The 250,537-nt window shown below is 41.4% G+C and overlaps 1 protein-coding gene across 2 annotated transcripts; it reads right to left on the reverse strand.

Annotated features, from left to right (window-relative positions):
- Positions 1-616: 616 nt before the first annotated feature.
- TMEM131 (transmembrane protein 131) lies at positions 617-185,382 on the reverse strand. 2 transcript variants are annotated; one of them, XM_084638836.1, is made up of 41 exons: positions 185,093-185,381; positions 157,890-157,951; positions 128,778-128,818; positions 95,439-95,507; positions 75,879-76,002; positions 71,379-71,495; positions 68,708-68,830; positions 64,045-64,125; positions 62,567-62,717; positions 62,416-62,472; positions 60,906-60,967; positions 55,459-55,567; positions 53,067-53,175; positions 52,401-52,554; positions 52,131-52,301; positions 51,642-51,752; positions 51,415-51,549; positions 50,132-50,236; positions 48,356-48,442; positions 45,074-45,226; positions 44,854-44,929; positions 44,642-44,759; positions 41,338-41,476; positions 41,091-41,200; positions 40,545-40,611; positions 36,566-36,717; positions 35,773-35,915; positions 34,316-34,502; positions 32,835-33,020; positions 29,551-29,709; positions 28,234-28,829; positions 22,604-22,779; positions 21,298-21,425; positions 18,752-18,876; positions 18,421-18,579; positions 16,049-16,214; positions 7,783-7,904; positions 7,586-7,682; positions 5,299-5,396; positions 3,135-3,298; positions 618-1,608 (listed from the first exon to the last, which is right to left on the reverse strand). In XM_084638836.1, the coding sequence occupies exons 1-41, from the start codon at positions 185,235-185,237 to the stop codon at positions 1,312-1,314; spliced, it is 5,631 nt and encodes a 1,876-aa protein (XP_084494962.1). In that variant the 5' UTR covers positions 185,238-185,381; the 3' UTR covers positions 618-1,311. The 2 variants fall into 2 exon arrangements, with proteins under 2 accessions (XP_084494963.1, XP_084494962.1); XM_084638837.1 differs by lacking the exon at positions 18,421-18,579 and having other exon boundaries at positions 617-1,608; positions 185,093-185,382.
- Between the last annotated feature and the right edge of the window lie 65,155 nt (positions 185,383-250,537).

Genomic DNA, 250,537 nt, shown 5'->3' on the forward strand with positions numbered 1-250,537 from the left:
AGTCTCCCTTCTCTACGTTGTACAAGCAGTTGTTGGAGAGATTACTCTGCAGAGAGCACACCATGAGGGAGTGAAAACAAAATCAAGTGCATCTTTTGCTGCCTTCTGCAGCTCTTATCCCCAGGAAGCACTAAGAACCTACTTGATTTACTGCTGGCAAAGGGCACTATCAAAGCATAGGGGTGAACTTGATTTGCAAGCCCAACACACACAGCTTTGGAGGAGACAATGTGCCTAGTATTATTGTCTAGCGACTGACAGGAAGAGCAGCATTACCAGACTAGAGGTGTAGCCACTGCCACCAAGCCTGTTTCTAGCAAACTTTACCGCAGCTGGCCTTCAAAAGAAAGTTTACACTCAGTAGGTGCTACACAGTGTTCTTCTAGAGAGCAAACCTCCATAAAGGTGACCTGCACCACTACAGTTCCTCTGAAAACCGCAGCTTGCAATGGAAGGTGTTTCATGTGCAGTGGGGTTCCAGCTCATAAAGCCCACTTGCACAGAATGAAAATTGCCTTGAAGCCATTATGGCTAAACAGATCTGTACATATGCACATCTGCAGAGCCTGGAGCACAGAAATACAATAGACAATTTTTGAAAAAAAAAAGCATTTTTTATTTTAAAGTACAACCCAAAGTTGTATCTGTAAGAAATGCACGGGGTATCTTGTTTTTTCCACAAGTCTTGGCTATGTGCATTTCAGTTCAACTTAAAAATGCATTCAGGTTTACAAATGTACAAACAGCACAAAGTGTACGCTGTCTTAACAGAATGAATCCTCTTACATTCAGCCATTTTTGCTCTTCATGTTTTTACATTCTTAGAACCTGTGTTAACAAAGACAGCCTTATTTTAAAAAAATACTCTGCATTTTTAGCACAAGGTGCTTTTTTTTAAAAAATTAGATTTTGGAGCATAATACTGGAAAAAAAATTAAAAACCAAAACCTGGTACTTTGATAAAATTGCTGCATGCTGGGACCATTTTCTAATTCAAATAGTCTCCCAAATAAAGAATGGCAGATGATAAAATATGAAACCCATGAAAATTGTTCCGATTTACAAATCTTAGCTGAAGTTTGGTTTGTCACCACACTGACTTTTTCAAGCTTAACTGAGACCTCACGCTATCATAATTGCACGATAGACTTTAAAAGGAGAAAGTGATGAAAGCATGACTGGTTCATAACTTTGTTGCAAAAAGGGAAGAAAAAAGCAATGGTAATAAATAGCCTGAAAATGATGTTTCAAAAATGGCATATTCAGAATTGTATCATGATCTGGATAAAAGTCCCTTTGTATAGCCTAATTTCAGTTTTCATGAGGATAGTGAGTGTTAGACCAAGGATCTGAGCTTCTTCTTCCAATTGTAGGGCTCCAAATTCGCCATGGATTATAGGTCTGTCCCATGTCTTCAGTCGGGTTAGTAACACTGGCAGCAGTAGATGGAGGAGGAGCGGGGGAGTTTTCACTACCCATGAGGTCAATACCAGATAATGTATTTGCCGGAGTGGTGAAGGGAAGGGTGCTGTTGAGGTTACTTGACCAAATAGAACTGCTGAATGGAGTGGTGGTAGACCACAGGCCACTGGGATTGCCAAGGATCGACTGCAGTACAAAAAAATTAATGCTGTATTAACAGGTTTATAACTGTAACTACCAGTCTTAGTCATTACCCATTGTCTGACAGCTTTCAAACTAATGTTTCCTTTCACTCAGACATGTTTAGTTATGAAATTGTCAGATGCACTGGACTTCAACATCACCTGAGCATTGTAATGCTTAGATAAAAGCCTGATACGTTTCCGTATGTTAAACAATTACATACCAATGAATTCTGCATTTGAGGGCAAAAATCAAAACTCATTTTGGAAAATTAAGTAGTAACAACCTGGATTTTGAATCTCAAGATTTTCACCTTGAATATTTAATCTTCATTTCTGCAATTCCCCCCTACCCCCCAAGGACTGGAGGAGTCAAAACTTGTTGGAAACTAATGCAAAACTAACTATGCACCAGCAAAAGGAAGCTACTGAGAAGTGATTTAGGTAGTAGTTGCAGAGGATGCTGAAGTGGTATCAAAGTGACACTCTTATAATCTCTCCCATGTCACTAAAATGGTGAGTTAAACAAAACAGTTAAGGTTTAGCAACAAAGGGTGTGCATTACACCACCTAAACTCTTATATGAGGTCAACGCTGCATTGAAATGGGGAGGAAACTGTACACAATCTAATTTTCCTGTACACTGTAAGTGCTAACTGTAGTAAGAGAAAAGTGTGTGATGAGACAGTTCAACAAAAACCCTTCCCCATTGCTGTCCTGAATGTCAGAGTCTTCATACTAAATGAGTAAAATATGGAGTGTGAGGATGAGAGGGCGGAGCTACCACTATCTGTCTGAATGTAGGATCCATTCTTCTCTCTAGCTAGCTATATGCAAGACCTGGGTTGTTAAAGTCAAAGGTCAGCGAAGAATCTACCCTTCAGTTTCCAATTTCTTTCTCTGTATTTATGGCCTTTGTTTTTAAGCTGCAGCGTTAGGAAAATCTGTGACTCTTGAAGAGTGGGTATGAAAACATCATGCGTCTTGGACTGTAGTGATTTATAGGTTGGGATAATAGTGGGGCTACCAAACGGAATCAAAATCTGCCAAATGCCACCTTGGCTGCTCTTAATTGTTCCTGAAAGTGGAAGGAGTAGCTTTACAGGGGATAGAGCTAATGCTCCTGGCTTTCGGCGCAGGATAGATAGCAGCACTATGGGTGTGTATGTGCAATGCTGGAAGTGCTTGGGTACCAAACAAGTGATTTTATAAAAACTCCAGGTGCTTGCACCATTGCTGTAAGACTGGCCCTAAGACAAGTATTTTGTATAAAGCAACGTACGCTGATCTATCGGCAGGTGAGCCGATGTTTTTCATTGTTTTTTACAGCACCCATATGATTTTAATCATTTTTTTTATTCAACAGCTATTTTATTTTGACTATGTAAAATGGTGATTATGTTCTTCCTTGTCAACCCTTCAGTTGAAGACTGAGTGGTGCTGAAAGTTCATCCAATTAAAAAAGATTAGATACTACTAACGTCACGTGGCAAAAAGATTAATAAAAGATTATATAACCTGTGTACTTACTGCAGTTGTGTGAGTTGGGGAACCTGAATTTGTTGGCCAGGAGGGTACAGGACCTGTAGCTGAAGAGTCCCAGATGGATGAAGGGATGTTACTAACTTCACTCCAGTTTCGCTGCATATCCTGGCCATAAGCAGATCGAGGGAGACCAAGTTTGCTGAAAACCTCTAAAAAGGAAAGAAAAACATGAACCCTTCACATTTCCCCTGATATTTTAAACACAATATTATATTTTCCACAGTGTAGTGGATACCAATATAGAGGGGGAGACACAAAGATAGAAAAATAGAGAAAGCTCATGTAACAGGAAAGTACAGATCCTATCTGATGTGCCAGATAGGGGAATAGCTGAAAAACTTATCCGGTGTAATCCTGGAAGCTTGTGGTCCACAGCTGACATCTTACTGGAACCAAGATCATACTTAGAGAAAAAGTTACATACACACTACATATGGTTTAACCCCTCTTCAATGCTTGCTGCAGAACTGGATATTAACTCAGTGCCAGGAATTGGGATCCCTTGACCCCCTCCCCCACTTACAAACACAATGATGTTGGCAAGTTTATGTCGGGAATTCTTAATGAATAATAAAGAATAAATCCCAGAGATGGAACAGGGTAAGATGATGAAACAAGGTCTCAGGGATCACATTTGCAGCATTACCTTCTCCGTTACAGCTGTAATAGACCAGGTTTTTCACTGCTATAAAAGAATGTCAGAACTGCCATACTGGATAAGACCCACAGTCCATCTTGTCCAGTATCATTTCTGAAAGTGGCCAACACTAAGTGATTGGGAGGAAGGTGCAAAAACCCCACAGTAGGCAGGTATGATCTCATCTGGTCTTACCCTGATCCCCAATAGCTTAAGACGGATTTAAAACCTGAAGCATGAGCCCTGTATCTGTTCCAAAACACTGTTTCCATTACCTGCTATAACTCTGCATAGTCTTGTTATCCAAATAAACTTCCAATCCCATTTTGCCTCAATGACATTTTGTGGCATCAATCATTTAGTAGGATTCAGAGTTCCACAATCTAATTATGAATTGAATGTAAACTTTTTATCAACTTTGAAATTTCTACCGTTTGGTTTCATTGAAAGTCCTCCTGTTCTTTTGTTCGGAGACAAGGAGAACAGAAGCTCCTTATCTATCTTCCCTAGAGCAGGTGTTATTTTATACAGTTTTTACATCCCGCAGCTTTGGCAATCTGAATACTGACACATGTAGTTTAGAAAAAACTTCCCATTGCTAGTTACCTTGCTGTTGATCTTCCACTAGTCTGTTAACCAGTATTTTTGGAAGCAGCATTTCCTCTCAGTCACTCAAAAGAAGCATCATACTACCAAATGAGAAGTCAATCCAACATAGCAAGACCCAGTGGCATAAATCTGAGACCTCATAAAGCTTCACAGCAGAAAACTGTTTGAAATGGTCAGCTTCAAATAAGAGTATAATTTCAGCCTACTCTCTGTTCCTAACCAAGTGAAGCAGCAAACATCTGTTGCCTTTCTTTGTCCACTTTAGGACAGTCAAAACCAGAATGTTACTGTTGCTACAGTTTCAGCACATAAGTAATATCAAAATAAATTGCTAACTATTTCTTCTGGGTTTAGATATTAGACCAGTGGCTCTCAACCTTTCCAGACTACTTGTACCCCTTTCAGGAATCTGATTTATCTTGTGTACCCCAAGTTTCACCTCACTTAAAAACTACTTGGTTACAAAATCAGACAAAAAGATACAAGTGTCATAGCACACTATTACTGAAAAATGTCTTACTTTCTCATTTATACCATATAATTATAAAAAAATCAATTGGAATATAAATATTGTACTTACATTTCTGTGTATAGTATATACTGAGTGGCATAAACAAGTCACTGTATGAAATTTTAGTTTGTACTGACTTCGCTTGTGCTTTTTATGTAGCTTATTGTAAAACTGGTCAAATATCCAGATGAGCGGAGGTACCCCCTAGAAGACCTCTGTGCACCCTTGGATTATGCATACCCCTGGTTGAGAACTGTTGTACAGACTCCTCCTTCCCCTTAAACAAAAAAACTGAAGAACTATTTTTATTTTTTCCAATATAGAGAAAGGAATGAAGAATTTTTCACAGTCCACTGTTTATTATTTACTAATTTTAGTGTTAAAAAGCTCACCTCCAGTTAAGTTGAAAGAATTTCCAAAGGCTGAGAATGAATTGAGGGGTGTGAAGTCAGGGCTGCTAGGGTTGCTGATGGGACTCCACAAACCAGAACTAAACATACAGGGGGAGGAACAATACACAAAGGTTAACACTGAAATGGTATTACTAATGATAACAACTTAGTGCTACACATATAAACATTGTGTGGAACAGACAGATATATTGTTAGGAAGTTCAAGTCGAAATAGGATACCAAGTGTAAAGAGAACTGAAGTGACCAACTATTTTAACATAGTTTTTAAAAAAATTTAACTCATCATTATTGCACTTAGTTAATTTACATTTCTCTTATTTGTCCCTAAGTATTTCAATTAGCCTTTTTGCTTACTTTTCTATTGGCACCTGTCTTATGAGAGATAAACCTCTCTGGAAATAAAGCAGATTAGTTAATTGTTATAACAAGTGCACATTTGACAATAGCTCTTTCACTCAATTTCTCAGAAGTTTTTGGTGTCACAATCTAGGAGAAATTCTCTGCCAGACAGGTCAAGTCTAGGTTCTAAATTATTTGAGAGATCCCTTAAAAGAAAGCCATTCAATTACTAAGTTTGTAGTTTGACAAGCAGAGAGGTTAACTGGGATCAATAACATCCACCCTCAGAGCTCATTCTCTCCTCTTGCCCATTGCCCTCAGCATTGGGAAATGCAGTCACCATTCCTGCCCTCAAGGTTAAATTCGGAGAGGAAGAGCATTGCACTTGGTTCCTCTGCTCTGTGGTCAGAAATTCCACCTATAGGCTACATCAGGTGAACCTAGTGCATGCTTCTCAAAATGCTGAGAAACCATGTGGGTTCCCTATTGTTTGGATGGGGACAAAGATAGAATTGTCTTGCAAAGGGAAAAAGAGTTAAAGAAAGGATAAGAATCAGATGGCATGAAGGACACTTTCCCCTACTTCCAAGTCACCCATATACAGTAACTCCTCACTTAACGTTGTAGTTATGTTCCTGAAAAATGCAACTTTATGCGAAACCATGTTAAGTGAATCCAATTTCCCCATAAGAATTAATGTAAAATTGGGGGGGGGGGGTTAGATTCCAGGGAATTTTTTTTGGCCAGACAAAAGACATTATATACATCTACAGTACAAGTTTTAGACAGTTTGATACTGTACACAGCAATGAATGATTGTAAAGCTTGGTTGAGGTGGTGGAGTAAGAGGGTGGGATATTTCCCAGGGAATGCCTTGCTGTAAATGATGAACTAGCACTCGGCTGAGCCCTCAAGGATTAATACGCTGTTGTTAATGTAGCCTCACACTCTACGAGGCAGCAGGGAGGAAACACGAGAGGTGCAGGGCAGTAGCTGCAAACACTTCTCTGCAAAAACTGAACATGCTGATGAACCCACGCTATCCAGCTGGAGAGCACCACTCCCTCCTCCTGACAGCACATGCACAGCTGCACAGGTGCTGACTTTCCAAAGCACTGAGGGGTGTGTGCCTGAGTGAGAGAGAGAGAGAGAGATGTGCATTGACCCTTTAAGTTTGCTGACCCCACTTCAAGTACATTGCCCTTTTAAGCAGATCAGGCAGGAAGCAACAGCTTCCTGCAAGCTCCCCCTGTCCCCGAACCCTGTGACTGTCCCCTCCTCCACTTTGTGGAGAGGGGGTACAGAGGGGGGCAGGAACAGGGAGACATCCTGACATCAGCACCCCTCTCCCCCACACCCTCAGCAAGCAGGAAGCTCCCGGGACCAGCGCCAAGGCAGAGGACAGGGCAGAAGCAGCACGGCAGTGGGGGGGAGGGACACCTGAACTGCTGCTGGGCAGCTGCCGAGCCACAGACCTTACCGGGAATTTAGGGGAGCTGATGAGGGGGGTGCCCCCGGTTCTAATCCCCACAAGGAGGGGCTGCTCTTCCAGAGAATCCTGCAAGCAGTGGACAAAGCAGGCGGCTGCCAAACAATGTTACAAGGGAGCATTGCGCAACTTTAAACGAGCACGTTCCCTAATTGATCAGCATGGTAACAACGAAACAATGTTAACCAGGACAACGTTAAGTGAGGACTTACCGTAGTTCTGAACCTTGGACTTGCTAATGATACTCATGTTTAGAAGGTCATCTTCTGATATCCTGAAATCTCTCAAATTTTCAATAAAAGCATCCCTTCTAGGAACCAGAATGAGCTCCTCCTACCCATGCAGAGAATGCCTCCGTTGACTTCATGTGTATTCCCTAACATTTGTATAGGGATGTTGAGGGAATGGGGGGATGGTTTCTAGAAGTGTATTAGTTACCTGTCAGAGCCATCGCTGTCAACAGGTGTGTGAGAAATGCTGATATTGCCAGAAACATCTGCTTTATTTGGTGAAACCTTTGCTAACCCACTACCACCTGCAACAATGAATTCAAACTGAGTAAAGCAATGAAATGGTACAAGAACATCATCCAACACTGTGCAGCAATAGGTATTACTCCAAAACAGTTCCATTACCTGGGCTCTTGTCGTAACCTGCAGCTACAGCAGCAAAGGTGGGATTTCCGTTCCTGCCAGGGAGAGAGGCTGTCTTTGCCAACTTGTGTTTGATACCATGAAGGGGCTTGCTTTTTGTTTCACTGGCGGGAGGGGGGAAAAAAAAGGGTAAAATGTTGGGATTCAGCACATTACTAAAAAAGGAAGTTCTCAGGACTAGTATTTAACTGGCTTTGCAATGATATAAAGTTATTGCATAAACACTTTCTGACCGTTTTGGCCAGAATATACCACCACACTAGTTCCCAAAGCCCAGTTTTTTATTATCCTGTTGACATTTAGATCTGTGACTAGAACAATCAGATGTCAATAATTTGACTACATAATGAAGCAAAGGAATTACTATTGAGTGATTACAAACATAGAGGCTCCAAGCAGCAGCATTGCTGAGATCTAGAGGAAACACATTAGTTTTCTTAATCTGGAAGAAAAGTTTGGTTAGGCAGGACCTAGAAAATAAAGGCAAGAAGGGCTGGATTCCTACAGGATATGGAGGATGAACTAGAGTTAGGATTTGGGGTGGGGGACAAAGGTAGATGAATGGAAACATTACTTGTAATTCTTTTTCTCTGAATATACAGGTTTCAAAAGATAATCAGATTTGGGTCCATGCTTCTAGCTTTGAGGGAATAAACTTTCTGTAGCTTAGAATTCTAAACCTAATGGTTCCAGCAGGAGGTGTCATGTTCTGCCCCTGCAATGCAACCATTTCTAAATCCTAGTACCTCTTGCCATTAGCTGCTTTGTAAGCAAAAGGTGGAGACGTACAGATTTTGAAAAATCAAATGGACTACAGAATTTTGGGCTCTGAGGGGAGGTGCTCAGTGGAGCAATGATCTAATATATCCTTCTGTCTTCAGCAAACATTACAAGGGAAGTAATTTTATTTTCAAAAGGTGCCAGCTGAAATAGGTCCCCACTCTTGGAGACTTAATTTCCAGAGTATTTCTCTAAAATATTTCCAAAATATTTGTCTCAAATTTTTTAGAAGTAAACATACCTGTATGAACAGAAAAATTACAAGTACAAGCAGAAGCAAATAAACTGCAAGGTAGGAATGAGCTTTATTCAGATGAACCTATCTTAGAAGTTACTTAATGGAGGGATAAAAACATTGAGAGAGAAAGTTATCCTAGAAAATAAAGCTACTGTGGAGCGGGAGACCTAGTTCAGAGAATTTCTGTAGCACTGATGGGCCAAGTTTACAAGCTTGCTGTGAGATAGGCCATGCAGTAACACCTCACAGAAGCACGCAAGCTGTCCTCCAAATCTCACACTTAAATGATTATGAGATGCTGGTGGCATGTGCATGCACTCCTTTCTGACTAATCATGCCACGTCTATAAAGTTACAAGTCTGCTAAGGAACAAAAATACGAGATGCAGCCACCCATTTGACCCTGGCTTCTGGAAACAGCATAACCTAGGGTATTAGGTTAAAATGAAACAGAAAACTTAAAGCCCTTTCTAAGGGCTTTTAAGTTTCACTACATATGAAAACTTCAGGACCTGTTTATGTTTAGTTTTAGTAGAATAGCCTTGTTGGGAAGGACATAAAGGCAGAGGAAGAACGTTGGCTGGATAACTGATTTAATTAAGGTGGAATTTAAGCACTGCCTTTGAAAGGAATTTAGGTGCCTTAACATCCCAAGTATCCAGTGACTCAAGGGGATGTTTTAGTAGCTTCCTAAATACCACATTAATATCTTACAACACCTGGGACTTTTCAGTGGAAGGTTTTAAATGCAATGAAGTCCTTCACGAGACTGATGACTTTGGGCTGCAGAGGAACTGGTCTATTTTCTATATGGCTATGAAGTTGAAATGGCTGTGAAATGTATTTTACGGATGAGATCTGTAGGACATACTAAGACAGGAGAAGAAAGTCAAATAGGCTCTCTCTCCTTTCATTGGTTTGCTTTTCTGGAAGACTCCTGAGCAGACAGAACTTCAGACACATGCTTAGGCACATCTCTATCGCCTTAGGAGCCATGCTATCCTGAGCTGGGCTGTAGTAAGGTTCAGAGTTTACATGTGACAAGCCAGTTGCTCTCTCTCATGAGCTGGTCGGGTCCTTTACTACTACAGTTAATGAGGGAAATGTACATCAACACCCCAACTTCCACTAGGCACAGAAGACATTTATTCTCCGTGTGCTTCACTCAATGCCGTGTGCAGAAAACCAGTAACTTTGCAGACAGGCAAAGTGAACAAATCTATTGTAGGTACACACCACTCCAGGAGAGATTATTTTCCTTGTACAGCTCCTGGAGTTCTTCTTGAGATTTTTGGTGTCAGTGCCCATTTGGCCCCTGCATATGCTCCACAGATCATTGTTCCCAAAAACTTCCCTCAGTTCCTTCTTCATTGCAAAACCCCAAGATGGTGACTCCAAAGCAGAGCGGAAAGAGAGCACGTAGTGAAGCACCCATAAGGACACCCATCTCAAAGAACTCCAGTAACCTCTCAGAGCTGTGTTGCTACATGTGCTCCACTTGCGGTAACTCTTTAATAATACCCCCTGAAGGACCTGGGGGGTTTGGAACTCAGTCTAAGGCCAAGGCAGTGTCTGCCCAGGAAGCATCGACCAAGGTATGTCATCTTGAGGAAGTGTGGATCCAAGCCCATGCAGCAACCTTGCATATTTCTGTAAAAGGACATGTTTAGCAGGACCACAGACATGCAATACAATCTGGTAGAATGAGCGATGACCTTAAGCAGGCAGAGTACATTAGCAACTGCATAACAAAAGAGCATGCAACCAGAAACTTAGAGAGCATGTAGGTAATCACTGGAACCCCTTTAGCTCTGCTGGCAATAAACACAAAATCTCAGGGAACATCTAAGGTATAAAGGCCAGCTTCCTGTCTTGACTGATGAGGCTTACAATAGACTATTGGGAGATGAATTGATTGATATGAAAATCTAAAGTAACCTTGGGTAAAAAGTGTGAATATGGTCAAAGAGAAACTTTACCTTTGACAAAGATGGAAATGGTTGACCCTCCATATGAGACTCACAGTTTCTCCAGCCTTTTGGGCAGAGGTAATAACCACTAGAAATGCAGTTTTCACAGAGAGGTTCAGAAGAGAACAGGTTGCTAATGGTTCAAAGTGTGGCTTCATCAAAGCATTGAGAACTAACTTTAAGTCCCAGGTGGGAGTAGAGTGTCTAACACTTGGGAAGAGGTCTAATAGCTCCTTGATAAATCTCAACGTTGCAGAGTAAGCAAATACCGAGAAGGTTTGTACGGGAGAATGGAAGGCTGTGATGGCAGCTATGTGAATTTTAATGAAACTCAAAAAAGGCCTTCTTTCTTCAGAATTAATCAACAGGAGACAAATTATGGTGAGTACACCAGTGGTAAAACCTTTTCTAATTCTGAAAGTAAGGTAAGTTTTTCTGGTAGTAGACCTTGAGCTGCAGCAGGTTCAGGTCAGTGCTACAAAGGACATTCTCCAAGTCCTGTGTGAGAAGACTGGGTGTCAGTGGAAGACCGATGGTTGGTTGGGAGGTCAGGCAAAGAAAGTGAGGAAACCAAACCTGTCTTGGCCAGATTGGTGCATTCAAGATGATCGTGGCTTTGTCCTGCTTGATTTTGTATAACAACCTGAGAATCAGCAGCAGCAAAGGAAATTCGTATAAGAGATTCTTCGCCCAGGAGAGGAGAAAGGTGTCCCAAGCTTCTCCTGAAATAGAACTACACCCATTTCCAATTGGCTTAGGTGGGAAAGAGATTTTTGGAAATCCTTAGGGAAGAAATATCTGCTTGAGTATGGATTTGTTTAGTTCCCACTTGTGATGTTGAGTGAAGTGCCTGCTGAGGTTGTCAGCTGTGGTGTTTCAGAGACCAGGTAGGTTGACTGCCAAGATCAGGATATTGTGGGCTATGCACCAGTTCCATAATCTCATGACCTCTGTGAAGAGAGTAGGGGCTCTCGCCCCCCCCCCCACCCTTGTGAATTCATATATTACATGCTTGCCCTCTTGTCTGTCATTATGTGGATGGATTGTCTTTGGATCATGGGTAGAAAGTGTACACAGGCATATCTGACAACTCTGAGTTCCAGAACACTGATATGCAATGTGGACTCTTGGGTAGTCCATCTGCCCTGGATAGTGTGGTCCTGGAGATGAGCTTCCCGTCCAGGGAGGGACACATAGGAAACTTTTGTGCGAGTGGTGGTTGAATGGGACCTCCAAATACGCTTTGTCCAAATTCTTCCACCATTTGATGGAAACCAGAATATGACAGGGGATAGAGAGCAGCTTGTTTAGACTGTCCCCGTTAGGTTGTATACACTGACCTGAACCAGGCTTGCAAGCAATGGAGGTGCAGATGAGCATGCAGCATGACAAAGGTACACACTGCCCTATGCCCAAGATGTTGCAAGCATAATCTGGCAGTGACTTGAGGACTGATCAAAAGGTGCACCATCAGAAGTGACACAGTGAAGAACCTTCCATTTGGAGATGAGTTCTGGCTGTGGTGGGGTCAAAAATGACCCCTATAAACTCTATCCTTTGTACTGGTAGGAGGGAGGACTTCATGAAGTTCAGCTGGAGACCAAGGCTGTTGAATAGTAGTAACCCTGAAAAAACTGCCAATATGACATCTGTGTAGAAGCGTCCCTTGATAAGCCAGTCGTCGAGGCAAGGGAAGACCATTACTCCCCACTGATGAAGTTGTGCAGCCACCATTTCCATGACTTTTGTAAACAGCCTGGAGCAGTAGCTACTCTGAAAGAAAGGACATGATGCTGGTAGTGGTTCTGCCTCACCATGAAGTGAAGACATTTCTTGTGAGATGGGTGTATCGCAATACGAAAATACATCTCCTAACAGTCAAGGTCACAAAGCAGTCCCCTGGTCCAGAGACGGAATGATGGCTGAGTGTCACCATCTTTAATTTCTATACCTTGACAAAGGTATTCTGCATCTGTAGATCTAAAATCAGTTGCCATTTGCCTTTCTTTTTTGGTAACCAAGTCGTCCTTGGAACAAAGCCCTCTTCTCTTGTGTTGAGTGGGAACTGGTTCCATTGCTCCTAAACAGAGAAGGAACTGAACCTCTTGTTTCAGAAGAGGTTTGTGAGAGGGGTCCCTGAAAAGGGACAGAGAAGAGGGTGGAAAGGGGGCACGGAGCAGAAATGAATGGTATGTCCTGATGTTATAACCTCCAAAACCATCGGTTGGAGGTAATCTGCTCTCATGAAGTATGAAAATGGAAAACAGAATCCCCATAATGTAGAAAGTTTGATGGGGCGCAGCAACAGGTCTGGATCGCAGGAGTATTTATGGCTCTCAACAGAAAAGTAAAAAGGAACATTTGGCCTTTGTTGACTGCTGACTCAAGGTTGCCGTAGCAGATGAAGATCTTCCCTTTTGAAAGCTGGGCTTTTTTCTAGGTGGTTCTGATGGGTCTATGGAAAACTGAACTGAAAAGGATGTGATCTGCACCATCTGATATAGAGTAAACCTTTTATCTGCAGGGGGACATATGCCCAGCGAATGAAGACGAGCTCTGGATTCCTTCAAAGTATGCAGCAAATCATCTGTGGTGTCCCTGAACAACTTTAGACCATTGAAAAGGAGGTCCCTTACCATGTTGTGGACGTCACATGGAAATCCTGAGAAACTGCTCTTGTGGTAGATGTTCAATAAGAGCTAATCATTGTATAATTAACGTGACTGTAATTTTCCAGAATTGCCTGTGCCCCAAAAGGTCACAGGGAGTAATCTTTGAATGTTGTTGCCCATGACTGAAGAACTCAGCGGGGGTGGAACAAGGGTGGGGGCAGGGGAAATAAAAACTCCCATCCCTCAGCTGGGACATAATACCTTTTGTTTGGTCTTTTAGTTGTTGGGGGTGGGGGAGCAGTAGCAGGAGTCTGCCAGACGGACTGGGTAGGTTCTATAAAATACTCGGCTTACAGGGAGGGCTCCCCGTGCTGATGACAATGTATGCAATATGTCAACCAATTTGTGCTGTATCTTCTGCACTACTTCTAATAGGAACTATCAGATCTTGAAACTGTCTGAAATAGTAAACATGAGATGACAGCTTCATTCAGAGAGGAAGAAGAAATATTAGACTGTGGAGTAGCTTCCTTGTCAGGTCTCCATTCCTGGTCCTCGAATGTGTCATCCTGTCTTGGAGATTGTTGAGGAGGACCAGAAGCCCTCCACACAGCTAAAGCTGTCATCCATGCTCTCATCCTAATTACTGCAACATCTCTCTCTCTGGCCTTGAAAATATGCAGTCTTGCCTTACTGATATCCACTCAGAAGGCTGATTAAAGATGATATTAAGGGTCTGTTGCTTTGATTATGTCACCCTTCTCTTTGAATCTCTCCAGTGGCTCCCCCTGTTCATTCACACCAAAACTAAGCTTCTTGTCTTCATTTTCAAAGGTTTTCAAAGCCTATTCCCATGCTACTACCTATGACCTCTCATTCAGTATTGAAATGTTGACTCCTGCCTCTAGTCAGCAACTACCTCCACTGGCCACTTACATCTTCAGACTTTGTGCTTTCTTCCATACTGCACCTCACTCTTGGAGGAGCTCCCTGTAAATATCTGAAAAGCTACCTCATTATCCTCCTTCAAACTCTCCTTTGACATGATTGCCTACAAAAAATGTAATAGTTGGTTGATGTGTAGAGCCCACTGCCTATCAGGCTGACCAATGTGGTACCATTGTGTTCTTGTACTTGCCAGTCTGTCTCTCTGTATCCATTTGATATCTCATCTTATACTTAGATGCCACAAGACTGTATACTTAGGCTCTTCAAGGCAGGGACAGTTTTTGTTTTGTGTCTGTACAGCACCTAGCACAATGGAGTCCTGGTCCAGGACTAGTGCTCGTAGACATATGATAATAATTATTATTTTTAATTAACTACTTAGAATTACAACTTCCAGACAAACTAAATTTCAGAACACTGTTTAGCAGAGGACAGCATTATCCCATTTCAATAATTTTAATCCCCACAAAAACAAGCACATCTACCCAAACACACTGCAGGAAAATTTAAGCATCATACTGATTAAAAGCCACTGCCAATCCTCACTGAAATTAATGCAAGTCTTTCAGTTGATTTCAATGGGCACTGGATAAGGCCCTGAGTGCTCTTAAATGAGCAGACGACTGAGCCAGTGCTAACGGGATAAAATTTAACAAGCCTGTTGTCTAGTTTTGCTACTCTAAGCTGGTAAGAAAGACTGTTGATATGCAGCCATATTTTAGCCATCAAATGTTGAGAAAAATCAAGTTACATGAAATCTGAGCAGAAAGGTCATACTTAAAAGATTAACTATGTTCTATAACTCAGTATTTCACTGTTCCCTAGATATATATTGCAAATATTGAGGTGAATTTATATAAGGGAAAAGTAAAAAATTTAAGAGAAGTCCCTGTATTTTAATGTTACTTAGTCTGAGTCTACAACAATAGGGATAGAGGATCTAACTTTAGCTGCTGAATTTTTAAATTTTATTTGTAAATATTTATTATTTTGATTCAGTAAAGATTATTAACTGTGCCCAGGAAGTAAAATATGTATATTTTTATACTTTAGGGCAGTAAGTTTTTCAATTATAAGGAGGAATATTGAGATTACACCACTCAGTAGCAACAGAAAATGTTTTTATCAAAAGAAAATGCAGGAGGGAATCAATTTTTCATGGCTACATTGCTATCAGCATCAGTGGGGCTATTGAAATATAGCTTTATGGAAAAATGCAACACCATTCTAGCTTGTGTTTACCATTTCCCCTATATGCTTATAAGAACCTACAGCAGAACAGCACAAATTAGCAGAATTAGCTAATTCCATATAATCTATGCTTTTAAAAACAGATTATGTGCAATTGTTGACATTTGATAATCAGATGGTTAGGACATATAGGCGATTTATAACTATATTTCTAGTTTTTTCCACTAAATGTAAAGTTAAGATTAGCTAGAATTTTTATATCAGATTCCCAGTTATCTGTGTTACATGGAGGATCCCAAGCTTTCAAAAGCACTGCACAGATTTGAGATAATGTCTCTACCATTAAGAGTATTAAAAGGGAGAGAAAACACATTAAGAAATATACTGGCGGGGGATGACTTAGATAACCTAACAGCTCTTTTTCCACCTCTAATTTGTATGTTTCTATGAGCTTCACATAATTGCAAAGACTGAAAACTTGCTTAACATGAGGTAGAGATTTCAACTTACTTGCTGTAACTGCTGTTCACAATACTACTATAAGTGCTCCGTGGCACAAAAGCTAGAGATGCAGGAGGAGGAGATGGAGAGGCAGGAGTTGGTGAGGTCTGTCGTTGTTTCAAGAAAGCATCTGCGTTGAGGGTTTGCAGAGACAGTTTATAAAGGTTGTCGGTAGCTGGGAAACCAAGGAAAAAAGGTCTCATAGTATTTCATTTCACCACATGGGCCACTCTTAAGGAGGTCTGTCATCCTTTCTGAAGTACTGTATCTCCTGCTCGTATTCTCATAGAAATGTTTACATCAAAATATATTCATGTAACAATATTTATGTATTAAATATTCATATCAAATTTTCAGAGAGAGAAAATGGAGAATTAAGTGAAATGAATATCAACCAATATAATGTCACAAAAAGCTGGGCTGAGGAAAGCTGTCTGGGAGTTGTACTGGTGACAGAACTTCAGCAAAAAGTAATTTTATTATAGCCTGTAATTCTCTGCTAACAAACTATCAAATCATGGTAGTGGCCTTCCACCCCGGAGTCTGTGTAGATTTCAGTCAGGTGAAAAAGCTGTTTATCATTTTTGCTAAAACACAAGGTGAACAAACTTCTGTGAAAATGAAGTTTTCCAACAATTTTGCAAGTCAACCTTTCCCACAGTTCTAGTTCTCAGTGCTTTGTTTAAAAGCTTTGTTTTTAAAAAATCACGTATAGGTTAATAATAATGCAGAAAAAACACAGCTAGATCCAGAATCAGATTTTGTCTACGACAGGAGGAGATTTCTGAACTGTCAGCGAAAAAACTGCTGCATACTGCAGCACATGAAGCCCATACCGATATAGTTGCTAATTAAAATTGCTGCAGGACTGCACATCAGACCTATATAGGAACGTGTTTGGCTGTATACCTTTGGGATAGTGAATTGGAGCAAAGGCAGCAGGTAGTTTATTTACAAAGCGAGTTAAAGCAGCATTTGAAAAGCATGGAATGGGTAGAGAAAGGTGTATCTTTAAACATGCCTCCATTTCCCCAATTAAAAATCTCCTATTTTCCTCCATTGTCTGTAGCCTTAGCATCACACTCGACCATAAACTGTTATCCTACCACATCATCTACATCTGACAATCACCACCTCTACACATCCCTGCCTTAGCTCCACCTCTGCTGAAATTTTCATCCATGCCACTTAGCTCCTATCACACTGACCTTTTCCTATGGTCTTCATTAGTGCCTGCTCCCTCAATGCAGAATGCTGCTGCTTCTCTCTTACACACCTAGGAAGTGGAACCATGTCTACCCTACCTCTGGTCTCCACCTACACAGAACTAGAGCTCCCCATTATCTTCCAACGTTTTGTGACTGAAACTCTCAGGCCAGGGAAGATGACTATATAGGGGCAGGAAGGCAAAAACGAAAACCAGCAAATGCTACTATAATCACTATAAGAGGCATATGTTTATACCCAAAGCAATCTGTGCCAGCAGTGACAAAGATCTTCCTGAGAAAGTGGAGTCAAGCAGGAACTCTGCATTTCACAATTTTCTCCCTTCCACTCGTGGCATAAAGCCAGGTTTGATTGTTTCTCTGGTTTCTAGCCCTGCCCTGAAGTATCAGTCATCAGTTGGAACCAAACACAGCCCTCAAAGCCTGACTGAATAACAAATGATTGAGGTGTAGCATTTGGCTTCAAGTTGTCCCTGGTCCCACCAGAATACTCTCATCATGTATTATTCACATCTATAAGCAGTTTTGGGGTACAGTTTGGATGAAAGACTCAGGCAAAGCTGGTTTATACTGTAGGGAAGGGGAAGAAAATGGTAAAGCCTTTTTAGTAAGCGTTTTGGGAGAGGGACTGCTTTATTATGTCTGTACAGAACTGAGCATGAAGTGGTCTTGGTCCTTACTGGGGGCTCTGCCTGCTACTGAAATGCAAGTACTAATAGTGAATAGTTTCGTCTAATAAATACTCTCTGGTTACTTCAGATATTCTCATTATTGCTTCCCTAGGATATACAAATTGTCTAGTTTTAACCTCAACTGCAATGGACCTGACAAAATAGAGCCCACATTTCAAAAGACTGGTGCATTCTGTTTTCAGATGATCAGCTATATTAATATTCTTCCCATCATTGCTAATTCTCAGTTTTTGCACAATTCTGCCCACTGCTAAAGAACTGTGGAAAAATCAAGGTTCTACCCCTCATTTTCAGACCTCCACATTACCACTAGACATTGTCAAAATGGGGGCCACTACAGAAAAAATAGGAACAGGATTGTGTATGGCGGGCAGATGGGAAGATTTAAAGAAGAATCACAACGAACAGCCCTTGCTGTTTTGCAGAACACTGTAGTCTCCTGTTGTACAGTAACTGTACTTACAGCTGCCTGCTTTGTGAAGTGGCACCGAGTCCCACTCTGGTGGTGGAGAATCTTTTTCCCCTTCTGAACTGCTGGTATTGCCTAATTCCTGTCCAGAGCCACTGGGGAGAAATTTTGCTAGTACTGATGGCCTGCTGTCCATTAACTTATTGTTTGGACCTGTACAAAAAAACAGAGCAAGCCATAGCCATTAAGAGATGCACTTATTTCTCCTTGTGCAGAGATCTAGAAGCTAGAACTCTAAAAACTGAAAAATTAAGAAACCATTTGTGTAATTTAACAAAAATCCAAAGCCCAAGATATTTGTTTAAGAGCAACTGGTATATTGTACCTCTTGTTTTCGGGAGGTTTCTTGATTTGGACCCATTTGTCAGCATGTGCTGAAGAGACATCTTGGATGAAAAGGTTTTGCGCTGTTTGTTTTCCAGTGGGGGAGTATATGGTAATTCCAAGGAACTAAAGTGAAAACATGAACACAGATTTATTCTTTGTTGCTGGGTGAAGTGTTGCAGAAGAGTTTCACTTATATACAAGCCGTGTAGTTTTATACAAGTCTGGTCTTCTCTGACTTGCCTCATTACTCCCCTGCTTTTAGTCCATCCTGATTGCAGCTGGCAAGATCATCTATTCCTGTTGCTTTAAGTCTCCTCTTCTCTTTACATTTCTGCATTGGCCTTCCTTGTTTATGTCAAGCTTCTCCTCCCATTCAAAGTTCTCCATAACTGTAACTCTGCCTTTGTCTACATCTCTGTCCTCATCTCCTCCTACACCCCATTGCACTCTCATGCACCCAAATCCCTGGGTGCCTCATCACCCCATCTGTCTCCTGCTCCAAACTCAATCTTTATACCTTTTATGCTGCTGCCCATATACCTATAATGGCCTCTAAATTAACCCATAACTTCAAGAACCCACTGATTTTTTTCACACTGGAGCTTTCTGATGGTATAAAACTGTCACAGCTAGGTAGGTGATGAGCTGTGATTGCCCCTCTTCCCCTCTGTTCCTTTTTCTATTCTTACTAGCTCAAACATTCCTGCTACTCCCATCATCCCATCTTGACTCCCAGTTAAACATTAAAAAACAACAAAACTATTGCAACCAATAGCAAGTTCATTTGCCTGTATATTTTATTCTTGATCCCCAACCATTCAGACTGTAAGCTCTTTAGGGCAGGGGGGAGTCTCACCCAACACAATCCTCAGTATGGTCTTTGGATGCGGTCATAAAGTTTATTAATAAATACCTGTCTATAATTTGGAAAGCAAACAAAATGTGATCATGGTAAAGGAAAGAGGGGAGACTACAATTAGCAGCATTTTCAGAAGCAGTCTGAAGGAAATCAGTGTATACACTCACTCTAGATTTCTGCTAGTCTAGTATTTATTTGCCACAACCCCTGAGGGAACACATAAATTAATATTCTGCGTTCCATCTATTATGCAATTCAGAGGCGTGGCATTTGTGATTTTATAAAACTCCCCAGTCAGCAGTGTCGGAAAGAAATGGGTGTAGTAAGACTAAACCTCTCTGTCAGCACAGATGATGCAGAGGCACAGTAAAAATCATTCTAGCACCAGACAAGAGGAAGAAGTAGCCGTAGCCTTCCCAGATCACTGATCTGAGAATCTGATCCATAAATTGTGAGTAGGGCCCTACCAAATTAACAGTGTTCAAAAAATGTGTTCCAGACTGTGAAATATGATCTCCCCAGTGAAATCTGGCACCCAGCTGTGGGTTCCTACACTGTGCAGGGCTCCAGCACTAGTCCCAGTCCAGGATTCAGACTTCCTCTTCCCCTGCAGGGGCTGCTTCGACCCACCTCTGGGATCTCCCCGGCTGTAGGAAGCTCCACAACTCCGGTTATCAATCACCCCTCCCCTTTCCCCCTTCCCTGTGCAAGCAAGCTGCAGCTGGAGCTCTCTCTCTCACACACACCCCCCCCACCCCCCTCCAGCTGTCTCACACCCCACCCTGCGCGGGGAGGCTGCGGCTCCAGCTGTGACACCCCTATTCACCCCATGCGGAGAGGCTGCAGCTCCAGCTGTCAGCCTCTCCACTGGGGCAGGAGACTGCTGGGAAAAACAGGACCTATGGTAACCCTCCCCATCCCTTTCCCTCCCCCTCCCCTGTAACCCTCACTTCTGCGCTGCTTTGGTGATGGTACTGGCTTTAGAGATTGGCACCCGGCCAGCAGCCTTTGCTCTCTGGCTGCCCAGCTCCAAAGGCAGTGCCCCCCCCTGAAGCAGGGTAGAAGTGTGGATGACAATCCCTTGGCCCCCCTACAATAGCCTTGCAACCTCCCGAGCGCCTTTTGCGTCAGGACCCCTGTTACAACACCATAAAATTTCAGAGGTAAATATCTGAAAGCGTGAAACTGATCAATTTAAAAAACCTCTGGCTGTGAAATTGGCCAAAATGGACCATGAATTTGGTAGGGCGATAATTATAACACTCAATAGGAAAAATTCTGTAACTATAATTCCACTGAGAGTACCTCATATCAACCACAGGCGTGAACCATGTACTTTATTACGTAATTGCAATACTTGATGGAATGTTGGTCATATCTGTTTTTCTACATGAAGTTCATTACCAAAAGTGTCACATTATTGCAGTTGATTCACTGCTCAAGATTTAGCATGTATCTCAATGATGCACAGCATTCCTGTCAGATGATTCCTTACATTCATAAAACAGATATTCTCCAACAACAGGAAGGAAGACCATTAAGGTTAGCCGCTGCTACAGGTAGGTTTTTCTGAGCAGGCTGGCAGCCCAAAGACTTGAAGACCATAGAAAGCTCCACCTTCATATATTTCCCCTTCAAGCATAAAGCCTTCCTAACTAGGAGGAGATCCTTATAATTATGCTCACCTTGATCTCAAATCTGCTGGAATTTCTTTCTTGATATTTGATAGTTTTTTCCCTCTCTGTTTTATTTGGAATATTTCACCTTCATGCTTTTCTGGCATGGCTTGTTTTCCCTTTTGCTTTTCTGGTTCCTACAAAAGCCAACACACAGTAACACAGAAAACATTAAGAACAGTAACTGAAGGATCCTGCTTCAATAAAAACCAGAGAGAGAAAACGGCATCAGCAATAGTGAGCAATTTGCATAATGGATGATAACATTTCAACACTCAATAGTGACAATCCCCCTCCATCCCTAAAGTGAATTTAATGCCTATTAAAAAGTGGTTCACCTTCCTAGAGGATTTCAGTCTCTACTTATCCACAGAAATAGTACAGGATGGGCAGCAGCAATGCAAACTTCCTCAGATTACCCTACTAATGTGCTTCAAACCTGATTTTGGGGGGCCATTCTAGGAACATGAGGGTAGCTCCAACTCCATGTTCATTCAGACCTTTGGTGAGACTGTTAAAAAGGATGCTGGTTATGGACTTTGGACAGAGATGGACAACTCAGTTCATATAGTCACTGATCAGTCATCAGAGGATGGTAACTTTCTGTCATTGATGATGTGCGCTGCATTTGACAGACAACCAAAAACTGAAATGGTTCCATATCTCAACTAGATAGGATGCTTTTAAGCAAAGAAATAGCAAGTTCAAGCAACTTCACCATTTGAGTTATTTCCCCTCTCTCACTTTACAGAGCCTCTGTGCTTTATGACTAAGGTGATAAAATTACACTGTCAAATTAATGACTAATCATCTTGCAAAGCAAAACTGATCAAACCTAAATATTTTAACATGTATTTAACCAGTTTTGCTTTCAAAACAGCAAGTTTCTAGCTACAATAAATTAATCACATTAAAAACATGCCCAAATTTTGGCTTTCTATTCTCTCCAATTAGTTTTATTTTGATTTCACAATGCATGTTTTGAGACAAAACCATTATCATGACCATTTGACAAATATACCAGTGGTTGAGATGCTGCAGTTGATTACCTAGCATCATTTGGCCCCTGTGAGCGAAACAAAAAGCAATGCAAGCACGTTCTAATTCTCTTTTCTATAAAGGAAGAATCCCCTTATTTCTCAGAGAGATTTGGAAATAGGCTGCTTATTAGTATTCTTGGTATCAGCGAACACAGTATAAGTAGCAGCTCCCACTAAAAATGAATGTGTGTCAAAAGCAAAGTCATGCTTTCTACTTAGGTGAGCCACTAGGTATCTGAGAAGAGTACCCTTCCCTCCCTTTAACAGTTCTGTACCTCCTTTAGGAGTGGTTCTGTGTCTGGATTGGAGGTTTCGGTGGTGGTTGAAGAACTGTCATCATCTGCCAAAGAATCTTTCAGCTCATCCTCCTGTGGCTTTCCCTTTCCTCTTCTCTCCTTTTCCTCCCTCTTCTTCTGTGGTTTAGACTTGCGCTGAAATGGTTTCCCTTTCCCTAGGAGATAAGGGCACTCCAGATTATTAGCAGCTGTGCTCCAAGACTGGGAGTGTTTTGCACCACTTTGTGCACTGAAAAACAATCCATCACTAAGCCTCCCAAGCCAGTTGCAGCTCTTAGTTCCAGGAGATTTGGACTACCGTAGCGTTTTCATCTTCTCTCTCATACGGTGGTTAAAAGTGCAACTTCAGACTTTTGCTGATATGTCTTTATACCACTTCACTTCATCTATACAAGTCATGTCAAACCTAAAGAAATCTGACCAATACTAAGACTCTCACATTTATTCCCCCAGATACTATCAACATTACCCACCTTCTATAGAGACTGGCCACTTAGGCATACATAGTTCTCCTTTGTGACTCGTTGCTACCATGTGACTGGAATTCTGTTTGAATTCCTTAACTTTTAATATTAGAATTTCACCATGTAAGATTGATTTTGACATCAATCACTTTAGAAATCACTATGAAAGTTTTAGTACCTTACCAGACAAATGAGAAATGGAACTGCTCTGCAGACTTCAGTTGTTCATTTTTTGTGTTTGAGAACTACAGTAATTTGATGGAGGGTATTTACAAATATTACAAAGTTTCTATGAGAGGATCTAACAAGTATGCCAGGGGACACAGATTAAACAATCAGTCTTCAACATATTTCGTTCTCTCTGAGTTACATTATTTTAATACTTAAAACTAAATTTTATGTCCTACATTTTAAGCCCCAAAGTTTTGGATGTTACTACAGGATAAAACAGGAAAAATGTATTAAAAAAATCCGTAGACTTATCTATAAAGTTAGTTGCAACAGTTAAGATCATCCACCAGTCTCTACAACAAATCTATATATAAACAGGAGCTAATTATATTTAAATATATTTATTTCTTTTTTGGTTTCTCTCAATTTCAGGTTGAAGGTGCCTGAGCTCAGGAAAATTTACTGGGGGGATAGGTTCAAAAGGAGCATCATCTATAGATCTATCAAAATCCTGCCAGAACTCTTGGTAGACAAAATACTATGGTATGTCTTGGACTCTTGGGAAAGGGAAATGAGTTAACATCATAAAGAGCATAAATATTGAGCAACTTGAGCAACAGGTGTGGGTTTGTTTGTTTGGTTTTAAACACCCTCATCTTGATCCATAGGCTTCTCTCAACATTACCTCTAATTATTCCCTTACTAATTTCTGCCAGCCATCCACTACAATACCATTTAATAAGATCTTCCTCAGATGCTGGCTTTAAGACTAAATGCATTCACTTATAAGCCATATTGTCTACACACTGCTGTTTTGTTTTTAATACTTTATTTGAGAGAAGACCAAATTCAGCTCTACTGTAAATGGGTGTAATTTCCATTGAGATTTGTGTCTGCTTATGTTGGAACTGAATCTGGTTCATAATGGTTGTTGCCATACTTAATTGTGTAAAACTTTTTGGAACAAAAGTTATATGAAAGATACTACACAAAATAAGGTTCTGACCCTGCAGACACTTAGTTGTGAAGATAGCCCCGTTGTGGAAAGCTGTACTCACACAGTCTGTACCTATAAACTAAACTTCTATTTTTCTGGGTTTAAAAGTTAAAAATCAACACTGCATATATTCATTTTAAATCCACATATCGTCTGAGAAGTTATTGCTCCTAACATATTCTTCAGCATTAAACTGTAAAATAGTTAGACACCTTCAGGAAATACATTAAAACATTTTTGCAAACCTAATGATTGACTTCTCCTCCTTCTAGATCTGCCTATTTATTATCACAATTGAGACGGTTGTAAAAAAACCACAAAGTTACACATCAAGCAAGGTTCATTCTAGCAGCCAACAATGGTTGGAAGAAAACAGTCTACTTAAAAAAAATTGCATTTCTCTCAGGAAATTTCCCCGGCCTCTTGTTAAGATTAACTAAAAAATGAGAATTTTTTCTTCATGTCTGTACACAAAATTTTGTCGAAGGCACAAACTAACAAAGGACACATTTTAAATGTATTTTGATGCCTAAAGATCCATATAGGTGCTTCTGAAAATTCAGCTAGGTAGCTAACTGCGTATTTAGACACCTAAATACTATTAAAAGCCTGGCTCACATTATCAGTGTCTCCTGTTCAGGAAAACATTCATGTAAAAAATAGAAAAGTTCGTAGGGGAACTAAAGATCAGGTGTATATGAAAAACCACCTTGAATTTTTGTTTTTTAAAAGCAGATTTCAAGATGACCGTGCTTCTTTAACAGATGTAACAAGTCAATAGAGATTTCACTAATGTACAAGAGACCTTGTTAAATGGGTAACTTAAGAGCTAGGTCAAATTTGGCTCAAAATTTAGGTTTGTAAAGACACACACACTTATCAAACCTTAAAGTAATTGATTTAAGACTTAAGAAACCTTAGATGACTTGAAATATTTTCATGAAATGAAAAACTGTTGAATGTAAACAATACTTTAACAAAAATAACCCTTGTACCGTTTGCTTCATTGTGTTAGGGCACAAGAATCTGAAACTGAGAAAGTCTATTCACCAGATAAATGTTTAAAAATTCCATTCATTTTTATAGTAACTTATTAGAAGGGTAGGTAAGTATGCAATAACCACATCGGTCCCAGGATATTAGAGAGGTAATCTTTTATTAAACCAACTTCTTATGGCTTATCCACTAACACCCCCTTTTTGTGCTACGACTGCAGAGGTGTTAACAGGCCACTATCTTGAATGGTCCCTTACAATATATAAGTAACAATTACTTATGCTAAACAATCTGTTCAACCTTGCATTTTTGCTGTGAAGTTGAGAGTTCCTTTGCCAGACCTGAAGAAGACCTCTGTGTGGCTTGAAAGCTTGTCTCTCACCAACAGAAGCTGGTACAATAAAAGATATTACCTCACCTACTTTCTCTCTCTAGGATAAGTAAGGAAATTTGTTTAATACGCACTTTCACTCTGATAATGCTCTCTAACATACTGTAAGGCACCTATAAAGGTCTGGTTTCTTTATAATGAGACTAATTTCTCTAGTTTGATTTTTTGTCATGTTAGTAACACCACATTCTGGATACAACAGTATTTGATCAATCCTACATAAAACATTTGAAAATCAAATATTCAAAAAGTTGCTGTCAAAATGCAGATTTCACACTAAAAAACCCAGTGAACTGTTAAAAAAAATAAATCAGGATTTCCCAAAGCAACACGTTTTCATGGGTGCTAACAAATGAGAATCTAGTCCTATCAAACTTAAGTGTCTGTTCTAACATTCCTAAGTTTTCACCTTCAGAGAAGTTCTATAATTTTAGGTGATGAAATTTCTCTTGGGTATACCTCTCAAAATTATACTTATGACAAATAAATTCCTGTATTTTTGCTTGTGCAATTTCATGTAACAATCAGACAAGATCCTGATAGTTCACAAACAAACTTCAGACTTCTAGAGTGTACTATCTCTGAAGAGCTAGTTTATAGACTGAGAAACAGCTGCTGTAAGACTTTACAGAAGTGATACTTCTTAGCTAGATACCATAGCACAAATTCTATTTCATAAGAGACTGATTATGCAAACATTTGGGTACATGCATAGTTACATGTACAACTGCTTGAAGAATCGGGCCCCAATTTTTTTAAATCCAAGTCCTAATGGATGAAGCAAGTATCTCAATAAAGAAATCTTTTTTAAAAAGTGTATGAGAGGGAGATCGGAAATGGACAAGTTTGATCATGTATTTGTGTAGACTTTTCTAAGGATGAAGGGCTTTTTATATATTTGTTGGTTTGGGAAGATGAAAATAATAAAACTGCTTGTCTGAAAGCAAAGGAAAAAAAAAGGCATCCAATATAGCCTCACTCCCAAGCAGAAACGACCAAGGCTACTAAAGGGATGCTTTTTATAGAAGTATGGACTTATCTGAAGGTATTTAGAATTAGGAAAAAGTTACAAGAGAAAAAATGGACATTCATTAGGATGAATAATGATTCATTAGGACTTACGTGAAATGTTCTAACTTCATTTAGACTTCTGCTGAAATTGTTAGACAACAAACTAGCAAGTGATTACACAGTGCATACTGCTTGAAAAATGGGTAAATAAAAACTTTATAACTGGCACTCGCAATATTTAGGAACAGCTATTTTCATCCTAAATATGTTAAGATAATCTTCCAACATACAAATTACTGAGAATTGTTCCAACCAGGAAACAGATATGAAAATGGTAGTTAAGTCATACGAGCCATTCATTTGCTAAAAGACACAACACTTTTGTTTCCAAGTCTTAAGAAATAAAAAGTATAGTCTCCATAGTTCCACTAGACCATGATACTGCTGAAATCCTAGATGGACCTCATTCATAAGCACAGCCAACACTTTGCATCCATCAGGAATATTTAATACCATCTGTCCATAACAGTGTTGTGTTACTAAGTTGTATTTTTTAATCATTACAATACAAGTTAAAATTGCTTTATCTGTTGTGATTACACAGTCATTTTAAGGTTTCTAACCGTATCCTCTGATCTCTTCCCCCATCTACGTCCATCTTTAATGAATTTTATATAGCGTGTATGAAAGGCATCAGCAATATTCCATGTAAACCATACTGCCTAAATGAGCTACCCCACCCCCCAAAAAACAACCAAAACCAAACCAAACCACCAAAAAGAATAGATTTAAATTTGTAAGTAGGTTGACCCATCAGAGATGTGTATGTTAGACTCAACTGGCTAATTAGAAAACAGTTTTGGACAATCAGTGTAATCAAAAGCTACACTAATGAAATATTTACAGTATGAGAATAAATTTCTACTAATAATCTCAAAATTTGTTTTGAAAATTGTCTAAACTCAACACACATGATGTATGTATTTCAAGAGCATTTGAGAAATCAAAAGGTGCACATATAAACAACTCTACAGGCACCCTAGCTTCATACAGAGATTAACACACTTCATTAAAAAAAAATCAAGCAGGTACCATTTATTAACTTGTCGACCTCCTAACATCAAGGATTTTCGGTCACAACTGCAAGTGCTTGGCATGAAGAATTCCATTCTGACAATACTATATTGATTCACTATGCTCCACTTTTCAGTTTTCATAATAAACTAGGGCAACCATCCCCCTTTCCCAAAACTAACTGGAGGCTAAAAGGACTGAAGCCAGAAGAACAGTAATTTAAAAAGATTTCTAAATATATACACTTCGGTTTTCAGTAAAAACCTATTTCATATAAAACTTGCAAAAGAAAGCATATCCAATGTTGAATGGACAATTCCAGTGTTATCAAGAGACTGGAAGGAAGTATATGAACTCTACTCAGGATCATGCATGACGCTCTGGTACAGCAGAGAAGTTAGCAGCTTACAACACTATGAAACTGTAACCTTTACTGGTTCAAATCTCATTCCTTGGCTGTCGTAATGTGTCACCCATATCATTAAGTAAAGCAGAGTTGTATTACCTTTGTTTTTTGTTACTGGAGATGGGGGCTGCTCTGTAAACACATCTGGGGAAGGGGATTCTGGATGGTCAAACTCTTTGTCCATAGTTTCTATCAGACCAGTGATATCTGAATCCTCTGAGCTGTGCCTTGTGTTGCTGGTACATTCTGGGTGTGAAGGGTTAAGAAGTGGTGATTGTGGAAAAGAACTTTCAGACTGCTGCTCTTGTTGCTGAGGCACTGTTGGTGTTGGCTGTTGTGAATGCTGCTCTAAGAGAACTTGAGCATGTTGCTGGTTTGTTTGCTGGTTCTGCTTTGCCCCCCTGGATCTTCTGCCTGCTGTGTGATTCTGAGCTGTAGCACCTGAATCGAGGATAAGGGAACCTCCTCTGTTAGATGACTGCATAGAAGCGGTCTGTAGGGAAGTCCTGCTAGCAACATTTGAGTTGTTTTTAGATTTGACATTTTCAATATCAGCTGAATTTCTATTGCTGTGCAGATGTGCTGTTGGATTGCATTGCTTATGACTTCCTGTAGTGGATCGTGATGAGGAACCACCTGCTCCATAGATTCCTCTGGAGGAACTGTGATTAGAGTCCGATCCAAGTGCATTCAAGCTGGAAGAAGAGCAAGTGTGTTCAAATATACAGTAAGTGTATATTCCTCTACATAAGAAGAGTTATTACATCGATTAGTAATCCTGAACTACACAGTTCTTGGCTTATTTATCACAGAAATGTAACATGAAAACTCCCTTAAAGCTCAACTGACAAGTCAGTAATACTTAATATCCCTTATTCACTTGCTTATTTACATTTGTGAACAAATCACAGCAACAACACATAGTACATGTGAGAAGGAATACTGGTGTGGGGAGTTTCTTTTTCAAATAAAGCCCTAGGAGGCCGGGGTAGTCTACGTTTTGTAAAAGTATAGTCAAGGTCCAGACTCCAGAGAACATTTTTCACATTGCAACAACAAGTAGTAGTAAATAAAAAGATTTCACAGTCCATTCAAAAGTATCTGGCGGTCCAGATTTGGCCAGCAGTCTGCCTATTGAATACCTCTGCCCTAGGCAGAGAGCCTTAAGCAGAGGCGCTTTTGCCCCAGTCTGTTGCATTATACACTTTCTGTTTTTCTAACAGGTAGTATGTAATTTACTATGTTTATTTTCACAAAAAAGTAGGTATTCCTCTACCCTCCGCACACTATTTGGATGCCCTCTTAAGTTATTGCTGCATTACCAGTCCCTTTTGTTAGGAGGGTGACCTTGATTAGTCTCCTGTACTAGGAGAAATGTTCCTTTCCAAGTGGCCTTATTCATATGTGTGTACTTACTTTCCATCAGATGAAATTCCAACTATTCTCCTGAGATCAAATGGCCTTCCCATATCAAAGGGAGGGTTTGATGCCTCAAAGGACAGGCGCCTCCTGAATGGCTCCCAAATTCCTTGAGCATCTAAATAGGCTGTTCCAATTACCAAGAGAAAGAGTACACTATAGGGAACAGAAGTAAAAAAAACATTAATTTTCTTGTCATTGTTTTAGGGCTGATGAGGTGGAACGCTAACAAGGCAAAGAAAATGCATCTTTTGCCAACAAATCAAAAGCTAAAAGGTGAACAGTACCCAAAAAGCAATTTTATATGTGGCTGAAAAGAGAAAAATCCCAGCATGACACACACACCTATTTAACTCCTCGATGTACACATATTACTATGGGAGTCACAATTAAAGTGGAAAAACAAGATATACACATGATCCCCAAACCAAAAAGCTATGGAAAAAATAAGTTTCTGAAGCAGAAGTTAACTTGTTTCAATCAGCATGGTCTCTTCTTCTCCTTCCAAATTGTTGACAGCTTCTTGATATTTCCACTGTGTGAAATGAAGTACCAATTCACAGAAAAGTTTTACACAAAGATGCAATAAAAGAGTTAAGAAAAACTGATTAATAAAAAACAGGGAAACATCTCCAGATAAGTTCATCAATACTCTATTTAAGAAGGCAGAATTTTGGCCTTAGCTACTGTTTCCTGTCAAAACCACACTGTTATTGGGGAAAAGAGGGAGAGAGACGAGGGGAGGAGCATAGGTTAGAATCTGATTTGATGCACAGAAAACTGAAGAAATTTTAATTCTTGGGTAAAAATGCCATTGAGTAATTAAAGTATACTAGATGGACTAAAATAGTGTCAGCAGATTTAATGTGCAGACTAAAAGTACTATTGAATACACGCAGCAAGTGATTGTACTGAGAGAAAAAAGTGCATTTGTGCATTTATATAACACACAGTTGTTTGAGTAAAAAAAAAATATGAGTTTTCTTCTGTTCCTGTGTTTCCATCATTCAATTCTTATTTTTACAGTTTTACTCTTGATATTTTAGTTATACTCAGTCAGTAGTGTTTCAATACAGTGAAACTGCAAAACAAATTTATTTTCATTTCTGTTTGTAACTACAATATAAGGAATATATTAAGAAATGGAAGAGGTACTGGCCTGAAAGTCAGGAGACCCAGGTTCTACACCCAGCTTTGCCACTAATCTGAGCTGTGATCTTGAGCAACTTACTTCACCTCTGCGTGCACCTCTCTCTCTCTCTCTCTCTCTCTCTCCCTACATCCTTTGTTTTGTCTATTTAGATTGTAAGCTCTCCCTGGAAGGGACTATCTCACTACATGTTTGTACACTGCCGAGCAAATGAGCCCCAACGAGGCTGTTAAGTGCTAAAACAACACAAAATAGTAGTAGCTTAGGGCAGGTGGCGATGAAGAATACCACTTCAACTGGAAATGCAAGGAGACTTTAGAGAGGCAGACCAATAACTTAAAATGGAATTTGATCTGGACATTAGGGCTAACACAGCCACTTGAGCAAAAAGTGTCATGGGACCTTTAATAACTTTCTGTGAAAGTTATTAAAGTACAAGTACAAGTAGTTAGGACCTGAAGGATTACGTCTCATCTGAAAGGCTGCATGCTGTCTTGATTGGCTGCTGCACTGCTTGATGCTAACTATAACAAGGGAATTTGTCAAGAAAGAAGTGAATGAGTTATGCTATCATCAAATAACCCCAAGTTCATTTACATGTAGTACACAAGGCTACAGCTTGTCCCCTTGATCTTTCCATGATGTTAGAAGGCAGTCACATTAGAATGTTTCCTTCACTGAGTATTGGTACTTATATTGTGGTTATAAGCAGGAGACAAGCTGAGACACTGAGTGTTTTGTAACTTAGACTAACAAAACATTACAAAGCACATACAAAATCCCCTGAAAACTGTACAATTTGAACAGCAAATGTTAGAACAATGACCCCTATATTATTTACCCAGTGAACAGACTGTTAAGATTGCATGTAGTTAGCAACTATTTAGGGGAAGAAAAACTATAAAGACTTCTGCTCAAAAGGCAAAGTGTTGGGAAAGTACATAAACTAACTGTTCCATAATGCCTCTCCATTTCTTCATTGCCCACAAAACACTGCAAATGAGGGTACCCAAACACCTTTGCACAGATCTAAACTGAGCTTAGGAGCCAGTATCACTATGAAAGATGTATGAATATTTAACCATGGACTGCAGAGGAAATACTACTAGGACAACTATTCAGGTTCACAGTATCTGGCTGAAGCGCTACTATATATCACAGGAACTTATAGCATCACAGTATCTCTTACGCTGGGACACTATTTCAATAATGATTAAAAGGAAAAAGCCACTTATTGGAACACCAATACCATTTCTTGTAGCATCCTGGGTATGTGAAGAGGGAAGTCTCCCATACAAATACTGAACAGGTATGACGCTGTTTTATAATCTCTTCAGACTTCACAAACTAATCTGAGGTGGTGCAGTTCAGCCTACAGAGTGTAATACATTTTCAGTTCAAAAGCTAACAATCTCTTATTATGGTAAACACAACGACATTTTCTGAAAGATTTTGTGCTTTGTTGTCCGGTGTATTCATATGCTACTATGTAACCTCACTAACTAACTCTATTTTAAATGTTTTACATATGACTCAACAATGCCCTCCAGGTTCTCAGAAATTCTATTATTAGTATCACAAGTTGTCTGTCGCGTATAAAGGTGGCAGCAGAATTAAATTATTCAAAAGGCATTTGCTGCTGAACTCATCTAAGTCATTGTTTCATATCTCCCTAAGGGGCAGTGCTGTGGAAGAGTGACTTCTCACCTTCAAAAGGAGCCATGTTTAACAACGTTGCCTCAATTCATAACTTGGTTCAAGTCTGGTTTAGTTACAGCTATAAACAATCACACATCTTCATGGTTAATAGGAGTACAATATTTGATCTTAGCAAAGATGTTCTGGGCAAACATATATACTGTATTTTGCATTTGTTTTTCACAGAAAGTTAGAATTCCCAACACCATGGTGTTAGCACAAAATCCATAGTAGTTTGCACCTGTTTGTTCTTAACTTCATCTTACCATAATACATTATTTTACATCAATTACCAATTGCACTGTATACAAAATGTATCCTAAATTATACTAAAATCTAAGCATCTACCCTCTGTATTTTGTACTCAAACTCAGACAACTCCACGTACATTATGCAACTCATACCTCATTGCTCAGGTACAAGCAACTCATACCTCATTATTCCTGAGATGATTATGTACAGTGCCAGCTCCCAGTTCGGTCTGGGCAGGGCTTCTGCACATGTTGCTAACATATGATATGGAAGAGATGCATTCAATACAAATATAAATTCAGAGCCTCCTGCTGTAATGAATTTCAGTTCACGAATGACTCTGGAAGCAGTGAAATCTGGTGTAAACCTGAAAAAGTAAATGCAGATTGTTACAACTGTCCATATTTTAAGACTAAGTCTAGTATGACAGTTTTAAGTTCTAAATAATTTGCATTATTCATCCTTTTCATATTTTAAAAAGATAATAGCGACTGCAATGACTGTAATTTGGAGAGGTTTGCTGAAACTGACTGAATCAGTGGGATGATCATTAGTCTCCCATACACCTTCACCAAATAGTACCTATGGATATTATTCAAGTAACTTAAGAGACAATGAAATAAGTCTTTAAGTACATACACAGAAAGAACATATTCAATAAGAGGGAAGATTAAAGCCTAGAATTAAGCCAATACCAGAGGGCAGTTTTATCTAGTAGATTAAGCCAACTAGATACAATGGCTGGAATTAAATTTGGACCCATTTTTTTTCCTTTAAGAAAAAAATCAAACTAAAATTATGCAAAAAATGCAAAATTTAAGAGTGACAGTCATTAAGCAATGAAACAGATTACCAAGAAAAGTGGAAAGTTCGTCACTTCATCTTCAAGTCAAGATTGAATATCTTTCTAGAAAGCTAAGCTGTAGTCTCATCACTAATTGTTGAGCTTGATGCAGGTATTAATGGGTGAAATTCTATGGCCTGTGTTATGCAGCAGGCCAGACTACTTAGAGTGCTCCTTTACTGTTTTAAATTCTATGAATTTTTAGTAAAGGCTAATCAATCGGTACACAAAAGAAGCATTAAATACAATCAGGGCCCAAAGATCATTTTTGGAGCAAAGGGTCCTTTCTGTAGCCAATTCTTGATTAAAACACCCACTACAATTTCAGTCAGTGCAGCATACACAAAACCCGCAGGGTTAAAATGCTGTATGTTATGATAGGAGCACTCATAATACAGAGATGGATCCTTTTCAGTACACACCACAATCAATCAAAAGGATATGTTAATCTACGTCTATATTCTACGAGATCCTGAATGAAGTTGTCTTAATATTCATCTGTTTATACAATTCCAAGTTTACAGCAAATTGTTTCATCACCATCCAGTAAATACAACACTGTACTCAGCTGTGAAATCTCTTTAATGAGTTCTTGCAAACAGTTTGTTCCACTTTTAGAAAGGAAAGGAAGCTTCACAATCTTTGTTTGTACAGAAGAAAATTAAGCAACTCAAAGTTTAAATGGGGGAAAAAAAAGGATTTAACCAACACCGATTTCTTACTGAGTAAAGCTTTGTACATACATTTTCTAATGTAAGACTATTCTCAAATGATCTACATGAGGAAATGGCCTCACTCTTCAACAACAATGTACTTACAATATGACAATGTCTTTAGAGGCATTAGCACTTAGTGCAAACTCTTGACAGTTAACAACTTTAAATCCATATCCTTCACATGTATATCCACTGATTTCCATGGACTTCACATTAATCTGAAGCTGCCCTGTGTTTTCCACTTTGAATGTTCTTTTCAGTGTGAAATTTGGTTCTTTTAATTTCATTTCTAAAAAGATATAGAACAAAGCAATTAGGACTGTGTTAAGCCAGTATAGTGCAGTAAATTCATTATCTACAAAAAATGCTTGCGAAGTTCTGTTAGTACCATTCTCACTTTAAGCCCAACAGTGACACTAGGAAATACATGTGTCAGGGAAGTGGTGGATGGTTTAAGTGCTGACCTTTGGACAAGATGTTAAAACAGAGGTCTCTGCAAGCAGTGTCAGATGGCTGTCAAGTAGAATGGTTTTTGTCCAATTCCAGAGCATTCGATTCTCTCACAAAAAACCTGGAGAAAGCTATTGAGACTAATATTGCTTATAAAAAACCAGCCCCCATCCCAATTGTGTAGTAGTGTAAGTTACTGTTCCATCACTGTGTCTACTTTGCTTCTGTACACAGTTTCTCTACTAGCAGCATTTAACTGAACGTTGTAAACATTAATTTCAGATAGAGTACAGATAATACTACACTTACTAACACTAAATTCTTTTCTATCCTGAAAATAAAGCTCACGGATGACGTCAAAGACATTGAAGTCAGCATTGTTAAAAGGAATATGGAAAACCAATGTGAGGCATATGTTCAGAGGTAGGATCTGAGTTTTCAACTTCAACTCAGTTTTCCACACATCACTCAATGGAGAAGGATCTGTCTGACCATCCATGAAGAAATACCATAGATCTCTGGCAAAGGCTGAAGGCCAAATCTTCTTGACTAGTTCTTTAGCCCCAATTCCTGTACCCTCTCCCTTCCCTGCCCCCCACACAAACTGTTAGCATTGAGGGCTGCTAAAGGATTCGGGAAGACAGAGGGCTGGTTGCTTCTTTGGTTTACCTATTCTCCGACTGAGAGATCCAGGGCCATTCTAGTGGGTTTTCTGTTACTTTTATCTGTCTTCACTCTTCTGCTCTTAAAAATTGAGGTTATATAGCCACTAGTATCCATCACTTTAAATTAAAGTAACGTTAGACAGACCTTCATCTGTATGTTTACATTTTTTTAATTAATTTGTTTACAATGACAAAATGCCCAAGACACTATGAAAATAAAAATTTTTGCCCAGAAATATTGCTTGTATATTGAAATACGATATTTTTCATGGTACATCAACTATGAGTTCACACATTTTACATATTTTTAGAGATTCATTTAATCTAGGCATTATAAAACAAGAAAAAGTGATATTTTCTAGTTACTGCAGATATTCGTAGTTGTGTACATCAGATGTCACGAGATTTTCTGTTCAGTGTAATAGGTCTTCATAAAATACTCACTTTCTGAACAGTCTTTTAATAACGTTTCAGTGATCTTAAAACGTAATGAACTTCCTGGACCCGGAGGCTTGCCTGCAACCCTCAGACTTTCAGTTGTTCCTTGGCCTTGTACCATAATGGCATCTATTACAGTCAAATTATTTCTGTATAAGGAGAATAGGGGAAAGAAGAAACATTTAGCAAAATAAATATGTACTCCACTGCTCCGACAAACATGTTCACAAACTATATTACATTACATCCCAATCCTAGAACTGTCTTATGTATATGAGTAATCTCACTCACAATTCCCATGCATAAGGATTTGCAGGTTAGGGGCTGCAGTAACCAACACAAAGCATACTAAAGTTTAATGAAGAAACTTGTAATTTAGTTATAAAATTTTATCATTAACACTTAGAACTGCAAAGCTCCTACATGCTTCTTTCAAACAGTAAACACACTTATTTAAACTCTTGACTTCTCACAGCAAGAATATTTAAGGAAAATAGTGTTTGACCCGTCCCTACTTTCAATACAAGAAGTATAGATGAACTTGAAAAGAATTTAAACTTCTTAATATAGAAAGCATATTGGTAACACATGAATATTAGAAGATATGAACTGAATGCCTTTGACCACTGTAAATCATAGTGTAATGTATACAAACTAAATCCATCATTCCAAATCCTGGAGATTCCACAATTAATCTTGAAACAATGGGACAACTTATTGGTCACAAGTGGTCAAATGTGTAACCTACACATAAATAAGAACCTTATTAACTCAAACCCAATTCAGAGACCTACCATACCTGATGATAATTAATGATGAAACAGTCTTATTAAGAACTGGAGTAAATTTTACTTTGACAGATTTTCTCTCTCCAGGCTTTAAAACTATGTTTAGAACCAAATGTCGAGATAGACCCTCTGCAAATCCTGTAGTGCTCTGCAATGGCTGAACCTTAAGACAATGAAAAATAAAAACCACTTTAAAAAATAAGGAATTTTGCATAGATTCCAGTGAGAACATACAAACTATATTTTCTAAAAAATTCTCATATCAAAAGGTGCTTCCTGATGAAGTTGTTTAAATACTTAATTAGCCTAGTTAAAGTCTTCTAATTCTCTAACAGAAAAAAAAAAGTTTTTTGTTTTTTTTTTTAAAAAAAACACACACAAACATTTATTCATGAGAGTGTCCACCATGAACAGGAAGTTCCCTTCAAGTAATTGCTAAAATACAAATAGTCTTAAGTCAATGAGAGTTTGATCAGGCAAAAACAAACAGGTTGCAGCTGCTATTCTGCCACCAGTTGATATGCAACACTAGTTACTTTTAATTTTTAAGCTACCATAGCCTTTAACAGAAAAACAAAAGATCTACAGCACAAAAAATCCTGCATTTATTACCAACTTGGTAAGCAGCAGGATATGGACCCTGGACTTCAGGAAAGCAGACTTCGACTCCCTCAGGGAACGGATGGCCAGGATCCCCTGGGGGACTAACATGAAGGGGAAAGGAGTCCAGGAGAGCTGGCTGTATTTCAAGGAATCCCTGTTGAGGTTACAGGGACAAACCATCCCGATGAGCGAAAGAATAGTAAATATGGCAGGCGACCAGCTTGGCTTAATGGTGAAATCCTAGCGGATCTTAAACATAAAAAAGAAGCTTACAAGAAGTGGAAGGTTGGACATATGACCAGGGAAGAGTATAAAAATATTGCTCGGGCATGTAGGAATGATATCAGGAGGGCCAAATCGCACCTGGAGCTGCAGCTAGCAAGAGATGTCAAGAGTAACAAGAAGGGTTTCTTCAGGTATGTTGGCAACAAGAAGAAAGCCAAGGAAAGTGTGGGCCCCTTACTGAATGAGGGAGGCAACCTAGTGACAGAGGATGTGGAAAAAGCTAATGTACTCAATGCTTTTTTTGCCTCTGTCTTCACGAACAAGGTCAGCTCCCAGACTGCTGTGCTGGGCATCACAAAATGGGGAACAGATGGCCAGCCCTCTGTGGAGATAGAGGTGGTTAGGGACTATTTAGAAAAGCTGGACGTGCACAAGTCCATGGGGCCGGACGAGTTGCATCCGAGAGTGCTGAAGGAATTGGCGGCTGCGATTGCAGAGCCATTGGCCATTATCTTTGAAAACTCGTGGCGAACGGGGGAAGTCCCGGATGACTGGAAAAAGGCTAATGTAGTGCCAATCTTTAAAAAAGGGAAGGAGGAGGATCCTGGGAACTACAGGCCAGTCAGCCTCACCTCAGTCCCTGGAAAAATCATGGAGCAGGTCCTCAAAGAATCAATCCTGAAGCACTTGCATGAGAGGAAAGTGATCAGGAACAGTCAGCATGGATTCACCAAGGGAAGGTCATGCCTGACTAATCTAATCGCCTTCTATGATGAGATTACTGGTTCTGTGGATGAAGGGAAAGCAGTGGATGTATTGTTTCTTGACTTTAGCAAAGCTTTTGACACGGTCTCCCACAGTATTCTTGTCAGCAAGTTAAGGAAGTATGGGCTGGATGAATGCACTATAAGGTGGGTAGAAAGCTGGCTAGATTGTCGGGCTCAACGAGTAGTGATCAATGGCTCCATGTCTAGTTGGCAGCCGGTGTCAAGTGGAGTGCCCCAGGGGTTGGTTCTGGGGCCGGTTTTGTTCAATATCTTCATAAATGATCTGGAAGATGGTGTAGATTGAACTCTCAGCAAATTTGCGGATGATACTAAAGTGGGAGGAGTGGTAGATACGCTGGAGGGGAGGGATAGGATACAGAAGGACCTAGACAAATTGGAGGATTGGGCCAAAAGAAATCTGATGAGGTTCAATAAGGATAAGTGCAGGGTCCTGCACTTAGGATGGAAGAATCCAATGCACCGCTACAGACTAGGGGCCGAATGGCTAGGCAGCAGTTCTGCGGAAAAGGACCTAGGGGTGACAGTGGACGAGAAGCTGGATATGAGTCAGCAGCGTGCCCTTGTTGCCAAGAAGGCCAATGGCATTTTGGGATGTATAAGTAGGGGCATAGCAAGCAGATCGAGGGACGTGATCGTTCCCCTCTATTCGACATTGGTGAGGCCTCATCTGGAGTACTGTGTCCAGTTTTGGGCCCCACACTTCAAGAAGGATGTGGATAAATTGGAGAGAGTCCAGCGAAGGGCAACAAAAATGATTAGGGGACTGGAACACATGACTTATGAGGAGAGGTTGAGGGAGCTGGGATTGTTTAGCCTGCAGAAGAGAAGAAAGAGGGGGGATTTGATAGCTGCTTTCAACTACCTGAAAGGGGGTTCCAAAGAGGATGGCTCTAGACTGTTCTCAGTGGTAGCAGATGACAGAACAAGGAGTAATGGTCTCAAGTTGCAGTGGGGGAGGTTTAGATTGGATATTAGGAAAAACTTTTTCACTAAGAGGGTGGTGAAACACTGGAATGCATTACCTAGGGAGGTGGTAGAATCTCCTTCCTTAGAGGTTTTTAAGGTCAGGCTTGACAAAGCCCTGGCTGGGATGATTTAACTGGGAATTGGTCCTGCTTCGAGCAGGGGGTTGGACTAGATGACCTTCTGGGGTCCCTTCCAACCCTGATATTCTATGATTCTATCATTAACTTCAAAGCGGTGCAACTTGATTATTCACCACGAGCAATCTGAGTTACAAAATAGTCACCTAGTTTCCTAAAACCCACAGAGGACAGGGTATTCAGAGGGTTGTTTCATGTGCATCTCTAACGCTAATATTACTACTTTGCAATTACATAGTGCTTCACATCTTCGAAGTGCTCTACAATAATTAAATCTTCACAACACACTTTGAGGTAGTCAGGCTAAGTATTACCAATGTAAAAGGAGAACACAAATCTAAAATTTCTAAAAATTTCTCCAGTGACCTTTTCCTGATCTTGATCTTACTGAAGAAAGCACTGATTTATGAGACGATAGTAAAATAAGTCAGTGGTTCTCAACCAGGAGTCCAGTCCCCGGGGGACCACAAGCAGGTTTCAGGGGGCCCGCCAAGCAGGGCTGGCATTAGACTTGCTGAGGCCCAGGGCAGAAAGCTGAAGCCCCATCGCATGCGGGCTGAAGCCCAGGGCCCTGAGTCCTGCCATCCAGGGCTAAAGCTGAAGCCTAAGCACCTTAGCTTTGCAAGACCCTTTGTGGTGTGGAGTCCTGGGCGATTGCCCTGCTTGTGCCTCTCTAAGGCTGTCTCTGGCTTTTATATGCAGAAAAACAGTTGTTGTGGCACAGGTGGGCCATAGAGATTTTATAGCATGTTGTGGGGACCTCAGAAAGAAAAAGGTTGAGAACCCCTGAAATAAGTAACTAGGTATAGCTGAGCTAAAAACTGACTAACTGGAGGGAAAAGAATAAGTGTTTTTATACGTTTGAGGAGAACATCTGCTTAGGGGGATCACAAGTAAAATTTAGACTGTCAAAAAATTCTGAATGAAAAGTGAAGTGACAGATGCCCCACCACCTGGATATTTAAAACTAGCATCCAAGAATATACTGTAGGGAATACTTGTATATCAGTAAGGGGGTAAATAAGCCAACAGATATTTTTCATCTTTAAGTTCTATAATTATATAAAAGAATAAACATACAGGAAAAAAGTTAAATTTGAATTACACACTAGACTTGCAGGAAAACTGCTCTGCAATGTCCGTTAACATATCCAACGGACATCAGATGGCATTAATAACTTTGAAGACTCTATGACTGTATTTTTATTATACAGTATTTGTGTGGCTATGTAAAAACATTAGAAAAGAAGAAAGTGTTTTGAAATACTTACAGAGTTTCTGGAAACCTGGAATTCTAGTGTCCTCAAATTGAAATTTGTTGGCTTACTCAAGTTAAACCTAAAATATAAACATATACTTCTTACCAAACTACATTACAGTGAGAAAGGATGTTCAGGTATTTATGAAATTCACATAATTGACAATATGGCCTTTTTAACACTTTCAAATAATTTATGGATTTCAACACTAACCAAAAGTATAGAATTTATATTAAGATGACTGTAATGAAGACTACACAGATAAAATGGCCACTCATTTTTCTTATTTTGCTTGGTCTCTCCCTTCTCCACTCTGCTTTCCAAAGAGGAAAATCTGAAGCATTTGTTTAGCTCACCAGCTTTGCCCCAAACTGATGGCTGGCAATGGAAGTGTACTAAAGTTTCTTTACCTTTTCATTTCCCATTTATACTAAAGCTCTGAATTCTCTCTACTACACTGCTGCTGTTGATAAATACTGCATTGATTCCCCCCACCTCCCTGCAAGAAGCACATTTGGTATCAAAGGAAGGAATTTAAATATTCCAAACAATACTTACCGCTCTATTAATTTGTCTACAAAAGATGATGGGTTGGAATACAGAGCTAAAGGAAGGAATTGAACATAGACAGGAACATCTGCTGGGTTTTCTAGAAGAATTTCTTCCTCCTAATACAAAAGTAACAATTTGACAAGCGTTTACATGCATATTAATTGTGAATATAGTGAAACTTTTCCAAATATTAAGACCTATTTCAAACTATGCTGTGTCAGTGTAAAATGATCCTATTAACACACACACTTACTGATGAGCTGTTGGTATTTGTAAGTGGGAAACTTAAATGGCGTGGTGAACTGAGTATGGATGGCCAGGCCAGTTCGGCTGTGATTTTCAATATTACATCCTTCTGGAGATCTGTGTCCACTTCAAACATGGCACTCAACCTAGGGGGGAAAAAGTTATAAAATCTACCTTGTGATAATGGAATGTTGATAGCCTAACAAGCAACATTTTGTTAACTTTCCATGCACTCTAGAAAATGTATAATTATTGTAGAATGCACCATTCTTCAATATATTTTTACTTTTGTAAAACATTTGATCTTTACCTGTACTACCGCTATTTTAGTTATAAAAAAGGAAAGCACAAAAGGACAACACAACCACACTGTCTGTGTTGTCACACCTCTGCAGAATATTCTATGCTTTCTTGTTTTGTTCCTCCTATGCCTCCTTCAATTACCAGAGTATTCTTTTGTTACAAAGGTGTTTTATGGTAGTGAGACCATGACTAAGGCTCTGACTACAGTGGTGCAAAAAGGGAGTTAGAGTAAACAGCTACTGCTAAATCCTTTTCTAATACTGTTTGGCTGTCCAGTGTGAACAGGGTCAAATAGTATTAAAACTCATGAGTGGATATGTAAAGTTACTTCTATATACATTAGCTGTTTTTAAACACTGGTCCAAGATAGTATAGCTCCAGCTATACTGGCTTCACAAACTGTGTTAAGGTCTGTCTATGTCATAAATACAGGACACACAGTGAACAATTTTACAGCAATGCCAACTCCCACCATTTTATCACAAGTCTCAGGATATTTGGTGTTCTGACTCTGGGATCTGGTGCTGAATTGGATTTTAATGAAAGTTAGGATTTTCTCAAAGAGTTCCTAACTCCCATGGCTGCAGAGAAAAATCTTGACTATCTGACCCAAGTGAACCCTAAATGTCCAAACCAGAAAGCAAGTGAAAAGAATCTCATATTTATTTATGTTAAACCTCATGATTTATTGAGGCCTGGGTCATGGTATTTGAAAGTTTAGGGATGGTAGTACTGAGGATACATGTTTGTCCCCTGATGCAGTTGCAATGTGATTCCAACTTGAGACCCTCAATTTGGTATCAAATTGTAACTGCATCAGGGGACATTAGACGGGCATTAGCCGGCTAGTCTAACTGGACTAAGATGGTAAATTTTTCTGTATCCCTACTTCAGTTTTCCTCTTGCCTCAGTGATGGTCCCTCCTCTGGCCCAGCTGCTCAGTGCACTCACTCTTCTGAGCGCCACTGTCATGCTGAAAGGTGCAGAGCACAAGTTTAGGGAGGAAATGGAACAGAAGGATAAGTGTGATGAGTAGTCACACCAGGCCAAAGAGATTCTCACCCAGTAAGGGACAGAGTAGCCCAACATCCAAATAAAACTTACTAGCTGGTGTGGAGATTCAGTAGACAGGTGGGAGTACTAGAGATATGGACAAAAAGCCAGGGTTCAACAGGTCTCAAGCACTTCAGCCAAGGCCTTCTGTTGGTGTGACTATACCACTCTGGGCTTTAGTACCAGAGTCAGGTCTGTCCAGTATTCAGACCGAGCGTGCCCTATTCTTTGTTTAAAGTTTCTCTGTATTATTTGTTTCTTTAAGTGAATTTAGAGGGCTTCACACATTCACTGTATCATGTAACTATTTGGAAATGTGTTTTCCTGTATTTCTTTCCCTCCTCCTCAAATATTCTAGCCTTTACTGTAAACTGCAAAAAGCTGATAATTTCGGGGAATTCTGACAGGGTCATATTTCCCTTCCTTTAAGAGTTACTGTTGTGCTTTCTGAGGGATGTGCCAGGCACTTTGGTTATGCTGTTGATATATTTCTATTGCAATATTTCATTACTTATGTAAAGTCTTTTTGTGTTTTCACAAAGTTTAACACATTAATAAAATCCAAGTTAAAATGGATATCATCATAATAAATAGGATCTCTAAAGCACTTTGCCAACGTTAACTAATCCACACAATACCCTTCTGAGACATTGAACATATTATCCACCATTGAAAAGCAGCCATTTCATGCATGAAATATAGCAGATGCTTTTAACAGAGCACAGTAGCACCACACAACAGTTCAACTTCTTAGGCATTAGTTTGAATAGGTTTTTAGTCTCATTGTTATGCTTCATATAACACCTTTCAAAAATGTATCCCAAAATACTTTACACAAAACTAAGGGATTCCTTTATTCATCACTGAAAAGTAGCACTCTCAGTATAGCGGCAAAAGGAGACAATCTAGATAAACAGGAACACAGCAGCTTTACACAGCAGCTATTTTGCACAAGCAATACCACACATTTTACGAATACTTTGCAAACTGGGGTTTCTTTTAGCCTTCTAGTTTACTTCTTAGAAAGGTGCTCAACTACAAATGCACACTAGCTGATTTACCTAACCTAGAAGTTCTCAAACTGTGGTCCGTGTACCACCAGTGGTCTGCAAGCTTCATTCAGGTGGTATGTGGATAGTTCCCTCTAAGGTGCACGCCTGGGAGGCCGCACATGAGAGAATGAAGGGCAACCCACCTAATTAGTGGAGCCGGGCAGGCATGACTCCACTAATTAGGTGCCTGGACCCTGGAGAAGACACACATGTAAGATGAGGTTGTGGCTTTGGGGGGGACAATAGGCGGTAGGGGGCAGTGGGGTGAGAAGAGGGGGTGGGGTGAATTTGGGATGCACAGGGCTGTGGCAGCAAGAGAAAGAAGTGACCTTCCTCAGCTCCAGGGCTGCAACTGCTGGGGAGAGCCCTTCCCAGCCTCAGCTTGGGGGCTGCCACGGCAGGGGAGAGAGGGAGAGACCCCCCATCCTTCCCAGCTCCAGTTCAGGGGCTGCCATGGCAGGGGAGAGAACGCACATCCATCGCGTTAGAAAGGTAAGACAACTGACATTAAAATATGAGTTCTGTGCTTTTATTTGTAGAACAAAAAAACATGAATGATTAAGTTATTTTTATATAGCGCTTTTATCCAGAGTGCTTTACAATAGATCGCTAACGGTATCAACAACATTTGGAAAGTTCATTAAGTGGTCCGCCGAGACCCTCAGAATTTTCAAGTGGTCCACAGGAAAAAAAAAAAAAAAAGTTTGATAAGCACTGACCTAAGCCAAACATAGCACCTTGAGAAAAATATCATTTTCCCCCCTTCAAACTCTTTTAGAATAGCAAACCTGGCAACTATTCCTTGCCCTTCTCTGGCAACACAAGAATTCAATACTGTAAACATGCAACACAAAATAAAAAGAATCAAGTGATTCACAGGGGACAGGGAAAATATACACTCACCTATGACCTGAGTTCTCTCGGATTCCTGCCCACACTCTGAACAAGTTCTCATGCAAATCCCAATCAGAATCCCATGCATCTTCTTGCATCGTTAAGCTGTGCTGAACTTTAGGTTCAGCTAAAAAACAAAAACCACTCTTTTATACAACACTTCAATATCAGTGGGGGGAAAATAAGTTGAGATTTTAATTGCAAAAATGAAAATTACTTACATTTAGATAGGAAAGGCAACCCCACATAACAGTGATTCCCACACTGTAAACCAGGATCAAAATAAATATTTGCTATCTGCAAAAAGTACAAGAATAACTAGATGAAGCAAGCATCTCTGACTAAAATAGAGAAAATAAATTCCCAATAACTGCAAAATTATCAATGTGTTACGTTTAAAGAAAAACTGCCTATTAGTACTAATAAACAAAACTCTCCAACCTTTGATTTTTTTCCTGGCTCTAAATCTTCTTTATTGCTCCTTAATCTCTTGTAATAAAACCGCACATCTTCGGACAGAGAACGTACATATTGTATTTTTACCTTCTGAGAGAAGGAATTCATAATATTTAAACTCTGATGAACTATTTTCCCCTAAAGGAAAGGAAAAAAAAATTATACAGTATACATTTCCTCCACTCACAACACACAGTGGGCAAGCCATCAGACATCTACCTACCCAGGTAACATTTACCTACCTTAGCATTTTGGCAGAGGCCCACAGAATTTTTCGTTCTGCCCTCCCACACTCTTCCAAAACAGAGCCAATTCCTCTCCCAGTATACCACACCACTACGCACAGAACCACCCTAAGTATTTTGAGGAGGGTTAGTAAGATGATTTTTTGAGATATTCCCCAAATTTATCTGACTCCTTTTACATTAAAAGTGCCAAAAGAGGGAGACCAAGGGCTGGATTTTAGGTTCCCTCAGTCCCGAGGCAGAAGAGGAACCAGCTGCTTGTGATGGAACTGGTGCATAGCTGCAAACATTTAGAAGTATTTTGAAAGGGACAATAAAGTGGGATTCTGGAGTCCAGTAGGTTCTCAGCTACCGCTGGGTTGCAAGTATGTATATGGTGAAATTTAGAACAGTGGTTCTCAAAGCCGGTCCGCTGCTTGTTCAGGGAAAGCCCCTGGCGGGTCGGACCAGTTTGTTTACCTGCCCTGTCCGCAGGTTCGGCCGATTGCAGCTCCCACTGGCCGCGGTTCGCCGCTCCAGGCCAATGGGGGCTGCGGGAAGGGCGGCCAGCACGTCCCTTGGCCCGCGCCACTTCCCGCATCACCCACTGGCCTGGAATGGGGGACCGCGGCCAGTGGGAGCTGCGATTGGCCAAACCTGTGGACGCAGCAGGTAAAGAAACCGGTCTGGCCTGCCAGGGGCTTTCCCTGAACAAGCAGTGGACCGGCTTTGAGAACCACTGATTCAGAACACACACAATGCTTTATAAATACTACTACTAAAACATCACAATCAGAGATGGTCAAAAAACAGGATGAAGCCTGCATGAAAATTCATGAAAAACAGATGGATGTTTCACAGACAATTTTTGAAATTCCAAGTTTGTGTACCAGCTCTAGTCATGACCCTCTCTCTATAAAGCAGGTAAGTAACACATTTCATCATTTTAAATCAGAAGAGTTAGGTGACTCAACTAAGTGTCATCTGCAGAGCCCTGATTAGAATGCCTGAGCCCCATGTTCTCTATCCTGTGTCTATTTCACTATACCATGCTGGCACTCACTGAGATACTCCTTCTTCTGGCAAAAAGCCATCAAGGATGCTCAGTAGAGGACTGGCTTAGCTGGAAATTGTGATTGCCCTAACTACCATCTCTGGCAGTATACATGCTACAGCCCCCACAGCCACAAACTACTCGGAGATCCTACCAAAAATTAGGGGACCTGCGGTCATGTTTTTCCACTCATTGAAAAGGTCAATGCTGGTGAACGTGAAGGGGAATATGAATAACCTGTGATCTTTAGTAAAGATCAGTGACCTACTTTCAACCTTCACAAAAGAATACAGACAGATGCAAACAAATGATGTTTTCAAGGTTTTATTGCAAGGAAGAGGACTAGAAACTTACATCCTTCCCTCAGATGAAATCTGAGATTTATCTTTTATATATCTCAGTGCTAGAGCTGGGGTGAGACACAGCTGTGGGCTTGCAAGCCCCAATGATGGCTGTAGGCTCAGGAAATTCTTGAAGCGTCACAAACAAGAAAAATAATTTTTCAACGTGATGACTGGTGCATGAAGGGATAGTTTACTACATGGCTTGGTCCTGATGAATGGACACATTCCATAGGAGGAAGAAATGACTGTGCCCAGAGCCCCATGTATGGCGTCTTGAAGATACACTCAATTTTTATTAATGGGCAATTTGGGACTCCATTAAACTCTTTGGCAAAAACTAATAGTTTTTTTTTGTTTGTTTGTTTGTTTTAAATCAAAACACTGTCTCAAACCTGTACAGTGATTACTAACAAGAAGAGACTATACAGCTGAATAATCCCCTTTGTGAGCTGACAGCCTTTCAAAAATCTTAAAAATACAATTCCCATCCTTTACTCAACTCACACCCTTGCAATAAAGCACCCCTATACTGGTCCTTTGCTACCATCTCTCTTCTCCCTCTCCCCCTGCACTTTTAGTTTTTGTATTCCTTTCTCGGATGATTTTCCCTTCTCCTTGGTTCACTACTCATCAGAAGGCTACATGCTGTTCAGACTGGGTGATCATCCATTCATGGCTCACAGCTGGGCCAGGCTACATGTGATCCCATGATTGTGCCAAATGCCCTGGGAGCAGAGAAGAACTGTTTAATGGACTGCTCCCTGACACACAGCCCTGTACAAAATCAGCTGCTTCTGGGGCTCAGTTCATGAAGACTGCAGCAGCAACAGCGATGAAAGATAGGCAGATCCCCATAAGCAGTCATTGTGTGTCTACAGAGGGATTAAAGTAGATCCAGGATCATACAGCTTCCTTGCTGTACTGTGCACATGTGCCCTTAAGGGCGACCCATCTCCAGGTTCGGAAACAATGCTAAATGCACAACTAATCTTGTATTTTTGTAAAACTGGCCAACTTAAGAGTTTCTTTGGTTTCACAGTCTTTCTTCTGAAGGTCTCAGAAATCTGAAGATATACCTAATATAAATAGGTTTCAGAGTAGCAGCCATGTTAGTCTGTATTCGCAAAAAGAAAAGGAGTACTTGTGGCACCTTAGAGACTAACATATTTATTTGAGCATAGGCTTTCGTGAGCTACAGCTCACTTCATCGGATGTAGCTCACAAAAGCTTATGCTCAAATAAATGTGTTAGTCTCTAAGGTGCCACAAGTACTCCTTTTCTTTTTGCTGATATAAATAGATGCCTTTCTCTTATTCCTGGCACTAACGTAGAAGGAATGATGGGGAAAACAACTGACCACAGCTACATCATAGCGAAGCTGAATAGAGAGCCACGTCTGGGCCAGGAGTCAATATCCCAGGTTCTGTACAAGTGATACAATAAAAGAGGCACTGAGGTGTGTGTCATGCCTAGCATCTGGGGTGATGAGAGCTTCTATATTGCTGGCTAATGAGAGTTTAAGAATAATCACCACTGTTCCCTCCAGCATAGCAATTCACAAGTCAAAGCAAATCATAAAGGAAGTTGCTCCTGAAAAGGATCCGAAGAAAAAAAGAAAGAAAATATTGTGAACAAAAGATCTTACTGGAAAGGAAGGCGGAAGGTGAATGTGTTTAGGGGAGCAAGTCAGTGAACCCACAGCTATTACAGCCTTCACAGGAATTGTCAAAATCTGAAAGAACAAGAGAAGTTTAGTAATACATCTTCCCCAAGTGGAATCTTTATATGTCTGTCTACTCATCCTTTTATTTCTGTTTTTAGTTACACCAACACATTTTCTTAAAAATCTAAAGTTCTATTATTCCTGTTTCATATTTACATATAATCAAGCCACACAGACTTGGCATAATGATATGACAACCAAGTGTGTAAAGTTTAATGTAAGGATGATTATTTTAAAGTCTCCAGCCCAATATTTTGATTACTCAGCCAATTTTCTAAAAGAAAATTCCTCAAATCAAATGTTTACCAGGAAAAAAATTAAGAGGCCCATTTTTCCTTAATCGCATTCTATGAATTTATATGCAACTCAGTACAAGGCAAAATAAAACATACAAGCAAGTTACAACCTTCCCAATGGGCATTTTTGTTTTTCCTTGGAAAATACGACATCTTCTTAAAAATACTGCACTTGTGTTTACACAGGAGATATTAAACTGCTCTAGAAGCACTATAAATCATGGTAGTGTTAAGCTGTAGACACAAACATTTGTTTTAGGGATTGGAATATATATAAGTAATATTAAAGATGAACAGATATCAGTCCAACGAAGTCCTCACAATCAGAACAGGACTGAAATATGTGCACACACAGGAAAAAACAAACAGCTTCAGATTTTACAGCTGCCCAGAGGGTCAAATATGTATGCATCTGTGCATATGCAAACAAATGCCAATACTATTTCTGACAAATACAGAATACTGGAAGACTTTTAAAATATCCCCTTTTTTCTGTAGCTGCATCCAGAATAAGCTACAACACTTCCCGACTCCATAAATCCACAAAAACAAACAAAATGTTCACAATATAGTTTATAATATGCTATATCAACACATACTTAAAGACATTGGAAGCTACAGTCAAAAGTTGTTAAAAATGAAAGTGATCCCATCATATGCTTCAAGGTTACTCCTCTTATTGTAGAGATTAGAATATATCTTGTTTTGTGGATATTAGCACTGAAGACCAAAGAGGTCAAGTTAAGTAACTTTTCATTACTTCTCTCCAACAGTACGACTCCATATTGTGGGCGGATAACACATTCTAAAAGTCTCAAAAGGATGTGCTACAATAAGCTTTGAGAAAAAACTGAGCTATTATGCTTTCACACAAATGACAGACATGATACACTAAGAGTGTCATCACGATGTACCACGTCAAAAGATCCATGCCATGGTGCTTTGAGTATGCATCGACCCTCAATGCACTTGGACTCACCTTGAAGCGTCACATAATAGATTGAAACAGAGATTCCAAAAGCAAAGTGGAAAGCTGAGTGAAACTTGCCTTTTTTCAAATCCCTTCAGAGCAAATACAGTACCACTGTATTTCACTGCAACATATGCTTAATATAGTATTCTATCCACTGGGATCCAGACATGTCATTAATGGAATTGTTATGACTTCATAGTTGATTACTGATGTGGTTTGCATCATCAGTTATGGCAAGCAACTATTGCACCAATGTAGCAACTGCTTTTCAGAGTTAATATCTCAGTCAGTTAAAAAAATCTTCAAGTATAGCACAAAGTACCAGTCCACAATAGGATAAAATGTCTTTTACCCAATAGCCGAAATATAACAATTAACTCATCTCATCTATGGCAGCACCACTGTCATTTAGGTAGGCAATAAGTATACCTCATAATCTGTTGTTATTTGTAGGGCTCCATCATGAATTCCTTCAAGTTCTTTTGCTATTAGTTTTACTCTAAACACAGCATAATAACCAGATGCTAATATTACCTGTAAGTGGTAGAAATATATAATGAATCATTTATGTTTTATGCCACATTCTTCCAATATAAACAGAAATGTTAGTAGGAAACGTACCTAATAAACTGCAAGTTCTATATACCAATACAGAATCTGTTTAAATTACATACGTTAGCTGCAAAACAATTTTTCTTTCAACTTAATATTCTGATTAAATTAGACTGTAAATTCCTTAGCCCAGGGAGATGTTTTTTTAAACTTGTTTGCAAACCACCATGAACATTTACAGTGTTACCTTGATTAATATTTCCCTTTATAAGACCTAATTGTCCAAAACAGAACACAACATATCATGACAGAGAGCATAGTGAGTTATTTAACTATGGAAAGAACAGCAGAACCAAGCTTGGGATTTGTGGATGCTCTGCATTAATGTTAACAATGGTATTATGATTTAATACTATGAGCAGCATCAGTGATAGTGGGTTAATTGTCAATCCCTGCAAGCTGCCTATACAAATAAAATAAAAACATTATAAAAAATAAACTTTCTGTCCATTGTTCATCCACACCAGAAGACGGACAGAAAGCCATGGATTTGGTTTAATTAGGCCATGACTTTATTCCTCTCTCCACCTACTGCAAGGGAGCCCATAAAGAGGCAATGCCCCTTTTCTTCCAGCTAGCCGGACAAAGACCCACTATGATTGCAGTGGGCACATTCTGTAAACAAAGAAACTCACAGGTTGACCCCATCTTTGTATCTCCACATGTACCACTTATACTTCATAAGAGCAGCTGAGGAAAGTAGAGTGTAACCTGCTGCTATTTGCTTGAATCACTTTTACCTCCTGAGCAGCTGTTATGAATGGCTAGTTCACAAAGTTCATTCAACTCTAGAAAGTGACCAGGGACATGACTAATATGCAATGACCCAGGAAGCGTGTATACCAAGATTCAGCTTTCTGAACATTTTATTTTAGAAACTCACCAATCCATCAAGTGTACCCTTAGGCTACAACTATCCCACATATGAACACATTTATTTTACCTTCTATTCGAAACATACTACCTTGTTCATTATCCTGCAAATATCTTCATGACAGAAAGTTATACTTACGTCAAACATTGCTACATTATTTATCATCACTTATCAGTGTGCTACATGCAGCTTTTAACTAAGGACTCAAGAAGAAGGGTTTACTTACTGAAGATTGATCAGATACACTGGCATTTTCTAATTCTGGAAGGTTTGCAATTATTGTGGTTCTATTGCCTTTTTCGGTAACCAGGAGTTCTATAGTCAAGCCATCCCCTATAACATGCCAGCTTTTTATAGCCAGCTTAAAAAAAGACAAAGATGACAATCTCAACAATGACATAGATGCAAAAACGTACTACAACAAACAGGAATTTAAAATATGTTGATTCTTACCTCAATGGGATTACTGTTGATGATTACAAATAAAATGCTAGTAGTTTCTGTTGCACTCAGTATCCCAAAATCTATGAAACGCTCCTCGAGTTTGGGGGGTAATACAAAGTACTAGAGAGATTAAGAAAGGCATTATAGCTGCACTTAAAAATACACAGTACATTCAAAATCAGAATTCACTAGCAAATTCATTAATAAGTGAAAGCATTAAAAATCTGAGACTTTAGTTCATGTATAGAATAAGGCAAACAAACCACATAACAGAGAAAGTATGGAAAAACACAGGGGAAAACACCTCACCACATTAACCCAATCCCTGACAAATTATTTAGTACGTTGAGAACCTCACAGGGAAGGGGCAGCAAAATTTGGTTTACTTTTTTGTTTTAAATCACAAAGGAATTGAACAGCTCCATGGAGAAAGACCAAGGAAATCAAATTATTATTCTTTGATCTAGCGTGATTTTTCAAGGAAAAATACATACTTACATCTAAAAAACCTGTGTATGCCCGCACAGGCAGTTGAAATTTAGAAGCGTTGGTGATAAGTAAAATATTGTTATCTATATGAACAGATGACGTGGAAGGCATAAAATAAAGTGTGAAAATATATATGGATTCATTAGGTGGAATCAAGACTGGTTTGCTGAAGTTCTGGACCTAAATTAGTGAAGAAATAAGACCAATGTTAAAATATAAAATAGTACAGTTCATTAAATATTTAATATTAGGTAAAACCTTCATTGGAATTGGGCTTACTTTAAACATTGTTTTTATTTCTTCTGGTAACACAACATCATGAATGAGGACTGCAAAACTGAATGTATTTGTAAGATAGATTGGCCTTTCCACAGAGTCAGCAGGACTGTCCCGGATGTGAAACAACGTGGCAGCATGATCAAATCCTAAATATCTATTTAAAAAGAAAAATGTATCCAAAATTTAAGATTTTCCTCAAAAATAATCTCCTGTGCTCTTTACCTCCAAAGACTAAAAGCAGTCAATTCACACAAAAGGGATGGCTCTCCCACTGTATACTCTATACCCCTACTTCAAGGTACAGTGGCAGGGCAATCCAAGCACAAAACAGTGATTGTTCCAATGTTTTAGAAAAGAAGAGCACGTGATACAAGTTTGCATTCTGAAAATATGAAGTACATAGTCGCAAGCCACTTAGGTAAATGACTCATGAAAGCCACTGAAAGTCCAAATCTTGAAATTAGCTTATGTGTTACTGAGTAACACTAGCTCATCTACTATCCCAAGAAAGCAAAAAATTAGAACCAGCAGCTGTGCTACTGGCAGAACGCCATAGTTAGGAGTACATGAGCAATAACCTTATTCCACAAAACACAATAAGAGACAGAAAAGCAGCTGATTCTCAGTGTTTAACTTTTAATCAGCACTCCGTTTATACAAACTTACCCATCTAATATTTCTGCTTGATATGGAATTTCAAGTTTTGAATAACTCTTCTCTTTTGCTTTAACAGTTATTTTTCCAGAAGACTGAGAAGATCTTTTTGCTTTTGAGGCTGCACATGTATGACAAAGAATAAAATAAGTTATGTGATCACTTTATTTACATAAAGTAGTAAATCAATAGCTATTCTTCATTCTTAAAATTTCATTGTTAAGCAATTAAAGCTGCCATTAAAAGTTAACTGCTGCAAACCAGTAGTAGATCATTTTTCTCACCTAACTGATTTATACATAAAACATCAAAGCTGTAATTTTTTTCTCTATATGCATAAGAAGATGGGTACCTTAGTCACCAATAGACCAGGGCAAAGTTATTTAAAAACCATGTGACCTCTATCTTCACATTCCTTATTCTAAAGGACTTCTTAAAGATTACCTGTTGCTACCAGATGAGATACTTTCTATTAAAAGACATTTACTAGTATTAATAGGCTGCATATGGTGGAGCTGGAGAGATTCTTAAGACTGAATATTTTTAGGCAAACAATCATACTGGACGTTTGGCAGTGATTTAAAAAAAAATACTCAGTCCAAACTCTCAGACCAGTAGTTATTGGGAGCAGAGTACAACAGAATTATGTCCCAATTTGAGCCTTGTTGAAGTAGATAAGGAATCATCCAACAAGTTACTCTAGAAAGCTATTTGTGAGGTAAGGTTGTGATGGGGGAGGAAACTGAATCTTTTCCCTAAGGAAAGTTTCAGGGAGTGGCATGAAATAAACCTCAAATAAAAGTCACAGGGATCCAATATTATTAAAAAAGGAAAGAAAAAAAAAACCTGGACGTTTTAACCTGGAAGACTATAGAAATAAGCAAAACCACAGTGCTTGCAAGGACTCAAGTAGTACAAGCTGAAACAAGACAGAAGCCTTCAGGGGTTATTTCAAAGGTCTCAGAGCAAGCAGAACATCATGCTTGTAGAAACACCACAAGAAAGCAGTTAATGAAGTCATGAATATTGGCTGGTGGAAGCCACAAACACCTACCATTTTCATATATTAGGGCAGTAAAATCTGAAAAATGTTCAAAATAGGTCCTCTTCGTTAACCCAACCCATCAGCCAACCACTTAAATGCTGCAAATGGTCTATTAGACAGAATGTTCTACCCAGCTGAGTCTGCAACTTCACCCTAAGCAACTTTAAGTGCCCTGCCACACTCATTTTATATCTATTTGTCTTCATTATATGTTTTTTCTTCAAATTTCTACATCTGGACAAATCCTTGTCTCAAGCTGGGGGCATTCAGCAAGTCTAGAATATGTGTCCTAACTTCTTATTTAACTCTCTTCTTGCAAAATTTTAGTATTAGAATCTTAAAAGTTGCAATGATTATAATTTACTTGGGGAGTCTCCCAACATTGTGTCTTGGTTCATCTCAAAATGAATGATATCTGAACACATAAACCTCCATTTTGAGTCATTTCAGCCTGTGAGACATACTACACCCTGTAATATTTTTACTGTAATACCTTGTGGATGCCTCGAACACTTATTCTGACAACTCAATAAAAACTCTGGTAGAAAACAGGTATGTTTTATGCACTTTTTCCTATAAAATTGCAGGGCCATATTGACCACATGAGGTTTGGCTGGAAAAGGAAACGAACCACCAAGTCTCTCTAATGGACTGGTGGGATATAAGTGATAGCCACTTATACGTGAGCACTTATACGTGAGCAGTACGTGGTCTCCTTGATGCAAAAGGATACCAGTGGAAGTTCTATTTTGCACACCAAAGAAGTCTATTTCAAAACAAAATAAACTTAAAATTCACAGCAGAGTGCTGGGGAGGATTCCATGGTACATAGAATTATTTTCATATCTTCTGGGAAAATTTTCTGATCTGATGTTGTAGATCCAAGAAATGATACATCCTGTCCAAATTCCTATTACTAAAGTATAAGGAAAGTATCTGCTTTCTTGATATTCATAGATACCTAATTTTTACCATCAATAATTCTGTTTTACCTTTAATAAACAGTCAACTAAAAACTGATATATTCTACAGACAATTCTGCTTATGCATCCAAGTAATTTTGCTATTCCATTATTTTTAATGTTTAGAAGATGGAGTACTTTAGAATTCATCTATTCCTGCTACTAACCAACTAAAACGATTAGTTTACAGTTTTACATGGCATAATTATTTCCAAATAAATCAGTTTTGATGGTCTCATCAACAAAAGTCTGACATGAGAAGAAATTACTCATTTTCCCGAGAAATATCACACAGCACAGACATTTTCCTGAAGAAGTATTTTTCAAATTTTCATGAGATTGCAGTAGCTCTTTGTAGAAATTTTAAAATATTTCTAAAGAAAGAAAAAATACTTACCATCAAAACTAATGCTTGCAACTTTGGTATATTTACTTTCAGAAGCTTTTAATGTAACTGGCTTAAAGTGTACTGTTATAGCTTCATTTTGTGGTGTGGATCTAACACTCTGCAAACAGAAGCCAAAATATTAAACAGTTAATTTGCTGAAAATTTACAACCACCACCAAAACAGTGCACAGCTTTTTGTATTTTTCCAGATGATCAGGTGACCAGCATTTGCAGCTTTTTTACAGTTTTATATTCACTACAATGAAAACAGCGTAAGATTAAGAGGCTTGGGAACTTGTCAAAGGACTCTGAATTAGTCAATTTAACACCCAGTGAAGTGGGCAATACAGAACTTTCCACTAACAATATTAGGTGAATCCAAGCGTGGTTATGGGGAGAAAAGTGACTATGTAAAAAATAATATACACACACAGGGAGTGAGTTTTATCTTACGTTTATAACAACTAAGATTTTACTACTTTTTACTGGTGCTAATGCTGCAGAGCTAATATAGCTACAGAACAAAACTAGATTATTTTATGGTTCATACATCAACAGAACAGTTAAGTATTTAAAGTTCCTCAATAAAGGTTGTGCCATTTGATGATTCACAAGGCAATGACCCCAGCTTGACCCAGAGTGTAGGCTGAATTTGCAGAGCTGGCAATTACAAAAAAAAATGACAGGTTTCAGAGTAACAGCCGTGTTAGTCTGTATTCGCAAAAAGAAAAGGAGGACTTGTGGCACCTTAGAGACTAACCAATTTATTAGAGCATAAGCTTTCGTGAGCTACAGCTCACTTCCTCAGATGCATATCGTGGAAACTGCAGCAGGCTTTATATATACACAGAGAATATGAAACAATACCTATTCCCACCCCACTGTCCTGCTGGTAATAGCTTATCTAAAGTGATTTCCAGCACAAATCCAGGTTTTCTCACCCTCCACCCCCCCACACAAATTCACTCTCCTGCTGGTGATAGCCCATCCAAAGTGACAACTCTTTACACAATGTGCATGTGTCTCACAGACATGAAGGTCGCTATCTTAAAACAAAAAAACTACAAATCCAGACTCCAGCGAGAAACTGCTGAATTGGAATTCATTTGCAAATTGGACACTATTAATTTAGGCTTAAATAGAGACTGGGAGTGGCTAAGTCATTATGCAAGGTAGCCTGTTTCCTCTTGTTTTTTCCTACCCCCCCCCAGATGTTCTGGTTTAACTTGGATTTTAACTTGAAGAGTGGTCAGTTTGGATGAGCTATTACCAGCAGGAGAGTGAGTTTGTGTGTGTATGGGGGTGGGGGGGATGTGAGAACCTGGATTTATGCAGGAAATAGCCCAGCTTGATTGTCATGCACATTGTGTAAAGAGTTGTCACTTTGGATGGGCTATCACCAGCAGGAGAGTGAATTTGTGTGGGGGGGTGGAGGGTGAGAAAACCTGGATTTGTGCTGGAAATCACTTTAGATAAGCTATTACCAGCAGGACAGTGGGGTGGGAATAGGTATTGTTTCATATTCTCTGTGTATATATAAAGCCTGCTGCAGTTTCCATGATATGCATCTGAGGAAGTGAGCTGTAGCTCACGAAAGCTTATGCTCTAATAAATTGGTTAGTCTCTAAGGTGCCACAAGTCCTCCTTTTCTTTTTACAAAAAAAAATGTTACTTGAATACTGAGAAAATTTGGAATTCTACAATTTTACAGGGTCACTTTTCGGATTCCAACAGCATTTTAATGTTCTAAAGTGAGTGGAAATGGTATTAAAGATGAACACGGTTCAGAAGTCATTCTGTCAGTGTGATTAGCCACAGCTCATTTGTAGAGGTCCCAGTGGACATACAACAGAGTAGTTCAGGATCTTGAATATATCAGTACCATTTTATTTAATAAAAGTTGCTGGGATTTTCTTCATTTAAAGAAGCCAATTTCTAAAATCTTGCATATCTATATTACTGCCTTGTGCTAGATGGGATATCAGACCTGTCCAAACAATATCCGATGCCCTTGAGTGGCTGGCTTGCAGATGCAACAAGCCCAACTAACACTACTACAGTAGAACCTCAGAGTTACAAACACACCAGTCAATCACACACCTCATTTGGAGCTGGAAGTATGCAATCGGGCAGCAGCAGAGACAAAAAGCCAAAAGCAAAAACCAAAAACAAACAGTACAGAACTGTGTTTAAATGTAAACTACTAAAAAAAATTAAGGGAAAGCAGCATTTCTCTTCTACATAGTAAAGTTTCAAAGCTGTATTAAGTCAATGTTCAGATGTAAGCTTTTGAAAGAACCATAATGTTTTGTTCAGAGTTATGACTAACCTCCATTCCCCAGGGGCTCATATCTCTGAGGTTCTACCGTACAGCTAACAAATAGTCTCTTTCAGTTAAGTGGAAGAGATTTGTGTCCTTGGATTAAGAGGTACTGGGTTTTATTGTCAAATTTGCTGGTGTAGTATAGATGACTTGGATGGATCTATTCATGAATCACATATATTACCAGCTCCCTGGAGAGGACTATGTGTGTTGCAAAATAAAAAACCTTTAAAGTTGCTGTAAACAAGCAGAGAACTCACATTTTATGGCCATTTGTACCTCCCCTAAAGCAAAGGATAACAGTCTTTAATTGCTCTTGCACATTCAACTGAATGAGGCACACTAACTTTTATCTGTTCCTTAATAGCAAAAGCTAAACATTATAAAAAGTTATATCCAGCAATTAAAGTTTGGAAATATTTTAAAGGACAGTTCATTCTATATACAAGATTCTTTATGTACTTCTGTCAGGAAAGTAGGAAATTTTAGAAATACATGTACTCAACATCAGAGGTGCACCAAAGTTCTGTAGGTCCTCTCCTCAAAATGCTTACCTCGTGGCTAAAATTCATTGAAAGGAATTAATCTTTGCATTACTAAGTTCTGTTGCTGTCCAAAATTCCTTAATTGTTTTCATTTGTAGTTCTCAAATTCTCCACATGGATTAAAACATTTAAAAGCAAATTAAGTCAAATTAGAGAGAATAAGGAACAACCAACCACCTCAAAGTCCTTCTTAAGTCTAAAACAAAATCTCATTTTCCCCAAAAGTAAAACTCTCATCCAAATACCACCTTAGAAAACAAGTTTCTTATAGTGTTCCTAGAAAGTCACCAAATCTGCACTCAAACAGGAGGGCACAGGAATGACATACCAAAGCTGAAGACCTCTCACCAAGAATGAATGCTGGGCCATCAGCCCAGCCTGCCTACGTAAACCAGCAACTGCCATATCACCACACAAGGAAAAAGGGAAAGTTTCAAGTAGCCATACTACACCAATATTTGGATCTGCCATGGACTGCTGCACTCAGACCTCCATGCTGATGTTCCAATTTACCGATCCAGCTTACCTAAATGACACTCACTTTTTCTGTGTGCCCAATCCATAGGTAACAACATATTTGAAAACTTATACCTCCCATACCTTCTTGGAGTGGGAACAATGAAGCCAGAGTATAGTTATGGTGAAAGAACTGGAAGATTCCTTCTTCTCTTCTTCCCCCTACTTTCCGTTGATCTTGGACTCAAAACAGATAGCTAAACCCTGAACTGAATCCTCAACCCAGAGGCGGACATAAACTTGCCAACTTTCACAGAAACTGAAACCTTACGACATAATGCCCAGAATGGCTAACTTTTAAGAAAGCATTTCTTTAACTTAGCTTCCCCTCAATTTTGTCTCTCACCCCCACCCCAAATAATAAACATACACAAACAAAAACCAAAAACACCTATAGATGAATCAAGCTACTTCTCATACAGACTGGAAAGGAGAAAAATAGTTATTTCTCTATGAAGCACTGGGCAAGTGATAAGGGTTATATACCTTGGTAGTATATTGTGCTCTCATATTCCTATGATGGATCTCAGCTTCCGTATGCTGCTCTCCCCACATGCACGAAACTCCCCCTACTAAACAGCACAACTTTCCAAGTATTTATGCAGGGAAAGCCGCATGTCTGTACTAGTATCTGCTGTGCCAATAGGAGCAAAGTTCTGTTCTAGCAACCAAATGGGTTTAATAAAGAATTTTATCAAGCTACAGAACTGTTAAGTGTTCATTCTATAACATAAACAGACAAAAAATAACCAATGACAAGTTTTTAGTAAGATTTTGACATTCAAATAATCAAATAGTTTCCTAATGCTCAAGGACAAGATATAAAGCTACACTTATGTAGATACCACAACCTCAACAAATAGATGGACCTTTTTTGGAGATGCATGAAGAAGGTAGTGACTCAGCACCATATTCAGATTCAAGCAACCAGTACCACTAGCAAAATAATGTATATTGCATTCATGAAGTGTGCTAGTTATTTTACAGACCACAAAAGTAACAGTTCCTGCCCCCACAAAAACAAACAGGGACAATGAAAAAGAAGGCAGAGAGGGGGTGAAGGTGATGATAAAAGTTATGAGAACAAAATGTGATTGCAAAGAATATTACATGCAGATCTTGATGGATTTATGCTTTTAGCTTTGGTATTAGACTTTGTATTAGTTATTTATAGGGGCCCTCTGGGGGGTTCAAACGGGGATGGAAAGTGGTGGGAAGAGGTGTGATTGTAGGGTTAAAAGATTGGGGAGAGATGGACGAAACAGCAGAGGGAGAGAGGGAAGGGAAGTGGGAAGCACAGAAGGCAGGGAGAGAAACTAGGCAACAGAAGGGTAGTGGTGGTAGGACAGGGGCAGGATGAAGACAGGACCAACAATCAATGGCAAAACAGCAAATGCAAATAAATTCCAAAACTCCGGATAGCACAACACTGTAAGGGGAGGAAGATGGAAAGCCCTGGGGACTTGCCCCTCATGCTGAGGCTGCTGTTGGCAAACTAAGAAGTGTAAAAGCTTCAAGGGGCTGGGACTTTTCTGTAGGCTTCTGTTGATGCCTACTTTTCCCACATGGAGTGTGAGTGAAGGGGGGCCCACAGGGCCCAGGGCTCAAGAGGCTTCCACTTGGGCTGGTGAGAGGACAGGAGTATGGGAGAGTTAACCCCTTCATCATCCGTCCTGCTAGACCTACTGCAGCTTGCTAACTGGTGAGAGGAGAAGCTTCAAGAAGTCAAAGCATTATATATGCAACCTCAGGATGTACTGCTTTAATACGACTAAGAAGCTAGGCAGGTAGTTTGAACTGAGAATGAAGGTAAAAACATGAGAAATTAAGTGAAACATGTTGCAATTTCTAGAGTCAATGTCAGAAAGATGTCAAGCTGTATCTTGGTAATGAACCAACGGACTGTATAGAAGTTTGGGATACTAGTTCAGGGAAAAGAAAGTAGGTTTCCTAGACTTCAACCTTGAACACCACTTAGTGGACTATATCATGTCAAAGTCAATGAATGAAAGTTTGGACACGGTCCTCTTCCTTTCATAACTTGTGAAATTAAAAGGAAATAAAAAACTTACTGTAATTGGTACATCCTTTGTTCCTGAATTTAATAAATGTAGATTTAAAATTTTTGGCATATCTGTTAAAAATGAAGAAATTAATTATCAGGTCATACTACTGTTTAATCCATCATACAAAAAGCAGTCTGTTCCAACCAGATTTCTGCACAAATCGACCACTATTCAATATGAAACTTATTTTAAAAACAGTTCAATTAGTCAGAAACTGGTTATTCATAAGAGTATGTTACGTTTTTAAAACTATGTTTCTATGTATTAAGTACATTTTGTGTACTTCAATCATTCTGATTTCTAAATCAAAAAGAATTCAGCAGGTTAATAATGTTACAATGAGCAACTGTGGCTCTCCTATACCAATATTCACCAGATAAAATGATTACATCGACACCATTCCATACAAGATGAAAGAATCACTCAGTAACATAAGATTTCAGAAGCAATGCCACTTACTCTAAAAAAACAAAAAAAAACCCAAAAAACAACTCACTTTTCATATCCACCAAAGATTAATTTTTTTCTTTTACCAATGTTGCAAGTATTTACCATCTCATAATACTGACACCTATATATTGCTTTCTCTGATGCACAGACTGAAGACTAACGGATTCTCTGTTCACATTTAATCTCTAACTATATAAACACTTGTGCCAAGATTTCATAATCATGTAATTGACCAATATTTCAACAAGTCAGAACAGCAAATTTAATGAAGTTAGAAAAGTAGTTTTTGAACCTGTAGTCCATGGACCCTTGGGGGTCCACAGACTATGTAAGATTTCCAAAGGGGTCTGCATGTTCTTTTGAAATATTTTTGGGGTGCAGAAATGGAAAAAAAGATAGAATGTATTCTAAGTTAGAGGTTTTCAAACATTTGTGTACAATGTTGCAAAACTCTTAAGACACCTAAAAAAAACAAAACCCTCACTCAAAAGTTAAAGAAATAAACTGTATGGAGCTAGTTCTCACAGTTAGGTGTGTGTAACTGTGCCAGCCTAATTTTCAATGATACCATCAGTATTATAATTGTGCATACAAATTATGTGCATATGGCCACATATTTAACAGGTTATTTGCATGCACTGCATATACTGATAACATTTTTGCACATGAGCTTGGCATCTGCAATCACATCCATCCATCTTTGAAAATCAGACCCAGGTTATTTTTTTGGTTTTAGTTTTATACTATATCTCATGTTAAGTATTTATTTTTATGACATTTTGGATTATTTATTATTAGGAGGAAAAAAAATCTGTTTTAAATGGCATTTAAAAAGTCGTTTTCCTTTAATTACATTTTTAAAAAAACCCGCCTGTGAAGACAAGCACAAATTAAGCTCAGCAGACTCCGAACGATCTTTAGAGTTCACCATTTTCCTCCACAAATAATTTTCATCAGTGCAGAACTGGGAATTTTCTATGTATATTGTCTACAATCCTTTTTTTTGGGGGGGGGGGGGGGATTTTATTTTTAAAACCTAGAATGAGAAATCCTAAGTATAATTTACCTTGTGTTCGTAGTGTACCAAAATCTAGCATTTCTGTTGATGAATAGATTCCTGGAGCTTTACAAAAAAGAAAAGGAAAACCATTAATATTTTCTTATTCTAGTATAGCAATATAAACTAAATATTTTAAATATTGCATTTTCCCACAAACCTGTTGTAACCTCTACTTCAACAGGAAGAATGATAAATTTTGTGTTGTCTGAGGCATTTGTTTTTATTCTAATGAAGGCTGTATGATTATCTGCTTCTCTTGAAGAAAAGCTGGCTCTCATCACTCCCTTTGTTTCATAGGGGGGAATTTCCTTTTGAAATAATCACAGACATAAATAAGAATACTGTAGCTCCAATAAGGCTGCAACATCGAACACATTACATTGTTAAAAAAATGCAGAATATTTGGTGTCATTTTTATGCGTAGACAATGCTCTAAAAAGAATTAGCAGTATATTGGGGTGGATTATAATGGCATATTTATAAAAAAGGAAAGAAGGGCTAGTTAGCAATCTACCGACAACACAGTACAAAGATACATTAAGATTTCTGTGTCAGCATGTTTGGCCCGAGGAAAAGCGTGCCACATGCTGGTCTCTAGCAATGCTACTGCGGGACTGAAAGTGGTGCCTTTTAGGAAGAGGTCACTCTCAACCCTCTTCTGCTAGGTTGCCTTGCAACAGAGTTTCTCTCGGGACTCTGGGAAGGGGCCAGAAGAATTTTTCAACCCTTATCAGAAAAAGATACAGGCATAACTGTGGAATTCTGTTGTATTCACACTGGATGGAGTTTATATTTAAGAGGAGAATTTTAATAGCACAAATAATCAATTGAATACAGAGTCTAATACAAAAGCAACATACAATAGACTTGTATTTCCATCATAACCAAATATAGGTGTTTGCTTTTATTCAACACAACATGCGGGTTTTTCTCTCAGACAATGAAGAAATGTTTCTCCTTTAATAATAAAGGTTGTCAGCCATAGTAAAGAGAATTCTAAGGTGATTTATACATTGTTTAATAACCATAAACTCTGTGCACTGCAATCATACATTTCTAACATGTTGCATTTTGTATCTTAAAGATACAGCTTTAAGCTGCTGAAATGTATTTTGGTTTCTTTATAGAACTTCCTACTGAAGGATAAAAGTCTGAGTAAAGCCTTCGTCATTCCCTCCTTCAAAAGGGCACCACTCATCTCAAACTGGAAGTAGAGTACACCTCTAGAAAAGGTATTTTTGAAATTAATCAAGCCCAGAACTAGAATGGTGACAGTACACCCCTTCACCCATGGATGCATAAACTAAGGATGTACATTTGGAAATTCTTGTTTGGGAATCTTTTTCCCTGAAACAGTCATATGCATAATTTGACATCCTATACATGACAATGTTCAAGTGGCATCATGACCCCAACATGAATCACTGTATATTTTTCTATTTTTCCCATTTCAGAAAAATATAGAACATGAATAGACACCTGTAATAAATAAGAACCTGATCCAGCTCCCACTGACTTCAATTTAATAATAGTCATTTGTATGCTTATCTACTTTTTAAATGGTTGCTGAACAAGAACAAAAATCACCAGACCAAAATGAATACAGAACCGGTTAGAAAACGTATGACCACTCACCCACAGTTTTTTTGTACCCCCTTGTTGACCTGTTGGAAGCTCTAGGTGGAGATCACCTCCACTTGAATACATTTCTACCACCTATGACAAAAACCAAACATTAAAAGAGCTTTCATTAGTTATGTGAAATTATAATCTATAGTGTAATGGACCAGCAAAGGCACAAGAGCACAGTCTGTTGGATCTACTCGGGGTGAAAGTAAGGCGATACGGACCGGTACGGTGTACCGGTAAAAAGTGGCTGCCAGTACCGGCCCCTACTGCCTTCCTTTAAAGTGCTGCCACTTTTGCTCCCCCCGCCGGCGGCCCTGCTGGGTCCCTAGCAGCAGGGCCACCGACGGTGGAGTGCAAAAAGGGCAGCCATGTTAAAAGCACAGCCACGGCAAAGGACCCTGCTTAAAGCGCTGCTACGGCAGCACTTTATCTTTGCTGCTGCCTTTGCCCCTCCCCAGGCTGCCAAAAGGGAGTGGGGGGGGGGGGCGGGGAGCAAAAGGAGCAGCTGGCCAGGGGCCAGCGATTTAAAAGGGACTGGGGCTCCGGCTGCTGCTGCGGTAGCAACAGCCAGAGACCCAGGCCCTTTAAATTGCCGCTGAAGCCCCAGGCCAGGCAGTGTGTAAGGGCTGGCTGGGACGCTGACCCCCTCAGCCCTGCCCCTTCTTCCCAAGGCCCCACCCCTTCTGGGGGCCCCCGTACTGGTAAGTTTTCAATTTTACTTTCACCCCTGGATCTATTCCAATTTTAATTAATTAGATTTTGCTGATTTCAGATAATCACAGTATTAAGCTTCAGGAAACAGGCACCTTCTACATCTATGTATGTCAGAATTTGTAGAGCATAAGGTGTCACATTTACAGAAATCCCATCAGTGGAAGATTTGTTTTCTTTTCCAAAACGACACAGCTACTGCTTCCAACATTAACTATGTCTGAATGTTAAAATACTTTTGCCCTCAGAAGATATTTCTGTAAATTTAAAAAAAAGCCATCCATACAATGAGGTAGTTTAGAACAAGGTAAATTTTTTTTTTTAAACTTCAGTAGAGGAAAATAAATTTCATTTTAGTTATTGTGTACAACAGACTTTCAATGCTTTTGGCAGTCTTTGCCAAATAAAACAGTAATTTTTAAGGAAAGTTTTTCCCTTTCTTTTTTATTGTTTTTAGAATTGACATTCTGTTTTTCATCCATAAATTTCAACACTTTACAAAAGTGGTTAAGAATGATTATACTCCATTTTACAGTTGAGAACACATGCATAGAGAAGTTAAGTGACTTGTCTGTGTTCAAACAATGAATCACTTTCCTTTATTCTCTGCTTTGAAAATATACTGCATTTTATTTGCATCAATGTTTTTCCTTACTTACCAGTGAAGGCAAAGATTAAGCACATATACTAACTTCTAAAGTGGCTTGTCAAGTTTAATTTTTTACACGAGTATGATGAAAAGTGCTTTTAAATTGGCTAATTTCATGCTTTTTCTACTTTTTAATTTCCTCTTTAGAGAGTATCAGAATAGCAGCCGTGTTAGTCTGTATCCGCAAAAAGAACAGGAGTACTTGTGGCACCTTAGAGACGAACAAATTTATTTGAGCATAAGCTTTCATGGGTGACAGCCCACTTCATTGGATGCATGCAGTGGAAAATACAATAGGGCAATTTTACATACACAGAGAACACGAAACAACGGGTGTTACCATGCACACTATAATGAGAGTGATCAGTTAAGGTGAGCTATTACCAGCAGGAGAGCTGGGGGGAGAGGGGGAACCGTTTGTAGTGATAATCAAGGTGGGCCATTTCCAGCAGTTGACAAGAACGTGTGAGGAACAGTAAGAGGGAAAAATAAACATGTGGAAATAGTTTTACTTTGTGTAATGACACATTGTCATAAATATAAAGGGAAGGGTAACCATCTTTCTGTATACGGTGCTATAAAATCCCTCCTGGCCAGAGGAAAAACCCTTTCACCTGTAAAGGGTTAAGAAGCTATGGTAACCTAACTGGCACCTGACCCAAAATGACCAATGAGAGGACAAGATACTTTCAAATCTGGGGGAGAGGGGGGGAAGAGGGGGAACAAAGGGTTGGTCTGTCTGTGTGATGCTTTTGCCAGCAACAGATCAGGAATGTAGACTTACAACTCCTATTAAGTTAGTAAGTAATCTAGCTAGAAATGCATTAGATTTCCTTTTGTTTAATGGCTGGTAAAATAAGCTGTACTCGATGGAATGCATCTTCCTGATTTGTGTCTTTTTGTAACTTAAGGTTTTGCTTGGAGGGATTCTCTTATGTTTTGAATCTGATTACCCTGTAATCCTGATTTTACAGAGCTGATTCTTTTACCTTTTCTTTAATTAAAATTCTTCTTTTAAGAACCTGATTGATTTTTCATTGGTTCTTAAGATCCAAGGGTTTGGGTCTGTGTTCACCTGTACCAATTGGTGAGGATTCTTATCAAGCCTTCCCCAAGAAAGGGGGTGTAGGGCTTGGGGGGATATTTTGGGGGAAGATGTCTCCAAGTGGACTCTTTCCCTGTTCTTTGTTTAAAACACTTGGTGGTGGCAGCATACGGTTCAAGGACAAGGCAAAGTTTGTACCTTAGGGAAGTTTTTAACCTAAGCTGGTAAGAATAAGCGTAGGGGGTCTTTCATGCAGGTCCCCACATCTGCACCCTAGAATTCAGAGTGGGGAAGGAACCGTGACACACATCCACTCCCAGTCTTTATTCAAGCCTAATTTAATGGTGTCCAATTTCCAAATTAATTCCAATTCAGCAGTCCCTCATTGGAGTCTGTTTTTGAAGTTTTTTTGTTGTAATATTGTGACTTTTAGATCTGTAATCGAGTGACCAGAGAGACTGAAGTGTTCTCCGACTGGTTTTTGAATGTTATAATTCTTGACGTCTGATACGTGTCCATTTATTTTTTTACGTAGAGACTGTCCAGTTTGATCAATGTACATGGCAGAAGGGCATTGCTGGCACATGATGGCATATATCACACTGGTAGATGTGCAGGAGAACAAGCCTCTGATAGTGTGGCTGATGTGATTAGGCCCTATGATGATGTCCCCTGAATAGATATGTGGACACAGTTGGCAACGGGCTTTGTTGCAAGGATAGGTTCCTGGGTTAGTGGTTCTGTTGTATGGTGTGTGGTTGCTGGTGAGTATTTGCTTCAGGTTGGGGGGCTGTCTGTAAGCAAGGACTGGTCTGTCTCCGAAGATCTGTAAGAGTGATGGGTCGTCCTTCAGGATAGGTTGTAGATCCTTGATGATGCGCTGGAGAGGTTATAGTTGGGGGCTGAAGGTGACGGCTAGTGGCGTTCTGTTATTTTCTTTGTTGGGCCTGTCCTGTAGTAGGTGACCTCTGGATACTCTTCTGGCTCTGTCAATCTGTTTCTTCACTTCAGCAGGTGGGTACTGTAGTTGTAAGAATGCTTGATAGAGATCTTGTAGGTGTTTGTCTCTGTCTGAGGGGTTGGAGCAAATGCGGTTGTGTCGTAGAGCTTGGCTGTAGACAATGGATTGTGTGGTGTGGTCTGGATGAAAGCTGGAGGCATGTAGGTAGGAATAGCGGTCAGTAGGTTTCCGGTATAGGGTTGTATTTATGTGACCATCACTTATTAGCACTGTAGTGTCCAGGAAGTGGATCTCTTGTGTGGACTGGACCAGGCTGAGGTTGATTGTGGGATGGAAATTGTTGAAATCATGATGGAATTCCTCAAGGGCTTCTTTTCCATGGGTCCAGATGATGAAGATGTCATCAATGTAGCCCGAGTAGGGGCGTTAGGGGTCGAGAGCTGGGGAAGTGTTGTTCTAAGTCAGCCATAAAAATATTGGCATACTGTGGGGCCATGCGGGTACCCATAGCAGTGCCGCTGATTTGAACGTATACATTGTCCCCAAATGTGAAATAGTTATGGGTGAGGACAAAGTCACAAAGTTCAGCCACCAGGTTTGCCGTGACATTATTGGGGATACTGTTCCTGATGGCTTCCCCCGCCCGCTGTCCTGCTGGTAATAGCTCACCTTAATTGATCACTCTTGTTATAGTGTGCATGGTAACACCCATTGTTTCATGTTCTCTGTGTATATAAAATCATGCTACTGTATTTTCCACTGCATGCATCCAATGAAGTGGGCTGTCGCCCACGAAAGCTTATGCTCAAAAAAATTTGTCTCTAAGGTGCGACAAGTACTCCTGTTCTTTTTTCTTTAGGGAGTAGTTTCACATAAGAAACCCAAATCATGCAAACTTCTATTCAATTTTCTGCCTGTGAGCAATCCCAATTATTCTAGTGGGACTTGCGTGTAAAGTTATGCAAGTGCTTATAATTTGCAAGATTCGACCCTAAATTTACATACCTGTTTATTTGTAATTCCGTACAATGTTTTGAACACAGCTTCTCAAAATATTAAATTAGACAATCAAGTCATCAAATCAGTTATGAGTGTTTTTCTCCTTTAGTGCATTTTAAACAGGGCACATTAGTGCTCAAAATACCAGAAAAGAAGTTTTGAAAAGTGGGGGGAGGGAGGGGAAGCATTCTGAAACAAAACACTTTGTAATTTTTATACAATTTCAACAAAGCAAATATTGAACAAATTTCAGTGAACACTGTAAAAAATAAACACATACATGAAGCTGGCACCTGATGCTCACCTGCAAAGGTTCACTGTGGGGATTGTGTATATTTATTATAGGAGAAAAACTGCTATTTACAGGAACTCTTGCCCCAATAAAAGGGCGCAACCGATAAGGGTTCGGGACTCCAACACCAAACACCTGTTTCAAACCAGAGGAAAAAAAGAGTCTTAGTTTCTGCAATTAGTATTGTATCTAAAAAATGTGTCAATTTTAGGGAACGGACTCGGCAATTTTTCAAATAAATGCCATCAATTTAAAGTGTGCTCTAATTCTGAAAATTAATTTTAAAAAGGCATCATGGAAATCCATGTTTATTTCAGATCAAGTTGGCTCAGTGTACAACCAAGAGTATGATTTCTATACCCGTCACCTCTGCTAACTACTGACACACAAACACGGAACATAGAGTGTGACGAAAGCCAGGTCAGATTGTTGATCTCTCTGGTCCGATATCTTTTCTGAGTGGCCGGTACCAGATGTTTCGCAAAGGTGAAAGACATCTCATAAGGGACAGTTACAGAATAGCTGTAATTTCTTCCTAAACAACTAAACTTCCTCTCTGTTCTATATAGGTTCTAATATCACACATGGTCTTTGTACCTGAGCAGCAGGCTTAGACGCAGAAACATGAGTATTTCTCTATATTTTTCTACCCTATCCATTTTAGCAGAAAATGTTCTTATTATCCACACAGCTAATTCTTTTTGTAAATTATCCTTCACTTGAATTATATTTAGTGGCAATGAGTTCCACAAGTTAATTGTGTGGTGAATAAAAAAATGTCCTTTAATCAGTTTTAAAATTTCTAAATTTCAATTTCACTGAATCCTCCCTTGTTCTTGTACAGGGATCTCAAACTCCTGGCCCCCATCTGCGGCCTGAGAACCTCTCCAATGTGGCCCGTGGGCCTCCAGCAATTTTGGGGCCAGGTCTCTGCCTTGGCCCCACCTGCTGCCCCCTGGTGCTCCCCCAACCCCTGAGCAATTTAAAATGGCCTGGGTCCCCGCCCATCACTGGCAACACAGCAGAGCTGAGTGGCTTCCTGTGCACTCGCTCCACATGGCTGTCAGCCCCTCCCTGTGGCCCTGGGGCGGGGCTGTGCTTCCGCACGCTGCCCCCGCCCCGAGCGCCCCTGCAGCCAATGGGAAGCTGCGGGGGGCAGAAGCATGGGGAGGGCCCCTGGCCTGCCCCGCCTTGGAGCCCCAGTTAACTGCCACACCCCGCAACCCCCTCCCAGAGCCTGCACCCCCAACCCCTCCCACCCACAAACTCCCTCCCAGATCTGCACACACCTCTCAGCCCCAAACTCCCTCCCAGAGCCTGTAACCCCACCCCCTCCTCCTGCCCCAACCAGAGCCTGCACCCAGCACCCAAACTCCATCCCAGAGCCTGCACCGCAGACCCCCTCCCCCACCCAAACTCCCTCTCAAAGCCCAACCTCTTACCCCTTCTGCACCTAAACTCCCTCCCAGACCCTGCACCCCAATCCCCTACCCCAGACCTCCTCCCCCACCCAAACTCCCTCCCAGAGCCTTAGGCAGGTGGGGGGCAGAGTTGGGGGGGGGGGCGGGTTCTGGGCGGCATGAATGACACTGGCCTGCTGGGATGATTTGAGGACTGGCACTGGCCCTAAGGTAAATTGAGTTTGAGACCCCTGCTCTAGTACTATAAGAAAATACACTGAGCATTTTAACCTACGTCCACCTTGCCAGCTTTGTTCTTCTCTCTCTCATTTTTTACTGTGTGACTTCAGACTAGAACCAAACTTTAAAATCTGCATATGAATTATTACATTAAATTGGCCCATTGGGCATCTAGTAAACAACAACAAAATTACTGGTGTATAACTTCTGCAGTTACTTTTTTTAAAAAAAAGAAACCATATTGTTAGGGAATTCAGTACAGATTTTCAAAAACTGGCTTAGTAACCTGGTTCCAGAATCTACTTGCCCACCACCATTTCTCTTTCCCACTCATTTCTCATATGCCTAACAGTACTGGTAGATTTACTAATGGCAAATACTTAATTTACTAGTGATTTGAATCAACTTACAAGTGACCTAGAAGTTGACATCCCTATCACATTGCCAGACTTTTGAATAATCCATCCTCCTAACTTAACAGTAAGACATCCACATTATATATGGAGGAACCTTCGTCACTCCCTAGTACATACAGAATATACAAACTATAGCTCCCCTTATATGTGAAGTTATTTAATATCTGATTCAGATACCCTTATTCTCACTGAACAGCATCCACAATATGAGTTAGGGGGTCAGATTCTTGCCCTTAATTTGTTAGCTTTCAGCACAACACCAAAGGAAAGCATTCTATTAAAAAGTTGCCCCAATCAGGAACAGATACAAACTTGTGATAACAATGGGTAAGCTACTGCATACCTTTGTCTTCAGGAAACTTTTCAGACAGGATGCTCAGTATTAGGTTTTGATAGGGGTATTTACATATAGCAATTTGTGAGCATAATGGTGTTTATAGGTATTAATGTTCACACTCAGGCAACAAATTCTGTGGCACTTTTCTCCATATCTTGGCACCTCTTTAGATGGCTAAACAACACTTTTTATACCTACCACTAAACATAGTCACAAAAGATATTCACAGACCTATATGGTTATCTATTTTAAGAATGTTAAAAAGATTATTCTCGCATTTCTTCTCTTACCTGGTAAGTAAATACCCCATGATTAGAAGTGTTAATAAATAAAGTGTTCTCTACATTCCCAACTACTCTTGCAAGGAAAACTACATCAAAAGATGTGTTCCCTCCTGGAAGAATTTTCTGAAAAATAAAAGCAATGAGAAAATAAGAACATTGAAGGAGGACTATCCACCTTTCAAACAAACACTGTTGCATATTATAGTCAAGAATCCCCTCCAGTGTACTTCATGGCGAACTTGACCTAAATTCTATGGAAAGGATTTTGCAGCAGACTAGAAATTCTGTGGCAGCTTCACATAAAGCAAAGGAGGTTCTAAATGGAGTTAAATGTGAATATGAATAATATAATCAATACATTACATGTTTAGTTTGATATTATAATTAAAATTTACACTACACCCTACATTTTTATGTTCAATATCCTGCAGAAACTTTGTACCGATAACTTATAGCTGCATAATGAATGTTGTTGTGAAGAAACTAGCAATTATGACAGAACTTTTGGACGCACAGAAGGTTGTCAAAGGTTGTGCTTTTAGGGGCAGGGACCATAACAACATTTGTGTTTGTATAGCAACTTAAGGTGCTACCCAAAATAAATAAAAACAAACAGATGACTATTTCGTGTTTATTACTTGTTAAAGTTATTAGCAGTTAAAAAGTTCTGACATTTAACGACATTAAGTTTCAGTATTAACACTCATGGATATGAACAAGGCCATTTACTCCTGTGTTAGAATTACTGTTTCAGACAGTCTTACAACTCAGGCAGATATCACTTCATTGTTTTACACTCCATTAATGTTTTTAAAGTTTTCTTTGTAACTATACAGGCTAGAAACTCAATTTTATTTTTAAATGCAGCTGAGATCCTGCAGTATAGTTCTGGCACAAAGGGAGGACTCAGAAGGAAAGAGCAACCACAAAATGGCACATTAAGTGGGACTATGACTAAATTTGTTAATGCATTTCTAATATCAGTCTTATTTTCTCTTCATTGTAATTTGTTTTTTCAAATCAGTTTAAGATAGCCACAATGAAAGCTATATAGTTCAAAGAATGTTTAGCTGAAACTGCACATTTAAACATTAGCAAAAAATATTAACAAGGAACAAAGCAAGATTTAAGCTATTGTATACAGTACTTCGTTAAAAAAATTAATGTATTCATATGGGTTTCTAACAGCTTAATCTAAAATGTCACTGAAATTTCTTAAAGATTTTAGTTTGAAAACAAAGTCAATTTCATACGGAGAAAATACTATATATCACCTATTCATTCTACCTTTATATAGGCAAAGGAAGTTGAATGTCAGTGTTCACACAGTTGTACGATACTGCAAACTTCAACCTTAAATCAGGACCTTAAAACCTGATATGAGTATTCAACACTTAGAACCAAAAAACATTCCGTAACATTAAAGATTACAGTACAGGGTTTGGGCACTGATTATCAAAAGGTACTTTCTGATTACCCAGCTTTGCCACTTTGGTGGTGAAACATCAGTGCATCAACTCCCACCGCCCATCTCTTAACTGACGTATTAGAGTTTAAAAAAGTGTCTATGTTCATTATCTTTAAATGGAGAAAAAATAAAATCTATTCCCTTTTTCCTTCTGTCCTCTTCATATCATCCATCACTTTTAAAAAAACAGAAATAAAACGTTTTGAAAAAACTCACATTAAGCATTACATGTGCCCAGTTTTTTTCATCTTTTTTAGCTTTGTCTGTCCAAAGTATGTTAATTCTATTGTACTGTGATATTTTAATACGTTTTTAAATGGAAGGAATTTCTACAAAATTTAAGGCGGGGGGAGAAATGGTAAACCAATCTTGACAGTGTCCTTTAAATAATAAAAATGAACTGCCATTTCACTGAGAAATGAAGACAAATGAGAAATTTATTTGGCCAGATAAAGACTGGAATTACCTATTTGTAAATTAAAGATAATGCACTGTTTTCCTACCACATCCTCAAATAATCTCACTCATATCCAAAGCTACTTGATATTGTAAATAATTTCTAAAAATTAATTTTTTCTATACCTTGATTTAACTTGATTTATTGACTATTCAAATATCATAATTCTCAACACTGAGAAAGGACATCTCATTGTTAAGGACCCAAAAACGGTTATAGTTTTCTGAACACACTAGACAAAAACAAACAAGAAAGCGCACACAGATGCTAGCCCTCTTCAAATTTCTTGGTTGAGAGCCCAATGCCTGTCATCTGCTTCACAGGCCTTGGAAAAAACTGCTCTGATGGGTTAGTAATAAGTACAACTCCCTGTAAATTTGTCATACTCAAGGCAACACATGTACAATCAGCAGAGCTTTGACATCCACTCTATCAAGAGTATTGTAGATCAGGTTTAAAAGAGGTAGAATGGTTTAACTAAAATGAATCAGATCTTTGGATTTAACTTTACAAAGTATGAAGTGAACACATTAAGGTATTTCTGATTTCAGTGCGACAGTTCAGACCTCGCTGTTCAATTTGGCTTGTATCTGTTATAGCAATATGCTGGCTCTATATGTTTTTTCTATTAATTTTAATTTTCTAAACTGCCTTCAGCTAGGAAACAAATTCCCAATATGAAGTGTTCATTAAACAGGCTAATAGCAGTTGCTTCAAGAAAAATGCTACCTCAAATAACACAAAGATCCTTAAGGTAAACCGGAAACTTTCGGGCTACTTGTTTTTTGGAGGGTTTTTTTTTAAATGCACAGCATTTCTGTATCCATCTTAAAGGACTCACCTCTTGGATAGGTGACATCTTTTGAAATGGGTGAAAGTATGGATCTGTACCCTTTCAAAATTAAGTAAAGTGAAAGATGCTTCTGAGTACTGTACTGAACATCTAAGCAAATAGGTTAGAACTTTAAAATACAACTGTACTTGTGGACTGATATCTGATTAAAGGATACAGTAATGTATGACTTATAAAAACACCACATGGACTCAGAGCTTCACTCTGGATTACAAGAGAAGGAATGGAACTAGACACAGTTTGTGATTCAGAGGGTCTGATTATACTCTGACAGTGATTTGCATTATTGATAATTTAACAGTGAATCTCCCCCAGCTGCTCCTCAAGTGATATTTAAAGCAGTTTGGCTGCTAGTGTAAATAGGGACAAATTGTTTTCAGCATCTCCACAGAAGTGTCCTAGAGGCCTAGTATGATATAGGATCTGTCAGAGTTTAAAACCATTTGACCCATCTACATTACCAGCCAAACTGTACTGACATCAGTTGACACAGACCTAGAAGGGACCAGTTGACAACCATTGTCAGCAATAGGCTACTGTCCTAATTTAGACAGACTGTGGGGGGTGGGGGGAGCCTCAGACAGCAACTAGCTGACACAGAACTTCCTAAAAGGTAAGACTTAGTTGGTATTCTTTGTAACAAATCTTAGAGCACAGCTGGTACATTTTTCATAACAATCTTAATCTAGTTGTGTCTGCTTATTTACTGTTTCTAATTTTCTCCCTTATGATAAATGCATTTAAAAACTTAAAAAAAACCCCACACAACCCTGGAATTGGCTGTAGAAACTATTACCACAAAAAACCTGTCGACAGCTGCCAAAAGAGTAAACTGACCGACATTAAAAGACAAGGAAGCAGGAATGACCTAGTGGGCTTAAGGATCAGGTTAAAGGCAGAAGAGTTTCAGTGGCTCCCCCCCAAAAATACTTCAGTCTTAGTTTAATGAGTCCTAAGGATTTCAATGCAGGTTCCTTTCATGGCAAAATTAGGGACGACTTCACCGAAAAGAAATGTTTAGAATGTAAAGGAAAATAGTTTACAAACAATCAGTGGTGCAAGTAGGGCGGTATAGTCGGTACACCGTACCATTAAGATATTTATAGCCGGGCCGGTACGCTGTACCGTAAAGTCACAGGAGAAGCAGAACATCGGGCCGCGTCCTCTGGTGCAGCTGTACCACCCCCAGCCCTTCCATGCAGCTGCGTCTCCTGGCTGGGATCTGTACAGCAGCCCCGCTGTAGGATAGGGCTGGAGGTGGTACAGCCGCTCCAGGGCTGAACAGCAGGGCTCTCTTGGGAATCGCAGCAGTGAAAGAAGCAGAATGCCAGCAGCTCCCCCAGAGTGGCTGTACTGTCCCTCATCCCGGGCCCATCCCGGGCCCTGTCCTCCGGCAGGGCTGTACAGACCCCAGACAGGACTCAGGAGACGCAGCTGCGTGGAAGGGCTGGGCGGCGGTACAGCCACCCTAGAGGAGTTGCCAGCGTGGGGCTGTCCAGTGGGCCCATGTTCTGCTCCTTTCACCGCCGCGGTTCCGGAGAGCCCTGCAGTTGTTTTAGCAGTCTTGGTAAAAGTCAAAAGGTAAAGATCAAAAGAACTGAAGAATCCATAAAGTTTTAGATATCCATAAGAAATTTTGTTTCAAGCAAGAGCTACTCATTACAAAGAGAAACAAGTTTTCACAGTCATAAGAAAAACAGGATAACTTTAAAAAGCAGAGTAACTCACCCTATTTTGAAAGAATGATGCATGAAAATGTGATGTTGTAGCAGATATTGATACTAATATAATAGTTTCTTCTGAACTAGGGTTATGTAGATAAACTTTTTCCATTTTTGGCATCCCAACTGGCCTGTCAAAAGACAAGAGAAAGGATAAAAGTCTATTCAGAATGTTTTTACTGTGTTTTATTAGACAAAATTATTATTAGGTTTCATATCACAGAAGACTGGACAAGAAATACAAATTTAAATAAAGCAGTGAAAAGAGTTCACATACATAAGTCCTCATTAAAAGCAGTATGAAGCAATACTTAAGTCTCACCTGGAAATAAGAGAAGCAGCATCTCCTTACAAGCTTGCTCTTGTTCTGTAGTTTATTTATTTTATTTGCTTATATACTTTTCTGTGGTGCTCGTATCTGGACACACCCTAAACCAGGGATCGGCAACCTTTTGCACGCAGCCCGCCAGGGTAAGCCCCCTGGTGGGCCAGGCCAGTTTGTTTACCTGCCGTGTCCGCAGGTTTAGCCGATTGCAGTTCCCACTGGCTGTGGTTCGCCACTCTAGGCCAATGGGGCCTGCAGGAAGCAGCGGCCAGCACATCCCTCGGCCCGCGTCACTTCCCGCAGCCCCCATTGGCTTGGGACAGCGAACCGCGACCAGTGGGAGCTGCGATCGGACGAATCTGCGGACGTTGCAGGTAAACAAACAGACCCAGCCTGCTAGGGGGCTTACCCCGGCGGGCTGCGTGCGAAAGGTTGCCAGTCCCTGCCCTATTAAGAATTTAACCTAAGCACCTTTGTGAAGTAAAGGGATATCACTGTTTTACAGATGGAAAACTGAGACAAAGCCATCTTTCCTTTTTCTTTTATAAGTTTGTAATATCAAAGTAGCTTAAAGAAAAAAGGGAACACACAACACCAATCTGCAACCCTCAAATGCTGAAATTATTATTTTCATTAGATCATCATGAGCAGCCCTATCTGGGTCCTGTATTTCCTACCCGTTTACTATATTTTAGAAGCATACAAATATATACATCACTTTTGATTCAGTATTATAATATAATCTAATATTCTTATTTGAATTTTACATCTCTAGGACAACATAGCAAAGGTTCTTAAAATAGCCTGATTTAGTTACCTGAAGTGTATCAGTGCAGAAGCTTTAGAGAGCTGAGAGATTACAAAATCCATTCCCGTGACAAAAATGATAAACTGCAAGCTTTTCAGTAACAAGTGAAATCAAATTGATAATTTGTTCTACGTAGTTTTTTACTCACTTCTTTTCTTAAAGCACATATATACTAGCAAAACAAGACATGCTTTGATTTCATGATTGCTTTTCAAACTTCAATGTCTCTGAAGAAATTAGTTTTATACCTCATAATACATACCTTTCACATAAATCATTCGAGTGTACATTGTGTGTACTTGCTCCCTAAAACTATAGTCTGTGTCTATTCAAATAGTGTACACTTTCATTACAGTAGATACCATACAGCAATTCTAGTAAATAGTTTTATACTAATCAAAAGGGTTGAAGATCCTGGCAACCTACGTTTTGGCTAGTTACCAGTTTACTTAACGAATGCTAGTGTAATTATGCAATTGTTTCTATAACTTTTCATTTTAGGTTCCAAATGTGAAGCAGGATAATTTTGCTGACTGTCAAACAAGTGATTTACAAATACCTGAGTGGTGATAATCAATTTTCATCACAATTAAATATCATTTAGGTAACTGGAAGATGCTTCCTGTTTATGAAGTAATAAGTGTATCCTGTGCTAAGCACCCTGAAGCTAAAGGCCAAGGTGTTATCAAACAAGGATAGTTACTAACAAGTTATTTTTATTCCACTGAAATACTATCTTCTCACTCTGCATTCTGTTTGGCTTTCTAGAAATGCAGCTATATGTAGCACCTGATAACTGAAGTTATGAATGTGGAACAGAATCTGATGGCATCTGAAACATATAGCTGCTAGAATGGTTTTAGTGAATATGGAATTTACCCTCTTCTTTAGAGGTAAAGAGGTGGGTAAGTCCTTTGTACTGAGCCATGTTCTATATGTGGCTAAAGCAAGGGTCCTGGTTATTGGCTCAAAAGTAATTCTCAGAGATTTCCATCTGTTCACTGTGGGGCAAGGATAGGTTGTTGAGAAAAGACCTCTACTGAGAACACCTCTGACTTCTTTTCAATCTATATCTAGTTTGGGATTCTTCGAAGAAATGCAGACTTGCCTTCTGAAATTTGTAAGATTTCATTTGAATGTTAAAAGTTTAGTAATCTCAGCAGGAATTCCCATTCAGCCTTAACATCTCACCCTTCCATCTCCACTTCTTTGTGGGAAAATTGGAGGATGAGGAAGAATAGAAAGATTTTTTTGTGATTTTTGGATTCTTCATTTAGTTAGTTTCAGGAAAAGAGAAATCTAGATCCTCTAACAGGTCTGCTCTGGTTCTAGACAGAGCCTTTATGAATTCTGAGGCTGTCTACAAATTTTGGCAGCTGCTGAAAGCTAGTCTAAAGGAAAGCTTCCTATGAAAGAGAGACCTAAGCAAAGGAGACTACTCTGACTTCAGTGACATGTGCAATACCCAGTTTGCCCTAAATGGAAAGGTTATCCTTTCATAATTTTGCTCACTTCTCATCTATTATTAACAGTTCAGCTTTGGACTCCTGCCACAGCTTCATGGAAAGCAAGACAGTGGACAAGACCAAAGCACAAAAAAACCGTGATCCCTGTTCTGCACTCAGACATACATAATGGTTGGTCTGAGCAATATGGATGAGTTACTTTTCTGACCAAGGTAAGTGAGAGAGGTAAGTCGAGATCAGTTGTGTCACTCTAGCAGGGGAAATACAGCAGAAATTAAGAAAGAGATATCACTGCACTGTCAGAGGCTGAGATTCTTAATCTTTAAGTTTTAATTAATGTAACAAGTATTTTTATAAGGTATATTTTTGGACCAATCATTGCAGTGCATCAGCCTCTTTTCAATCGGTTTTCAAAGCTCCACAGATGGAAATACTAAGAGCAGGTCATTATCCAGCCATGTCACCCAGAATGAACTGGACCAAAGTTATGGAGCAGGTCCTTAAGGAACCTATTTTGAAGCACTTGGAGGAGAGGAAGGTGTTCAGGAACAGTCGACATGGATTCACCAAGGACAATTCATGCCTGACCAACCTGATTGCCTTTTATGATGAGATAAATGGCTCTGAGGATATGGGAAAAGCAGTGAATGTGATATATTTTGACTACAGCAAAGCTTTTGATATGGTCTCCCATAGTATTCTTGCCAGCAAGTTAAAAAAGTATGGATTGGATTAATGGACTATAAAGTGGATAGAAAGCTGGCTAGACTTTCGGGCTCAACAGGTAGTGATCAATGGCTTGATGTCTAATTGGAAGCCAGTATCAAGCAGAGTGCCTTAGGGGTCGGTCCCGGGGCCGGTTTTGTTCAACATCTTCACTGATGATCTGGATTGCACCCTCAGCAAGTTTGCGGATGACACTAAGCTGTGGGGGAGAGGTAGATATGCTGGAGGGTAGGGATAGGGTCCAGAGTGACCTAGACAAATTGGAGGATTGGGCCAAAAGAAATCTGATGGGGTTCAACAAGGACAAGTACAGAGTCCTGCATTTAGGACGGAAGAATTCCATGCACTGCTACAGGCTGGGGACCGACTGGCTAAGCAGCAGTTCTGCAGAAAAGGACCTGGGGATTACAGTGGACGAGAAACTGGATATGAGACAACAGTGTGCCCTTGTTGCCAGGAAGGCTGACAGCACATTGGGCTGCATTAGTAAGAGCAATGCCAGCAGATCAAAGGAAGTGATTATTTCCATCTATTCGGCACTGGTGAGACCACATCTGGAGTACTGCATCCAGTTTTGGCCCCCCACAACAGATAGGATGTGGACAAATTGGAGAGAGTCCAGCGGAGGGCAACGAAAATGATTAGGGGGTTGGGGCACATGATTTACAAGGAGAGGCTGAGGGAACTGGGCGTATTTGGTCTGCAGAAGAGAAGAGCAAGGGGGGATTTGATAGCAGCCTTCAATTACCAGAAGGGGGGTTCCAAAGAGGATGGAGCTAGCCTGTTCTCAGTGGTGGCTGATGACAGAACAAGGAACTTGACAGTCTCAAGTTGCAGTGTGGGGGGAGAAGTAGGTTGGATATTAGGAAAAACCATTTCACTAGGAGGGTGGTGAGGCACTGGAATGCGTTACCTAGGGAGGTAGTGAAATCTCCATCCGTAGAAGTTTTTAAGGCCTGGCTTGACAAAGCCCTGGCTGGGATGATTTAGTTGGGATTGGTCCTGCTTTGAGCAGGGGGTTGGACTAGATGACCTCCTGAGGTCTCTTCCAACCCTAATCTTCTATGATTCTATGATACAAGGCTTTAAATTATTGCATTATTTGACCTGCCAGCATCCCTCATTCTAAGGTAAAATAACTGACAAATACAAAACAGATTGCATCAGCTTAACATATTTAGTTTTGATCTACCAGTAGAACTGTTTTCTAGATTAAGTTTAAACATTAACAAGCAATTCATAGATTCATAAATATTAAGGTCAGAAGGGACCATTATGATTATCTAGTCTGACCTCCTGCACAACGCAGGCCACAGAATCTCACCCATCCACTCCTGCAATAAGACTCTCACCTATGTCTGAGCTATTGAAGTCCTCAAACCATGGTTTAAAGACTTCAAGGAGCAGAGAATCCTCCAGCAAGTGACCCGTGAAGTGAAGACAAAGCTGTTCTATACTCTCTTCAGAGTAAAAACTGCCTGCCAAATATTAAAAGCATAGAGTTCACAAGCACGATAGAACTATTTGCAGTGATAAACAGAAAACAAAACAAAAACTAAAAAGTTAGTCTTGTAGAATATTAACCTAGGAAGAAAACATTAGGCATGGGTTGAGATGTTGCAGATGCTTTTCAACACAAGTGAGGCAAGGCAAATCCGCAGATACATTTTGCCACAGACTGAAGATTTCAGTACCATTTGAAGACTTTCATGGTCTGTTAATCATGATTTAACAACCTCAGTGAACATACTGGTAGACTGCTTTTACAAGATGAATTGTAAATTTAGTGCTTGTGAGAAAGACCAGATTGAAAGAAAATGAAAAGAAAGTCCTCTAGTTACATACTGTTAGAGCTACGGCAGCAGTCAATAAATCCCCTCCCTCTTCTAGAGGTATCACCTTCTACAAGTGAGAGGTTAATTTAGTACCTTTCTTCTGTTTAACCGGTGGCAATCCAACATGGTCTACATGGAGCCCCAGTGACGTAGCAACACAGTGCTTAAGAGCTAGTTAGTGGGATGGGGGGGAACCCTACACTGGTGAAACAAACATACTGGATACAAATAGGTTTTTAAAACCAAACTCACTAAGTGTATCTCAACTGGTAAAATACATGAAATTTCACACGTAAAAAGATCAGGGTTTTCATTTGATACAATAGGTCAGAGCCATCTACTTGCTTGCCTGAGTCCAAACTGGGACAGTCTGGTGGGCCATATTATGAAGCCAGTTATGGTGGTGAGACACTAGACTGATACTAGGCTAGGACTATAACAGGGTTTAAAAGAGAACTGGATAAATTCATGGAGATTAAGTCTATTAATGGCTATTAGCCAGGATGGGTAAGGAGTGGTGTCCCCAGCCCCTGTTTGTCAGAGGGTGGAGATGGATGGCAGGAGAGAGATCACTTGATCATTACCTGTTAGGTTCACTCCTTCGGGGGCACCTGGCATTGGCCACTGTCAGTAGACAGGATACTGAGCTGGATGGACCTTTGGTCTGACCCAGTATTGCCATTCTTGGGTCTTAAGATACGGGAGGGACTAGCTAGCTACCATATGGAAAAATGACACCAGAGAGACTGACACTAGATTCCTGGCCAGGAAGAATTGGTTCTCTTTATTACGAAAGTCTTAACTCCTGAAAGGCATCACTAGGCATGATAAACTGAGCCTGTTCTGGAAGCTGGGAAAAGGAATCTCCGTGTATGCCATAGAGAGAGTGCTGAGACTAGAATAAGGAGCTGGGATATGTTTGGTACATGCCACAGGTACAGTGATGAGAGGAGGGAAAGGAGAACACCCATTGAGATGAATGGGGCAGTTCAGCTTCTCAGAGATAGTATTTCAAGGTGTAATCATCTCCATGGGGTATTTCTCACAGGCATGTTCTCATCTGAATCAGATGAATGGGCCAGTTTACACCTCTGCAAGCCTCCTATGCTGCAGAGGTGTGTACAGAGTCCCTTCTCACTACAGTAGGCCCCCAATATGGGATGGAGGCTCTGGGGCTACCCTCCTCTTCCCTTTTTACCTCCAGCTCATACATGTGCTACTTACAGCACAGGACTACCACTTTTTCTCCTCCCCAAGACTTTTCCAGCCCTACCAGGAGCATGAAGAGACCACCACCAAACAGGACCTAGTTATCTCTAACAAAATCTACTATTTTCCACATCATGTCCAACACAATTCTATATCATCATTCCTCTTCATACACTCTGACGTCTGTACTGTCTGCAGGGAGTAGCTATACTGTATACAGGTAGCAGTTGTAGCAATTTTTCAGAGCTCACAATGCCATTTGAGGAGAGGTGGAGCTGCACCTAGATGAAATCAGGAATGCTTATTTCCTGGACTGTTTATATGCAGGAATTCTAAGTAGATGATCTCACCTTTTTCCTCTAAAATCTAAGAGTGTTTTTCTTTTTTAAAAGGTCAATAGTGTTTCAGGGCTTCTAAAATGGATGTCACGGTCACCTCCAAAGGCTGACATTCTACTAGGTACGTCAAGACAGGGAATGTAAGAGTGCTTCATGCCATTCTAATATTTGTGGAGTTCTTGAGGCCACTGAGAATATACATTTGCACTGGCATTTAGACACTGCTATGCACTCTCTCCATTCTCTAGCTACACCGTTCCTCTGGAAAGTTCTAGCAGTCTACTGGCAGAACACAAACCTCAGTCAGGATAATCAAATGCGATATTCCTAAGCAAGACAATGCCTACAAGTTTCCCCCATGCTACTATTGTGCCCTTTTTCCCCACTGTCCTCCACATGCTTGGGAACGATACAGTCCTCTGATCTGACAGAGGCAGGTGGAGAACACTCAGAAACCAGAGTTAAGATTTTGTGGGAGACATTACCTTAACTCTGCTTTCAGAGGTTTCAGTTTAGCTCCCTCGATGTTTTGAAAGGGTATGAAGCAGCACTAAGCAAGTTTTTTGGCAGTGAATGTAAGTATTTCATAGGCCCTGATTCTGAAGGGCATGATGTACAAGGGTGCTCAAACCAGGTTGGTTATTAATAGCTTGATTAGTTTCTCAGAGTTACTCTAGCAGGATTTATGGAAGCCTCTGATTTATACATTTAAAGCCCACAAATATGTTTGTTAGAATTGTGGCACAAATTAGGAGGAGAAGGAAATGCAAAATTGATGAACAACACTATCCTATCTTGGTCCGCTCAAACTGAATACTTCATAATTTGTAACACCATAAGCTACTCCTTTTTAGGACAAGCCAAACTAAGGACAGAATGTCAGATTTAAAATCTATTTTAAAGTTAGCTATCAAGTTTTATTAAGTTGTGTTGACATCTTAAGACTATCAAGTATATATGTATTACGGCTTTACTGAAAAATTAAACCTACCAAGAGAAGAAACTACTTGTGAGTAAGTGGGTGCCCAAATTTAAATTCGTTTTTGAACTTTCTGTTCTGGATTTAATATTCATGAAATACATCATACAGAGAGCCCTGAAGACTGAAGTTCTCTGTTTGCCCATAAAGCAGGCATGGGCATGCAATATTAGTCATTCTGACCTAACGTGCCTCAACCTTACTCTAGGTAACCCACCTGCAGGAGTCCTATCTTGCAGGCCTTCCTCAAGTAAAACACTCAAAGGCAACAGTAATTTTGCCTGACTAAAGCATGGAGGATCATGTCAATGGTTTTCAACTTTTTCTAGAAGAGGACCCCCCCAAGAACTGCCCTTCTGTTTAGCAATGTGGGAAATCTGATGCATTAAGGGGGTGGATGTGCAAGGAGTGCAGCACAGCTCAGATTAGTGGTGGTGTTTGTTGTATTTTTTAAATCACTATAGTAAATGTTGCATCAAGGACACCTGCACTGAATTAAAACCATAACAGAGCATTTCTAAATCAATAAGGACAACATTTGGAGATTGTGCTCTACTTCAACAAATTACGGAACAAACAACTTTATCACATGGCTTCTCTGTAAGTATTATAAAAAAACCCACAGTATTCTACATGAACGAAGCATTATATTTATAAGCAGTTTTTTTTGGAAATGCTCCAAGCAGAGGGCATGATGAAATGCAATAAAGATAAATGATTTCTTTCTTTGGTATACCTTGCAATCATCTACAGATTGGGTACTGCGAATGTCCTGTTTTAAGTGTTCTATAACTTCAAGGAAATATTCCAACGATTCATAGTAAGGATGATTTCAACCATTTCTCTAAACCACTGGAAAAGTATTTTTATTTTTGGGTTTTTTTTGCATTTTAAACTAGTAAATGGTTTTCTACCAGGCAGGAATTTTGAAGCTCCATAATCTTTTATGCTAGACTGCATGGGTTCTCAAACTTCATTGCACTGCAGCCCTCTTCTGACAACAAATATTACTACACAACCCCAGGAGGGGGACCAAAGGGCTAAGGCCCCCCCCCGCCCACCTGTTGCCCCAAGTGGAGGGGCCAAAACCCAAGCGCAACTGCCCATGGTGGTGGGGTGGGGGGAAGGGGCAGTGGGAGCAAAGCCAAAGCCCAGCAGCTTCATATCCAGGCAGGGGGCCTGTAACCTGAGCCCTGCTGCCCAGGGCTGAAGCCCTTGTGCTTTGGACCTGGGTGGTGGGGCTTGTGCTTCAGGTTTGGCCCCGGGTCCCAGCAAATCTAACACTAGCCCAGGTGACCCCATTCAAATGGAGTCCTGACCCACAGTTTGAGAACTGCTGTGCTAGAGAAAGAGATATGAAAACTCATGTATAGACAGACAAATATTCAGCAGGATTCTGTTACAAAGTATTTGGTTGTAAGTAAAAAAAAGTTTAAAAAAACAAAACAAACCCCAGACACTTAAAACAAAATGGTTTATCAGCACATCAGCATGCAAGAGATACTCAGCTGACAGCCATTAGCTTTATTATTCATCAGGCATTTTACAGACCAAAAAATAAAATCCTGCTCAATGCTGAGCTGGTGTAGAGAGAATGTGTGAATTTAAGCAGCCCTCAAGTTGTTCTTAGTTTGGACAGTAACCAGGTAATCAAGAAGCCACAAAGGTTCCTTCCAGATCACCTGTGAGATGCCACGGATGATACGGCCCGATTACAGTTTGTATTTTTGTTGCAATGTCTTTCCTTCACGAAAGAAATCGTGTTTGGTATATTATGTTGTGTGCCATCTTCTCACTGCATCAATTTCTTCCGGTTTCAGAGTAACAGCCGTGTTAGTCTGTATTTGTAAAAAGAAAAGGAGTACTTGTGGCACCTTAGAGACTAACCAATTTATCTGAGCATCAACTTTCGTGAGCTACAGCTCACTTCATCGGATGCGTAAAAGTGGAAAATGCAGTGAGGATGTTTTTATACATACAGGGGGCCTGAATTCCACTGAATGCATCCGATGAAGTGAGCTGTAGCTCACAAAAGCTTATGCTCAAATAAATTGGTTAGTCTCTAAGGTGCCACAAGTACTCCTTTTCAATTTCTTCCTTAACTTTTCTCTGGATCCTCTGCAATCTTGTTTGTTTGTTATCCAAATTCCTCAACAAATTCTCCTTGGAGATTTGAGACCTTCCTGACCAGCTGTCCGCCTGCTTCTCCAAATGATGTTCCATCATGGTGTCCACTGCTCTCTAAATTGAATCCACTGGTGATCTTACCTACTGTTAAGGTTTTAGCCACCAGCTAAACACTGACAACTCTTCTTGCCCTCCTGACTTCTCCCACTGTTCCGATTCTACAACCATCTGAAATCTTTTCTTGGGTGTCCAGCCATCAATTCAGGCACAACACTGTGAAAACAAAAACTCCTTGACTGACTCTCAACATCTCATATTTATCCTCCCTTCTGATAATTTCCTTAAACTACTTGCTCACACTCACAAGTTTAGCATTGTTTTAAATTAAAGATAGTCTTGTAGTTAATGCAGTGTAGTGGGACTCGTGTGATATTATTTCTATTCTTGGCTCTGCTAGTCTCCTGTGTGGCCTTGGAGAAGTCATTTAACCTCTCTGGATCCCAGCTTTCCCCATCTGAAACACTTGGGATACAAATTTCTTATCTGAGAGACTCAATTCATTATGTAGTTGAGCGCAAACAAAGAGGGTAATTGAAAACCCTAAAACACAGTTGAAATCATTTTCTTCTCCCCATACCAAGTTTACAGTAAATTCTGCTCATTCTTTCTTTTGTTTATCTTGAAAACTATTCATTCCTCTCTAGCTCTTCAGCTAAAACCTTTGTCTATGACCTAGGTATCTCTAGCCCTAACTACTACAGCCTCTGAATTCCTTGATTCTCATATTGCTTGCTCCCAACTCTATCCAAAATGCTACAGTTAAATTCTCTTTGTTGCCCACTTCTTCAACAATGGCACACACCCACCAACCACACCAAGCCACTTAAAAACGTCTGCATTATCTCAGTTTATATTAAACTGTAGAATTGGTTCTCATATTAGCAATGTAGTTTTTATGCAGAATAGTATTTTAAATGCAGTTGCCCTGGCCACCCTTACAAGTTAAATACCTCAGGCAGCTGTAATTTTATTTTTTCCAAAACATGTGATTAGCTCACATGAGTTGGTTCTTAACTATTGAATTCTAAATCAAAAGCTATTTTCATTATTAGAGGTAAGGCTAGTAGCACTCTTCATTATTAAGATTGTCTGACACTTCTCATTACAAGATCCGTTTTCAATCCCTTATAATTTTGCCAAACAGTATGAACTGAAATTTTTTATACCAGGTGTCTGTGTCGAGCTAATTTTTTAATTTCAGCCAAAACAGCTGAGCCCTTCTCCAAAAATTAGGCTAGAGATATATTTTGACTGATTTAAATAATTCTGGGTTCCTTTTCTTTGAAAAGATCTTGTGCCTCTATGCTGTGAAGCAGTGATTTAAAGTTTGTCAGGAAAGTGGGTCTTTCTGTCACGAATGTGTCTTTTGCAGTCCCCAGGAAACTGTATCCACATGTGGCCATGTAATAGACCTTTGGAAAAATGAAGTTCACATGTGCTCAGTACAGACTTGCTATAATTTAGACAGCTAAAAATATGAAGATTCCATCCACACTGAGCACATTCAAGCCTGTAACTGAAGGGAGTAGAGCAGGACTTTCCTTCCAATTGCAGCTCTGAGATGAAGCAGGCCACATCAGGTCCAGGCACTGGAACTGAGAGCAGGGAATCTGTTTCTCCTGTGTTCTCAGTGCCCTCCTTGCTGATGCCCAAGCAGCATGGAGAACGAAACTATCCAATCTGAATGTGGAAGGGGCAATAGCTGGACCAGAGAAGGGGGGAAGGGGAAGAGTGAAAATTGGGAGCCAGTGGGGACAGATAAGATTGGGATGGGGAGCTAGTGAGGGACTGAGTTTGGATGAGGAGCCAGAAGAGAGGATTAGAACAAGCAGCCAGTAAGGAGCTGGGGAGACTGAAATTGGATGAGAAGCCTGTAGGCTGGGAACATGGGTAGCAGTGGAAGAGATCAAACATAGAGCGGGCGTAGAGGGGACAGAGAGGAAGGTGTGCTGAGAATGGAATTGGGAGCAGGACTGGCCTCATTGTGCAAGCACACTGGGATGGGAAGCCTGAAGAATGAGATCAGAACAGGAGCCTGGCGTGGGAAAGACTATTGGACAGGAGTAAAATGTTTGTGGGGAGAGAAACAGGCAGAAGAGTCTGCCCACTAGAGCAGGGGTTCTCAACCTTTTCCTTTCTGAGGCCCCAGAATATGCGGCCCAAAAACTCTATGGCCCAACTGTGCCACAACTGTCTTTCTGCATATAAAAGCCAGGGCTGGCATTAAAGGGTAGCAAGCAGGGCAATTGCCTGGGGCCCATGCCACAGGGGGCCCCACAAAGCTAAGCTGCTCAAGCTTCAGCTTGAGGCCTGGGTGGTGAGGCTCCGGATGGTGGGGCTTTGATTTTCTGCCCTGGACCCCAGTGAGTCTGATGCCAGTCCTGCTTGGTGGACCCCCTAAAACCTCCTTATGGGCCCTGGACTCTTGGTTGAGAACTGCTGCACTAGAGCACACTCCCTTCCAGAGCCTGGAATGGAACCCGGGATTCCTTAGTCTCACCATTCCTCTGCTGTCAGCAAGTATGTGAAACCTACTGGCAAGGTGTATATCTCATCCCCCTCAAATGATGGTCCATATAGAGGATGACAACCTACTACTGCTAGCAATTACTATGTTAGCTCAAACAGTAGAAGTCTGTGAGGTGGATCAAAGGTTCCAACTCTGCTGATGACCCATGTGGAGGTCGTTATGTGACAATGTAATTTGTTTTTTTCAGTTTAAAAAAAACCCTAGGAAATAGCACACAAAAAACTACATTAAAAGATTAAGGTTGCAAAGTCAAGCACTTAAAAGTTAAGTGAGAACCACCCATTATGTGCAGTGAAAAAGGCAGGACCGCTAAGAAAAAAAAATGTGATCATGTAATTAAGACTATCATAATGAATACACAGGAGGGGGCCAAATTAAGTTTATGCAGACAGTCTTAATTTTGGCATTCCCCAGTTTGAGTGCTTGACTTTGCTACCTTAATGTTTTTTAAACATAGTTTGTGTGTGTTTAATAGAAGGATAAGGTGTTCATTGTTTTCTGACTGTTGTTTACCATACCGTTACAAGTTTCAATGCCCTAGGAATTCATGATTTATCCAATGCTACCTCAAATACTTGGGAGAAGCTCTCTGTAAACATCTGCAAAGCCATCTCATTATTCTCTTTCAAATCTCTCAAAAAACTCTCCTTTGCTGTGATGCTACAAAAAAACCTTGACAGGGGTTAGGCCACTAGTGTGCAGAGCCACTGACTATCATGCTGACCAATATTGTCTCATTGTTTCCTTGTACTCTGTCTATCCATTTTAGGTCTCTTGCCTTAGATTATAAGCTTACTGGGGCAGGGGATGTCTTTCTGTGCTGTGTTTGTACGATGAGGTTTTGATCCATGACTAGGCCCCTATGGCAAAAACAACAGATACCACTGATTACAAGAGATGTCACGTTTGGGCAGAAATTGTGTGCCTCAACTTATTACCTGAATAAGACAGCTACTGAATAGTGCATTGAGAACTGCATAGAACATAAAAGACTGCTACAACTCTTTACAGAAGGTAATGACAGATCTATTTCTTGTCTCTGTCTGGCAGAAGGGAAGAATGATACACTGAGTGGGTTGGTACAGAATTAAACAATAATAATTCTGACAAGATTAACTTCAATTTATTATTTAAACCCATATTGTATTAAGTGAGAATAAAGTATTTATGCAAAAAAGGATATTCTGAGGTCAAATAAATACTTTCACAAAGCTTATTAACAGCACAAGTCTTCTTGATAAAATTGATTATACTCTATCTACAAATAACATTTCAAAGACATGCATACAAAGAATGGATTCTAGTGCAATATTTTAAAAATGTATTTTGTACATATGTTCAAGTCTGTGCATTTAATCTTCTATGCATGACCCCAGGGAAGTCAGGTGAGACTCTGGTCCAGTAATTTGAACTGTAGTTGTCTGTTTGAGACAATACAAGCGATTCAAAAACCCAGCCCATTTCAATCTTTCATAGCTGTGTTAGTCTTTTAATACCACGAGGATTTTTAAAAACACAGTAAAAATGTAATGTCACTAATGAAAACAGATGTAACTGAATACACACAAGTTTGCTAGGAAGGAACCATTTTATTTCATTTATTACAGCTATCCTTTTCACTAGGAATAGTATCTAACTCAATTAAATTGAAATCAGATTACTTAATGAACTTACTACTCAACAATAAGGATGCTGAATCTGGCTCTTTAGTTGTAGATCAGAAATTAGACTGAAAAACATCCATCAACTCTCAATTACTGGATTCAAGATATAACTTAAGTAGTCAGACATTTGTTGTCCAATGACAAAGAGGGCTGATTAATTCCAATAAGTAATTCTCATGCAAAACATTTAACCTGGAGCTAAGGTTGTAAATACCTATGTATTGTTTTAGGAGGGACAGAAGGACATTGACCATTGAGAATATGTATCTTTAGAAAATTACAGCAAACATCAGAAAGCCTCAAAATCCAAAATTAAGACGACATTCAAAGAAATCAAAAGTATTACAATGTCTGGAAATGTACAGTTATGGACACTCAGACATGGACACTACCCCTATCCAGTGCCAGCCTTCCTCTGTGTGCATGCAATGTGCCTTATATGTATGATGGATGAGAAATTTGTACAAGGACTTCAAAGTAGCTATATATCCACGGACTGCAGATTAACAAGTGCTCTGACAAAAGCTCTCTTAATATATACATTTAAGTAAAAATAAAAAGCCTATACTGTATTGGATAATTACAGTAACATACATCGCATCATGTACTCCTGGCTTTACCATGTAGTTATTAAATGATAAAAATATAAGTAAACACATGTACTGAATCCTGGATGTTTGAGTTGACACAGCATACCACTCACTCAAATAAAAGATATTATTCAACATTGTATGGCCAAATTTTCAAGCAAGATCTCAGCTGAGAATGGTACAACTTCGGGCCTGCTATTCATGTTTTTTCCATGCAATTCAGTGCCGTCATAAAAATGGAAATCCAGTTTGAAAAATCAGGCCAGTAATGAGATACACCATATTTATACATTTCTCTTAAAAAGCCAAGATCTAAAATTCAAACTTATATGGGGTATTCAAAGACTGTATGGGCTATTTTCAAAGGATAAACAAATAACTGAATATATAAACATACAGCATATACATCTGCTGTGATATAAATAGAACTGTGTTTTTTTTTAAAAAAAAACAAACAAACACAAGGTAGTTTTAAGTTGACCCAAAGCCATCTGCAAATTTACCAAATAATATTGGCCAAAACTTTTTCGACACTTTGATACCATTTACAAAATGACATGAAGAGGAGATGGTGGTGCCTCCTTATAACTTTTAGCCCAGTGGTTTTATCGCTCACCTGGGACATAGAATAATTGGTGTTCACTAATGAATGACACAATTAATAGGCATTTGGCTAGGGGAAAAGTGAGACTGATTCTCTAGCCTGGTGGCTAAGGCACTCACCCAGGAGGTGGGAGACCCAAATTCAAGTCCCTACTCCAATGACTATTTATAAAAACCAGAACACATTCAACATGAGAGAGAGAGAGATCTGCCCCAGAATATCCTATAGCCCTGTTGCTAGGGCATGCTCCTGAGAAATGGGAGACCCAAATTCAAACCCTTCTTCACATCAGGAGAGCGTGACCTACATCCCAGGTGAATGCACTGGGCTAACTGCCAGCCTCATTTTGTGAGTATAGTCCTTTAAAAATGCCTAAAACAAAATGTTTTGGATCAAATTAAACATGTTTCATTCAGCCCAAAACAGGGGCTTTTGTTTGGCTGGTTTTTTCCTGCAATTTTTATATTCAGGTTGACTCCAGATTTTTTTTTCACGACTTTTTGGACCCGCCAGCAAATCCAGACATCAGTTATTCGTCCAGCTCTAATATATCCATCATTCCATCACTCTGAAGGCAAATTTTCCATTAAGACTACATACTTACAAAAAACAAAAAACAACAAACATTTACATGATGAAGTCATGAGAACACAATAATCTTGTATCCAGATCCAATACAGGAAATGTAGGTCTAGAATAGCTTTTAGGAGACAAACTGATATTTCATTTTCTGGATTGCCACCAGACACTAACAGAGCAAATTTTAACCATTCCATACCAACATTAGCTTTCTAATTATTAAGAAAAAATATTGCAATCCTTTGGCAAAATCTGACTACACCCAACCATGATTTAGATGTCAAGTATTTTATGTCATGGGAGGCATGTGTCAGCTTATGAACAAAGTAAATGTTCCTCGTTTCTTTAACACATTACTTCCCTGAGTTATAGTCAGGGCTGGATTTACACCTTATGGACCCCTAGGCACAGCATTTTCAACGCCCCTGCTGCCTCCAGCTGATCTTCATTTTGCAGACAGTTTTAGAAAGATAAGGCGTCCCTAGAACACCAACACCCTTAGGCACGTGGTTACTGTGCCTACTTGAAAATCCAGCCCTGGTTATAGTCTACTTTGTTCTGATGTTCCAAGATGAATTTTATGCTGAACTCTCACACGTCTTATTCTTCTGAATGCTAGTAATTACACAGACATTGTGCTTTATGAAAACATTTATTGATAAAGAAATTCTCTGAATTTCTATCTTTCCCTTTTGAACTATTAACTGATTTTGGACAAGATTTCAAACCTGTGTGCCTCAAGGTTAAATTCCCAATCCCTATTTAGGCACTTAAATAGAAGTGGTTTAATTTTTAGTAACTCAAGCTTCCACTAAAGCCAAATGGCAGGTCACTTCTCTTTGTGTACATAAACATGCCTTAGCTTTAGGCAGCCAGTTTTGAAGTGACTGGCCTATATTTTTGAAGCCAAGCAAGCTTTTTGTTTTAACTGATATAAAAAAGTGCTCAAACATTTTCTCCACTAATGATACAGTCCTACTAAAATTTTAACAAATCTATCATAATAGCAGACCATTGTCTTCTGCCTAAATTTATAATCGCAGCAAAGCATTTAAAAACTTTCTACAGCAGGTAAATATATTTAACATATTTGTATTTTTAAAAAGTGAAGAGAACATTTAACGAACCAGTGACACATATGCTCCCATTACAACTTTTAACTGAGAAATTTCCGCATTCAGTTAAAAAGCCCACATCATTTGGCACTAATTCTATACAATTGCACATGTCCTTTGCATATCATAAACTTGCACAGTTTTGGCAGTGTTTCAGATCTATATTAACTGGACTTGTTTCAAAGTGACAGAGTTCTAGAAGGATAGATTTATGTAAAAACCACCTGAACCATAATGAAGAGCAAACTTACTAGAACGAACATTTAAGACATAAGTTTTAAGGCTAAAACACTGATATTTTATATTTATATTCATATTTTTATGACAAATATAGATATTCAGTACTTCCAAAACAAAAAAAATTTGGAAGTTCACATAACTCATTTAATTTCCTTCAGATGTGCATACAGAAAATCATTTTAAAAGCAAGATTTTTCTACAAAGGTGTAGAAGCAATTAACATTATGATAAAAAGCTGCATAAAAATAAACTTCAACTGTTAAAAGAATGCTGTGTATTCACTACAAATCAAAACTTCTTCAGGAATTCCCCCGTACATTTACTTTATTCTTATTCAGTAACTAAGACCATATAATCAAACCTGTGTCATAGAAAAAAAGTTATCTAGATGAGCAGTCTTTAAACTTACTGAATTTAGAAGTTCTTGCACTGCATTATTTATATGAATGATATTCAATCAAATTTTGTGGTTATAGCAGAGATGTGACTAACACGGCACTTTTGTACTGGACAGTTTTGCTTAAACATCATAATAAGTAAATAACTACAGTTAGTTTTCTGACCATGACCACATACTGATATTTAAAAATTATGAAAGTTCCCAAACCAAAGTACTGAAATATAGACAAACCTAAGATGGTTGATTAGCTTCTCTTACAAGTTCTTTTTGTAACAATGTGTTAATATAAATGTGGCATATTAGCTGTAGTCTGTTGTTCACTGCACTGACAAAGGCCATGGAATAAAATATAAAATATCAGGGTTCGAAGAGACCTCAGGAGGTCTTCTAGTCCAATCCCCTGCTCAAAGCAGGACCAATCCCCAACTAAATCATCCCAGCCAGGGCTTTGTCAAGCCTGACCTTAAAAACCTCTAAGGAAGGAGATTCCACCACCTCCCTAGGTAACCCATTCCAGTGCTTTACTGCCCTCCAAGTGAAAAAGTTTTTCCCCAATATCCAACCTAAACCTCCCCCACTGCAACTTGAGACCATTACTCCTTGTTCTGCAATCTGCTAGCACTGAGAACAGTCTAGATCCATCCTCTTTCAGGTAGTTGAAAGCAGATATCAAATCCCCCCTCATTCTTCTCTTCTGCAAACTAAATAATCCCAGTTCCCTCAGCCTCTCCTCATAAGTCATGTACTCCAGCCCCCTAATTATTTTTGTTGCCCTCCACTGGACTCTTTCCAATTTTTCCACATCCTTCTTGTAGTTTGGAGCCCAAAACTGGACACAGTACTCCAGATGAGGCCTCACCATTGTCGAATAGAAGGGAATCATCACATACCTCATCTGCTGACAATGCTCCTACTTACACTGTCCAAAATGCTGTTAGCCTTGTTGGCAACAAGGGTACACTGTTGACTCATATCCAGCTTCTCGTCCACTGTAACCCCTAGATCCTTTTCTGCAGAACTGCTGCCTAGCCACTCGGTTCCTAGTCTGTAGTGGTGCATGGGATTCTTCGTCCTAAGTGCAGGACTCTGCACTTGTCCTTGTTGAACCTCATCAGATTTCTTTTGGCCCAATCCTCTAATTTGTCTAGGGCCCTCTGTATTCTATCCCTACCCTCCAGCATATCTACCACTCCTCCCAGTTTAGTGTCATCTGCAAACTTGCTGAGGGTGCAATCCACACCATCCTCCAGATTAAATGAAGTTATTGAACAAAACCAGCCCCAGGACCGACCCTTGGGGCTCTCTGCTTGATACCAGCTGCCAACTAGACATGGAGCCATTGATCACTACCTGTTGAACCCAATGATCTAGCCAGCTTTCTATCCACCTTATAGTCCATTCATTCAGCCCATACTTCTTTAACTTGCATTAATACTTGTAAAATAAAGCACTTTCATATAGCTTTAATGTTTAGCGACTTATTTACTATAAAAGGGAGAAGGATAATTCCATGTGCATAGGGTATTCCTGGCAACCACTTTGACAAAATATATACATGACTCCCTTTCCCTCCATAGGTTAACAAATAACTCAGGATCAGCATAATATTCCAGCTTGGACAGGCAAAAACTTCCACTATTTTCCCCGATACTCCTCTACATACCCCACATTGTGCCATTACTCTTTCCTACAAATAGGAAGTAATCCAGCTAGCTTCACTGTAGCATGCAATGAAAGCAGACTCTGCTTAAAACAAACTATTCCTCCACATCTTAGACCAACTGTACAAAACAAGTCAACAGCCTAGTTTTAGCTACGAGTCAAAGATGGTCAATATCCCATGGTGACGAGTATAGCTAGGCCAGCTGCAATAATGCATATACTTAAGTTCTGCCCATCAAGTATGTGTGTTGTTTAGGTTAGTTTTTGTATTGGTCTAACTAGGACAGAAATTAAAAGCTTCCCAACTTACTGTTCATGGAAATCCAGCATCGGTGGTTCAAACCGGATAGGTCTGCAATTCCCCCGATACAGAGATACACTGTGGGGGAAAAAAAATAAGGCTCTAACAGAAGTAGCAACAACAAATACATTTTCTCTCCACACATCTCAATTCCTCTTTTCCTATCAAGTAATTTCTGGAGGCTAGTACTGTTATAATTACTTTAGATGAAGGAAGAATTTAACAAATTTGTCCAACCAGTGACGTTCATATTACATTTACTCAAGTTGTTACTGTGCAGTGCTTCAGTGCATACATTTATGAATAAACTCACTGGATGATTTTAAGCGAACAGATCTGAAAATTATTTTGAATGCAGTCTATCAAATGAAGAGACAAACAGGATTATGTTATGCTAAGACTATACATTTTAAATGGTTTAAGCTAACATTTTAATTTTCCCCCCCACAATTATATCCATTCCAATATAAACAAAATACCAAGATGAAACATTAGGGAAATACATCAATGTCCACGCACATATGTCCATTAGGACATATGACAATATTTCATGCACATATGATTGGTCTCTTACAGACCCAAATCCACATGTTACAAAGAGGAACAAGAAGGAAGAGTAATTAATTTCAAATTGAAATTGAACTTGGCTTGCTGACCCCAAAATATTTTATTTCACTTTGAATGAAACAGATGTGATTGAATTGGAACTGCTCTGTAATTTATGAATACTGTATGCTAACCTGGTCATTGCTTTAGCGTACAACTATATTGGTTTAGTTTAAAAGGGAGTTGTAAGAAAAACAAGCAGGAAGGGGGAAAATGGCTCAAAATAAGCCACTTCTCAGCAAAACAGGAAAAGGCCTGGGAACCAGAAAATCAAGGGAACTGTGGCAGGTTTTAAAGAAAGAATCCTCTCAAGGGAAGAGGGGAGTTGTTCCGAGGAACTACACAGAGGCAGACAGTTTCTGGGGGTGTCTGAAGAAGTTAGCACTGACTAGATAACTAATGGAATGTTAAAGCATATTATACTCTTCAGCCACTAGGTGGCATCGTGTATAACAGAGTAGAACCTCAACCTTACAAATACCTTGAGAATGGAGGTAATCGTAACTCTGAAATGTTCGTAACTAAACAAAACGTTACATTGGGGTAATGTAACACAGGGCCTGGTCTATGAGTGGGAAAATTGTGGATTTGTATCCCAAGATAGGTAAAGGCCCCTGACACCTGAGGGAGTGCCATTAGAGAGACCAGAAAAGGGACAGTAGTGCAACTAGCCCTGTAATTGTGACAATGGGATTTGAAAAGAAATTGTGCACTTAATGAGAACTTAAGTCTCATTGTACTTCGATGAAAAGCTAAATATTGATCAAATTTAAGGGCATATGTCCACATTCCAACCACAGTGTAGTTGGGGAACCGATTACAAAATTAAAATACCAGACAGAATTTTAACTGTATTTTAGAACCAGATTAAAGCCTTGGCCATGACCAATCAGTAATATGTTTGCAAAACCAATGAAGTCTTAGCAATATGAACCCTCAGCAAAGATCTAACAGCTGAGTGCTGAAGTGAGAAGTGGGGAGTGGCCATGTCAGAAAATTAGCAAGGCTCTACTGTGTAACTAAGCCACTTGCAGGTGGTCATGACTGACAGAGTGGTTGCGCATATTCATAGCTGATTTAAAATTCAGCCATTAAGAAGTTACAGAGATGCCATAATGCAGTTTTTTAAGTTTTATTCTAACCCACACAATATAGTTTCAAAACGTAGTGCCCACCTTTCTCAGATAACTATCTCAATGCAAATTGCTCAACATTGCAATATAAAACCTTCTTTGGACCCATATACTTCTCTCAGTTTACTGCTTCCGCTCCAACTGTGCTATTTTAAAACAGTATAACAAATTTGCTCCAAAGGAGACAAGCTTGGCCTTTCTGCTATGAAGATAGTTATTAGTACTGGCTGCAACTACTCTCCTACATGGATTTTAAAATAGTTTTGAATTGTAATCTAAAGCAATCTTTTTGGTATAATATGGTTTGGAACTAGTGGCGCTCTAAGGGATAACTCAATAACTTGTCAGGAGGCCATGTCTGGGGGCAGGGCTGGAAAAGAACGTTTCTCCACGCCCCCTGAGTCTGGGGACCTCTGGGTTACAGTTTGCTCACTTTTTGACTATTTTCTTCACAACCATAATGGCTAGAGACTTTTAAATGAAAAGAAAAATTCTGGAGAACAAGATAGTAGCAACAGGGTCACATTCTGTGATACTCTACCTAATTTGAGCCCTAGCCCTCTATGCGGTTAGAGGAGCTTTAGACATTTTAAAATAATTTCTTTTGCCAATGATCTTTTCTGAATCCTAATTTCCCCCAAGTGTGTATTCTAAGGCATCTGGATTCAGAGCCTATTTTTCTTCAGTTCCAGAAGGGTATAAACAAACAGGAATTAATGGAGAAAATTCATAGAAGAGTAACAAAGGTGACTAGGACCCTAAAGGGACAGACTGATGAAGAAAGAAATTAATACAGTTTGGTTAAACAAAGAAAAGTGAAAACGGCATATAATGGTCTACATTTGTAGGGTTAAACTCCAATGGTTTACCTCAATATCTTAAACTGTAACTAAGAATAATTAAATGAAAAGAGTACCAGGAAAAACATCTCAACAGTAAAGTCCATGACTGTGGTATAGTCTTTCAATAGAAGGAGTTGAAGTACTATTTCTTGTACAGTGTTTATAACTAGACTGAACAGGAGTCTAAGAAAATATACAACAGGGATCAAATTCTACATTGGCATGAAGAATGCACTACATGTCCCAGTAGATTTTCTCCCTCTCTAATTTTTTAGATGTAATAGCCTCTGAGACTGTCTGGAGCTACCTATCTACTCACCCAAATCATTTCTTATGCAATGATAAGAGCCTTAAAGAAGCCAGCTGTTTAAGTGTTTTATTAGAACTATATAGACCTCAGATTTACGCTAGAGTTTGCTCACCAAAATGAGGCATTTATGACTAGGGAATCCATTTCAACTCTAAGGTAATATGAAAATTGAATTCAAAAGAAAGAGTGGCTTAGAGCAGGGGTCTCAAACTTGCAGCTCGCAAACTTCCCCCATGTGGCCCATGGGGCTCCAGCAGTTTTGGGGGCCGGGTCTCTCCCTTGGCCCTATCTGCTGCCCCCAGGAGCCCCCCACAGGTGATTTAAAATGGCCTGGAGCCCCGGCAGCGCAACAGAGCTGAGCAGCATCTGCCTGCTCGCTCCACCTGTCTGCTGGCCCCTCCCTGCGGCCCCTGAGCCAAGTGCCCTTGCGGCCAAGCAAGGCTGTGCTTCCATGTGCTGCCCCTGCCCCAAGTGCCCCTGCGGCCAATGGGAAGCTGTGGGGGCAGTGCCTGGGGTGGCAGCACACAGAGGCCCCCCAGCCCGCCCTGCCTTGGAGCCCCAGGTAAGTGCCGCACCCCCCGAACCCGCTCCCAGAGCCTGCACCCCCACCCGTGCCCCAGTCCAGAGCCTGCACCCAGCACCCAAACTCCATCCCAGAGCCTGCACTCCAGACCTCCTCCCCCACCCAAACTCCCTCCCAGAGCCCAGCCTCTGACCCCTTCTGCACCCAAGCACCCTCCCAAACCCTGCACCCCAATCCCCTACCCCAGACCTCCTCCCCCACCCAAACTCCCTCACAGAGCCTTAGGCAGGTTGGGGGCAGAGTTTTGGGGGGCAGGTTCTGGGCGGCATGAGTGACATTCTTGGCCCGCTGGGAGGATTTGAACACTGGCACTGGCCCTAAGGTAAACTGAGTTTGAGACCCCTGCTTTAGAGATTCATTTAAAAGGAAATGTGACTGACCTCTGCAGATATTCACAATTCTCACAGGGTTACACAGATATTAGCAAGGCCATCTTGCAAGGCAAGTATTTTAATACCCATAGTTTAAGTTGTTGAATAGTAGAGTTTTCTGAGAACCTTCTAAAAATGTTAGGATCAAAGAGTGCTTTTTTCGCCCCTCACAATTCTTGACTTTCCTACAGCTGTTAAGAATATCAGAACTAAGAAGCAGACATTTATCCTGGGACATGCCACATTATTGTAGAATGTGACTTTTTCAGATTGCTATATTCTTGAACCCTGGCCCCCTGCCTGCATGGAAAAAACATTTCAAGGCTTCTGACAGTGGGAACAAGGATCACACTGTGGTTATACAGTCCCCCAAAAGTGACTAAAAATGGCACTGAGGTTCCATGTTTACTTCTCAGAGTGCCTTCTACAGCAAGTCAATTCAGCAAGCAATTGGAGGTCTAAAACATAGAAGTCAAGCTATTATTTTGGCTTGGGAGTGAACATTAATATTGATGCTGCAGCTGACACACAGTTAACTCTGTTGATGGTACAAACCAAAAAGTAATTCAGCTAATTCTTCTTCCGCTTCTCAGCTCTGAAGTGTTTGCAGGAATAAAAGGTAGTAGGAGTTATTAGTCACTGAAGCAAACCTATGACTCTCATACATGCAGAAAAACAATTTGTTCAGAAGGTGCAGTTTCTATGTAGCCAATAGACCAGTGGTGCCCAAATTTTTCCTGCCACACCCACTTTGGACAGATTCCACTACTGGTACAGGCCTCTGCCAGTATTGCACAGTTGGCTCAACAGAGGAGCTTGGGTGACGGTGGAAGGTAATTATCACCACTGAAATTTGACCAGGACCTTTTCATGGGGTATTCCAGTGCATCTGTTATGGTGTTTGGACCCTATACAACTGGGAGCTGGAGGAGGACCATCTACCTGACTCAGATGAGATTGCTACCTACTGAGTCACTAATGTCTTTCTGCAGCACCTACATATATTCCTTGAAGGTCTCCAATTAAGTTCTGTCCCAGCCTTGTGAGATCTAATAAGCATACAGCCCAAGGCAGGATGGCTACAGGCCAATTTAAACACAATAGGCAAGTACCCAAACTTTTCTAAACCAGGTAAGTCTCTCCATCTTCCTTATTTTTAACTCGACACTTGTTATTTTTTTAAATATGAAAATGTAGAACTGGGCATCTTGAAAGATTATTCATGCTAATCAGACTCTCCACTGAACAGGCAACATTAGCAGCTGCTATGCACGCATACTGCCATGTAAGGATCTGCTGGAACAGAAATTTGAGATATTTTACGTTGATTTGATTACATGCTAACACTTCTGAATTGCACCAAATGCAATATTTTGGCAACAATTTATTAATAATCATGCTTCAGTGGCATCTAGAACACTATCACATAAAAAAACCACAAAGACCCCCAACAAGAAAGTCTATTTTTGACTCAGTAATAAAATGAAATTATTTATAAACCAATGTCAACCATACTGGGCTGTTTTTGAAAACCTAATATACTAGAACATGAGACAAATGCAAAAATTTCTTGCTTACATTTACAATAAATTTTACTGTAATCATGCTTAAGGGATTTAACAAAAAAAAGTTTTTTACCACACTACTGAAATGATCAATTAAATTTGGTTCTGCTTAGGAGACAGATATACAACTGAGTCCTATCATCAGGGATATTCAGCTATATACAAGAAACTTCTCCAAGCAGACTAATTTGGGCATATTAGATGCAAGGTGCAGTTTCAGTCACTGTGATAATTTAGTACTTGTGGCACCTTAGAGACTAACCAATTTATTTGAGCATAAGCTTTCGTGAGCTACAGCTCACTTCATCGGATGCATACTGTGGAAAGTGTAGAAGATCTTTTTATACACACAAAAGATGAAAAAATACCTCCCCCCACCCCACTCTCCTGCTGGTAATAGCTTATCTAAAGTGATCACTCTCCTTTCAATGTGTATGATAATCAAGGTGGGCCATTTCCAGCACAAATCCAGGGTTTAACAAGAACGTTGGGGGGCGGTGGGGGTGGGATAAGCTATTACCAGCAGGAGAGTGGGGTGGGGGGAGGTATTTTTTCATGCTTTGTGTGTATAAAAAGATCTTCTACACTTTCCACAGTATGCATCCGATGAAGTGAGCTGTAGCTCACGAAAGCTTATGCTCAAATAAATTGGTTGGTCTCTAAGGTGCCACAATTACTCCTTTTCTTTTTGCGAATACAGACTAACACGGCTGTTACTCTGAAACCTATGATAATTTAGAGAATCTGCCTATATAAACTACATGAATTCAGACTGATGTTTTGAAACTGCTGTATCATTTCATGCCTCAGTGTATGTCGTATCAACTATGTTAAGAGAGACACAGGAAGCTTGGTTAGGAAAGAGAATCAGAGAGGCATGCTTTCACAGCAGAGAGGTCTTGTTTAACTGAGTGACCAGCTAAGGAAGAAGAAAGGAAGCCAGGTGCAAAGGACAGAGAGGGAGAGACTATGTGCAGACAGTGGGATCCTGGATTCCACTGGGGACACTGACTTAAACCCAAAAAAATCTCAAGAGTGCTGAGGAAACTGAGGTGGGGAAGTGCAAGTAGGTGTTCTGTTTTTCCTGTATCTGTGTATTTCTTCAGTGCAGATGAGGATTTTAAGCATAAAACTTCTTAGTAGAATTTCATATTTTACACAGACTTTCTACTAACTACTGGAAAACTAAAGGAACAAGTAGAGAACATCCACGTTAACAATTTAAAAACTCACTTTCTTCTCATTTTAAAGAATGAGTAAAATGTAAAATACATCTGATTTAAATATTTTCAGTGTTGATTAAAATTGATTTAAAAAAGTCATTTTTATTCCACTCTGATCTGATAGGACAAACAGCACCCAAATTTTTGGTACTTATATTTGACTGATCTACTTTTGATGCATGCAGGGAAGTGACAGATGGGAGAAATACTTGAATTTATGCAGTTTCTTACAGAATATAAGTGCCTAAATGCGACAATACATTCACAAATGCTGCAACACATCAATAAATTTTTTTTATTCTACAGATTTCAAAGCACAGGTAGAAGTAGTTACAAAAATGTGTGTCCTTTTAGAGGTGACTACACACGAGAACAACTTTAGTTATACACTGATGGTTTGCTTAGTCTCACAGAGCAGGCAAATAGTCCACAAGTAGTTTACTATAGGCATTAGATAATCAGCTGGTCTAACTGGCTAGATACCAGTTTTTCAATTCTTGGATTTCTGCCTGTAAAGTTAGGGATTCTATTTGCAAGGGCATATTGAGGACATTTAACTTTACTTTTAATTAAAATCAAGCTGGTGAGCACTAATTAGCAATGTTTTAACATACTAGAATTCATTTTCCAATTATATTTGTATATGGAGTGCCAGTAATATTCTCATGCATTATACAAAAACAATTACATAATCCCTGCCCCAAGTAGTTTACAGTCTAGTTCAGACAATATACTAGGTAACGCTACAAGCTTCAGTTTGCACAAAAGTCTTGCAGGGTTACCATTATAAGGTCTTGCAGAAGGAATGTCGAGATTTGAAGGAGAAGATGATTATCTGGAACATGAGAGAGGAACTGTTCCAACCATAAGGAACAACACACAAGAAGGTGCAAAGAAAAACTGTGGGAGAATATTGGGAACTTTAAGGAGAAAGGGTTGAGTGGAACAGGAATAAACAGAGAGAGGTATATATAGTAGGAGGAGCCATCCAGGGCCTGGAAGGATTAGAACAGAAGACTTACTCTGTTGCAGATGACAATAAGAAAGCAGAAGAGGTATTGAAAGAGGAAGCACCAAGAAAGGTAGTCTAATATTTTATGTGGGAAGACAGGCTAAAATTAAAGTTTCATACAGCAGGTTTTAATTAAAAAACAAAATTTTGACAAAGATACCACCATCAAAACCACCACAAAGCAAATTAGTTGCCTCAATACCATCCTCACTAGTGCAGTATGCTGCCCCCTGCACAAGCTATGGTAGTACAGGCTCACTAAATTCATATTGCTACCATTTGTATTATCATAATACCCAGAATCCCAATCAAGATCAGGGTGGCATAAAAACTCATTAGTGAGTCCATGCCTTGTTTCATTACTCAAGGTAAATATCAAATGTGTATGCCTAACATCAAGTTTTAATTTAGTTTCACTTAGCCAACAAATGAAACTATTTTGCTTTTAGTTCTTCTCCCTTACGATACTATCAGGACTGATGCTATGAATTAAGCTAGTATTTGAGTTTAGTTTAATCTTAAGTGATAATATAAGAACACTAGAATGATAATACTGGGCCAGACCAATTGTCCATCTATCCCACTATCCTGTTTTCTGACAGTCCAGATGCTTCAGAGAGAATGAACAGAACAGGGCAATAATCGAATAATCCATCCCCTGTTGTCCAGCACCTAGCAGTCAGAGGTTTCGGGACACCCAGAGCACGGGGTTGTGTTCCTGACAATCTTGGCAAATACCTTTGAAGAACCTGTTGTCCATGCTTTTATCTTGTGGCCAGGGGATGTTTGGAAGGCCAAAACAAGAAAGAGGATCAAAAAGGAATTAGATAAATTCATGGAAGATGCCTATCAATGGCTATTAGTTAAGATGGTCAAGGATGCAACCCCATGCTCTGGGTTTCCCTACCCTCTGATTGCCAGAAGTTGGGTGTGGATGACAGGGGATGGATCACTTGATGGTTACTTGTTCTATTCATTCCCTCTGAAGAGCCTGGCATTGGCCACTGTCTGAAGACATGATACTGGGCTGACCCAGTATAGCCATTCTTATGTTATTTCTTTTTTTAATTCAGTTATATTTTTGGCCTTCACAACATCCTCTGGCAAAAAGTTCCACAGGTTTACTGTGCGTTGTGTGAAGTAGTACTTCCTTTTGTTTGTTTTAAACCTGCTGCCTATTAATTTCATTTGGTCACCCCTAGTTCTTGTGTTATGAGAAGGAGTAAACAACACTTCCTTATTCACTTTCTGCACACCATCATGTTATAGACTGCTATCATTTGTTCCCCCCTCCCCATCTCTTTTCTAAAATGAAAAGTCCTAATCTTTTTAATCTCTTCTCACAGGGAAGCTGTTCCACACCCCTAATAATTTTTGTTGTCCTTCTCTGTACCTTTTCCAATTCTAATAATTTTTTTAGATGGGGTAACAAGAATAGCATGCAGTATTCAAGGTTTGGGCATACCATTGATTTATATACTGGCATTATGATATTTATTGTCTTATTATCTATCCCTTTCCTAACGGTTCCTAACATTGTTAGCATTTTGACTGCTGTGGCATATTGGGCAGATGTTTGCAGATAACTATACATGGGGACTCCACGATCTCTTTCTTGAATGGTAACAGCTAATTTATAATCCATCCTTTTGTAAGTAAAGATGGGATTAGGTTTTCCAATGTGCATTACTTTGCATTTATCAACATTAAATTTCATCTGCCATTTTATTTCCCCACCATCCAGTTTTGTGAGATTCCTTTGTAACTCTTTGCAGTCTGCCTTGGACTCAACTATCTTCAGTAAATTTGTATTGTCTGCAAACTTTGCCACCTCACTGCTTACCCCTTTTTCCAGATCATTTATGAATATGTTGAACAGCCTTGGTCCCAGTGCAGATCCCTATAGGGCATCATTATTACATCCCTCCATTCTGAAAAATGACATTTATTCCTACCCTTTTTTTTCTGCCTTTTAACCAATTACTGATCCATGAGAGGACCTTCCCTCTTATCCCATGACTGCTTACTTTGCTTAAGAGCCTTTGATGAGAGACCTTGTCAAAGGGTTTCTAAAAGTCCAAGGACACTATATCCACTGGATCACCCTTTTCTACGTATTTGTGGACCCTTAAAGAATTCTAATAGATTGGTGAGATATGATTTCCCTTTATAAAAGGCATGTTGACACTTCCCCACCAAATCATATTCATCTATGTGTCTGATAATTCTGTTTTTTACTACAGTTTCAACCAATTTGCCTGGTACTGAAGTTAGGCTTATCAGCCTGTGTCATAAATATAAAGGGAAGGGTAAACATCTTTAAATCCCTGCTGGCCAGAGGAAAAACCCTTTCACCTATAAAGGGTTAAGAAGCTAAAATAACCTCACTGGCACCTGACCAAAATGACCAATGAGGAGACAAGATACTTTCAAAGCTGGAGTGGGGACAAAGGGTCCTCTCTGTCTGTGTGATGCTTTTGCCGGGACCAGAGCAGGAATGCAGGTCAGAACTCCTGTAAAGAGTGAGTAAGCAATCTAGTTAGATATGTGTTAGATTCTGTTTTGTGTAAATAGCTGATAAAATAAGTTGTGCTGAATGGGATGTATATTCCTGTTTTTGTGTCTTTTTATCATTTAAGGTTTTGCCTAGAGGGACTCTCTATGGTTTGAATCTGATTACCCTGTAAGGTATTTACCATCCTGATTTTACAGAGGTGATTCTTTTACTTTTTCTTTAATTAAAATTCTTCTTCTAAGAACCTGATTGCTTTTTTCATTGTTCTTAAGATCCGAGGGTTTGGGTCTGTGTTCACCTATGCAAATTGGTAAGGACTTTTATCCAGCCTTCCCCAGGAAAGGGGGTGTAGTGCTTGGGGGGGGGGGGAGACGTTTCCAAGTGGGCACTTCCCCTGTTCTTTGTGTAACAGTTTGGTGGTGGCAGCTTTTAACCTAAGCTGGTAAGAATAAGCTTAGGGGGTCTTTCATGCAGGTCCCGACATCTGTACACTAGAGTTCAGAGTGGAGAAGGAACCTTGACAGCCTTTAATTGCCAAGATTGCCTCTGGAGTCTTCTCTTAAAAATTATCAAATCCTCCAGTCATCTGGTACAGCAGCTGATTCAAGTGATATGTTATATTCCACAGTTAGTAGTTCTGTAATTTCATATTTGAGTTCCTTCAGAACTCCTGGTGAATACATACCATCTGGTCCCAGTGACTTACTCTTTAATTCATCAATCTGTTCCTAAGTCTCCTCTATTGACACCTCAATCTGGGACAGTTCCATTCTTTTTAGGTCACAAATCTGAGGATCAGGAGTGGGGATCTCCCTCACATCCTCTGCTGTGCAGACTGATATAAAGAATTAATTTAGCTTCTCTGCAATGGCATTATCTTCCTTGAGTGCTCTTTAGCACCTTCCTGCTATTGATGTATAATATTTTTGTTTGTTGTTAAGATGTCTTACTAGTTGCTCTTTAAATTCTTTTTTCGCCTAACTCTACTTTTACATTTGACTTGCCACAGTTTACACCCCTTCCTATTTTCCTAACTACGATTTTATTTCCAATTTTTAACCAAGGCTTTTTGCCTCTAATGGCCTCTATCACTCTGTTGTTTAGCCTATCCCCCAAAAAACTCTTCTGCCCACACCCACAAACATGCATTTTTTAATGTTGGTTTACCCAAATATGAAATGTTTTCACACTACTCATGAGATCTGTATCACAAGTTTTTGGTCAGTGTCAAATCAGAAAGCAGCAGAAAACTGACGGTAAGTGATGAACAAAGCAAGATAAATGTTTTGAAATAAAATGGGGGACATAATTTCTCATTTATTTGCTGAGATTTTCAAAATTGGATGCCTAAAGATTCCTAAGTCCATATTCAGGCACCTAAATAGATAGTCCAATGGGAGATGCCACGTAGCTTGTTTGAAAAAAAATCAGTTTACGCAGGGACCTAAGTTTAGGCATACAACACTGAAAATCATCCAATCCTTGAAAGTCTAACTAGACTATTATAAATTACATTTTCAATCTCAAATTAGTTGCACACTCTATATTACAACAACTATACAACTGTACTGATCACATTCTATTATATATTTACTTTGAAAGACCATGTATTTCAGAATACTTAATAACCACCTCTTCCTTTTAACAAGTTCTGGCATATCTACTCTCATTCCATTCACGTCTCAAATCATGTCTCAGAGTGTACCATATGCAGGTATTTTAGGTTTATACATGGGATTTTGTAAGTGTTCAGAGAGAACGTATCAAGTCATTACTAAGAAATTTAACACATTTGCCACTCCAAATCTGCCCAAGTAACACTTCAAATGCAGAGTGAGAGTCTCACCAAGCTTTCCACTTTTAAACCTTGGCATTCTATTCCCCAAAGCCTCTTCTCAACTTGGCTGTCCCAGCTTCTTATAATTTCAGGAGATAACCTACAATCGCAATCAGAGGTGTAGTGTTTATAAAAAGTAAAAATGATTCCTTATGATTCTTTAAATTCTAGAAAATTGAGCATTAGGTTGCCCTTTTTTTTTTTTTTTTAAACTTTCATATCTTTTATAGCATAGTGCCAGAATTTTTGCCACTGTACTGTGAGCAACATCTTCCCAACATCTCATTACTCATATCTTATTCAATAAGAATTGCTCTGGAAAATAGATGCTTCACATTTATCTTAACTGCAACATATTATGTTTGCAGCTTTCTGCCCACATTATGTGTGATGTTCTACACTTTCAACTGAGTGCCACTGAGGTTTCATACAAAGCAAGTTATTTTCTCACTTTAAGTTCACTTTCAATAAAAGTTTGTCTTCCTGTTAACAGCCAGCTCTGTTCCTCATAATAAACACAAGTGGGTAACAACTTTGACATGCATGAGAACTCACCCAATGTGGGTGACTGTAACAGCCTAAATCTTTAAAACCAAAGGGCTCCACACTTCAATAAGATATGATAATTAAGAGGGTTGCACACTTCATTGCTTCTGTAGGCTGAGCGCATTACACACACGTGGGGCTCTTTACGTTCCTCCACTCCCCCTTCAAATTCCCTGTGTTCCACCCTCCTATCCCATCCAATTTTAGGAATGCCTGCAACCTCACATACACTCGTCCCACACTGCAGGAGCTGTGTCCCCCATTCCCCACTCTGCCCATCCAAGGGGTTCTGTGTACCACCCATTACCCTCTCCTCCATGCCAGGGGATAAGCCCCTCCATTTCCCCCTTCCCTTCCCTCATAACTGAGTCCTTCATTTTCCTGAATGGCAAGCGATAGGTGCTGTAATGCTGGAAGATAGCTAGGAGCTGTGCCAGGAGGGCCTCCAAACAGTCAGTGCTCCCTAAGGGCTCTGCCAGAACTAGGTCCCTTGGCCAGGGCGGCTCTGACCAGCTGTGCAAGCAGTCAAAAGGGGCTGGGAGCTGAGGAGGAGGAGATAGGGGAGTGCCATGGCTGCATCCTCCATAGTAGCAGCCACACCGCACTGCCCAGCTCTGGCTTCCCACCTCAGACCTGGCCAGGGGGTGGGGCTTTGGGGACAGAGGGAATGTGTTGAGCTGCCCCCAGAACTGTCCCTCTCTGGTTAAGGCACTGCAGTTTGGGGGGGGAGGGGCAATTCTCCCCGTGCTCCTCTCCAACTCCGCCCATGGGTTTGGGGCTTCTGCTCCACAGGGCACCAGTGCTCAGGGACCCCCTGAAACTGGCTCATGGTCTCCCTGTGGGCCATGGACTCCAAGTTGAGAACTACTGCTTTAACTTACAGAGGTGGAAAGCTACTTTGTCTTTTTTCTTTTAAATTTAATCAAGTGTAGAAGGGTTTGATTTATCTGCTCAGGCTTCTCCATCCGATTTATGCAGAATATATTCCTTCCTTAAACTGAATTCATTCAACTGCCCTTAGGGTCTTATTTCAGAATAGGCCATCACCAAGGCCCTTTGTATAAGTGATTACACGGATATATAAAACAAGTTATCATGCAATTGTCCTTTCTTAATATACCACATACTTATGCCCCAAATCCATTCTTTAAAAACCTATAGTTATGGTCATGGAGAGGATCTTCAAAATGTGAATCAAAATTGATGCACTGATGCCTGTCTAGGTTGTCTGGATTAGGATAAAAGGCTTTGTTTACACAGGTAAATTTTTTCAATATAACTTAAGGTGAACAGCTTAATTAATATAAACCCCCATACAGACCCTCTTATTCTGGTATAAGAGTGACTTTGTTTGGTTTGACTTCTGTTGCTTGGGAAGGTGTCTAGACAATCAAAAAAGCCACTTACAGCAGTATAAAAGCATCTACAGTCATGTAAGTGGCAAAACTTTTCCATTTAAACAGACTACATTTATATAAACCTAGGCTAGGCTTTTAACTGGACCATCTTAGCTAAACTATTTTATAAGGTATAAAACTAAACTAGGTAACAATTTATCACCACACCTTAAATTTTAGTCCAAACTAAACTTAATTTAAACCCATGTTAAGAGAGTGTCCACACACAAGTGGCAACTTTTTAAACTGGTGCAACACTACATCTTTAGTTAAATCCATGGACCTCGTGTGTTTCAACAATACCTGTTCACTAACACTGAAAGTCACTATTATAGAGGTATTATGCTATCATCAGATCCAAGGAAAGAATTCGCTTCTGTATTAGTGTCTTGAATCAATGATGCAATTTGTGGCAAAGGCTGAAATACTCCGTGCAACTTTAGACTTGATCATTCCACTGTTGACTAGATCTTTACCTTGAGACAGTTTTTTTTGAAAGATGGCTGAATTTAATAAGCTGTGCACAGTACTTTTTATAGATTTCTGTCAGGCCTTTTATTCAGTGTATCAAGCAAGTTTATGGGATCTGATGAGGCATCGAGGCAATCCTCAGAAGACGGTGTCATTGATAACAGAGCTCTAAAAGAGAGCAGAAAGCTGCATTTGAGTCCATGGCAGAAACATGCCAGGGTTTCCTATCTGCAAGGGAGTTTGGCAAGACTGCATCTTGCCACCATCCATTGATTGATGGATGCACTTGAGAAGGCAGCTGTCGGTGGTGTTCAACCCAACACCATTCCACTTCAAGATCTTGAATACACTGTGGACAATGTCCCACCGACTCTGATTAATTCCTGCAGCTGATGGCTGATCTGGACAGGCAAGAAGGAACACACATTGGTCTGGTTATTAATTAGGATAAAACTACGTTCTTGGTGATTACCATCAAAGAGTGTCTAGCTCAATATTAATTTGTGTGATTGGGACACTGGGCAGCTGTCATACATTTTGAATTATAATATTGTCTGCAATCCCTTCCAGTTTGGTGGCGTCCACATAGTTTATAAGCATGTTCTCCACTCTCTTATCCAAGTCATTAATGAAAATATTGACTAGTACTGGACCCAGGACTGACCCCTGCAGAACCCCACTAGATAAGCCCTCCCAGTTTGACAGCGAACCATTGGTAACTGCTAACTGAATACAGTCTTTCAACCAGTTGTGCACCCACATTACAGCAGTTTTATCTAGATATTTCCTTAATTTGCTTATGAGAATGTCATGTGGGACTGTGTCAAAAGCCTTACTGCTTCTCCCCTATCCACTGGTCCAGTAACCCTGTCAAAGAAGGAAGCTAGGTTGGTTTGGCATGATTTGTTCTTGACAAATTTATTCTGGCTATTCTTTATAACCTTATTATCCTCTAGGTGCTTTACAAACAGATTTTTTAATAATTTGTTCCAGTATATTTCCAGGTATCAAAGTTAGGCTGATGAGGTCTATAATTCCTCTTTGCTCCCCTGTGTATGAGCTACAGTCTGATGTCAAAGCTACGAATATCTGTATATGAGCTATAGACTCAAAGAACATTCTCACATGGAGCTTTGGGGACAGAACAAGCTTCACAGCCAAAGCAAGAGAAAGTTTAGTTAACTAAGCAAATCACCAAAATGTACAAACAAGAAGTCTCACAGCACAAAAATTCTTACCACACAGCCGAAAAAGCTACAAAGTAAAAATGGTCTAATTCAACAGACAACAAACTTTAAAACTGCACAACAGACATTTCACATTAAGGATTTTTATGTGGAGTTACAAGGTCAGAATTTGAGGATCAGAAAAAGAAAGTTGCAGTTCTGGTGACTAAGTTTTTAAACTGTACATATCAGTCTTGCAAATTTACTGTACTCATCCACTTACTTGGGAAGATATGTTTTGTGGGCAATGGAGATCACTTTTTTTTGTCTTTACCCCAACATGACTGTAAAGCAAGTGCTCTCCCATGGGAAAAGATGAGGGTTGGAAAGACCTCCATGACAACTCTGTCACCCTAAAATAATTCTGAGTAAACAGAGTACCCAAGTACAGGTTGAAGCACAACTTACTGTTAAAGTTACAGAGTCCTCTTTGCGTGCCGAGTCAGCATTCCTGTTTAAGGTAGCTGAAGGATAGAACAGCCAGCATATTACCACACAGGTGCATGGTTACATACACCCCAAGGCAAAAGGCCAGCAGATTCTGACATGATTGTGAAGCAATGCAAACTCTGAAGTCAAAACACTGCTAACGTCTCTCTGCAATGTACCCATAGGCTATTATTGATCAATTTACAGATAAATATTCCTTCAGATAAACAAAAGGCACCAGGCACTGCTAAAGAAAAAGACCCAATCTACAGATATAATTAACTGCAACACAGTATCGCACTTTTAAAAATGACTTGTATCTTCAAAAAAAGAATTACCTTTCTCCCAACATGCTCAATATGCACTGTTGTGGTTTGCTAGATAAAGAGAGCTTGTTTAAAATCTAATGTCCATGTACGTGACACTGTTTAGATCTAAAATCTGTATGACACACCAGGACCACAATCCTCAAGATCCAATGGGGAAGGTTGTCATGTGGACAGAAGCCAAAAATGGCTTAAAACCCAAATCCATTTGGCCCTTATGGGGCTGTTGTGAAAGTGAGGAATTGCAAGAACTCAATGCTCTCCTGCCACACACACTACTCTAGGAAACTGGGAGACACTGATGTACAACCCAAGAAGCCCTCTCCTCTGTTAATAACACTTTTGGACACCTTTGTGCTGCTAAAGCAGATTAAAGGCACTGAAGATCAGGTCCTAAGGAGTCTGAATATTAAATGAAGATTCTAGACTTAATTGTATTCAGATCATGTCTAATATGAACAAAACTAAATTTCTCAAAAAATAGTGTACCAGAATTGCTCCTTTAAATCAATATATCTATATAAACACAAGAAAGCCTTATACGCCAACATTAAGGGCTGACTTAAACCGCACAAAATACATACATTTACATTTAAAGAGTCTACTCTGGATTTAAAAATCGGTTATGCCATTCTTCCTGGAATAGCGAAATAGGTCCATTACATTCAATTGCTTGGAATGAGCAGCACAGAGTGAGTCAAAGGATATGCTGAAGCTTTAAGAGCATCCTTTAATTTTGTTGCTTTAAAAAGTTTATTTAAAAAAACAGACACTGCTAAATTTAATTTTACACATTTAGTTGCACTTTCATAAAGATGGTTCTTACATGCACGTAACATTCAGTTATTTTTGAAGGTTCTAACTTGAATCACAAGAGTTTTCATTGACAATTGTAACACTAAACTGATAGAATTTTGTACATTAAGGATTCCATACTTAACATAATGGTTCACAAGATAACTGTTATTAAAACCATGGCAGTGTAAGTGACAGTCCACAAACTCCTGCTGCAATTGTTGCCATAGTAAAAACATATGGTACTAAAAAAAGCCAATGGCTTAGTTGTGTAAATTTCTCAACACTACATATGTAAAATATTACTACCACACATGCTCATTTAACAGTTTGAGGTAATATTACATAATAAGTGCCAAGATTTTTTTTAAATCAATTTTATTTTTAAAATTCAAGTTTACCCAATTAAAAGCATTTTGTATAAATTGATGTGCAAGGCAAGAATGTGTTTCAACCTCAAATTCAAAGAGACTTTAAGAATTTAATTATGATAGGGTGCACTGTTCCTACCTAATCCCTGGCAAGTGAGCAGCTAACGAAGCCCCCACGGGTGATTCAAGCAGCCATAAAAACAAAAACAAAAAAAAGGCTGCCTGGGAGAAGGCTGCTCTCTGAACCCAATGCTGAGAGTCTGAGTTAAGAAATTCAGAGTGGAGGAATCTCTTGTCAACTTTTTCTGTAAACAAAATATGAAGTTCTCTGACTGGCTGACAGTGGTTTTTGTGCTGTACTGCATTACTAGTTTACAGATGAGCTAAAGGAATGAGTTACTACTCCAGCCAAGATCAAGTGCTTAGAATAATAGCAATAGCATAGCACTAAGTGAACAAACCTTTATTTTTAATGCAGTGGTAGCTTTTTATGAGTTTAGCTTGAAAGACTCTTCCCAATTGTTTACAAGGGTGATGGAGAGAATGGAGTGGAGGAATGAGTTTGAACTGTGACTATCTGCAAAACTTCGAAGAAATTTTTCAGACGTTCTTGTCAACTGCTGGAAATGGCCCACCTTGATTATCACTACAAAAAGTCTCCCCCCGCCCCGGATCTCCTGCTGGTAATAGCTCACCTTAAGTGATCACTCTTGTTACAGTGTGTATGGTAACATCCATTGTTTCATGTTCTCTATGTATATAAATCTCCACACTGTATTTTCCACTGAATGCATTCGATGAAGTGAGCTGTAGCTCACGAAAGCTTATGCTCAAATAAATTTGTTAGTCTCTAAGGTGCCACAAGTACTCCTTTTCTTTTTGCGAATACAGACTAACATGGCTACTACTCTGAAACTTTTCAGTTTCAGTAAATCTAGTCAAATTTAGAGCCTGGATCTTGATACTGAATACCTCAAATCCCACTATTTTCAATGGGACTGAAAGCACCCTAACGTCACAAGATTCTGGATCTTAGCAATTATCTTGGCCAAGGATTTTTTTCTGTGAACGTTATATACAAAACTGATGAAATACACATGAAACTTGTGTTTAGATCTGTTGCATCAGTTGTTTTCTGCATCATCAAATTATTAGATTGGAATGAAGAGATTTATATTGTACAGTGAGACAAGGTCAAAATAGATCTGTCTAATACAGTGGTTCTCTACCTTTTTGGGCTAAGGACTCATTTGTAAATGTTGATGGCCAGTTACGACCCAATAAATAACTTTAGTACAAAAAACATCTAGCTTACGAAATATTTCTTGCCCACAATATAGAACACACATGTTTATGTCATAAGAATTTAAGTGCACTGTATGTACCACAGCAGCAAGCTCCCACAGCTCCTGTCCCATGGGGCTGGCTGGGCATGGCTCCTTGTTCCAGATGATGCGATGTTGCAGTGCTGCTCAGTTTTGGCTGGCTGGTCAGGCCAAATCTGTGAGAACGGCACTGGTGTCTGATGCATGGGATTGCAGCATCACTCAAATTTGTGGGGACTAGCTCCCCCTTTCCCTAGCTGCCCCTCCATCATGATGCTGCCTCTGCCTGCAGGGCCATGCGATCCCCATCCCCCAAGTTTCAGTCATGGACAGGTCATGGGCTGTGAATTTTTGTTTACTGCCTGTGACCTGTCTGTGACTTTTACTAAAAATACCCGTCATTAAAACATAGCCTTAGTCATGACCCATTGGTTGAGAAACCTTGGTCTAATATAGACCCTTAATAAAGAACTGCAAATTAAAAAGGGGTTAAAGCGAAGTTATTTGATGGCTTTAACTTTACAGTACCAATGCAAATAATTGGCTTTTAAACTGCAATGCAGTATGCAAGTCTGTGCCCTAATACTGCATGAAGGAGCATGAAATGTTATTCAAATATACTTCCTGTTTTTATGGCATAAGAATTTCTAAAATAAAATAATGTTTATTATTGCAGTTCTCAATATAGCATCCAAGATGTGTAAGAGGAAGCATCAAGCAAGAATTCTGGCTGTGTCAGAAGAACAACATTTCTGCATGCTGCTGGTTTTTCTTGTAATGCTGTCTCTTTGCCCTAAGCATATTTAAATGTACAAAGGAAGTCCTATTTAGTAATCAGATTTTCTATCTATTCATATCTAAAACATTTTGAAAGATTTTCAATTAAAAAGTTAAACAATACACTTAACTGTTTGTGTACCTGTATCTTAACTGAAATGTTCAAATCTGGATACTTGAATTTAGGCACCTAACTCCATAGTTAGGTACCTAAGGTGGTCAGAGCACTAACGTCTTCCACTGAAATCAAATAGGAGCTTTAGTGACCAGCCCTTCAAAGTCAGGCCACTCAGGTGCCTAAATATAAATTAAGACGCAGTTTAAGTACTCAGATTAGAAGGAATAGGAAAAAATTTGTGATCTATTAAAACATGTCTCTGGTGGGAAGTCAGAAGCCAACAAGTCACTGTGTACACTTGTTCTACAAGTCACAGCTGGAGAACCCACCTACTACAGCATGTACCTCTGTTACACAGACAGCATCAGCATGACCCACTCTAAACTGCAGCTGCTCTGTTTGATTTCTACCATCTCAGTAGTGATGTTAACAGCATGACAGTTGTATTATCAAAAACTGCTTTGAAGCAAAACCAAAAATTCTGCTAGGAATGTGAATACTGGAATTTGAATTTTCATTATTAAGGACAATTTACAACTTGCAATTTTCACGAGATCTGGACCTATTGGGAAGTTTGTGGAGCACTGTGTGAAAAAATCAGGATGGCTTCCTCAGTACTGCACACTAGTTAATGAATAGGGCTCCGTGTTTGTCACAGAGGTCGCAGAAGACATGGACTCCATGACTTTCCACAACCTCCGTGACTTCTGCGGCAGCCAGTGTGGCTGACCCCAGAACTGCCCAGGCAGCCAGCCACACCGGCTGCTCCCGAGGGCAGCCAGCCGCACCTGGGGCGGGCAGCCAGCCGCACTGGTCACTGCTGGGGCTGTAGGTGTGGCCCCAACAGCCGTAGGTGCAGCTGGCCCCAGGACTGTCTGAGCAGCGGTCCCAGGGGTGGCCAGAGCAGCTGCTGCTTGGTGGCCCTCAGCAGCAGTCCTGGAGTGGCTGGAGCAGCTGCTTCTCAGCGGCCCTCAGCAGCTGGTGCCACCGCCCCCTCCCCCCAGCAGCGGCTCCCCGGGGCACCTCCCACCAGCAGCAGGCTACCCCCCAGCAGCAGCAGCTCCCCCCTTACCCCGACAGATTTAGTCAGGGGTATTTATAGTATAAGTCATGGACAGGTCACGGGCCATGAATTTTTGTTTATTGCCCATGACCTGTCCGTGATTTTTATTAAAAATACCTGTGACTAAATCATAGCCTCATTAATGAATATTCAAGAGGCACAAAACTGAGAAGAGGGGGTGTAAGGTCAAGACTGAAGTGCATTGGCAGTGCTGCTTAAGGCACTTGTGCACCACCAGTCCATAACTGTGCATTGTGTCCTGTACTTCTAATGCCTCTTAGCCCATTCCAGGTTGTTTAAAAGGCATTAAAAACTGTATGCACACAAACTCATGCACCATTCTTTTCTTGCCACTAGACCCAAGGATTTTTAGTATAACTTTTGTCCCAATAGCTACCACATAGGCAGCCAGCACTATCAAGATTCACATGCTAAAAACTGGAGAATAGGCTACTGCTGATTCGTTATGTGGTAAACATTTTCAGAACTTTCCCATTAGTAATCAGTTCATTTGGTGACTTTAAGGCCCTTTTAATAAATAAAATAAAATTCAAGTCAGAACAAATTCACAAAAGAATAAAAAAGTTGAAATTGACTGTGGATGCCTGTAATATCTATACATAATAGGCAGGCTATGAAGAAAATTTATCTTAATTCAGATTATTATTCTGTTTTTAGTATAAAACAGACCAATAAAAGGTTAGTTAATAGTAATGTGTTTTATGCTTTTGCAGTTTAATTTTGGCCAGTTCTTACTGCTTTATGAAGATCTGTAACGTGATTCATACAGGTGTGGTTCCCAACAGCCAAACTCAAAACAATACAAAATGAGTTGTCTGCATGAGGAAAGAAACAAAGCAGCTTTTTATCTTGCTGATTCTGTACATAAAAATCTTTTCATTAAAGAACTGAAAGGAAGGTCAGTAACTTTTTCAAAACATTTTCATAACAAGAGAAACAAAGTTTAACCCATGCAATTAAAGCTGAATACATACTGACTAACATCCCATTGCTAGGATCAGAAAAGACAACTAATTATTTTTAAACAGACAATTTGAGGAGCATTAAATAGAGAAAGATTGTGTGCTTATATGTAGTTTACACAGAGAATCAAGATGGGGATTGAGATAAGGCAGTGGACAGCTGAACAGTGGAATAAAATATGCACAGAGGGAAATGACCCATCTTCTTCTTAACAAATTGGCATAAATAAGTTAGCAACAGTCAGTATGGCAGTGCAGTGACCTTGCCACACATTAAATTGTGGGGGCTGTTGTCTGGTTTGACGGTTTAAGGGCTAGATAGCCAGAGTGACTTGCTGTGGCAGCTTCAGACCAAATCAGCTTTGTTATACTGATCCATCTCCTCCAGCTCGGTTACCAGAAGAGAGGGGAGAATATTTAGGTCCACGATGGTGCAGGAAAAGCCCTCTATTACTTGGACCAGGCAGAGCAGCAGCACAGAAAACTGCTCTCTCATGGTGCCATGTGGTGGCACACCAGTGAGAACAGGGAAGGGGGCACGAACAGCCGGCCACTTCTAGCCCACAGCAGTAGCAGTAGGCATTTGGTAACAGAGGGGAGAGGGAGGAGGAGGAGGAGGAGGGAGTTTCTCACTCAGCTGGGAGCCACACCAGACCAGTGAGAACAGGGAGGAGCACGGAGCAGCAGCGGAAGCAGGCATATAGTAGCAGATGAGGAAGAGGAGGGAGTTTCAAACACATCAGTGTGGGGCTTTAGCTGACTAGTGAGGTTTAGGGGGAAATGGGGACAGGGTGGCCATAGCAGGCGTGTTAGAGAAGACAGGGGAGGGATTTCCAAACACAGCTTAGGGGGTATGGAGTGGTGTTCGAGAGGCTGTGGGAATCCCAGGCGGCGGGCTCCTAGCTGCATGAGGATCCAGGACCGGGGTTGGCAGATCCCAGAGTGGTCTGTACCTACCAAATAGATAGCAAACACTCCCAGTAGTGAACTAGCTGCATTTGGGTGTGGGGGTGCTAACAGAGAATTGATTAAAATCATCCAGTTGCTTCCGAAATTGTTCAGCACCTTGAAGCTTACTAAGTGTAGTGGGTTGTCCCAGAGCCAGGACATGCGTGATGCTGGCAGACTAGGAGCCAGCTCACGCCAAGGCCCAGGGCCTCACTAAACACTGACAAATGCATTGCTGGAAACCAGTCTGGCTCACCTAGTATAGTTAGATATCAGTGTTATAAGAATGTGCTTAGATTTTATGGAATGCTTATAGAATGCTGCATGTATTAATCCTACTTATATCTGTATCCCATGATATAAAGTTATATTGTGTGTTTGCATTTTAAATCTCTGTCTGTGTAACTCACACCAAACAGGAAAAGAAGCATTAGTTAGGGTAAAGTGCTCATCCTGTACAGAGGATGACCCACTGAAGGCAAAGGAGGCATTGCGTAGTGTCACAGGACAGAAACCTTACTGATTGCATTCCTCACTCCCTCCAAGAAGAGGAGATCTGTGCATGAACTAATGCCATCAGCTTGGTTTCTGGGCTGAAGGGGCTAACAATCCCTGGACAAAGAGAAACTGGGATCTGTATGCTGTCTGGACACTGAGAAGCAAGGATTCCTAAACATAAGAGATGCCCATGCTTACATATAGGACATATAGAGTGGCTTATAGAAGTTTCTATTATCTTTTTAAATCTAAAACTAACTCATTTGTGCATGTGTGTCTCCAGTTTTAACCTTGTAAATAATTATTTCTTAATAAATCTTTAGTTAGTTTATTACAGGATTGGCTACGCATTGTCTTTGGTTTTAAATCTGAGTACAGTTGAGCTGGGTTAAGTGGCAAGGCCTCTGTGACTGGGAGTAAACAGAATATTATTGTGATTTTTGGTGTAAAGTGACCATCACATTGTCCCCCCCTTGGGCATGTTTTAGTGCTTTAGGAGTTCACACTTGTTACTGGGTTGGTGAAATCTAATTAGAGGACATATAACCAGCTTGGGTTTCTGCCCTGATTTTTGACAATCTGCACTGAGGTTGGCACTCTCAGCTGTGAACCACTCCAGACAGCATGGCATTATGAATGGATTGCAGGACTGGAGAGCAACAAAGTTGGCAGGGATGAGTGCGACCAGCACCAGATGGAGATGGCAGGGTGTGAAAGTGAACCTCTTCTGTCCGCATGCTGCATGGGTGTCTATGGGGGGAATTTGATGGGGTTCAGGGAACTTGCCCACTCTTTCTCGAGGGAGGAATTAAAGGAGAGCAGCGTGGTCACTTACCCCTCATTCCCTCACAAGAGGTCAGGAGAAATCAAACCATACTACTTTTTGGGGCATGGCTTGATTTAACTAGGACTAGGTTGAGCGTGGCGACACAATCTGGGATCCAGTGGGACATTCCATATCATATGCTGTGGTTAGATTGGATGACGTCACGAGGCTTCGCTTCCACACTGACAGTGGCCTGTTCATTCAACAGCATGACCGCCAGAGGCCTGAATCTTGTAATGACATTTGCTGGGCTTTTAATGAAAGCAGGTGTTTCATAGCATCTGGAAATTTTAGCATGTTTGTAAAATATGCTTTGAGGCCTGCACAGCCTGCAATTGCCACAGCAGTTGGGGAAGGCTGCAGTGAGGAAACAGAATGGGGGATAAGTCAGGTGCTGCCTGCAGATCCCTGGGGGCAGGAGCAGGGTACAGGGGCTAACGTACAGGAAGGGGTGGGGAGCAAGCTGAACATGGGGAGCTGGACAGGAGCATCATCTCTGGCTAAAATGGAGGTTTATAAGGACTCTCCTTTGGGATTACCCTAAACAAGACAGATAGGGCATATCTGTGGGATGGGTTTACTGCAGGGTTTAATATCTCCTTTACCGGTGAAAGAAGTCAGGCCTGTTAGTTTGACATCTATAGTATGCAAGGTCTTGGAAAAAATTTTGAAGGAGAAGGTAGTTAAGGACATTGAAGTCAATGGTAAATGGGACAAAATACAACATGGTTTTACAAAAGGTTGATCGTGCCAAACCAACCTGATCTCCTTCTTTGAGGAAGTAACAGATTTTTTAGACAAAGGAAACGCAGTGGATCTAATTTACCTAGATTTCAGTAAGGCGTTTGATACCGTGCCACATGGGGAATTATTAGTTAAATTGGAAAAGATGGGGATCAATATGAAAATTGAAAGGTGGATAAGGAACTGGTTAAAGGGGAGACTACAATGGGTCCTACTGAAGGTGAACTGTCAGGCTGGAGGGAGGTTACCAGTGGAGTTCCTCAAGGATTGGTTTCGGGACCAATCTTATTTAATATTTTTATACTGACCTTGGCACAAAAAGTGGGAGTGTGCTAATAAAGTTTGCGGATGATACAAAGCTGGGAGGTATTGCCAATTTAGAGAAGGACAGGGATATCATATAGGAGGATCCGGATGACCTTGTAAACTGGAGTAACAGTAATAGGATGAAATTTAATAGTGAGAAGTGTAAGGTCATGCATTTAGGAATTAACAACAAGAATTTTAGTTATAAGCTGGGGACGCATCAATTAGAAGTAACAGAGGAGGAGGACGACCTTGGAGTATTGGTTGATCATAGGATGACTATGAGCTGCCAATGTGATATGGCTGTGAAAAAAGCTAATGCGGTCTTGGGATGCATCGGGAGAGATATTTCCAGTAGGGATAAGGAGGTTTTAGAACCGTTATATAAGGCACTGGTGAGACCTCACCTGGAATACTGTGTGCAGTTCTGGTCTCCCATGTTTAAGAAGGATGAATTCAAACTGGAACAGGTACAGAGAAGGACTACTAGGATGATCCGAGGAATGGAAAACTTGCCTTATGAAAGGAGACTCAAGGAGCTTGGCTTGTTTAGCCTAACTAAAAGAAGGTTGAGGGGAGATATGATTGCTCTCTATAAATATATCAGAGGGATAAAGACTGGAGAGGGAGAGAAATTATTTAAGCTCAGTACCAGTGTGGACACAAGAACAAATGGATATAAACTGGCCACTAGGAAGTTTAGACTTGAAATTAGACGAAGGTTTCTAACCATCAGAGGAGTGAAGTTTTGGAATAGCCTTCCAAGGGAAGCAGTGGGGGCAAAAGATCTATCTAGCTTTAAGATTAAACTCAATAAGTTTATGGAGGAGATGGTATGATGGGATAACATAATTTTGGTAATTAAATATTCATGGTAAATAGGCCCAATGGCCTGTGATGGGATATTAGATGGGGTGGGATCTGAGTTACCCAGGAAAGAATTTTCTGTAGTATCTGGCTGGGGAATCTTACCCATATGCTCAGGGTTTAGCTGATCGCCATATTTGGAGTCGGGAAGGAATTTTCCTCCAGGGCAGATTGGAAGAGGCCCTGGAGGTTTTTCGCTTTCCTCTGTAGCACGGGGCACGGGTCACTTGCTGGAGGATTCTCTGCTCCTTGAAGTCTTTAAACCACAATTTGAGGACTTCAATAGCCCAGACATAGGTGAGAGGTTTTTCGCAGGAGTGCGTGGGTGAAATTCTGTGGCCTGCGTTGTACAGGAGGTCAGACTAGACAATCATAATGGTCCCTTTTGACCTTAGTATCTATGAATCATGTGATGCCAAAAATTTGAAGCCCTTAGTGGGAATGGGTCATATTTGTAAAGAAAAAGATTGCACAACAATTAAAAAATAGGGCAGCAGGGCCATTCAACCCTCTACATATAGACCATGCGAAATTCTCCCTTAGGCTTGGTCCCTAAGACAGGTGATATTGCTTAATTCACCAACTATCATACCCACAGAGTAGCTCAGTTAACAATGGAACAGACCAGGCCTGGTATTGCATGCACTATTCCTCCATTGAAAAGACTGTGTGCATGGTTAGGTATTGTGGCCTAGGGCCACTGATGGCCAAGTATGATATCGTCTGCTTTTCAACTTCTGATGGTGCATCCTTCTGACTTTAACCTTTTGGATTTTTTTCAAAGGACAATTTGACAAAGCTACGTCCAGGGATTTGGCAAATCCTGTTCAGCATTTGAGAAAATTAGCACAATGTTACATTGGGCAGTGATATGGGAAACTGGTTTATGGCAGGTAGTGCATTACTTAGATGACATTTTATTTGCAGGCACTAAGGAACTTTGGCACATGATGCCTGTCAGTGTAGCACAGAGATGAGTGGTTCTGCAAACATTATGGAGCTATGAGAGAAGTTTTAATGATTTTGTGCAATTTCAGGAGCAGGAGGGCCTGTCACTGATATGGCCCATTACACAGGAATGGGTGCTACAGCACATGGTGTTAGCAACTGGCTTCATCAACCATCTCCACTTGCCTATTGGCCCTTACATTTGTCAGTAAGCTGAATGGTTAGCACGATTCTTGTTATGGGATTTTAGTTTGGAGGTTTCTAGCAGGGTAGTCTTGAAGCACCAACTCTAAAAAGGATACATGTTGTCCCACCACTATTAATAACACTTAGGGATCTGGTGTGGATCCTAGAGCCCATATATCTTTGTGGGCAAGAGATGGCCTTGTTCAAGGAGGCATTTCTGGTAGTGTTTTTTGGAGTTTTTAAGATCTGCGAACTAGTACCTGGGTCCTGTAGAGATTCTTCTGGAAGGGTTTTGGAACTGAGGGCTATATGTTGGGAGGGATGATCAGTGACATTAATGTTGAAGAGGATGAAGATGGATCAAGGCGGGCAGGGTGAATCTATTCTACATAGCAATAAGGCCAGGGATGGACAGGTCCTTCTTGGTTCATGTGATGGGAGTCTTCTCACAATATACTGATTTGTTCAAGTTTTAAGATAGGGACTGATGAGGTTGAGGCTTCCAGCATGTGAATTTGGTTCCCACTCATTCAGGATCAGGACAGCAACAGCAGTGACCCAGATGGGCCTGGGAGTTACAGCAATTCAGGCAATTGGGCGTTGACATTCTGAAGAATACAGAACGTACATGAGATCCCAGGTGGAGAATCAACGTAAATTTTCCTTTGTATTTGCATTCCAGATGCTGGTAGATGGGCCAGGCAGATGGCAGTGTGGATCTGCAGGCACAGTATTGGTTACTGGCCACATAGGCAGGCTTCCAAGTTGTCTGGAGATTCACAGCTGGGCCTCAGTGATGAAGCAGTCCTGAGCTAGCAAGGGAGGATAGGCGTGTTATAGGACCAGCTCCTGCCCTGTGGAGGACGTGAGGGCATACATTGTTCCCAGATTTGGGAATGTGTAAAGGGGTGGACTTAATGCTCAGAGCTAAGAGGGACTCGTGGCAGACCCTGGAACTTCTCCCAAGAATAAAAACTATTTCGCTGGACATGTTGCAATGCAGGGTGTGGTGGAGAGCTGTGAAGCCCCCTTGGGTCAACAAGGCTAGGAGGAATGTGAACAGGGAAATGGCCAAATTCATACATGGCATTGGGGGGAGGGGGTGTAAATGATTTCTCATCTGGACATAGCATATGGGGCACCAGAATTATTCAGGGGGGGATGGGATCCACCTGTCAGATTTCGGAGTTCACATGCTTATGGCCAATACTAAAAAGGGCATTAGTAGATGTCTGGGAACCAAGCTAATTGCTGGCGCCTTGTTGGGGCAGATGTCCAGTGCAGGTATTCGATAGGGAAGGGATTGGGTGATCAGATAAAATGGACTGGTAAAGGATTTAAATTAGGTATTCTTTAAGGAGCAGAAACAGTGGGGTTTGAGGCTTCTATGACTGGTATGGCTGGGAGCCAATCCCCCCTTTATAGTCCCCTTAAATCCCCATTCGAGGGGGAGGATGGCGAGGAAGGGGTGGGCTGTGGACCAGGGTGAGTAAAGGGGGAAAGCTGATGACAGACCTACCCACAGGTATTTGTAAATGATTATGTAATTACCTGCACAGTACATTTTTATTTGCTGGGTACTCCCTGACATTTAGGAATAAATATTACACCATGCAAGAGAAAAGTCCTATTACAGATACCTCATTTGTTCCCCAGGCCAAATTGAATAAAAGTTTTCCTTGTAGCTTCAAAGATGCAACTTTTAAAATATAAAGATGGACAACACATGCATATAAGGTTCTTTGAAAGAATAGAACTTGTGAGTCAGACCAATGCAATCCTACATCCCACAATCCATGTGTGTGGCAGTTGCTATGATAATTTTGTACAGCAAAATATATGTGAAGATGTATGTAATCTATTTATCAACACTATTTAAAACAAGATTATAACACATGCTTCCCCTTTTGGAAGCTTTATGGAGTGGAGTGTACTTAATACTGCGTGCATGGCCCTTTTCTGGATTTCTGTTGTCCACTGTTCTAAAGTCAAATATACATATATAAAAAATCATTAAAAAAAGGCATAATGCATTAAAAAAACCTATAAGTAATTCCTGCACCAAAAAGTCCTCCACTTTTTTTTTTTTTAATTACTACTTCTCCGGTCTTTTAAAGGATATCATTCTGCTTTTAGCTGGAAAAAACTCACCAAAAGTCAAAGATGGGTTGGACTCTACTTTCTCAGCCTTTAATGGAAGGGGCAGTGGTGCTGAATCTTTAATGACACCTTTTTCCTCTTGAATGTTTCTCAAGAGTTAAATAACTATTAAAATGTAACAGCTTGAATTAGCCACTTTTTGCTATTAATCACATTTCACTTGCTTTGATTCTCTGATTTCATAGTTATACAAAGTTCTCCAGTAATCCATAGAGTCTTTACAAGGCAGGACTGATAAGAAAACCTTTCAGTTTTTCAGGCTTTTGACCGTCAAACAACAGCAAAAAGGGGACTACACCTCTTTTTCCTGCTAGGTCACCTTTAACAGAACACAATCTACAGGCAGACTCAGTCAAGCCCCATCTCTACTGTGGAGAATTGTTCCCTGATGTACATTTGTCCGTTGTTCAGTCTAGCTGCAAGAGTCCTAAGCTACTGGGCTTCCACCACTTTATTCCCCAAGCTAAGAAATCTAATTGTTAAGACATGCTCCAAGATATTTAGTCTAAATTTTCCATGTTAATGAGACTACTACATGGTGTTACTCTTTTCTTCCTTTGTGAGTTACACACACAGGAATCTCCTAATGGCAGAGGTGTCCACTTACACAACAGAAAACTGACTTAACTGAATTCGCAAAAAGAAAAGGAGTACTTGTGGCACCTTAGAGACTAACCAATTTATTTGAGCATAAGCTTTCGTGAGCTACAGCTCACTTCATCGGATGCATACTGTGGAAAGTGTAGAAGATCTTTTTATACACACAAAGCATGAAAAAATACCTCCCCCCACCCCACTCTCCTGCTGGTAATAGCTTATCTAAAGTGATCACTCTCCTTACAATGTGTATGATAATCAAGGTGGGCCACTTCCAGCACAAATCCAGGGTTTAACAAGAATGTCTGAGGGGGGGTTAAGGGTAGGAAAAAACAAGGGGAAATAGGTTACCTTGCATAATGACTTAGCCACTCCCAGTCTCTATTCAAGCCTAAGTTAATTGTATCCAATTTGCAAATGAATTCCAATTCAGCAGTCTCTCGCTGGAGTCTGGATTTGAAGTTTTTTTGTTGTAATATCACAACTTTCATGTCTGTAATTGCGTGACCAGAGAGACTGAAGTGTTCTCCGACTGGTTTATGAATGTTATAATTCTTGACATCTGATTTGTGTCCATTTATTCTTTTACGTAGAGACTGTCCAGTTTGACCAATGTACATGGCAGAGGGGCATTGCTGGCACATGATGGCATATATCACATTGGTAGATGTGCAGGTGAACGAGCCTCTGATAGTGTGGCTGATATTATTAGGCCCTGTGATGGTGTCCCCTGAATAGATGGGCTTTGTTGCAAGGATAGGTTCCTGGGTTAGTGGTTCTGTTGCGTGGCATGTGGTTGCTGGTGAGTATTTGCTTCAGCTTGGGGGGCTGTGTGTAGGCAAGGACTGGCCTGTCTCCCAAGATTTGTGAGAGTGTTGAGTCATCCTTCAGGATAGGTTGTAGATCCTTAATAATCCGTTGGAGGGGTTTTAGTTGGGGGCTGAAGGTGACGGCTAGTGGCGTTCTGTTATTTTCTTTGTTAGGCCTGTCCTGTAGTAGGTGACTTCTGGGAACTCTTCTGGCTCTGTCAATCTGTTTCTTCACTTCCGCATGTGGGTATTGTAGTTGTAAGAATGCTTGAGAGAGATCTTGTAGGTGTTTGTCTCTGTCTGAGGGGCTGGAGCAAATGTGGTTGTATCGCAGAGCTTAGCTGTAGACAATGGATCTTGTGGTGTGGTCAGGGTGAAAGCTGGAGGCATGTAGGTAGGAATAGCGGTCAGTAGGTTTCCGGTATAGGGTGGTGTTTATGTGACCATCGTTTATTAGCACTGTAGTGTCCAGGAAGTGGATCTCTTGTGTGGACTGGACCAGGCTGAGGTTGATGGTGGGATGGAAATTGTTGAAATCATGGTGGAATTCCTCAAGGGCTTCTTTTCCATGGGTCCAGAGGATGAAGATGTCATCAATATAGCGCAAGTAGAGTAGGGGCGTTAGGGGACGAGAGTTGAAGAAGCGTTATTCTAAGTCAGCCATAAAAATGTTGGCATACTGTGGGGCCATGCGGGTACCCATAGCAGTGCCGCTGATTTGAAGGTATACGTTGTCCCCAAATGTAAAATAGTTATGGGTAAGGACAAAGTCACAAAGTTCAGCACCAGGTTAGCCGTGACATTATCGGGGATGGTGTTCTTGTCAGCTTGTAGTCCATCTTTGTGTGGAATGTCTGTAGAGGGCTTCTACATCCATAGTGGCCAGGATGGTGTTATCAGGAAGATCACCAATGGATTGTAGTTTCCTCAGGAAGTCAGTGGTGTCTCGAAGGTAGCTGGGAGTGCTGGTAGCGTAGGGCCTGAGGAGGGAGTCTACATAGCCAGACAATCCTGCTGTCAGGGTGCCAATGCCTCAGATGACAGGGTGCCCAGGATTTCCAGGTTTATGGATCTTGGGTAGTAGATAGAGTATCCCAGGTCGGGGTTCCAGGGGTGTGTCTGTGTGGATTTGATCTTGTGCTTTTTCAGGGAGTTTCTTGAGCAAATGCTGTAGTTTCTTTTGGTAACTCTCAGTGGGATCGGAGGGTAATGGCTTGTAGAAAGTGGTGTTGGAGAGCTGCCGAGCAGCCTCTTGTTCATATTCCGACCTATTAATGACGACAACAGCACCTCCTTTGTCAACCTTTTTGATTATGATGTCAGAGTTGTTTCTGAGGCTGTGGATGGCATTGTGTTCTGCACGGCTGAAGTTATGGGGCAAGTGATGCTGCTTTTCCACAATTTCAGCCCGTGCACGTTGGCAGAAGCACTCTGTGTAGAAGTCCAGTCTGCTGTCTCGACCTTCAGGAGGAGTCCACCTAGAATCCTTCTTTTTGTAGTGTTGGTAGGGAGGTCTCTGTGGATTAGTATGTTGTTCAGAGGTATGTTGGAAATATTCCTTGAGTCGGAGACGTCGAAAATAGGATTCTAGGTCACCACAGAACTGGTTTATAACATTCATAAACCAGTCGGAGAACACTTCAGTCTCTCTGGTCACGCAATTACAGACATGAAAGTTGCGATATTACAAGAAAAAAACTTCAAATCCAGACTCCAGCGAGAGACTTCTGAATTGGAATTCATTTGCAAATTGGATACAATTAACTTAGGCTTGAATAGAGACTGGGAATGGCTAAGTCATTATGCAAGGTAACCTATTTCCCCTTGTTTTTTCCTACCCCCCCCGCCCCCCCTCAGACGTTCTTGTTAAACCCTGATTTGTGCTGGAAATGGCCCACCTTGATTATCATACACATTGTAAGGAGAGTGGTCACTTTAGATAAGCTATTACCAACAGGAGAGTGGGTTTGTGTGTGTGTGTCGGGGGGGTGGGGGGGCAACGGGACCTGGATTTGTGCTGGAAATGGCCCAACTTGATCATCATACACATTGTAAGGAGAGTGATCACTTTAGATAAGCTATTACCAGCAGGAGAGTGGGGTGGGGGGAGGTATTTTTTCATGCTTTGTGTGTATAAAAAGATCTTCTACACCTTCCATAGCATGCATCCGATGAAGTGAGCTGTAGCTCATGAAAGCTTATGCTCAAATAAATTGGTTAGTCTCTAAGGTGCCACAAGTACTCCTTTTCTTTTTGCGAATACAGACTAACACGGCTGTTACTCTGAAACTTAACTGAATTGTTTTTTATGGGTACAAAGGTGTTCTTTCCTTCTCACTTCTTCAGAATACATGAAGTTAGATGCTCAGTAACAGGATGTTTACTACACATTAGAATGTTTAGTATTTAAAACATTAGCCAACTAAAATTTCTATAATTGAGATAGCAGACATGAAGTTTGAACAGATTACTAAATGAAAGATTACAATATTTGGATTTAAGACAGCTTACTTGTAACAGTGACTTGCACAAAAACAAAATCTATTTTTTTTTTTTTTTTTTACATCAAGAATCACAAATTCCCCAGTGGGGAATCTGTTAAAAGTGAACGTCTTACTCTGGAACACAACCTTACCTTTTCTGTTGATATGAGCTGAGGCCAATACTTGTGTCGGTCTATAACAAGAAGAACGAACAGTTAAGGTTGCAATGCTTGATATCAAATATGTTTTCCATATAAAAAAATACAATGCTAACAAGTAATTAGAACAGTCTTTTAAAAGACAGTGGCAAGTTCCGAGTCTGGGGTGGGAAGTCGAAGCCAGTATCTGCCAACTGTCTACCTCCAAGGATATCAACAAGTCAAGCAACTAACACAAACACCAAAGCACCCTGCAATTCTGGTCAGAAATCAAGGAGTCAGTAATGATTCCTGAAATCTTAGGAACATGGAAAACTAGGAGGTATGTAGCAGTTCAGGAAGATTGAAAAGGGAGGAGAAAAAAAATCAGAAAGGGCAACATTTTATGGGCAAGAGAAGAGGGAAGTATGGCCACTCTAACCTACCAAGAGATAACTTGGGGGTAAGAAATGCTCACAAAGGACATTGTATAAATCAAATAAAAGTCAAACATAAGTTGTACAAATAGAAAGTTCAGTTAGCAAATAGGATTGAGCTTTAAGTTTCCAATACAATATCAGAAAACAAGTTTAAAAAGCCCATTTAACCACTAAAAGTAATATACTACAGATAACTCCAAAACAAAATTTGTTATGAAGTCCTTTTAAAGATACAGTCTCTGAAAAGAAAAAATATTCAGTATTAAGGAACTGAATTTTTGCTTTACAAATCTCAGTATTTGATGAATGCCACCATTAAACCAGGATGTCAAGAGTACACAATGAAGAGTACTCTTTTCCCTTTTGGATATCCATAGTTTTCAAAAATTTCAAGGGTTTTTTTTTTTTTTTGTTTTTTAAATCTTTTGGTTATATAGGATTGCAATTGGTGCAAAAATCGCAGACTAGATAGTATGTACATCAAGGATTTATTTGCAAATTCACTTGCTAGACCCTGGTACCAGCTAACAAGCTTTAAACAAACACAGACACACCTGGAAGTATTACAGAGGCAAACTTCCTCCTAAAGTTAAAGCAAATTGTGCTTTCCAGCAACAAGGAATCATACCGTATTTTATTTTACTACACAGCATACTTTGGGTTGATTGACAAATTGAACTACTACTTACTTTTCTGGCAAAAAACAACTACCTTTGTACTATATAGCTGTGGTCTTTAGCTTGTAAGATTTATTCTCTCTCTCAAAACCAGATCTAACTAAACTCTCTGAGCTATGATGTCTGAAAGGCTCTAAGAATTGGTACACAGCTTACTCAGGCTTGGCTAGAAAATTTAATTGTTGCTGAAAGCCCAGATCCAATCTATCTTCCCCCTCCCCAGTTAAAAATGTCTAATCAAAGTGCTAACAGACAACACATTCAGATAAAAGCCTTGGCATCAGGTAAGCCCAGCAGAACATTCCTTCGTAGTCCCCTACCCCACTCTTCCAAGGCATTATTTGCATGAGTGACATCAGCTAGACCCATCCCCTTCCACAATGACCAGCAGGTGTTCTGCTGCTCCCTCAGGTCCTTTTCTTCCTCTACTCCTGAGGAAGCACATGCATAGCCACCCTTTTCTATGACTGGCAGTACAGAGCTGTTGTGCTAGATATTCAACGCATCCACAAGTCCTCTATTGCACCCTATCCAGAAGGAAGCAAAATTGACAACAGTTCAGAAAGCACTTTTGTTTGTCCTAGAGATCTGGGCAACAGGATAGTGTTAGGATATAGATATTCAGGCCTGTCTGTAAAGGCCTATACCCTAAGAATTTAGGTGTATTCTTATCACTTGGCTAGTTATAAAGGTATAAAAGAAAGAATCAAAATCACTGTCTGCCGTTGTAAGAGCCTTCTCTTACTGTGACAGTCTGAGGCCCTGTGCTTAGGCTAAGGCCTTTGGCTAAGCAGCAGAGGCAGCCATAAGCTGGGAAGCAAACGGTCACATCCTCACATTCCAACCTAGTCACACTGAAATAAGGTGCTACTGGGCTGTTAGGAATACAATCCTGTCCTGATAATGCCTATTGCCTCCAGAGAAAGGGAAGTGCCTAGAAGATGTAAAAGGAAACTTAGTTTGATAGCATCCTGTCTGGCAAGAATTCACTTATCAATAGCTGGGATGTGAAATCCTCATTCCTGTGTTTGTTCTATCACTGTAGTCCCCATTTCCCCATTGTTTGTCTATATAATCTCTGTCTGGTTCTGTGATAGTTCCTGTCTGCTGTATAATTAATTTTGCTGGGTGTAAACTAATTAAGGTGGTGGGATATAATTGGTTACATAATCATGTTACAATATGTTAGGATTGGTTAGTTAAATTTCAGGAAAATGATTAGTTAAGGTATAGCTAAGCAGAACTCAAGTTTTACGATATAGTCTGCAGTCAGTCAGGAAGTGTGTGTGTGGGGGGGGGGAATGGGAAAGGGAATGGGGTGGGGAAATTGGAATCATGTTTTGCTAAAGGGGGAAATGGGAATAGGGACACAGGTAAGGCTCTGTGGTGTCAGAGCTGGGAAGGGGGACACTAAGGAAGGAAACTGGAATCATGCTTGCTGGAAGTTCACCCCAATAAACATTGAATAGTTTGCACCTTTGGACTTTGGGTATTGTTACTCTCTGTTCATGTGAGAAGGACCAGGGAAGTAAGTGGGTGAAGGAATAAGCCCCTTAACAGATAGTATCAGTCCAAGTATTGTACAACCTTCAATCCATTAAACAGCACCATCAACATCATAATATCTTCTATTCAAAGGCTTTAACTAAGCATCATTTATGTCTGAGGAGTGTTAAAATTATTACTATCAATGGATGAACAGAAGTACAGAGATGCCGACTAGCCAATAGTCATAGTGACCAACAGTCTGGGATCGAAGCCAGAGGAGGAAGTTACTCACCTTGTGCAGTAACCATGGTTCTTTGAGATTTATCTCTATGGGTGCTCCACTGTGGGTGTATCTGCACTCCTAATCAGCGAATTTAGGTAGTGGCGTCTGTTCTGCCCGCACATGAGCCCTCCCTCATGGTTATCTAGCACTGCATGGGCAAACCACCCTCAGTTCCCTCTCTACCGCAGAGCCCCTCATCAAGAACTCCAAAGTAGAAGGAAGGAGGGTGGGCTGTGTAGCACGAACAGGGACACATCTTGAAGAACCATTATTACTGCACAAGGTGAGCAACATCCTCTTTGAGTAGGGTCCCTATGGGTGATCCTCTGTAGGTGACTTCACAGCAGTATCCCCCATGGAAGCCTGGGGCTTCAGAGTGCAGTCTATTATTGACAATAGTATTGTGTAGCCAAAGATGGCATCAGAGGCTGAGTCTCAAGTGATCATGTAGTGTTCCTCGAAAGTATGGGCAGAGGCGCAGGTCGCTGCCCTGCAGATTTCTGTGATGATGACATCTTTAACAAATGTGACCGAGGTAAAAATGGATCTCATGGAGTGCATGCAGATTCCTGATTGGGCACCAGGTTACACACATGGGAACAGTGGTTAATGCAACTGGAGACCCATTTGGAGAGTCTTTCACTGATATTGCAGAACCTTTGGGTGTTTTCATGAATGAAAGGAAGAGTTTAGGAGACTTCCTAAAGTCCTTAGTCCTGTCCAAATAAAACATTCAGGATCTCCTAACATCAAGTGAATGAAGCATTGCCTCCCTGTTGTCACAATGTGGTTTTAGGGAAAAAGTGGGAAGGTGACTGAGCTGGTGCATATGGATGGACAAGATTATCTTGGGGAGGAATTTTGGGTGTTGCTGCAGGGTGATTTTGTCTTTAAAAAAGACTGAACAGTGGCTGCACCATCACTGCTGCTATTTCCCCTATTCATCGCGCTGAGTCATGCCCTCTAGAAATGCTGCCTTTGTGGACAGGCAGTGGTGCTGGAATGATTTTTATAGTGGGGATGGTGAAGGTGGAAACCCTGTATTTGGGTTACTACTACTTCAAGATGGGGGCAGCAGCACCCCCAATTCCAGCACCTATGTGGACAGGTGTAGGAGAGAGCAAGTGGCTATAGGTTCAAAGGGTAGTCTAGCTGGGGTTTTCAGAACCAGACTGAGATCCCACATTGGAGTGGGTGGTCTAACGTGCAGGAAGTCCCATGCCCTTGAAGAATCTGTGTGTTGGATGGGCAAATACTCAGCATCTGTCCACCCAATGGTGTAAGGCTGAATTATATTTGCTAGATGTACTTTAAGTAAGCTAAGATATAGACCAGTCCTTTTAAGGTCTAGAATATAGTCTAGGAGCAAAAGGATGGAGAAAGATATCAGAGCCACTTGTTTGGAACTGCCTCAAATTTGGAATAATTTCCACGTCTGCAGGTAAGTGAGATGAGCTGTCAATTTCCTAATGTGCAGTAACACCTCACCTGCTCAGAGCATTTGCTTTTTAAGTTTTGGAACTATGAAGGAGCCAAGCCTGGAGCAGGAGGATCTGTAGGTTGAGGTGAAGGATCTGTGATGTTGCACCTCATAATGCTTTATAGAAATACGCTTATGAGTGTAACTATGACATAACTGGAATATGTTTTATGCTAGATATGCAATGTAACATATCTTTGCAAAGGTTATGTTCTACTGAATGTATTCATCCTATTCGTATGCATGTATCATTTTTATATCTGAAGTTATGAGCATTAGCTCTATACTTGTATTTAAAGTGTTTGCTGTAGAAAGCAACTAAGGCAGAATTGGTCAACATAGTGTGAAGGGGTTATTAAAGTAAATGGAAGTACTTGGCTAACAATGGACCTCGATAGACGCCAATCCACATCTGAGCTTTCCTGGGAACGTTCGGGCTAACATGTGGGCAATGGCTCGACCTGTAGAGAACTGAGTCATGCATGGACATGTGACTTGCCAATGTGACTCCAAAACTCCATCTTGTAGCTGTGATTCTACAAAGAGAGAGGCTATACAAGCCCCTAGAAATTCCTCCATTTGGTCTTCAGCTGGCACAAAAGATAGCCTCTCCAACCCAAAGAGATGCCTGAAAGAAACTGGAACAAAGCACAGTAACTACATGGGTGTGAGTGTTTGCTGGACCCAGACTAGGACGAAGTCTAGTCTGTAAAAGAGGATTGGAACATCTCTGAGGGTGAGATTTACCTGCATTTAGTTTCTTCCTGTATTAGCCTTAGACTTGTGTGTTTTATTTTATTTTGCTTGGTAATTCACTTTGTTCTGTCTGTTACCACTTAGAACCACTTAAATCCTACTTTTTATATTTAATAAAATCACTTTTTACTTATTAATTAACCCAGAGCAAGTATTAATTCCTGGGGGAGCAAACAGCTGTGCATCTCTATCAGTGTTAGAGAGGGTGAACAATTTAGGAGTTTACCCTGTATAAGCTTTATACAGAGTAAAACGGATTTATTTGGGGTTTGGATCCCATTGGGAACTGGGTATCTGGGTGTTCGAGACAGGAGCACTTCTTAAGCTGTTTTCAGTTAATCCTGCAGTTTTTGTTGGATGTAGTTCAGACCTGGGTCTGTGTTTGTAGCAGGCTAGCATGTCTGGCACAACCAAGTCCCAAGCTGCCAGGGAAAACGGGCTCAGAGGTAGTCTCGGCACATCAGGTGGCAGTTACCAAGGGGGTTTCTGTGACCCAATCCACCACAGGATCCATCTGTCATTTTGGGAGAGCAGGTGAGCAATAGATTGAAGACGAATTGGAGGATACACTGCCACCTGTCCAAAGTATGTGTACCACACTTGCCTCAGCCAAGAGGAGGCAATCAGTATGACTTTTGCTCTGTCTGTCTGTCTCCTCAATAGCACCTTTGACATAAGAGGGAATGGAGGAAAGGTATATAGCAGCTCCCTGCCCCATGGGAAGATGAGAACATCTCCTAAAAACTGTTTCCCCAGTCTGGCTCTGGAGCAGTAGCAGACATCTCTTGTTGCGGTAAGTAGCAAACTGGTCTATTGTCAGGGTTTCCCATAGATTGGCTATGCCATGACGCACTGCTGGGTTCATCTCCCATTTGTGGTCATATGAGAAATTCTGACAGACAGACTGCTGTCACATTTTGTACCCTGGCAGGTAAGCAGCTGAAATGAGTACATTGTGGTGGACGCACAAATTCCAAAGTTACAGTGCTTCCATGGAAAGGGAAGGTGATCTGGCACTCTCTTGGCGATTGTCTGTCAGATATATGGTCTGTCTTAACTTTTGTGTGAGAAAGTGTGCACTAGCATTTCTGACCGCTCTTAATGCCAAAAGATTGATATGGAGTACCAATTCTGTGGGAGACCACTTGCCCTGGACTTTGCAGTTGTTTAGGTGGGCTCCCCAGCCTATTAGAGAGGCATCTATTGTTAGAATCAGTGTTGGTTGTGTGAATGGGATGCCTACATGGATGTTGGATGGTTCTTTCCACCAATGCAGGAAGCGTTTGACCCTGAAGGGCATTGACAGCAGCTTGTTTATCCCATCCTTGTTTGGAGATTAGACAGATCTGAGCCATATCTGTAAACATCTCATGTCAAAAGGGCATGTAGCATCACAAATGTGCATGCCACCATATGCCCAAGAAGCTAGAGGCAATTCTTAGCTGGTGTTGATGGGCTGGCCCAGACTGTCTATGAGACTCATCAGGGTGTTGAATCTGTGAGGCAAAAGGAATGCTCTCACTTACACTCCGCCAAGCTCAACGCCAATAAACTCCAGACATTGTACGGGGGGGATCAAGGTTGGTTTCTGTTTGAGGTGTTGTACAAATATGCACATGGTCGTCTGGGTGGCTTACAGGGCGTCTTTGAAGGAATGTACCTTGAGAAGGCAGTCGTCCAGGTATGGGTAAATGGCAATACCTAATGTTCGTAGATGTGTCACTACGACGGAGAGGACCTGGGAGCAGACAAGGCTGAATGGGAGCATTCTGTACTGATAATGGTCTTGCCCAAAGGTAAATCGGAAGAATCTCCTGTGGGATGGTCGGATTGAAATGTGGAAGTAGACATCTTGTAGGTTGAGGGCTGAGAACCAATCTCCTTGCTCCAGAGATGGCATAATGGCTGCTAGTGTAACCATCTTGAACTTCTGAGCCTTCACCTATCTAGTATGGGTCTCCAACCTCCCTTTCTCTTGAGGATCAGGAAACACCTGGAATAAAACCCCTTGCCTTTGAGGTGAGTGAGGACTAGTACCATGGCCCCTAGGCATAACTGGTGGTCTATTTCCCAACTTAATAGTCTCTCGTGAGAAGAGTCCCTGAAGAAGGATGGGCAGGGAGGGATGTGAAATGGATCAGGTAACCCTTGAAGATAATCTCCAAGACCCACCTGTCAGAGACTATGTTCTCCCAACTCCCGATGGAGAGAGTCAGGCGACTTCTGAAGGGATGTGGAAAGTCTGTACGTAGCAGCTATTGTTGTTGCAAGGAGTGGTTGGGGTCTTTCACCACAGCTAGAGGAATTCACAGAGCATCATCCACCCTCTTAGTGAGATCTTGGAAAAGCTTAAAATCATCAGCTAATAGTGGAAGATGGCGCATTACCACCTTATCTGGTGAGGAGGAAGAGATGTTCATCGGTTGAGTAGTTTCCACCTCTAGTCTGGCCTCCTGCTCCTTGAAAGTTTCTTCCTGGGGCTCTGATTACAGAGGCCATAGGGGGAACGTCTGGTGGTCTCCCTGTGGAAGACACCAGAAGTTTGAGAAGTCACAGTAAGGCCACTGGAGGGAGTACCCACAGGTGACCATATCAGGAAGACTGGAGAGCGGAGGATGGGTATAGCAGAAGAGGTCCCAGATACTGTATAATGGTGGGTTATGGTATGAGACCAGAAAGAAATTGTCATCCTGATCACGGTCTGGCTCCCTGCTGGAGTAGAGTGGGGCTGATAGGGTCGCTGGAGCTGAATGCCCCGGTGCCACTGGTGATTCCGAGGACTGAGACATGCTCAGATTCCAGAGCTCTGGTACTGAGTAGCGGGAACTACTGTTCCTCTGCAATCACAAGGTCCCTGGAGAAACGGAACTTGTGTGATTCCACTATTGCAATCAGTACCATCAGGGATTGCCGGTGCTGACTCATCTGTACTGATGATCTTTTATGGAGGGTGCATTATGACAAGGGCTGCTTTGTGCCAAGGATTTTTCTGTTGGTACCAATTTTGTAGAGAGGGTATGGTCTCTATTCTTATCTTCAGCAGGCAGTGCCACCACTTCAGAGCCTTTGCTCCTCAGGTCTTTAGGCATTAAAGCAGAGTTTGTACCCAATGGTCCTTGTGTTTTCTGGGTACCGTGTTTTGGAGCCATTGGTGTACAGGTGACTGAATGTGCCAGGAGTCTCCTCTGGCTGCTCAAGAGCTCGGTTTGAGGGCTTGCCGCCCTTTCTCTAGATGCTTTGCCAGGGGGAAAATCAGCTGACTTTCTCTGCAATTCTCCCTCTCTGGAGGTTGAGGGCTCCAGGGACAATCTTTGTCCTGGAGAATAGTCATGACCGGGGGGGTCAGATGCTGGTGTGACAAGGCGGACCAGGCTCAGAGGCCCCCGCTGGAGGCCTCAGGGTCCTGCCACATCTGTCCCATGAAAAACAGCGGAGTTAAGTCCTCTGGGCAGCCTAGAGAGATTGTGAAAGGCTAGGCAATCAGAGAGGCTGCAGGGAGACCCAATCAAGGCCCAGGAGAGCCATATAAAAAGGAGCTACAGAGTCAGACAGTTCCGTGCTGAAGCTGAAGGAGTACAGATGGTGCTCTTGGCTGGCCAAAGGTAACTGCAGCATCACAGGCCTGGTCTACATTACGGGGTTAGGTCGAATTTAGCCACATTAGGTCGACTTAAAAATGACTGCATCCACACAACCAACCCCATTCCATCGACCTAAAGGGCTCTTAAAATCAACTTCTGTACTCCTCCCCGATGAGGAGAGTAGCGCTAAAATCGACCTTGCTGGGTCAAATTTGGAGTAGTGCGGATGCAAATCGATGGTATTGGCTTCCAGGAGCTATCCTAGAGTGCTCCATTGTGACCGTTCTGGACTGCACTTTGAACTCTGATGCACTAGCCAGATACACAGGAAAAGCCCATTCCTAATATCTGATTTGTGTCCATTTATCCTTTTATGTAGGGAGAGTCCAGTTTGGCCGATGTACATAGCAGAGGGACATTACTGGCACATGATGGCGTATATTACATTGGTGGACGTGCAGGTGAATGAACCGGTGATGGTGTGGCTGATCTGGTTAGGTCCTGTGACAGTGTCGGTGGTATAGATATGTGGGCAGAGTTGGCATCGAGGTTTGTTGCATGGAGTGGTTCCTGAGTTAGAGTTACTATTGTGCCGTGTGTCGTTGGCTGGTGAGAATATGCTTTATGTTGGTGGGTTGTCTGTGGGTGAAGACTGGTCTGCCTCCCAAGGCCTGTGAAAGTGAGGGATCGTTGTCCAGGATGGGTTGTAGATCACTGATGATGTGTTGGAGAGGTATATATTTATTTTATAATTATATGGTAAAAATGAGAAAGTATGCAATTTTTCTATAACAGTGTGCTGCGAGACTTCTGTATTTTTATGTCTGATTGTGTAAGCAAGTGGTTTTTAAACTGAGGTGAAACCTGGGGGTACACAAAACAAATCAGACTCCTGAAAGGGGTACAGTAATTTGGAAAGGTTGACAGCCACTACTTTAGAGGTACTACAAAAGGATCAGAAACTCTAAGAAGAACTATAAAGTAAACACTATCAAGTATAAAGAGAGGTAAGTAAGCAAACTGCTGTCTCAGGACAAGGGAAGGTGAGAAGAATTGGAGTGTGGTTCACCCGCACAGCCCAAGATAGCCTCGAGGGAGACCACGAGAGAGGTAGAGTGCCTGTGCAGGCGGAATGGACACTGCTACCTAAATTCTCTGATTAAAGGTGCAGGGACACAGATTCATCTAAAGTAAAGCACCCATAGGGACACTACTAAAAGAAGAATCTTCACTTTCAATCCCTTGTTCTGATCACTAGATGGTACTGCCTCTGAACTGAGTCATATGGTGGCTTAGTAAAAACTTGACAAAACCTCTGAATGATGCCACTGGATGATGACATCTGGCAGGGTTAGGTCCAGTAACAAGACTGCTGAGAAAGACTTACCCAAAACTATCCCATCCTTGCCAACCAGCCCTAGCTGTCACAACTAATAGGAGCAAGTTTTATGATGCCTTTATTCTTCAGCAGATAATATAATCTTAAGTGAGCCAATTTCCAAACTTAAACAAGAAACCTGATGTCAGTCTTGAACCAAGATCTTTTAGACCAATTTGCAGCCAGGAGCAAATGTTGGCTAGAATTAAACTTCTGAACATAGAGGAATAAATGGAGATGTTCCTTCAACTTATTTGAACTACTGAATAATAAGTACTTCTGTAGCTACTGCCATAAGTTATGTCTTCTACTCCACTTGTAATTAAATGTCTTATATATACACACAAATTTCTTATCTTAGGCTTTAAAACTAAATTTAAAAGATTATGATGCTTCATACACTAAAACAGATCGTAAACTTTGTATATCACTGAACAGAACACTGAACAGATTCTCAATATATTAAAATTGTAAACAGGAAGCAAAACCAAAGATCACTAAGATTGACATTTATACAGAAAAGTGTTCTTTTGACTGCCTGGGTTAAATGTAATACATGTAAAATGAGACTCAAATCTCAATGATTGTTTTGAAATCAAGGTGAACTAGGGTAAAATGATACCAAGTCAACGTGAACAGCTCATGAGCATAACTAAATCATTGCACAACTAAAGCAAATGTAAATCTGATGTAGCAGCTTCTATAATTGACATTTCATAAAACTGATTAGTAATCTGTGTAGTCCTGCAAAATCCATAATATATACAGATGCATAACACGAATCTTTTCAATTACATACTCTCTTTTTGGGCAAATTTTTTCTTCCAGCGTCAAATAAATTTGTGGGTGTTCTGTGTTGGAGCTTGGCATGCTCTTTTTCCTGTCTGACTGGGTCCACCTCTCCACCAGCTGTCAGCATGACTGCCAAGTACTAAAACTCTGTATCAGTTATTCCTTCCCAATCCAGACTTTAAAGGGAAGGGACAGTGCTGAGTTGCAAGAAATATTGTTCCCTATCCCACACATTTTTACTATACATACAAAATATATCCCTCTTTCCTGAAAGAGATTCATCAATGAGAGCATATCATTAGCATAAAAAATTTAAAGGAAACATTTGTGAAATCTCACCTACGCAGGAGAAAAGGTAATTATAAAATGCAAAGTTACAATGGCACAGTTAGCACTGTCCAGGATGAAGTTTGCACCTGGTCAAAGTTAAAAATAATGAGATGTATGTAAGCTTCTAGAAGTTACACAGTAAATGAATGCCATTTAGCAAACCTGACCATGTCATTTCTGGACGTAGATCTCTTCTTTCACTTAGAAATAAAAGGCTCCTTTTAACCAGTCTTCTGTGGCAGTAGTTTTATCATAACGACCACCTAATGATAAGCATTTTTTGCACAAACTAATATTAACTGTTTGTCAATTAATGGGATACTGGTTTACTCCAAGATAACTTCAAACTCTGCCTTTTGAGCTAACCATCTAGACAAATACAAAAAAGTTTTACTCCACAATAGTTTTAGTTGTCAACAATTCCAAGATGTGTTCATCTTTACTTTTAGCAGCTATGCCTCCCAAACACAAAAGTAATTTAGTGGGAAATGAATTCTTACGTCTAGGTGAAATGAGGAGAAAATTATTTATCTGATAAAGATAAACCAAGTGGGGTTTGGTTGTAATGGTCGCTTACTTAATGGACACTGGAAGCTGTTAAACAGTAGAGATGACATTTTATGTCTAATAAAACTTGAGATGATACTATCTTTTGAGAGAGAATGTTATTGCTTCAGAATGCTAGAAACTTAATTGCAAATTTAGTTTCTAACATCAATCATAAATCAGCCCCAGGCCTCCGCCCATCATCCATCTTCAAGCTAGAGACTTTCACCAGTTGCCTTATCACATTTAAATGTACTCTTGTGCAAATATTACTCCTGGGGAAATTTTATGCCACTGTGTACACACATAATTAATGTGCCATGCATATTCTCCTTCCTCCCACCCCCGGCAGAAAATAACTTCTGCCGAAAAGTTTTGCACACCAGAGGGCACTGTGGCACTAGAACAGAGCAGCTGATCCCCAGCCATCATAGGGAAGAGAAAGAGGCTGCAGTGCCTTCTTCACACCGGCTGTCGGTCCAGGTCAGGAGACAGGGGATATGTGGAGACAGACAGAAAGGGGAACATGGGGCTGTTGGAGGGGTCACAGACAGGGTTCATAAGAGCTAGTGGTGGACAGACTGGGGTAGGGGCTGAATGGGAATGCAGGTGCAGGGCCACAGGGGGATTGGAGAGAGGATACAGGGCCACATGAGGGAATGGGGCTGGCTGAGCGGGCACACAGACACTTGGGGACAGGCGGTGCAGGGCCACATGGGGGAATGGGGGTGGCTGAGTGCGGGCACAGACAATATGGATGGGGGGAGGGGGTGCAGATATACATGGGGGAAAGGGCCAGATGTGTCTGACTGAATTGGAGAGACCAGAGGTCAGTCAGGGTTGCATGGCGGAAGATCCCTAACAATCCCTCCCCACCTCCATGCCCAAAAAAACCTGTTCCATTCTTTTCCCACCCATACTCAACAACCCTCCAAGCTCACACCCAGACTCCTTCCCAACAATTACTTCCCTCTCCCTCAGCTCTTCCATTACCCAACTCTCCCAAGCCTTTGCACTGCTTCTGAGGGGTGCAGGAAATATAGTTCTGTATTGTAGTTTAAATTAATTATTAATAGAGAACTGAGTAATATGCCTAATAAGGAGTCTATTTGTCAAAAAAAAATGTCCTGAATCTTTATCATCTGTATTGTTTCAAACATACTTGCTGACAGGTATTTTGAAATAAATTACCAAAACTAATTGAAACTGGTGTGATTATAATGTGTTATTTTGACAAATAAAATATGCAGAAATTTAAAATATTGTGCGCATAATTCTTGGCACAGAATTCCCCCAAGAGTAATATACGAATTGCAACAACATGGACTTCAGTTGAACTTAACCTAAATCCACCCTTTCATCCTATATAGGTACAGGTGGTCAGGTGAACTCCAAATCAGGCTAAGTATCAATCCTTGTATTCAGGCCCAGTGCTGGAGATAGCCATCAGCAATATGCAGGACCCAGATTGAAGGGAAGAGGAGTAGGTGAAGCATCAGTTTACATAATCACTGAAAGTGACCTATTAGGGGTGTGGAAGTAAGAGTTAGCAGTGAAGTGTTCAAGGCACTGGGAAGCTGCCAAGCAGGGCCTACATGTATACTTGCTCCCCTATCTGTTTTTTGAGGGGATGGGAAGTCCTTGCCTTTTTTACACAGGCTGGCAGTATTGGTAGAGTGAATAGAACAGAGCTGGTTCTCTGAAATGCATATGGAAGGTGTCTTCCAGCTGTTATCAAGAGGATATATGAGGAAAGACTAGTGAGGTTTCCAGCTTACATATTGGTAAACTGGAGCACACCTAGGGTGACCAGATGTCCCAATTTTATAGGGACAGTCCCGATATTCAGGGCTTTTTCATATATAGGGACATATTACCCCTCACCCCTGTCCTGATTTTTCACGCTTGCTATCTAGTCACACTAAGCACCCCATATGGAGGTGAATAAGTACTCAGATCTCAAGCTGTAAAATGTTAGTCTCTGGCTCATAGTGGGACTGTAGACTGGACAAAGAAAGGTGGGCAAAGTAAGGGGGTGTCTGGCCTAAAGCTAGCGAGTGGCTGGATTATGGGGTAGAGTTAAGGTTGGTGTTGGAACCATAGCTGCAAGTCTCCAGAGTTCCTGGCTTTATATCTAGTTAAAGGGCACTAGAATCTTAAGACTTGTCTGAAAGTTTCCTCTGGTTTTTGCTTTTAAAAAATGAAGTCTCTCCCCTTCATGCTAATATAACTCCAAAACAGCTAAACAGATTATTTACTGAAACCTTTGTTTCTTCAGTGGTGATTGTATGAGTAACAGGCTCTTTTGGCAGCGCTTGATTTCCAGTAAGCTTCAAATGATGTATTCAGGGGGACTGCAAGCTTGTGTCCATAAGAAGAAGAAATAACTGAGGCCTCAGAAAATTATAGGTTTTACAGGTATGATCTGTACAGCTTGCGAGTACCATAAGCATACTATTTCTGGCCTCACGAGCCCATTGCAATGGTAGTCACGGCATTTATAAAGGAACTTTGTAAAACTTCATTGAAATGGCACTTGCAATGCTTACGCTTTCTGGAAGAGCTCAAGAGCTGAGACTTAAAATATTCACGTGCTTTATCACACTGTCTTGAGAACAAATCACCGTAGAAGCCATTTTGACACTTCTTCACTTGAATGTCTCTAGAACACTGGAGAGCAAGTAAGTAGTAGAGACCCCTAACACCAATATCCGAGGCAAAATGCTCCCTCCGTCAGGAAACTTTTGCAAGTTTTTTTTAAACTAATGGAAAATATTTTCACAATATCACAATAGGGTAATTTAATAAAAGGGCATCTGTTTTGAGTCCCTGATGTAGGTTTCATGTTTCAAAATAACCCAACATTCAAGAGGATGCATATTCAACTCTCTGGTTGACTCCAAGCGTTGGACTTTTTCAACAAGATGTCTCTGGAAAAGTGGTAGGATGGTGGCAATAATATTAAATAATCCTGTGGTCCACAGCTGAATTTTTCTAACACTAGTACCTACTTTTAGGCATCTAAATAAAAGTGACCTGATTATCATAACTGCTGAGCACTTGCAGCTCTCAAAAGGAGCCTTTTATTTCAATGCACCAGTTCTCAGAATATTTCATCCTGTCTTACTGGTATAAGTACTAATGAACCTGAACTTTCCATGCACATGTGTGTGAGCTCCCCAAACAGATTTCTGCCCTAGCAGTACACATCTCAAAAATAAAAATGCATGATTTGCACCTTGAAATATCTGAAACTGATAGATAAAATATTACTTACCCTGGTAAACAGAATGATTCAGAAATTCACATTTCTAATCAGAAATAGGAACTTCCTAACATGGCCCTGAATTCTAAAAAAAAAGCAATGTCGGCTTTATTTTTAAACTTTTCTATCTCAGATTGGGGCGCTCACTTTTGCAGTGCTGAATTAAGCATAAAGCATTTGATTCTGTAATTACCTCCCACCCTCAAGATTACAAATCCCATAATATCTAGTTCATGGAGTCTTTCTTCCCTAGAAACATAAGGTCCCTGTGAGTGAGGTTGAGAAGAGTAGCAACTTGAGGAAAGGAAAGAAAAGCTATTTAAAAGTGTCACTGTAGGCACCCTACTATGGTGATTAGTGCACTACAAGAATCTAAAGACAACCTTTGCAAAATTGGGGGATGGGATGGGTGGGAGGAAGGTGAACTGCCGTATTCAAAACAAAAACATTGTCTTAATTACTCACAGATGTCCCTATAATATTCCCTGCCAAATTAAGTCTAATTAAGCATTAAAAAAACCTGTTTCTATTAGTAGAGAATACAAAAAAAAATCAGATAAGAACTCAGAATATAAATCTGCTAATTTTTTCCTTCAATATTCAGCTGATCTAGAGAAGTCAGAAATTTTATTTAAAGGACTACAAACTTCCTTTCATTCACCAGTGAATATCTTCCTAGTATCTAGGATGGAAAACATGTGGAGACAACTACAAATGAAATAAATGCCATAAAGCATGTCAGCCCAATTGGACTTTTAAAATAAAAATTCTTGCAACTAAGGGTTTGTACACACTACCACATGTCAGTATAATTTATGTCACTCAAGGGTGTGAATAAGCCACCCCTATGAGTGACCTAAATTACGATGACCTAGTTGCCAGTGTGGACAGCACCATGTCAGCAGGAGAAGCTCTCCTACTGACATAGCTACTGCCTCTCGCAGAGATGGGTTTATTATTTATTGGCGCAGCTGTGCCACTGTAGCGCTTCTAGCATAGACTACACTGAGAGTCACCCCCGGTATTATTTAAGCAGCAAAACAAATATGCCCAAATGTTAACTCTGCTCCCACTGATGTCAATAGTAAAGCTCCCATTCCAATGGTGAGCACTTTTGGAAATCCCACCCTTAATTTTCTAAACAGAATCAGAAAATCCTTCATTAATCCTTCAGCTTACAAGAAGTGGAAGGTTGGACATATGACCAGGGAAGAGTATAAAAATATTGCTCGGGCATGTAGGAATGAAATCAGGAGGGCCAAATCGCACCTGGAGCTGCAGCTAGCGAGAGATGTTAAGAGTAACAAGAAGGGTTTCTTCAGGTATGTTGGCAACAAGAAGAAAGCCAAGGAAAGCGTGGGCCCCTTAATGAATGAGGGATGCAACCTAGCGACAGAGGATGTGGAAAAAGCTAATGTACTAAATGCTTTTTTTGCCTCTGTCTTCACTAACAAGGTCAGCTCCCAGACTGCTGCGCTGGGCATCACAACATGGGGAATAAATGGCCAGCCCTCTGTGGAGATAGAGGTGGTTAGGGACTATTTAGAAAAGCTGGACGTGCACAAGTCCATGGGGCCGGACGAGTTGCATCCGAGAGGGCTAAAGGAATTGGTGGCTGTGATTGCAGCGCCACTGGCCATTATCTTTGAAAACTCGTGGCGAACGGGGGAAGTCCCGAATGATTGGAAAAAGGCTAATGTAGTGCCAATCTTTAAAAAAGGGAAGAAGGAGGATCCTGGGAACTACAGGCCAGTCAGCCTCACCTCAGTCCCTGGAAAAATCATGGAGCAGGTCCTCAAAGAATCAATCCTGAAGCACTTACATGAGAGGAAAGTGATCAGGAACAGTCAGCATGGATTCACCAAGGGAAGGTCATGCCTGACTAATCTAATCGCCTTCTATGATGAGATTACTGGTTCTGTGGATGAAGGGAAAGCAGTGGATGTATTGTTTCTTGACTTTAGCAAAGCTTTTGACACTGTCTCCCACAGTATTCTTGTCAGCAAGTTAAGGAAGTATGGGCTGGATGAATGCACTATAAGGTGGGTAGAAAGTTGGCTGGATTGTCGGGCTCAACGGGTAGTGATCAATGGCTCCATGTCTAGTTGGCAGCCGGTGTCAAGTGGAGTGCCCCAGGGGTCGGTCCTGGGGCCGGTTTTGTTCAATATCTTCATAAACGATCTGGAGGATGGTGTGGATTGCACTCTCAGCAAATTTGCGGATGATACTAAACTGGGAGGAGTGGTAGATACGCTGGAGGGCAATAGGATACAGAGGGACCTAGACAAATTGGAGGATTGGGCCAAAAGAAATCTGATGAGGTTCAATAAGGATAAGTGCAGGGTCCTGCACTTAGGACGGAAGAACCCAATGCACAGCTACAGACTAGGGACCGAATGGCTAGGCAGCAGTTCTGCGGAAAAGGACCTGGGGTGACAGTGAACGAGAAGCTGGATATGAGTCAGCAGTGTGCCCTTGTTGCCAAGAAGGCCAATGGCATTTTGGGATGTATAAGTAGGGGCATAGCAAGCAGATCGAGGGACGTGATCGTTCCCCTCTATTCCACATTGGTGAGGCCTCATCTGGAGTACTGTGTCCAGTTTTGGGCCCCACACTACAAGAAGGATGTGGATAAATTGGAGAGAGTCCAGCGAAGGGCAACAAAAATGATTAGGGGTCTGGAACACATGACTTATGAGGAGAGGCTGAGGGAACTGGGATTGTTTAGTCTGCAGAAGAGAAGAATGAGGGGGGATTTGATAGCTGCTTTCAACTACCTGAGAGGTGGTTCCAGAGAGGATGGTTCTAGACTATTCTCAGTGGTAGAAGAGGACAGGACAAGGAGTAATGGTCTCAAGTTGCAGTGGGGGAGGTTTAGGTTGGATATTAGGAAAAACTTTTTCACTAGGAGGGTGGTGAAACACTGGAATGCGTTACCTAGGGAGGTGGTAGAATCCCCTTCCTTAGAAGTTTTTAAGGTCAGGCTTGACAAAGCCCTGGCTGGGATGATTTAATTGGAGATTGGTCCTGCTTTTGAGCAGGGGGTTGGACTAGATGACCTCCTGAGGTCCCTTCCAACCCTGATATTCTATGATTCTATGATTCTAATATTTACAAATCTTAAGGAGTCAGTTATACTAACTGCCATTTTCTTTCTACTGGTCCTTTTTAGATAATATGACTTCCTACCAGCACTTGGCTGCATAAAATTCCAAAAAAATGTTAGGCTTCTACATGAAGGTCAGTTTTGACATAAGAACCCAGTCTGAGAAAGTGCTGAACAATGAAAACCTTTACATGCAATCCAAAGTGAAAGCCTAAACAAAATGAATAAAAAGGACAAATAGTCAAAAGGAAACAAAAAGTATATAAAAACCTATACTCAGCTAATGATTGCTGCTGAAACAGCTTGATTTCTCTTAAAAACAACAAGGAGTCCGGTAGCACCTTAAAGACTAACAGATTTATTTAGGCATAAGCTTTCGTGGGTTAAAAAACCCACTTCTTCAGATGAAGCTTATGCCCAAATAAATCTGTTAGTCTTTAAGGTGCCACCAGACTCCTTTTTGTTTTTGTGGATACAGACTAACACGGCTACCCCCGATACTTGATTTCTCTTGACAGTTTGGGAAATATATCTGTCAATGTATTAATTCATTTTTTTTATTAATAGCATTTATGATTGTAGCTTTCAGCCTGGATTAGAACTTCCCTTTTCTAGCAGGCACAGACTACAGGTATGTCTACACCACAGGCACTGCTAAGGCACTGCAGCTGTGTCATGTAGCACTGTAGTGTAGATTCTTCCTACGATGACACAAGGGGATTTTCTGTCAATGCACTTAATCTACCTTTGTGAAGCAGTGTCAGAGCGTGCTTTAAGAGCAGGCTCCAAACAAACAGAGCCACTTCATTACCAGAAACTTTAGACATTAGTTGAAGGAGTAGGGGCAGGGGAAAGAGGCTTTGGCTTCTCCAAGGACACTGACCAAAACCCAGGTACTCAGTGGTGAGGACATGAAGACAGATTTGCATTCAGGTATTTATGATTTTGCATAGATCTGTAACTCTCCTGTATTAAGAGTAAAATGTGCACCTGTTTAAGACACTCCTGTGCAAAGCCTGTGTTCCTTTACTTTACCTGCCATATGTCCCTGACTACAAACCAGAATGCCTATAAAGAGGGGATTCTGGGGGAGCATGCATAAGTGACTCAGGAAGTTTGGGAGGTTTAACACTGGTTAGGGCTTAAGGCAGTTGGACTGTGGAGCCTCACATCTCAAGGAAGGGTTTCATACAGGGAGTCTGCACTTTATTAGGAGTGTACCTCACACAATAAGACACTGCCTGGACTCTTCCCTGATCCAGCTGTTTTGGATGCATGTGGGATCCAAAGGTTGTGTCCAATTAACACAATCTGGTGACTGTCCCCAAGAGGGACTCAGCCAATACTATAAAAACTTGGTCAGAACCAAGCCTCATAAGCGGTTGAAATTACAAATTTGTTGGAATATACTGTTCCCACTGGTTGATAAGCTAGTAGAAAAGGATGGAGAAAGCTCCTAAGCTACCACCGCTTCCCAGGTTTTTTAGATTTCTTTTTAAACCTACTTATAATTTTCTTCAAACATCTAAAGTGGTTTTAATTCCGATACAGTAATTTTCATAAACTATTTTAAAACTAAAATTCAAAACTCAATCCCAGTCATGATATACTAGGGATCTTTCATATCCATTGCTATTTGTTATTAAGGCGTTTCCAGTAGTACAAAAGCTGCTTGCTATGCTGCAGTTGAGCTCTTACAAAGCAACTGCCAAGCTGGTAGGGAGATAACAGTCTCTGCCACCACATTAGCTCTATGTTAACAAACAGAAGAATTAAATAAAGCATAAATGAATATCTTGATCAAGGTAATAAAAATCAAATACCCTCAATCTGTGAGTTAGCTGAACTAGTGGATTGAGAATGAGTCATTTTTGCCCTGTTCTTTCATCACTTAACTCACATGAGGTAGTGAAAACACTAGAGGACTCCAGCTGATGCAATCTGTTCTACTGACATTGGCTTTGCAATACTCATTTACTTTTGGGCACTTAATTTTTTTAAAAATTTCTACCATGCAACAAGACAAAATCCCATTTCTGAAAGGATTCAAAAAAAGGTTTTTGTCAAAACATTTCTCAGGAGCAAAGGTGAAAAACATGCAGACATTTATAGAGTGCACAATCCTAGCACCTCAGAGATTTCCACAATGTCATGGATTTCAGTGTTTTACATTATGAAACTGAGACACTAGTCTTGGTTTATCAAAAAGTGTAGCAGTGTGTGTAAAATACTTCTATTAAAGCTATCAAATCACCCACAATTAAAAGAGTGGCAGACTCCTGGTTAAGACACTATAGCCTTTACAACTCTTCAGCTTGGTTCTTTTAGCAAGCTGTCCACACTGCAAAGTCACTATATTTCCTGTTAGTTTTTGTCCATGAGATGCTGAGGACTGAGGCAGTTATGATTACCTTTGGTGCTAAGCAGAATTTACATGAATCTAGTACCAAAGATCCTGATTATACATAACTGTACATAGTTACTTTTATTGTTGCTTTCCATCCCATTTGGCCCTTCAATGCCTTCAACTGACAGCCAAGACTTACACCCTTTTACAACAGCCAGCTTCTGAAAGGAATTCTGCATACCTACGATTATAGCAGAAAAAATATCCATACTGACTAAAGAGTTTTAGGCTCTCTACGCTATCATTTTTGTAGATATAACTTATGTTGCTCAGATTGCAAAAAAATACACCCCTGAGCAACATAGTTACACTGACAGAAGCACAAGTGTGGACAGCACTATGTTGGTGGGAGAGCGTCTCCTGCTGACATAGCTACTGCCGCTCACTGGGGGGTGTTTTAATTATGTCAACTGTAGAGAGTGGCTACCTGAGCGATCTTACAGCGGCCCTGCTGCATCACTACAGTTGGGCCACTGAAAGCTCTCTAGTGTAAACTTGGCCTTAGAGTGAGCTTGAGGTTCTCTTGCCACTTCTTTAATAGAAGAAGACAGGGTGTATTTATTCTTTAGGATTAAAATGCCCTGCATTAACAGCAGTACCTAACAGCCATTTAAGGTGAGAAGCAGATCACTAACCTAGAAGATAGCTGCCTTACTTGGAGTGGGTGAGTAAACAGACAAATGGGAAAAAACCCACCCACACAACCCTCTTCTGGATTGCCTCAAGTTTATAGTGAATCCCTTTCTTAGGAGACAAGGGCAAACCTTAGCACACACTTCAAATTTGCTCATTTGTCAATAGCCATAAAGAGTTTATTCTGAAAGTTAAAGGTAAGCGTTTATTTGCATTTGTCTTTAAAAATACAGTTCTTAAAAGGCGTGGTAAAGTATCATTCAGCCTAACATAAGGTCACAGCTTGTTGACAGATAGCAATTGTAGTTTATTTCTCCCTTTCCTTGCTCCCAGGTATATATCTCCTTTTAGTAGAAGGAGACATGTTGGCAAACTTTTTAGCCAGCTTTTGAATAGCTACAGAACTGCCAACATCCCTCTTGCACAATTTGAGGACTTTGACTTGCTAAATCTTCATGGACAGGTTTACTTGAGACTTAAGGTAAGTCCCTATTGTGAAAGAAAATTATGGTTAGTGTAGTGTGAAGTTTTCATTGACGATAGTTTGGAATAACTTGCGAGTCACCCCAAACAAGGGCCAACAAAAGCTATAATACACCACATCTTTAAAAATCTATTTTAGAGCAAACAATTTTAGGAAGTCTACAGCTATAAACTTCATTACTGGTTAAGTTGTTCACCTCCTGGCAGTCTCCCTTTGTTACCATGAGTGTATAATATATCCAGGTGACAAAGAGTACTATCAAAATTTTGAAGATCAAAAATTATCCTCCCTCGAGATTAATTTTAGATTTTAAATTCTGCTGTCTTGAATCATCAAGGTTAGAAATGAATGCTGTAAGGCAGGAAGCCTACAATGACAAATGTCTACTGGTGTAAAGATTTTTCTAGCTATTCAGACCCAAATATGGGGTCAAAAACATTCACCCAGAACTGAAAGTTGCCATGCCTATTGCAGTTCATTGGTACTTTAAACAGAAGCTATTTGAGAAAGCTTGCAGGTTTGGAATACTGTATACAGTCCCAAAGGATTTGAATACAGAATGTAGGTGGAAGTGACCAAATCTGCAAAATTAATACAGTTAAAACCCTACCTATCATGGACACAATTACCATGCGTTAATTCAAGCGTATATTCCAATCTAAATTGTTGCACTTAAGTCTTCTAAGTCGTTCCCTTAAGACAAGCAGAACATCATACTAGTGCATACTTTAATACACTCACACCATAATCCACACAAAAAATGACTCTCTCCCCCTACTTCTGAGCAGCACTTTAATAGCAACCTGCTGCAAGGTGTCTCACTCACCAAGGCTTCTTTACTTTTATCAAATCTGATACAGACTATTTACTAGTAAATTAGATTTCTATACTCTGTGGGTGACTAACAATTAAAAACAAACTAAACTAAACAGTTATATTAAGTATTTTAAACAATAAAGGTATTTAGACTACATTTTGGCACACATTTTCCTTGCTTTTGGTGGTCAAAATCTCAGATGCAGTAATTTCTAAAGGGCTCCCAACGAATATGAATTAGCAGTGTTCTACTGTGAGTGTATTTTCCAGGTATATACATGTTTTGATCTTAAAATCAGTAACAAGACTAGTTTTCCTTTCAGTACCAATGATAAAGAGCAAATTGTGCAACAGTCTGCACTTTTGTAATTTGCCTACTGGATAAGTAAATTCCCTCCAGGGTATAAAAGTTTGCTTCTTGCCCTGAAATATGTATCACTTCCTTAAGGAGAGGACACCCAAGAATGTTCCTTAATTTCATAACTGATTTTGTATGCAGAACCTCAGTAATTTTAAATATCTGAATGCTGGTATCTGACTTTCAGACAAGTTTTTTTAAAATTCACAACTTAAGTTATTGCTATGAGTCTCATTCTACAGCACCAGGTAACCCAGAAAAACCTTTGATATTTATGAGAACTTGCATGATGTAAAGAGAGGTGAATGCTCAGTCTTGAATAGTGATGCGTAAAAACATCCTGACAGTGGTGCAGTGTAATATTACAGAAGTAGACACCACAGAACAGGAGTGGCCAACCAAAGCCTGTGAAGGAGCCAGAATTTACCAGTGTACATTGCCAAAGAGCCACAGTAATACGTCAGCAGCGCCCCCCATCAGGTCAGTCGTCTTGTCTCGTCCCATCCCCGCCCCGCTCCCACCCACTGGCAGCCACAGGTTGGCCACCCCTGCTACAGAGTTTACAGCTTCCGTAAAAACAACTGTCCTCTGACAAGATATTCAAGTTGAACTTATGATAAATATATTTTCTCTGTTGGGTTGCATTGGATCAGCTGAAATGAGTAACTGACAAATCACCATATTAAAAACTACAGAACTAGGAGAAAAATAACTTACTATTACAGCAAGAAAACATCAAAATGAAATAGCATGAGATAATATACCGTACAATGATAACTCAAAAGAACTGGCCTTTGAACTGTACAAATATTTTGGCCTTTACTCTACCTTTCTATATTATTCTTGCTAAGTACATTTTTAATATAAGAATAAATCATTAAATTTGTTTCTCCTTTGCTGTTTTACATAGTCAGCTTTCAGAGCATGTGAATAAAATTGGACCAGCAACCACCAACGGAAGCCATAGTAAGTTTACTAACTTACAATTAAGATTGCTAGAATACAAACTTGATACAAAAAGCTATATTGCACATGCAGATAACATTTGCATGACACAAATTCCATGATCATGTACTATTGCTTAAATATATGTCCTCATTTAGATGCAAGCTGCAGTGAGAATGAATCAAGCACTCAATAGAGTTCTTGCCTCATTCACTGTACACACACTTGCCTCATTCACTTAAATGATGCACCTTAAAAATATTTTTCTATAACTTTTCTATGACAATATACTATATTTCAGAAATAGTACATGATCAGATAAGACGACTATCATTATGCACATACAAGGGTACAGAGTTAAGGCTGCATGAAAAACTTTGACTGGCATTTTCCCAAGTGCTGTATCAGGTAACTTTAATATTCTCAGAAGTTTGAAGAAACTTCCTAATATTTTACAAAAGAAATCAGAGATTGCATATACTTTGGCTAGACATTACCAAACGTCCTGCCCTCAAAAGGTGCATAAACATGAAAAATGGTTCCTGGACAATCTTACCTATTGCTAGTGCTACAGTGAAAATACATGAAAAGACCATTACATGACTATAGTGGCATATGAAAATCTGTCATTAAACATTCCAACAACATTATCTCTGAGCTACCTGATTATGCATCTCACTAATCACTAATGTACATATATATATTTTTACTATGGTGTATACAATAAGAGATTAATATGATGATAAAGTGCATAAGCAGGTCTGATGGTTCAGAGTTAGTGGTATTAGAATTTGTAGGGTGCATATACACATTCCAATTTAATAACTGAATATATATATATTTGCTAGTTACCTTTCCTAGTCATTTGCATTCTTAAACCTCCAAACCCCTAAGCATTCATTGTAAAAATCTTATTATGTATTTTGTATAAAGGTTATTTCCGCTAATAATCTTAACTGTATTTTGAGATTTTTTTTGCATGCAAATTTGTATATAATGTCTTAGCCTTACATATTTGTATGTTAGTAATATATAGGGACCAACAGAGAACTAATTGTGCTAGATGTTGTATAAACACTAGACCATACATTTAACAATTAAATTAATTTGCAATTAATTAGCAATTAAAAACTATAAATACTATAATGGATGCGGTAAGTGTTCTATGTTGAGGCAGCCTCATGCTAAGGAACTAGCTGTTCTTGCATGGTTCTATTTTTAATCAGAATGTAACAATTGTATTGTTTTATATAAGAAAAACAACCAATTGTCATCTATTATATTTTGAAACAGAAACTAAGTCATGTAACTACATAACATAGTTACAGTTATGAGATTTTTCTATTTTGAAAATTTCTTACCTTCCCTCCATATAAATTTCTCCAAAGAAATTCTGTTAATCCAAAACCAGGGAATAATTTGGGAAGTTTGATAAAAATCTAGAATGATATTTTTAAGTTACAGTACATGGGAAATGAATGGTTTTCCATATTTTAAAGGGTGCTCACCATAGGCTGCCCATTACTCATTCAAATACAACGTAGACTATAACGTTGAAAATAGTTTTAACCATTAGATTTCCCTCCTCTGAATTCTTAAGTCTGACTACAGCTACTGCTGATCACTGTGGCACACCATAGATTAAATGCCACTACCACTGACAGAAGGACTAAGGAGAGTTCAACCACTGGCCATGTGCTAGCAGTGACACCCATAAGCGGTTTCACAGACTTGCTGAAGTGGCCTGCAACAGCCATGAAGTCCTCAAATAAGAACACTGGCAACATGTGAGAATGCTTCCTCCAAGCCAGACTTTGAAGAGATCCTTTAAAATTACAGGCTCTTTGGGGCAGGGACTGTCATTCCCTATGTTTCTAGATCACTTAGTACTTAGCACAATAGATCCTGCCTCTAAGCACTATTGCAATATAAATAAGTTCCAGATCCCTTGTTCCCACCCCAGCTAGCAGGGTGACTCTTGAGCAACTAGCTCCTACTTTCCCCCACAAGTCTTCCCATTTTCTGTTCACTGATATTCAACTCAGTCCTCTACAAATCTGTGGTTTCCCCCCTCCTCTACTTCCCCCCTCCACTCTAGGCTCTCTCTAGCTTTTTTCCACATCTTCTGCAGGATTCAATTGCACCACCCCCTCTCTATTCCTACCAAAGTTGGCCTGGATGAACAGAAAAGCACCCTGCTCCATTCCTTAAGGCTACCTGCTGATTACGATGCCTCAGCTGGTGAACAGGAAAAGGAAGTCATTTCTGCTTCCCACTAAACTACCAGGCAGCATGTAGGTGTGACGCACTCTATACATAGAGTGTGAATATAATGTAACTAAAATATGCATCGTACAAAAAGTCTCTTGTAAGGTATCATTACAAAGCTTATAATTACTAAGTGTGGTCATCCTATTTGTACAAATGTATCACTCTGGTATCTGAAACTAGAAATATGAAATATAACTCTGAGGGCTTATTGTCGTTATGCAAAGTGTGGGCCAATAATGGTGGTTTGAATACTGATGGCTCCCATCAACCAGGACAATTGACTGTGGATGGCTCTGTTTGCAGGCAGGCCTTCCTGTGAGTCAGGCTGGGAGGAATGAAGGCTTGGGGTCTCACAGGACATGTGATCATGTCACCTGAACTGGAATCCATCTTTAAGCTGGTCATCTTCCACTGAGAAGGAGTGGGAACCCAGAGGGACAAAGGATTCCCGCCTTATGCAAAAGATATATAAGTGAGTGGAACAGAACAAGGGGGGAGCCATCATGGGGAATCCCCTAGCTACCACCTGAGCTGAAACAAGGGCTGTACCAGGGGAAAGGATTGTGTCCAGACTAGGAAGGTGTCCAGCTCCAGTCTGTGAAAGAAACTTATTGAAACATCTCTAAGGGTGAGATTTTATCTATATTCAGTTTTTATTACTGAACTAGACTTAGACCGGCGTGTTTTATTTTATTCTGCTTGGTAATTCACTTTGTTCTGTCTGTTACTACTTGGAACTACTTAAATCCTACTTTCTGCATTTAATAAAATCACTTTTTACTTATTAATTAACCCAGAGTATGGATTAATACTTGGGGGGACAAACAATTGTGCATCTCTCTCTATCATTGTTACAGAGGGAGAACAATTTATGAGTTTACCCTGTATAAGCTGTATACAGGGTAAAACAGATTTATTTAGGGTTTGGACCCCATTGGGAGTTGGGCATCTGAAAGACAGGCACACTTCTGTAAGCTACTTTCAGTTAAGCCTACAGCTGTTGGGGGACGTTGTTCAGACTTGGGTCTGGGTTTGCAGCAGGCTAGCAGGTCTGGCTCAAACCAGGCAGGGCACTGAAGTCCTAAGCTGTCTGGGCAGGAAAGCAGGGGCAGAAGTAGTCTTGGCACATCAGGTGGCAGCTCCCAGGGGGTTTCTGTGATCCAACCCATCACAGTAGGAGCAAGGGATCACTGAGAATCACTTCTGAAATTTCAGGTTAGAGAGTACTCCAAATACCCCAAATGTTAACATTGTGAGCAAACTGACTCTTGGACCTCCATGCATCAGAGAACTCTAGGAGAGAGAAGTCACTGAATACGTGATGAACAATAGATGTAAGCATTATTGACTTGCCACCACATTTTGTAATATCACTAAAATGTGAAATGTGACTAATGATAGTTACATTTTCCATCAACTTCCTGGCAGAGATTAATTGGTGTAAGCCCTGGAGTATTCAGTTCTCAATGACTGAGATCTGCAGGCCCTGTGATGTATTCTATAACCATTAACCCAGAAATGTTACTCTTGACCGCTACATTAGTACCATGACTCTCCTAGTGCCTACTGTATACTTCGAGGTAATAGCTTTTACAAGCTCAGGTGAGCTACAAGTAGAGTTTACAATCTCTGTAAACCCTGAAACAAATAATTGAGTCAAATGCAGAATTACACTGCTCTCGATCTCCACCCAATTCGTAAGCACTACTGGATTTTAAGCTGATTAACTATCATAAGACCAAGTACCGAAGGGCTCTCAGTTGTCATGAATTTCACCATCTTCCCAACTGTGCTGGCAACAAATGAGAAACATGGGACTTGCCTATATAAAAAGGCTGCACAAGTTTAGTTTAAGGTATGATTTTAACCTGGCTTATTTAGTTAAACTAGTGCAAACCCTTGTAAGGACACTTATTTCAGTTTAAATCAGGTTTATTTCTGTTTACCTTAACTCAATTAAAGAATCATTTTAAGCAAGACAAAATTAAGTCACTAAAATCAAAATAAGAGTATCCACACAGGGGGTTTGTACCTATTTAAAACTGATTTTCGTTTAAATCATACCTTAAGTTAAATTAGTGCAACTTTCTCACACACACAAGGCCTTGCACGTTAGGCAGAGCCCCGTGTATAAATGTAATTATGCACATGTATCACTTGCCACTAGATTGTGCTTCATCATTTTTTTTAAATGAGACCTTAGATTAGATTTCTACCCATGATGGTTGTGAAGACAACCTTCAAAATGGATGAGCTATAGACCGCCTGAAACAAAAACTTAGAGAAACATGAACAACCTTGTTCGTCAAGGGTGTTAACACCAAAGTCCAATGACAATTTAAATCTCAACATTAGCAATTTCATTGCTGATCAATTTAGCTGAATCAAGCCAAGGCACTACTGTTATTTTTGGACATAATGGCAGGCACAAAGGCAGTATACAGTAGGCCAGTTACCATCAAAAGGTTGCAGGAGCAAGAAACAAGGAACTCAAACAGCCCTGCCAAATGCAAAGTAACCTAAGCTACTATCACTTAAGCGCGACTGGTGGCAGTAAAGGTAGGAGTGGTAGTACAAACAAGGTACTGGCAGCCAATGATGTTTTAAGCCCTGCTAGGAGCAGGTGCACATGACACAGGGACTGATAACAGTGCCAGCTACCTAGAAACCTCTCTACACTAATGGTCCCCCTCATCCCTCTCCCACTCACTCTGCTACCACCAATGGGCTGAAAAAGTGGTAGTATTGGTGGGCAATGTTAGCAAAAGTTATGCCTAGTGTACACACAGACTTTGCGATGCCCGTATCTAATGTTCCATTCAAATGAATAATATTGCTCATACAATGCAGTTTAATTATTTCTATTGGCTTGCAGCAAGACAATAGAAAAAATATGTTGAAGATTTCATGAAGTCAGTTAAGAAAATCTACAGTTTTAGCGGTACTTCCTAATTTACTTAAATCAAGATCCACTAAACCAAGAGACATTGAACAACAGCTAGCAAGTTGAAAAAGGGATGAAAGTTACAGAATTGATAAAAGACAGAGGTGATCTAAAACTTTAAACTGATATGTTCTTATGACTGTTTACCTGCAATAAGCCTCCTTCATTGAAACGTAGCACTTCTATTATGCTATCCGACTGGATGAAAGCTGTGAAGTAAAGGGAAAGCTAGTTACTGAGAGAAATATTCTTTATCCCATAACATTAACAAATGTAACTGGAAGTGTTATATTTGCCTTACACAAACAGTTTATTTGAAAGCTACAGTTCCTTAAGTTACATGAGTATCCAGCACCATATGAAAATCCCAGCACCCCCACAAGAAAATCCCAGACTTTTGCTATGAAAGATGAGGAGCAACAACCAAAGCTTCAATACCATGTCTTAGTGACTAACCCTCTGACTATCCCACCAAAGATACACAGCTCAATTCCAAGTCCTCTGTGCAAGCACCACGTTTTTCTATGTTCTGAATCCAATTTTTCTAGTGTAACTGAAGGACTGGTTGAATTAAATGTCAGCAATTCATCCAAGCTGCTTATTCATGAAGGAAGCACGACCATGGCAGTATAGCCGCTGATTAGCTATTTTTAATCAATAAGCATCAGTAGTGATCATCCTGGTCAGACACTGAAATATAACGAAAAATGGTAACTGAGCATCATTCTTTAATTTCTAGTTTAAAACTAACTAGAACTCAACTACTTCAGTTGTCTGTCTTAATTTTGACTTCCATTATATCCTAAAAGATTTTAGAGTAGTGAATAACAGAGCGCATTACAGCTGTCGTATCTGCAAAGTTCAAGACAAAAACCCTCAAATACTTGAGGTTCATTTCATATCAGCAGTAGAGCTGGTCAGCAAAATTGAAACATTTTTTCCATAACACTTCACTGGTTCATCAAAATCTAAATATTTTGTGGAAACTGATTCAGACAGACTTCTGATGAAACCCTGCCTGGTCTCCTCCTAGCTCATCCACCTAGTTCTAGGGCAACCCTGCCATGCAGAGTGCCTTGGAATTGGGGACCACCGGGCTACCTGGATCCACTGACTCACTGCAAGTTGGGGACCTCAGCTCCCAAGGCCCTTGGTAGCCTGCAGCACATCAAGCACTCCCAGGATCCTGGTTCTCCTTCAGCCCACTGGATGAGCCCCAGAGCTTGGGAGGCAGTGCTCCCAGGGCTTCCCATTCCTGGCTCTTGGTCAGCCCAATAGGCCTACTAGTGAAGGCCCGACTTCCAGGCTTCCTGGGTCCAAGGCAGCCCATCAGGGGGCCAACGTGGAGTCAGGAACTCTGTAAACCAGGGGTGGCCAACCTGAGCCTGAAAAGGAGCCAGAATTTACCAATGTACATTGCCAAAGAGCCACAGTAATACGTGTGCAGTGCCTCCTACCCACCGGCAGCCCTGCCAATCAGCACCCACCCATCCTGATCAGCTGTTTCGTGGCGTGCAGGAGGTTCTGGGGGGAAGAGGAGGAGTGAGGGCATGGCAGGCTCAGGGGAGGGGGCAGGAAGGGGTGGAGTGGGGTTAGGGCCTGTGGCAGAGCCAGGGGTTCAAAGAGCACCCCCCGAAACATTGGAAAGTTGGCGCCTGTAGCTCCAGCCCCGGAGTTGGTGTCCATACAAGGAGCTGCATATTAACTTCTGAAGAGCCATAGTTTGGGCACCCCTGCTGTAAACCCTGCCAACTGCAGACTGAAATAAATAAATCATCAGTTTCACTGCAGCTCACAGCAGCTAGTCAGTGGCTGAACTGATCAGACTCGATGAATTTGAGTCAGCAGCTGCCAGTGCTTCCAGGGTCACCACCTTCAAGGCAGCCAAGCAGGTGGGTAGCTGGAAATGCAAGGGAGCATATTTCATTTAAAAATACTGCATTTCAGTATTTCCAAAATGAAAAAAATTGCTAAGTTTCAGTTCTGTGATTTTAAATTGTGGTTTTTCATCCCATTTGGGACAAAAAAACATTTAAAAAACTCAAATTTGTGCAGAACTGAAGTTTGGTTTCCCAATTAGCTCTAACCAGATTGATTTGCTTTCCGTAGCGCTAAAGAGAAGATACTGCACTGGATGCCTGCTGGGGTAATTCTCTTAAGGTGGCGGCGTTTAACTTTTTCCCCCGCAACACGGGCGAACTCCCTTCAAAGTTTGATTCACTGCACAATATTCAGCTACTGGGGCCAAGGGCGAGAAGTCAGCCCTGATCTATAATGTGTTGCCATTAGACCACTGAGGCAACTTTCTTGGCCCTTCCCTTCTGTTTCAGCAGCTAAAGCAAAATATACCATTATCCAATTTATTTATTCAATCTAATTATGGAGTTTAGTTTATAAAAAGTCTCAGAGGTCTAGTCTATAAATATAGTGCTATGTAAAAAGTAGTATTTTAATGTACTCTGTAGAGCCCTTTCAGCTAATTTTGCTAAGTGAGCTGTAGCTCACGAAAGCTTATGCTCAAGTAGATTGGTTAGTCTCTAAGGTGCCACAAGTACTCCTTTTCTTTTTGCGAATACAGACTAACACGGCCGCTAGTCTGAAACCTAACAAAATACTGTTTTTCCTCACAGTGCAGTTATGGAAGAGAGAATCTACTTTATCCTGCCTTACACACTGACAATATTTTGCATTTCAATTACGGAATCTTTATTATTGATAACAGAAAGAACACAGTTTGGTTTTGAGTTCACAGGCTGAGTTTATAAACTTTGCAGTTAGAAACAACATGTTTTTACTTGTGAAGCGAGAAGAGGATACAGAACCCCAGGATGTCATTTTACAGCATTGCTTTGTCAGCCTCCAAACTTTAGAACTCAAAAGCAAAGTTTCAAATACAAGGCTGCAAATACAGCCCAGCTCATCCTGGTATGCTTCAGTATTATGTGGGGCGCCAAATAGTTAATCTTAGCATAAGTGTTCTGTAGTATCTTAACAGTTTTCAGAGTATTAGTGGCACAGTGGCATTAGTGGGAACAGGTCATTCCAGTGTCAGCTTGCTTTTGTGTATTTGAGTTACAACCTTAATGTTTTCCAAACACTCCTGTGTAGATCAATTAAGTTATGTTAAATATGCAAACAAAAAAGCAGTAATTGTCTTAATCTATTAACTCTGTTTTGTATTACAGAGTGCCTATCCTAGCAATCAAGCACTTATTTACAAAATTACAAACTACAAAGGAAAAAAAAATCAATCAAAAGCCATTTAATTTAGCTCCTATATCATATCATCAAGCTCATTAGGACTTGGGCTCTGAATCCCTAATTGCAAAGTCAGTGGAATCTCAACTGAGAAATTACAACCATCAGTCCTAGAAAGTTTAATCCTAGTAACTCAGAACATGAGTCTTCCAGTCAAACTAATTGCCAATTCAAGTATAATAGACAAGTTCTCAGGTAACCCATAATTTTTGACTTGTATATGTCTTGAACCCACCCAGGCCATCCAAGACTTTAAAGGTGAGGTGCAATGGAAGTACAGTAGTGAGTAGAAAAAGACAGCATTGACAGAAAAGCTTTTTTAACCAGTCCATTTTTAAACACAATATCAAGAATTTTAGATCTGGTCTTCAATACTCTACCCAGAAATTTATCCTGGAGAACTTCATGTAGCTTTGAAGCTCTATGCTTTTAACTGAGGGACAAAGTGAGAGATCAGGCTGGGCTGAATTTTTAGCAAAGAGATCCACCACTCCACACTACAATTTTAAGTATTTGAGTTACAACTGTGTTAACAAAAAAAAAACACACACACACTGTTGTAAGAATTTGTGAAGAAGAACATTCCTTCCCCTCAATCGAGTTTTAGTTGCTTGTTATCTGTGACGACATACTTCTGTAAATTCTCCAGTTGTAAAGTCTTTGGGGGGAAAAAAAGGGTAGACAGGACTCGAGTATAATGTAACATATGCTGGAACACCTACCTTCCATTAAAATACCACTTTCACACCTTCTACATACATCGTAACTCAGCAAAAGAGGCAAAGAGCTCTTTTTTCCCCCAACGCATGTGCCACGTAAAAATCAGAGGTCCTGAACTGCATGCTGAAATGACTGTAGCCTCAGGAGGTTCAAATTCGTAAACAAAGAACGTACTGCAGTTGCAGTGGGGGAGGTTTAGGTTGGATATTAGGAAAAACTTTTTCACTAGGAGGGTGGTGAAACACTGGAATGCGTTACCTAGGGAGGTGGTAGAATCTCCTTCCTTAGATGTTTTTAAGGTCAGGCTTGACAGAGCCCTGGCTGGGATGATTTAATTGGGGATTGGTCCTGCTTTGAGCAGGGGGTTGGACTAGATGACCTCCTGAGGTCCCTTCCAACCCTGATATTCTATGATTCTATGATACTTTTCCAAAAGTCACTACTGTAACTTAACACACAGCAGCTCACACTCTATAACTATGTCAGAGAGTCCTACAACCAAGCAGCTTGAGTGCAGGCAGCTCTCCTTTAAAACCCACAAGCTTCCTCAGCCACTCTCTAAGTCATTTTTGTATTTCATATATCTTAAACCTTCTGCAACATCTGCTGCTTTATGTTTAAGTGAGTGATTATTTTAAATAAAAGTGCCCTTCATCATTATATCACTTCACAAGACATGTTTTCAGAGAGCAAGTGACAGTTAGAGCTAGGCGAAGTCACGGCCAGCAGCCAAACTGTGCAGCGGTGCTTCACAGCAGCGGTGGCTCCCAAGTCAGCCTGTGGTTAAGCTTCTGTGGTTAAACCTTTTATTTTAGGTGACATACTCACTGACTCTCAAACCTTTGTTTCCATTTTCATAAAAGCAAAGCAAAACTTGAGTGAATAACTGCAGCTTAACAACATTAAATATGTGTTGCATGTAACTTCTCAGACTCCCACTCTGATTGAACTCACTAAATTCAGATGAGGAGTCTTGGGAAGTTGTATTTTAAAATTTCCTTTACAGACAGCTTGCCCATTTTTAGTCTAGCCAGGGGAAGTCTCCTGTAAAGTAGATAACTGCACATCACTGACAGAAGTGATGTCATAAGCAATAGCAGCTAGTAAAAGTATTGTAGCCCATATATGCCGGCCATTCAGTGATATGCTTCAAGATGCAACCTCAAAAACTTAAATTCTTCATTTAAGACAGCTTTCCTATTAAGCAACTTTTTTTTGTCTTCCTTAATATTCATACACCTCAGGTCACTCAAATATCTTTCTTCTAAGTTAACTTTCTACTGTCCCAACAATCCTTTCGCAGAGAAACTGAAATAATCCACAATCACTCATAGCAACTGATTGTGATGTTACTGGAAAAGGCAAAAGAGAAGACATAGGAAAAATGTTATGCATACATAAACATCTTAATAAATCTCTAAACATTTGAAAACAAATCTAGTAGTCTAACAGTTGTTAAATATACATAATATCTGTCAGAGCAAAGACATATTTGCACAAGGTGTGATTTAACATTCAGTTGGACTGCATAATTTTGATCCAATGTTTTTATACTAAAAGCTGCTTTATGAACACTTAAGTAATGAGACATGAATTTCTGTTCAGTAAATAATATTGAAGTAAGAAAGTTCATCAAGTTAGTTTGGCAAATATGCTGTTGCATGTGATTATTTAAATTCCACTCTTTTCCACAACTTGGAACAGTCATTTCTGAACTTTAAAAACAAATGTTAAACATGACATGCTGAACCATCAGACACTCATTTGGTGACAATTGCCAGACACTGAAATATTACAGTGATTCTGACCATCTACATCCTTTTATGGGCCTAAAGTCGTTCCTTTTACTTCCCTCTTGTTTGATCTTCCCTTGTCATGTCGCATGTTTAGACAGTAAACTCTTTGGGTCAAGAACCCTGGTGTTTTTTAATTGTAAGGTCCTAGCTTACTTTGAAGTACGGTAAAAACAAGTAATTTCTTGCCTATGCCACCATCCTTCAGGTTGATACAGCTACAGGCCGCACTATCCAACACCACCAACCAACCTCTTGTTTCCTGCCCTAAATCAAATGTGTAGGAGTTAATACAAATATGCATGTGAATATATTTCTCTCTCTCATTCCCTAGTAAGGAAATACCATTTACCAAATACAGATAGTTTTCAGCCCCTGTCAAGGTTCCTTCCCCACTCTGAACTCTAGGGTACAGATGTGGGGACCTGCATGAAAAACCCCTAAACTTATTTTTACCAGCTTAGGTTAAAACTTCCCCAAGGTACAAACTATTTTACTTTTTGTCCCTGGACTTTATTTCTGCCACCACCAAGCGTCTAACAAATATAACAGGGAAAGAGCCCACTTGGAAACTTCTTTCCCCCCAAAATCCCCCCAAGCCCTACGCCCCCTTTCCTGGGGAAGGCTTGACAAAAAATCCTCACCAATTTGCATAGGTGAACACAGACCCAAACCCTTGGATCTTAAGAACAATGAAAAAGCAATCAGGTTCTTAAAAGAAGAATTTTAATTAAAGAAAAAGTAACAGAATCACCTCTGTAAAATCAGGATGGTAAATACCTTACAGGGTAATCAGATTCAAAATAGACAATCCCTCTTGGCAAAACCTTAAGTTACAAAAAGATACAGAAACAGGAATATACATTCCATTCAGCACAACTTATTTCATCAGCCATTTAAACAAAACAGAATCTAACACATATCTAACTAGATTGCTTATTAACCCTTTACAGGAGTTCTGACCTGCATTCCTGTTCTGGTCCCGGCAAAAGACAGCACAGACAGAGAGAACCCTTGGTTTCCCCCAGGCACTCCAGCTTTGAAAGTATCTGGTCTCCTCATTGGTCATTTTGGTCAGGTGCCAGCAAGGTTGTCTTAGCTTCTTAACCCTTTACAGGTGAAAGGGTTTTCCCTCTGGCCAGCAGGGATTTAAAGGTGTTTACCCTTCCCTTTATATTTATGACAGCCCCATACAAAAAACATAATATGCTTGGGCCTGGGACACAAATAATACAGATCTATAATCCATCAGAAAACCAGAAGAAGGGTTAATTTGGAAAAAAAAACCCTCCAAAACAAGGTAGCACTTAGCACCATAGCTTCCTAACCAACACCAGAAAGTTATAAAGTTGTACTGTACAACCAATATACTAAACTGAATAAGTTTGTATTCAGCCCAACACCTCTAAAATGTATCATGCCTCCTGGTGCCTAAAGACAGCAATTTAGTTTAGGTTTCAGAGTAGCAGCCGTGTTAGTCTGTATTCGCAAAAAGAAAAGGAGTACTTGTGGCACCTTAGAGACTAACAAATTTATTTGAGCATAAGCTTCCGTGAGCTACAGCTCACTTCATCGGATGCATTCAGTGGAAAACCTGAATTCCACTGAATGCATCCGATGAAGTGAGCTGTAGCTCACGAAAGCTTATGCTCAAATAAATTTGTTAGTCTCTAAGGTGCCACAAGTCCTCCTTTTCTTTTTGCAATTAACTTTAGTTTTTTATCTCCGTGATCTAAATACATGAGGCAAAGGATGACAAAAAGAGATGTAGTAAATACAAGCAGAGTAATTAAAGTAATGGTAGGCAGGCATCATGTTAGTTCCACCTTTTATTTTTATGTTAGGGAGAAGAATTGCTCAGTGTTCTTTTTAAAATATTTCTTTATATATTTATAAAATCAGTGAGTGTCTCCCCTCAGTCTTTTCTTTAGAATGACTACATTCCCAATTCTAAACCTTTCCCTTATGAGTCTTATTTATGAAACTTGTTACCATCTGTTCTCTGAATTATCTCCAAATTTGTCACTTTGGAAGTGTGATGCCTAACTTACCAAAATGGGTAAAAGCCAATGAAAAAGAAAAAAAATCTTTTGTACTCTACATTAATTTTTAAATTAAATTTTCCAACCCATTCTCTATGACTAAGCTCACTGCGAGCTAATTATAACCATGAGCCAATCACAATATGCTCAATAATGTCATTCATTGTATAGCTATGTACTTGTCATTATATCAAGATTCATAGCATGCATTCGCACACATTAGTATGTTAGTATAACTAGAACTGGATGAGTAAGTTTTATAACCTTGACAATACCTGACAAAGAAACAGACTACATTAGTCTTCCCAATCTTTCCCCCAGCAAGTATAAAAATTGAGACCACTCGATTTGAAAAAAAAACACCATAGATTTTTTTTAAAAAACAATTTATTTGGTTCAGATGAGCTATAAAGTACACTTTGATCTTGCTCAAATGAAACACTGAGATTTTTGAACAAAGTTATAGTCCATAGTCCACCCAATAGAACAGACATTACTAATAGGATGATGGATAACCTACGAGAAGGAAATTGAGCAGCATGTGGAATACTTGAAGGGAAAAAGTAATATGTCTTAATAGGTGTCTAATATATGCAGTGATACAAAGGAGAAGGAAAACAAGATAGGAGTTTGCACTTGGGAGAAATGGACAGCATGCCATGAAACATATACATAGGATATATGACTGCCATGCTCACTCAGTGAAACTTTTCATAAAAAACTTAGAAATTCCAAGAACAGAAAATAGTGTTGAAAGTTGTATGCTTTCAGTAAAAACCACTTTTCAACAGTTTCATTGGAGAACAGAAGCTTATTCTGGCACAAGACACACAGACAAATTAGGCAGCTGATTGCTGCAAGCTGTTCAAAAAAGGCCTACTCTCATTAGAGATGAACTAACTGATTCAAGTAACACAAAAACCAGCCTGAACTTTTATCTGTCTCCTAAGACATAATATTTTGGGTTGAGAATTCAGAACGTCACTCTGCCCCTACATCACCTCACAGAGCTCTAGGGGCAGAAAAGGACCAGCCAGCTGTCCTTTTCAAATGAGGTGCTCTTGCTGATTTTGTAGCCAGATGACCGGTTTTCTTCCTTTGCAGGGGTCTGTGCACAGATAAAACAAAATCTTCTCTAAAGGGAGTCTAGATGGAACCATCATGGCCAAGGTTATAAATATACATTAAGAGAGCATCACAGACCACGGGGAACTGGACTGAGACCAAAAACTCATATCATATAGAACTTTCATTTGCTCTTTTCACTTCCCCATGACCTTAAACACCCACTCCCCTTCCTGCCCTCCCTTCTCCAGCAAAGGGCTAACACTTGTGTGGAAAATACTCAGTGACAATTAAACCATCTACAACTGAAGTAGAGATTTTATACAAGGCTAAAAGTGTACCAACTAGGTTTTTAAAAATAAATATATAAACAGATTAAGCTAAACTGGAAACAAACTAACTTTTGTTGAATAACTAAGAACAATGCATTTGTTTTGTGGTAGTCTTATCACAATTTGTACATACTAGTTTTGAAACTCAAGACAGAAAAACATTGAGACAAAGCAGGACAGACACCTTTTGCTATTCCTTTTTATACAGTAGCTCTTTACTTCAGTGAATGCTTTCTGGGAGTTGTTACATGATTTCTTTTTCCCGTAGCTGGACATGGATTTTGTCCACTTGTCTCATCCACTTTTAGTTTAGCTTTGCATCAGGGTTTGCTTTAGTAGTTCTATTAGTAAAGTCCTGTTTTTGAAAGCCAGCCATAAACAGAAGGTGCCAACACACTCCTGATTCATACAGGAGATGGACAAGAGCACTTTAACCTAGCCTGGGGGAATGGAAGTGAGTCAGCCTCAGGCCCTGTTCAAACAGACCCTACCCTAGGGGCACCTGTCACTTTTTAAGAGCTAGAAAAAGCGTACCAAGGTTTCTCTTCAAAGAGAGCAAGAAATTCCATTAACATAATGTGCTGGGCAAAAAAAAGAGTTTGCAAGGAACTATATATGCCTACTAGTAGAAAGAGATTAAGTGCTCTCACTGACTGTTACCCATACTTAGAGGTTTCAGAGTAGCAGCCGTGTTAGTCTGTATCTGCAAAAAGAAAAGGAGGACTTATAAATTTGTTAGTCTAAGGTGCCACAAGTACCCTTTCTTTTTACCCATACTTAGATGATCTTTTGTTCCAATGCACAGATGACCCCTAATGCCGATGAGAATTCAAATGTACAACATTGATGGGAATCTTGTCCGGGAGGGTGCAAGTCGCATGCACACACTAGTGTGACCAGGGACAGCTGCCAGTGAGCCTGGTGCCTGTCCCAGTAGGCAGGGCTGGGGGCAGCACAGCCGCACCGGAGGAGCTGCACAGGCTGGGCGCTGGCTCCTGCGAGCAGCAGCCCGACATGCTGCTGCTTTCACCGCTGTGGTTCCTGGCCTGGTCACTGACTGTTACCCTGTTGGTCTCACTTGTTGTCACTAGAGCCCTGCAGCTCTGTAGATATAACCTTCTGTATCAGCGCAGGGCTCTAGTTTTTTTTACTTTTTATGCATCACCACCAGTAGTAAGGCTCAGTAACCTAAACTAGGCCTTCAGTTATACCTCTGCCAATCTACTGTTTTCATTTGCACAGTTATAACTGATTGGAACTAATGTCGAAACAGAGTTACTCACAACGTATCACTTAACAGTGAAAGGGGCAAAGCAACAGTCACTCCAAGCTGTCACTGTCCTTTGCCCCATCCTCCCCAGTTAGGGTTGCCAGGTGTCTGGTTTTCGACCAGAAAGTCCAGTCCGAAAGGGAACCTGGCGGTTTCCAGTCAGTACTGCCTGCACACTAAAAGTTGGTTACCAGAGTAACTGCAATCAGCCTCCCCACCAAGAGGGAAGAGCAGCAGCTGCTACCTGGAGGAGCTGGTCAGTAGTTGACAGAGAACTGGCTCCCAGACACAAAGCTCCAGCCTCCGGTGGAGAGGTAGGTACCAGTGCCACCACTGCCCCTCGCTCCATATTCTGACCTTCCCCCAATTCCTCCTGGCCCCTCACTTCAGGGACTGACCTCCCCACTGTGCCCCAATTGCCCCCAGACCCCCTCTCCTTTTTTAAGTCAGAGCCTGACCGCTGTGTCCTAACTGGGCAGGCGGGAAGGCTCCACACCAGCTCCTCCCAGCCTGGCTCTGCAGATGGCAGGTGAGTCCCGCGACAGGGGGGCAGAGTGAGCAATGGGGGGGGGGGGTAAGGTCTCCGGGAGAAGAGGCAGAGCAGGGGATGGGGCAGAAATAAAGCAGAAATAAATAAAGAGCAGAAAAAGCCTTCCTTTTGGAAAGTACATTAATATTACCTAGATATTGTTTAGCAAAGTGACTAAATACCTTGTACCGTGGAAGCACAGATGAGTAGGAAGAGGCGGGCTGAAACATGTAATAAGATCAGAGAAGAGAGCGCATGGGGGAGTACAAGAACAGAAAAAGTGATGAGGGCAAAACAAGAGGAAGCATACAAAAGGAGAGATCATCATAGGCTTTTGGAAAAGAACAAACCACAAATATTAGTTAAGAGAGCACAATATATATTTGGAAGTTCCAATGTGTTTAACTGAAAAGAATTCAAATTGAGTCCATCTGCCTGAGAAACCTTAAAGTAGACAGATTCTCAAACATGGATGTACAACACCTTCCCAAAAAATCAGACCCTTTTATAGAGTAAAACTTTAAAATGAGACGCAACTATCATCATCATCCAGTCTGACCTCCTACATAACAAAGGCCATGTAATTACTGTGTCAAGACCATAACTTCTGTCTGAACTAAAGCACCTTTTAGAAATTGGTTTAATCTGTATTTAGAGGTTTCAAGTGACAGAATTCCCTGCATCCCTTACTAAATTGTTCCAAAGATTAATTAACCTCATGGTTCAAAACATGCACCTTTTTTCCAGTCTGAATTTGTCTAGTTTCGGTTTCCAGTCATCGGATTTTCCTATGCCTTTGTCCGATTAAAAGAGCCCTCTATCAGAAATCTCTTCCCTAGGTAGGTACTTCTAGATCATGATGAAATCACTTCTCAACCATCTTAGATAAGATCTATGTATCTTAAGTCTCCCTAAAAGACTAGTTTTTCAGAACGCAAAATCATTCTTGCATCTCTTTTCTGAATTCTTTCCAATTGGGGAAAAAAAAAATTCAAGTGTTGATACCAAAACTGGACACAGTAATCGTTTCACCAACGCCATTTCACTTGGTGAAATTCCACGGCCTACTATGTTAGGCAGGTGGTCAGGCTAGATTAAATGAAGGTTACTCAACTGTAACTGGAGTTGTGCTATAGAATCATAGAATATCAGGGTTGGAAGGGACCTCAGGAGATCATCTAGTCCAACCCCCTGCTCAAAGCAGGACTGATCCCCAATTAAATCATCCCAGCCAGAGCTTTGTCAAGCCTGACCTTAAAAACTTCTAAGGAAGGAGATTTCACCACCTCCCTAGGTAACGCATTCCAGTGTTTCACCACCTCCTAGTGAAAAAGCTTTTCCTAATATCCAACCTAAATCTCCCCCACTGCAACTTCTTCAAGTGGTCTCTGCACATTCCTACTTATTGGATGCACCTGCAATGGAGCCTGGGACCTGGAATGTTTTGTAGTGGTGCCCACTGGAGCACACTTGTGCACCTTCCTTCACTGTTCCTAAACACTGAAGGCAAGGTACTCCAGTCACCTCTGCTCCTACCACCACCTTCTCAGATCCAAGACTATAATTAGGACTCTGAGGAAGAGGAGAAGGTAGGCAGGAAGTGTGAATATGCAAAGTCCATCTCAAAGAAGTCCAGTTACAGGTGAATAATCTTCATTTCTTCTTCAAGTGGCCTCTGTACATTTCCACTTATGGGACAGTTTGATCAACAGTACTGTCATGCAAGGAAGGTGGAGACAAGGAGTTCTAAATAAACAATGACAGAAGTAATGCTCTACTAAACAGAACATCTGATCAGAATGCTAGGTCTGCTGCAGAGATTGGCAACCTTTGGCCTGCAGCCCGCCAGGGTAAGCCCCCTGGCAGGCCAGGCCAAGCCCCCTGGCAGGCCGGGCCGGTCTGTTTACCTGCCGCGTCCGCAGATTCGGCTGATCGCAGCTCCCCTGGCCGCGGTTTGCTGCTCCAGGGCAATGGGGGCTCCGGGAAGTGACACAGGCTGAGGGATGTGCTGGATACCGCTTCCCGCAGCCCCTGTTGGCTTGGAGCGGCGAACAGCAGACGTGGCAGGTAAACAAACCGGCCCGGCCCGCCATGGGGCTTACCCTGGCGGGCCGCGGGCCAAAGGTTGCCAATCTCTGGTCTAGTGCATAGCATTTTGTAAACACATGGCTAGAGCTCCATCCTGTAGCTCTGCAGATTTCCACAATAGGAATATGCTTAAGCCATGTCACAGAGGCCATTTTTTCCCTTGTGGAATGGGCTCTAACCCCTATCTGGAAAGGGAGAGGAACAGAGGCCAATTTGTAGCTCTGTTCAATGCACAGCATAACCCACTTAGATAGACCATTTCTTCAAAAACTGCCTTTTATTTTGTGCATAAGATTTTGTGACTTTTTAAAATGCTTTGATTCTATTTAGGTAGAAAGCTTTTAGTATCTGGTATGTGGATGTTTACATGATGTTTGGGAAGGAATATTATTAGATAAATGATTGGCTGAGATGGAAATCAATTATTACTTTGGGAAAGAATTTAGGATGGGGATGGAGAACAACTTTGGCTTTGCGGAAAACTGTGAAGGTCACATCAGTCATCAGCATGCAGTTTGCGTACTCTTCTGGCAGATGCTATGGCTATTATAAATGCTGTTTTGATTGATAGACAAACAGTGAACATTCAGAGGCTCAAAGGGCAGCTCCATAAATTGAGTAAGCACTAAATTAAGTTCCCATGATGGAGCTGAACCTTTGACTAGAGGATAGATGCTTACTAGACCTTTCATAAATCTCTTTACTGTGCCATGAGTAAATACAGTTCTGTTATCAATGAGTATGTGGTAAGCACATATGACAGCTAAATGAATTTTCACAGACAATAAGCAGATATCAGAAAGTTCCAAGCAACGCACACAGAGACTGGATTGGAGCTGAAGCTGGGACTATGTTATTGGATGCCCAAACTGTAAGCCTTTTTCACTTGAAGTCGTAGACTTTGTGAGTTGATTGTTTCAGGAAATATATCAAGACGTGGCAACCGAACTAACAGATCTAGAGACGTCCTATGGCCCATGCTATCAGGTATACTGAATGGAAGAGTGCAGTGATAAATCTGGCTGTTCTGAGACAACAGGTGATAGGGAGAAAAGACAGTCTTTTTGTTCTGTGTTTGTACAGCACCTAGAACAATGAGGTCCTGGTTCATGACTGGGGCTCCTAGGTGCTACAGTAATACAAGTAAATAAATAAATAAACAAACAAACTCCTCTGGAGAGATGAAGGAAGCCTGGAAACCACTGTCATAACCATATTATTATTGACTGTGTCTTGCTTTATCTTCTGTGTTACTTTTTGGATGAGAGGAAACCAGTTGAGTAGAAATGCATCCTAAAAGGAATGCTCTCCTGCTCTCAAGCAGAACACTGGGCACTTGGCATTGTGCTTTGCTGCAAACAGATCTATTTACAGATAACCCACAGACATGCAAAGATGTCATCTGGTGGTGTGTTTACAGACCATTCATGCTGTTCTCGTCTGCTCCAGCTCATTTGACCTGCCAGGTTGTTGCTTTTGCCCACCTGATGTAGAGCTATGTGGTAAAGTGTGATGATACACCAATTCCACGGTGCTACAGCTTCTCTGCACAGCTGAGTGGAATGACCTCCTCTACTTGTTTACAAGTAAGGAAGGAAAACTTTGAGAGCGCAGTAAATTGCCCTCATTATTAGTATGTATTTTTTCCCCACACAGCCCGATGACAATGAATTAGTAATTTGTTGAAATAGGCTCTCCTCCCAAAGTTGGAGGCTCTGAAGGCGATACCTGTAGATAAAACGGGATTGATGCTCTCTCTCTCTTTCAGGACACTGCAACCCTTCTCTTGGGGGAGTCAACTTTGAGAACATGTTGTCTGAGCTTCAGAGATCATGTTTTGCTAACCATTGCTACAGAACTCTCATCTTGAGACAAGCATAGATGGGATTTGTAAGTGTAACTGAGATTGTGAGCCCCACCAGTCTGAAGAACAACATTACTATCTGGTAAGAAGTCTTGATGCCTGAGTATAGCTAACTGAATTTTCAGGAATCTTTCTTCTGGTAGAAAGGCTCTGCCTGCTTGTGAATTCAGATCTTCCCTAATGAAGGGAATTCTTTGAGTAGGAAGCATGATTTTTTCCCCCAATTTATTCTAAGTCCCAGTTTCTCCCAATGGAAGCAGGTGCAAGTCGTATCACTGGACAAGCTCTCTTATGATCCCTTAATGTGTGTGTCACGTAACTAAGGGATACATGTACACCCTCTCTTAGATGTGCTGCCACCACAATTAAGTATTTTGTAAACATACAAGGGGTGATAAAAGGGTCAAATGTAAGGATTCTATACGGATAGTGATCTTCCTCCCTCCCCATTCCCCCCCACAAAGAAACGAAGGTATTTGCAATGTGAAAGCCAGAAAGATGTGGAAAATATGCATCCTTTTTCAAACAGAAAGCTCAAAACAAACTTGGGTGGGTAGGGAGGGAATTATTAATGGTAGAGTCAGCATGCACAATTTGAACTTTTTCACGAAGGAGATATGCGCTCTCAGGTTGAAGATGCTTTCAGATAATTTCTGATTCCAAAGAATCCCTTTCCCCTGAATTCCCTTAGAACTTCCTGTATGACCCCTACTTCTACGAACAAGTGAACCTCTGCTTTTAGTAGGTTCTTGTGAGCGGATTCCTGATGAGATAGGGAAGGGGTGGTATGGTGTCAAATTATATGTACTACTTCCTGGATCCACTTGTCTTTATGGATGAAACCACAGTTACTGGAGTGAGAAAATTGATGCTCAAAGGTGTGGAAGGAGGAGGGCGAATAGTTTAAGATTAGTTTGCAGTTCCGGAACCTCATATCAAAACTGTGGTCTAAAACCTGACACAGAAGAAAAGGGTATGATTTATTTGTCCTTTATTTGCTTGCAGCTCTTTTGCCTCCACTGCTGTTGAACTGGAAGTTGTTTGTGCAAAAGCATCTCTGAATGAAATACAAACTGATGATGAAGTGTATTGCTGTCTACAATAATTAAAGACAAGAGCTCCAAACTGTCTCCTTGAGGGTTAATAATCCCCTAGCAATCTAGCTGCTCATCTAGCATCTAATCTTCTCCAGGACTATCAGTCCTTGCACTGAGCAAGCCATCATCTATGAATGAAAGTTTTTCCACATGTGCTCTGGTTTCAGGTGGAAGATGAGATCATCTAAGGCAATGTCTATACTACAGACCTTAAAGCAGCTCAGCTGCACCAATGCAGCTGTAGTATCTCCCAGGTAGCCACTCTATGCTCATGCGAAGAGCGCTCTCTGTCACCATAATTAAACCCACGCCCAGTGAGCAGCGGTAGCTATGTCAGCGGGAGAGTGTCTCCAGTTCACATAGCACTGTCTACACCACTGCTTCTGTCAGTGTAACTTATGTTGCTCAGGGGTGTGTTTTTTCACACCCGTTAGTGACATAAGTTATACTGACAAAAGTGCTAGTGTAGATGTAGCCTAAGCCATGCATCTTGACCTACTGTGATAGCTGAAACCACTGTCGTTTCTGTAGTGTCTGAAGCATCAAATGAGGATCTAAGGGCTAGATCCACCAAAGGAACTTAGGCATTGCCACATCTAGCTTTTAGGTGATTTGCCACCCAGTGGAATCCACAGCCCCAAGTTTGACACCTACCTGGCTCCCTAACACAATGTTTGGGGAGAGTTAGGTGCTTAAAAACTGAATCCACAAAAGCCAGTCCATTGCACGTGGAGCTAGCCAGTAGAAAATGACTAGAAGGCGGTGAGTCTTAAGTCCTATCCTTCAAGTCAGTTAGGCACCGAGATATAAGCCAGAGGGAGACACCAATCTCTGCTTAGAATTCACAGTTCTAAATCTTTTCCTGAATTCCTTAAAGAGTTAGGTGCTAATCCTCCCCCCACCCATCCACATGAAACACTGAAGAAGGGGGGGGTGGTATGCCTCTCTTATAACTGTTACTCCAACGGTTAGGGTACTCACCTGGGCTGTACAAGAGGTGGATTCAATTCTCTCTGCTTCATGTGGAGAAGGGATACGAACACATATCTCTTTCAATCTCTCCTGTTGAAGCTTTGTCACTACATACAAGTATTTAAATATGTATACAGCCAGAGACTGTGAATGACTCTATAGACCAGTGGTTATGGCACTCACCTGGTCGGGTAGGGAAGGGACCCAGGGTAGTCTCCCTGTTCCAATGCATATTTACATATTGACACAGTGGAACAGTTTCAACAGGAGATAGAGACCCCCACTCCAAAACACCTCATAGCCCAGTGCTTAGGGCGCTCTCCTGATAGATGGAGACTTGTGTTCAAGCCCCTCCTCCACAACAGACAGAGGGTTGAATTTCCCCGTTAGTTTAGTGTGTGGTTTAGGCCTACCGGATTAGGACAGGCAGGCGAGATTGGGAGGGGAATGCTTAGTTTGAGGATCCTACTTGGACTTAGGCACCCAGGTGCCTAGACTGAGGCAACTGTGAACATGCTCACCAGCAGATTTGTAGGCGTCTTGGTGACTAACAGCAGAAATGTGCGTTCATACACATTTAGGAGCAGCTGAGTGGGGGTTCTGAGGACCTCAGTGCCATCTAAATGTTGGATTTAGGCACCCAAGTCACTTTGTAGATTTAACCATGTCCATGTTTAGCTACTAGCTGTCCTTTTATTAAGGCTTTAGCCAATTTCCTTTGCTCTCCAGGCAGATCCTTACCAAAAAAGGCCATTTTGCCCCAGAGATGGTACTGATATCTAAACCTTTAGAGCCTAACAATTAGCAATCCTAATGCCTAGTGAGGCTGAGGAGAAAGCCATCCTGCCCAGAGTATCCAGCTTCTTACCCTCTGTTAAATGGGACAGAAGGCACTTGGGCTGTGAACTGCCGCAGCAACCACCAAGTTAGGAGCAGGAAGACAGAAAGAAAAACCCTTATGTGGTAACTGGTATAGCTTGTCAGCCTTCTTTGACACGGCTTGACCAGAGGCAGGATTTCCCCGAATAGTTTTGGTTGGTTGCAATAATGCTTCTAAAACCGAGTGCAGTGATCTTGCTATTAGGAGGACCCAATATATTGAATACTCGAAGACAGATCTCTTCTATGGACACAGATGTGTTCTTTAAAGGTGAAGCTATTCTGACCACAGTTCATGAAACTGAATAACATCTTCTGGTGAGGAAGATGCTGAAGTCATCAGGGGGACATTTGATCATTAGACGTCGAATCCACGTTCTGGTATGAGTCCCATCGGTTCCTCTTCTCTGAGCGAAGAAGGGGATTACTTTGGGACTACTATCTTTGGGAATGCTCAATATACCCAGATAATCTAAACTAAAATGATACATGAGATTTTCCCTGACCTTTAGGAGGTGCTAGATTTCTGTAAGGATGATGATTTGTACCAAGGAAGGAATTGCTAAATCTGCTAATATTTAGTATCACATTCCCAATCATAGTACTTACTTGGTTAACGATACAATCTTGTGTGTGTACTGCATGGAGCATTTAACATTTATTTGGGTCCACTTCTACCTCAGCTGACGGGAACTGAGCTGGTATATTAACCCACTTATCGTGATCTGATTCAGTGACAGATCGCAGATCCAATATCAGTTCCAAGGCAGTTAGTAAAAGGACAACTAATGCCTTGGAATTCTTGAAACGGAAAAGGGGGAGACAAAAGATGAGGTGTTTTAGGGGAAGGAAGTGATATGGCTGGGGAAATCTGAATTTCCTCTGATCTTCTGTCTCTTTTCCAGGTGGGAGGTCGGAGCAGGAAGCGGCCCTATCACTCTGCCCAGGGAATATACAGTTCTCTATCTCAGTGGTTCACAAATTTTTTTTTTTTTTGGCAGACCACTTGAAAATTGCTGAGGGTCTCAACGGACCACTTAATGATCTTTCCAAATGTTGTTTGTATCATTAGCTAACTATTGTAAAGCGCTTTGAATAAAAGCGCTATATAAAAATAAACTTAACTTTTTTGTTCGACAAATAAAAGCACACAACTCTTACTTTAATAACAGTAGTCTTACCTTTCTAATGCGATGGATGTGCCCTCTCTCCCCTGCCACAGCAGCCACAGAGCTGAGACTGGGAAGGAGGGCCCTCCAGCAGCTGCAACCCTGGAGCTGGGGAAAGTTGCCTCTTTCTCTGGCCGCCACAGCCCTGCATGTCCCAAATTCCCCACACCCGCTCTTCTCACTCCACTGCCCCCTCCCACTTACCCCCATTCCTCCCAAAGCCACCACCTCACCTTTCATGTGCGTCTTCTCCAGGGTCCAGGCACCTAAATTAGTAGAGCCACTCTTACACAGCTCCACTTATTAGGTGGGTGGCCCTTCATTCTCTCGTATGCAGCTGCCCAGGTGCACAACTTAGAAGGAACTATCCACAGACCACCTGAATGGAGCTTGTGGACTACAGTTTGGGAACTTTTGCTCTAATTAGATAATAGTTCTAACGGCAAATTTGAGCAGTACCTAGGCGACTACCATTATAGTGGATGCTGAGGAGTCAAAATTACCTGGAACTGATATGCTTGCTACATTAAGGGCACACCCCTTCCTTTGGAATTTTCCCTGCACTGAGGCAGTAACTTTTAGTCTAGGTTCCAGGTGATGTTTTCAGAACTGACTCTAAAGGACAGAGACACAGAACAATCCATGGTTTTGCTTACACAAGCTATATCTCAGGACCTACGCTTATTCTGAACCAAAGCTGTCATATCTGAAGGGCACACCCATAAAGATCTTCTAACAAAGGTCAAGATATATAGGGTTCCATTGTGTCTAGAACTAAAATCAAATGATTTAGGACCCTTTGGTACCAGAGGTTTGGTTTTCACTCCATGATAGGAGGATACTACCTTCAGGTTGGATTTTGGGCTGCATTTTATTCCCTAGGAAGTGAAAGGCTGATGCAAGCCCAACAGTACTCATGGAACTAATAGTTACAGAGCTGGAGGGCTTGCATAGCCTCCTGAAGCAGCAAGTCTTGGAGTTTAGTTTGATGCACCACTCCAAGAGCTTGCAAGTTGCTGCAGATCGCACACTGTGAAGAAGGGTATTCTGCCTCCAAGCAAACTAGACACCTGGTATGGGAATACAAAGCCTCTTCCCCTTCACTACGATCCATGAGCCCACATGAACTAACAAAATGTCAGAATAAAAGTAATAAATCTAAACAAATCTCAGCTAAGGGATCTAACTGAGATACAATCTTCAAAGGGGTTGGATCTGGGTGGATCAGCCAGGAGAGGTCCCTGGTCCATCTACTGTGCAGCTGTAAAGAACTGAGGAAGCAGAGCACCACACCCCGTTCTATGGCCTAGCATTCAATATGGTCAGAAAAAGTACAGGGAGGGGCAGGAGGCGGCACAAATGTTTCACAGCAGTGCCTGCTGGAGTACATTTTTTTCCACTATCCAAGCCACACCACTGGCACATCCCAGGAATGGAGTTTTGTCTCAGTTAGATTCCTTAGTTAGCAAAGATTCATTTAGATTCATTGCTGCATCTGAAGAACACAGAGATTTCTGCTGGCCTTAGTCTATGAACGTATGTATAACCTTGCATTTTGATAAACCTATCTTACCAAACAATATAGATTACTCTGTAGAACTGACCTGTTATTATTTTCCATCCCACCAATCTGTTCTAGTTTATATTTTCTTGCAAATCCCTGATGAAGATTTAATATCACTGGAACAAGAACAGAACCTTATTCCCTGCAGAGCCTCACTAGAAGCAATCCCATTGTATAATTCCCATTTAGAGTTACTTTGAGATTTATCAGTTAACCAGTTTTAATCCATTTAATATGTACTACACCGATGTCAAACTGAGGACCCAAAAACTGAGGCAACCAATGAACATACAGCCCATCAAGTATCCAGCTAATTTCTTCACTCTTCATAAAGAAAGAACATAAAGCAACAAAGAACATTTTGACTACTGTTTACTTCCATTAGCCCCGCAGAGCCAGTAAGCAAGTGAATGAGCTAGATTCTGTTCTGGCTTGCACTTCAACAATCACAGATCCTTCAGTTTGCAATGCATGGCCCACAAAAGCCCATCTTTCGTTTTCAGATTCCAGACTGAGTTGCAGAGCTTATAGTAGGAAACGTAATCTTTGTACTTGTAAACTGAGTGGATCTCATCTGGGAATCATTGAGAGAACACAAATATGGAACCAAAAGCCAAGTCATGTTTTGAAGCAGAACTGCACTTTAAAAGTTAGCCAAATATGTTGTACAATAGATACCCAACATGAACTTTTATATGAAATTGTACTGCATTCAGCCAATACCTTAATTAAAGTTATCCAAATGGCTCAATGCAGATAATTCAAAAATATTGCAATACTGATGACTTGGATGTCATGTTGATTAAAACTAAAAACATCAATATATATTAACTGTATTACAACACCACATACAGGCTTGAGCACAGTTTGGGACCTTTGCTAGGCACTATACCAGTGGTTCCCAAACTTTAACAACCTGTGAACCCCTTTCACAGAAAACATCAAGTCTTCCAAACCCCCTCCTAAAAATGAATATTTCCAGGGATTTTCTCCTTTACCCGAGTATAAATTATAAAAGCAGTGATCTTGAAAATATAAAATTTGTTTATGACATGCTTATTACACACAATTTATTATTAATTATCTATCATTACAGTATTTTTATTACATTATGAAAACAGCAACACTCTTCCAAGATCTCACTTTCATAGCTTGTATCACTTTGAATAAGCCTGTTATAAGACAAGGCTCCTATGTTTCATCAAGGAGTATCAGATGTGAAACAGCATGAAGGTATTTAAGAAGCCAACTCGAAGAGTTCCTCCTACACAAGCATTCAGGTCTTGAGCAGCCAGGCAAACAACACACGTTACAACAAAGCTTAAACTTGTTCGCCATAATAATTTTAAAAACAATACTAGCTGTCCATTTAATTTTAAAAACAGCAAAAAATATCCACCTTCCTTTCCATTTCTTATAAGGAGTCTTGAAGTTTAAATCTCCTCGGTGTGATAGATACGCTTGCTTTGATCAGCTTAGCTCTTGGAAGTCCAGGGGCTCCGGGCTGCTGGCGCCGTGCTGCCTGGGGTGCCTAGGGACAGCTCTGTCCACCATTAGGGAATTCCCCCCCACCCCGAGAACCCCCTGTAACATTTCACGAACCCCAGTTTGGGAACCACTGCACTATACAAACATAATAATGAAAGACTTCCCGGAAGAACTTACAGCCTAAGGCCCAGAACTTGCAATTTGTTGACTTTAATGGTGCTCCATGAGCACAGCAGTCTGCCCGCATGCAAAGAATTGCAGGCTTGGGGCCTATACATAGAAGACAAAAGATGGAAGGAGAAACATATCTAAGTGAAATGACTTTCCAAACGCTACACATCATGTCAGCTGGGAGTAGAATCCAGGGCTCCTGACTCCCTATCCACTAGACTATGTTGAATATTGGAAAAGGTATGGAAAAGGGCAACAGAAATGACTAGGGATATGGAACAGCTTCCATATGAGGAAAGATTAATAAGACTGGGACTTTTCAGCCTGGAAAAAGAGATGACTAAGAGGGGATATGACAGAGGTCTGTAAAATCATGACTGGTACGGAGAAAGCAAATAAGGAAGTGTTATTTACTCCTTCACATAACACAAGAACTAGGGGTCACCAAATGAAATTAATAGGCAGCAGGTTAAAAAAAAGAAAAGAAATAGTAGTATTCCTTCACACAACGCACAATCAACCTGTGGAACTTTTTACCAGAGGATGTTGTGAAGGGCAAGACTATCATAGGGTTCAAAAAATAACGAGGTAAGTTCATGGAAGATAGGTCAATCAACGGCAATTAGCCAGGATGGGCAGGTATGCAAAATCATGCTTGGAAGTGTCCCCAGCCACTGTTGCCAGAAGCTGGGAATGGGCGACAATGGATGGATCACTTGATCATTACCTGTTCATTCCTTCTGAACACCCGGCCTTGGCCACTGTCAGAAGACAGAATATTGGGCCAGATGGACCATTGGTCTGACCCAGTATGGCTATTCTTATGACTACACTGTCTACCATATTTAATTTGGCTAACAACGAAAGAATATGGGTTAACAGAACCAGTAACGATAAATGACAACCATGACCTAACCACTTACTATTCCTTTCTTATTGATACAAATAGAAATGACAAACTTCCTTGGCTGAAAGTTCTTAACTTTCATCATACATTAAAACAGCAAGATGTAGCACAAACCACTTAGCTTTCCAATTATCTACAATTTCTCAGTGACAGGGTAAAAAATGTACCACTCTGCTTCACTAACAGTTGTTTGCCTCATGTTGTTTATTATTTTGGTGTGCTAATTCAGTGTAACAGAATAAGCATCCTTTGAGTTCAAGCGTAGAGAGAAAGTGACTCACCCAGCTTCACATGGGAAGTCTTCAGCAGGACTGAAAGCAGAAGAGGATTTTCTGGGTCCCAGTACAGACCATCTTTTCTATCTTAAATGGTAGTTAAGATTACCATTAATGTCCAGTTGCTATCTTTCAAAGATAAATATCAAGGACTTTAGAAGAGTAAGTCAAACATGCAAAGGTATTTGCTCATGTTGACTTGTCAGTTGTTAGGTTTGTTTAAATAAAAGCTGTTCCAATGTGAGCACTAAAGAGCATCTTTAAGAGATACACTTTCAGGGACTAAATAAGCTATTACCAACAGGAGAGTGGGTTTGTGGGGGGGGGGGAGAGAAAACCTGGATTTGTGCTGGAAATGGCCCACCTTGATTATCACACACATTGTAAGGAGAGCGATCACTTTAGATAAGCTATTACCAGCAGGAGAGTGGAGTGGGGGGGAGAGAAAACCTTGTGTAGTGGTAAACACCCATTTTTTCATGGTTTGTATGTATAAGAACATCTTCTGTATTTTCCACAGTATGCGTCCGATGAAGTGAGCTGTACCTCACGAAAGCTTATGCTCAAATAAATTGGTTAGTGTCTAAGGTGCCACAAGTACTCCTTTTCTTTTTGCAAATACAGACTAACACGGCTGTTACTTTGAAACCTGTCAGCTACCTAACAGTCATGCTCTCTCTGCTCCAGTCTTATGAAATGGCAGGAAAGACAACTATCGGAAGTTAAAAGAAAAGGAGTACTTGTGGCACCTTAGAGACTAACCAATTTATTTGAGCATAAGCTTTCGTGAGCTACAGCTCACTTCATCGGATGTATGCTGTGGAAAGTGTAGAAGATCTTATTATATACACACAAAAAGCATGAAAAAATACCTCCTCCCACCCCACGCTCCTGCTGGTAATAGCTTATCTAAAGTTAACTGAGTAGTCAGGTGCTCATTAGTCAGTTGCAAAGCAGGGATTTTGTGCTGCATTATTCTGGAAAGTTGTTTTCCAGGGTCAGCTTTTGTATAAAAGTTATATATTGAATACAAAGAGAACAAAGACAAAACAACTGTACAAGTTGAAGGTGAGGAAAATGCTGTCAATATGCTGAATGGCAGAGGTTCCAAATCAACTGCTAGAAAGCAACATTAAAACTCTTCCTGAACGTGGCCTGGCTCAGACTTAGATAAACTTCCATCAGGCACGGATTCCAGAGACTTATATTGAAAGCAAGGACTAGTACCACTTCTATGCCTTGCCAAGTTTTAGACCTTGACTGGTTAGTAACCAAAAAACTGGAAGATATCAAATGATCTTGAAATCGCCATTTGACAGTAGAGTAGGACACTTTCACAACAATAAGAAAGGAAAGCCTGAACTACAGATAGCTGCAAAATTTTAAAGAAGAGTAGTTAAATTTAAGTTTTTTGTCCTTATGGCTGATGACAGAATCTTCAAACTGAGTGAATTCAGTATTTTCTTACTCAGCTGACCAATTCCAGTCCCTCTGCTACTTCCCCAAACAACAACAATTAAAAAAAAAGAAAGAAAAGATTAACAGCATTCTGAAAAGTCTCCCTGATGCTCTTCAGAACCATATGGGTAGTAATGACAATGACAGATATCAGTCAGTTTCAGTCTGGATATGGACTTCTATCCACTTTAAGGCTGGGCTACACAATTTTTGTACCAGTATAACTAGTTTTGTTTAGAAACTAATCTAGTTAAAGCAGTATGACCTGATACTACAGACACTGTTTATAACTGTATAAAGGTGTTTGTAACAGTATAACTTATTCCCATAAATATGATAGAGGTTCTGTATCCAGGAGTTTTTCTTGGTAGGTAAACCTTAAACCTTCATTGTTCACTTTATCCAGGGCTTCCAATCCGGGCGACATGCAAAAAAGCAAACAACAAAAAGGAGTCTTCTAGAGAGCATGGATGTCAAATTCACTCTGTGGAGATGACTGAAGTATTGCTAGGGTACATTTATAGTCATAAGTTAGTGCTTGTCAGTTTAACTATTGATGCAGTTATACTACTTTCTTGAAAGAACTCAATTGCACCTGCTCAAACTTTGGTCTTGAGTCTCAGACTGCATTTATTTTTCAAAGAATGTCAATACGGAATTGCTCAAACACTGAGGGTGATCAGCCCTCCTAAAGAGTCAACATAAAATAGTGGTCTTAAGGTGGCACTAACTCTAGGGCACAGATCAGTGGTATCGCATTCGGGGATTATTTCAATTAAGAGCTGTCTAGATACAGGTGAGCAAAAAAACACCAGAATGATTATAACCAAACACCGGGCACGGAAATAACCACATTTTGGAAATGTCTACATTTGAACTACCCAATGACTGAGAAGACACCATAGTTATGACTGCTGGGTCTATGAACACCCCACACTCAAATGTTACATTCCTTACCCTTTTTTTTTTAAAACCCCAAACACTAGGGATCCAGCCAGCTCTCTGCTGTGATTCTGTCACTATCATGCCATATCAACACTGCCACCTTAAAATCTACAAAAACAAATGATTAGGTAATTATTAGAATTGATTCTTTGATTAGAAATGGAAGTGTAGCTAAACATATGCTGATCTCTGTGTATATGACACTGGGGTCCCATCCCCCATTTCTCCAGCAGAAACACCTATGCTGCTCTCTCCTCACTTCAAAACTGGAGACTATGGCTCTAGGCCACCTGTCTGGGTTCCCCCGACCTGCTTGTACTTCCCAATTCTCTACCAGTCTCCCTCTCTCTGGGCTTCTATTCTGACATATTTCAGCTCTATCCCTTGTACAGTATGTGTACCTCCACTTCTTGCTTAACCCAGGAACTGCTTCAGCATCTAAGCCATCACAATGTCAGTTTATACTATAAACAGTAACACGGATATTTAAATGTTACTTTTCAGACACTTAAAGACAACTACCTTTTTACCTATTCCATTAGTCCTCTCCACAATATGAGAAGGCACAGCTCAGCAACTCCAACAAAACAAACATAGCATTTCGGGTCAACCCATATTAGAAATAAAATGAGCCAAAAAAAAAAAAAAAGTGGTATAGGAGTTTTCAAAACACCAAATTTAAAAGCCTTTTCCTGAATTTCACCAAACTCAAACAAAAAATACCCTCTATCCTACACAGTGACTAGGTTCGGCCTGCCAAAAGTTCTGGGGGACGGGTGGGTGTCAATCTCTTAGCGGAGCAGTTGGGGGGGGGGGTAATCTGTGCAAAAGCGTCTGATAATGGGCAGCTGCCTTCGAACTGAAGCATGGGGAAGCGCCCGCAAGGGAAGGTGTTTTACCAGACGGCACCAGCTTCCCCCTGCCACTGCCTCAGGGGAAAGTCCCGAGGTGAAGCCCATTCACAAGTTCACCTCAATGTCAACGGCCTCCCGAAAGCTTGCGGACAAGCCTCAACGGCCACCCCTGACCCCTGCTTCTCACCCCCCCACCCACCCACCCGGACCCCCCGGCCCGGGCCCTGGCCTGACCCCCGGGCCGAGGCGGGGCGCGTCAGACCGGCAGTGACAGTCCGGGAAGGGCGGCAGGGAGACCAGCCCCAGCCTGTGAGCTGGCAGCGGCCGGGAGGAGAAGCGAGGCGCTGCGAAGGGACACCCCCACCCGCACAGGGGCCCGGCCGAGGGTGGCAGCGGCCCAGGCACTAGGGGGGACGGGAGCCGCTTCCCCGGCTCAGCTGCCGCCCGCGGCTGGAGCGCTCCGGGTCCCAGCAAACCCCTGAGCAACCGCCCCGGGGGACCCTCCCCAGCCTGGGCCCGGCGCAGGCTGCCAGGATCGGGGCCCCGCTCTGCGGCCAGGCCCCAAACGGTAACGGCGGAGCCCGGGAGCCGGCGCGGGGGCGCCTCTCACCTTCCTGCTCGGCCCGGGCCGTGTGCGCGATCAGCGCGAGCAGAAGCCGCAGCACCGCTCCGAGCCGGGGGGCCCCGGGCGCCCGGCGGGCAGAGCCAGAGCCGGGGCCGCGGGCCGCCGCCGCTACCTCCCGCCTGGCCGTCATGGCGCTGCTGCCGCGAGGTCGGTGTGTCGGCGGGGCCCTGCGAACGGGGCTCCGGGCTCGCTGCGTGCCGGGGCGCGTGTGAGTGTCAGTCACGGCCGGGGCTGGCGGGCGCCTGCCGCACACACACACACACACACAACACCCCCTCCCACCCAGGCAGGCAGGCAGGCAGGGGGCGGGCCCGGCTCCGCCCCCGCCGCGCGAGGGGGGGTTGGAGGGGGGAGTCGCCATCTTAGGTGAGGGCAGGGGAAGCGCGACCCTGTGCGGAGCGGCCCGTGCGGCCGGAAACCGCCTACTCCTCCCTCTGGCGTGAAATGATTGGCGGTGAAACTCCAGCCCCTTTCGACGCCACAGAGCGGAGGGTGTGTGCTATGAAACTAGCCGAGGGAGGGCCTTCGTGCCCGGCGTCAAGATGGCGGCGGGAAGCGCACTCCTGTCCGCCGTGCAGCTCGACGCTCCGTCCCTGCTGCTGGCTACTCTCTATGATGCCTGGGTACATTCTCTATCCCCGCCCTGCCCGCGGCAGCCTGAGGGGAGGGGAGGGTGGATCAATGAGTGGGGGGAGGCTCAGCTGCAGAGACCCCTACAGGCTTGGGGGAGGCCGTTTCCTACAAGGAAGGAGCTATTTCCCCTTGATTTTGTCTCTTTCCCACCTCAGTCTATTGTCCCCCTCCTGCTTTAAATGCGGCTGGAGGGTGCTGCCCTGATCTGCCTGACAAGGTGCTGAACATGTGGGTCCTGCCCCTGGTGCGGGGACATTAATAGGTCCACAGGGCATTGCACGGGAGCAAATTGTCCCTCCCCTCTGACTGCATGGCATGGTACTCTGTGGGTATGTGAGCAATAAAAGGCGAACAGCAAGGGAATTAACCCCCCCCCCACCCCCCGGATAACACTGTTGGTGAGGCAACTACATGATGTAGTGCAGGAGCTTGTATTCCTTTTGAAATGTGTGAAAATTTTGTCATGCCAGTAAAAAAAAATTCACATTTGAAAATTTGTAATGCAAATTTGAAATACAGGGGGATGCTAGGTGTAATGTCAATATGAGGGTATTTAGCCCTGGGATATGTAGTAGAGCCCAGGCATAAACAATGCAAAGGGAAATTCGGTCTCCATGCACATTCAGACAATTCCATGGCTTTATATGCTAAGACTATCAATAAGGAGCCACGTGTGATCATCTTCTCTTCTAGGAGCTGATCTGAGACCATCAGTCATGTCACATAAAGTGGGTCACTGAACAGCAATGACTTTCACTAGCAATGACTTTCATTCACTGCTGACCTGGGCAAGATTAGAGTGAAAAATTGAATATGACCATACCCATACCTTAATCATCCAGTTCCCCACCACAACAGCATTTTTAACCCCTCTTGTTAAGGTTGAATTTCTTGAAATCACATAATTTTTAGAAACTGGAAAAGATTCTGGAGCCCAAAGGGGCCCTAATCCCAGGTTAGCACCTTGTCATTCTGAGGCATGTATTGTGTCTGTTGAGTCAGGGGGAAGTGATGGAAACAGCTACAAGGATGGTTGGGAGTTTTTTTGTTTAGAATATCACCAGGTTAAATCATCACTGCAGTTCACAGCCTATTATTGTTCAATTTTTAAGTTCTCAGCCATTTAGGCTATTTTGCACTTTACACCCACATGACAGCATGGACTTTTATCTAGTAATAATATACTTTGGAGTTATTGGTGTCATACTTTTCATTTTTTGTTTCTTATTGTTGTCTAATGATGCCCGGGCCACCTTGAGACTCTACAGTCTTTCGTTCTTGCTGTTCACTAGAGATACAGTCACACTATAGCAGGGATGGGAATGGCACTAATCTCAAGGGGGAAAGGAGAAAATGAGGTATTCTGCACACCTGAAGCCTCTACATCAGTGGTTCTTAACTTGGGGTGCATGCTCCCCCTGGGGGTGCAAGATGCCCTTTCTGGAGGTGCAAGACATGCCAGATTTTTTTAGAAGGTAAATCATCGAAAATACAAATTAAGCACAGGCACGTAAGTACAACTATTTCATCAAACCCATGTATTTATTAACATTATACATTTTTTAACTCTTACTGTAATATACAAACAAAAATATATCTAGGTTTAAAGAACTGACCTACTTCAACAATGCGAGAACATACTTTGATTTTTGATAAAGGGTACGAGAACGTATTTTGAGAACCAAAGGGGTGCAGGCTGCAGTAAAGGTTAAGAACCACTGCTCTACACAGACAATGTCATCAGTTACACAAATCTCATAGAAACTTACTGCATAGAGAAGGGAGTTAAAGGCTTCTCTGTGTCTCTGACCAAGTCCTGGGCAGTCAGTGCTAGTGGTCGGAGCAGTGGTGGTCTGGCCTAGTATCTGGAGCAGAAGTCAAGATCCAAGAATTGGACCTGGAATCAGGAACCAGGAGTCAGAGCCAAGGGTCAGAGCTGGAGTCAGGAGTCAGAAACTGAGGAGTGCTGAACCAAGGCTGGAAGAAGGCTGGGAACAGGGCAGGCACAGGAGTGAGTGCAACAGCAGGCATAAGCATTAAGCAGCCATGCGCTAAGTGCTACAGATAGGTTTAAGAGCAGACCTTGCAATGCTGCTCAGCCAGTCTGGCCAATTAGACATTGCAGCTGTGGTGCTTGCTGATCCCAGGCCCAGCTATATCTAGGCTCTCATTCTTGACAGAACCCCTCCCTTTTGAGGACACCTCGATGAGCCCAGTCATAGGCCCCGACTCTGTGGGTGCTCCAGAGAAAAATTAGTGGGTACTTAGCACCCATAGGCAACCACACTCCCTTCCGTCCCCCCCACTCCCACCTGCCGCCAGCTCCCGTCGATCAACTCCTCCCCTTCCCTTCCAGCACCTCCTGAACTCTGCGGAACAGCTGTTCAGCTGCGTGCAGGAGGAGCTGGGAGGAGCAGGGATGGGGCGCGTTTGGGGGAGGAGATGGAAAGAGTCAGGGCAGGAAGAGGTGGGACAGGGCCTCGGGGGAAGGGGTGGAGTGGGGGCGGGACCTGGGGCTGAGTGTGGGTAGAGCACCCTGGTGGAAAATTAGAAGCTGATGCCTGTGAGCCCAGTGGAAGTCCTGTAGTAGGTCTGGGGTGTGGATGTTTTCAGCTAGTTCCCAAGATCAGTCATCCAGATCATAGCCCGTCCAGTTCACCAGGTAAGGGAGTTTTTCCCTAACTCACCGGGAGTTAAAGATTTGCCAGATTAATTTATTCTTGCTCTCTAATGGTTCTGGGCAGTGGTGGTGGGCTGGAGTGATTTGTAGATATTCTCAGTATGTAGCTTAAGGAGGGAAATGTGAAATATTGGATGCATCTTGAGTGAAGCAGGTATTCATAGCTCGAAGGCTACAGGATTGACCTGTTCCAAAATTTTGAATGGGCACAAGTACTGATGATCAGTTTTGGCTGACAAGTGAACCAACTTGAGGTTCTGGGTCAGTAGACCTTGTCTCCGACAGCTAGTTGAGAGAGGTCCGACAGCCTTGGTCATCATGGTGTTTGTAAGTTTCCTTTATGGATATCAATTGTTCCTGGAGTTCTTGGTGTAGGTGGGCAGCCCAGTCTACGGCTGCAGGTACTGGGGAGTTCATGGGTATGTCAGGATGGAATTGAGAATGAAAACAGTTACACAGAATGAGCTTTGTTATGTCGAGGCATGGATTGCATTGTTAAAGGTGAATTCTGCATAGTGAAGCGGAGAAAACCAGTCGTCCTGGGGGTAATTCAAGAAACAGTGCAGGTACTGTTCTAGAATCTAGTTGACTTGTTCTGTTTGCCTATTGGTCTGCAGGTGGTAGGCAGAGAAGGTGATAGACTTTATGCTGAGAAGCCATTGAAATTCCTGTCCAAAATGGGAGACAAACTGGGGGCCACAGTCCAGCATGATGCCAGTTGGTAGCCCATGGTAGGGGAAGCTATTTGTGCCCTTGAGATTGAGACAGCTCCCCAACAGAGTCTATAGATACAATAGACCAGGGTTGCTGGGGGGGGGTGGGGGTGGAAGGAATGGGCAAAGGCTGGAGAAGGCTGAGCAGTTTCAAGTGCCAGCTCTTGGATTGGGAGCAAATGTCCGAGAGCCTTGCATACTCTTTGATGCATGCATATGAATGAAGTCACCAGAAACTCTGCAATATCGGGCCCTACATCTTGGGTTGGACAAAGTGACCATCAACTGGCATGTCATGACAGTTTCAGGACCTGGAGTCTAGGCTGACTCTCCAGAACATAAATACGATCCTTATCATAGAGGAGGCCATCCTGCAGCCTGAATCTGGAGACAGATTGAGCACCTGTGTTATCCAGGGTCTGATGGATTTGGGTCGCAAAGGGGTCGTGGAACAGCTGAGAACAGATACATTAGATTGCAGTCAACTGACCTGAAGAAAAAGTTGGATGCATTAAGGACTGTGAAGAGAAGTTCCATGCCAGTCTATAGGTATAACTTTTTGTGGGACAGAGCATCTGCTATCCCATTTGTAGGCCCTAGGTAATAGGTTACAACAAAATCAAATCTGCCATTGATTGAGGTGCCTGGCCATCCAGAGGTACTCTAGGTTCTTAGGGTTTGTGAGAACCTGGACGGGGAACTGAGCTCCCTCCAGGAGGTGACACCACTCTTCAGAGTTGCCTTGATTGCTAGAAACTCTGTAAAAAGAAAAGGAGTACTTGTGGCACCTTAGAGACTAACAAATTTATTTGAGCATAAGCTTTCATGAGCTACAGCTCACTTCATTGGATGCATGCAGTGGAAAATACAGTGGGGAGATTTATATATACAGAGAACATAAAACAATGGGTGTTACCATACACACTATAATGAGAGTGATCAGTTAAGGTGAGCTATTACCAGCAGGAGAGCCGGGGGTGGGAGGGAGACACGACCTTTTGTAGTGATAATCAAAGTGGGCCATTTCTAGCAGTTGACAAGAATGTGTGAAAAACAGTGGGGGGTGGGAGGGGGAAATAGTTTTACTTTGTGTAATGACACATCCACTCCCAGTCTTTATTAACTTAGGCCCTCCCCCAGCCCAGCCCAGCCCAGGCCCGCTGGAACTGCCGTGGCCCAGGAGAGGCGCCTCTCCCCCAGCCCAGCCCAGCTGCAGAAATAGAGGACTGGGAGGAGTCATCTCTCTCTGCCGCAGCCCTGGGGAAGCCTGCATATCAAACTCCACACCCCCACCCCACCCCAGAGCCCACACACCCCTGCACCCCAACCATCTGCCTGAGCCCCCTTGCGCACCCCAAATCTCTCAACCCTGGCCCCACCCCAGAGCCTTCACCCCTAGCTGGAGCCTTCACACACTGCATCCAACCCTCTGCTAGGATTGCCAACTTTCTATTCACACAAAACCAAACACCCTTGCCCAGCCCCGCCCCTTCTCCAAGGCCCCGCCCCCGCTTACTCCATCCCCCCCTCATCGCTCATTCTCCCCACCCTCACTCACTTGCTCATTTTCACTGGGCTGGCTTGGGGGCTTGCATGCAGGAGGCGGTGAGGGCTCCAGCTGCGGGTGCAGGCTCCAGGGTGGAGCCAGAAATGAGGAGTACGGAGTGCAGGAAGGGGCTCCGGGCTGAGACAGTGGGTTGGAATGCAGGAGGGGGTGAGGGCTTCCGCTGGGGGTGCTGGCTCTGGGGTGGGGCCAAGGTTGTTGGGTTTGGGGTGCAGGAGGGTGCTCTGGGCTGGGACAGGGGGTTGGAGTGAGGGCTCCAGCTGGGGTACGAGCTCTGGGGAACCTTTTGTCTGTCACGGGCCATTGACCCACAGAAAAAAAATCAAACACGGGCCACTCACCCACGGGGGGGCAGGACGCGGAGGTTCAGGGCTTCCCCCTGCAGCCAGACGAGCCAATGCTCACAGCTCCTGCCCCGTGCAGGGGCGCCACGGGCCGGATGAAATTAACCACGGGCCATGCCCTAGGTTCCCCAACCCTACCCTATGCATAGGAGCCGGAGGGGAGACATACCGGCCACTTCTTGGGAGCCGCGCGGAGCGGAGGCTAGCAGGGAGCCTGCCAGCCCCGCTGCATGGCACCACCAACTGGTCAGTCAGCAGCCCAGTCAGCAGTGCTGACCAGAGCCGCCAAGATCCCTTTTTGACTGGGTGTTCCGGTCGAAAACTGGATACCTGGTCACCCTATCCTCTGTCCCAGCCCTGATCCCCCCTCCACACCCCAAACCCCTCATCCCTAGCCCCACCCCTGAGCCCACGCCCCAACCCTCTGCCCTAACCCTGAGCGCCCTCCCGCCTCCCAATCCCCTCAACCCCAGCCCCACTCCAGAGCCCACAACCCCAAAAAGAGCCCTCATCCTCCCCACACCCCAACCCTCTGCCCTAACCCTGAGCCCTGTGCCACACTCCGTACCCTTTGGCCTCACCCCCAGCACACATCACCTCCATATTGGTGTACATAACAAAATTTATTCCGCACATGGACATAAAAAATTAGAGGGAACACTGGCATCCATTTTCTCCAACAAGATGATGCTGGCCTTAGCAGGATCCATCCCAGTAGCTGACCCATTTCTACTCCCCTTCTTTACCTCCTTTTTTTTTTTTTGTTAGGCTGCTCGAACTGTCACTCACCAGGTCATGGGTGGTCACTCCTAGTGGTCCGAGCAGTGGTGATCCAGCCTAATAGTTGGAGCCAGACTCAGGAGTCAGAGCCAGAGTCAGGAACCAGGAGTCAGAAATGGAGCAGGGTTGGAGCAGACTATAGCAGGCCTGGAGCTAGACTGGAAACAGGGCAGGGATAGGACTGGAGCACAGCTGGAAACAAGGCAGGCACAAGAGCGAGCACAGCTGCAGGCATAAGCGTTGAGCAGCCACTGGCCAATGGTACTGCTGGGCTTAAGAGCTGTCTTGGCAACGCCAGTCAGGCGACCTGGCTAACTAGGGGTTTCCATTGCAGTTAGCTTGCTGATCTCCAGAGTTAGGAGAGGAAGCCATCCAGCTTAGCGGAGGAGAAAAGAGCTTGCAGGAGGCAGAGCGCAAAGGGTCGAAACTTCACCTTTAAATGTGACAGATGCGGCAAAGGTTGTCTCTCTTGAGTGGGTCTCTTCAGCCACGTTTGCAGCTGCCATAAAACCAACTGAGTAAATTCTTTACCTCTGAGGGGTGCATACCCATGGTCTCTTGGGACTGAAGGATGCCTACTAACTAGCTAGCTGATCTCAGGCCCGGCTGCAGGCCCTCATTCGTGACATTCTGTAAATCCCAAGCTGGAACTCCATAGCCTTTTGGTCATTGTATTGAAAAGGCTTACATCTGATTTGGTGACCTAGTATTGCATGCCTTTGTTAACAGTTTTGAGAGCCACCCAGTGCACACCCAACATGAAAGAGCATGAGCAATCTTAGAGAAATCTGAGCAATGCCCACTAACTTCAGTGGGAGATGTGTCTATGCACCAAGAAGCATGATGAGGCATCCGATGAAGTGAGCTGTAGCTCACAAAAGCTTATGCTCAAATAAATTTGTTAGTCTCTAAGGTGCCACAAGTACTCCTTTTCTTTTTGCGAATACAGACTAACATGGCTGTTACTCTGAAAAGAGCTTTTAGCTTTCCCTAGGAAAAGAACTTTGAAAGAGAAGTGTTTTTTTACCCACGAAAGCTTATGCTCAAATAAATCTGTTAGTTTTTAAGGTGCCACTGGACTCCTTGTTGTTTTTGTGGATACAGACTAATGCAGCTACCCCCTGAACTTTGAAAAAAGATGTCCTTGGAGCAATTGTTTGAATGTGTTATACTGCATGATCTCCCCCTTAATTATTGCCCCTTTAATCAGTCTTCTGCTGCACACAGGTGCTCTTTTCTGAAAAATAAACTATTTTTCTACTTCTTATATTTTAAGTCCACTGTTAAAATACTCTAGAGGGACAGATTTTTGTCACCCTTACTCACAGTGTAGTAAGACACATGCACTGATCGTCAGAGCCTTAGGTGCATGGAACTCCAGTAACGAGCAAGTGCTGAAAGAATGCAGAATCAGTCAACACTATGCTTGGCTGATGCTGCAACTCATGGTGTCGGACGCCATCGGCTAGTTGAGGGACATCTCCATAGAACACATCACTGGACATTGGCAATGCCAGGAGGGATGAGCTGGAGTGCCGATGAGAAGCGCAGTCAGGAAAGCAACAAATACTTTCCTCATGGATTGTATTTTCTAAATGCACAGCCAACCTAATTCTCAATTACTGAGGGTCAGTCTCCACTCATTGATATATTTTGCTTTCCACAACCAAATCTCCTTATAACTTTTCACAAGTGATGTACCCAAGTATTCGGATTCTAATATCTAAACTATATTGTTAAATCTATTCACCAAAATTTGGGTTATTGCTGATTATGTACTCTATGTATCATTTGACTTTAACAACTAACTTTGTATTTGTGGATAATCTAAGCACTGTACCCAGATGTACAGACACTGTTTTCCCAACCTACGTATTATATAATTCTTTTAACGTTAGCTTTAATAAAAATTCTAAATCTGTTCTTTCTCTGTAAGAAGTCCCATTGGAATCAATGGACTCTCTAATGAAGGTAGATGGCAAAATTTATCTCAGAATGAAAAGGTGGAAGCACCAACTGAACATTTTATGGGGAAAAAAATAATGGCAATGAAACAACATGCAAGAAACATTACAAATATAAACAAGTCAGGGTTTTATATACCTTAAATGTAGCATTAAAATGTTTGCTGTTTTTAAATGCTCTATACATAAACTTTCATGTCGGATATTATGAAATGGGTAGAAAAGAAATAGCTCTTGGGACATATTCTCCCCTTCATCTTTGTCCAGAACTCCCACTGTTTTCAGTAAGAGTTCTTTGGAGGCAAAAATAGTAAAATAGGGCTTAATGTCTGTAAATGATAGAGAAGGTATTCTGTTAAGATTAAATCCTGAATTCAGCTGATTATACTGTATCATAAATGCTTGATGCTGTACAGTAGGTTTCTGGGTGGTATATATACAGTATTCCTATATATTAAAAGTTCAATCTTTGTTCTCAGTTACACGTAAGTAGGAGCAGGATGCATTAATATATTTTGATGGCAGGGAAATCATTTACTCTCAATACAAAAGTATCCTTTGATCCCAGTGAACTACAACAAAATATACTGTCAAGTTTTTTATGGAAAATAACTTCTGATTATAAAGCAGAGAATATAGCTTTTGGGAGAGTGTACGTGTTCTGTGTGAATAAAACCCTGCTGCTCAACCAAAATTACAGCAATAATTACGCAATTAAGTTCAAGAAGTGCCATAATCAGATGATAAATAGTGAGAGCCAACTGCACAGAAAAATATCAGTCATACAGGTTTTTCAGTGGCCAGCCACACCCTAAGCATTACTGTGGTTGTCAGCTTTGTTAGTGTGAGTGACAGAGAAACAGTACATTGAAGAACACAAAGGACACAGGTGTTATTGGTTGTCAGCCTTCAGGAGATAGGGATAGATCTGAGCTACCTGCTCTTTGCTCCCATAAATGTGTTGTAAATGATTAATTTTCACGCTTCAAGCCTTCATTTTCTTCTCTTGATAATATTCACTGAAGTAAGCGAGATAGGCAGGAAAAAACAACTGCAGATCATCCAGTCCATTTTCCTGTCAATGGATTTGTTCCCTACAGCACATTTTCTAGCATTTTTTCCACTCCTGTTTTAAATGTCCTAATTGAAGGGGTTTCAATGACTTCCTTTGGAAGATTGTTTCACAGCCTATTGCACTTCCCTGTCAGGAAGTGTTTCCTGATATTCATTCTAAAATTTCTCTTTCTTAATTTCATTTAATTACTCACATCCATGTGGACCCGTCTAAATACTTCCACTCCGTCCTTATTGTTTACATTATTTAAATATTTGTAGATCGTTAACATGGCCCTATGTAGTCATCCTTTAACAAAATTGCATATTTAGCTGTTTTAATCTTTCCATTCCTCCAGATAATTCTTGTAGCTCTTCTTTAAACTGTCTCCAATTTGTCAATATCTCCTTTATTTGGTGGAGCTCAGAAATTAATTCACTGTTGCAGTTGTAGCCAGACAAGAGCCATAGAGGGTTTTGTCTTGATTAGGAAAGGTGATAGCTAAACCTGAAATAAATAAACACATATTAGGTAATCCTGACTTAAACTTGACCTTTTTCCCAGTGTAGATGTAGGTAAACACCTTGTATCTTGATTTAGCTGGCTGAGTTGTAGCCTACTAGGCTCCAAAGCCAGAGAGAGAGAGAGAGCGGGACCATTCTCTCTCTGTTCTGTGAATTGATGTTTCTGTATGTGCAGCCCATAAGTGAACTGGCCTTTTTGCTGTAATAATGCATCCCAGAATCATGTCAGATTTGCAGTACTTTATCACCCCATGTCTCTTTCCGGATTACTGCTTTCCAGGTTTTTTCCTCCCATTGATTATTTGTGTGTTTCAGATTATTTTCCCCTCAGACGTACCAGGCTGCATGTGCCCAAATGGGGTCTCATTTTGTTATGTTCTGCCAATTTTTTATAATCTATTTAGAGCCCCTTATATTCTTCTCTGTTCTCACATATATTTCCAGCTCCTCACAATTTATTATCTGCACATGTTATACACTTGCTGCTTGCCCCTATCTTCCAGATCATTGCCAGAGTCTGATACCCTTACACTGAGTAGCACCTTACTCCATGAGTAATTTCCATTTACTTCAGTGGCATTGCAGGGTAACATGCTACAAAGGGCACGTCTACACTTGCAAAGTTACAGCGTCAGCAGTTAGAGCGCCACTCAGAGAGCGCCGAAGGAAAACTGCTGTTGTGTGTTCACACTGACAGCTGCCTGTGCAATAGCGTGTTCACACTTGCAGCACTTGCAGCGCTATTCGGGCAGCTATCCCACAGAGCACCTCTTTCTCTTTTACTGCTAAGATTTGTGGGAAGGCAGAAAGGGTTGCTGGGCATCCTGGGTCCTGTCCCAATGCCCTATGATACATTGCATTGCATCCCAGTAATCCCTGTGCTTCCATCCGCATTTGGTGCCATCTTTCAACTTTGTGTACTGCGCGCCCTGTCCTGCCTCTTTCGGGCTGCAGGAACGGATCTTGAGCTGTTGACCAGTATGCTGCTCACGTTGACCAACACATCACGAGTGGCAGTGGAGTTATTCCTTAAACTACAAAGGCAAGAGGAGTGTGATATTGATCTCTCCACGCATACTAGCTATGACACGAGATTGCTTGTGGTATTCACAGAGGTGCTGACCATAGTGGAATGCTGCTTTTGGGCTCAGGAAACAAGCACTGAGTGGTAGGATCACATCGTGATGCATGTCTGCATCTTTCGCATGAGGAAAGCCATATTCATGGGACTGTGTGATGAGCTTGTCCCAGCCCTGCGGTGCAAGGACATGAGAATGAGAGCTGTCCTGTCACTGGAGAAGCGCTTGGCGATTGCATTGTGAAAGTTGGCTACTCCAGACTGCTACCCATTGGTCGTTAACCAGTTCAGAGTGGGAAAGTCGACCATTGGACTCATGTTGATGGAAGTGTGCAGGACCATTAATCGCATCCTGCTCTGAAAGACCATGACTCTGGGCAAAGTGCATGACATTGTGGATGGCTTTGCACAAATGGGCTTCCCTAACTGTGGAGGGGCGATCGATGGCACGCACATTCCAATTCTGGCACCAGACCACCTAGTCACCAAGTACATTAATCATAAGGGGTATTTCTCAATGGTTCTCCAGGCACTTGTGGATCACCGTGGGTGTTTCACAGACACTAACACAGACTTTCTTCCCTGACCAGAAGATCACCATAGGGGAAGTCAAAATGCCCATTGTGATCCTGGGAGACCCCACCTACCCCTTAATGCCGTGGCTCATGAAGCCATACACGGGGCAACTTGACAGCAGCAAGGAGCGGTTCAACAACAGGCTGAGCAAGTGCAGAATGACTGTGGAGTGTGCATTTGACCATTTAAAAGCCCGCTGGTGATGCCTGTATGGGAAGCTGGACATGGCCGATGACAATAGTCCTATGCTTATAGCTACGTGCTGTACGCTCCATAATATTTGTGAAGGGAAGGTTAAAAGCTTCACTCAGGGCTGGACTGCAGAGGCTCAGTGCCTGGAGGCTGAGTTTGAACAGCCAGAGACCAGGGCTATTAGAGGGGCACAGCGTGGGGCCATAAGGATCAGGGATGCTTTGAGGCAGCAATTTGAAGCTGAAAGCCACTCATATTGGTTGCTATGCTCAGGATTGCAGTGCTTGTAATGCTAGGAGGTGATTGGCGCACATGATGCAAGAAGGGGCCTTAACATAATTGTATGTTGCTTTGCAGTGCTCTGTTTGCTTTCACTTAATAGAATAAAGATTGCTTTCAAACACACACAATTATTTTATTGAAAGACAACAACCAGAGGAGAGAGTCAAATGAAAAATATCATCAGCAGGGAGGGAGTGGGGAAATGGAAGGTCTCAAGAAGAGGAGGGGTCCCAGAATGGCTGCAGATTTGTGTATGTCCAGGGATCATACCCAACCTTCTCCTTTGCAGTATGATGCATCAGGTGCTGTACTTCAGCAGGGCCAAACTGCAGAGGGATGGGTGTTGAGTGCAGTGGGAGTCCACACTGCTGGACTGTGAGGAGGGAAGAGTGGAATGCTATGGGTAGAGAGTGGAGCCAGGAGGTTGATAACAGTGTGTTGGCGGTGGGGGTGGGGGTGGGGGGGAAGAGTTTTGGTGCATGGGAAAGAGTTTTGCAACAGCAGCTGCAGGGGAGGGCAGTCGCGGAGCTGCTCGGTTTGAAGAGCTAGTATGGCCTGGAGCGTGTCCCCATGGCGCTCCATAACTGTTAAGAGCCGCTCCATGGCTTCTTTCTGGCGTGCCGCATTCTCCTTTCAGTCCCTCTTCTTGCTGTCCCGCCACTCCTTCAATTCTTTTTTCTCGGTGGCAGAGTACATCATAACCTCACACATAAAATCCTCCTTAGTTCTTCTTGGGTGCTTTCTAATTCTGCGCAGCCGTTCTGCCGCCAATAACAAAGAGGGAGGCTGTGCTCCCAAGGTCATCTCTGTGAAGTTTAAATGCAACATTTTACAGCAGCAGTATTGTTTGTCACACAGACAACACTGTTTCAGTGCTTTAAAACACAGCCAGTACTCACACACCTGTCACTAACTGGCTGACCCCAGGCAAGCATACATGAGCCACAAGACCCTCAAAATGGTGAGTAGCCACAGGGCAGAGTAAATCACTGTTCCCTGACCCTGCTGTATACTGGGCACGTGGCTCTTGGGCACTTGGGGAGAGCCAGCACTGTAGCGGGGGCCTGATAATCATTCCTGTCCCCACACTTTCCACAAGAGGTGATCATTATGGAAGATATCTCGCTGCTGAGGGTGAGCAGGGAATCAAGGGAGGGTCTTCTCCAAGCCTGTGGCTTCCACCTTTTCCCCTGTGTGGCTAGCCTGTGTGCAGCAATGGTCCCCCCACCCATCATGGCAAAGAGGCGCAGGAAAGTTACCGTTAATGGGGCAAGAAACAAAGCAGCTTTGCCGAGGAACCTGCGGCAGTGGACTGCCCAGTATCTCCATAAGAGTTTCCAGGAGATCTCTGAGGGAGAGTCCCGTGAAGTGAGGGAGTGTATCAACAGCCTGTGCCACCGCTCAGTCTAGGCATGAGGTGGGAGACAAGCCTGCTTTCTGCAACCCTCCTGTCCCCAACAACTTGCTTCAGCAATTCCCAAAATCAGATCCACTTACCAGAGGCCTCCTGTCCTGTTTGCGCTTCACCAAGATTCGACTGCTGTGACTGGCTAGGCTCCTCCAGGGTAGAAAATAGCTCCTGACTGCATGCATCTCTGGCTTCCGAGTCATTCTCTGCCTCTGGGTCCCCCTCCTCCTCTTCGTCCAAGATTGCCTCCTCCTGGCTAGGTCCACTCTCGCCTGGCATGCAAGCCAACGAAGTATCCACAGGGTCCTTTGCAGTGGAGGTGGGGTCACCACCGAGTATCTTGTCTAGCTCTTTGTAGAACTGGCAGCTCCTGGGCACAGCTCTGGAGGGGCGGTTTGCCTCCCACGCCTTGTAGTAGGCATTCCGTAGCTCCTTCACTTTGACCCTGCTCTGCGGTGTGTCTCGGCCATGGCCCCTTTCTATCATGCATCTAGAAATCTGTCCATAGGTAGCATAATTCCGATGGCTGGAGCACAGCTGGGACTGGACAGCCTCCTCTCCCCAAATGCCGATGAGGTCCAGCAGCTCGGCATTGCTCCAAGCAGGGGATCACTTGGTGCGTGGAGCAGGCATGGCAACCTGGAAAGATGCGCTGAGACCACTGCACGCACCACTGAGCAAACAGGAAGAGGGCTTTCAAATATGCAAAGGAATGTACAGGGTGGGGCTGACGGTTGGTCACCTGAGGGCAGAGCAGTAGAGTTCAAACCAATAACGAGAGATGTGAGAACAGGCATTATGGGGCACCGCCTGGAGGCCAATTGCAGCACTGTAATCGACCACGGTGTCTACACTGGCACTGCTATGCTGTAGCCCCAGTGCAGAAAACTCTACGCCTCGTGTCGGGGTGGTTTTTTAGAGCATTGCATCTGTGCAGTTTCTGCGCACTAAGTGGCTTGGCAGTGTGTACACCTTGGGAGTGACAGCGCTCAAAGCTGCTTTACTGTGCAGAAACTTGCCAGTGTAGACAGGGCCTCCGTGTAAGTAAGAGGATCAGAATCTTGCCCTAAAAAAATGGTCCTAATACCAAACCCTGTGGACTCCACTAGCCACTTACACTCAAGCTGATACTTTGCAACTTATTACTCCACAACAGAAATAAGTGGGTTGAGATGGGTGGAAGTTATTTAAAGGGCCAGTTGGGAGAAATTGGTTTTAGGTTACAACCTGCTGTACTTTCCTTATTAACTTCAATGAAATGTAAGGCATTGTTTCAAATGCTGTACTAACAATCCCAATATATTACATCTACCATGTTCTTTTCATCTACTAATTCTGTAATTCCATAAAAAAATCAAGTTTGTCAACTTTTATGCTTAGCAAATCCATGCTACATATGGCTTACAATTGCATTATCCACTAGATAATTAGTAGTGGGATTTTTTTTTAAATTTGATTTCTTCTTCTATCATATCTAAATTAAATTACTCGATAAATGATATTAAGTTTCTTCTTTATTAAACTATTGAGAAAAAAATTAAATGCTTCACTTTCAGGAATTTAATATTTTAAAAAGTAAATGTAATTGTGCAATAAATTACTTTGTATGCAGAGAGAGGTGGGCAACTTCTGATCATCTTGGTAATATACCAACCACCCTCTGTTTCACTGAAGTTACCATTTTAGCACAGACCCTGAAAACACATCACATTGCAGCCACAGAGGTATGGGAGTAGGGTTTTAGCTTGAGCCTTTGATGAAATGCCACCAGTATCCTCTTAAAAAAGCAACTAAAGAGTATTCTGTCTACAGTAATGGCCCCTGTAGTAACAGTGCTATTTGGGCTGTCGCTGTAGATACAGTACTATAAGGGCTCTCCTTTCTTCATCCCACTCCTACAATGGAATGCTCTTGCCTGACAATCCTGCGGTTGTGACTGTGCCTCCAATATGTTGCTCCTCAGCTCTTGTCCCACACATTACCTCAGTAACTTCAGCTCCCATTGTATGCTGCTCACCCTGGCCTTAGTCCTGCAAGGTACTGATTACTCTGGCTGCAAGCTAGTAAAACACTTAAAAGCTGAATTAACATTAAGCACACAAGTAGTGCCAGTGAAGAGGACTTACTCATATACTTACACTTCAGTAAGGCTTAAATGTGTTGCTGGATCAGGATCAGAGTAGTTAATACCTGGCAGGATCAAACCCCAATGATGCAGGCAGAACCTCAACTACAGCTTGAGCACAGTCCCCAACGTGACCAATGAGAAAGTTATTGCAGGTGTTATAAATCTTCCTCTAGGACCATGGATTCTATGATGTTCCAGTCCTTTGATGGTCCACATTGCAAAAGAGCAAGGTTTTTGATGTGATATCTAGGACATTTCATGTCATTTAAGTAGAGTGTCATAAATTTGCAATTTTAGTTAAATAAAACTCCACCTAAGTGGAGATATACACCAGGGGTCAGCAACCTTCGGCACGCAGCCTATCAGGGTAATCTGCTGGTGGACCATGAGACATTTTGTTTATGTTGACCGTCCGCAGGCACGGCTCCCCGCAGCTCCCAGTGGCTGCGGTTTGCCATTCCCAGCCAATGATAGCTGCGGGAAGCAGCGCAGGCTGTGACCTGTGCATGACTTGTACTCTATACCCCTGACTAAATCTGTACCCCTGACTGCTCAGGCAGCCCCTGGGCCAGCTGCACTGGCTACTGCAGAAGTCATGGAGGTCCTGGAAAGTCACGGAATCCATGACTTCTGTGACAAACTCGCAGTCTTATACCTCATTTCCAATTCACATAACCAATAACATTGCAAGGATGTCCTAATGCTAACAGGAGATCAGCACCTGGATGAAGCTGGATGGCTCCTACTCCACCCAAGAAAGAACAATTGACTTTAATGGGAGCTTCTGGATGATCAGCACACTTGAAAATCAAGCCACTTATTCAGGTTCCTAAATACAGATTTAGAAGCCTAATTTTAGGCAACCATGTTTGAAAATCTTGGTCAAAGTTTATTTAATGCCTGATTAAATTCAGATCCACATAGAGCCCAAATATTCATGGGATCTTCTCTTAATATTGTCTCTGTCAGTTCCTGAGCAGTATAAGGCCACAGGTTAGGCTAATAAATGGGAAATGCATCAGTAACTGTACCATAAATGTGTTGTTAGTTTTACTTTTGTTAATCATTTAGTCTCTGATCCCGCAAGCTGATCTCTGTACTGAAGACAGTGGGGCTATGGGCTAACACTGGAGTCTGCCCATGTGGATCAACTTGTAGGATCAGGACCTTACGTTCTGATTTTATAATTTGATTAAAGTTTTGGCACCAGGAAGGAACTGATTCTATTTGTCCCTGTCTTATTTATTTTTGAAATGTTTGCTTTTAATTTAATTTAATTTAATTTAATTTAATTTTAAAAAATCTCCTACAGGAGAGCTCAGAGCTGCTGATGCTTCTATTGACAGGGTCCTCTTCTATATCTTTCAGGGGACCAGGGCATTTTCTTTGCTTCTGAATTCAGCTACGTATTGTGTGATATTAAGACTGAGAGCGTGGATGTCTGGATTTTCCATCCTTCTCAGATGGTTTGACTCACTCTCATAGCTGGCATTGCGTTGAGTACATGCTTCTGCTTTTTGGTCTTCTATCTTTTATTTTTGTTCCTTGCAGCAGCATATTTATTACGGTTCTCCATCAGTGATTGACTTCCTCTTTTCCCTGTGGGTGGACCTCTCTTTCAGTTCTGCATTTTAAAACCTTGACTCTGATGAGATCAAGGGGGTAGACTGACACTTGCATCTCACATGTGGCAGCACTGCAGTTCTCAAAAGATGTTAATGACCACTGACATTTCGTTGTTATAGATTGATTGAAGTGCCTTGCTGCAGATGCAAAGCACTTACTATCTCAATCAGATCCCCAGTAACTTTCATCAGAATATATGCAGATACTTACAAGTGAGGGTTAGCCCCTAGTCTGTGCCAAACGTACTTGGTCTGAGCCACAGGGCCTAGGCTTTTAAAGGACCACTCAGTCGGGTCTTTCTCGTGCTCAGCATATACTTATGACCTCCCAACCTGAAAGCCAGTTGCAACCTCTTTCACCCTTTAAAGATTAAGTTGAGGTTCATTTGCTTTTGAATTTCCCTTTGATTTTTTGCAGATCTTGGTGTATTCTACAGTGGATTCCAAGGCCCATCTACAGTGATCTACAGTGGATTCTGAGGCTCATCAAATCCCAGTCTTGCATAATCTGGTGTGCTCTTGAGTGTGATATACCCCACATTTCCTTGTACACAAACGTGTACAAAAATTCAAAGGGGAGATAGTGACAGGGGCAGGGAGTTGCAGTGGGATATTGGGCCAGGGATGTGGTTGCATTCATGAGTGAGTTTGAACTGGGAGTGGAGGTCCTCAAAAGCCTATGGTCCTTATGTGGCTTAATGCTATGCAGGCCTAAGGGGTTCTGTAGATATTTCTGAATCCTCTCTCTTGAAAAGCAATTTTGTAATTTACTATAATCCTTCTTAGTGAGTCAAATCAGTTCTCCCTATGCCTTCCACAGCCATAGTACTATCGAGTACTAAGAGAGAAAAGGCAAAAACTAGACCTAATTAGTGAGGATACTGCTTTCAAAGGATGAAATTCAGCTCTGGTAGAGATTCAGAATAATGCCCATGCAACACTTAATTCCCTCTTAATATCTCAAATTCAGGTTTAAGTGAAGCTGAAGTGATACCTATACCTTGTGCTGGCCCTTTGCACAGGGATGAGTTCACCCCCTATGAAGATCTGAAAACGGGATTAGAAAATGTAAAGCACAAATACAAAGCACTCGATATGGGGTGCTGAGGCAAAGCCAAAGAAGGAATGAAAACAAAACAGGTTTCAAATATTAAATCACTTGAAAGGCTCTTTTCAAAAACAACTCCATTAATCCCCAGCTGGACTCTGTGGCTCAAGAACAAACAGCCAGCATCAAAATCCAAACCCACTTGTGCAAAGGAGGGGTAGGGGGGAAACAGGGAATACTGAAACAGGACACACTCGAAAATTCTGAAAACACCCTCAGAGGGGGGATTTCACAAGCAAAGCATTTCCAGTGAGTAGGCTCAGCGTCAGCGTGACCCAGATTAGATTTTGGGAGGGAGAGTAAAGGCAATAATCTGATCTCAATTATTTTGGTGGGAAAAGGGGCAATAAAAAGTTCTGTAAGTGCCTTTGTCCTATATTATAAAGGGATTTCTATAACAGCAATACCTTCGCTGGCTGTGTTACAATGGCTCCGTGAGCTGTGCAAGGGTAGAGCCACCCAAGCTGGACAGGTTATAGCACAGGTGCTGACTTCCTCTGTTCCCAGGGGATGCTTGACTCCCGCTCCCCCCCAGGCCCTGCCCCCACTCCAGCCCTTCCCCCGAAACCCCCACCCATCCCACCTCTTCCTGCCCCTGCTCCTCCTCCTCTCCCCCAGCTCTTCCTGAACACTGCTGAACAGCTGACCGCGGCGGGCGGGAGATGCTGGGGGGCAGGCGGAGGTGCTGATCCACAGGACTTCCAGTGGGTGCTGTGTACCCTCTATTTTTTCCCATGGGTGCTCCAGCCCTGGAGCACCCACAGAGTCGGCACCTATTGGTCAAAGGGTAGTGACCAGATGGAAAAGAGTCCACTGGTCTGGGGGAGGGATAGCTCAGTGGTTTGAGCATTGGCCTGCTAAACCCAGGGTTGTGAGTTCAATCCTTGAGGGGGCCATTTGGGATCTGGGGCAAAAATTGGGGATTGGTCCTGCTTTGAGCAGGGGGTTGGATTAGATGACCTCCTGAGGTCCCTTCCAACCCTGATATTCTAAGTGTTCTAAGTGGTCCTACAGGCTGGAGGTTGTGTGGTAGCCCAGCAACCTGTCCTCATAAAAAAATTAAGTCTGAAGGTATATCTACACTGCAGTTTGAGTTGTAAATTCCAGCTTGGGTAGGTGTACATGAGCTAGCTTTGATTGAACTAGCTCACTGAAAAGAAATCAGTGTAGCCACAGTGGCTTGGGCTAGTTGCCCAAATACGTACTTAGGTTCTTGTACAGGATTGTATTTGGGCAGCTAGCCCACACTGTTGCCCATGCCACCGTGGCAACATGATTTTTTAGTGTATTAGCTCGATCAAAGCTAGCACATGAATGTCTACCCAACCTGGGAATTACATCTCCAGCTGCAGTGTAGACGTACTCAGAGAAACACAAAAAGGGCATTATTCTGGCAGCAGCATGATAGACGGGGAAAGCTTGTTCATGCCCGAAGCAACATCTGACAGTGATGCAAGGATTATCAACAGTAAGATCAAACAACTAAAATTCATAAAAATAAATTCTCATGAGGGGCAAAAAAACTGGGAGAAAATATTAGTTGCTTAATTACTTAACTGCCACAACAGCCTACATTTGTATAATAAAGCAAGAAACCCCACATGAAAAATGCTCCATTACATTTGCATAGCATCAGTTATAACAGGTTTAGAATAGAGATCAGCCAAAAATCAGAATCTTGAATGTGAGCTCTTCTGCATTTTTGAAGTGGGAGGTGACTCATGTTGGAATGCTAGAGGCTGAACTTGCCTGAACAGGTTTGGCTCTGCGTCAGACCCAAAATCAGACGGTACTTCAGATGGATTCTGGTCTGCACACCGCACTCTCAGTCTATAGTTCTGAATTAATAATACTTTTCTTTTCCTACATACCTCCTGGAATCTGAGGATTACAAAACACTTTTAAAATATTAGCTGCTCAAGCCACACAAGATTCCTGTGTAGTTGTTGAGTATTATAACCACTTTACAGATAGAAAACTGAGTTACAAAAAAGTTAAGTCCACAACAGGTCAGTGACAGAGTTGGAATTATAATGCAAGAGTTCTGACTCCCATTGTCCCACTGATCATATCCTTTGTATAAAATCCTTTAAAAATATTTTAGCATATAAGACAACAGGTGAGGAGGAATTGCTTCTGAAAAAGACTATCTATAATGCAAGAAATCATGCCAGATTTACATCTTGTACGTTGTGAAATCTAGCTTGTTACTACAATTGGCTGTCTGTTGCTATCCTCAACACTAGATATATGCAAGGTTGTGTTACTCTCTGCAGCTGCAATATAAAATCATTTATTTATATTATAACATTCTGTTTTCTTGTTATGCTTCATGTGTTTGAAAAATCGCTTTCTATACTAAGTCACTTCAAAAATACATATTATAGAGACTTTTCTTTCATATCAGCAATATTACAGATTATTCATGAGAGACTTTAGAATCGTGCCTGCAACTTTGCATTCCCAAATTTTCATGTTCAGGTTTTTATATGTTCAGAAACTAGGAGTTGCTTGTGAAAACTACACTTGCAAATACAAAATGTGGGTAAAAGTAATTATGGGTGCAAAACTGCAGGCCCAATTTCAGCGGCAGTTTTTGAAAACTTGGGTTACAATGCTACTATGTTATTGTTGCTGACCATGCTTTTGCTCTAAAGGGAAAAAATACCAGGGACAGATATAAAAGCAGGTGCAAGAATCAGATCTAAGTCTCTTGCAGGACACAGCCCAGTGAATCACATTATGAAGCATAAAGCAAAACCTCTTGTGTAAACAGTATATAGGGGCTGGTGCTAGCTTTTTGCGCACCCTAAGTCTGGTGATGTGGCATTCCCCAGTGTACCAGTTTGCTTTGCTTAACTGTGGGCAGCAATACTTAGCCATTGCAAGCATTAGTCAGAGCTCTTATATATCCTCTACAGACCATTGGCAGGCAGGAAAAACAACCCTGGAGCCTTATCACACCCTCACCATCCCACCTCCCTCAGCTCTGTCACTCAGCCTCACTACTTTCCCCCAGGTCTGTTATTAACACCCCCCCCCCAACCTTGCTTTATTGTTCAGTCCTTACCTCCTTGGGACCACGTCCCTAACATATAGGGCATGCCCTGACTTTATGTCTTCTGCCATAGAAGATCTGCAGAGTTGCCTCTGATTGTCCCTTACCCCCAGGGTTTCTTCACTTTCTAGATGAAGTTCTGAGGATATTCATATTTCCCTCAACTTTGAATCCTTCCCATTCTTGAGCCCCTCATAATAGGGCCACCATATTTTTGGCTGTGTAGCAGCGACCAGTCAAGATTCCAGTGCTCTGAATCAGGACTCAGCTGCTGCTGAATAATGAAAGGCACTCCCTCCCTCTTAGAGAGTAGCAGGGCTCTCAACCCTTGTAGTATCAGGGAGCTAGAGACCTGAAGCCAGAATCTACACTCACATAAACTTGAAGTAACTAAGGGTTTGTCTACATTACAAAATTAGGTTGACATAATTTAGGTCGACCTACAGCCACTGCACTGTTGGTGTCCACACTACCCTCCTTCTGCTAATGGTGTGTGTCCTCACCAGGAGCACTTGCACTCTCTGAAGTGGGGCATTGTGAGGCACTGACAGCTGAGTGGGGCTCACAGCTGGAGCCACCCACCTAGAGGTGATAGCTGGAGCAGTGAGCCCCTTGTGGGTTCAAAGAGCCTACTGGTGCTGAAATTGACATTCTTATCAATTTCGCAGCTGCATGGGGCAGCAACAGGGGAGGACTCACAGCTGGAGGAGCTGTGAAATTGACAAGAATGTCAATTTCACTGGGGGTAGGCTCCATGTGGTGATATTGAGCCCTGCACTGGGCTCACAGCTGGGGCTGGCTCCTGGGGATGGGGGCTCCAGCTCTAAACTGGACACCAGGCTGACAGCTGGGGCTGGGGCAGCTGTGAGTTCAGAGCTGGGCTTAATTTCACAGCAGGGAGCCTACCAGCAGTGAAATTGACATTGTCAATTTCATGGCTCCAGCTGTGAGCCTGGCAGCCAAAGTAGTAAGTAAGGCAGTGTCTGCATAGACATTGTGTCACTCTAACTACACTAACAGTATGTCTTCACTACCAACGTTAAAGCCCTGTCGTGCCAGCACTTTAATATGTCTGTGTATTCACAGCACCAGTGCTGAGAGCGCTGGGAGCGAGCTCTCCCAGCACTGTAAAAAAGCCACCCCCATGAGGGGAGTAGCTACGCATGCTGGGAGCACAGCTCCCAGCGCTGGTGCACTGTCTACACTGCCACTTTAACATGCATCGCTCAGGGGTGTGTTTTTTCACCCGCCTGAGTGAGAAAGTTTCAGCACTGTAAAGTGGCCATGTAGACAAGGCCTGACATAAGCCCTATACCTCTTCTGGAGATGGAGTTATGTCGGTGTAGCAGGCCACTTACTTTGGAGGAAGTAAGATCCTAGTGTAGACACTTACATAATTAGGTCAATGTAAGGTGCCTTATTCTTTGACGCCAGGTCAGGGAATGTGCATGCACAAATTTAGAGCCCCAGTCCTTGTTCTATGGCTTTTCCATAGGTTTGTGGGAACCAGCACTGGTATGGAAAACTTCTACTCCATTTTCCTTCTCTGCCTGTAGATTTTATGGAGCAGAATTAAGCACACCAGGCAGTTAGCATCTGGCTCATTTGGGCCTAACTCTATAGTGTAGACCAAGCCTAAGGTTATATTCTCTGTACTGGTATAACTATATTAGTTAGGGTTGTGATTTTTTACCAATCAAATTATATCATTACAACCCCTAGTGTGTACACAGTTATACCCAAATAAAGATGCCTTATACCAGGATAGTTTATTCCCCTTTCCATATGGTTCACACTTGGGGGCGGGGTGGGTATAGGTAAAGTGGTACAATTTTTGTCTGTAGACAAGTCCTTAATTAAAGTCAGGGAAATGATACCAGATTTACGTAGGTGTAAATGATTCACAACCTGGCTCATGGCCTGAAATTTGAGCCTGTGGTTTTTGCAGAGCACGGCCCCTAGGTAACTGGACCGGCCATTAATATGCTTTCCTGTTATAGCAACAGCAACAAGAGCAGTTTGCCAAGCAATCATGTTCTTATTGTCATAATAAAAGAATACTGACTCATACCTCTGCTAGTTTGTGTTGGTGTTGCTGCAGTATTGTGAAGGATCAGGAGGCCAGTGTGAAGCATACAGCGAGGAGGGTTTGACATTTCTGATCCTCATGCAACAACAACAACAGAAAATGTTTTGACCTTTTCCTCAAGTACATTAGACACTGTTATGAAGGTTAACGTTACATTTGCACTTAATAATGGAATTTGTTTTCTCTTTAATGCTGTCTTAGAGGAAAAGAAAGGCTCGAAGTAGTTTCTTTGGTGATAATATTTTTATTGTGTTTGTCTAGTGCAGTGGAGCTCTCCCATTTAACTTTCTAGGGACTACAATGTTGAGAGATCTTAGCATAGAATAATAGCTGACATTTAAAGGTAACAACATTATTTTATCATCATCATGACTCACTTTACTTCAGTCCACATTTACTCATACTCTGTGTAGTATGTTGGTGGAAGGGAAACTTGTTTTAGTTACCAAACAGATAGAAATGAAATATTAATTTGAGCATGTTTACAACTGTAACAAAATGTTGACATTTGGGGCAAAATTCCCTTCTCCAGTCTGTGGCTTGAACCTCTGAAGAGTGGGCAGCAGAAGAGAATTTTGGTGTATATTAATGCCTCAGCTGTTGTCTGAATACCTTTATAAGAGTATAAAATTAATTTTAGTAATAATAGAGGATTTGAGGTCAAGTTATATCTCCTTGTTTAAATTCCACCAAAATGGTTGACAAATGCACTTGTAGACACCTCATTATTCTGCTCTTGTCACTGATTTATCTTCTCCCCCTGTACAAACTATTCCTGTTAGGGGCATAAATAATCTGTGTGTATGGCTGTATGTGCATATAGCTACGCCAGGTCAGGGAATGTGCATGCACAAATTTAGAGCCCCAGTCCTTGTTCTATGGCTTTTCCATAGGTTTGTGGGAACCAGCATTGGTATGGAAAACTTCTACTCCATTTTCCTTCTCTGCCTGTGGATTTTATGGAGCAGAATTAAGCACACCAGGCAGTCAGCATCTGGCTCATTAATCTGGAACAATGGACCAAATTTAGCCCTGGAATAAAAAAAAATGGATGTAATTCCCACTGACTTCAATGCTGGGCATAGACATCTTTTAATTTTGTTCTTCCCCCAGTAAAATGCATTATACCTTCCTCTCTAAGGGCCTAATCCCATTCTCATATTAATGGGAGAAAACCTTCTGCATGGATCTCTGATATGCTCTGGGTGTGTATATGTGTACATGCAGGAGAGTCAGTGACTTCCGCCGCATCATTCTTCCCCTTTCTATCCCCCACCAGATGCTGTAGAGAGCCCTTCACAAGTGCATGGAACTATGACATAAGAAGGGGTGAAATGGGATTGAAAGTCATAGTCTGTTTGAAGACCAGCAGAAAGGTTATATAAGGTTAATCCATTGCAACGCTGCATTACATTTTATGTGACTGTCTCCATGCTGGGGTGACTTCCTTGGAAAGGTGTGTCTCAGAGGCAGTAGTAAGAGACAGAAAGTGCAACACAGCTCGAAAGAGCCGTGCTGTCAGGGAGCCAGGATGGGAGCAGCGGACCTGGCACAGATGGAATACAACTCATATAACACATCCTTTTTGGTGAGTCAAAGTCTCCAGAGGGACTACAGCAGGTACTAAGTGTTTGGAGGATCAAGCCTTTAATCTGGAGTTGCCCCAAAGTATCTTGAGGGAAGAGAGCTAGCAAAAATATTTTATTTTCAATTATTGTATTGTGAAAGATTAATAATTATTATTTAAGAGAATGCCATAACCTCACAGTAACCTCAGAATTGTTATTTGGAGCTAGTCTTGTAGCAATTAATATAGAAATAAAAATATAAAAATTCAGATTGGTAAACAAGTGGAATGTTGCTAACTTGTATGCTGGGCTCAGGGCCCACTGTTGCCAACGCTCATGATTTGTTTGCGGTTCTCCTGACAAATGCAGTTTTTCTTAAAGCTCCAGCTCCTGGGTCATGTGATTACACAAGAATCTCGTCTTTTATTTAATAAAAAAAGAAAAAGTGTTTCTAGCCACCATGTTTGTGGAAAAAGCCTTAAAATGAGACCCCTGGAAGCTCAAAAATTAGAAAGCAAATAACACAACACAAAATGTATTGTTTTAAAAACTTGTGGTTTTTTTTTAAGGCAATCTCATGGTTTTGGGGGGGCCTGAACTGTGATTGTTGAATGTCTGGAGTTGGCAATACTAGCTCCTCTGAAGAGGTATCAATGGGCGTTATGGGTACACAGTAATTTTTTGGAGAGGCTCAGCACCAGGAGCATTAGGTCTTCTACGAGCTGGCAGATCTGCCAGCTCTTGCAACACTTACACACATTGGTATCAAATGAACAAAGTTACTTTTATATGTATAAGTGTATGCAAAGTCAGTCCCTTTGAACAAAAGATTCTAAAGCCCTGCAAAGATTTAGATAGATGCTTTACTATTACCATGAGTAGTCCCATTGATTTCAAGATAGTAAAGTTAAGCACATTTGTAAGTCTTTGTAGGACAGGGCCTAAGAGACTAGTCTTACACTCCTTAATCATATGGGTAATCTTTTGTGTGATCTTGCATTAGTCCTCAGCAAGGTTTGCAGGGTAGGCATTATATGAAAAGAGTAACATTTAAAAAAAATTGGTTTAATTTTTGAACCATACAATTGTCTAATGACTTCACTTGGAGTTTAGTGTGTACAAGGAATGCAAGATCACATCCTGTAAGCATAAAATATACAAACATATCTTAAAAAGAAAAGGAGTACTTGTGGCACCTTAGAGACTAACCAATTTATTAGAGCATAAGCTTTCGTGAGCTACAGCTCACTTCATCAGATGCATATCGTGGAAACTGCAGCAGACTTTATATATACACAGAGAATATGAACCAATACCTCCTCCCACCCCACTGTCCTGCTGGTAATAGCTTATCTAAAGTGATCATCAGGTGGGCCATTTCCAGCACAAATCCAGGTTTTCTCACCCTCCACCCCCACACACAAATTCACTCTCCTGCTGGTGATAGCCCATCCAAAGTGACAACTCTTTACACAATGTGCATGACAATCAAGTTGGGCTATTTCCTGCACAAATCCAGGTTTTGTGCAGGAAATAGCCCAACTTGATTGTCATGCACATTGTGTAAAGAGTTGTCACTTTGGATGGGCTATCACTAGCAGGAGAGTGAATTTGTGTGTGGGGGTGGAGGGTGAGAAAACCTGGATTTGTGCTGGAAATGGCCCACCTGATGATCACTTTAGATAAGCTATTACCAGCAGGACAGTGGGGTGGGAGGAGGTATTGGTTCATATTCTCTGTGTATATATAAAGTCTGCTGCAGTTTCCACGATATGCATCTGATGAAGTGAGCTGTAGCTCACGAAAGCTTATGCTCTAATAAATTGGTTAGTCTCTAAGGTGCCACAAGTACTCCTTTTCTTTTTGCGAATACAGACTAACACGGCTGTTACTCTGAAACATATCTTAATTATTGCCAGTTTTTCCCTCCTTTCTTTAGTCTATAAAATTGCTTCTGTGCTTTGATTATCCAGGCATCAAAAGTTATTAAAACAAAAAACAAATGCATATTCTTATTTTTAGTATACAGTATATTCAGCTTTATTTAATTAACTTGTCATGCTTTTTTTTTTAGTAAGCACTTTCTCTGGCTATGACAAATTACCTCTTTCAGATCAGATTATTTATTAAATGGATATCATGAATCACAAATCCCTTAATGGTTAAGAATAAAGCACACTGAAAATCTTTTAAATTTTATTTATGATTTTAAAAAATTAAACATTTTACAGAATTTACAGGATACTGCAATTAGTTTTACTAAGCTAATTACCATTTTTTCTTCAGATACAGTAAATGTAAGTTTTCAGAGCACTAAAGAAATTTAGGGTATTACTGAGATTAGTTTAAAAGGTTTATTCATATTTTAAAGAATGTAATGATCCACCTTTGAAGTAAAAGTATAATGATGACTGAACACTCTCTGCACTTGGCACTTTCTGGTAATTGTTAATGTTATTCTTTGTAGTGTCATAGCACTCATGGAGCCCATTGTGCTAGGCCCTGTACATACACAGATCAAAAAGATGATCCTTGACCCAATCTGAGTTTACAGTCTAAGTATAAGACAAGAGACAGCAAACAGGGGAGTATAAGAAAGCATTGGTCAGCATGATAGGCAGTGGGCTCAGCACACTAGCAGGTTAACTATTGTCAAGTTTTTTGTAGGCATTACACCTAAGGAGAATTTTAAGGAGGGATTTGAAGGTGGATAATGAACTAGTTTTGCAGATGTTTAGGGAAACTTCTCCCAAGCACGAGGAGCAGCATGGGAGAAAGCATGGAGGTGCTTGTTTGAAAATTTAACAAATAGATGATGGAGGCTGGCATCATGGACTGATTAGAGAGCTGACATCTTGATAGCAATTGAGGATGATATGTAGGGTGCCGCTTGATTGTGAAAGGCCTTCAAAGTAAATGTAGGTAGCGTATGTTTGATGCAACAGAAACGGGGGAGCTAGTGAAGGGATGCAAAGAGGGGGTGACATGGTCAAAGCAACGGGCTAGGAAAATGATCTTTGCAGCACCATTCTGAATGGATATCAGTGGGGCAAGACTGCATTTGTCAAGGCCAGAGAGAAGGATGTTGCAATAATTGAGACAAGTTAATGAAAGCTTGGATGAGATTTAGCTGTGTGGATGGATGGGAAAAGCCATGTTTTAGAGATGTTATGCAGAAAGATTTAATGAGATTTAGAAATAGCCTGGATGTGAGGACCTAGAAAGAGGTCTGAGAGTTGAAGATGAGGCCAGATCTCAGGCCTGAGAGACAGGTAGAATGATGGTGCACTCCACTGTGATCAAGAATGGAGGTAGAAGGAAGGGTTTGTGGGGGAGGTTTAGGAGCTCTGTTTTAGCTACGTTGAGTGTGATCTGAAGGAGGTGGTGTCGGAGATAAACAACATTGGACGTTCTCAAAGCATTTTGTTTCACATTATTTCTTGGGGCGGATATACAACAGACTTTCCAAGATCTTAACTTTAAAGGCTCAATCCAGCACCTTTGAAGTCAATGAGAATTTTGCCATTGAATTGTACGGGAGCAGGATCAGACCTTAAGTGCTTAATTGTTACCAAAACATCATAAATTGTGATCTAGAGACCACTGAAGTCAATGAGAAAGTCCCATTTATCTCAGTAGATTTTGGATTAGACCCATACTGCACAAATCATAGACCCTAAATACTATTTTATGTGCCTATAGTATAAGGGAAGCTATTTTAAAGCTACTTCAAGTCACATATATCCTGTTCTTGTTAATGAATGGGTGCCCTTACAGATATGCCTCTATTTTGTACATTCATGACTACAAGAGGACCATACGCATCATCCTGTGAAGAATTTGCATGGGAAATTATTCACAGCACATAACCAGCTGTTTAGTTATATTTAAAGAGAAAAAACAAAGTAGGAATCCAAAAATAACCCTCAGTGTTCAGAGCCTCATGTTACCGCTGCTGCCTTCCTGTGCTGCGGCCTGGCCACATCTGACAGCTGATTAGTTAGGACACTTTTGCTCTTCATAGCCTAAGAGAAGGTCCATAGGAAATGAAAGGACGCTAATGAAAGAGATCACCACGCATTATTACAGTGGCAAACAAACAGGAGACCTGAATATGAAACACAGGCTCCTGGATAATGGATAACTATCCTGGAATTATGCCAATCAGTCTGTTAACCCCTTTGAACAGTGGGAATAAGTAACCATTGGAACAACTTAGCAAGGATTGTGGTTAGAGCTGGTTCAAAAAATTCCTCAAATATTTTTTTTGGTCAGAGCTTGCCAATTTGTGGAAATCAAATTGTTTTGCAGGTATGGTACGATCTGACAGAACACAGGCAAGCCATTCAAAACTTGTCAGGTTTTCTGATAGTAAGCTGATGGGGAGCCCAAGTTTCCAGGAGCAGAGCAGCCCACCTGGTAGACTGCCTCTGAGTCAGGGACCTCAGGACTTTCAAGGTCCATGGCTCCAGGATAGTCAAACAGGCAGACTGCTCCAGAGCTGGGATTCTGTTCCCTTTTGCAGAAAATTTAAAAAAAAATTGGATTTCAGTCTGAATTGGAAAATGTAATGGGAAATACCAAAATCCACCATGAAATGGAATTACAGGTACCTTTCTCTGCACAGCTCTAGTTGTGGTGGATTTGCCATCACTGGAAATTTTTAAGTCAAGATGGGATGCTTTGCTAAAAGATATGCTTTAGTTCAAGCACAACTATTGGACTTGAAACAGGAATTAATTCAAGGAAGTCCTATGGCCTGTGTTATACAGGAGGTCAGACTAAATTATCACAATGGTCCATTCTGGCCTTTTAAAAAAACAACAACCCAGAATCTTTGTATTCTGCTACATGATACCATCATGTATTCAGTCCCTTTCTTTCTCCGTATAGATCTATATCTCTTTGTTCCATGCCAGCCTCTTGTGCTTGGAAGCACCTTTCTTCCTTCAACTCCTTCGCATGTCCTTCTTTTACTGTGATATCCATTAAAAATCAGTTGATACTTTATAGCTAATTGGAGTGGGCAGTGGGGAAGTCAATGCTTATACAAATAAAACAGCAAATGTATAAAACAATATAGATCTTGTTTCCTTCTTCCCCAAGCTCTGTACATTGCTTGTCTTCTTAGATTGTATTCTCTGGGGGGCAGGTACGTTTACCTCTTTTTTTGTATATCACCTCGCACACAGCCTCTTGGACTACCAGAATATGTATTTGAATAATAATATGAACACCCAGCCCTGCAGGCTGAGGTTTGTTATACCATATATTATGTCACCACTGCATTGCTAGATAGCTTCTTCTCAAGGTTCAGTGAAAATAACTGGAGAATAAATTTGCTGATTTATAAGGCTGGAGTATTCAGCTTTCAACTTTAAATACATTCTGTAAGGAAATCTGACAGCTGGATCTCGGTTTTATGATCTGCAGTATAAAGCCTGTTTGCAGTTTCAATAAACAATATGCCTTTGCTGATGACATGGACTAATCCATAAATGCTGGCTCTTGAAACAACATTGGATTAAAGTACCCCCACTAAAGGCATCATCCTGCATCCACTGAAGTCAATAGAAGTTTTGCCATTGATGCCATGGGAGAAAGACTGGGGTCTACAGATACGGAGGCAGTGTGATCTAGGGGAATGATCATGAGGCTACAAATTAGGAATGTCTGAGTTGTAATCCTAGCCCACTGATGACTTCTTGTGTGGCCTCATACAAGTCTCTTGATTTCTGTTAAACACGCTAGCACCTACCTCACAGTATTGTGAGGTTTAACTGATATTTGTACAGGGCTTTGAAAAGGTTTGGTGCTAAGTAGTAGAGTCCTATTCTCCTGTCCATGATGCTGCCTTAACATATGACTTTACAAGCTAAGGAAATGTATCGTGGAAGTTCCACAAAAAGGGCACAATTATCCCAGCAGCTGATAGATTGCTGGGCTGGGCCCTGCGGATTGGCCTCTGTGTTAGCAGTTTCACAGCACCCACCAACCACTAACATCTTCCTTGTTGGGAAGGATGACATTGATCAATCTTGGATCCAATCAGAGTCACGGATTAGCTGGCCTGGAGTGGGATGCCACTGCTAAAAGGCAAATAGTATATAAGAACAGCCATACATGGTCCATTGAGCCCAGTATCCTGTCTTCTGACAGTGGCCAATGCCAGGTGCCCCAGAGGGAATGAACAGAACAGGTCATCCACTCCCAGCTTCTAGAAGTCAGAGGCTAAGGACACCCAGAGCATGGGGCAGCATCCCTGACAATCTTAGCTAATAGTCATTAATGGACTGATCCTCCATGAAGCAGCCCCCTTTTTGTTCCACCTTGCTGCTTCCACTCTCCCTCCCATATTACTGTATAAAGGTATCTTTGCTAAATCACAATATAACTTCACTATAATTTAATTTGCTTTCCCCAGTTTGTTCAAATATGCAGTTATACATTTTTCTTTGTTTTTTGGTTGGTTGTTCTGACAGATATTCACTTTTGAGCAGCAGCAGGCATCACTTTGAATGGGTATGAATTTTAAGAACAAGCAGATGTTAGATATGTGGTTAATTTCATTTCTTGTTTTACAGTGCTTCATCTTTGGACATTTTGTCTTGGGGTTAGATCAATATCCTAGCCGGGGTTAAAAATCAATGGGCTATTGGCAATTTGTTCTCCCAACTCCACAGTGACATGGGAAAGATACCTTGTTACATGTAATTCAAGCAAGTTGCTGCCATTTAGCCATTTTCTAGAGCTGTTTGTTTCTGTCCTCATTGGTTCCCTGGCCTCAGCAATGGTATTCCTTTAAAAAAATGAAATATTTTAGAGGCCTTTTCATTCACAAGATTGAGACTATGCAGCATAGAAAATGTTTGACATTGAACAAAAAGGAGTGGAGCTCAAAAACAAGCTAATTAAGTGTGTAGAGCCACCAATCCCTACCTCTAAAAAGGTAAGCAATCATATGCAAAACATGGGAGGCTTGGTCTACATTGGGAATTTAGGTTGGTATAACTACATTGCTTGGGAGGGGGGAGAGAAAGCGGGTGTGTGAGAAAAATCCATACCCCTGGATGGTGCAGTTAGACTGACCTAACCACTGATGTAGACAGTGCTAGGCTGATGGGAGAATTCTGTGTCTCTCAGGGAGGTGGATTCCTTATGTCAATGGGAGAAGCCCTCCCATCACATAGGTAGGGTCTTCACTGAAGTGCTATAGCTGTGCCTCTGCAGAGTTTTAAGCATAGACAAGCCCTAAGTCAAAAGGAGTCTTTTACACTTCTTATACGTGATACATCACATCATAGGAATACACACAACCTAACCCTGGCATCTATTTACAGCTTTTTCAGAAATGAATATGCCATTGATCAGTATTTTGGGGAATGCACTGTCAGTAGTTTGTATTGGCAAGTCTTTGTTCCCTAGTGATACTTCTGGAAAAGCGAATGACATTCTTTGGTTTACTGCTATCGGATAGGTGGAATGAGCATGGCAAAGGAAAAAAACAAAAGGGACACCGACAAGTAGTATAAGCCCCAAATTTGACCTAGCTTAAAATTATATTATTGAGAAACTCCTCTGGAATAGACACACTAAATAGACCCACTATTTAATGTGCCCCTTAAAGCCACTGAAAGTTTTGCCTAGGTGGAAGTAAGAAGTGCAGGACTGAGCCTACTATCGACTTTAAAAAAAATCTATTATTCTGTTCTAAAATGAAACAGACGACACAAAAACAGCCAGTTTTTTGAGCTCTCAGTTTATTCGCAAACCTGGGCAGATTCATGTGGTCGTTACTGAAAATGTTGGAGCACAGACATGTGGAGAAAACAGACATGAAACAGGAAAAACACAAAACAAAAACAAACTGTGTTCCCCAATTAGAAAACAAATGTTTTCAAGCTTCTTCAATGTTATAAACAAAGGGGAATGTGAAAATATATAATTGTAGTTAATGTCCTTTTGATATAAAATTTATCATGTGTTCGGACGTTTCAAAAAGTTTGTAATGTTAACTTATCTCAATAGGTCATAAATGTGGGAAGGAATAAATACCAATAATAATTCGGAATTCTCTAGCACATTCCATCTGAGGATCTCAAAGTGCTTTGCAAATATTAGTGGGTTAACCCTGACAACACCTTGTTAAGTGGGTAAACACTGTTCCAATTTTACTGAGGGGAAAACTGAGACAAAAGTTAAGATTGCTCAGAAAGTCAAAATGGATTCCACACTATGTTCCAAGTATAGGCCAATTTCACTTAATAGGGATATCAAAATATTAGCAAAAGTTCTGGTGGTGAGATTGGAGAAGGTTTTGGATTCTATCATGCACCCATTTCAAGTTGGGTTTATCAGAACCATGATGGCCTCTGACAACCTTTGACTTCTTTTTGATATTATAGCAGTGAAATATGACGACCTCAAACCACAAGCCATATTAGCCTTGGATGCAGAAAGGCTTTCATAGAGTGGGTTGGAGGTATATGTTTTGTACCTTACAAAAATTTGGACCTATATTTCCTAGATCCAACTGTTATATTCTTACCCAACCTCTTGAATCACAAGGTGACCTTGGATACGCTTAGCCTCTTCCATAGAACTAGGCAGGGGTGCCTGCAGTCTCCATTACTTTTTGATTTGGCTCCTGAGCCCCTGGCAATAGCTATATGGACTCATCCAGATATCTGAGGTACACAGATTGGTTCCATGGAACATAAATTGATGTTATACAGAGACAATGCACTTTTGTACATATCCAGACCAGAAACCACTATTCCAGCCCTCCGATCACTAATTCAAACATCCAGTGCAATATCTGGTTACAAAATGAAATGGGAAAAATCAGAACTGTTGGAAATCTCCCAGTTGTCATGTAGTGGGCCTTTTTCTCAATGGAATTTCCATAGGCAAACTGATGCAATCAAATATCTAGGTATAAAAGTACCAAATATGTTAATTAATTAGTGAAGATAAAGTTAAATCCAGTACTTTCAAATAACTAGTGATATAAATAGGTGGCATTCTTGCTCCCTGAGCCTGTGGGGAAGGGTTAATACAATAAAAGTTAATATTCTGCTTTGGCTCCTCTATTCTAAGCATCCTCACTGTATAAATCCTTCCATCTTATTTTAGAAAAAGTAATAAGATTATTAGAGCTTTTCTGTGGGGTCCTGGTCAACACTCACAGCTATCACTTAAAAAACTCCAGCTCCCTAAAGCCACGCATGGGTGGGTGGGTGTGGGATTTGGGCTCCCAGACCTACAAAATTACTATTATGCTTCTATCATGTCTCAGATGTCAAATTGGTTCCAGTATTAGTTAAGTGCTACCACTCTTATACTCACATGGGTGAAAACTGAATGGGAATTTGTGATGGGGTTGTCTTGGGGATTAGCTCTCTCAGCCAGTATTCTCTCTCTTGGTGGTGCCTCTCCTACCACCTTCTCCTGCAGACCTGCCTCAGTCCAGGAACCGTAGCATCCTCTTCATGATTCAGCCCTCTGGCCACATCACCATCTGTGTTTTCCATCTTCTGGGGAGGAAGTATCTCCCAGTTCCATAGTCCAGCTATTTCCCCAGTGGTAACTGGGTGGGGGAATAGCACCTGTCTGGGAAACAGACTTGCAAAGTGGGGGGGGGGGAGGAACCACTATAATTTGGAAAAACTGGCTGAGCAAGGGTATCATGTGGATTTCCTAGTTAATCAAAGATGAGGGATCTCTCTCTTTGCTAACACTAAAGCAACAATATAACCTGTCACCCTCAGCCAAGTGGCAGTACTTACAACTAAAACGCTTGCTAACATATCTGATTGGTCCAGATATCCTAGGGCTTCCAGAGCTACTGGGAGCCTTGAAAATACTTCATAAATTCTGCAGGCCCATGACCACTGTATATGCAAGAACACTTTCCACAAAACTATTACATATTGGACCCCCTCAGTCCTCATCCTCAATGGAAATGTGCACAATGCCTTCAAAAGAGGAGGTTGGGAGCTTAAATTCATAACTTTCCTAAACACTAAAAACGATGGACTCAGTAGACACACTGGTTTTATGTCTTATTACAACAATCTGTAACCCTCCTTTGGCTATGTCTACACTACCACGTATGTCAGTGTAATGTATGTTGCTCAGGGGTATGAATACGCCAGCCGCCTGAGCGACATAAGTTACACTGACGTAGGCACCAGGGTGGATAGCACCATGTTGGTGGGAGAGCTTCTCTCACGGACATAGCTCATTGGGGGTGGATTAATGAAGACGACAGGAGAGCTCTGTCAATTTAGAGCAGCTACACTAAAAAGCTTACAGTGGCACAGCTGCATCTGTGCTGCTGTGTAATCTCTCTAGTGTAGCCATAGCCATTGTCCTGATTGCAGAGGTGTTAATTGCCCACTGCACCCTGAATGGTCTCTTACAAGGTGTGTGAGTTATTTATGCTAAACCAGGGCTGGGCAAACCTTTGGCCCAAGGGCCACATTAGGGGTGCAAAACTGTATGGAGGGCCAGGTAGGGAAGGCTGTGCCCCCCCAAACAGCCTGGCCCCTGCCCTGTATTTGCCCCCTCCCACTTCCCATCCCCTAACTGCCCCCTCCTGGGACCCCTTGTCCCAAACTGCCCCCCCTTGGGAGCCGACCCCCGATCCAACCCCCCCTGCTTCCTGTACCATGACTGCCCCGACCTATCCACAGCCCCGACCCCTGACAGGTCACCCGGGACTCCCACACCCTATCCAAATCCCCCCATCCCATTCCCTGACCACCCCAGAACCTCCACCCCATCCAACCGCCCCCTGCTCCCTGTACCCTGACTGCCCCCCTAGGACCCACTACCCAACTCCCCCACCACTGTGCGTGTGCACCACCATCTTACCATGCTGCTCAGAGCGGCAGGAGCTTGCAGCCCCGCTGCCTGCCCGGCAGCGTTGGAGGGGGAACAGCGGGGGAGGGGCCGGGCGAGGAGCTCAGGGGCCGGACAGGACGGTCCCGCGGGCTGGATGTGGCCCGTGGGCCATAGTTTGCCCACCTCTGTGCTAAACAATCTGTTACACTGGTTACCTTTCCCAGGTACGAACAGCTCTGTGTAGCTCGAAGGCTTGTCTCTTTTTCCAACAGAAGTTCATCCAATAGAAGATTTTATGAGAGAGACAAGCTGAGTGAGGTAGTCAAGTATATAAGTATACAAACTGTTTATATATTGCTTTGTTTGCAAACAAATGAATGAGGTAATTGTCCTATTATCTTTTAATTGAATGAACCCATCTGGGTTCTTGAGTCCTAACAGATTGAATTAATCAACTAAAATATGTGAATCAGATATTTCTGATAAGAAATATGCAACAAACAAACTGCTAGGGACACACATTATACAATGTGTACCTTTCACAGAAGTGTGCCCTTCTTAACAGAACAAACTAGTGTTCAGGGTCAAGAACAAGTTGTGGTAATATAAAAAGGCAGTTATGTACATGGATAGGAACAACACCCTACTATGCATGTTCTTCTGAGAAAGATTTCTCTTGGAGAAGGAACTATTTATGCCTGAGTTAATCTCCAATGAGGAAAATAATCTCGTCTTGAAAGAGGAGTGTGAATTCCTGCCATGTTGCATGAGAACACTCAGAATAACCAGATGAACCCCAAGACGACAAAAAAAAGGAAAAGTGAACACACACAACTTCCACTTTTTATTACAATGTACCAAGCAAAATAACAAATCTGAATGTTTATCAGTAACACATAACAAAGTTAAACACAATGAAGTTCCCTAATGTATACAAGCCATTAGGATTAGATTCTGAAAGGATGATTTCAGACAATCACAATGCAGAAAATTCAGACATTTTCCTCTCAAATGATAGTAAAATCCCTGTTGTCACTATAGACCATATTTTCAAAACTATACAAGTTTGTGTGCACAAATGCTCATCTGCATATAAAAATACAGATTTTGCATTCGGACCCTGATTTTGCAAACACACGCATGCTTCATTTTCCATACTGGACTCATTTGTATAATTAATATTTTGAACCCAGCTCTGAACACTTTCGAATTTAAACCAAACCTGCAAAGTAACAGTGGAACGTAAAAAACCCAAACCAACCAAACAAGGATAACGTTTTCAAAACCTTAAAAGGCAAAACATTTGTGGTTTGCTGAATTTTTTTGTCCTGCTATAGACCAGGATACATTTTTTGTTTTTATAGAAGAATGTACTCATTTCACTTCAGCTATTAATCACCCACCAAAAATTATAATTGCCTTATATAATCTTATCCAATTAATATTAAAATAAAAGTAAAAATATAGCCTGAAATTAAACTTTTTACACAAAACAACGCTGTGGGAGAGGAGGAGGATGTATCATACTTCAGGTATTAAATGGAAGACAACAGACAAACCGTGAATCCTGGTGTGAAAAAGTAGAATAAAGTTATTAAAAAGTAATAGAATAATGAATTTAAACAAAGCTTATTACAGTCTTCATTGGTAACTGCTGGGAATTGGAGTCCTGAGGCAGATCACTGATTGGAAGAGTGCTACAAGACACCCTTCTAGTTAGTGATACAGGGAAGGAGGATTTAGTTTAATTTTAATTTTTAATCTCAATCAGATATTAATGAAACCTCATAATGCCAATTTAAAATGTCAACATTTACCATTTCACTGCCGATCATTTTAGCAGACACATCCAAGTTCTCCACTGTTGTTGGATTTATGCCAGCTATTGAGGCAGAGTGCAAGGGGCTAGTTGCTCTCAAGACCTGCTAGAGACGGCGTGAGGAATACCCCACCCCAAATTTAAAATGACCTTCACTTCTATCAAAGATCCTAATTCAGGAAAGCAATGAAGCACACGTTAGGTCCATCCTTATTCAGAAAAGCACTTAAACAGGTGCTTAACTTTAAGCTTAAGTGCCCTTCATGAATATAGGGATACTTCTTTTTCTCCTCCCCATTCTCCTGATTTCAGTGAAGTGTCTCTTCCCATTACCAAATACTCAACTACTTTTGGGTTTCAAATCCCACCAAAACTGACTTGTAGATCTTCCTTGCTGCCAAAGTGCCAGCTGTTCCCTACCAAGCTGCCAAAACCTCCATCTTTCCCCTACTAGCTTCTGTGAGACAGTTATGTATTTTCAGTATGAAAATCTGCAGCACATTGAAATTCTGGGGGCAGAGGAAAACACAATAAGTTTAATATAAAAACAAACAACCAACCAACACAGGATACTATAATGATTGTGCTAGACCAATGGCATAGGGGCAGTAAAGCGTAATTCTATAGTCCCTGGTGCAAAATTCAGGTTGAATGCACTGACTGGAGTGTGGATTGGGACTTAATTATGTCTTCTACTGGTTGAATAGCTGGATTTATTTAATTCTAAAACTAGTGGATCATTCCATTTATTGTGTTTAACGAATGTTAATGACTGGATCTTGTTAGTCTATGGTTTCCAAGTTATTGGTAATATTTGTTTACTAAACACTTTTTGGCCAGGTTATAGTCCTGCTTGTTTCCTTTCTACATGTGATGCCCAATATTGGAAAGTGGATTGTTATTGTGAAGATATGTACTGTTTCTTTAAATCTAATGGGAAGTTGGGGGAAGTGGGACGGGGAGGAAGTCAGGGAAGGTTCTAGGTAGAATTTTATAGTGAAGTAGAGAGACTGTGTGAGAAACAGCCAGGGTAGCATGTTCTTATAATAATAATAATAGAGTTCTTTGCTCAGTGTTAGAAGAAAGCAATTCTTTCTACGATTCTTTACCATTGTCACATGAAAGTAATGTCATAAACACAAAGATATGTAATCATCATAGATGTGCCAGTCATTGTGGGCTGGCTTGAAAATGTGTTTGTTTTAATCAAAGTTGGCCAAATCTAGGCTTGTGATGAGTGTCCTGAGCCTGATGACTCATCTGAGATAATTACCTGTGAGTCCTAAGGGCCAATCCACAAGCAAGTGTTTAACCAGGTGAGCCCAAGGCAGGTCTATAGGCTCTTAATTAAAGGAGCCATTCTAGTCTGCTCAAGGTCAATCCTTTTCAGGGATACTCCCAACTGCCTGGTAGTTCTGACAGACTACTCTTGCAGTAGTCTGTTCCTGTCCCTGCTCTACCCATGGCTGGTAGCTCAGCTGTCCTGGCAAGACTGTTCTGTTTTTCTGAATAGTACCCATTTTACCCCTAGACTCAAAACTCTTTGGGGTAGGAATCTATTTTTTTTTGGCACAGTTCACTTATCGTACTGCACAGTGTGTACTGAGAGCTTTATATACATATTAATTGTAAACTCATTTTGATTTAGACAGAACTTTACTGCAGGTTAAGCAAACATGGGTGGCTGTGGAAGTCGAAATGCATTGTGACTAATATTTATAAATATTTTGTATATTACAGCAAAACCTGACATAATCAACCACCCAAGAGACCAGCAAAAAAGCCATTGTCTAGCTGAAGTTGGCCATTATTAAAGCTTAGATAAAGTTATATTGGAATCACTAAGGATATTTTAAAGTGGTCACTTAAAACAGTGGTTTACCCATTGGAAATGGTCTCTCAGTATTAAGAACCTAATCAGCAAGTCTTTTTCCTCAAATGAAAATACAGTAATAAGTCTAAATACATCAGGCTATGTTGCCTGATCTCTTGACTGTGTATTATACTGATCAATTAGAAATCCCAATTAACATTCAGTGGGTTGGGAGGTTTAGTCCTGAGACCAGGCCCAGAGTTATTAAAATTATTAATTTGGGAACCCCTAACATGCATGAAGGAGACAATTACATTTTGGACAGGAATTTTGTCCTTATAACATTTTTATTTAGCACAGCTAACAAAGTCACAAACACTCCAACCCAGCAAAGACGGTTGGGCTAACATAAAATGAGCATCTGAGCATCTGTATACTCATGCCGTCTCTTGCAGAAAAACCTGAAGCGTTAGTCATGATTATCCTCATCACCACCAGCAGTGGTCATCATCCTGGCATCTCCCAAGGCACGAGGCATGCAGGCTGGGCTACAACTTTTATAATGTGTGACACTGATGCCACTATGCCTATTGCACATTCAGTAGGCATTTCAGAACTTCCACGCTCTACTAATGTTGGATTGCTCTTCTCCCATAGACTACTTGGCCTTTTACCTCAGCTTCATTAGCATATACGTTCATTAGTTTCCATGGCATTCTTGTGGTCAGACATCTGCTGATGTTCCTAACTTAAAAATATCTTAAGCTGGTATAAACGGTCATCTTGTAATGACTACACTGCTGACAGGTAATCACAGCATTCTATCCTGTGACATCTTATGACCTGGGGTTACTCCTGGTTAGCTGCTGGGCCTTAGGCCTTTATCAGTTTAGCTAAGCTAATGTCTTATAGCCCTTGAGGCTTATAGGCTCCCTGCATTACTGCCTTAAATTATACCTATACCCATTTACTACCCTAGGAAGAAAAATAAATATTTTGGGGTTCAACCCAGTCCTGACCTTCCGAAAGGAATTCTTCGCCCTTTACCTCCCAAATAGGCATTGTTATAATCTTTCCCCTGAGCACTGTGCAATGAGATGGCCAAGCAGAGCTGACTTTAATCCTTTGTTCACCAGGTAACAGGAAAACAAAGTTATGTAATAAAGTGGCTTTATGGATGAGTTACAGCTGAATCAAAACTGAGATTAAAGCTGACTGGGAACTGGAATTTCTGTTCCATGGCAAATTGCAAATTGGAAAAAAAAATCATTCTGAAATCGAACAAGAAATGAACATTTTGAAATTTCCCGTGGAATGGGAGTTCTAAAGTTTCCTTTAGAAAGCGTCAAAGTGACATTTTGTTTCAGCCTTTTCAAAGTAGTTGAGGCTTCCTTTCAGCTCCTTGGCAGCTAAAAGGGAGCAGGAAGCCCTGGGAGGCTGGGTGATTGTGGAGCCAGGGCTTCTGAGCTTTCAGGGTCTCAACTCTTTTATCCCACCTGCTAGGTGTGATGTTGAGGAGATGGGAGGGTGAACTGGCAGGAAACCTGGCAGATTTTTGACAGAAGCCTGCCTGAATTCTATTGGAATTTAGTTGAAATCAACATGTTCCAATGGAAAAAGTCAACTTTGGCAAATTGGCATTTTCTGACAGAAAAATGTCCCGTTGGAAAATTTTCAACCAGCTCTAACTGAGACATTGGATAACCGCCATAGACTGACTGGTTACATAATGTTTTCTTAAAGTGCTGTTTAGATACTAATGCAGTAAGTGTCTTTGAAATGAGGTTTTTTTTAAAAATGGAAGCTATGGCAATACAATGTGCTATGTTATCTCATTGTTCTACAGGGAGACAGTTCAGAAGAAAGGAAACAGTTTCTGATGTTACCTACAGCACAGTAAATACAAATGAAAGATTAACTACCAGGTGATGGCAATAGAAACATTACCTCAATAAAGAGCATACCAAGGATACAGGTACTTAGCTCGAATTGTAACAAAATTCACGAGTACAACAGGAAAACTAATGTTTACACATGTGCTTAAATTTCAGAATGTACATGAGTGGGGCTGGAACTGAGGACTAATATATTTACTAACTTAACTTAATAATTACTGCATAGTTCTTGGGGCAAATACACTATTTTCATTTATTTAGATTTACACACAACATAAAAAGCACCTAACAATAATAGGGCTCTAGGCACTTTTGTTATAAATTAAAAATACAAAGAAACACAAAGAAAAATAAGTATCGCCACCTCTCCAAAATTAAAAAGGGGGGAAAAACGTTCTTGTGATGATTTCAGTCTTCTATATGTGGATCCCAGCCCCAGCTTCCCCAGTTGGCTTCAGGTCAAATGTCTTAGAGCCCATTTGTTTGTTCTTGGGGCAAATGCACTAATTAGCTAATTTGTTGTGCTGGAACATAGTCTAGTATCTGCATCATTTCTGAGACATAGGTGGAACTGGCAATTATAGTGATGATAGCCTTGTAATTTGAATCTTTGGATTCTTTTTCTTCGATGCATACTGTAATGAGCTTTGCTCCTCTCAACATCTCTGCAGGGCATTCAAAGGCTACTATATTCATTGGAGTGTGCCCCTCTATGTGAGAGAGACCTTTAAAGAACATCTAAGTGCCAGATTCTGATACCCTTTGTGGCATTACACTCCCATATTCTTCATAGTAATATTATAATGATATGAAGATGGCATAACTATGATGTATTTTATACAAGATAAGGCATGTGAGATATCATTGGAAAGGTTATGATTTACTGAATATATGTAAGCATGTATCATTTTGGTATTTGAAGTTAGCAATATTGTCTAGGCATCTATTAGAAATTTGTTTAGACCTGGGGAACACCCACTAGACAATCAGTCTAGATCAGTGGTTCTCAAAGCCGGTCTGCCGCTTGTTCAGGGAAAGCCCCGGCAGGCCGGACCGGTTTGTTTACCTGCCACGTGCGCAGATTTGGCTGATCGCATCTCCCAGTGGCCGTGGTTCGCCGCTCCAGGCCAATGGGGGCTGTGGGAAGGGCGGCCAGTACGTCCCTTGGCCCACACTGCTTCCTGAAGCCCCCATTGGCCTGGAGCGGCAAACCTTGGCCACCAGGAGTCGCGATCAGCCGAATCTGTGGATATGGCATGTAAACAAACCAGTCCGGCCCGCCAGGGGCTTTCCCTAAACAAGCGGCAGACTGGCTTTGAGAACCACTGGTCTAGATGGCTGGCTGGAAAGGGCCATTAGGAAAAACAATAGGTCTTAGAAGAGGCTAATCTTTCACCCAGAAAGCCTTCCTGGGGATGCTGCAAACAGACTCAAAGTTACGGCTGCAGGGTCACGTGATCATGGCCTGCGGTGGAAATCACACTGGAAGACAAAGGATTCGAGTCATATGTAAAGCCTATTTAAGGCAGGGGAGTGACAATCATGATTCATTCTTCACTGAATCCCCACCTAAGATGACTGCTGTAGACATCTAAGACAAAGACTGAAGGGACGGTGGGTGGTTGGAGAAGGACTGAGCCCAGATGGGAGGTTGTCTCGCCTGTGAATTAAATAACTGAAGTTTTAAGCTGCAGTCAAGTGCAGCTGGCCTTCCAGAATCTCTACAATCTGCCTGAAACAACATTTAGGGTGAGAAACTACTACTTGTAACTAGTTTCTTTAGTAACTTAAGCTTAGATTGCATTTTTGTTTTATTTGCTGGGTGACCTGCTTTGATTTGTTTGCTATCCCTTATAATCACGTAAATCTTTTGTAATTAATAAACTTGTTTTTGTTTTGGCTAACACCCAGTGTGTGGAATTCATAACTGGGGGGCAAAAAGCTGTTGCATATCTCTCTCCACATTGAGGGAGGGGCAAATTTCATGAGCCTACACTGTACACTTCTCTGTGTAGCGCAAGACAGTATAATTTTGGGTTTATCCTTTAGACAGGGGCGTGCACTTGAGTACTGGGCAAATCCTTACCTGAGCCTTCCCATGCAGAGCTGATTTCATTGTCTGTGTGTTTCTGCAGCTGGGTGTGTCCCTACTTGTGTGTGCGCGCTGATTAAGTGCAGTCTGAAGCCTGAGGTAGGGCTTGGCTGGCTTGCCTCAGCAATACAGTGTGAAGAGACCCCAGGCTGGTGGGTCAGGGGGCTCCATGGTACCCAAGTTCCAAGCAGCACCCCAGGGGAAACCCATCACACCCTTATTCATGCTGAATAGTACCATAGTTCAGGTTGTGTCAAGTGGCTCACAAACATGGGTGCCAACCTCAGGGCAGACTGTTACAAACCAGGGCACAAATGCCAAATTGTACTGTGTGTTCTATAATTAGATTATACCAAGTATCAAGTGTGAACTCCTCAAGTACTATAACAGCCTTAACATGGAGTCACAGACAGTCCCTTTGGGCACTCCAATCTATTGCACCATCCAGGCAAGCCTGCCTTTCTGACAGATGGTCCCTTACACCAAAAATCACAATATTCAGCTTACTCCTAGTTCAGAACTGATACAGTTCTTCCTGGTCAGAGATTTTTATTCCCTTCCCCCAGAGGTTAAATTGTGATGGGATGAGATCAATGCATGCAGCAGCTCACAAGCATTTCATAAAATCCAAGCACTAAACACATTCTTATAAACATAATATCTGTTTTAACAGAGCTAACACACAAGTGAGCCCAATGGGTTTCCAGCTATTCATTTGTCAGTGTTCAGTGAGGCTCTGGGCTTTGGGATGAGCTGGCATCTGGTCTGCCAGTGTCACACGATGCTCCGCAAATAGCCTGTTGAAGTCATTAGGACTACTCATGGAGGAATTTGCTACCCAACATGAGTAAGAGTGTCAGAATCTGGCTTGAAGGCACTAACATGACATTGTGGGGTTCAACCCAGACCAATAAGGGGTTGTGTCACTGCCTGTCCTGTAACCCTGACTGCCTTAAGTGTTCTGCAGCTGTGGCTCACAGGCCGGACATCAACAACCAGCAGACAAGCACGCAGTTCCCTGAGTGTCTGTGTGCTGTGCAGCCTTAGTTTAGCGCTTCTGACCCAACAACAGCCCCACCCTGACTTCCACCACCCTTGGTTACTACTTGTTAGGTGACCCCAACACACTCCCAGTCCCAAATTTCCTCAAAACCATCTGCTATGAAGTGTCCAGCCCTCTCCTGGAACATTCGGAGGAGTAAGAAGGTTTGCTGCTCCTTTAAAGGGACAAAAGCACAACTTATTTTAATTGGAGTAAACAATCAATGCAATTCAAACACAGCACTGGGTTGGCTTCAATTCAAAGTAAAACAAATGTATTAACAGAAAAATGGGTTTTAAGTGAGTTCATGTACAAGGAATAAAGACAAAAATGGTTATAAGCAAATAAAAGTAAAATATGCTTTCTAGTAGCTAAGGTTAACTTAACAAGCTAGCCTTTGTTCAAGGTCGATTTCTTACCAATCTTTCTTCTTCCCAGTGTGATACTGGAAGGCTAGGGGGGCCAGTGGTAGAGGGGAAATATATAAGCCTTAGGTTAATTGAGGCATGGTTACCTGTAGAGTAAGGAGGGTGGCTACAGGTTAATTGGAGTACCTGTAGTCAGTTAAGGCCCTGTCAGGAACCTAATACCTCCCCCCTTCTTCAAGCAGTCAGGGAGGAGGAAAAAGGAGAGAGGACTGGAGCTTTGAGGTGTGTTTTGAAACACCAGTGAGAATCCCTTCCCCAGCATCTAAGGGCTGAAAGTACCCCACCCAAGGGGGAAGAGGGTAAGAACCCAAAGGTGTTGAGAGGGGCAGGGGCTCAGAATGAGGAACAAACCCAGACCCCTCCCCTACTTCCCTCCTCTACCACCTTTTTGGGCTGCTAGTGGGGCCCTCAGTGCCCCAAGAACAGGGGCAAGGGGTGGCATCTTAGCCAAGAAAAATTGTGGACCCACCATACTAACATCAGCCATCTTGTCACACCAACCATGGTTGACTTTGTATCAGTCAGGACCTTCCAACTGCTTTCCTTTGTCTTCCTAGGTTAGTGGTCTCCAACCTTCTTAAGCACAAGATCACTTTTTGAATTTAAGTGCAACCCAGGATCTACACTGCCCCTTCCTAAGGCCCCACCCTGCTCACTCAATCCACTTCACTCTATCACTTGCTCTCTCCCACCCTCACTCACTTTCACTGGGCTCAGGTTGGGGTTCAGGAGGGGCTATGGGCTAGGGATGAGGGGTTTGCTGTGTGCGTGCGGGCTCTGAACTGAGTCTGGTGCAGGAGCGAGTAAGGAGTGCAAGCTCTGGAAGGGGGTAAGGGTTGGGGTATGGGAGGCAGTTTGGGGTGCAGGAGGGGATATAGGGTGCTGGCTCTGGGAGAGGGCTCAGGGCAGGGGGTTGGTGTGCAGGAGAGGGGAGGGGTGTGAGCTCCCTTAGGTGGCTGCCAGGTGGGCATGCAGTAGGGCTAAGGCAGGCTCCCTGCCTGCCCTGGCCCTGTGCCACTCCCAGAAGTGTCCAGCACATCCCTGTGGGTGGGACATCTGGCTCTGTGCACTGCCCCTCCCTGTAGACACCACCCCGGCAGCTCCCATTGGCCGCAGTCCCCCATTCTCAGCCAATGGGAGCTGTGAGGGCAGTGCCTTCAGACAGGAGCAGTGCACGGAGACTTCCTGCCCCTACCTCCACCCCCAGGGGCTGCAGGGATGTGGTGGCTGCTTCTGGGAGAGGCACAGGGCCAGGGCAGGCAGGGAGCCTGCCTTAGTCCCGCTGTGGTGCCGGACTTTTAGCGGCCGGAGACCGCGATTGACTGACAGAGGCTCCATGATTGACCAGTTGATCACAATCTACCGGTTGGTGACCACTGTCCTAGTTGCCAAAATGGCTGTCTGTTTCCCCTTATCTCTGAGTTTGTTGGTCCTGTTCCAAGAGGCAGAATGACTGCCTACTGTTCTTCCCTTCCTGTGGATTGCCTATCTCCTTGGTTATTTTTATGTTAATGGGGCTTCCATTGTTTTGATTCCACAATGCTACCTTCCCTCCTGTTTCTCTCTGTTTTTGATCAGAATTTAAAGCATAATATTAGTGAGTATTCCTAATTCCTCATAGTGCTAACACATACTTTTCACAATAATATTCATCACCAGTGTGTCACAGGCTTTCATAAAAGATACTACCTGATACATTTGTGTAATATAGTAATGTTATCATAGAATATCAGGTTTGGAAGGGACCTCAGGAAATCATCTAGTCCAACCCCGTGCTCAAAGCAGGACCAATCCCCAACTAAATCATACCAGCCAGGGCTTTGTCAAGCCTGACCTTAAAAACTTTAAAGGAAGGAGATTCCACCACCTCCCTAGGTAATGCATTCCAGTGCTTTACCACCTTCCTAGAGAAAGTTTTTCCTAATATCCAACCTAAACCTCCCCACTACAACTTGAGACCATTATTCCTTGTTCTGTCATCTGCTACCACTGAGAACAGCTGAGCTCCATCCTCCTTGGAACCCCCTTTCAGGTAGTTGAAAGCAGCTATCAAATCCCCCCTCATTCTTCTCTTCTGCAGACTAAACAATCCCAGTTCCCTCAGCCTCTCCTCATAAGTCATGTGTTCCAGTCCCCTAATCATTTTTGTTGCTCTCCGCTGGATGTTTTCCAATTTTTCCACATCCTTCTTGTAGTGTGGGGCCCAAAACTGGACACAGTACTCCAGATGAGGCCTCACCAATGTCGAATAGAGGGGAACAATCACGTCCCTCGATCTGCTGGCAATGCCCCTACTTATACAGCCCAAAATGCCGTTAGCCTTCTTGGCAACAAGGGCACACTGTTGACTCGTATCCAGCTTCTCGTCCACTGTAACCCCTAGGTCCTTTTCTGTAGAATGTACAATCAGTTGCTTAAATTGCTTATCATTTGAGCTTTAGATCCCTGCAAGAGGCTATTTCTCCCTCTCGCTATGTGGAGGGATTGATTTATCTTTTATGTAAATGTATGTCTCTGCCTGATGACCAAGCTGGTCAGATAAATAAATAGACATTCCTTTGTACTGGGCTTATGCATTGCTTGCCAAACATTTCAGCACATTTGTAATTTTGAATGTTATCCATATAGACACCATGCAATAATATTAATGATCAGTGAGTTCTGAGTTTTACAATGATATATTACATGCCACCTTTTGTCATGACAACAGTGTGTGAGGTGTAGTAAGTATATCAGGCCTGATGAGTTGCTGACACAGAATAGTGAACCACCAGTTGGCCTCTGTGTCACACTTGGGTACATGGGACAAGAGATCCCATTGATGTTCCAGACAGAATGCTATGACCCTGTGTTCTACAAAACAGTAGATATTGGAAATCACTAATCCTTCAAGCTATTTTACTGAATTTGTAAAAATGAGTATCCACTGCTATTAAGCCTGGGAGCAGGATATTAACTTTGTAAATAGCTGCAATTACATACAACACTAAGAAATTAATAACTGGAGCTATCAGGATTGCATGGATTGTCGTTGATATAAACCCAAAATTATAATATGATTTAACTGTTGTAGTATTATGGAAAATTAAAGCTGATATGTTTTAATACTGGTTCAATTATAATATAAATGCTGCAGCTGGATATGATGGGAGGAGAAAAAACACCAGTAATTGTTAGTATAATTATACTTGGGCATTTCCTTTCTGAAAGCAAGGTGTGTGTTGGTTTCACCATCGTATCAGTATTTTCTGTCAGCTGCAGAATGGAATAGCTCTAAGCATCCCTACTTTGATGTGATGGAAGGAGGATTGAGGAAATATGATGATCAAAACGGACATCAGAGTGACAGGGTGATCTCTATCCAAGCTTTAAACCTTTGGCTTGGAGTCTCCACCCTCAATACTAAACAGCACTCTTTTTTCCTAGATGTCTCTAATCGCCTTGCAGCCTGATGCTGCTGAATAGTCTCTCCTCCTCTACCCCTTTTTACTCTCCCCTCATTCCAAACCCATGTAGTTGAACATCATAAGGTTTCTGAGGGCTGGGTGTAGCTCTCACTTATGTCTAATGTGTATCACTGCTCCCAAATCAGCCAGAGTTCTTACTCGAATGACATGTTCCACTCTGTTCTCTGCAGGAGTTGAGCTCACTACTTCCACAGCGTGTATAGTTTCTGGTAACCAGGGAAGGAGAGAACAAGCCAAAGTCATGGACCTGCTGCTTACTGCACTGCTGCTAGACAACTGTGCTGGCCACAATGACAACATTAAATAAATTGTCCAGAAACGCTTCCTGGTGGTTGTAATCTATAATTTAACACAATATTTATTAAAATTTGATGTTAAGAGGTAATTTTATTATCTTAAGTGTATAGCACTGGGGAAGTGTGTAGTACAGTGGAGTTATTAATATTTCCTTTACTTAAAGGTATTTCGGCTGAGCTCCTTGAAGTTTTTAAGATGAATATACTAAAGTTACTTAGGCACATTTTGGCTCCTAAAATGGCCTGGTTTAAAATATTATAAGCAATAACTATAACAAAAACATAAAAGAAATGTGTAAATGGCAAGTGAAACCACCTGATTCAATTGCTTAAAATTTTTTCCTCCTACATTATCAAAATGTTACATTATTCCTATTTGCATTATGCTACTAAAACCCAATGTAATAATGACAAATGTAGGTTTCAGAGTAACAGCCGTGTTAGTCTGTATTTGCAAAAAGAAAAGGAGTACTTGTGGCACCTTAGAGACTAACCAATTTATTTGAGCATAAGCTTTCGTGAGCTACAGCTCACTTCATCGGATGCATACTGTGGAAAGTACAGAAGACATTTTTATACACACAAACCATGAAAAAATGGGTGATTATCACTACAAAAGGTTTTCTCTCCCCCCACCCCACTCTCCTGTTGGTAATAGCTTATGTAAAGTGATCACTCTCCTTACAATGTGTATGATAATCAAGGTGGGCCATTTCCAGCACAAATGACAAATGTAGTGGCCAGAGATAATCTGTCTCCCAGAGCCACATGTAACTCATATTAATGAGAGTTGTACATTTGCTGCTGAAGAGAAAACAGATCCCCACATTACCTTGCACAGCTTACAAAAATATTTTATATATACATTTTCTATATGAAATAAACTAGCCCAGCATGGATCCTACTGGGTATAAAATCTATATCTAAGACACACTGCTTTGGCTTTAAGCCTAACACAATGGTAGCCTACACACTGCTTTGGCTTTAAGCCTAACCTAATGCCAGCGGGCCACATGCGGTCCATCAGGGTAATCTGATTGCGGGACGCAAGACATTTTGCTGTCATTGACCGTCCACAGGCACGGCCCCACCGCAGCTCCCAGTGGCCACGGTTTGCCGTTCACAGTCAATGGGAGCTGTGGGAAGTGGCAGCCAGCATGTCCCTGTGGCCCACCGTGTCCCGCAGCTCCCATTGGCTGGAAATGGCGAACTGCGGCCACTGGGAGCTGCGGGTGGCCGTGCCCGTGGACGATCAATGTCAGCAAAATATCTTGCAGCCCACAATCAGATTACCTTGATGGGCTGCATGTGGCCTGCGGGCTGCAGATTGCCCACCACTGTTTTAGTATGAATTAATGCACCATGATTGATTTATTGTTAAAGTGCAGTTCTAGTCTGAAAAGTGACTCAATATAAATGTTGTTGTAAGAATCCATATTTATTATCTGTAAATAATTTCTGGGTCAATTATGCCCAATTTATAAGTAAAAAGGGAATTTTCCAAACTGCCAGTCCTGGAACACTGTTTAGTATTTAAGAGTCAACTGCGGTTCTTTTCTTTTGATACATTATCACCACTAGTAAAGGTTCTGCAAACCAAACTAGGTTCTCAGTTTCACTTGTGCAACCCCATTCACCTCAAATTATGTGCTTAGTTGCACATTATGTGTTTAGTCACTCTGTACCCCCCTTCACGCCCGTTGCCTTTCATGGGTATACTATGCACAGATGTGACTGGAATGTGGTGAATAAGGTCCCGATGCTTCAGTGAGCTCTGTGAAGGTACACTGCAGCTCATTGTCTGGGATCAGGATCTAAGTCTGTTCATGGTGCGTGAAAAGTAGAATCCAGCTCACTCTCTTAGCAGTACTCTGTATACCAGAAGGAGTTTAAAGCATGAAATGCCCTTCCTATCCCAGTTTGCTGAGTTAATCCTAGCTCTTCATTTAAGTGCCTTTTTAAAACCTTTATTTTTTGCATGGCCCAGAGGAAGTGAGATTAAAATTTTAATAAAACAATAACAAGAATAAGCAATATGCTAACTAACCTTGACCTCTGATTTTCCAGTGTGTCCCGTCTTATGGGTGTTACCGGAGTCAGCAAACAGAGCTGTAAACAGGGGAGTTTGAGTGGGAGTCCTGTTGGAGGAGAAGGTATTTGTAGACTAACAGGACTTAGATGAGAAGGTGATGACACATATAGAGGCAGCAGTGGTAGTGACTCAAGCAGTGGAAGACACAATGAAGATGAGGGGATGTGGAAGCTGCGGCATGTACATGATCTTGGAGGGGGTACCTGAAAAGAGTTTTGTCTGCATGAAGTGCCGCCTGATAGAGCTGATGGAAGAAAAGATCCAAGGATTGGAGATGCAGGTGGAAACTCTGGTTGAGTTTAGAAGGGGGTTTGAGCAGATGATGGAGCAAAGACATGAGGAGGCTGAAGTGAAAAGCTCACACTTGCAGATGGAAGCAGGACCGAAGAACTCTGAGGGGAGACTGTTGGGTGAGGAAAGTGGACAGTGGAAGCATGTGACTAAGAGAACCAGGCAGAGGAAAAGATGGGCTAGTGAAGGAGAAACAGAGCTCAAGAACAGGTTTGCTGAGTTGGAAAATGAAGAAGGGGCACAGCAGGTGGTGACTGAAGGTGAGAGGGCAAGGAAGAAGAGAAGAGCAACTAGACCTATAGGAAGAGGGCAAGAGTCAATGGAAATAACACCACTAAAAATGAGCCCCAGGAGGTTACGGGATGGGTTGTAGAGGATTGCAAGGGACAATAGGAATCAAGAGGACTTGCAGCCAAAGGGAACAGGGGATAGACTGGAGAATCACACCATCACCAGGAAAAGGCAGGTCTACATGATTGGGGATTCCTTAATGAGAAGAATAGACAGGCCTGTAACAAGAGCTGATCCAGAGAACAGAAGGGAGTGCTGTCTGTCGGGTGCTAAGATATGGGATGTGGAGGCTGAAGAGGATCCTAACGGGAGCGGGAAAGAATGCACTGATTGCTCTTCATGTGGGAACAAATGATACGGCTAGATTCTCACTGAAACGTATCAAGGGAGACTACGCAAGGCTGGGGAAGATCATTAAGGAAATTGAGGCTCAGGTGATCTTCAGTGGGATTCTGACAAGATTATGATGCTCAACAGATGGCTCAGGCACTGGTGCTATAAGGAGGGCTTTGGGATGTATGGCCACTGGGAAGCATTCATGGACAGAGGACTGTTCTCTCGGGGTGGACATCACCGAGTAGGGAGGGAAATAGACTTCTAGGATGGAGGCTGGCACAACTGATCAAGAGAGCTTTAAACTAGGAATTTGGGGGAGATGGTTAGGAGATGTCCAGGTAATCTCCACACCAGATTTTAACATTGAGAGGGAAGAAAATGAAGTAAGAAAGGATACAACCATGGGTAGGAGCAGGGCCGGCTCCAAGCACCAGCATTCCAAGCAGGTGCTTGGGGCAGCAGTTAGAAAGGGGCAGCAGCGTTTCCACTGCAGCGGCAAATCAGTGGCAGCTTCTCCCTTTTGCTGTCTGCGGTGGCAGTTTTTTTTCCACTGCTTGGGGCGGCAAAAACTGTAGAGCCGGCCCTGGGTAGGAGAATGGACATAGGGAGGAAGGGTAGTGTACATACCAGTCTGATAGGTGATACTGGCGGTAGAACGTCTAGCCTAATCGGGTAAAGAATGTGAGCGAGGCCAAACAGCAAAAATTAAGATGTTTGTACCCCAATGCGAAGAGCCTAGGTAACAAAATGGAGGAACTAGAGCTACTGGTGCAGGAAGTGAAACCAGATATTACAGGGATAACAGAAACATGGTGGAATAGTAGTCATGACTGGATTACAGGTATTGAAGGGCATGTGCTGTTTAGGAAAGACCGAAATAAAGGCAAAGGTGGTGGAGTAGCACTGTATATCAATGATGAGGCAGACTGTAAAGAAATAAGAAGTGATGGAATGGATAAGACAGAGTCTGTTTGGGCAAAAATCACACTGGGGAAGAAAGCAACTAGAGCCTCCCCTGGGATAGTGCTTGGGGTGTGCTATAGACCGCTGGGATCCGATATGGATAGAGACCTCTTTAATGTTTTTAATGAAGTAAATATTAATGGAAATTGTGTGATCATGGGAGACTTTAACTTCCCAGATATAGACTGGAGGCCAAGTGCAAGTAATAATAATAGGACTCAGATTTTCCTGGATGTGATAGCAGATGGATTCCTTCACCAAGTAGTTGCTGAATCAACAAGAGGCCATTTTAGATTTGGTTTTGGTGAGTAGTGAGGACCTCATAGAAGAAATAGTTGTAGGGGACAACCTTGGTTCGAGTGATCCTGAGCTAATTCAGTTCAAATTAAATGGAAGGATAAACAAAAATAGATCTGTGAGTAGGGTTTTTGATTTCAAAAGGGCTAACTTTAAAAAAAATTAAGGAAATTAGTTAGTGAAGTGGATTGGACTGAAGAACTTGTGGGATTTAAAGGCGGAGAAGGTCTGGAATTACTTCAAGTCAAGGTTGCAGAAACTATCAGAAACCTGCATCCCAAGAAAGGGGAAAAAAAACTCATAGGCAGGAGTTGTAGACAAAGCTGGATGAGTAAGCATCTCAGAGGTGATTAAGAAAAAGCAGAAAGCCTACAAGGAGTGGAAGATGGGAGGGATCAGCAAGGAAAGCTACCTTATTGAGGTCAGAACATGTAGGGATAAAGTGAGAAAGGCCAAAAGCCATATAGAGTTGGACCTTGCAAAGGGAATTAAAACCAATAGTAAAAGGTTCTATTCAGTGATGAGTTGCCAAAATCTTAACAACCAGTTCCCTCCTCACCCCAGGAGGGGGTGGTGCCCCACCCCCGCCCCCGGGACTCCTGCCCCATCTAACCCCCTGCGTTCCTTGATGCCCTCCCTCCCGGGACCCCTGCCCCATCCAGCCCCCTCCCCTATCCCCCGATTACCCCCAGAAAGGTGAAGGAGGGTTTTGTGGGCCACTATAGTGGGTACCCACCCTGCCCTGCCCCTAAGAGCCAGAGGGACCTGCCGGGGGGTGAGGTGGGGAGTCCCAGTGGTGCTTACCTGGGGCAGCTCCCAGGAAGCATCCGGCAGGTCCCTCTGGCTCCTAGGGGTGGGGTAGCGTAGCTCGGGGGGAGCAGCCGCTCCCCCACGGATCACATCAAAAGTGGCGCCTTAGGCACTGACTCAGTGGGTGCTCGGGGCTGGAGCACCCAAGGGGAGAATTTGGTGGGTGCAGAGCCCCCACCGTTTGCTTCTCAGCCCTCCAAATTCTCCCCGTGGGTGCTCCAGCTCCAGAGCACCCATGGAGTTGGTGCCTAAGGCACCATTTTTGGCCGGTTGTTAAATTTAGAAGCCCTTTTAGAACCGGTTGTCCCTCACCACTGGTTCTATAGCCATATAAATAAGAAGAAAACAAAGAAAGAAGAAGTGGGACCGCTTAACACTGAGGATGGAGTGGAAGCTAAGGATAATCTAGGCATGGTCCGATATCTAAACACATACTTTGCCTCGGTCTTTCACGAGGCTAATGAGGGGATTAGGGATAACGGTAGGACGACAAATGGGAATGAGGATATGGAGGCAGATATTACCTCATCTGAGGTAGAAGCCAAACTCGAACAGCTTAATGGGACTAAACCGCAGGGCCCAGACAATCTTCATCCAAGAATATTAAAGGAACTGGCACATGAAATTGCAAGCTCATTAGCAAAAAATGTTAATGAATCTGTAAGTTCAGGGGTTGTACCATATGACTGGAGAATTGCTAACATAGTTACTATTTTTAAGAAGGGGGAGGGGGGTGGGAAGAAAGTGATCCAGGTAACTACAGGCCTGTTAGTTTGACATCTGTAGTATGCAAGGTCTTGGAAAAAATTTTGAAGGAGAAAGTAGTTAAGGACATTGAGGTCAATGGTAATTGGGACAAAACACAACATGGTTTTACAAAAGGTAGATCATGTCAAACTAACCTGATCTCCTTCTTTGAGAAGGTAACAGATTTTTTAGACAAAGGAAATGCAGTGGATCTAATTTACCTCGACTTCAGTAAGGCATTTGATACTGTTCCACATGAGGAATTATTAGCTAAATTGGAAAAGATGGGGATCAATATGAAAACTGAAAGGTGGATAAGGAACTGGTTAAAGGGGAGACTACAAAAAGTCACACTGAAAGGTGAACTGTCAGGCTGGAAGGAGGTTACTAGTGGAGTTCCTCAGGGACTGGTTTTGGGACCAATCTTATTTAATCTTTTTATTACTGACCTTGGCACAAAAAGCGGGAATGTGCTAATACAGAGAAGGACCAGGATATCATTCAGGAAGATCTGGATGACCTTGTAAACTGGAGTAATAGTAATAGGATGAAATTTAATAGTGAAAAGTGCAAGGTCATGCATTTAGGGATTAATAACAAGAATTTTTGTTATAAACTGGGGACGCATCACTTGGAAGTAACAGAGGAGGAGAAGGACCTCGGAGTATTGGTTGATCACAGGATGACTATGAGCCGCCAATGTGATATGGCCTTGAAAAAAGCTAATGCAGTCTTGGGATGCATCAGGTGAGGTATTTCTAGGAGGTGTTAGTACCATTATACAAGGCACTGGTGAGACCTCAGGCAAGGTTAGTACCATTATACAAGGCACTGGTGAGACCTCATCTGGAATATTGTGTGCAGTTCTGGTCTCCCATGTTTAAGAAGGATGAATTCAAACTGGAACAGGTACAGAGAAGGGCTATTAGGATGATCCGAGGAATAGAAAAACTGTCTTATGAAAAGAGACTCAAAGAGCTTGGCTTGTTTAGCCTAACCAAAAGAAGGCTGACAGGAGATATGATTGCTCTCTATAAATACCATGGAGGGAGAAGAATTATTTAAACTCAGTACCACTGTGGACACAAGAACAAATGGATATAAATTGGCCACCAGGAAGTTTAGGCTTGAAATTAGACGAAGGTTTCTAACCATCAGAGGAGTGAAGTTCTGGAATAGCCTTCCAAGGGAAGCAGTGGGGGCAAAAGACATATGTGGCTTCAAGACTAAGCTTGATAAGTTTATGGAAGGGATGATATGATGGGATAGCCTAATTTTGGCAATTAATTGATCTTCAACTATTAGTGGTAGATACGCCCAATGCCCTGTGATGGGATATTAGATGGGGTGGGATATGAGTTACTACAGAGAATTCTTTCCTGGGTGTCTGGCTGGTGAGCCTTGCACACACGCTCAGGGTTTAGCTGATCGCCATATTTGGGGTTGGGAAGGAATTTTCCTCCTGGGCAGATTGGCAGAGGCCCTGGGGATTTTTCGCCTTCCTCTGCAGTGTGGGGTACGGGTCGCTTGCTGGAGGATTCTCTGCACCTTGAAGTCTTTAAACCACGATTTGAGGACTTAAATAGCTCAGACATAGGTTAGGGGTTTGTTACAGAAGTGGGTAGGTGAGATTCTCTGGCCTGCGTTGTGCAGGAGGTCAGACTAGACTATCATAATGGTTCCTTCTGACCTTAAAGTCTATGATTCTATGATTTTACTCTAATCCTTTGCACTATATATGGGTAAATTGCTCCAGTTTAATTTAAATCATTTTAAAGATTATCTCATTAAATTGTGCAAATCCCTGTGTGGATGCTGTTATTTTGGTCCAAGAGCTGATTATTTCAGTTTAATAAACCTGTTCCCAATCATCTTAAGCTGTACAGTACTGTAAAAGGCTGTTCTTATTATTAGGAATCAGAGTGTTCACAGAGGGATTTGCGCTTGTTTAACGCTATGAGTTTAAAGTCGCACCTCAGGGTATGCCGGTGTTATTTTCCAGTGTGGACAAGGCAGAGACTGTCTATAGTTTGTGTATTGTATAGTGCTGAATATATTTTTAGTCTTGGAGAAATAATACATACATGAAGTTATATAACAACGTGCAAAAAATCGATCTAGTGTATATATACAGAGAGAGAGAGAGATCCCATGCTTCAGTATAATTTTCTATCATAGAAAAGTTCCTCTGTGGTCTACTACACAATATTATAGAGAATTTGTGTTATTCACCCTTATCAGTCAGTAGTCTACTCTCCAGCATTCACTACCCACACAGAATCAGTTATCACAACCTGGGTTTTTAGTTTAAATATAATTATAAAAATAAATCAAAGATGGCAGAAATATATGTAACACAAAGGTAAATACTTGAGAAAATAAAATGTAATGATATAATTCCTCATGGCTGGGAAAGGCATTTAATCTACATGTGAATAACAATATTATGACCTGGCTAAGGTATAATGGAAATGCAGAGTAGCTCCAAGTGTTTAAAAATCATGGAAATGTAGGGCTCGAAGAGGTAATCTTAGCACAGTGGGCTGGACAATAGCTGTTTGTCTAAAGTATACATGAAAACTTCCAATGATGGGGATTCCACAAGTTCCCTTAGAAGCCTGTTCCAGTGCTTAACTATCCTGCTGTCTAACCTAAATCTCCTTTGCTGCAGACTAAGCTGATTACTTCTTGTCCTACCTTCAGTGGACATGGAGAACAATTCATCACTGTCCTCCGTATAACAGCCCTTAATGAAATCTTTTTCATGTGCCCCCTCAGTTGTCTTTTCTCAAGACTAAACATACCCAGTTTTTTTCACTTTTCTTCAGGTCGGGTTTTTTTAAACTGCCTATCATTTTTGTTGCCCTCCTCTGGACTGTCTCCAATTTCTCCACATCTTTCTTAAAGTGTGGTGCCCAGAAGCAATAGGCCTCTGCTGAAGTATTGTGTCCAGTTCTGAATAGAGCAGAACAATTACCTCCCATGTCTTAAATACAACACTCCTGTTAATACACCCCAAAATGATACTTTCTCACAACTTTCAGAGTAGCAGCCGTGTTAGTCTGTATTCGCAAAAAGAAAAGGAGGACTTGTGGCACCTTAGAGACTAACAAATTTATTTGAGCATAAGCTTTCGTGAGCTACAGCTCACTTCATCAGATGCATTCAGTGGAAAATACAGTGGGGAGATATATATACACAGAGAACATGAAACAATGGGTGTTTACCTTACACACTGTAACAAGAGAGTGATCACTTAAGGTGAGCTATTACCAGCAGGAGAGCGGGGGTGTGGGGAGGGAGAAAACCTTTTGTAGTGATAATCAAGGTGGGCCATTTCCAGAAGTTGACAAGAACGTCTGAGGAACAGTGGGAGGTGGAGGGGGGAATAAACATAGGGAAATAGTTTTACTTTGTGTAATGACCCATCCACTCCCAGTCTTTATTCAAGCCTAAGTTAATTGTATCCAGTTTGCAAATTAATTCCAATTCAGCAGTCTCTTGTTGGAATCTGTTTCTGAAGTTTTATTGTTGAAGAATTGCAACTTTTAGATCTGTAATTGAGTGACCAAAGAGATTGAAGTGTTTTCCAACTGGTTTTTGAATGTTATAATTCTTGACGTCTGATTTGTGTCCATTTATTCTTTTACGTAGAGACTGTCCAGTTTGACCAATGTACATGGCAGAGGGGCATTGCTGGCACATGATGGCATATATCACATTGGTAGATGTGCAGGTGAACGAGCCTCTGATAGTGTGGCTGATGTGATTAGGCCCTAAGATGGTGTCCCCTGAATAGATATGTGGATACAGTTGGCAACGGGCTTTGTTGCAAGGATAGGTTCCTGGGTTAGTGGTTCTGTTGTGTGGTGTGTGGTTGCTGGTAAGTATTTGCTTCAGGTTGGGGGGCTGTCTGTAAGCAAGGACTGGCCTATCTCCCAAGATCTGTGAGAGTGATGGGTCATCCTTCAGGATAGGCTGTAGATCCTTGATGATGCGTTGGAGAGGTTTTAGTTGGGGGCTGAAGGTGACGGCTAGTGGCGTTCTGTTATTTTGTTTGTTGGGCCTGTCCTGTAGTAGTTGACTTCTGGGTATTCTTCTGGCTCTGTCAATCTGTTTCTTCACTTCAGCAGGTGGGTACTGTAGTTGTAAGAATGCTTGATAGAGATCTTGTAGGTGTTTGTCTCTGTCTGAGGGGCTGGAGCAAATGCGGTTGTATCGTAGAGCTTGGCTGTAGACAATGGATCGTGTAGTGTGGTCTGGATGAAAGCTGGAGGCATGTAGGTAGGAATAGCGGTTAGTAGGTTTCTGGTATAGGGTGGTGTTTATGTGACCATCGCTTATTAGCACCATAGTGTCCAGGAAGTGGATCTCTTGTGTGGACTGGTCCAGGCTGAGGTTGATGGTGGGATGGAAATTGTTGAAATCACGGTAGAATTCCTCAAGGGCTTCTTTTCCATGGGTCCAGAGGATGAAGATGTCATCAATGTAGCGCAAGTAGAGTAGGGGCATTAGGGGACGAGAGCTGAGGAAGCGTTGTTCTAAGTCAGCCATAAAAATGTTGGCATACTGTGGGGCCATGCGGGTGCCCATAGCAGTGCCGCTGATTTGAAGGTATACATTGTCCCCAAATGTGAAATAGTTATGGGTGAGGACAAAGTCACAAAGTTCAGTCACCAGGTTTCCTGTGACATTATCGGGGATACTGTTCCTGACGGCTTGTAGTCCATCTTTGTGTGGAATGTTGGTGTAGAGGGCTTCTACATCCATAGTGGCCAGGATGGTGTTTTCAGGAAGATCACCGATGGATTGTAGTTTCCTCAGGAAGTCAGTGGTGTCTCGAAGATAGCTGGGAGTGCTGGTAGCGTAGGGCCTGAGGAGGGAGTCTACATAGCCAGACAATCCTGCTGTCAGGGTGCCAATGCCCTGAGATGATGTGCCAGCAATGTTCCTCAGCCATGTACATTGGTCAAACTGGACAGTCTCTACGTAAAAGAATAAATGGACGCAAATCAGACATCAAGAATTATAACATTCAAACCAGTTGGAGAACACTTCAATTTCTTTGGTCACTAGATTACAGACCTAAAAGTTGCAATTCTTCAACAAAAAAAACTTCAAAAACAGACTCCAACGAGAGACTGCTGACTTGGAATTAATTTATAAACTGGATACAATTAACTTAGGCTTGAATAGAGACTGGGAGTGGATGGGTCATTACACAAAGTAAAACTATTTCCCCATGTTTATTCCCCCCCTCCACCTCCCACTGTTCCTCAGACATTCTTGTCAACTGCTGGAAATGGCCCACCTTGATTATCACTACAAAAGGTTTTCTCCCTCCCCACACCCCCGCTCTCCTGCTGGTAATAGCTCACCTTAAGTGATCACTCTCTTGTTACAGTGTGTATGGTAAACACCCATTGTTTCATGTTCTCTGTGTATATATATCTCCCCACTGTATTTTCCACTGAATGCATCCGATGAAGTGAGCTGTAGCTCACGAAAGCTTATGCTCAAATAAATTTGTTAGTCTCTAAGGTGCCACAAGTCCTCCTTTTCTTTCTCACAACTGTATCACATTGTTGACTCATATTCAGTTTGTGATCCACTATAAAGCCCAGATCCTTTTCTTCAATAGTACTGACTAGCTAGTCATTTCCCATTTTTTGTAGTTGTGCGTTTGATTTTTTCATTTTTAAGTGTAGTTCTTTGAACTTGTCTTTCCTGAATTTCATATTGTTGAATTCAGACATTTCTCCAATTAGTCAAGCTTATTTTGAATTCTAATCTAGCAACTCCTCCCATCTTAGTGTCATCCGTGAATTTCATAAACTTGCTCTCCACTCTATTATCCTAGTCATTAATGAAAATATTGAATAGTACTGGACCCATGACAGACCACTGCAGGACCCCACGCTAGATAAACCCCCCAGTTTGACAGCAAACCATTAATAACTGCTCTTTGAGTCTGATCTTTCAATCAGTTTTGCACCCATTTTATCATAATTTCATCTAGACCACATTTCCCTAGTTTGCTTATGAGAATGTCATACAGGACTGTGTCAAAAGCCATACTAAAATCAAGATCTATCACATCTACAGCTACAGGAAATTAGGTTGGTTTAACCTATTCTTTCCCTATTTTGGTTTGCATTCCTTCCCCCTTGTTGTCAATATTAATTGTGTTAAGCATCTGGTTACAAATCAGCATTTTAGTGAAGACTGAAGTAAAATAGGGATTAAACACCTCAGCCTTCTCAATGTTCACTGTTATTAGCTCTTCTTCCTCCTAAGTAGTGATCTACACTTTCTTTCATGTATCAGAGGGGTAGCTGTGTTAGTCTGGATCTCTAAAAGGGGCAAAGAGTCCTGTGGCATCCGACGAAGTGGGTATTCACGCATGAAAGCTTATGCTCCAATATGTCTATTAGTTTATAAGGTGCCACAGGACCCTTTGCCACTTTTCTTCGTCTGTCTCTTGTGCCTAATGTATGTATAGAACCTTTCTTATTGCCTTTTATGTTTTAAATAAAACAACCTGATTGCTAATCTCCCATAAAGGCTTCTTTCATTACCAATGAATGTCTTTTGGATGAGATTCTGCCTCTAGTTGTTTTCAGAAATTTATCACCTCCATCCTGGCTGGCATGCCAGGAGCACTGGCATAGTTTGATGACATTGTCATACACAGCTTCTCTGTATCCGTTTACAAGCAATGCTGCCAGTGTGTATTTCAATGTCCTTGACAACACTGTCTCAACCTGCAGAATTGTAGCTTTATTGGTTCCCCAAAATGAACCAGTTCGTTTCCATGTTTCAGATTGTGGACTACAGCTCTTGTTTCCCAGTGCCTAGGATGTTCTGAATCTTTGCACCCCAGAGAACACAGTTCAATTCCTTTGTTTCCTTGGAATGATGAAACTTTAACTTTATTTTATTCTGTTTTACTATCTGTTAACATACCCAGTAACTTGTGACCATCACTGAAGCACATTCTTTAAGTCTCGGGCCCTTTCTGACACACAAACAATCCAAACCCTTCAAACTGTCACTACCTATTATCATTTATGCCATGGATACCCCTACTTGAATCCAATGTTCCATCTATTTATTTGCGTATGGGTGTGGAATGAGTGACCATCAGAGCTTAACATTTAAAACTTACTAAATATGTTCAATTTATCTCACTCCCATTCTCTCCCCCTCATTTTCTACTCCCATTGTAATTCATCTACATGCTCCTTCCTTCCTTCCCTCTCCCTCCTTCCTCTCCATTGACTAAGTCTCTTTCCTCATTTGTTCTATATCTTGCATTCATTATGGTCTCATCTTCATCACTTGCTCTCTCTTTCACTGTCTCATTACCTTTCCCTCCATCGCTCACCCCCCATTCTAGTACTATTGATTTGCTTATGGTAGTGCCTACAATGTGCTAAGCATCTTCTAGACTTTCAAGCAGGGACATTCCTTGCTCTGGGTTGCTCCCAGCCTAAGGGCAGATAGATAGGTAGACACAGGCTAGGGGAAGGGGAAAAACAAGTAGGGAATTTTTATAACAGTCAACTAGGCTCACCCTGTGTGTGAGATACAGAGATAGACAGAATAGACACAGGGGGAGAGAGAGAGAGATGATAATGAGAGAGATGACTCATTACTTTGACTCTCAGTGAAGAGATGGGGAGCCCAATGCCTCTTCCCTCCTTCCCCAGCTGAGAACCAAAAGCACCAGGAGTAGTTGGGGGAAGGAAGAGTCCAGGAGACCTCCCATCCACTCCAAGAACTGGTTGTGGTTAGAGTGATTAAGTGAAGGGGAGTGGCGGAAGAACATAATGTTGGACCCCCTTCTCTGTTTGATCAGGTGGCCAGGAAAAGTCTCTATACACCTCTCAACTCAGATGTCTCCTGCTGAGTGATGGGACTGTCTCCAATGGAGCCAGCCTTTATCTGTGTGTGAGATGTCCACCAGCAAGGTGCATGGTTGTGCAAGCATGTAGCTCAGAAGGAACAGTGCCTGGCTCATCTGCAATATATTCTTCCTGAGTAGAGCTGAACTAATACTTGCTTGTTAAGTTTGTGCCAAAACAAAATATCTGAAGAAAAAAAATTGGGTTCAATTTGAACTGATATCATTTTTATTTTTTTTGTTGAACTAAAAATTTGAAAAATATTAATTTTGAATTGACCAAAATGTTTTGGGTTGATTCAAAACAATTTTTTTCAAACTTTTCATTTTGTTTCAGCCCTTTTTGGGTGCTTTTCACCCTTTTTGAGAGGTTTTTTTAAAATTTGCAAACAAAATACATTTTTGAAATGAAAAAGTATAAATGAAATGTTTCAAAGTGGAAAAGTTGAAACAAAATGTTTTTAAAAAGTAAAGAAACATTTTGAGTTAAAAAGCCAGCATTATTTTTGGCCCAAACTCTTTGTCAAGTTTGACCCAAATTTGTGAATAGTTTCTTGAGTTTTGAAAAATTGTATTTTTCAGCAAAAAACTCTGTTTTCTGAAATAATTGAATAATTTTGCCCAGCTCTAGTTCTGAGGCCAATCACATCATGAGAAAATGGGAAAAAAATATTCAGAAAGTAGAAGAAAATGGCACATCTATTATAGCACAGGGGTTCTCAAACTGGGGGTCAGGACCCCTGAGGAGGTCCCGAGGTTATTACATGGGGGCTCGTGAGCTGTCAGCCTCCATCCCAAACCCTGTTTTGCCTCCAGCATTTATAATGGTGTTAAATATATTAAAAAGTGTTTTTAATTTATAAGGGGGGGGGTTGCACTCAGAGGCTTGCTATGTGAAAGGGGTCACCAGTACAAAAGTTTGAGAACCACTGTATATAGCAGACCCTTTCATTATAGGGGGAGATGGATCTCTGCCTGCCATTTTCCTTGTGGTACCATGTATGTTACAACAGAACACTTCCCAATAAAGGGTAGTATAGTATCATTATGTATATGCTAATGCCTGGGAATTTAGAACTCTTTTTTTCAGGAAGTTCTTGATGAGAGAGGACTGTCTATGTGAGGAAGGAATAAAGCCTGACTACTGCATTCTTTTGGTTCTCTCTTGATGCTCACACACTAAAAATGTATTATTTTGGTGCTAAGACAGGCGTTAGGATGGTATTTTTAAACTATCACTAGAAATAACTTATAAAGTAAACAGAGAATGGATGCTGCTGTAATGTAGCCTGGCTTCCTTCTCAGTCTTACTGAATGCAATCTGTTCTTGTGAGTGTATGTGTCTGAGTCAACAGGAAGTGTGACACTGGACAGTGCCTTGCAGGATGTGTCAACATTAAACTTCCTGTTGAAACTCACCTCTTCATAGCATACTAATTAGTAGACAGTGTCTGAAGTTTTATTATACAAAAATCTGTATCTTTAATTCATAAAATAGTAATGGCCTGATATTTGTGCCATGTGCCATGCTTGGCATACATAAAGCACTATACTATATGCTAAGTCCTGTTTTCTTTACTTGAAATATTGGCAGAGAAATTGCTAAAGAACAAAATAAGAAATTTTTGAAATTTTGGGAGCAGGGAAGAAAGTGGAGTGTCCTTTCACTGTGGTTAAAAAATGTTCTTCCCTAAAAAAGAAAAAAGCAAACAGCTACAGGAAAAAAGCAGTCTATGACCAGCTTTAGCTACACAGAAATATGCTAAAAAATTTGGGTTGCAAAGTAAACCATTCAAAAATCAGGACAAACTAAAGTTATGGTTGCTAGTGCAGCCTTAACTCTGCCCCTTAGGTAAATGCATTATAATATATTTTTGAATTATAAGATAAATGATTTTGCCATTGATATTATAAACTCTTTTTCTACAGGACTCCTGCCTTGTTCAGTGCACAGGTCGGATGAGTCAGTTGTTCAATATTTATTTTTATTCTCTGTTCAAAGAGTAAACCCCTGTTTCACTCACTGCCCACCATTTTGAGCTTTGCTTCATTCACTAGACATCATCTGGGGAACCTTTTCCTTGAGAGGAGACTGGAAGAGCTTGGCTTGTTTAGTCTCCCAAATGGAGGCTGAGAGGGGATATTGATTGCTTTCTATAAATGCATTGTGGGGTAAATACCAGGGATGGTGAAGAGTTATTTAAGCTAAAGGACAATGTTGGCACAAGAACAAATGGATATAAACTAACCAGGAACAAAGTCAGGCTGCTAGATGTTAGATTTCTAACCATCAGAGGGGTGAGGTTCTGGAACAGTCTCCCACTAAGAGTTGTGGAGGCAAATACTTAATTAGTGTCAAGAGAGAGCTGGACAAATTTATGACAATTATATGACGGGGTTGCTTGTGATAGTAGGGGGAAAGGCCCAGCAACCCTGGGGCTTACTTCCAGTTTATGTTTTATGTTCCTAAACACTTATACTTCAGGGTTTCAGCTGGCCACCTGCAGGGGTGAGGAAGGGATTTTTTTTTAATCTCCTTCCTCTGAAGCATCAGGTATGGCCACAGCTGGAGATGGGACATTGGATGGGGAGACCCAGGGCTCTGAGGTGGCTCTGAGCATTCTTTCTT

This window comes from Lepidochelys olivacea (genome assembly GCF_965140295.1).
Source record: "Lepidochelys olivacea isolate rLepOli2 genome assembly, chromosome: 1".
In the NCBI taxonomy this organism is placed as follows: Eukaryota; Metazoa; Chordata; order Testudines; family Cheloniidae; genus Lepidochelys; species Lepidochelys olivacea.

Coding starts and splice junctions, on each gene's coding strand:
- TMEM131 (XM_084638836.1), bottom strand. CDS start 185,237: ATGACGGCCAGGCGGGAGGTAGCGGCGGCGGCCCGCGGCCCCGGCTCT. Junction 55,568..60,905: donor CAAAGGATGTACCAATTACA/GTAAGTTTTTTA, acceptor TTCTGTTTGCAG/AGTGTTAGATCCACACCACA. Junction 52,302..52,400: donor AAATAAAAACAATGTTTAAA/GTAAGCCCAATT, acceptor TCACTAATTTAG/GTCCAGAACTTCAGCAAACC.